General features: G+C 38.0%; 4 protein-coding genes and 2 non-coding genes across 13 annotated transcripts in view; 1 reads left to right on the forward strand and 5 right to left on the reverse strand.

Moving 5' to 3' along the window:
* Nucleotides 1-11,368: 11,368 nt before the first annotated feature.
* Nucleotides 11,369-11,440, reverse strand: TRNAA-CGC. The gene has a single exon. It is a non-coding gene; the product is annotated as a tRNA-Ala (tRNA).
* Nucleotides 11,441-11,454: 14 nt separating this feature from the next.
* On the reverse strand, nucleotides 11,455-11,561 carry LOC122179469. The gene has a single exon (XR_006178700.1). It is a non-coding gene; the product is annotated as a U6 spliceosomal RNA (small nuclear RNA).
* Nucleotides 11,562-123,963: 112,402 nt separating this feature from the next.
* EFR3A (EFR3 homolog A) lies at nucleotides 123,964-192,980 on the forward strand. Of its 8 annotated transcripts, XM_042869610.1 has the most exons (26): nucleotides 123,964-124,028; nucleotides 129,046-129,095; nucleotides 133,010-133,108; nucleotides 134,758-134,847; nucleotides 145,123-145,199; nucleotides 146,469-146,596; nucleotides 147,203-147,353; nucleotides 154,970-155,091; nucleotides 158,335-158,484; nucleotides 163,030-163,167; nucleotides 165,557-165,635; nucleotides 166,911-167,046; nucleotides 168,876-169,040; nucleotides 170,381-170,495; nucleotides 171,871-171,922; nucleotides 174,604-174,776; nucleotides 175,230-175,305; nucleotides 176,972-177,133; nucleotides 178,301-178,432; nucleotides 178,939-179,006; nucleotides 180,420-180,547; nucleotides 185,507-185,595; nucleotides 186,739-186,787; nucleotides 187,808-187,911; nucleotides 188,552-188,601; nucleotides 189,986-192,980. In XM_042869610.1, exons 4-26 carry the CDS (start codon nucleotides 134,835-134,837, stop codon nucleotides 190,089-190,091), a joined length of 2,463 nt encoding a protein of 820 aa, XP_042725544.1. In that variant the 5' UTR covers nucleotides 123,964-124,028; nucleotides 129,046-129,095; nucleotides 133,010-133,108; nucleotides 134,758-134,834; the 3' UTR covers nucleotides 190,092-192,980. The 8 variants fall into 8 exon arrangements, with proteins under 8 accessions (XP_042725544.1, XP_042725545.1, XP_042725546.1 ...); XM_042869611.1 differs by lacking the exon at nucleotides 133,010-133,108; XM_042869614.1 differs by lacking the exons at nucleotides 133,010-133,108; nucleotides 134,758-134,847 and adding an exon at nucleotides 128,694-128,842 and having other exon boundaries at nucleotides 123,973-124,028.
* Nucleotides 192,981-195,405: 2,425 nt separating this feature from the next.
* OC90 (otoconin 90) lies at nucleotides 195,406-215,954 on the reverse strand. The gene is made up of 14 exons (XM_042870193.1): nucleotides 215,909-215,954; nucleotides 211,867-211,935; nucleotides 211,596-211,655; nucleotides 211,177-211,351; nucleotides 207,116-207,228; nucleotides 205,694-205,822; nucleotides 203,930-203,971; nucleotides 202,638-202,694; nucleotides 201,188-201,238; nucleotides 198,796-198,945; nucleotides 198,306-198,404; nucleotides 197,303-197,477; nucleotides 196,180-196,286; nucleotides 195,406-195,707 (listed from the first exon to the last, which is right to left on the reverse strand). Exons 1-14 carry the CDS (start codon nucleotides 215,952-215,954, stop codon nucleotides 195,406-195,408), a joined length of 1,575 nt encoding a protein of 524 aa, XP_042726127.1.
* Nucleotides 215,955-219,243: 3,289 nt separating this feature from the next.
* On the reverse strand, nucleotides 219,244-232,766 carry HHLA1 (HERV-H LTR-associating 1). The gene is made up of 14 exons (XM_042869499.1): nucleotides 232,691-232,766; nucleotides 231,547-231,615; nucleotides 230,421-230,501; nucleotides 229,876-229,959; nucleotides 229,712-229,795; nucleotides 228,754-228,837; nucleotides 228,110-228,166; nucleotides 227,918-228,004; nucleotides 227,012-227,104; nucleotides 225,962-226,159; nucleotides 225,356-225,427; nucleotides 225,063-225,134; nucleotides 220,078-220,234; nucleotides 219,244-219,265 (listed from the first exon to the last, which is right to left on the reverse strand). The coding sequence occupies exons 1-14, from the start codon at nucleotides 232,764-232,766 to the stop codon at nucleotides 219,244-219,246; spliced, it is 1,236 nt and encodes a 411-aa protein (XP_042725433.1).
* Nucleotides 232,767-242,391: 9,625 nt separating this feature from the next.
* KCNQ3 (potassium voltage-gated channel subfamily Q member 3) overlaps nucleotides 242,392-283,177 on the reverse strand; it is a 195,453-nt gene continuing 154,667 nt past the window's right edge. The window contains exons 2-15 of the mRNA XM_042870281.1: nucleotides 278,422-278,512; nucleotides 276,545-276,671; nucleotides 275,018-275,190; nucleotides 273,134-273,289; nucleotides 271,585-271,695; nucleotides 270,531-270,626; nucleotides 269,179-269,273; nucleotides 256,417-256,604; nucleotides 255,515-255,617; nucleotides 252,505-252,636; nucleotides 251,207-251,305; nucleotides 249,258-249,342; nucleotides 247,569-248,349; nucleotides 242,392-244,537 (exon numbers count right to left, since the gene is read on the reverse strand). Coding sequence (XP_042726215.1) covers nucleotides 247,612-248,349; nucleotides 249,258-249,342; nucleotides 251,207-251,305; nucleotides 252,505-252,636; nucleotides 255,515-255,617; nucleotides 256,417-256,604; nucleotides 269,179-269,273; nucleotides 270,531-270,626; nucleotides 271,585-271,695; nucleotides 273,134-273,289; nucleotides 275,018-275,190; nucleotides 276,545-276,671; nucleotides 278,422-278,512 — 2,194 coding nt within the window. The 3' untranslated portion in view covers nucleotides 242,392-244,537; nucleotides 247,569-247,611. The remainder of the gene's footprint in view (nucleotides 244,538-247,568; nucleotides 248,350-249,257; nucleotides 249,343-251,206; nucleotides 251,306-252,504; nucleotides 252,637-255,514; nucleotides 255,618-256,416; nucleotides 256,605-269,178; nucleotides 269,274-270,530; nucleotides 270,627-271,584; nucleotides 271,696-273,133; nucleotides 273,290-275,017; nucleotides 275,191-276,544; nucleotides 276,672-278,421; nucleotides 278,513-283,177) is intronic.

Raw genomic sequence — 283,177 nt, forward strand, 5'->3', positions numbered from 1 at the left:
AAAAGAAAAAGAAAAAGAAAAAGAAAAAGAAAAAGAAAAAGAAAAAGCAGTTACTCCAGGGTAAGTTTTCAATGAACTGCTTCCTGCCTGAACAGTTTCCCTCTAACTGTTTAAAGATGGATTAAATAAATAAATAACTAAATAAAAATAAAGCAAGAAACAAACAGCATTAGAAAAGAACAACTCCACTCCACACCCCCCCCCCCCCGTCTGCCTCACCCTCTCCCATTAAAAATAAAATAAAATAAAATAAAATAAAATAAAATAAAATAAAATAAAATAAAAGAGGAACTGCAGGAACTGCAATGCAGATGATAGAATGGGACTGGGGACTATGGTCAACATCTGTTTCCTATTGATTGGATCTAGATTCTGTCATTTTCATCATTCTAACATCCATCATGACATTTTAAATCTTAAGAGCATGTTTAAGCCCCTTTCTTAAACTGAGATTTTTCAGTAAGGTTAAATCCATTTTAGTAACTTGTGTATCCCTTTTATATGTTCTCACTTTTAGCCATTAGAGCAAACTGTTTTTAGCACTCCAATTTAGATTTTAAATATTAATGAACTGAACTCCCTTCTCTTAACTCAGTAAAAAGTTATAAAGTATTATGTAAGTGCTATCAAGGCTATATTCTTCAGGTATTCATAATTTATATCTTGATGGAAAATGCACAGATGTAGCTGACTAGCATTCAAAAAGATACAGTACTGTGGGCTAAGCAATACTTCTGCAATGAGTGTCAGTGCTTACTTCTAAACTGTCAGCACTTCAGTCGACAGAGTCAATAAATAGTGATGTTTTTAAGTGAAAACACAGTTTCATTACAGATTTGCACTAAGCAGTAAATTTGTTCACAAATACATAACAAGTGGTCTGGACTATGTGCAGGAAAAATAGAATACAAGGAAGGGTTTCTGTAGCATGAATGGAAATGTCAAATTGAATCAACAGAAAATGTACAATAGAAATGAAGAAGATTTACTTAAGGCAGAGAACAGTCTCCATGCAGCGTTTGTACAGTATTGAAGAAATCAGGTCTCAAACGTAGCAAAATATAACAAAGCAGTCTGAAAATGCAGGTCACAAATGCTTTTTTTTTTTTTTTTTGTATATTCAAGGTCACATCATCATACTTTATTAAAACAAGTGGTTTTAAATAGTCTCCAATTTGGTACTGCTTCAGCTCTACGGGAAGGAGTTAGAGACTTGTCTGGCTCTGTTGCCATGGAAACAATTATTTACTGCCATCTGAGTAATCTTCGTCATTATGGACTTGAAGTTAGAAGGGAAAAAAACATAAGTGAACTACTGTGATTTCTGTAATTACAAAGAAGAGAAGAGAGAAAAGAAAGATCATATTGGATCTTATGCTTAAATCAACAGGGCAATTTTGTTTAACTCAAACAACAAACAAACAAACAAAATCTGCCTTTTATTTTCTCAGTTTCTTTTCAGGTATGGATTCTACTCTTATTAACCTACTTTACAATTTCTTTGATTTGTTGAAAAGAATTACTGTAACAGTAGCATTGTATTAGAGTCAGAAGTCATCCATTTGGGTAATGTAGATCAACCTTCTTTTATGAAAAACCTCCCATGTCTACCTGACCATCTCCAGCAGCAGGAAGGCATAAGACACCATTGTGTCAATGATAATGCATCATGCTGCACTAACTAGATAGTAGTACAGTGAGCACAAGCTGGAACTCAATGAGTTGCTAAAATCTATGCTGTCACTTCTGCAAGCTAAGTTGTCAGAAAAGAACTCCACTTCAAAAGCACAGCATTTTAAATCACAAATTACACTTATCTCTATGTAAGAGATTTCAAGGGTGTTCTATTATGAGTTGACATGAAGGGGATTAAGGAAAAGTGAATGTTGTGATTATGTCACTGTAGAATGATACTGCAAGACTCACTTATTGACTGAGCAGTATTATCAAGAAATAATTTGATTCAGGGAAATGTTCCTATTCATTTCCATTGTAAGCCAACTGTCTGGATCAATGACTGTCTAATTCAACTCCACTCAAATTGAAGTAAGGCTACTTAATCCCTGAGCTTGTGAGCAAATGAGTGAGCCTGTGGGTAAATAAGGATTTGTATTTTCAAAACATAAAGCAAACACAATTTTCATTAATTTAAAAGGAAACAAACAAGCAAATTGGAAGGCTGGTAACAATGACAATATTTATTTCTTTAATTATCTCACAAGCAAATGAGGAGTTGCCTGGAAGTGATGAATACAGTTATTTCAAGTCCAGGCCCTTGCAGTGCACAGGCTTGGAGGGTCTTCTGTACATCTATAGATTTGGATCTGTGAATCAGAATATAGGATAAACTTGTGTTTGACTACCAGTTGAGATATGGCTTTTTCTGTTTTCACTTTATTATCTGTTCAGCAGATGTTTGGACACAAAATCCCAGTGAGGTGCCATTCAAGTACAAAAGGCTTAAAGAATACTGCTAAAGCTTCTGAGTTGAAGTGTTCTCTAAATGAGACATTGGTATATAACATAGACCTTGTTGCTGAAAATGTCTTGGTATATAATGAACTGGCATCTTTTACAACCCCAAATGCCAAGCGACAGTTTCATTTATACACCAGAGGCAATCGGAGTCACAGTATACTAAATCTGTTTCTGGAGCAGAATTTCTCGTAACATTAGTAACTCGATAAATTAAAAATCTAATTTCCAGCACTTCCAGGCTAGTTCCTCCCCTATCTATATTTGTTGTAGCACCGTGAACCTGTTCTCCCTTTCATGGTCCCATCATCTTATGTGAAATCAGTACAGTGGCCAAATAACTCCTGTTATGATTCACCATAGTTACGGGACTTCTATGAAGATGACATTGCTAAATCATCTAGGATCCAGGATCATCCGAATGCAAGCCCATCCTGCTTCTCAGCAGCATCCAGGAACCACAAAGAGGTGTTGTTATCACTTTGTAAGGTGTTATTCCCAGAATGAGAGGAACAAAATGGGCAATGTTGAAGAACAAATTGTATTACTCAATGGTGTAAACATATTTAGACAAATGTTATCATGTTGCTAAAATGTGGCATGTTCCTTAGAATGTTGGCAAAGCCAAAAATCTAAGAATCTAGGTAGGGACACAGGGTTACTATTTTATCAAAATGGTTATAAAATTAGTGTAAAAAGTTTGCTATGCTGAGAATAATAATGCAAAAATATATGTGTTTCCTTTATTCAGTTTTCAGTTTTCCCAGACGTTAATGCAATTGCAAGTACCAGAAATGCTATATTGAATTACATATAAAGCACATTTTCCTGATATCTTGTTTCCAGCTGCACAAGTTTGGAGAACGTTATGAGAAAGTAGCTGAATGTATGTCACAGTAACCTGAGATATCAGAAACTCATTCTAACAACGACTAGCTTAGGTTTGGAAGCAAGAGATTTACATCCCTCCCAATCTTTGTTGTAACTGTAGTGAATGGTGATTGTTACAGCCAGAGCTGATACCAATTTCTTTTTAAATCCTCTTCACTTCCAACTTGCAATTACTTCCTGATGCAAAGGGTTCTAACAGATAATTACAGTAGGAAAGTGCACTTACTCTCTCTTTGCAATTTTCAGTTTGTCACATTTCAGCTTCATTTAACATCCTCACATTCATTTGCTATGAAATAGTGTGAATAGAATTTCTGGCCTGACACTCTCCAATTGTTCAATATATGTACGCATTTTCCTTATGACTTAATTTACTTATTCCTTTTCCATGCTAAACAATCTTGTGGTTTTCACTTCCTCATTAATTTGATATCTATTTCAGGTTCTTGCATCTTTGTTGGTACATCTCAGATCAATTGGCAGTGTTACAGTACACTCTTCAAGATAAAATGTGGAAGAACACTGTGTAGAGAAGTTATGATATTCTCTGTTTTTATTTGTATTTGTTATTTTGTTTGCTTTTTTCTTGACCAGCGATTGAAATTAAAAGAAGCATCTCTATTGAATTGCTAATGTTAATTTAGTAAAATACAGAACTAGCTTAAAATTACTCCTAGCATTTTACATACCATTTTACCTAGAATGCTTCTAGTCCAAATCTAATGTTGCATATGTTTATTCAAAAAAACCTAAGATTCTGCTGACTTGGATCCCGACTCAGGATGCCATTTGAAGTAAATGGCCTCAGAAGATTTTCAAATGTGTTGTTGAACAAAGATTAAAAGATAATTTATTTGTTTCTTCTTCTTCCTTGCAGTACTTTTCTGGTTCCAAATACAGACTGGAATTTTCTTACTAAAGATGAGAAGTGTTACTACAGGGATGGACAGTTACAATTGTTAAAACCAGAAACAAAAGACAACCACAACTTTTCCTTCATTTTTTCAAATTACAACCAAAACAAATACAACAATGTTAATAATGCTAACAAAAATCATAAGCTTCTGTCTTCCTCTGAAATCACTGACAGGATTAGTCCAAGAGGTTTTGATCCACATTTAAATTCTTGATGAGTCCTGTGTGTTAATTTTTTTTAACATTGATGTACATTTCCTTAAATGAATGAGAATAATTGAATATAATTATTTTCTTTTCTTTTATTATTATTATTATTATTATTATTATTATTATTTAGTAACTTTTTGCCTTGGAATTGGAAAGGATTTGGTGATAATTTACTTCAAATCAACCTCACAGCATAGAAAGCCCATCATTCAACATAACTGAGTTGGGTGGACGATTTTTGCATAGTTTTTGTATCTTATGATGCAAACTATAGACAAGAATTATTCAGGTAGATCAGTTTTATTAATAAAGACTTAACATTAAATAATTTTCAGCCTCCAAGAGCTATATATGCTAGTATATTCTTGCAATATTACCAGTCTGATTTATTCATCTAACCCATGTACACCATCCAAAATACCTACCACCAACGCTGCCAAGAGATCAGTTTTCTTCCTGTCAATCCATCCCACATTGAAAAATAAAATGTTGCAATCTAGTACTCCCACAATCTAAAACACAAATCATTGAAGGAAAAAAAAAGAAAAAAGAAAAAAACAAAAACAAGGTAAGAACTACATTACTATTTAAAGAAGTGGTCAGTGTAAGTGCATAGCCTGTGGGCTGGTGGGATGTGGGCCGGTGGGATGTGGGCCAGTAACATTTAAATATAGATTACTTTTTAAATATGAAAAGCTAAATAAATCTTAACATCTGCTCTTCAGGAAGCTATGATGAGAGTCATCAATTCAAATTTGAATCTCTAACAGTAGGTGTATAAATCAGCACAGGCTCCCTTGACAGAAGATCTTCTTGTCTAGTCCTGAAATAGGAGTTAGTCATTTGATTCACTGCCAATCTATTGACTGTAGGGAGATCCCAGCATTTTGATGTAGAGATGAAGAAAGTCCCATTTTGGTATTCTACACTTGTAACCAAAAAGATTCTTCCAGGCAACAAACAGGACCTGGGGAAATGGCCGCAAATTGTATCAGAGGAGGTTTAGGTGGGACATGAGGAAAAACTTTTTCTCTCAGAGAGTGGTCAGACACTGGAATGGCTGCCCAGAGAGTCGCCATCCCTGGCAGTGTTCAAGAGGCGTCTGGATGAGGAGCTGCGAGATATGGTTTAGTGCTTGTGGTAGCAGTGGTAATGAGAAGCTGGCTGGACTAGATGATCCATCATTGTGATTCTATGTTTCTATGATTCTACAATTCATTTCAAAATTTCTGGAAAACTCAAATGTTCATAGAAGTGTATGTATTATCAAGAGCAGCTCCTTACGTAAATAAGATGCACAAGTAATATCAGGAGAAATAAGCTTGAAAAGAGGACTTAAATGTAAAGTCTGTCAAGTATGATGATACAAATACAATACAGGATAATTGAAAAATTCAATTTTCAGCTATAAGAAAAATAAGATTATTTGAAAATTGTGAAAAAGACAAAAAAAACATATTTTTTTCTAGAAGGGGACTTATCATGATAATCTGACATTTCATCTAATATCTAGATCTCTGATATCTTTGTTTCATTCTATGTCACAAATTTTATATCATAGAATACTGCTAAATAAACAAAGCTTTCAAGTCTTTTTCTTAGAGTGAGAGTAGACCTACTAAACATTCAGACCATATTTATCAAGGTCTCAAAAAGGCAAAGACAGGACATGCTTTACGCTCGACCTTTGTGAAAGACATGGCTTTCAGTAAGATTCCTCAAAGTTGCTTATGAAATCTATTTTAAATATATTCAGAACTGGATCTGACATATACAGGTTGATTTTACTTTCACATGGCAGTTGATTTGCTCATCATTTTTATTCCCTTAAGCAGAACAAGGAAGTCTGTACTGCTGCATAGAGAGGTTTTTAATCAAGATTTGCTATCATCCATCTTAATCTTTAATATGTTTGATTGGCTCTTGACTTAGGAGCTATACTTGAAAAAAAGTGGTTTCTTCACAATAGAGGACAATATATTTCCAATCAAGTTGTCTACAAGAAGAAATTCACCTCCAAGCATGACAGGAAACTTCTCATATTCAGAAATCAGTGGCTGGGTTTTTTTTGTTGTTTGTTTCTTTTTTTTTTTTTCCTAACACCAGCTTTCAAACACATATCAGAAAGTCTTTGTGCTTTGCTTCCAAGAACAAAAATCAAGTTGATTGCCAGAGATGCTCTAAATAATGCAATGTTGAGCCAGTATCTGTGGGCACTTCAATTCTACTTCTTACTGAGATGAAGTGCATGGAGGAATGGAGGGAGGCAGCTAGCAAATAAGCTAGGAAGTGGTGGGTTGATGGACATCATCAGTGGAAGCAAAGGGTTTTTCACAAATAAGATCCAGTTGCTAGCTGAAAGAAAAATAACTGACAGAATGTCTCAGTTTGAAATTTAGAATATTGCAATATTTTCTCAAGTTCCAGGAGCCTTTTGTGAAACAGTCCGTTCAAACAGCATGAAAAAGTTTCCATGAGCATTTTCAAATGTCCAGTATGTGAATGACCTTAGGGTCATATGACACAGCTGGAAAAACATTCTGAATACATTAATCATTAAATGTAAAGACAAATCTGTTACTGTAACAGTTTAAAAATTGATTCAATTGATTTAAAAACTTTATAAAATTCACAAAAGAAAATGCAGACATTTCTTTTGTGATGCATATGCTTTTTCATATCTGGTAGAGCAGCTGCAGTTTTGTTCTTGACTAAACAAGAGCTACAGAGCTTATGAAAGGTCACAGTGGAGGAAGGCTCTTCTATCTAGAGTTCCCATTGGCAGAAAAGGGTGAGCAGAGCAAATGAGGCATTTTTGAATTAGGCTTCATAAAGCCATCTGCCATCACTGGAAACTGGTAGTTGCCAAGATGTGTTAACATTTTCTTTACAGGGTAATGGAGAGAAATCTGCGAGTAATTTCTGTCTAATTATGCTTCTGAATTCATGAAGTATTACTGGTGGAAAGGTAGCTTCTCTATAATCTTCAGGGACTGATTTCCTAACACTATTTTAGAAGAAGTCATCCTTGTATGGCTGTATTACCTACAGAGCAGTCACTATAGTTGAACAAGTTAAAGTACAGAACAGAAAATGCCAACTCTTTCAGTTCATTCCTGCTCTTTTCAGTGTGCTGTCCCCATTTGCCTGGAAGCCCCAAAATACTTCCATTATATCCACAGATGACAAGGAAAAAATATATATATTTCTTATATGCACCTCCAGAGGCTGATGTTCTCCATCGTCTCTAGAGAGCACTGTTCCAGTGTTTGAGCAATTTCTTTTTTGAAGCCTTCTTTTTCCTTATACCTAAAAAAAAAAATGTTCAATTTCTTTCCGTTGTCTTTTGAGTCTATCACTGGACGTCCAAGAATATGGCTCCATCTTCACTATAACAAATGATAAGGTGGCTATTGAAGTAAATATTTTACCTATAGAAGTAAAGATTATGTGTTTATCAAAATCAAATCCAGGAATAATAATAGTATCATCAGAGATGATCTAAACACTACTATAATAAAATTTATTTCTTTTATATATACATGCTTTATTTACTCATTTATTGTATCCTTAGTCATTATGACATTGTAGGAAATATACCAGCAAAGCCAATTCTACTGCTTATTCCTACCTTCTGCCCCATGTTCCATGCAGTGCATTCCTTCAGATCTGCATATTTTGTGAAAGTATTCTGACATCTGAAGGAGATATTTGAGGCAATATCTCCTAAAAATAGCTGATTTACCACAGTGAATTAAGGCTATATGTATTTTTCTCAGTTATAATTTTATTAAGTAAAACATTCATTTCTCACATCCTGAAACTATTTCTCCCTAAACAGTTATTCCTTTACAGAATATCTTTCAGTTCAGCAGACTTCTGCCTTTCAATATCTCATTTCCTCATTTGTGAGATGTAAATATCCTAGAATATAACTAGTATGTCTGATTTTTGTTAATGACTTTCATGTCTTCACAAATTATTGCATTTGGCTCACAATAATCAATGCTTCAGGCTCCCACTAAAAATTATCTTCATAACATCTAAAGAAAATATGCCCTTTGTCTTTTATGGAATTATTGCTCAATCATTAATTCAACACTGTAGAATCTCTGAAGGGTTGGCTGCAGGAAAGAGAAAAGGCTAACTTAAAAATTACTAAGAGCCTGAACCTAGATATCTGTTAAGTAGATCTATAGATAGATAAACACAGTAACAGACATAAAAAACTCTCCAGTTCTCTGTCAGATGGAGTAGCTCATCAAAGCAGCTAATTGATAACGTACAGTATTCATGCTCTCATCTAATCAGCCAAATGTGCTTTGTATTAATTCTGTTATTAGAACTTTCTTATTCTCAAGGGAAAAAAAATGCTCACATTCAAAATAATACTGAATGTGAATATTCTCAAATCCTAGATACAGTCCTCCACCAAAGGAGGCCAAATTTTATTAACAGAAAGGATTTGGGAGAAGGAAAGGAGAAGGTGGCAATATCGATAGAGTCATATGTATTTTATCTGATAGCTTTTCACAGTTATTTTTCCATATCTTTATATTAATTAAATTCAATAAAGAGATCCAAATTCCATACCTGGAAATAAATAAAAATATTATTACTATTGGCTACGCCAATCAGCTGCTTTTTCCTGAAGATGTATGAATTTTTTGGGCAGAGCTTCAGTAACGTATTCACTGGAATTGATGTAAGGAAATTGAGAGAAAGAGAAATGAAGCTGATTACCAGGAAACTCTCCCCATCAGGGAGAGTAAGTAGGGACCTATGAAAAAAACAGTAAAAGAATAGGAGTTTCATCACAAAAACTGGTAAAATCACAAAAATTTGGAAAACCACCATGAATTTCAAAAGTAGGGTACCACTTCACTCTTTTGTTTTATATAGGCCAAACTCTGATATCTGTGTTAGAGTAAATGCCATGCTATTTTCTGTGGGAGCTTCATTTGTTTGAGGACATTTGAATTTTACCTTACCCTTCTACAGACCCATTTCAGACTGGGCATGAATGAGCATAATTGCTGTTGACATCAATGAGGTGAGACCTAACATAACACATAGTTTAATTGGATGATGGGATTTGCATTTCCTATGTGTGCAAGCACTCCTCTGTGTGCTTAGTATCTTATCATGCACTAACCTTAGGTTTAAGTGTCGAGTGCTTAGAGTGTCTGGAATGAATGGTCATACATTCACAACTAAAGCAAGAGCCAGATTGGATATCGATATTTTTTGTTCAGATTCCTGCAAGGACAGAAAGAATGTTTAGGTATTAGTAGTACTGTACTACTGATATAGGAAAGAGTTCCCTAGTCTTGAGATATCTAAAGAAATCTAGGAATATCTTAAAACCTCACAATCCTTTTCAGTTCTGCCCTGGGTATCTCTGATTACTTGGAACACCTCAAATCCCAGTAGGAACCATAGAAAGAAACAAGAAATTTGCATTTCTCAACAGCAAGAGTGCAGCTTAATTGTACAGAAAGAAATATTTGTAAGTCATTGTTGCCAGCTTCACTGGAAGGCATAACTGTCTGCTTAACCGATCATTGCAGAGACTGCCAGACTGTCTATATAAAAAAGTGTTTAAAATAGCCATGTGTCTTCTAGCAAACAAATTACCATGGCAGAAAGAGCACAGCACAGACATATAATTGGTCAGGTCACTGCTTTTTTGCTCATTATAAATGAAAGCCCGAATGGCCCTCTCTGGCTGCTCTGTGCAGTCTGTGGCTACTTTTACCAGGCTTTGTTTCTCCTTTGCGTCATCTCTATTCCTTTGCATATAGTTTATAACACAGCACCAGTCAGAAAATACAAGGGTAGCAGCAGCAGAAGAGCTATATGCTCTATGCTCCTGGTTAGGATGAAATAATACAAGATTTCTTTTCTGCTCTTACTCTGTCTGCCAGCCATTGTGAAGATTTACCTTGTAAGCCACTATTTCACAGCTTAGTCGAAGCTGTGCACACTGCAATTATGATATTATATTTTGCCACATGAATTGGTATGTAAAGAAAGACTAATAGCTGTACAGATACGAAAACCATCAAGAGGGAAAGACTCACAGTTTAAGCTCTTATTAGCCATGATATGCTTGCAGTCTCTGAAAGGACATCTCTGAGAATCATCTAGAACTTCTCAGATGCCTCTGAGAAATATGCACACATGGTGGTCTTACCCTTGGAAAGCAGGGAGCAAGAGGAGAAATGCAGATGTTCTCTTTCTGGTCACTGCATTCCTCCATCATCATTTCACCTGCTTCCTGGATTTGGTGGTAATCAGTGCTAGGAGGTTGTGGCAATACTCTTCTGAGTCTACTATCAGCTTCTAGTGAAGATCCAAGCTCAGCAATTGAACAGTCACAACATAAGGCAATGAAAAGAAGGTCTGAAGTACATAAGCATCCCAGAGGTAAATGATTCACCCAAGCTCCAACAAAAAGTTGGGGCAGAGCTGGATGGTATCAAGGATTGCTCCATTCTGGTTTGGTGTCTTCCACTGGGCCTTGTCCTCTGCTCTACAGAATGCGTAGAGTTGGGATAAATTGTTGTCATGATTTCTGAGTCTGTCTGTGCTGGACGGCAACAGAAATAATCCACAGTTAAATGCCATCATCTGGGACACGTGTTTTCTTGTCCTTGCTGGGGCTGGTCTTTGAAGCATAGGTATAACATTCTGGAAAGAGAGGCCTACTACCTGCTTGTCCTTTTTATAGAATCATAGAACAATTCAGGGTGGAAGGGATCATCAAGACCCAATCCCCTGACATGGGCAGGATTTCAAGCCACCAGATCAAGCTGCCCAGGACCCCATCCAAACAGGCATTTCCCCTTGCACAAGCTGTGAGGCAGGAAAAGTGTGGAGATGCTGGGGATTGAACCCAGGACCTCTTACATGCGAAGCAAGCGCTCTCCCGCTGAGCTACATCCCCTGCCCTGGGAAAAACAAAAAATTGAGCACTTTACCAATTTGCATGTCATCTTTGTTCAGGATCCATGCTAATCTTCTTTGCAACATTCTAATTGTAGTATATGTGCTTCTGAAATGAGCACATTTGGCTACTAATCATGAAGAGACAAATAGTGGTTTTATCTCCAGGAAATGTAGTCATCCCAAACTTAAAACTCACAAAAATGCTAAGCTGTTCCAGATTAAATAAATATTCTGAATGATTTTGTTTCTCAATGATGCCTAGAAGTGCTCAGGTATCACTGTGGTCCCTAAGAAGTAGACAAAGCAGACACTGTTACAAGTTCTGTTGGCAGACCTACAGACATTCAGCACTTACTGATTCCAGTGGTGATTTAGCAGCTCAGAGGTAGGTCTGTGGGTCCTGGCTGAGGACTTCCAGTTCTCATGCTGCTATGAACAGGTACTTAAATTCAAATTCAGCAATCTAAATCTGAGGCAGAAACAAGTAAATGTCAGTGAAAAAAATAAATTATTGAAATAGTATTAATAATTTTTAAAAAGAGTAAAAAGAAGATATTAATGGAGAAACACAGGAACAGGTTGCTCAGAGAAGTGGTGGATGTCCCATCCCTGGAGACACCCAAGGTGAGGCTGGGCAGGGCTCGAGGAACCTGATGCAGCTGTAGGTGTTCCTGTTCATTGTAGGGAAGTTGAACTGGGTGGCCTTCAAAGGTCCCTTCCAACTCAAACAATCCTATGGTTCTGATAAAATTTTTTGGGTTTTTTTTTGTTCCTCTCTGTGCATTTCTCACAATGTATACTTTTATTTCATGCTCCCATAACTTAAATTACAGCAGTGCTATTAAAACATTTTTCCCTTTCTCTAGCATTAATGTTTGTTACAACAATTTACCTCTTCGAGGATGACTGTTGGACATTTTGATATCCTGTTGATGCTGATTTCTTGCCAAGATTACCAACAGAATTCATAAGGATTAATTTTCTGCTGTCCTTTCCTCAAAGCCAAGAGTTCTCTCAAAAACAAATTTTGCTGGATCGTATAAATCCAGCAGCTCCATAATTACTTTTGAATTTTTGAGAAATCAATTCTCTAACAATTTCTGTGTAGTAGACTTGGATTCATCTCCTGGTCAGCGTTGATATCATTACAGTATAAACTGAGAAATGACTGTAATCAAAGTTTCAGTGTTTTCACCAGAACGCAGCTAGTTGCTGTGTGGGTGGCAGCAGGGCAAAGAGAGGCTGCAGGAATGATTTTCTAGGAGACTTCCTGCTTTCACCAAAAATTTAGCCTGGAGACGGTGCGGACAAAAAAAAAAAATAATGAGCTGGACACAATATAATGTATTTTCACAAGGTGCTCTCTGTTGGTCACAAAGAGTTTCACGCTAAATATCTGCTGCTAACAGGTCACTGCACTCAACAGCACCTATTATTGTTTCCTTTAATGTCCTATTTATTTTCACTGAATGCAGAGCTAGTGAGATCTACAGATGCCATTTAACTTTTCTGCAGGAGGACTCCTCTCAATTTAAAATACACTGTACCTACAGCAGTGACATTGAGTTACATGTCTTACTGCTTTGGATGTCATTTTAACTCCCACAGACCTGGCTGATTATTTTATTTTTTTAACTCAGAATCACATAGTTTGGGATTCGCAAGTCACAGAACTTACAATACTTTGAAGAGTCACTGGCAAAATAACACCCAGGCACTTCATTTGTTTCATAGCATGTGCAACTTCCCAAACTTATTTATTCACAGCTAATCTTCTAGAGTTCTTACTGCTAGTTTGAATCTGCTTTTAAGTAGATGTGCAGTAGTGCGACAGCCATTTACCTTTTAAGTGTTCCGTGATGCTGCCAAAAAACTCCCAATTCCTGCATAATGCCAAGAATCTGCCCCAGATAACTAATGACAGTGCATTTACTTTGCTTAGTATCAAGGATAAAGTTTTTGCTCGCTATTTCCAACTTATGAGAGTGATGCCTATATGTCAAACCCACACCTGAGTTCCAGCATGTTCAGTGGTTACACTGAAACTCTCAGACTGTGGCTCTCATGAATCTATCTCCACAGATGCGTTGGCACAAGTATGTGCCAAGAATCAAAGCTCAGAATGCTCTGCAGGAAGCTGACTTTACTGCACAAATTGTATAGGCAGTGATTATGCCACTAAAATAGGTAGGGCTGGGGAATGTTATTGGTGATGGAAATATAGCAGACTACTTTGAAACTCTCTGAATACCCCTGGTGGAATTTGAGCCTGTACCTATTACCAGTCTCCCTACAGCTCCAGAGCACTGCCCACAACTTAGGATAGTTCAGAGACAATTCCCAATAAGCACCACACATGGATAAATGTGAGAGACTATTTTGCAAAGTTTCCTACTAGCTTCTGTGTCTGGAAATAATCCTAGGCATTTTTAGCCCTAATTGCAAATGCTGCCGTAGATTCTCCTCATCAGACACAGATTAGCTATGAAGAAATTGTACTCAGAACTATCTTCTGTGCAATGCTTCTTACTGGTCACCTTGGCAAGAGCTCAAAGCTCTGGGCATTCTGTCTGTTTTCTCTCATGAGGTATGTCATGCTCAACTCCAAGTTCCCTACCTGGCTTTGTCATACTATTTTCTGGTCATGAAAGTCATCCCGAAAGGGCTTCGTTACAGAGGTTGTGTACTAACGCAAAGAGGATCAGCAAGCACTCAGAATTATTAATATTCAACAAGAGGTAACATGACACGTAGAAATAAGCCAGAAATCAGACTGGATTTAAGGCTTCATAGCCTAGCACCTTTGTATCAAAGATGGTGAAGCATCAGTTCTAGCAAACACAGCAATGCCGGAGCACAGTGCTGTGTGGTGATCAGCACTGTTCCTGTGTGAGTTGGTCAGCATAAGTCATCCTTCCATGTGATGGCAGAAAGAAGGGGGAACATCTTTATTTCTCAAGGAAGCCAAAAGCAGAAATTTCTGATTCATTCTTGCACTCAAGTCTGACTGGTGAATTTGTGCTGTTCTCAACTCCTTTTAGAAGCCAGTACATTTCTGAGATATACAGAGTACCCTCTGCCTTACTTATTTTCTCACTAATTATTTCTAAAAAAATAAACTTAACACAGATACAAAAATAAAATATAACTGTGCATGCAAATGACCATCCATGGCCTGAGACTAATGTAGCAAGGCAAAGGTGAAAAAAATTAAATTTGCTTTTTATGACTTTAAGTGATCAGAGAATCATAGAATGACTTAAGGTGGAGGGAATGTTAAAGATCATCTAGATACCCTCTCCTGCCATGGGCTGGTTGCCACCCACCTGATCAGGCTGCTCAGAGCCCCATCCTAGCTGGCCTTGAAAGGGACATTAAACTTCTCTGAGCAACTTCTTCCAGCTTCTTCCAGAGAAAAAAAATTATTCCTAACTTCTAACCTAAATCTCCCTTCTTTTAATTTGGAATCATTCCCTCTTGTCCTATCACAAACAATGTGAAAAATCAGTCTCCTTCCTTCCTGTAAGCTCTGTTTAAATACAGGAAAGCAGCAAAGTTTCTTCCAAAACTTTTCTTCTCCAGAATAGTAATGAAAGGGGAAAAGCATTTGGCTTAATCCAACCTGGAGTTAAACTAATAAAACAATAATAAGAAAGTAGGAGATAAAATGTATGAAAGAAGCATTGGGAAACCCAGGGAATGAAAGACGTCAAAGCTTCTGAGAGTACTGCTTTACCTGCAGTTGTTTGAAAAGGCCAAGATGACCTAAGAGAACTAAATCAGCAAAAAGAGCACTAAGTCAGCAAAATTGGGGCCCATTGCAAAAATAAATAAACAGATAAATGAACAAATACATACATACATACATACAAACAGGTGTGAGTTATTCATTTGAGATCAGAAAAAGTAGGGAGAAGTAGAATATAAGGAAGAGCAGGCAATGTGGTCATGACTGTTTGAGGAGTCTTTGTTGAGCAGAGCAGCATTTGATCCGTGAAGGACAGAAGGGAAATAAAGCTTATTTCTGTTCATACCACGTGTGTCTGCCTCGTTTCCACAGTCAGGGACATGTGGGATGCTTGTGCGAACGTGGGCTGAGGAGAGGTTCCATGAAGAGGATGGAGGACAGATGAAACTTTCCAGTATACAATATCTGAGCAATCTGTCAGATGCCAAAATTTGTGCAAGTTACTCAGAAATATTGGGCAGAACTCAGTGCAGTAAAAAGAACTTAATTGTTGTGCCTCTTTATTAAGATTTTCATGGCTAAATTCAGCTTAATTTCAGCACGTTATTATTTTTTAAATAGATTTTGTTTTCTGTAGGAACAGAAATACTGAAGAAGAAATATAGCAGATAGTATTTCTATGCCCAGTAAAGGTAAAGTGAAGCCCAAATGATATATTGTCCCTTCTCTTAAATAAGATTTTAGTTAGAGATTACACACTTCTTGACACATCAAAAGCTGTTCAAGAATAGAAAGTACATAAGTGCACTGAAGTAGAAACTCCGATTTGAATTGTTTTTCTGCTGCAGGCTATGAGATTTGGAGACATGCCATATAATTCAGTGCATAAATACTAAACCTGAGATATCAGCTAACAGAAACAGAAGCTGAGAAAGACTCAGAATCTGTAGACTCACCTCAGAACAAGTTATTACACATGTGATTCTAGGAAGATAACGCCACTCCACAAACCAGACAAGGTACCGAGGACCTCTGTCATCCCAAACATATGCATATATTGAGTATATATTGCATATATTGCAGCCTGTTTTTTTTCTTTCAACAAGATTAATATTGGGTCTTTGTCATTCAGTGGTGCAACTAAGCTGGAGTGATGATTCTCTACTCTGCCTGCAGCTGACACTCCAAAGGGCTGGATTGGTTTGACATTAACTTAACAGACTTTACATGCCAACTTGGAGATATTTACCTTTGTTCTACTCGAGTGTGGTCAGTGAAGATGAAAGATTCAGTGAAGATGAAAGATTCAATGAAGATGCCAGAGCATACATTTTCAATGTCCTTGGAGTCACTCGAGCCTGTCCTGGCTGGCCTCTCACTGTATCTCTAGAAGAGTATGCGCCTCCCATAGATCTAGCCTCACATACACCATCACCATGTGGATGTGCCTGGCACCCTCATATGTCCCATCTATCAGCAGACACATGCCAGGGCAGCTAGGCTCTGCGCTAAGCGTCTACCTGAAGGTGACCTTCACCATCTGTAGGCACTGATCTCCACTGGAGGCCATACTCCAGGTAACAGGCAGGCATATATGTCTCAATTTATTTGCCAAAAAATAAACAGTGAGTAATAACTAATATGCTCTCAGATAGAATAGAATCAGAATCACAGAATGGCCAGGGTTGGAAGGGACCTCAAGGTTCATGAAGCTCCAACTCCCCTGCCACAGGAGAGCCACCAACCTCCCCGTTTAATACTAGACCAGGTTGCCCAGGGCCCCATCCAATCTGGCTGGATTAGATCTCTCCTAAAACTTGCAGATAACTAACTCTTTTTTGGAGTTGAGACAGCTTATAAAATCACAAATGACACAAGGAGCCATATTTAGTCAAGACTTTTAGAGTTTAACCTCTGTGTATGATTATCTACACTGAGATGTTTTAATCTGGAACAAGAAATGATCTACATTGTTTTATGTATCTCCTGTAAGACTTAATCTCTAATTCTTCATTTTCCCATTAGAGCAATAATCCTTCAGAGGCTTGCATGATAATAAAGAAAAGTTAAATCATTAATGCTGAGAAATCTTTGTGGCATTTGCATATGTGCCATTATCAAAGAGGAAACTGTTAGCATTCAGTGTTTTAGCCCTTCTATATCCAGTTTGGAGACTGGTATCAATTCAAACAATTGTCCTGCATTATTGTCCTGACTTGTAGCAATGAAATATTCCAGGTCTACTTTGAAAAAAGAGGTATAAAAGAAAAATAAAAACTGAAATAAATGCTGCCATTTATCCCCTGGACAGTTTTTTTTTTTTGTTTTTGTTTTTGTTTTTGTTTTTTGTTTGTTTGTTTATTTTGTCTTTTATTTCAGAGTGGTATTTTCATTCTTTCCTGCTACTGTTTCACCACTTTCTTCCACACTGCGTACATGAGGAGCCGGGACGGGTGATTAAATGTTGCATAACACTTTCAAGCAAGCTCCATGTTTCTTGTAAGAGCATCTGTGATTTGGAGGTGGAAGCAGAGTTCAAGGCAGCCATAAAAAGTATTTTTAGTAACTGTTAAAGTGGATGATTCAGTGACTTTGAATAGATATTGGCTTTGATTGACTTTTTTTTTTTTTTTTTTTTTTAATGTGCACTATGTAGATCTGAGCCAGCAAATCGGGCAAAAAAAAGAACACCAAGAACTTGAGCTGCTGTCTGTGGGTTGGCTGCTGTTAGTACACAACAAAGCACTGCATATGTGAAGAGCAAATCACGTGTTTATATTCACAGCCTCGTTATGCAGTTTTATGTCTATTTCAAAGGCATCCGTCACAAGAAAAATATGCTTCATTGCCATTTGCATCTTCAGCATCTCTCACTGAAATACCTATGCGTACCACAAAGCTCTGACAGAGTTTCTAAGGCATTCGGGGTCAGACTCCAGCAATCAACCACTGTTCAGATGCAATCTATCTTGTATAACAATTCAAGTTTTGTGAGATCTATCAGCTGCCCAAAAATCTACCCAAAAACAAAACAGCAGCTCCAGTACATGACCTGACGTCACAGATCAGCCATTTTCTCCTAGCATCTTTATGACCATGTGAAGAAACCAGTAATTAAAAGTGAAGAAGTGTATTTTTAATTCAGCATCACATAAAGAAGGAAAAATAGCTTAGATCTACCAGTATCAATAATTAAATAGAAATCAAGCACTGTGATGTGAAGATAAATATGAACAATTTAGTACAGTGAAATGACAAAACAGGAAAATGTTTGCAAGAGCTGAGATGCTTGACTTTACTTTTTGAGCGCTAATATTTAATAAAGGCATGCACACAATTTGATATCAAGCTCAATAGAAGGGTTTCAAGGAAAGCTGAAGAAATAGCTGACAACTGCATCCAATTAAGAGGTCCAGACCTGCCTGCAAGAACAGGGAAAGTGTTTGTAGAGTGAAGCGAGGGGTGCAATGAATGTGACATCAAAAACAACATGAGACAAAAATAATGGCATGCTAATAGGAAATATTCTGTAAGTTTGATTGAGATTAATTACTGCAGCATTTTAATAGGAACTTTAGGAAATTACTGCACTGCAGTGCAGCCACCCTGTCAGAAAGGAGTCTCCTCTCCATTCATGTGAGTTTGGTGCATGCATGTATGTCTGTATATGCTAAATCCTCTCTTCTCACTTGAGAATGCTCAAAGTTGGTGCCTCTCAGGATCAAGCCCACTGTAAATCCTTGCTCCAAGTTACTGCAGCTGTAGGGAGGCAGGAGCTATTTGATAGCCATCTGTTATAGCTCAACTTAAGTCAGGTATTGCGTTTGTCGTCACTGTAGCAGCTAATAAGAGACACTATCCCAGAAGAGTAAGGCAAATAAAGGCCATACATGGAGCACTGGCTCAGATCTAAGAGCAGGTCAGTGCAATGTGGTGATATACACAAAGAAGCAGGTGCTGCTGTTCATCAGAACTAATTATTTTAGACACAGAGGTAAGCTGATTAGTTCATCAATCTTCCTGGCCTTAAGATAGTGTTGGCATGTGTACATTGTTTTCTATTGCATGGAGAATACACTGCCCCTAGAGAATCTACTCAAGGTAAACTTTATCAGGAAAGGTCATTCACACTAGGAAATAACAGGATCTCCAAATAGGGTAAGATTTACAGAGGGAACTGAATGGATGAAATCAACATCTGTATTAGTGGCACTGCAAGCATCCCATGACAAGTCAACTGATATTATTTGAGCTTCAATTCATTGTGTACTGTGTACAGCCCTGTTTAATCTTCGTTAATGTCTTTAATGGTTGAGCAGAGTAAACCTGCAGTAAATCCCCCTGTGACAAAACCTGGGGGGACTTTCTGACTCACCAGAGTCATGACAACATCCACATGGACCTCAACAGGATGGAAAGATGAGCTAATGGGAACCTCCTGGAAGTCAAAAAGCAGATTTCAGTGGGCTGCACATGGAGAAGGCACCCAGGCACCATATGTGCTGTGGATCATCCAGCTGGAAATCAGCTCTGTAGAAAAGCACTTGGAGACTTGTGTTGGAGAACATCAAGTTGAACATGAGTCAATATTGTGCCATTGCTGCTATGAATTCTGATGGTAGCTTGGGCTGCATTAAAATGTCACCATCAAGTCAAGATAAATGATCATTCTTCTCTACTCTGGTAAGGCTACACCTGGAGATGTGTGTCCACTGCTGGGCTCCCCAGTATGAGAAACACTTGGACATACTAGAGACAGTACAACACTGGGCCACTGAGATGTTGAAGCAACTGGAGCATTTCTGTGAAGACAGTCTGATAGAGGTGGGATTCTTATTCATGGAGAAGAAGAGGCTCAGGGTGATCTGATCAGCATCTATAAATATCTGAAGAGAGGATACAAAGAGGACAGAGCTAAGCTCTTCTGAGTGGTACCCAGTGCCAGAACAAGAGGCAATGAGCACAAATGGGGACACAAGAGGTTCTGTGTCACATGAGTGGCTGAGCACTGACACAAGTTGCCATGAAGACAGACTGTGACAGTAGGATTTTTCCAAATTCTTAGGTAACTTTTCAGTTTTCAAATAGCTCCAAGCTTCTACGAGCTGGTACCTGAAGTCTCTAGCCAAGGACTACTGTATATACTTCTGAGAGTTGTGTTTTGCAGGACTTTGATCAAAACCTGAAATATATTCCAAGTTAAAAATACTGCAAAGGCAAATGACTTCTAGGGATTAGCAGCTTTTGAGACAGATCTGAAATGCTGATTTTCATGGATGTTAATAAAATATTTCCTTATACTATAGTGAACCAGACAAGATTCTCTGAAAAAAAAATCATTGCCCATCTGTCTTTAACTGTTAGCTGATTTAATGGATCTGACAGTGAATGGAACTTGTGCCTAGAAGTTCTGACCCTTTCCTGAGAAATGAATAAATTTTTCATTTACCAAGCAGACTTTATATATGAATAGAATGGCAGTCATTTAGAAAGTAAGTGGTCTCCTGTGAAGATAAATAGTTGGTTGTGTTCCTGACAGTAGGAGTAAGGTTCAGAGGACAGCACTTTGATTTATTTCACCTATAACAGTGGGGAAGTATTATCATAGAATGTAGTTTTCTGAAGTAATGTCTATCTACCTCAGCCTAGTCCACTTGAGAATAAAATTCTATGATGGGAAGTGGCTCAAATGATGTTCATTTGCATTGTAAAACTTGCCCTGATACAGCATCAGAACAAGCTGTATCTGATTCATTTATTGTGATGCCATGCACCTATTTGCTTTGATTTCCATAGGCTTGCTATATATTATCACCAGTTCTAATGGCTTTTAGCCCTGTATCATTAAAGCTGACAAAGGCTCACTTCTGAGTATGAAATAGTCCAGGTATTAAATAATTCTAGTCTGGATTGGTTTCTCTTTCTCTGCTCTGTCTACTGTTTTTAAGATTGATCCAAATTGCCTATAAGTATGTGAATACTCTCAGTCTCTTAGATACAAAATTGAAACAGCTGGAGTCATATTAATGGTATACTTATTTACAAGAAATGTTGGATAAACTCAAAATTTGTCCAGAGTCTCTCAAATTTAGTTCAGACTTGACTGAATAATGTTGCACTTCAACCAAATATTGATAATAATTCCTTTGGTGAAAAAAAAAAAAAAAAAAAGAATGCTGTTCCAAGGTATAGTTATAAGCCCTTCACAAGTATCAGGTGGATTCTCACTTAATTATATCAACACCGTTCCTGGTTAACATGTCCTTTACTTCATTGCCTGCATCCCAGTCCCATAACGTCAGAGTACATTTGCTCTGAGACTCACTCTGTGGAAATCTGTGAAGTGAGAGAAAGAATAAATTTGGGCTTCTGTCTGTCTTTCTGTACTTATGTATTGCTCAATATTCAGATTTGTATTACAATCCTATCTAGCTCAGGGGAATTTCAGAAACTTCCAATAAATACAAATGTGGAGAAATTACTGAACTAAAAGAGTAAATTAAATCTACTTTACAGGAAAAGGTTGCATGAATAATCTCATCTATTGGAATGGTATTCATTAAGATTTTAGGTGAAATTTTTATTACTTCAGTTGCATATTTTTCTGGGCAATCTCTTTTAAGAATAAATTTTTCACTGACTGGTAATAACTAAGCAATACTAAGCTTTTTTTTTAATATGCCACATGTAATATGATTGAGAACCAAAGATGTGCTTTTTATTTGCAATAGGTAAATTTAGAGCTCTATAACAATAAGATATAAAAAATTTGGATATTTAATCAGCAGTTTTAAGCCCTTCCATATTTTTTTCATATTCCAGTCTTATCCTTTCTTTAATTTAGACTTTGGTCAACTGAAACTCTTACCAGTATCAATAGCAGTATTTCACTGAGTGTGATAATTTCAGGACTGAGCCACTTTGTGTTAGGTACAACACACTAAAACCAAATGCAATCCCAACTTGAAAAATTCAGTTGAAAAATTCAGCTCATTTCTTAAAATCTCCTTGATTTGCATTTATATTCCCAGTGCATGCAAAGTGTAAAACTAAGCAACTAGTACAGTTCTTCCTCCAAAACCTACAGAGAATTCCCATCTGTGGTAATACCCATCTTAGTTCCGGACAGTGCTCTGAGCAGAACTTGCTTTTTCTGGCCTTCTTTTAGTCAGATAAAATTTTCCTCTGAAATTCACAATTGGTAATGATCTTTACCAATACAGTTGATTTATTTATTGATTTAGAAGAAAGGGTGTGTAGACATAAGTATCTTGCTGTAGTCTAAAAATGAGAATCAGATAGTAGAGTTGCATTAAATTCATTACCCTGAGTGAAACCTACAGTCTGAAATTTAGGATTGTGTTTTTTGATCTTCATTTAATTAGAACTGATCCCCATCTAACGCTATGTGACAGTCTATGAGAAGAAGGTAAAACTGGCTTGGTTCCATCACTGTGTTATAAGTGAAAATGAAAATACTTTACAGTGGGTTTCACTGTAGAAGCACTTCTTCAGAAATTATCCCAACTGTTCCTCGGAGAGGAAGAGAGCAGAACTGCTATCTGATTCTGTGCCTTAGGGCATCCTCCGACATAGCTGCCTCCATCAGACAGAAGTCTGGAGTGCCAAATGTGGAGGCTGCTCTGTCAGCATTTTGTTTCCTTTTTTTTGACATTGCAAAACAAAACGCTGCTTAGATAGGATAGGAAAATACAGGACTAACAGGAAACTAAATGAGGCATGACAGATAGGGTGTGCTAGATGTAAATGCATGAAACTTATTCCCACTTGGTTCCCTTTAAAAGTACTTTGTCTGAATTGTTTTAGAAACTGGCATTTCCTAGAGTTGCTGTATTGTGTTAGCCTTGGGAATGTCTACACAGTGCAAAAGCTAGAGATAGGTAAAACTTTGTTGTTTGCATTTTAAGTTTGCATTGCCTGAAGAAATACTGACAAAATCTTCTTTAAATATCTGATTCTCCATGCAAACATGAAGAGTCTTATCTGAATGGACAAAGCCATTTACACCGCCTCCTATAAAAGAGCTGTTGGAAAATAGATGGAGAATGTTGGTCTCAAGGATAACTGTTATATGTATGCCTTGTCTGAGGGACTTACTCAGATTTTTCTGTTGCAGCTTTGTCAATTAGAAATGTCTTCTGTAACACCAGGAGTGCTGAGGTTTGTAGCAGTTAAAGATGAATGGATGAATGCTGTTGTCTAGAGAATTTCAGTTTCTTTTTTCCCTTCAGACAGGAACTTCTGTGACACTGAATCATTAAAATTTATTCTCCTGTTGACTATTATGTAGTTTACACTCAGTGCCCTAAACTGTCTAACAACTTATGCAGGCTTCTTGATTAGATAACAGCTGAACACTTACTTGAGGTTCCCTTGGTATAAGAAGGGATAGATTTTCATCAAATCTTGATTTTTTTTTCCATGTTTTTTTTTTTTTTTTGTAACTCTTAACGTTGTAATTTTTCATCTTTTCCTGCAAAGGAAGTCTCCCGCAATGCAAATCCTTATCCTATTTATGTAAAAACTCCCTTCATGCTCACATTCAGACATTTTATCAGGGTCTGTGCTGATAGAAAAAGAGGGGAGATGGTTTCCAATTGAAAGAGGGTAGATTTAGGTTAGATATAAGGAAAAATTATTCTACAGTGAGGGTGGTGAGGCACTGGAACAGGTTGCCCAGAGATGTGATTGATGCCCAAACCCTGAGACTTTCAAGATGAAGCTGGATCAGGCCCTGGGCAACTTGATTTAGCTGTGCATGTCCTTCTTCAATGCAGGTGAGTTGGACTAGATGACTTTAAACGTCCCTTCCAACTCTAAGGATTCTATGATTCTATGAAACCTGGCAGAAAAGATGTGGATTAAACACCTGTAGGCAAGGCATCCTCTTCTCCCTTGCCACAGACTCCCTTGCATCACCTATGTTCTAGGGTTGTAAACTCAGTCTTCCGGTACAAGAGAATAGTTGAAAGATGTAGATGTTCAGCAGAGTTGCTAAGAAACATAAATAATTTTAAAGTATGAAAGGTTACAAGGCTAATCTAAAGTTAGACTAATACTGTGTAGCATCTCCATGGGAACCAGGAGTAAATGGCATGTGAGGTGAAAGCAGAGGGAAAGGCAGAATAACAATCAACAGTGAATAAACTGTGACAAGACTCAGTGTGATTATGCTGTCAGGGGATTAAAGGACACTGCTGCCCTACTGGAATTCAACTGTGCTTCTGGAGGAGAAATGTTCTCTTTGCAGGTCCAGAGGAAATGACAGATGACGTTTTTAAATCAATTCTATAGTGACAAGCTCCATGTCTGCTAACTACTCCTCCAGTAGTTTAGCAAATGAAGAAGAGAAATTGACCTGCACTTAAACCATATAACAAAGCATCTTTCTTAAGCATCTAGAAACAAATATCTAGAAACAAATTTCCATAGCAGTTCTAGTATCTAGGGTCTACTTCAGAGATTTTACAGTCCAGATCTGTTTCCTTTGTTATTGCCTCTAAGATAGAATGTGCATAACTTTGACAGTACTGATACTATTTTTTATATCTAAAGCACTTAAAAAATATAACCTATGTAAGGAAGTCTGTTAAAAAAAAAAAAAGGTAAACTTTTACCAGTTGCTGTCTTACAGCACTGGGACTTTGTCTGATAATATTTATCCCCCCTCATAACCAAGGGATGAGGCTCCATTGTGAAGAGCTGCTTTCTAAATATCCTATGGCCTGGAGTCAGTGACTTCAAGTTTCATGGGCAGCACCACGGTCCAGGAGCAAAGCTAACATATACCATCATCAAGTTTTTGCCATACATGAGATAATACATCATTTTCTAATGTGCTGAAAGTCTCTCATGAGTAAGTGGTTTCTGTGTGGTCGGTAAAAAATCCAGTGGAGCTCCACTCATGTTCTGGTCTTGTGCTCTTGGAACTCAAGAAAATTTCATGAATTAGTTCTGTTGTACTGAATAAAATAAAAATGCATGTTTCCAGAGCAGGCAAGTGCACCTGACTAAGTCACTTCAAATTCATGTTCAAAATCATTAAATTCTAGGGTAATTCTACTACATCAACACAGATACACTCTGTCCTGGACTACAGTGTTCTGATTAAATCTCCACTAAGTGTAATGACAGGCTACCAAATAGTCCCCCCACAGATTTAGAGTGTAATTATTCTCACAATTCCCCCTAGAAAACTATTAAGATACTATTTTATCTAGAAATTGGTATCAGTCTACTTTTTTGCACAAGTAAAAATCTGAAGTGCAAAATTCCAGAAATGTGGTAACCTTGGACATTTTTGGCAACCTGGCTACTAAAAAGTTTCAGTAAGGTCCTTGCTTTCATAACAGTAGAAGGTTAAGAGATGTAAAAAGTTATCTACTTACACTGCAATAAATTATTTGCCTAGGGTAACCCAGTAAGGCTGAGGCAGAGCAGATTTGAAATCAGTCCCTCAGAGCCTATAAAATGTCCTATAATCACTCTCTTGTGTTTTTCGCTGTTCAATGCAGTGATAACCATATCAATTCTATCCATTGGGAAAGGTGTTCTGCCAGGAAGAACTGACTTTTACTGACCTTGAATCTCATTAAGGAGAGGAAAAAAAAAAAAAACAAATTGTTAAAATATGAAGTTGAACTCGAAGCTCACACAAGACAATAAATGTCTTTCAGTGTATTTCAGTGAGCTATGTCTCAAGCCCACAATGTTCAAGCAACAAAACACTGCGACATTCACATTAGACAGTCAATGGCCCATGATGCTACATGTGGAAGTTCTCTTAACACTATAGAATTAATCTATTCCATGATGACAGTCAATATTTGTTATGCCCAGAGAACCAAGGATGCATGTCTATGTAATGAATCAATGTCAAGTGCTTTCTCTGGAATGATTTGTATTTTCTATATTATAATTTAACACATTTTTATATACTGTTAATGATGGCTGGTAAATAGACTTAAGAAAATAAATCGCCGATGAACTCACTAATGAAAGTAAAAAGAATTTTTACAAGTTTGAAAGAAGTTATTCAAAAAGCTCTCATTATAATGTGATTAAGCAATTATGCTGTGTTAAGTAAATAACAACTGATTTGGAAAAGTACCTAATTATGTTGGCTGGTTATAAATTTAAATGCAGATAAGTTATTCTAGTATTTCTACAAAATTTCATTATTATTTCAAGACTTTAGAAAACAAAAAGAGAGAGAGCTTGTTTTGGAGTCTGAGGAAATAATCCATTGACCTTGGTGAGTTTTTAGGCTTACTCCTTTGCTGCAGGTTGAGGATGTAGGTACTGCAGGATTCAGTCCTAGAGAGTAAAGGGGACCAAGATGGCTGGTCACTCTTCAAGAAGGAAGTCTTAAAGGCACAGGAGATGGCTGTCCCTCTGAGCTGCAAAATGAGCCAGTGGGGAAGAAGACTAGTGTGGATGAATAGGGAGCTATTCTTCAGGCTCCAGGAGAAAAAGAGAATTTACGTCCTGTGGAAGTAGGGACAGGCGACTCAGAAAGAATACAAAGAAGTTTAGATGTGTAGAGAGAAAATCAGAAAGGCAAAACCCAGCTTGAACTCAACCTGGCCGCTGGGGTAAAAAGAAACAAGAAAGTCTTTTACAAATACATCAACAGTAAGAGGAGAACCAAGGAGAATCTCCATTCTTTACTGGATGAGGCTGGGAATGTGACCACTGAGATTAATGAAAAGGCAGAGGTTCTGAGTGCCTTCTTTACATCTGTCTTTAAAAGTCAGACCAGCTATCTTCAGGTACTCCACTCTCTGACCTGGTAGTCTCGGCTGGGGAGCAGACAAAACTCTCCATGATTCAGGAGGACCCCCAGACAACTCTACAGGGTTGTGGCAGAGTGGCTAGATGACTGTGTACCTAGGGGTACTGATTGATGCTCAGCTGAACACGAGCCAGCAGTGTGCCCAGGTGACCAAGAAGTCCAATGGCATCTTGGCTTGCATCAGAAACAGTGTTGCCAGCAGGAGCAGGGCAGTGGTTGTCCCTTTGTACTCAGCACAGTTGAGGCCGCACCTCGAGTGCTGTGTCCAGTTTTGGGCCCCTCACTGCAAGGAAGACATTGAGGCCCTGGAGCGGGTTCAAACAAGGGCACAAAGCTGGTGAGGGGTCTGGAGCACAGGGCTTGTGAGGAGCAGCTGAAGGAGCTGGGATTGTTCAGTTTGGAGAAGAGGAGGCTCAGGGGAGATGTTATTGCTCTCTATAACTACCTGAAGGGAGATTGTAACGAGCCTCTTGAGGGTCAGCCTTTTGTCTAGTGTAACTAGTAGTAGGACCAGAGGGAATGGCTTCAAGCTGCACCAGGGGAGATTTAGGCTGGATGTTAGGAAATACTGCTTCTCTGAAAGAGTGGTCAGGCACTGGAATGGGCTGCCCAGGGAGGTGGTGGAGTCACCGACCCTGGAGGTGTTCAAGGAACATTTGGATGTTGTGTTGAGGGACATGGTTTAGTGAGAACTGTTGGTGATATGTGGATGGTTGGACTGGGTGATCCTGTGGTTCTTTTTCAACCTCGGTGATTCTATGATATGATTCTGTGATCATCTGTGACTGGTAGTACAGGATAAAAATAGATAATTTATTACCCTTTAAAAAAATCTGATTAAGAAATCTGATGGAAGACCAGGATTTTTAAGAAGTGATTACTTTATAAAGTATTTCTAGCATGGAAGTTTTATTGCCTGAAAATCCCATATGTGAAATACAGAGCTGGCTTATTAGGGGAATAAACAACTTGCTATTTTAAGCCTGTGAAGGCTGTTATCAAAATATTTCCACCCCTTTAATTGTCTCAGCATTTTAACCTTGCAATGATTTTCTATCTAAAATAACAAGCTTAATTTTCAGAAGTTGATTTGAATGCATGTCTATGGGTTTTTTTTTAATGTTTTCTCTCCATATAAAAATTTCTCCAAAGTAACCTCAAGCCATTATCAGAAAAGATTACATTCACTGGATTGGCAATGCTATCTTCATTTCCCTTTGCAAGAGACTCCTGGATTAATTATCTGCCCGCCACTGATTCCTGTGAACTTTACTGAATCTGACTTTAAGGATTATCTTTCTCTCTCTCTCTCTTTTTTTTTTTTTTTATTTCCTATTTTCATCTTCTTTCATATTAAGAGGTTCTTTTTTTCAATTTGAAAGCTGCTGCTGCCAGAAGCCATTCTTTCACTCAATCACATTCCTCGGGTCGAAAACTCATCCTGGCATCTCATCCCTGAAACCTGAGCAGATACAACAGTCCAGGAAGGAGAAGTTGTGTCATCATCAGGTGTCTTTATCTTCCTATGGTTCTCCATCAGTAAAATTCAACCCTAGACAGGTTTGACAAAGAAAAGCTGTAGGAATTAAGGGCTTCTTAAGTATACAATGGACAATTCATACTGGAGAAAATAAATTCATATTAGCTTAACTGCACAAGAAAACTATGTTTTATAATGCATTTATGGCAGTATTGACTTCTAATTGACCTATTGACCTCTATTTTGATTTCTATTGACCTCTAATAATTTTGTAATTGACAAATTGTTAACCTGAAGTTCACTGCAGGTGGCCCTTAAACAGTTCCTGAGTAAGAGGAGAGTAGCTTTCCTGCACACATTTTCAGGAAAATCCAAATAAAATAGGATGTAGTTCTGTCTATTTAAGAGTAAAAGTATATCTCAGTGCCAAGTTATCAAAGGATATGGATACATGTACACCCTATAAAGTGGAGAGAAGGGAAATTCTTTATGCTATCTGCTTCCTTGCATTCTCTTATAAAGCAAATCAGTGACCATGAGAAAATCCAGAGAAGGATGCATCTCCTCTGCACCAGATCTGCAAGTGGTCAATTCTGCCTTCTGTCTTTTAAGGCACAATATCTTCTGAAGGGGACCTACTGGGATGAGGTAACCCCATATCACTAAAACCGTGCTTTTTGTTTGGTTAAATAAATACGAATCCGTATTGCTTAAGACCCCAGACAAGCTTTATTACTCAGGATGAGAAGTCCTGATGAAGGGTGCTGAGATGAGCAGAATAACGGACATCCATTTTCCACAGAAGAAATCGTAAAGGGATACTAGCTTTAGCAGTGTACTTATATTTCAGCTACCTCAGTGTCCTGTTCCTATTGGATGGAGTACAGCTCTAGCTTTCTTCTAGAGACCACTGCTGAATCCTGAGAGTGAAAGCCTCAATGAGAAGTATCTATGCATTTGATGATGTAATTCCTACTTCAAACTCTCAAGAGTATATTTCTTTTCACTGTTATTGTTCCAATTGTGAAAACAGGAAAGCAATATTCATTTTACTTCATGTACAACACAGCACGAGAAAATGTCAATAACCACATCCTCCAAATATATCCCCAATTCATGACTGATCTACAAACAAAAGCATTCATCAGGAATGGATTCCTCACATTTTGTGTTCATTATATTTCTTCACTTCTTAACACCTTGTCTTTATTGGTGTAGTCTGTCCTTGTTACATAGTGAAATAAACATGCACATCAATTTTTTTTACTTTTTTTTTTTTTTTGTCTAAATATTCTTTTGTTTTACTTGTCTGGTGATTAATGCTTAAAATACAGTATCCTTACAAGAATTTCTGCTCTGAACTGTATGCATTCCACTTATTCCCAGAGAGGCCAAGTTACCAGAGCAATGCTTCAAGAAACATTTGTTGGTATTACCAATGTTCCCTTGGGACAACTCTTGTGCATATGGTGCAGATAATCTTCACATTCATAGCTAAGCAATTCTACCAGGATTCTGGAAGTTGTCTTTAAAAGTTCAGAAGCTGTGCTGACTTGCTTTAAGAGCTCTTAAAAACATCAGCACTCAGGTGTCAAGAAAGGAACATAAAAACGTTTGGTGGAATCACTGGGATATCTGCATTTTCTGTTAGCAGCCAGAAGAAACATGGTGAATCTGCATTATTCATTTTTTTGACTGGTTGCACTGGGGTAATCAAAAGTCATTTTTTGCCTGGATTTTTCCAGTTGTCTGTCACAATATGTGCCACTTTTTATCCATCCTTAAGGAAGGAAAGAAGTGGCAGACATAAGTAGATTTAAGAATACAAGGTGTATCCTTAACACTATATTGGATAATTATATTTTTTATTGAAGATAAATACCTTTAATAGTCTAAACTAAAAGAAGTTATTTTTATTTTTCTAAATCGCACTTAGAATTCTTGCTTAAAACTTTCCCCATTGAAAAAAAAAAATAAAATAAAAAATCAACATTCTTACAATTCTCATGGCAAAGGAGGAAAATTTTTCCACACCATCATCTTCAACTTATGCATATGCTAGTTCAATTTTCCCAAGAAAGGTGAAACTAGACCTTCTCTGGCCATCCATCTAAAGAAGGATATAAAGAGTCAAATAGAGAAAAAATCTTCAGCAAAAAAATTTTTTCTACCTTCATCAGCAAAGTTACGTGAGATGATTTCTATCAAAACTGCCTGCATTCTTCCAGTCCACTGTGGTATGGCATGATACAGCTTTGCCTCAATTCCTAGCAGTGGTAACTTAGAACAAAACTTTTGATATACTATTATAGAATATGTGATACCCAGTCAGTAGGCCACGTCACAGCTGATGAATGATTACTTTTTTATTACTCTTTATTATTACTTTATTATTACTCTTTTTCATGAACTTGATAGTTGTCATGCAGAATCTGTAGGTGGAAGCATTTGCAAACCACAAACACAGCCAGAGTTTTCAGCACTGCTTACAGACGCTATACAAAAACACTTCTAAGGAACCTGAGTACCTAATATCTGCAAACCTAACAACTGTCTGCCTCATATTACACCACACCTTAGCTGAAAAGGACATAGGGTAGATTGAGAAATCCATAATGGATTTTTGCCAGACTGTGCACTCCATTAAACTCAGTGACTGTTTATCTGAGTTATTTACTTCATTAGAAATAAGGACTCCGATAAAAAAGAATGATTAAAACATGGCCCAATAAAAAGAGGAGGATCAATTTCCACTAATCACACTACCTACTGTCAGATGGGCTTTGTAGTGCTGGTAATAATAGAATACAGGTGGAGATAATGGAGTATCAAATGATAAAGGAAATATATATATATATATATATATATATATAGTCATTTTCCTACCTGATATTAATATAAGCAAGAATCCTGTCTCTATGAGGAGCATCTGAGTGATTTCCAGCAGACATAAGCATGGACAGGCTGGGAATTCAGCCTATGCTTTATGTTACAGATGACTCCTGTAGTTTTGATTTGTTGGAGTGTCATATAATCTCTGAATCTCCAGGGTCCCCGTTCTGCAGTTCTTTTTGTTTTGCTGTGTTTTGTTGTGGCTTGGTGAATGTTTTAATTTGTTTCATCAGACATTTTCCCCTCCATTTAACCAGCATAAGAAGGCCATACACCAGGAGCGCTGTGAAGCTGAATCACTTTGTGTCTGTAGAGAACTCTGAAGCACTCTGGGGAGATGTAACTTAAAGCTGCAAAGTATTTTTGCTGTTACAGTCAAACTCAAATTCTCAGTGGAGCAATATGAAAAGAATTTTAGCTGTGAAATGCACAGTCTGTGAGTGATGCAGACATTTACCGACAGCAGTGAGCAAGTGCTGGGGTCTGCCTTGTCCACAGCCATGGAAACAGTTTCTCAGCACTGTGTGCAGCTTTTTCTCCCCTGGAGACTGTGTTGCATCCTTCTTAAAAATTCGGAAAGATGGTGGTAGTTTGTTGCTTTGGTGTTGACATGTTGCTGCCTTGGATTTCACAATGTAATGACATACTGTGAAGTGATTAAGAGGGAATTAGTGTGTTTTCCTCTCCTATTCTGTTTTGTGTTCTAAATAAATGCAGCTTCCTAATTTTGCCCATCTCTCTGTATGACCTTCTGCACATGGCCTGAAGTAAATTGCTGCAAGATTTCAAAGGCCATAGTGGCCTTTGGCCCAACTTATTAACACTGGGCCAGGTAACGCATTGGCTCAAGTGCCCCATGTCTGCTTCCAGAGCTAGGTCAAGATTTATGCCCTGGAAATGTTTGGCTTCTCTCTGAAGACAACAACAACAAAAACAACTAAACAAAACAAAAGAGAAGATGCTGAAAGAGAAAAATCCAATGCAGAAACTGGTCCATTGTGAGCAAGACTAAGGAAGTAAAAAGACCAGCATGCTACCTACAAACAACGATTCTTGAGCCACTGGAGATGTAGAAGGCTCTTAGAGTACCCAGAATGTTTTCACTTATAATGAGCCTGATATTAAGCATTCAGTGAGGTAGAACTGCCTGATAACTGCTACGCGGGTATGAAATCTGTAGGAACTAGGGAAATTCAGTATATAATCATGCTGAGGATCATTTCAGTTTGACCAGCAGGTGGGTGGTGAGTGTGCAGGAATCCTCCAAGTTCATAGATTTTTGTGTGCTTGACAAAAGTCTGTCTTCTTTTCCAATCGTGTTTGGCAGCAGAGACTACAATTTAGAGGTCCTCAAATCCTCAGTATATTGGAGAGGGGAAAGCCCATGACACTCTATATAGAAAAACTCAGAAAAAGCAAAATTATTATCAATAGGATTAAGTTCCCTATGTAGGCATCTGCACTGAAATGCTTTTAGGATTATAAAAATCAAACATAAGTAATAAGGCACTGGAATAGGTTGCCTAGAGATGTGGATGATGCCCCATCCCTGAGACTTCCAAGACGAGGATCAGACCCTGTGCAACCTGATCTTTCTGTACATGTCCAGGTTCCTTGCAGGGGAATTCAACTGGATGACCATTAAAGGTCCCTTCAAACTCTAAGGTTTCTGTGATTCTATGATTCTATGATTCTGTAACTTGACCCCTAAGCACTCCCATCTTTACTCACAGCACAAACGAGGCTAAGTTGCTCCCTTTACTGAAACTTATGTTGCTTATTTTTATGGAGGCCTATTTGTGGCTGGACACGTTCCTGAAACACAATAGGGTGGCAAATGTAAGGTTAGTGTTCACAGATTTTGTAAGTGGGCTGGAAGCTGCTGCTGAACTAATGACTCATTTTCTCTAGCTGGAGAACATAGGCAGGAACAGCAGGTGTTTATTTTTTTTCCTCCTGCTGGTGTATCATTTAGGAAGAAATATGTGTCAGAAGAATGAGAAAATAATAAAAAGATAAATTCTTTGGACATGAGACAGCTAACTTTTGATAAGCTGATGAAGAGGAATGGAAGCATCAAAACTTTCAGAGCAAACAAACTTTATGAAGTTTATAGAACAGTTAAAAAGAGTGAGAGATTTTCTTCCACGCTTTTTGATTATAGTAAATATTCCACCCACTACCCACTGTCCTCCAGAATGGTTTTTGCTCTTCTACTAACAACAAGGAAGAGCCACAGAAATCCTAGATGAGATAGGGAAAAAAAGCTCAAAAGATTAAGTGACTCACACAAGATCACTAAGGAAATCTGATAATGCTGCAGTGTTCCCAGATTCTGTCCTGTTCACATCAGTGCAGAAGTGTTATGCATCTAAGCAGGGAACATCGTTTGGAATGTTTAGGCAAAATATTATTTTTGTTGGAAAATTACCATTCATTGCCAGTTTTCCCATGACTCCAAGACTTTTGCTGAAACATCATCCAGAAGAGATACTTTGAACCTAAGATGGAAATTCTAGTCAAAACCTAGGAGGCTGAAACAGCAGCAAGCCAGTGTCCCAGAGTCTGTTATTGCCTTTAGATACAGGAAAATCAGATCAAATTCCTAATTTAATTAATATTCCACAAATTATGAAGGACAAGACAGCTGTAAGGGAAGAGCACAAGACAGTCTGCAGGCTAAGATACTAAGTGTGAGCACAGATAACCCAGATTTTCTTATCACAGGATCTTGCGTTCAGCCACTGGCTGATGACTGCCCTGAAGGGCTCTCTGTAGGTTTCTGTAGCTGATCTGTTATGTGGACTTTTTATGTTTTGGGTTTCATTTTCTTTTTTCAGTTGAAAAAAGCATTGTCATCTTGAACGACCTTCTAACATTTTAACTTCAAAAATTACTCCTCAAGTAAAAAAACCCCAAAATTATGTCCTTTATTTCTTCACTAGGCTTAGTATCAACAATATGCTTATAGAATCATACATGAAATATAGTAAAGTGGACACAAAACATGTGCTTGCTTTTACAAATTCAGCCTCCTGCATCTTACATGCATGTCCTGACAGCATAAAATGTCTTTGCTTTTCAGTTTGGCAGCCTGTTCTCCAGATGCACCTGATGTAACAGATCCTGACTGCTCAGTTCTCAGCAAACAGGGCCTTTTCTTCTCCTCTGCTTCTATACAAAGCACAGTAGAGTCCTAAGCTTGGATAAAATTCATTTCCTCTTAAGTGTGCTTCTGGGTCATGGTGGTTTATGCTGTTTCTAATTTCTAGACAATAATTTCTTTTTCTAGCTTGAAAAACTTCAGGTCTGAAGTCAAAAGGTATGTTGTTTGTTGCTGCTGCTGCTGTTACCTTTTGTTTATGAGTCGGGATGCCAATGTTCCAACCCCATTTCTCTCATGCATTTTCCGCATCATTAACTGTTTAAATTTCCTGTACTTGGACGGCTGTTATTTCTCACTATCAATTCCCTCCAACACGGTTGTATTAAAATGCAGAAACTGTTATACAATCAGAATAGGAAAAAGACCAGATGGCATCAATAACTGCTAATATACCCCCTTGTTTATGCTCCAGCATGTGTCTGATAGATGGGGTATGTGCTAGCCATTGATATTCTGTTTGTGTCATCATTTGTTGAGTTTGTTTCTTACTTAACCATATGTTCCCAAGGAAACCTTGAAAGCATAAGGACATTTCACATGCCTGCTCACCTCAGAAACATCTGAAATGCTCCTACAAAATGGACAGATTTCTAAAAGATTAACTTGTTTTCTTAATAGACAGGAAATACGTCCCAAAGAAATAAACTTGTTTTTCTCCAGAGCTTCTATCCCTGCTTCTTCACCAACTGCTTTCTAACCAAGAGCAACCAGCCCACCTCTTTACTGGGTTTTAAGCTGCGCAGTCTCTAAAGCTGTGTTTTGATATATATTTATTTATCCAGACACAGAAGGATTACCAATATTTGCAGACAGTACTTGGAGTTACTTTCATTTTCTGAGGACCTAAGACACACAGAATCAAATAATCATAGAATGGCTTAGGTTGGAGGGGATCTTAAAGATCATCTAGTTCCAAAGCCCCCTAAGTTCTATTTTCTAAGTTCTAAGTTTCTAAGTTTCAATCCAATTAAATTCTTAAACCTTTTTGAAAGAAATCCAGAATGCAGACTGATGCTGGCTGGCTGTGCAGCCAATGAAAAGAAGCAGTCACATTTCTGAAATCTTAGATCTGGAGTAAATAGGTAAATATGCCATCTCAGTAATGTCTCTGCACCATTCATGCAGTCAGCTTCCATCTGGCAGATTTGGGTGGCAGGTTGGCCCCATGCTCTTTCTGCTGAGTATTCCTGAGTGAGTTGAGGATTAAATGTACCATGTTCTCAAAGCAGAGGTCACAGTCACAGTAGAGGGATTATCTTCACGGTTTGTGACATCAAATCTGGAGAGTAGGGACATCTTGGGAAAGTGGAAGCAAATGTAATTTTATCAAGGTTATAGTGATACAAATTTGAATTAAAAAAAGGAGGGGAGGAGGATTCGAGTAGCCTGATTATGGTGCGGTTACTTGGGATCTGAAGGAATACGTTATTTGCATCCCACTGTGAATTTTAGGACAAGGTTTTTATTTCCTAGCTTTCCAAAATTTCCCAGACTAAATTTGGTAGCTGGCAATAAAGTCACAGACTTCTGAGCAAGACCCTTGTGTTCCTTTATAGTTAATAGAAAACAAGTTTGCAGAGTCAAAGAAGTTTCAGGTGAGTCATTTAATCAAACATATGTGTCTACTGTGGGATGACATGAATCACAGCCCATGCTCCATTGATTATCTAGGAACCCAAAGACAACTTCTAAAATTGCTGATGCCACATTACATTGTCTCAAATGGTAGCTTAATTATTGTGCTTTGCCTCCCACCTTAGTTTCTTGACTTATGACAGAGAGATCATACCATCAGCTTCTCAGTGTGCAAGAGATAAAGATAATGAGCTCATGTTTGCAGAGTGCTAAGAAAATATTAAATCCAACAAGCTGTGCCTTAATGATATATTCTCGACTCATACCAGTGAAGGCATGCTGTTTACATATAGACAGCAAGAGAGCCATAAGCTCTGATTATGCTAGCAGCTCTTCAGGGTCTTCACGTTGCTTTCAACATCAGGTATTTTTTAAGCAGGAATGTTGGAAAATTTGCCTAGAGTAAAGCAGAAGGTTAGCATCTGAGCTATGGGTAATGAATTTTTGCACATAGTTCTTGTGGATTGCTAATTGGCAGCTGTAATGTAATTCTGCCTTGAGCAACCTGCAACTCCCTCATCTACTCCTGAGGGAATATAGATGAATTTTATGTTTAATTTTCTGTGTTAGCTGCTGAATGACTGAGGAAAACTTTGGAATCTTTCAGGTTGGAAAGAGCCAGATAAATATTATTAATTATAATTGCAAGTCAGGTAATTTGTTCCAAAATTTCTACAGCATTCATGTATCTAGTGAGTCTGGGTGTTTTATACCTCATCAGTCTTCAGTTGGCATTTTATGGCTTTCTTGTATCTGAAGGAAACAATTACCGTGGTTGTTAAAAGCATGGCTCAGTACAGAATTATTGCTATCATCTATATATTATAAAAATGTCTTAAGACAAATCTTGGCTACAGTATTTCATCAAGGCAACTACGATAAATCAGTGTCAGCGGTAACAGTTGAAATTTGTGGTACCAAGCTACCAAAATTATTCGCTCATTCTCCCTGACAAAATTTTCAACAGAAGATAAATTGCAGTGTCCTTAAATGGGGGTAAGATACTGTAGACATGAGATAATCTTTGAAGTGATAAAGTCAAATGATAAAATTTTCATTATAGCCATTCATATAAAAGATGACTGGATGAGATAATCATTTTAGGAGCATAACACTATCCACATATATTTAGTCTATTCAGTAACAGTTCGATTTGTCCTTCTACTCCTCAAAGTAATCATGAAAACTACAGTCAGAAAGAATAACTGCTCGACCACATACAACTTATAAAACTGTCATAAAATAAAGAAAGACAATCAGAACAAATAGTAAAAACACATCAAGAGTATTTCATTTGAGCTATATTAGTGCATTTGCAGGAAATTTATCTAAGTGGAAATAGTTTGCAAGCACTAAGACCAGGCTTGGCCATGATTATTGCAATAGGATCATGATCAGCTTGTCATTGAAAGGCCTGTGACTATATATATATCTATTTGGAAGCCAAAGATGGGATAGTTTCCCCCAGGGCACCTTGCTGTGACCCAGTGATAGATGAGTTATAAATGTGATCTGAGACTAGCAAGACAAGCTTAAGCAGACAGGAACTTTCATAATGTATTTCTAGCAATGGGAAATGAGTGTACAATAAAAAAATGAGGAATTAATAGCTGTACTGCAGAAAAGGACCTGGAAATGATTATGGATGACTACTCTGAACTGATTCCTGCTGCCAAAAGAACATTTCATTTTGAAAGAATCTTCTGTGTATAAGATATGTATGTAAAATATTGGTGATAATTTTTCTACTTTTATTAGTAGTGGGAAAGACTGATTGAGAACTCAATGACAAGCTCTGGGCACCAGATGTTCCAAATGATTTTGAGATGTACAGGAAGGGAAAAAAAAATAAAATAGGACAGCAAGCATTGTTGTAAGCATGGCATGAGAAAGGAAGTCAGCAAGAACTGAGATTAGAGGAAACATGCAAAAAGTTTTCAAATATACTAAAACAATTGTGTTTCATGTTCTCTGCAAAAACAAGAAGAAATCGGGAAGAATTTGTAGCTCCCTGCACTACAGAATACCATGCATGAGGATGGTGACATTGATTGACAGGGTATGTAGCAGGCTCTCATTCACTGGATAGCTCTAAAAAAGGATCAGACAAGGTCAGCATATCTGAACATGGAAAATGTCCACATGATCACTGGAGGTCCCAGGTGCTTACGGTTCTGCTCTGCAAACTTATTCTTACTGTTTTGCATAGAGAGAGGAGAGAGGGCTAAGTAATAGAATATCTTCATAATGTGCTATAACTAGATCCAGTACAGATTACATGAGTTATACAAAAGAACCCTCTTTAGAGCACACATATTGACCTGTGTACAGGGGAGCTAATGAAGAAGCTGCTACAGACAATGTTGTCATGTTACAAAGGCTGGCTTAGCCTGGGTTTGGTGTATCCCTTCAACTACCATCCAGAGGCTTTCCCTGTAGCAGAGAGGACAAGAAAGTATAACAAGTGCAGTCTGCATAATTTTAGGATTTCTTTGAGCTGCCTTGTAGGAAAAGTCTACAATGGAAACACTGCAGAGGGAATCAGCTGAAGAAGTGTGCTTATTCTGACATTTATGTACAGGCAGGTTTTCAGAAGCATTAATTGGGTGTATATCTGACACCCAGTTCACTTCTATTTCTAGTGTCAAGGAAACAAATTTATCTTGAATTTAAGCAAAGAACACTGGAAAATATATATCCTAAACTATTATTTCAGCAACAGGTTCCCTTTCAAGTACTCTGTTCTTCTTCAGAGCCTATATCTGCCTCCTTGCATCTCCCATAGAGCTTCAGCAAATGGTCACCTTTACAGACTTCCCTGTTGCTCCTCTTCAAGGACACTTCACCACCTTTAATACCAAACCAACATCAAACATGGCAATCCTTCTCATGCTGTCTTCCAGCTTCCAGAAACCAGGGATGTGAAAGTGGTTAATAGTACATGTAGTCTTGCTGGTCTTGAATTGCACTGAGGAAAAGCAAATGTGATCCAGCTTAGAGCAATTTGTATCTGTTAGCAGTTATGAAAATCTTGTTTGGACAGCACAGGAAGAAGTGTTTCTTTTGAAAAAGTGTGAGGCCCTTGAGGTGATTTATTTTACTACATGTTCATTAACTGCAGCATCGCTCAAAAGTTCTTTTGCTTTCAAGTCCCTCCTCAGAAAAGGGTCAGTCTTGCTTCCCTGCTAAAGAAATTTGTTGATCATGTAAAATTTATAATAAGTTTTATTCGTGTTGTTTTTCAGGGTGATAGATTCTTTTGTGGCATAATGCTTTGAATGATGTAGATACATCAGGACAAAATGGTTGTCGACCTGGCTATTTGAACAAGAAAACAGAGGAGGTTGATTACAGTATTTGTACCTCCCTTCTCTCTTCAGTACGATGCTGCCAGTTTTCCACCCATACTTCTGTTTAAAACCATTAGAAACATCTATTCATATGTATTGGCAGATATATATCTAAACAACTTGTGCTAAACCTCTTAGATCCTGTAAAAAAAGGCAAGCCCAGTCTTTTTTTCTATTGTGGTTTCATTGGAAATAGAGCCCTTACTCTGAAAAAAATAAATAAAAATGTTGCTTTCAGAAGGATCTATTCATGAATTTGAATAATTAAATCCAGTTTGGATGAAATAAAATTGTGCCATACTTCTTAGGAAAGCATAGAAAAATAAAAATTCCTGTGCTCAGTGGCAGCTCCTCGAGGAAGCTGGAGATATTCTTTGGAAGGACATATGGAAATAGAAAATACAGAAGCCTATAAAATACAGGGCTTATGAATAACAAGATATATCAAAGCCCATTATGAATTCTGTCTTCCGAAGTGAAATAATTCTGTGGCTCTCAAATAGCCCACAGTCACAATGACAGGTCTCAAATGGTCTGCTTGACAAACTCCTTCGAATCTGCTTATCTACCACATGTAAGTGGCACCAGACCCATCTCATTTCATGAAGTATTTATTACTTTCCCGTTGACAACTGGTGCGGCAGCTATGTAATTTTAGTTTTTATTCCGAGCTGAAGAAATAAGTGCTTCATTCTCTAACTAATTAAACTCCCATTTTGCCTAAAGCAACTAATATAATTTAAATAGACTGGGCAAGAGATTTCCTCAAAGTTATGTACTGATTTTGTGACTTAAAATTACAGTTTTCAGTGGCTGAGTGAGGTTAAATCACCAAGAGAGATCTTGTTCTGTGACAGTTAGAGATCTCAGACAGAAACTTTGTAACAGTCCTTTGATTAAGATGGAAGAATGATTGCCCTAATCATGAGAGACAGTGAGAATTTCTCCTAACACAACCAGCAGCTGTTCAGGATGCACTTTCCTGCAGCAGCATTTCCTGTTGTATGTGTTGGTATGTGAAGATCTTATGAGGAGAAAACAACCTCTGAGGGGTATCTCCACATTGACTTACTACATATTCTGCAATGCACAAACATGATCTACTCTTCTGGTTGGAGATACACAAAAACCTCTGCCTGAGCATACTCTTCATCTCAGGAATTGAGAAGACAAATTCAGATTAGACTCCATGATTTAAACTCTGGCCTCAAGAAAATAAGGAGTAACAACCACACCATTATCCATACCATGTTGAAGAAAACAATAAAGTTCCTGTGGCTTTCACTAGATTGTGATTAAAGTGAGAACACGAGTCACATTAGGTAGATAGCAGGTGTTGAATAGGAGGACAGCCTAGCACTGGCAACCAGGTGTTCCAGTATGTGGCAGCTGAAGGCACTAATGGCTGCTGGGCATAGCTGTTCAAAGCATGTCCATTAAACTGCATGGAAGGGACACGGCAAAATAAACATTCTGAGGAGGAAAAGGGAAATAAAGGAGAATGTCTCTTATTGACTTCCACTGTTCACAAATAAAACAGCTGGGTATCTGCTGAAAGATGAAATCTTGGGAAAATTATCTGCTCAGACGGAGTCACAGAATCACAGAATGGCCAGGGTTGGAAGGGACCTCAAGGATCGTGAATCTCCAACCCCCTGCCACATGCAGGGTCACCAACCTCCCCGTTTAATACTAGACCAGGCTGCCCAGGGCCCCATCCAATCCAGCCTTGAACACCTCCAGGGACGGGGCATCCACAGCCTCTCTGGGCAGCCTGTTCCAGCACCTCACCACTCTCTCTGTAAAGAATTTCCCCCTGACATCCAACCTAAATCTTCCCTCCCTCAACTTAAAACCATTTTCCCTTGTCCTGCTGTTATCTACCCTTTCAAAGAATCACAGAATCACAGAATCACAGAATCACCCGGGTTGGAAGGGACCTCAAGGATCATGTAGTTCCAACCCCCCTGCCTAGCAGGGCCACCAAACATACACATTTAGATCAGGTTGCCCAGGACCCCGTCCAACCTGGCCTTGAACACGTCCAAGGACGGGGCATCCACAACCTCCCTGGGCAGCCCATTCCAGGGCCTAACCACTCTCCTTGTAAAGAACTTCCCCCTAACATCCAACCTAAATCTTCCCTCCTTCAACTTGGATCCATTTCCCCTAGTCCTGCTATTGTCAGCCCTTTTGAAGAGTTTACTCCCCTCCTGGGTGTAGGTTCCCTTCAGGTATTGATAGGCTGCAATGAGGTCACCCCGCAGCCTTCTCTTCTCCAGGCTGAACAAGCCCATCTCCCTCAGCCTATCTTTGTAGGGGAGGTGCTCCAGTCCCCTGATCATCTTTGTGACTCTCCTCTGGATCCTCTCCAACAGCTCTATCTTTCTCATACTGAGGGCTCCAGACCTGGACACAGTACTCCAGATGGGGCCTCATAGGAGCGGAGTAGAGGGGGACAATCACCTCCCTGTACCTGCTGGCCACCCCTCCCTCCATATGTGCCACAGTCTTCACTTGCGCTGAAATATAACCAGAAAGAGTCATACAGCACAGTCCCCTGTTATGCTTTCTTAAGCATTTTGTCTTGTGCCTGTTGTGTTTCCATGACCTGGACAAAGACCTGTTTGCCAAGAAATGTCTCTTACCATGCTGATATAGTCCAAAGTCGTTTATGGAGATAAGTGTTCTGCACCAAGCCTCGTCCAGGACCTCTTGAATTGTCTGGCAATAAATTATGCCACAGTTACATTCCCTCTGCTCATCTCAAGTTGCTTGTCTAGTGAGCAACTGACTGGAGCCTGCTTTGATTGACTCCTGTGATGTGACAAATAGCAGCAGGTATAGCAGTCTGCACTGGGACAGCAACGAACAACATAAAGTTAATGTGATAGAGCTGGTCACAGACTACACAGAGCGCTCATTATCTCACAAACTCAAAGCTTGTCAGACACCATTCCTCTCCTCCAGGCTAACTGGCATTAAGTAGCCAAACACACATAGGGAAAACTGCTTGAAAAAAAAACTTTACAAAGAAATCAGAGTGAATTGGCATTTTGCAGTTTGTGCATCAATACCAAACAATATAATTGTTTCTGGTTTAATTTGGGAAAGAGAATAAGGCAAGAATCTTATTTTTCTTCTAAATTTACCTTCATCTGATTATCTTATCATCCCCATCCATTTCACTGTTTTTCTGCCTTTCTCCAAACAGCCCCATCAGACCTGTTCTTCATTTGTCTACAGGATACAGAGCATTCTACAGCCTAGTTGTTTCTAAAGCAGAATGCTGACTTAACACACATTATTAATTTAATATTCTCATGAATAGTAAATTTAACATTTTCAAGTTTATATTTAAAAAACAAAAACAAAACCTTTTCATCAGCCATAGCTGAAAAAATGATTGCTCATGAGGGTAACACTGCTGAGGAGGAGGCTGAGAATTAGGGAAAAGCCAAGGGAGAAAGAAGTTTGAGTTACCTGAATCAACAGCACAGCTCAGACTTTGAATATATCAAATCAGCCTGTAGAGCTAAATATTGTGAGAAGCAGACATTAATTAAATTCTCATAGCAAGTCTATTTGAGAAAGTGAGAATTAAGTTTTCAGTATTCTAGAAGAAAAGGTAGCCAAATTAGCTTATTATTCATGTGCACTTATTTAATTGCTGGTCTCTTTACATGTCTTTAAAGTCTAATGACTATGAATAAATAATATGCTAATGGAGAATGAATACACGGCTTCAGCTTCCACTTGCTTGAATACAGTAAGAGGTAACAAATTAAGCTTTATGGGCTATTGTTACTCCATTCCGCTCAGGACACTTTGATGACATTTTCCCATACACCAGTATCAGTAGCACGGAGAGTCTGGGAGAGAAATTTGTTTCCAGATAAGATTTCATGTAAAGTGCAGTGGCATTTCTGAGAGCGGTAAGTCAGTTCACATCCAGTATCACCCTGTCTTTGCTGTCAGGAGAAAGGGGTACACTGCTTTTGACAAAGGCTGTGCTGGAGTTACACACAAGTTACACACGAGACATTTCAACGTGTCTCCTCATCTGTTCTTCTCACTTGTTTTCACCAAGTTACATGGCCTGAGACTTTTCTCTGAAGTTCAGCCGACTTGCTGAGTACTGAATTCCCTGGATAAACAGTAGTTTATCACATAAACTTAAAAAAAAAAAAAAAAATCTGGAATACTATTTCTCAGGGGATTTCACTGATCTTAGAGATCCCTTCCAACCAAAACCATTCTACAATTCTATGATTCCAGGACTGTAACTTTGTCATTAAGAAAATAGTGACCTACATAACTTATACTCAGCAGTGTAACTGGTATTGTTGTTGGCCTATCTCCAAATAGATCCAAGCATCAGGGCTTGGAAAGCTTTTAACTGTTTCATTAGTATGTGTCAGATTCAGACAGACATAGAATTATTAGCAGTGATTAATATAATTAATTATCGACTATTAGTTGTGACCGTATTTTCATAGGATTCTTACAGAGAGTGAGATAATTAGACTTATTAGCTGATAGATATCCAGACAAACAGATTATATCTAAAATGATTAGATGATAATAAGACACATTTTTTGCCTTCACAAATAATTCTGTATGTGAGATTGTAGAAAAAAACCAATAAAGTTTACAAGTAATAAATCAGGGCAATGTTAAAGCTGATGATAATTGCACTACAAATAGAACTTGGAAAAATATTCTGGCACAGAATTTGTTTTCTCTGAGCAGTGCAGCTGTGAGGGCTGACTAGTCACAAATTCAGGGGCAATTTGATCCAAGGAGGAGGTGATACTTGGGTGGAGATGACACAAGATAATACACATGCTTTCATTTCTTAAGATGCTCTCTTGCTTCCAAATTAAAAAAGAAACTGAAAAGACTAATTAAACCCAAAGCAAAATGATAATTTTTATTTGTGATCACTCTCTTCACTTTTGGGCACAAAAATGAAACAAAAAGTAGTTTTGTTGCAATAAAACACTGGCTGTCAACTCCCAAAACAGATATTGTTCATTTTTTTTCTTCAAGAAAAATAAATCAGTTTTTATCTAACCTAAAATGATTTTTCCCCTTATTCTCTGTTTTTCTGTGGTTTTATTTCATATGTTCACTTGAACAACAAAAAGCCTTTGCCTTAGGCTTGACCCCAATAGAAATTTTTTACTCTGACACAATTTTAGCTACATTTTATATTCCAATAAGAGGCCTTTCAGATAGAACAACGATTTCTCTGGCTTATTAAAAATTTCACCTCTCTCTGCTGTGCTGCTCTGAAAAGACACATTAAAACCGATCTGCGAAAGACATGAGACAAGAACTGATTACTAGATAAATACATGAAAGGGGTACAAAAGTTATGTTGCCCTTACGAGAAATGTAGTAATAGTCATACACTTCTATAAATAATTATGCAATGACAGAATGAGTTCAAAACATAATATTTTCATTGTCACATTAACGCCATGAAAGGATGAAGCTTTACCCAACCTAGTGCTGTCCTAGCAAACGTGTCCACACTCTACAGTTCTACAGGGCAAGGCACTGGGTCAGCCCTGAAACCTGTTCAACAACATCCATATGACCACTGGTAACTGATGCATAAATGCATAAAAGCTGGTGAGAATCACAATAGAAAATAATGCTGTGGACATGGGCACAAATACATGTTTGTGACACAACGTGGGTGAGTGTGTGCGGGCTTTTGAAAACAGTACTGCACAAAGAACAGTATAGGTTTGTAGCATCTTTTAGCAAAATTCTACTATCAAAACAAGAAAACATATTTCTTATAGAGTGGAAAAACAGGAAAGATGTCCATTATCTGTGTAAAAGGCCTTATAGCATTCTTTCATAAACCCATTTTGTGCCCGATCCGAGATGATGCCCATCCTAACGCACTTGCAGGTAGCCATAAGATCTGTAAGGCTTATTTTGCCTTACAGGGGCAAATATATTTGGGGGAACTCTGCAATATGTTAAAGCATTAATCAAATTTATGTGTGCAGGTTTATCAAACTTTATCACCTTTTAATGGGTTGTTGCATGTTTGTTACAGATTGGAGATTTTGCTGACTCTTTCCAACCTCTTGTCATGGGACTGCAGCAACAGAGCTGCAGTCAAGAATGAGTATGAAGAAGAAAACTGTAAAGGAAGGTAAGGGACATTTTTTTTCCCCCAACACATAGGAGCTAAATAATTTCAACTTGATAATGAACAGTATCTACTGCTGCAGTTTGTACAAAACTGATACCCAAACCTGGGTGGTTTTATCATTGTTTGCTATTGTAAAGGCAAACAAGAAAGAAAGATTTTATTGAAGTTTATAAAGTTCTGGTGGGAATGGACCTTGCTATCACCAAGTTAATAGCTGTCTCTGAACATGATAACATGCCCAGACTAGTAATTCTGGCTTTTGGTGGCTTACTGAGCGAGAAGGACAGTATGTCACAGCACAAATGGGATCTTCACTCAAAGTATGAGACAGATGGCCATTCATATTAGACCAGGTAATTTGGGGATGGATTATCTAGCACAAAAATCCTGTTTCCAACGAGGACCAGCAAGTGGATACAAAGGAAGAAGTATAAGAAAACGCCAGGCATGTAGAGATTCCTCTCCGGGGTGCTCCACCAGCCTCAAATCACTCATGACTCAGACTTTTTGGAGAGCTGTTTTTGCTTTTAACAACTTCCAGTAGAGATGCACTCTGTAAATTTGGCTGGTCTTTGCAAGTAAACTTTTAGTACCTGTAACATCCTGAGACAGGGAGTTCTACAGTTGCACCACAAGCTGATGGACCCTTTTTCACAGGGGCTTCTCCCACAAAAGGGCTTGTTGTCACAGTGCAAGCAGCTCTTTTCATAGAATCAAACAATCATTAAGGTTGGAAAAGACCGCTGAGATCATCCAGTTCAATCATCAAACCATTCCCACCATGCCCACTCAATCATGTCCTTCAGTACATCTATGCTTTTCTTGAACATCTCCAGGGACAGTGACAGTATCATCTTCCTGGGCAGCCTACTTTTCTTGTTCCCTTCCCTTCATGACCAGCTAGCACCTCTGGTAAACTGCAACTCTACAAAAAGGAAAGCAAATTCCAGAAGACCAATAACCTATATTTTGAAAATAAGCATGCACAGCATTTTCTTCTGTCAACATTCAATCCACATCATCCACCAGTTCACCCATGTGTCTCTACTGACTATAGAACAATTGATTTTTTGTTTTCCAAGGATAATAGTCCTATTTCCTAAATCAGGCTGCCAAAATCTGTCTGTTCACTTGTCATTTTCTCAACTCTGGCAAGCAAAAATCTCCTTGTTTCATCATAACAAAGCAAATGCATCCTTCCTGAACTCCTCCATTCTAAACAGGTGCAGAGATGAAGAATCATGGCACCAAGCAGAACAGGTTCAGCCAAAATTGGGGCCACACTTACAGACTAGTGAAATTAACTGGCTGCTCCCAGTAGACTCATGATGTTTGAAGTCAGATCACTTTTTGTGAAGTCAGATTATTTTTTCCAGAATAGACACGATCTCCTTCAAAGATGAAATGCCTGCAGAAAGTCTGATTTTAGAGATGTTTTCCCACCATTTTCTGCTTCCAAATTTGACAAATTTTTAAGACCAGATTATTTTCTTCTTCCTTCAGGAAAAGGTAAATTGCAAACATCCTGAAAATGAAAAACAATGCAGTGATTAAAAATAATTATGACAGATGACTCATGTGTCTACACTGGTTTTCACATCAGCAAATAAAATTGGTTAGGATAAATGAAAAAAAAAATGTATTGAAGTTTAATTACCAAATGCATCTTCCACATGCTCATTATGGATCATTTTTCAAATGAAGATTTTTCATCCAAGATCACCCAGCTATATTTTGCATTTGCAATGTTTTTTAATTAAAAAGTAAAAGAGTAAAAATGGGCTGAATGCTTAAAATGACACCTTTCCGAAACAAAGGGTATCAAAAATGCAAACAATTAGAGAGGTCTTCTAAGCTATGCATTTGCTCACAAGAAAAAACAGAGTGAAAGAGGAATTACCATGCAAGCGAAAACTTTGCTAGATTTTAGTTATTTGCTGTTTCTCCTTTTGAATATTCTGATAAAGCTCATGTAATTAATCAGAATTTTAACTGAGGGTCTCTTTTTCCCATAGGATCACAAACTTTGCCAGACTGGACGAAAACGGCCCATTAATATGTCAAGATATTCCCTATGTTCTTCCACAAACAGTGGCCAGTGACAACAATTTGAGGAGAATACTGTTGAGTGGGGATAAATAAAATGTTAGCTAGCATACTGGAGTATTATCTATTTTCTTTTTCATATAAATTTTCTCCTAGTATATATCAAGTAATTGGGAAAGATTCATTCCCCTGAAACAGATAACTTTTCCATTATAATCTTTCCCGGATTTTTTTCTTTTCTTACTTCTTACCTACTTTTCTGTTTTCTACTGAAATAAATTCTGTGTTCTAGTCAACTCAGAGAGAAGTATTCCTCCCACTCTTAACAAGTTTATAAGAAGAAAGTCAAATAACAAGTGAGAAGTGCAAAGAAAACAATGTTAAATGCTCAGCTCAGGATCACATCAGTAAAAGATTTAAGAACATTTTCTAAGGACCAAATCTTGAACTGCCTGTGTGGGGAAACCACTTGAGCTGATGTAGTATCTAAAGAGTAGCTTTAAAGTAGTTAGTATCTCAACAAAACGAAGCAGCATGTTGGAGGTAGAATCATAGAATCACGGAATCATAGAATGGCTTGGGTGAGAAGGGACCCCAAGGATCAAACTCCAATTTCCATGCCACAGCAGAGCCACCAACCTCCATATCTGGTACTATACCAAGTTGTCCAGGGCACCATCCAGACTGGTCTCAAACACCTCCAGAGTCAGAGCATTCACAGTCTCTCTGGGCAGCCCATTAGATGCTTTATATAGCTAATACTGGCCCAAAATAATGATTTAGGCTGGTGATTGAGGAGCCACTCTGAAATGGACAAATGGAAACATGGTTTATTATGGGGCAACACTGACCAGGAAAATCTGAACTCAGTTTCATGGAGCTTCCATGTTTACTCCTCTACTGTGCACAGATTACTGAACAGGGCTCGTATTGCTGTTGCCATCCATCACCCACATGAATATAGCTCAGTGCTTACAGCATTCCCCCATTACCTTCCTGGCCTGAGGTGCTTCCTTAATGAGGAAGATTCATGGCCACATTTCCCACTCATTTAATCACCAGTATATATCAAGTGTACAACAACACTGACATGCTTCAGTTGAAGCTGAGTCACTGTGGCCAGACCACAAGAGGTGGATTACTCGACTGAGTGGGTGTTAGGGTCATGTACACGCTCTGCAGACTATTCATGCTCTTCACTTTGGATAGATGTTGGCTGTCTCCCTGTCAGCAACTATTCCACAGCTTCCTGATCAAACTGTTTGCTCAGGGTCTGAATCCCTCAACACTTCATGCTGGTGCAAGACAAGTCCAGTACTAAGAGAAAAAGAAAATGTCCAATAAAACCAGTCTGGCATTCAGAGAAAAGTTTTTCCTTGGGAGCTGATGACTAACATGTAACATTTGTAATGCATGCAATGAACACCATACCTCTGCATATGGAGATTTGCTCTCCGGACTGCAAAGGAGCAGTCTGCTCCACCACAGGCTTCTCCTGAGCCGTAAGGAACACATTCAGCCCCTTATGATTCATCCTTCCCTCTCCCTATCATACCTTAGTGAACTGGGTCTGTTCAGCCTTGAGAAAAGAAGGCTGAGAGGGGACCTGATCCAGGTCTATAAATATCTAAGGTGTGGGGGGCAGAATGGCGAGGCCGGACTCTTTTCAGTGGTGAGGGGAGACAGGACAAGGGGAAACGGCTGGAAACTGCAGCATAGGAAGTTCCGCACAAACGTGCAGAAGAACTTCTTTACAGTGAGGTGACGGAGCACTGGAACAGGCTGCCCAGGGAGGTGGTGGAGTCTCCTTCTCTGGAGATGTTCAAGACCTGCCTGGATGCCTACCTGTGTGACCTGGTGTAGGGAACCTGCTTTGGCAGGGGGGTTGGACTCAATGATCTCTGGAGGTCCCTTCCAACCCCTACAATTCTGTGATTCTGTGATTCTGTGATTCTTAATTCTTCTAGCACAATTACCAATGAGAACATTCTGGACAGCAGTTTTTTTCCTTATTTATGATCTGTCTCTAATTGTTAGTAGAAAAGCCAGCTCTTAAAGAGAGAAATGTAAAATTATTTTTGGCAAACAGCCTTTGCTCAGCACCTATAGAACCTCTGATACTCCTAGATGCGACAGAAAAAACTAGGCGTGAGAAAATGAAGCCATACTCAGACTTGGGAGTTCAGCAAAACTTGCAGGGTCAAAACCAATGGACCTGAGGAGATGAGGTTGGGAGATTTATAGTCAGGACAGTTGCTTGTTCTGGGCATTGGGCCATCATTATCTTAGACACAGCCTAAGAAGATGAACTCACGGCATACAAATCTCACACTGCAGAACACTTACACAGCTCAGCTGTACTAATTATATTAGTACTGGTTTTCCTTTTTCTTTTAGACCCCTTGCATTCTCTTCTTCTGTTTCACATGTCACCTGGAATTTGTACTCCTCCTCTCCTCCCAGCACATGTCCTACTATTTAGCTGCCTCTTTTCTAATAAGAGCCTCTGTGCTCAGGTTAGCAAGGCATTCAGTTTGGTAGAAGAAGTTATTTCCGGTGCACAGTTTGTGATAGTTCTGTGGAGGAAAAACAAGATACTTTATCATCAGTTATTGATGTTCATTTCTGAATTTTTTGAGGTTCTATAAATACCTCCTCTCATAAATGGCTTAAAAAACATAATCAGATAAATAAAATGGATTCTATTAATGGACTTAATAAAAAAGTTCAGATTGAGAAGTCCATAAAAGTTCAGACCATTCCTGCTAACAATGCTCTAGATCAGTGCAAAGGAACAGCCTCAGAAAGATTTTCTCTCACCAGCCACTGACTTGGCTTAAGAGAAGAATCTTTTTTCAATGCCTGATTTCAAGTCACAATATGAACTAACAAAAAAAAAAAAGCTTTCTTTGTTCATGACCTCAGGAGGTAGGGCCCACATAGACAGTGCATGAGCACATGTCTTTAAACACATAGGTAGATATAACTTATCATACAAAGGCTCCTCGAAAGTATACACATGGTTAATTTTTGTTTTAACTGGGCACAGTTCCATAAAGATTAACTCATATGTTAGGATTAGAAATCATCGGTTTTTTGTGTGTTTTTATTCTAATTACTGGTACATGCAACTGAAATAGTCCCATTTGTCAGAGCTCCAGAAGACCATTATAAGAATGGTGGCTGAGCAAATAAAATACAGAGCTTTCCAGAGAAAAACGAAGAGTAGTGTTTTCATCAGAGTCATTCTCCTTCTTAATTACATCCCATTCCTATCTCTTAGGGTGCCAAAGATTCTCTGGTATCCAAATTCTCATGTTTGCTTTGCATAAGATCATGTAGCTTCAAATCTCTGCCATGTGGACAGTCCAATAGCTGTGCATAACTGCCATTGGTTCAAGGCAGTGCAGCGTGATCAGTCTTTTAAATGCTTTTACATAAGGATCAGGACTAAGTTAGAAGATGGCAGCTGTTTTGTAATAAAAGTGCACTGTTGTTCCTCGGTAAGATAGAATTTTACACTGCCTACTTATTCATTGCAAATAAATGATGTCACTGAAGATGATTTAAGGTAGTGAGTTTAACTTTTCCAGACCTTAAAATTGACATTCAGGATTTTTTATAGTCTAAGGAAAGAAAATCTTGATTGGTGTCCTTAGGAGGTAAAGGATTTCTGCCACCATCCCAAGGGCACACAAGCACCCATGCAGACTACCTATTAATAACTTCAGTTCTGTTTTACAATAAATAAATACATTTGCAATTAATAGCCATTTTTATTCCAGATCAGAGCCATTCACTGAGGAATATTGATCTGAGATACTTAGCTAATCAATACTTCTTGTATGTGCCTATATGTGATCCTTCCAATTTCAGTTTCATTTCACCAATTAAAATAACAGTTGTTAAACTTGGATTTATTTTTGTAAGCAATCTGATCCAAGAAAAAATATTTTTGCTGCCTTTTACAAAGGCCATAAAGTCACCATTCATATCCCACAATTCATATTGACTTCTGATGGCTGCATCTCTTTTTGATGGCTTAATAAAAAAACATATTTGCAATACAAATCTTAAAAGGGAATGGAGGTATGATACAGATAACACATTAATTTGCTTAAAAAACTGATAGCGTATTCATGCAGATTTTTCAAAACTGTAAAATCTGCAGTGCTGGGCAGAAGGATGCAATGTTTTTTTGAGTTTTCACTACAGACTGTCTGATAAGGAACACAGAGGAGACCTTTAAACAACAGAAAGAAGCCAAGAATTCACAGGCCTTAGCATTCATGGGGGACTTCAACCACCCTGATATCTGATGGAATGGCAATGCAGCCGGGCACAAGCAGTCCAGAAGGTTTCTGATTAGCTTTGATGGCAACATCCCAACACAGATAGTGAAGGACCTGATGAGGGGAGATGCTTTGCAGGACCTGACATTCACAAATAAGGCAAAACTGGTTAGGGACATGAGGGCTGATGGCCGCAGCAACCATGTTGGAGTTCAGGATTACAAGGAAAGAGAATAAGACAAAAAGAATAAATAAATCCGTACACAGATGTTAGGTATTTCAGAGACCTGCTAGGAAGATTTCCATTGGATACAGCCTTGAAGAAAAGAGTAGTAAAATACAATGAGAAAGTATATAGAAGCTGGAAGCAGGGCCATGTGGCCCATAAACACATTGTCTCGAGTTTAGTGTTGGGGTTAGAAAAGTCAAAGTCTATCTGGATTTGAAACTGGCAAGGGATATGAGGGCCTTCAGCAGGTATCTCAGCAGAGAAAGGAGGGCTAATGAAAGTATAGGAGTGCTGTTGAGTGAGGTAGGGGCCTTGATGCCAAAGGATGTGAAAACGCTGAGGTACTTCACATCTTCGTCACCTCTACCTTTATTGGTAATACTGCACTTCATGAATACCTGGGTCTTGACACTAGAGGGAAGGTCAGGAGCAAGGAAAAATTACTCCCTATGGAGGAAGGTCAAATTAGTGCACATTTAAACAAACTAGACATACACGAGTCCATACAACCTGGTGGGAGGCACCCACAAGAATTGGCAGACTTAGCTGATGTCATTGCAAGGCCATCCTTGATTATCTTGGAAGGCTCATGTTGATCAAGGGAGGTTCCTGAAGGCTGGAAGATAGCCAGCATCACTCCTATTTTTAAGAAGTACGAGAACAAAGATCAAAGGAATCACAGGCTGACCAGACCTCCCCTCGCAGTTCCTGAGAAGATAATGAAGGAAATATTCTCACATACCAATTCTAAACATAAGGACAAGTGACTTATAGCAGTTGACATGAAAGTATGAAGAAGAAATTGTGCTTGACCAACTTGATAACTTTCTGTGATGAGATGACTGATGACTGGTTCAGTGGATGAAGGGACTGCAGCAAATGTTGTCTATTTGACTTTAATAATATTTTTGACACTGTCGCTTGTAACATCCTCATAGACAAATGAAAGTGGTACAGGCTAGATAGATGGACCACAAAGTTGATTTAAACTTGTTTGGTCTGCTCAGAAGGCCATAGTCAGTGACACAGTGTTCAGTGCAGACAAACAGTCAGTGGATATCGAGGCCAATACTGTTAAATCTCTTCATTAACCTCAATTGTTTGGGTGACAGGACAAAGTGCACAGCATATTTGCAGATATCCCAAAGCTGGGGCAAGTAGCGTAAACACCAGAGAACTGTGCTCCCATCCAGAGGGGCCTCAACATGCTGAAGGAATGGGCTGATGGGAACTTAATTAAGTTCAGAAAGTGCAACTGGTGAGGAACAACCCCAAGCACCAAGACATGCTGGAGATTACAACTGGAAAGTCTGCAAAAAAGGTCCTGGTGGACTCCAGGTTAAATGTGAATTAGCACTGTGTTCTTTCCACAAAGAAGGTTAAAAGTATTCTTAGATGCATTAAACAAAGTATTTCCAGAAGTTAAACTGAGGTTAAACCCCCCTGCTAAGCACTGGAGAAACTATACCTGGAGAATTTTGTCCACTGCTATACTACCCGGTAATGAGAAAATATGCACTTACTGGAAATCCAGCAAAGGGCCTCAAGGATGTCTAAGGGACTGGAGCACTTCTCCCATGAGGAAGGCTGAGAGAGCTGAAACTGTTCAGTCTAGAGCAGAAGGGGCTCAAGGGTAAACTTACCAATATAGATACATGCCAGACGGGACAAATGAAGATAGGGGATCTAGACTTCTGTAATGCCTGCAGATGGGACAAGAGGCAATGGATACATTTATTGAAATACGGGAGATGCCATCTGAACGTAGAAAGAATGGGTGCTGGACCTGTAATATTATTTTAATAATGGAAGACTTGCTACTTGTCAATGATGCCAAACCAGCTGACCTAGTAGCAGCTTTCTTTCTGTAATACTCAATAACTGTAAGTGTGCAGTTCTGAGTCAGCTGCCAAAAGCTGGTGTTGAGTACAGTTACAATTCAGCCTATTGGGACGAAAGTAAAGATCCTGTATTTTCATAGAATCATAGAACAATTAAGGTTAAAAAAAAAAAGACCTCTAAGTCGATCCAGTCCAACCATCTACCTACCATCAATATTTCCCAGTAAGCCATGCTCTTAGTACCACATCTACATTTCTTCAACACTTCCAGAGACAGTGACTCAACCACCTCCTGGGCAGCATGTTCCAGTATCTCTTTTAGACAATAAAATTTTCCTAATATTCAACCTCAACCTCTCCACTTGCAACTTGAGGCCACTTCCTCTTGTCCTCTTACCAGATACCTGGGAGAAGAGGCTGATCCCCACCTCACCACAATCTCTTTGAAAGTTGTAGAACTCCTCTTGGGTGTTGTACAGAGCAATAATGTTTGCCCTGAACCTCCTCTTCTCCAATCAAACAATCCCAGTTCTCTTTGCCCCTTCCCATAACTTGTACTTCAGATCTCTCAGAAGCTTTGTTGGCCTTCTCTGGACACACTCCAGGTATTCAAAGTATTTCTTGCAGTGAGTGGCCCAAACACAGCTCTCAAGATGTGGCCTCACCAAAGCTGAATACAGGGAATGATCACCCTCCTGCTCCTGATGGCTACGCTATTTCAGACACAAGCCAGGATGCCACTGGCCTTGTTAGCCACCTGGGCACACTGCTGGCTCATGTCCAGCTGAGTGTCAGTCAGTACCCCCAGATCCTCCACACACCTTCTAAGTATCTCTGCCCCAGGCCTGTAGCTTTAGGTTTTTGTGACCAAAGCACAGCTTTAGGCTTTTGTGACACCCAGCACTTGGTCATGTGAACCTCATCCCACTGGCCTCAGCCCAGCAATCCAACCTGTTCAGATTCCTTTGTAGGGCTTTGCTACCCCCAGCCAGATCAAAACTTCCTCCTAAACTTGGTGTCATCAGAAAATGTACTGAGAGGGCACTCAATCCTGTCATTCAGATAATCAGTAAAGATATAAAACAAGATGTGTCCAAATACCGATAAGGGATCTCTGAATTAGAGATTTTGTAGTTAGCTAACTCTACAGCAAAGAGCTTACCTCATATTTCCGATCTTTGTGTCTCCCCTAAAAAAATAATTGCATTTTTTACCTCTTATTATTTGATATGGAAATTACTCTAGCATGCTGTGTTATGTTGCTTTTGCTATTTCCCAGTGCTGAGATACCTGTTCTTGTCCATGACAGCTGTAAAGCATGTCAGATTAGCAGTGGAAATGCAAACAGTGAGAGGATGGAGGTAGGTTTGGAGCAGGAGGAGGAGCGTGTGTGTAGAAAACTGCAGACAAAGCTGGTGAATTCACAGCAACACACTTCCAAACACAGTAAAGTTGAGCATAAAGATTTCTGTTATTTTTCAGGTACTGTTGAAGTTGGAGCCTGTACATATTCCAGTTTTTGAGGAATTGACTAATTGAAGTTCACATTAGGATATTACTTATTTAACTTGCCATGGACAGTAATTAGATATAGTCTTCTTTTCATAAATGTCATCCTGAGACCTTTTTCTGTTAATGCCTATATCACTGCTAACATGAACTGAAAGAGGATTTTGTCTCTTAGTGTTTTAAATACAGATCATTTTCTACTATCTGTCCTTTCTAGGTGGAAGCTGACATAGAATTGCAGTCATGCTACTTTCTTATCATTTTAATCTATCTATCTCATTTATTTACCCATTGCAAATGCTCAGCAATATGAGTAGTATTCTGATGATGTAACTATCACATACTCATCTTATTCATGTTCTCAATATGTGCTAGTAGTTTAATATTCATGCATTTTCATGTATATCTGATGTATGCTGATGCTTGATTTCAGATAAACAGATTAATAAATACGGGTTTAAAAAAATTACTAATATTTCTGAAAGTAAAGTCGTAGGCTTCAATTTATATTGTTATTATTAAAAAAATTCATCCTCATTTGAGTAGGAAGAAAGCAATATTAAAATTTTATGACCTAACTCTCTAAAGAGAGCTTCAATACTCTGAGTACTTAAATACTTTGAATATGTGTACCTTTGCTCTATTGTTTTATGTATATATATATTGTTTCAAGGTGTAGAGAGCACCCATCATCCCTACATCTCACTGTAAGTCTCTCCACAAGCTATTTTTGAGTGATACTCCTATAAAATCTGTAATTTACTTTCAAAAAAATAGAAAGTAATAGAAAAAAAGGAAACAAACAAAAATGATGCATTTGCAGACTGAACATAAAGACAATTATCATCATCTAGGCCAGACTGGACATTTGTGAGTGGGAAAACACACTTTGAACTTCAGAGTATGTGGCTCAGATAAATTACTTCAGTATCTAACACAGTATCAGCATTATTTACACGCAATGCATGTATATATGTATATACATATATATGTAAAACAGCATGATGTTACTGAGTCTTATTAATGCTATCTGTTTTATTTGTAAACCTCTGAAGTTGTTATTCAAAGAAGGGTATACGCTTCAAAAAGTTAAGGATATACACCACAAGATCTGATGTGATACAACATCTAAAATTGAATCTCTCCGTAGCGTTCTCATTCACCCAAATGCATTTGCATTTGCAAAACCCTCACTCCTTCCCTAAAACATCAAAATGTTAAAATTTCAGAATAATTAAAGCCATTGCCATCTATTCAGATGGTATCATCTATTCACCTGTCTGGAGCTATGCTGAGGTTATTGCAGACTCCTATCTGCCTTCTCAGCTTCAACAGATATGACATGGGAGATGTCCCGCATGAGCAGCTATTTTAAAGAAATAAATTCTTACAAGAATCCATAACTAATCTTACAAAAAGCCTTGCTTTCAATGGAAAAGCAAAAAAAAAAAAATCTAACAGAGAGCAAAAAAATTGACTTTTCAGCTCGAGGAGATATTGTATCAGTCTGGATTTCCCTTCCTACCTTTGCCTGTCTTTTTAGAACAAGCTGTTAACTGATCATGTTTACAGGTTTACAGGTGTTGAATTTACCAACACACTGACGGTCACCCAACAGCTGCCTTGTAAAACTCTGCCTGGCATATAAGTAATTTTTTAATCTTTGCAGTTCTTGAGGTGGAAATACAGTTTAAAAAATGATTCAAAATTTGTAATCTCCCCCCACCACTTCCCTGGAAAAAAAATTAGTGTGTTAGGGACTTGTTATTCCTCTGTTATTCCTGAAGGTTTGCCTAGTTTGGCCATGATTTGATGTTATATGGTTAATTTCATTCACATGTAAATATAATTCAATAGAAAAGCATGACTTTTAAATGAGCAAAGTTGCCTTTCTCTCCTTAGTGGGTATTGCCCTTGTCTCTCCAGGGGACCACATCACCATCTGCTCAGCACTGTCAGGTCCCTCCTTCACTGAAATCTATTACTCAAACACAACATTAAGGTTGCTGACACCTATGTGTAAAATGCTGGGAAAAAAAAACAGAAGGGAAGCTGCCCTGTGCAACAGTAAATCAATCCCCATCTTGCTGGTACATGCCTGATAATAGACTCTACTGCAGGGATCACCTCTTGATGAGACCTGAGTCTAGTAGACACAGTGCACTGGTGTGATCTGTGGTTCTGCACCGAAGAAGCCAGCATCCTCTCCATTGATGGATGGGAGAGTAAAGAAATGTGAGTGTAAGCTGGTAGATAAGAGAATGGTGGTGAGGAAGCTGAAAACTGCTCTAGAGCACTGTATTTGACTTCTGTGTCTTTACAGTGGCATAGGAGGGGGTATTTCTCTTAGATTGTGCTCTGGGAGGTGGTGGGTGATTTGCAGCTTACCTGAAAACTTAGAGCTGCATTTTGTGTCAGTGGTCAGAGGGATAAGCAAGACACAAACTGAAACTATGATCTTGAAGGTCCTTTCCAACCCAAACCATTTTCTGATTCTATAATTCTGTAATCGATGGAGACACCTTCAACAACATCAGGTTGCTCAGGGTCCCATTCAACCTGGCTTGGATCCCTCCAGGGATTGGACATTCACAGCTTCTTTGTTCCAGTGCCTCACTACCCTCAGAGTAAAAAATTTCCTCCTCATATTTAATATAAATTATTCCTCTTTTCTTTTAAAATAATCACCTCCTATCTTATCACTCTGTATAAAAAGTCACAATCCATCTCTTTTAGAAGCTCTCTTCAAGTTCTGGAAGGCTGCTGTGACGTGTCCTCAGAGCTTTTTCTTCTCTAGACCAAATGAGCCCAGTTTCTTCAACCTTTCTTCATGAGAGAGGTGCTCCAGCTCTCTGATCATCTTAGCGGCCCTCCTCTGGACCCCTTCCAAGAGCTTCACCTTTCTTCTGTTCTGGGAACCCCAGAGTACAGGGGGACAATCACCTCCCTCTCCCTTATGACCACCCCTCTTTTGGTGCAGCCCAGAATACTGCTGGCTTTCCAGGCTGCAAGCACACCCTGCAGGCTCACGTCCAGCTGTTTGTCCATCAGGACCCCAGAGTTCTTCTCCGCAAGACAGTGACTCAGCAAGTACATCAACCACTTCCTTCAGGACCTTGAGATGCATATTACTGGACCCTACAGACTTGTACATATTCAATCTCATCAGATAGTCTCAAACTTACAGTGGAAGAGATTTTGCTCCCCTACCCTTCTCTTAGAGGTTCAGAGATGTGAGAGGTGTGGGAAGCCTAACTGACAGTGAAGACTGAGGCAAAGAATTTTTTGAGTACCTCAGCCTTCTCCATGTCTGTTGTTGCCATTTATCTCTTCTTGTTTATCAGAGGGAGTGCACTCTCCTTGCCCTGTTTCTTCTGCCCAATGTATCTGTAGAACCCGTCTTGTTATTTTTCACATTCCTCACAAAGTTCAGTTCCAGCTATGCCTTGGATTTCCTAATTCCACCTCTACACATCCCTGTACTCTTCACAGGGACTGTATCACTACTTCCACTGCCAGTACATTTCTTTCTTTGTAAGACAGGTAACCGGGTCTCCCACTTTTTTGTAGAGAAGACCTATATTTTCCCTAGTCTTCATTTTACCACTGATGTACATATAGAAGCTTTTCTCATTGTCCTTGACAATCCCTGACTAGACTTAATTCTGCCAGGTCTTCAGCTTTCCAAACATGATCCTGGCTGTACATACAATTTCTCTGTATTCTTTCCATTTTACCTGTCCTTCCTTCTGTCCTCTGTAAACTTCATTTTAGTGTTTGAATTTGTCCCAAGTGCTTGAGTTTGTTAAAATCTCAGAAAGGTTCAGTACAATTAGTTTATTTGTACTTATTATAAGCTCATAGAGTCTATCATAAGGACAACAGAAATATGCAAACAAAAAAAAACAATAGGACAGCTTTTAACTCAGATTCATTCCACGAGGTTGACACCAAACATTTAATAACATGACCGAAACCTACTCACAGGAGCAGCACAGGGCAATGGTGTAGGAGCACAGAATCATAGAACTGTAGATTCACAGAATCACAGAATATCTTCGGTTGGTAGGAACTTCAAAGATTATTCAGTTCCAAACCCCTGCCTGCGGTAGGGTTGCTGACCATGAAACCAGGCACTAGATCAAAGTGCTCATAGCTCCATCTAAACTGGCCCTGAAGCAGCATCCACAACTTCTATGAGCAGATCCTGAGCTCCCTGGCCATTATCGGAGACATTGACATTGACTCTGCAGGTAAGAATGTCAGTTTTGCATAGCAGTTGCAGGGAGAATCTTCAGCTTTGGAAATGTAATAACCTGGTGTGTCAGAAATGAGATTTTCCTTGGAATTTTTGTTCACACAAAATAATGAATTTTCCCATTTACTTCTACCTTGTTCAGACTGAATGCATTTCTTCGGTAAAAATTTTCTCAAAACTGGGAACACTTTTTGTTTGGACAGCAGCAGGGGGTAAAAGCTTTAGAAGATCATTCCCTCCTTTTGCAGCAGCACAGCAGGCACCCAACATAATCTCTTCACTTTCATTCTGCCTCATGAAAAAGATCATCATAAGGGTTCAAAACATCAGTAGAAGACTGCAACAATTCCAGCACCCTTAACCCTCTTGAAAGAAAAGAGAAATCTGGGAGATGCATGTACATGGATTGTGCATCACAGAAGCCATAAGGCTGGGAGCAGGGAGGAAGCAAATACGTATGTATCACCACTGGATAGAGACTTTGGGGAGTGTGACATATGGGGAGCAGCAAGGTAAAGGCAAGACAGAATGTGTATGTCTTCCAGTCATCACAGGGGCAAAAGTGTCAAACTGATTAGACATAAAGTTCAAATGACATATTTGGTTTTCTTCTCCCTAAAATCAGATCTATGAATGTCACACTGGTTGACACACAATTTGCTTTCCGTTTCCTTGAATCATTCTGATTTCCAGCCATACAGGACATTTTACTGCACAATTCCCTGAGTTAGTAGCTGTCAGAGCTGGAAAACTGTGAAAAATCCATTAACTTCTCAGCTTTCCCTATGGCTATTAATTTTCATCATCTAGAAAGTAAATGCCTTGTTACTTTATCAAACTTCCATGGCTCCAGACAGCTGATATATATAAAATTCATTCAAATGATGAGACAGATATCATGCACAGAAATGCAAGTATAATCTACTAAACCAGTTGGAAGTAAATGTGTTGAAAAATGCGAAGCCTGAGATAAACTGATGTATGTTTATTAGTTAAGTTTATTAGTGAAATATGATTAGCAATTACACAAAATGCAGAATGTTTTTCTATTTTGCTTTTTAATTAGTACAGTAAAATATTTAGTATGAAAAAAATTTTCCTTCTAGACTTATTACACTGGAATTTTCCACTGCTGTGTTGAACACTGAGAAAGAAAAAGCTAAGCTGTAATTCTGCAGTGATCTACATGTTAAATAATTCAAAAGGGAAGTTCACTGTAGGCCTGCAACTCTGATTACAGTGGGAGACAGTGACACTAGAATGCCTACTGATTTAACAGCATATACACAGCCACCTTATTTGTAATTAGGGACCTGGAAAAGGAAGAAAAAAACAACATTATAGTACAGGAAAATCTGTAAGTCTTCATCAAATAGCATAAAAAATGCTGAGGTAATAAAGTGACAATTTTTCAGAGCTGTGATTCCACCTCAGTTTTCTAACAATCTCACCAATCAATCAGACTTCATGGCTGTAATTCATTGTATCATCTGATATCATTTGAAACCTCTATATTAAGTTGTGGCTTTGTTTTAAATCCCTCATTATCCATTCTCCTTACATTGAATATACACTACCTTACTGCAACTGCACACAGCAGCTCTGCCAGAAGTGAGGAGTTTTCTAAAGATTATGGATCAGGTAGGCGAATTAACTGAGTTTAGTTTCTCTGCATGATCTCAGGAAGAGGAGGTTGTTTTGACAGAGATTGTACAAATCCCCGCTGCACACAGGTTACAGGCAGCTTGCACGTCACTTTCTAGACCACACAGCAGAGAGACAGTGGGATGAAATGCAATTGGTTCAATGGGGGGAAGACATGGCTCCAGTGTTCTCCAAGAGGCCTCAAATTCTGCATCCATTGGGCGATCCATAGCTGGAGGGATGGAGAGATGCCAGCTGATCCCAGCCAGGCACAGGGCTCCCAAAACCTACTGTAGGGAACATCCTTTGGCAGATGGGTTGGACTAGATGATTTCCAGAGGTCCCATCCAATTCCTATGGTTTTGTGATTCTGTGAAATCTCACTGCTGCCTGCTTGCAGAAATGCTTCTGTAAACCAGCTCCGCACAGCCTACTCTGAGGTCAGTGGGTGGGCAAGTTGTTGACTCCTCAGGTACCACTGTCTTATTCCTTTACCTTATTAACTTCTAACAGTTAGGCCTAGGACTGTTGCCGCCTTCTTTCCTCAGGGCACTTATTTTGCTCTAATTTTGGTCACACAGTTGAGCATCATCAGTATGTTTATGAACATGTTGGGAGGATGCTAGATCACTGACCCAATGCACTAAATCAAGGAGATACTACATTAGCTGCTAGAGGATTTGAGTGAAACCCCAGAAGTGCAATCAAGCAGGCTGAGATTATATGGGATGTATCAAAATGGCTTCTGCTATGCTTTCCAAAAAGCAGGAGCAGAAAAGCACAGGGCTTGCTCCTATTTACCACACTGGAACTTGCTGATAGTGCCTCTGCACAACCAAACCTCTGCTTCAACAGAAAAGAGCGTGTTACTTTATTCTCCAAAGCATAACAATTAATTAAACTTGTCTAAGTTAAATTCTCTTTAAGCCTTTCCTCTATTTTTAGAGCACATAATTCTGGAACTGTGACATTTTAAAGTTCAGTGACAGTTTTGGGGTAGTCTGCTCTGAAACGTCAAGGTGAATTTTTGGTGAGCAATCCAATGACGCTTCAAAAAATTCTCAACAAGGTATTTAAAATCCCTGAAATCCCTGAACTGAAAATAAATTCCAAACTACTGTCCTTTCTGCAGCCATGAAAAGATTAGCCTTCTGCATAGCATGGCTCAGATATCAGATGTAGGATCAATAAATATAGACAAAATTCCTAGAAACCTGTTAATTACATTTTATAGAAAAATGCTTGGAGAATGACCATGTGCAATGGCTATATAATTACTTTTTGTTTTACCCATTGCTGCAGTCATTCATTTCTTTAGTGTTAATTTAATTTAACAACAATCATTTTTTCTTAAAGAGAACTGATGATTGCTCATAATATTCAGCAACTTGCCCTAGATTTTGAGTCATCATAAATGTATCTACAACCACCTGCTCTAAGCAGACTGGGTGATGAGTGATCTACCTGTTTGCCTTTACTGATCAGCTGGAGAATTCTTCCCAGAGAGAGAAATGAGGCATCATTACTAAAATTACATCCTAAGTTTGAGGTCAGACTGGATGATTGACTGTTCCATTTCAGCCTAAATGTGCATTTTTTCAGTTACTTCTACCACATAAATCTACTTTTGGTAAAGGAAAAAAAAAAAAACAACATTGTGTACTCACTTGGATGTGCTATGCCTTGTAGGAAAATGTGATAAGATGGGAAGTAAAGTAAAGATGAGAAGTATGACTCTTGGATTTGGTTGATATCACCACTAATTAGAAGAGATATCGTTAGTTCTTCCCTGTGATGTGCAATAAGTAAATAAATAAGTAAATAAGTAAATAGATAAATAAATAACTCAATAACTTGTTTTCCACTAATTACACTTTAAGGCATGACTTTTCTTTCTGGATATATTCCTCCAGCCATTAATGAATCTGTACTGGCTTCAGCAAACTTTGGCACAGACCTGAGAATTTTCCTATTGGCTTCTACTGCATAGTGTGAGTTGTGGTCGTTAGTGGTTGAAGTAGGTGGATACAGTTGCAACATGCAAGCATATTAATTTAGGTGTCCACTGCCAGGATTCGATTTGGTGGCTTCAGCACAGGCTGCTGCCTTTTGAAGTGCCATGGGAGATCCTACCTGGAATCCAGCTCCTGGTCCAGAAGGCACAGCTATGCCATAGATAATTCAAACACACCTGGTAACCTTGCATTCAGTAGTTTATGTAGATGTATAAGGCCTTAAGTTCTTACTGACTATAATGGGATCTAAGGGACCCTCATGGATATGTAAATTGAGGCATCTAAGCTCATTAGTCGTGAGCTGAAGCCCTCCCAAAGTTTCTAACTGGGTTCTGGAGCAACCAGCCCCTATACAGTGTACAGTTCTCCCCATTTAGTTACAGGAACACATGAAATTTTTCCTATTTTCAGCACCCACTGATGGAAGCAGAAAACAGTGGCTATCATGAGCAGCCTGGTACTACCTCCAGGGAGGCAAAAATGCTCCAGGATGTGTGCTGGGCAAAGGTTAGAGTCTAGATGGCATTTCTTTCCTATGTACAACATTGCTAGCTGGTTTGGTACAGTTGCAGGGAAAGAGAAATGGTTCTCAATGCTTCTGATTAGAAATTCTTGTGAAAACACACATGATGGACAAGGTGCAATGTCAGTGAGAAACAAGGTTTGCAGCTTCATGCAGGGCAGCAGTTATTTTCTGGACTTTCTAAACTTCATTTCCTTCCTGACAACGCCATTATGAAGGAAAGCTTCTTAGTGATCTATACAACACATGAATAAACTAAATTCACTAAAAAGGCCTAGTAGCACTTCAATTGAACTGCTTCTAAGGACAAAAAGAGATGCTATGCCTTTTCTGGACCTGCATAGTCACACCAACCAATGCAAATGCACCCTGACAGCCAGACATCCTTAATCACCATCACAAAAAGCTGTCACTGCCACGCATTTATCCCCTGCTGACAAGATGATTCAGGTCCTCTGGTTACGAATCCATTACACAGTCTGCTTCAGCAAGATAACAAAATGCCACCAGGAACTTTAAGATGCACTGCCCCAGTTACCCATACGCTGTCACACAGCAGATACTGTTACTCCTCAGAGTCTTTCTGGGGAGACGACACTGCACAATCTGAGAGAAATCTCGTGGATCTGTGGTGAAAACCAGGTTTCCTAAATAAAAATAACAAAGCCGGGTGTAATTGTATGAGGGTTGCTCCTAATGTTTCCTATTTTATTATGTTGGCCCACAGCATCAGAGACGCATGGTGGTGTGACAGCAGGGTTGAATCTTCCCATCAATATTCCATTACATATCATTGCTGTGTGACAGATGGCAACAGAGGGGAAGTCTGACAGAATGGCGTCATGGAAGTGCCGATGAAGCAAAGATGTGTCACTGAATTCCTCCACGAGGAAAAAATGGCAGCTATTGACACACATCAGTGCTTCCTGAACATGATGGAGACCAAACAGTGGATGTGAGCACAGCGAAGAGATGGGTAGCGTATCTCAGCTATGGCAACAGTGACAGTGGGTCACTTCCACTGGTGCATATTTGTTTGAGCATGATATGCAGGCTCTTGTTCATTGCTGGTGAAAATGCGGTGAATGTACTGAAAAAATAGTGTTCTGTAGCTGAGAATTTGCTCTATCAAATAGTGCTATTTTGTTCTTTGCATTTGTTATCTTTTCCATGGAAATAAATAGGAGGCATTACTTTTGAAGCAACCTTGTATATTTAAAGCACCCAGTGAATCTGTTTAATTATTCCTGAACATAAATTAAAGAGGTTAAGCAGCCCTTCACATAAATGTTTGGGCAACTGCTTCTCATCATATTTGATTATGTAATTGACTGGTAAAAACTGACTGCAAAAATTGTTGCTAAGGTGAAAGCATTCAGCTGCACCCCTGACATGTTTTTTCAGTAGTGTACGTGCTCATCAAAGCTGCAAAAGCATGAATGCATCCCCACAGACAAATATTTTGCATCCATTAGACAGCATGCAAAGCAAAGATCCATGACTAGCAGCAGAAGAAGCCAGAAAATCCTGTCAGAAAAACACAATTTTTGATAACAGCATCTTCCTTTTTGAGATTTCCAGTGATATAAATCATGGAGCTGTGTCTCAGTGTAGATCATGAGCATAACTTGGGCTATACAATTAGCCTAGATGTATCTCACCTCACTGAAATCCTTTACAAGTTAAGAAACTCATATCGCTTCCTTATTTAGCCTTTCCCTACAGATGATGAGAGGACTCTGTGGGGATAATTCATTCTTTCTGGTTTATGACAGATTATCCCATCTCAGTACACCTTGGAGCCCTAACTGCAACTCACTCCCAGTCAAATAACTAATTTACCCTTCTTTTCACTGAAAGACACAAATTGATTTTGTTTGCCACTCTGAACATAAGTAGAGAAGATAAATGGAAATTTATGAATGGCCACAGTTGGTACATAATTTATTTCAGTGCCTTCACTGACAGAGTTCTATGGGAAACAGGTATCCGAGGATAAGGATTGTGGTGGAATTTCAGAAACACCAATATACTCCAGAGGGAACATTGGACATCTGAATATGCAACACAGCTGTTGGCATCTTTGATGTTCAATTATGTGTAAAAATCCTCCTCAGAGTACAATAAGCAAAAATAATAATGGCATGCTTGATTCTCTCTTTTTCACCCAGAGCTCAACGCTTGGGCATCTGTGAGTATATGGAGAACAGTTTGACCTACTTAGTTCCAGAGACCAAGTGAATCACAAACAAAATAAAAGAGATACAACAGCTTCTGTAAGTTAGTAAGGCTTGTAGCTTTGTGGCATCCATGAGTTGCCATGGTGATTCTACAGGGACTGCAATAGCTGTAGTTGAGTTCAGGTTACAAATTTCCTTCCATGCTTTCAGATTCTCAGATCTTAGCCCTACAGATACTTCCACCAAACTTAGATATACACCATTCATTGTGAAGCTGTTAATTTGAAGCTGTCCACATCTCTATCACATTTGCACAGTACTTGAAAATAATGCCAAGCTCATCTCCAAGATGAAAGTTTTATGACTGATTACAGCCAACTGGTTATTTCATTTTCTTTAATGAACAAAATTTTCTCAAGTAATCTTTTATCTGGTTCAGGGAAGCGGAAAAATATGGGTTTGTTTCATAAAAGTCAGATGAGTCTATAAACAACTTCAGCATCTGACTTTTAAAGGTACAATTATAACATCGTATAAATACAGGATTGAAATTTTAACTTGTGCATCCATTTGCTAAATTGGATGTCAGAGCCTGTAAATGTCACTTGCATATTCATTTATCTGATCTGAATACCCCTGTCTCATTGAATTCACAGCTGCACACCTTTGTCCTAATGCATATAAGAAGCATTCCCAAAGCCACAGATGCAGCTGTTAAATGTACTCCTGAGCACAAAAAGCCCCATTTATTCCATTGTTTCTATTGTCACAGTACCCACAAGTTTGTTATAGTTGAAACAAAAAATGATATCATCAAGAGCCTACAGGTGTATCATCAAACACGTGAGTCACTAAAAGAGTTCCCCTGCCCATTTTTTGACAGCTTCCTTATTACACATCTCTGTGCAGCCTCCCAGGAGGTAATGCCTTGATCCCACCCCAGCAAGATTACAGACAGGGGGTGGGCTTCAAGGAACATGCCATCACATCGTCCATGCATTAGGAAACCCAGAAACCTGCTGTCAACTGAATGGGGGAGATGACTCTCTTGTGGTCCTTAGGAAATAGACCCCACTAATTACAGTGGTAACACAAACCATCTTAAGGAGAGGAGCTACCTGGCAGTGAACTATTTTCTTTAGTTCTCTCAAAGATATCAAAAAGAAAGTGAGAGGGAAAAAAAATCAAAGTGATAACATGCACGGTTAAAAGAGGGAAGATTCCTGTAGAATCTAATAAAAAATACTGCAGAAATAAAGAGTGTTAAGCACTAGAAATCCTTGGCTTGATGCTCTGATCTACTCTGAATCATTTTGAGATGGATTTCCTCAAGAACTTGTCTACTGTCACAACACAGGCTCTTACAAAATGCCAGTTATCTATAAAATGGCTCAAACTGCTTGGCTCCTCCCATCCATTCACCAGAAATATGAAAAAATTGGGCTCTTGAGTTTGGGAACTGGCTATTGCAGAATAATTGAACCCAGAGTCTACCGTTAAATAGACTGAGGACATGAGGCATTGCAGTGTTTGTTTTCCTGATTCTGCTCCAGCACTGTTCTTATAGAAGAGTAAAGACTATAGCAGATGATTTCACTCTGGGGTGTCTCACAGGTATGTCAGAAATATTTTCTCTTAATGAGATGCAGGTGCCAGGAATAAGCAGAGCTCTGAAGACAGCTGACTGTGAGAGAGTCGAGGGCATTGTGCATCAACTGTCAGAACTGAATGTGCCAGGAAATGGGAAGCTGGATCTTCTTCCTGATATAGCTGCTATACAAGTACCTTTGAAATTTCAGGATTGTTTGGCATCTATTAGATCTTTCTTTAACCTGAATTTTGCATCATCTTTTTTGTAAATTCATGAAGAGGAAATATTTTTTATAAATTTACAAGTTCAGCAAAGGATTAGGCTGGGTACTAAGAAAGGGAAAAACATTAAAGAACTCTTCATCACATTCTGCTAGCTTCATCTACCATGTTACATTTTCATAAAACACTAAAACAGAATGCTTGGGACATTGGGATGCACTGTACCACTGTGGTCTCCTACAGACTGATGCAGAGATTCTTGAGGACAAAAATCTGATTGTGTGATCTATGCATGTAATTGGCAGTGTTATTGTGCTCTTTATATCTGTTGTAGTTTCCATGGAAATCAATAGGAGGCATTACAATCAGAGTTATCTATATATGATGCTTGACAACATCTAATGACTCTTTGCTGTTAGCTTCCAGGCTCTTTCCCAAGTTTCTCAGTTGAGCCCAGGCTCAGCTCTGGCCAGAACTAGCTTAAAATACATCCCCACACTTCTCAGTCTGACTGGCAGCCAGGTTCAACGTAAGTAAGGAGCGGCACTACTATTGTTGCACACAGTTCCTTCCAGAATGATGAGTCAGCGACTCCCTTGCTTGGGCTTCATTTGTATATATTTTGTATAAAGGGAAGTTTATCCTCATTACTTCTTCTGCAAAAGGATATAAAACCAACTTTCAATTTTTCTTCAGCTGATTGACCTTGACTGCTCGTGTCCCAGATGAAAGTTGGGAATGCCTACTACCTTCAGTGGCTTCAGGCATCATGTTCCTTTTAGAATGCCAAGGCACAAGTAATTTTCTACAGATCTCACCAATCACAGCAACTCTTTCCTCTACAAGAACCCAGAGAAGGGATTCCCGCAAAGCAGCCTGTGGCTGCAGAGTGTTAGTGAGGCATTAAGAAAGGTTACTCGTTCACACACACAAAGCAGCTGACTGCACAGTTCATCGCTTCACCGATACCTCAAGTTCCACGTAGTTATGATTTCCTCATTAGCAGGCAGAAAGATCAGATTTATTCTTCATGAAATCCTTGCAGTCAAACACACTCAGACCAGAAAAGGCCTTAGCTCCAACCATAGTTCATAGTTGAATGCTTTACACCAAATACAATTATGATGTTTGCATCTCTAATAATCAAAGAGTATGATTAATCATGTATGCTGATGCTCAAATCTCCAGCTGGATTCTCTGGGCACTTTTCCACTTCAAACTGTTTGAAGTACAAAAAAATGGTTATTCATGTGGGACCTGGGTTTAGGATTTTCTCTAACGCTAAGTATAGAAACCAGTTCTGTAAAATGGCCAGCAGTTCTCACAAGTAATGTCTTATTTATAATGGAGTGAATATAGCCATCTCTGTCCTTTTCTCAAATTATAGCTCACAATTCAATATGTACCTAATGTCCTTGCAGAGAATATTGGTTTCTCTATTTCCACCCTTCTGAGATATTTTGGCCTTCATCTGCCTCATCCTCATCTTTCTGAAGTTTACTTTTCTTTCATTGTAGGAGCTTACAAAGAATTGATTCTGCATTCAGCACAACTGAGAGCATGAAAATCTTTAGCAAAAAGGAGATTAAAGTACTAGGAGGTTATTCTGTTGCCTGCTCCTCAATCTAATATATTTAATATAATTGACATTCAAAAAATCTCATATCCTATATATTTGTAATAAGGAAAGCTATGGAAACTCCTGGACAATACACCTCAGGCAGAAGGAACGTTATTTGCAGGAGGTCAGTGAGAATTGGAAGCTCAGGCCTCTTGTATGTGCATAAATAATAAAAGCATTTGTCCATGAATACACTGCTCAAGTTGGAGCATATTTGTTTTGTGAATATCCCAAGATTTGGTGTGCCCCCCCTCTTGCCCCAGTGCTGGTTGTTCTTTGAGTTTCTCTTGGAGCAGCTGTTAACTTTGTCTCATTTTTAGGTTTTCTTGGCTAAGTCAAGACACCTACTGATTACAAGTTTTTGGACAATAGTGAAAAGTGGACCGAAATGAATCATGGAGCTGAAACTCCTTCATGAATCATAGTATTTTAACTCCGAGTGAGTCACAGCAGGATGGAAACAGCTGTACTGAGTACCACCAGTGTCTTTCTCAAAAGAGCTCACAGGATAAGCATGTCATCATGCTGGCATGCTCTCAGCCCAAGACATGGGGCTGGGAATTGAGGGTAGCAGAGCCATGACTGGCCCTGCCAGTGCCACACAGCAGGAGGGACAACACCATAGGGTATTTCCATCTCTGACACCAGCAAATATCTGAAAAATGCTATGTACAATACTTAGGGGACCACAGATTTCGGAAAGTACTATGGGCTTTGTCAAAGTGTGGTAACAGACCCATCAACATTCTAGGAGTCAAGTTGTGATCTCAAAACCCATCTGCCCTGATTCCTAATTCAAGATTTATTAAATGGCTTTGTAAATGAGTCACATGACTCTCATTAGAAATACTTAATTAGGTAATGATTTCCGGATATTATTTCAATTTTCTTTTTGTTGCTATAGGATGAGGCTGGAATATCTGGGGTGGTCTGATTGACGGACTTCAAGCATTCAGCCTGAGTGGCCTAGGGATCAGTTATGTTCAGAACTACATCTATAGACATATCTTTTGCTTAGACATTATGAACAAAAGTACTTTTCATTTAAGTCCTGGAATCAGTTAGCTCACAACATGTGTCCATTACACACTGAGAGATTCACTGCTTCATGGCAATAAATCGGTGGAAGGTGATATGTTCTCTGTTTGCAAGCTTGGTAACAATATTTTTTTTAGTTACAGGTTCGTCAATGTTTTTATATCAATATCATTTATTCAGTTACAGGATTTGCTTTCCTTCTCAAATGTGACATTGTCATACTGCTACGAATTGTCTCTATTTTTTGACTGAAGAAGCTCATTGCCTTGGTAACCATGCCGATCAAAAGAACCAGCCTTTCCACAAGGATTAGTTAATGTTTCACACTTCTTCACAGGCACATCAAGGAGAAACACTCAGGGAGCACCATATAACATACTCACTGCTCTCATTTTGTCCAATCTCACACTTGGTGAAGAACCACTAAAATTTCAGGTTTAGGCCGTCCTGTAATGCATTTCTAAAGAATGTGCTTCTCTCAGCTTTACCTCTTGCATGGTAAAATATAGCATTCTTCAGATCTATTTTCTGAGTCTGCTTGAGATAGATCCATGATTCCTTCCTTTTCATCACGGCAGATTGTCTTTGCATTCACTGGCTTGGAATAAGCATCTCCGTCACTCTCCATTGATCTTGATCCAGAATGAGAATCTTCTGAAGATCCATTTTGTAAAGAAGCTTCTGAGACTTCTAAGACCAACATCTCTAAGCCACATTTGCAGCTAATATACATTTTATTTGTTGGCCTTGAGTGCCTTAATCCAAAGCTTGCTTTAATCACATTGCAAGCTGTTCTCTGACTTCCTGTTATTGATTCACTTGTCAGTGGCAATCATGTTCCTTCGATTTCTGTAAGCAGTAAGCCTTAAAACAAACAACAGAAGGAAGCCAGCGCCAGAATTTAGTATCAGGGATGGTTAAAAAATAAGTTTAAAAAGTTCTGCCTTTACTTCCACCATTTCAAGTCATTTTGCTTTCCTTGCAGGTACACTTGCTCCAATTCTTTTTTTGACATCAGATTATGGCTCTCTATTTTGTATAGACATAATTGACCTTGAGTCTTGTCTTGTTAAATACCAAAGCTGTCAGTGCTCTAACTCCAGGTTGAGAGCTGAATCAAGCTTACTACCTTGTCTGAAAAATCACAGAATAAATAGAAGCAACTCAAAGAATCTGACCTCCTACCTCCTGCCATGTGCCTGGCAGTATCATTTGTAACAGGTGGAAGAGTTTTGTTGTCTCTTCCTAAAACACTTTGGTGAGTTTAATTTCCTTACTGTAAATATTTCTCCTACAAGCTAACCTAGACCTCCCTTGTTATATTTTAGCAAAATGCTCCTTGCTTATTCCTATCCAATGCATCCTTTCTAGTACTCTTTGAAAAATCATATATTCATGGACAAGCATCTGCAGTATATCTGTTCATCCCTGCTCTCCTGCAGCACCTTTTGAAATCCTATCAGATATATACATATATACATATATATATATGTATATATATATATATTCACCCAGAAGAAAGAAGTGGCCAGTAAAATGCTGCTCTTGTGGTTCCATCATTCAGAAGAAGTTGTGTAACTTACTTGTGAACTTTCTCTCCCTCTAATCTAACCATGAACAAAGTAGATCTCAGTTTCTATTTATACAGTAGTAAATAAAACAGATCAATGCTCACTCTTTGACCCTGAGGCCAAGCAGAATAGAACTCTTTTCATACACATGGGTAAACTCCTTGTCACCAGTTGAAGAAAAAGATGGTGGCTTCATGCAGACTGCCAAGTGATACAGGATCCTGATGGATCCATGACTGACCCATGCACATGAGAGCACTATAACATAACTGTCAATCCCAGTTACTGAGTAATGTGTTACTTAGATGTGAAACACAATACTGCAGGTTCAGCTTAGCCATCAAAGAGTGTCACGTTGTGTTTGACTGATGTGCAACAGTCTTAGATCTGCTAAATGTTTTTTTAACACTTACTGAAAAATTTCCTTTTATTATCTGAAAGAGAGGAAAGAAGATAAAAGGCAAAACATCTTTCAAAGCATGAGTGAGCTAGAAGGTCAAAGCTGCTTGCTATTGCCTTAAAAGACTAACAATATACTTCAACAAAATCAATTTTCCAAGGCCACTCACTGTCCTCATCCCCTGCAGAACTTTGCAGCTCAGTTAAATTTAGCTGCAATAAATTCTCTTGCAGGCTAGTCTTCATGATTATGAGAAGGCATTCTTTGATTAGGAGCACAGAAGAAAATTAGGATGAGTATCACCAAAGTAAAAATGGAAATGCAAGTCAGATTGCAAAATGAGTCATGCCGGCAGAAGTATGTAAACTGAAAATAACAAGAAACCCAGAAAGCTCTTTGTGAGAGAAAACATTGCAGTGGCTGAAATCGAAGCATGAAACTATCAGAGTAAACTACAGGAGATCTGACACTTTGGATCACAGTTATAATAGGTTTTGTAAGCTTTAGAAACATTTCAGAAACATTAATGCAAAATTTCAGGTTTTGATATACCATTATAATACTGTTTCAGAGAATAGAAAACAACCAAATTAAGCTTTCATTACTTATTTATAACAAACGTTTCAGATCAGACCTAAGCCAACATTATGTTATGATTAGCATGATGATCCCCGTTCGGACAAAAACTACAATGTGAAATAAAAACAGATGTAATTTTTACAGTAGATAAAAGCCTCTTAGCTATTCACCTTCGTGGAATGAGCTTCTTCACTGACTGCTTGACAGGTATGGGTAATTGATGTATCATTCAGGAAATTCCATATGGCCAGACACCATATGCCATGAGCCACACAAATTCCTACCCTTACTGCATGGCTTATCTCCCCTGTCACATTCAAAATTTTGGCAATCCTCAGTGGAAACTGTTGATCTTCAGAAGATTATATAACTTTCTATAAATTTAGCATTTGCAGCACATAAACAAGAAGCGTCCTAGTTGATGCACTGCTAATGTAATCCTGCCATATGTTTGCTTTTAAAGTCAAGCTGTATAACCATAAATGCCTGTGTAACACCAAGCATATTATTCATGCTTCTTTGTCATTAAGTCTTTATTTCATATTATTGGATGGGCTCAGCTTCCATGTTACTAAAGAGCATTTTTTTGCCGCTGCTGTGGATCATTCCTGACTTCTTAGATCTTTTAACAAATGCAAACAGATAGTATTAATACTAGGTGTCTCTGTTTCTAAGGAAAAAAAAAAAAAAAAATGAAACTCCCAATGATATGCTCCTAAACTTTCCTACCAAACAGGCCCCCTGCAATCACTTCTGACCATAAGGTAAGTAATTTCATTTTCAAGTTGGAGACTCCAAGCTCAGATTTGTGAAAAGTGAGTTTAGTCAAACTATTTCCAAGTACCCATTTTCTACAGCACAGGGTTGTGCTTTGTGTTTTGCTTTTCATTACATAGTGTTAAATTCTCCATAAAAAAGAAGGACTTTCCACAAGCTGGCATTTATCTGATCTAAAAAAAAAAAAAAAGCCAACAATCCAGTAGTGCAGGGAATCAAAACTGCAATGGTCAAATTCAGTTCTTGTCCTTATTAGAGATGGTTTTAGTTTTGCCTTTATCTTATTTTTTTGTTTTCCCCCTGCAAGCTGGTAGATATCAGAGATGAATTAGTTCAACATAAACTCCACAAGTAGTGAAGAAACTTTGGGTTTTAGCTCCAATGAAGTATATTATAGTTTTAAGTGCACAAAATAAAATCATTCTAATAGCCTGAGTGAGAAAAATTACCAAAGCATAACCTCAATTCAGTACAACCCCTAGGTACCCTGAGATAACTCCAAAGTCTTTCCTTAGAGTGCAATTTATCAGCTTTACTTCTTTCATGTAACTGAAGCAGGAGCCTAACAGCAAATGCCTATCCCCTCTGTCTGGCAGCAGTGCTCGTCTGAGCCTGTCTCACTGTCATCTGTGGTTTGCAGCATGTCTCTATGAATTAACTTGCACAGAAGGAAACAAAACCTTCAGAGCATCTGCAACAGAGTGCCTGAATGGGTCTAAAATGCATCCAATAAAGCAGATTCATCTCTGAGTTGCAGTTCATAACAGCAGATCTAGTTCAGATACCTGTGCCTCCAGGTTAGTTTACCAAAGGTATTTCATTTTTGAGATTCATGGTTAACACACGTCTGTGCACTCGCATTTATGTGTGCATGCAAAATTATGGACTTCTTGGGAAAATTTGTCCCTCTGTATCTTTACTTAGGTCTGCAAGCAGTGACAGTGCCACTAACCTTCAATGATGAGGAAGGTTCACCTTTGGTGAGTTCTGTGATTTTCAAAATTTGGCTTCCCTTCTCATGAAATCTTCTGTGATTGAAATCTGTGGGGAGTGAAAGGATTGTGAAAAGATGTTAGCATTCTAAATGCTTCCTTCAGAATGGATTTCATGGCTGTTTTCCTTTTCAAAACTGGTATCGCTGAGAGCACTTTAAAAACTTGCACAGGTTAAAGTTTCTGAGGATAACAAAGAATAATAATCTCAAATAACTGAAAAATAGAAAAACATAGAGGTCTCTTTCATCTTCTAGCTCTACCAACTAGCAAAAATTGCAGAAAAACCTACCACTGTTTATGCAAAGTGCCAAGATTGGATTAAAGCCTGCATATAAAACAACTCTATGATTTTGTTCCTCCTTGTTGAAATCATACTGAATAAATTGGTTCTGTAGTTAGATCTCTTCTTCATACTTCTCATCAGGTTCAGTGGGGAGAGATATATGTCCAGGGAGAGGACTCAGCAACTACCTGTTGGGTTCAAAACATTACTCAGCTTTACATACCATATTTCTGTTGTGATACATGAGGCGCAGCGCATGAACGCCTGCAGGTTCAGATGCTTCAAGTCCAAGCTGGTCGAGGCCCTGGGCAACCTGATCTGGTGCCTGACCTAGTGACTGGCAACCCTGCCCAGGAGGGTTGGAACTAGATGATCTTTGAGGTCCCTTCCAAGCCAACCCATTCCATGAACAAGTGGGTAACCAACACGATGATCAATATTACCTCTTTTTAAAATTATTACTTATGCATTCTTCAGAGTCCAGCCCAGTGCATCCATCCAGAGCCTGGTACAAGGCACATAGAAAGTAAACGTGACCTTCGAGATCTAAAACTTTCTGTCAAACTATCTGTCTAAGTGACTATAATTAAAATTGATATTAACTTCAGTTACTAGGCTTAAATGCTGTAATGCCACAGTATCCATTAGAAAGTGCTTTCTTCCATCCTTACACAGCCACTGTCATCATTTGTGCCTCAGCATCTTTGCTTTTCCACCCTTCTAGTTTAGATACTGTCATATGCTGTTCTTGTAGCAATGGCAAGATGGTGCCTCATATTTGTATAGTGCAGGTTTTGAAGAAATGGTGCATTATGTGATGTGAATTATTTTCATGGAGCTTTTACACACAGGGAATTTTCTCACTGGGAATGGGAGACTGGTGTACTGACCACAAATCTTGAAGAAAGGAGTAATACATGGCATGAATTTCTCTGAATCAGGAAGCTTGTCTACAACGTTTAGATATTTATTACTGTTCAGCAGAAAATCAAGGAAGCTGAAGCAGTGATCTGAAAAGCCTCCTAGAAAGGAAGATATTCACTGCTGTCCCCTCTAAGAAAATTAGAAATTGTGGAGTCTTTAAATTTATTCAGTCTTACTCAATTCATTATCAACCTAGCATTTCATGTCTGTGAGGAGATTCTTAAGTACAACAACGTACATTACCCAGTCCTGATTTGACAGAAGGAAGTTGTTTCAGCCACTCCCCTTAACTATGCTTCTCATTTAAAAACATCTCTTAACACCTATGCTAAGCTTTTCTGTTACTAGTTCCAGGCCATTGCTTCTTGTCACAGCATCCTCTGAGAATTATTCTCTTTACATTTATTGTTACTCTGAAGTTATATATAAACCATGATCACGTCCTTTCTGAATCTTCCTCTAATAGACTACATAAATTCAGCTCCCTCCACATCTCCACTACACATTTTTTCCTTAATATTTTTATCTTTCTTGTCACCCTTTGTATTTCTTTATATTCTCTGCTGACTTCCTAAATGGTGCCATTCTTTTGATGACAAAACCTGCTTTTACCAATGACAGAAGAAAACAAGCAAAGAAAAGACCTTTATAATTTCTACCTATTCCCTTGAAAATTCAGAAAGATTAAGGGTAAAATTCTCTAGCTTCTTTTTCTACCTGTGTCTTTTGACCACCAAGAAAGATCATAAATTGCCCAAGAGTTACAGAGCTTATAACAATATTCACCGTCGATAGCAGCTGTTTCATAGTCATTAAATCTTCTTTTGCAGAACATTTCTCCATTGTCTAATGTACAAAACTTAACAAGAATAAAAGCCAGAGAGGAAAAAATGGAACAGTCCCAGGACACACTTTCAGCTGACTAGAGTTATGTCCAGCAAAAGTCTGTAGTAATCTAAAGTTGCTTTCATAAAAGATGAAAGTGTGTCATACGTAAGAAATGAAGCATTCACAGCAAACCTGTTCTTTCACATGTGAAAATGTGTAAATTTGTGGAATGAGTCACAGATGGAAAAATGTTTTCCATCACTGCCCACTAGTTTAGTTCATAATGACTAAACTCCGAGTTCACAAATATTGTATTTTTGTCTGGATTTTCATTGTTCTACCCAGATTAAGCATTTTTGACTCTTTACCACTTATGCTTTGCATTTTGATGTGAACCTGTGATGTGATTTAACTTTGGTAGGCAGCTAATTGCCACACAGCTCACTGTCCCTGCTCCCTGCCCAATAGGATGGGGGAGGCAATTGAAAGAGTAAAAGTAAGAAAACACAAGGGTCAAATTAAAGACAATTTAGCTAAAGCTGCCCATGCAAGCAAAGCAAAGCAGTGCAAAGCTAAGCAAGTAACTCATTCACTGCTTCTCATCAGCAGGCAGATGTCCGGACACTGCCAGGAAAGATGGGATCCATCATGCATGTTGGCTACTTGGGAAGACAAACACCTTAAGTTCAAATGTCCTCCTTCTTTTTCTTAATTTTTATTGTTGATAACAACATCATATGATGTGGAATATTCCTCGGGAGCAGTTGTCCTGGTTGTGTCCCCTCCCATCTTCTTATCATAGAATTATAGAACCTTTCAGGTTGAAGAAGACTTCTAAAATCAACTAGCCTAACTGTCAGCCCATGACCACTAAAACCACTAAACCATGTCCCTAATTGCTACATCAACACATTTCTTAAATACCTCCAGGTTTGGTGACTCCACCACCTCCCTGGGCAGACTGTTCCAATGTTTGAGTATTCTTGTGTATTTCCATCCTACTCACTGTCAGGGCAGTATGAAAAACAGAAGAGACCTTGAATCTGTGTAAGCTCTGTTCAGCAATAGCTAAAGAATTTCTGTATTATGTATTCTTGCTTAAATCACATCTCTAAAATAAAGCACCACATGAGATGCTATGAAGAAAATGAACTCTATCCCAACCAAAACTAGTACTACTAGGTCACTAGTTTTGCCAGCCTCTTTGTGTTCTGGTACTACTACAACTCCTCATATAAAAACACCTGTATCATCTGCGTTCTTACAAAACAGCATTTATTCATTAGAAAGAATACAAGAGGCATCTGATTTCCATGATTGTTTCCTCTGCAGTCCAGATTACCACAATGGGATACAAACATATTTTTATGTTTTTCACACATTAAAAATTCTTCTGGAGAACTTGTGGAATTTTGTTGCTCCTGTCAACCTGAGAGACCCCTCTGTCTGCTTGGGATGGGGAACTGATACGTGGCAGGGATATGTGTATGTTTTTTTTTTCCTTTTTTGTTGTCAGAGGGGAATATGTGGGTAGGAAGCATGAGGAAAACCAAGAAGGACCAGATCATTTACCTGTAATTCTTGTGCTATTCTTAACTTCTGGTTTCTCAAAATCCACTTTCTGAAATCATGTCCATGCTAAGCTCAAAAAGAAAGCCAGGGCTTCAATAAACTTTTTTCCCTACACCCATAATCATCTCTCCCCTCAAGCACTGACTAGGCTCCACAATGTACAGCAGTTGACACTGTGTTGTTTATTTACTATATTCTGCAGCAAGTATCAATTAATCACAGAATTCACAAATGGGAGATGCATAGTACTTGTCAGTTTGACATATAAACAATATTTATGAGATGGGTTGGAAATTTCTATTTCCTTCCTAGGAAGCCTCTGTAAAATACTAAAATTGAAGGCGGCTTTTAGGCTTTGGGAAAACTGATTTGTTTTTAATGCATTATGGAATTCTTTGTGCCATTTTTACAGGCATTAACCTCACACCACCAAATCCAATAAATCACACAATGTTTGTGTGATGTAGCAAAACATTACAGAACTGTGTAGCAATGGATAGAGAAAATAACACATCTGCAAGCACATCCTGATTTTGTGCTGTCAGAAGTAGTCCTGGTGGTACCAAAAGCTCTGCCTGGCCCAGTTAATGTTCACACCTATGTGGTGCCACCACAGGCAGTCTGCACCCAACCATGGGATTTTGTTGGGAAGTGTGCAGGGAGCAGCAGAGTAGACACATTTATCTTAGGAGATCTAGAATTTTTTTTGTCCAAATATTTTCCTAGTGTCTAGGACTGTGCTTTAACTGCTGGACTGCTGATACTGATCCTGTATGTATAGTTGACTGATTGCCTCTTAAACAAATATCTATAAACAGTTTATTTGAAATAAACCAGATGAATTGAGCAGTTTTCCTCTGCAGCAGTCACTGTGATTCATTTTGCTTTCCAGGAACAAATATTTGTTTTGAAGTTAGCTAATATAGTACTTTGGTCTGTAGTATGGTTTGTTCTGTCGTGGTTAACTCCAGCAGAAGGTAGTGGCAGTTTTGTCTAACAAGAAGGGAACTGAAGATCAGAGCTACTGTAATAGAGCAATCAGAAATATGCCAGACACGTGGGATACCTGCACACTTCACTCACCTGGATAAATTCAGTTATCCAGATCTTTCTTCTATCTCCAAACTCCTGAGTCTTTCTATTTAAATACAACAATGTTGAGGCAAGGCATTCTTCTATGTCCTGTACAGTACCCAACTCTGAGGTCCCTGATGTTTTTGAGGCTGTACAGTGAAACTGAAGCATAAACATTATAGTTGTACCTTTTACTGACTACAACACATCTACCTGAAGTGCAGCAGTAAGTATTGCAGTATTACAGAGAGCACAGGGCAGTTAATGATATCTTTTCTCTTGCTGACTGTGTCCTAACAAAGAATGTGCCTGTTTGTACACATATATTCTTCAAGAAAATATCAATATTCTCTTTAATCTTGGCACTACTGTTTTCCTGGGGTTCCTGGTTTGATATGAAATGTTTCGCTGAGTACCTCTTCCCAAAAGTACACAGCTTCCCAGAAGCAATTTTGTAGATTTGAAGAGATTTGTTAGGCATTTCAGGGCAAGTGAGAGTAAAACAAAATAACAAAGAACTGCATTTGGTTTCAAGACATGGCTGTTGGAGAGTAACGAGTTCACTTCTTTTAATTTTGTTCACAGAAGGGTTTTTTTTTTAGATATTGCTATTGGTTGTCAGGAAGATACCATAGAAATGAGAGCAGCCTTGTGGCCTCCAGAAAGTAAATGGCTTCATGCTTTGTTCTGATAAATGTTTTGGGTTGCTTTTGTATTTAGACCAAGTATCTCCACAAAGAAAGAACTGCTTTCTGCCAAAGAGGGCTGCAAATAAATACCGTAATTGAAATTCATCTGAGAATGGAGAAAGCTAATTTCTGTGAGTATGCTCTCCTGAAGCACCATAGACAATACAATATTAAAATTGTATTCCTCTTTCCTTGTTTTGAATGTCTTTCTCAGTCCTTGGAAACAGTGAGTGTGAGGAAACAGCAATTATAATTGTGCCTGAATTTCAGATCCTTACTGTTGACTTCTGACTTTAAGATGAAGTGTATAAGGGCTGGAAGTCTTGGCACCACTGCTTGGAGACAGAGCAGTTCAGTTCTGTATCACTGGCCAATCCTAGCACAGAGCTAAAAATTCCTAAATCTGAGAAGGCCCTTCTAGCTATACAGGTTTACAAAAGACAAACATCCATATATACATTTAAAACATAGAGCTCAGTGTCTGTGCATGTATCAATTCTGGCATCAGATCAAATTGAAAAGAAACTACTGGGGTTACAAATAATCTAGATGTTGCCAGCTCTCTTGGTTAGGACTGAGGAAATGTATTGGACTCAGTAGTCCAATAAGCTTCACCCCACAATGTAATGCAACCCTTGCTGCTTATGCAGCTATGGCCACTATAAACAAGACACCAGATGGGAATTTGAACCTTGTCTTCAGTCTTCTCACGGCTCAGGAAGACAGAGAGGCTAAAATGCTGGATGATTAATCAGTGCTATGCATTATGCAAAGATAACGGTTGGGAAAATGACCCCACGTATCTCCATGATCACTTGGCCTTGAGCAAGTGTCACTGTGCCACATTGTCTAAACTCTAAGGAGATGGAAAGGGCAGCTGGGTCCTGGTATATCACCTGAAAAACACTGAAGAGACCGTAACATAGCTTTTCTGCATGAGTGATGGTAATAGAGATGCAGACTTGCTCTGTCATAAGGCAGTGAGGTGGCCTGTAGAGGAGTCTACAAGTAAGCAAAGGTTTATGGGCTGGCTTCCTTTCAGAAAGCCTCAAACACTACATGCAGTGATTATGTTGAGCTCAAGTAGTTAGTCTAAAATTAACTCAAAGACATTCCTTTGATCTGCTTATAGCAGAGATAGTTGATCAAAAACAAACCACTTCAACTAACTGATCCACTTCCATTGTGCCAAATTACAAATGTAACCCACTGTGAGCTGAGGACTTCTCAAAAAAAGAGAGCAGAACTTCCAGTAGCTACCTACAGTGGCCTATCAACTTTGGTAGCAGAAGGTGACTTCCACCTTTGCCCAGATCTGAATGATCATAAGAAGCAAGAACTCACAGATATTACTGTACTGTCTCAGTGCTCATCTTTGTGCTATACCCCCTCTTCCAAAGGCTTAAAAGTTTCAGCAGTTCCATGTCACAAAAGAAGTTGTGATTTATATCAGTGGTTGAGACCTAAAAATCTAAACTTTACCATATGTCCTATTGACTGAGAAAATAAGCAAATTGACACATTTTATTACTATATCCTCTGTGCCTCGGTGAATAAATCCAATGAAGTTGTCATTTGTGAGATTGCATGATAGCAAAACACAGTGGAGTATCTCCATGATGATTCTTATTGAAAGAGAAAAGAGGTAGAAAGCAAGAAACTTCAATTTTGCAGAATGCCATTTCAGTTCACTCCAGAATGTCATTACCACCATAACAAATGTGAGCTGGCAAGCATCTGCTTCTTAGCAGAAGGTGAAATTTTGTTGGTGCTTGGGACACTATAATATCTGTGATAAATCGTCTGTAGAAGGTAGGGAAGAAGGACAAAATTGCCATAGAGACTTTGGTAAGAAATTGGTTGAGGTTGCTTGGAATTCAAAACAGAATTTCTGCTTTCATATTAATGCCAGCAGCTTAAAGATACCACATCTCAGTAGCCAAATTCTGTTCCATACAGAAATTTAGCCATGTAAAAATTAAGCTAAACTTGTGAAACTTCAATCTTTATTCCTTCCCTTTCCTTCTCTTTGCTTCCATACCCATCTCTATCCCCCCCCCCCCCCCCCCCCCCCCCCATTTCCCATTTCCTTTCTCTTCTGTTTTCCCTTCTCTACAAAAGATTAGATTTTGACAGCTTAATTTGTAAAAAAACAACTTGTGCCAGCATAAAAGATATGCTTTGACATATTTTTAGATTACATAAGAAGAGAGAAAGCAAAAGTAACCACAAACACAGAATAAGATCAGTTCCACACTCGGAAGATGCCACCCAAATGAACTTCACAAATTAAAAGCTAGCAAAGTCTATGCCTTGTGCTAATCTATAGCAAAATAACAAGAAGCTGAATCTGATCTGAGAACAATGTGGTCCCATTTCATATCTGAAAATAAAGCAAATTGCTAGGGGATCCCTCTCGTGGAATTCAAACCTACGTTCCCTGGAGAAATGTGAGTAAAATATCTCATGAATAGGTTGCTGTTTGGACTTAGCTTACCATTCTGATTAAATCAACTCCTCAGCCAGTGATGCCTGCAGGATTCGTGGAGGGAGAAAACCCAAAGAGAAACTTTAGTCAATAGGATAATGTCTAGACAATTTTGTTCTGATAAAGGAAATTCTGGGTCCACGCTCTCTGTGTGTAGGGGGAGCAGGGGGACAGAGAGGTAAGATGTTTCTTTTTCCACCTTTTGCTGATTTTTTTTTTAATCCTGTTTCAATTAAATATAAAATGTATATACAGTTCCTGGTAGTTAGGACTTAATTCTAGCCTGACTTTCAGTGCACACTTTTTAATTTATTTTTTTTTTATTTTCAGTTTGCATAAGCTTAAAATACTCAAAAATATTATTTTTACCTGTCAGAGTGACACTGGGAACAAAAACGCAGATGTTCACAATCCCAATTTCTGACTTAAATAAGAGTCTGGTACCTAAGGGAGCATTTGGGACTGGGATTTACTGTTTTTATCAAGTACCCAAACACCTGTCTTTCTGCAATCACTTGAAAACTTCCTTTCTTTCTGGAAGAAAACTTTTTCAATAGAGAAAACACGCTAACAAAGCAGTCTGGGAAATTCACTGTTGTTAAGCCATTCCTCTATGGTTAGGTTGCCATAAAAGCTCATGGGAGTGATCTTTTCACAAGAATGTTTGCTGATGGCCAGCTCTTTTCTCACAATTTAACCTCTGGGGTGTCAGATTCTTCCACAGAGTCTCCCTTTCTGACAAAATGGATTAACATTTAAGGAGGAAGAAAGCAAAATGGGAATTTCCTGTTCACACAGAAAAGCAGGATTCTAGCTCTCCCTTGGCCTGTGAGCTATTTCAGTGAAAATAAGAGCTTTCTGGTTTTCTTCCTCAGCAAGAACTGAAGGCTAAGGTGAGCCCTCAGGCACCTGATTCCCAGTGCATGTTCAAAGGGACTGAGCATGCAGTCAGACTGTGAGAATGTGTGCAAACTTCCCACCTTTTTAGGTGCTAAGTGCTGGTACAGCTTTATTTAGGCACGTCCATCATCTGGATTGCCCTCCTGAGGGTCTGAGGTCTTAAATCCACAGACTCTTCATTAGCTGTGATTATCCAGGATGTCTTCTGAATGCTCTAGAGAGCTGTGGAAAGGCTCCTGACATGGTGAAAATGGGAATCCTCACAGCAATATGGATTCCAGCTCCCACAGTGAAACCCCTGGATCACATCCAAACTTTGTTCTGGGTTTCTGTCAGCCTTTGTTTCTAAATTACTTTTCCATAGAAGTGGGGAATGGGCGCTGTGTATCCATGCCCAGCGCTGGACAGAGACTGCAGGGTCTCTGTGGGCAAAGGCCCCAACATCCCCAATGCAGGGCACAGCTCAGCCCAGCACTAAGCTGGTGGCACTTTGGGGAGAACAGATTTCAGCACAGGCTGAGGAGGGGACCCTGAGCAAGGGAGAAGCAAAGGGGATCGTGGCCCAAGGAGGAGGCAAGAAGGAGATCAAGGTCTGCAGCAGGTGTCAGGTGTGAGGGGAGGACACTGGACATGGAAAATGGTGAGAGGAGAGGTGTTTTAATTTTTATCTTCCCAGCTTCCGCTATCCAAATCAATAATTTCTTACCTCAATTAGTAAGACATTAATTTTTCTCAGATTGATTCTGTTTTCCTACAATGCTAATTGGCAAGTCATCTCCCTGTATTCATCATGATCTGTGAGCTTTCTAATCCTAATTTCTTCCTCTATAAAGGTGAGTGGGGGAGTAAGCAAGCACCTGGATGAGTGCTTGGCTGTGGACCAAGAGTAACATATCACAGCAATGAAAGGGAGAGACTTGCTTTGCCCTTACACAGAGCTAGGATGTGGTCATGACATGAGCTGAAAAGACCAGAAACATGAGCTGCTTTCATGCATTTAAAATCTATCAGAAGGAACCAGACTGCTCAAACTGGCTATGGAAAACACAGAAAAGTCTTTTAACAAATACACTTGAGTAAGTTATCAGTGACAGCCCTTCATACAGATACTCTTTCATCAGAGGAGATTTTCCTACAAATTGTCTCTTTTCTCGTGCTGTTTCATTTTTTATACCACACCTTCACCCAGAAGATCTTCAACCAGATAGGGATGTAAAGGCTGTGACAGGAATCTCACAGAGTTCTGTCTGCAGCCTTCTTTGGTGTTTCAGAAAATGGAGGTACATTTCTCCACATCTTTCAGACCTGAGCCATCAGATGTGGCAGTAGCTGTGCCGTGTTCTGCAAGAACGCTGGAAATTCTCAGAAGGACAGAGTACACAGAGACATTGCCCAGCTACAGCTAACAAATAAGCTGACAAATTTTACTGGTGACTTTGGAAATGACTCCACGAGGGCCTTTCAAACTTATGTCACATGTTTTATTAATAGATGTGCATTTCAGAAGCTTTTACTTCCCAGTAGTTTCCTGATGTACTCTCCAATGCACTTCTCGTTCTCAAATGCATTTTGTGTTTTGGGCATTTCGGGCAGAAGAATATTCCATTAAGGGCTGGCAACTGGGAGCACTCCCAGGATGGCATCGCTCTTGCCCACGCGTGGCACATTGCTTAGCAACGCCAATGAACATTTATTGCACATCCTGCTATTTATGTTCCACACTTCACATGTTGACTTTTTCTCCTGCCTCCAAATTCCTGTGATGGAGTTGCTCTATGTTAAAAGTTGCAATAGCGAAGGACAAACACAAGCCCCCATTCTGTCTCTACAAGCTGAGGAGGCGGATGATTTCACCTGCTGTAACATACCTGTCAGCTTTCCCTGCTTATTGTTATGGAAAGTCGCAGTGCCTGATTAATATCAAGTACATGTTCATTCTTAAAGAGTAACTATAGTCTTGGGCGGAGGAATTACAATAAGGTTGTTAATGATTCACTTAGAGTGCTTTTTAATGTAGTAATGTGTCCCATTCTGTACAAGGTGCTGCTTTCTTTGCTTTCACTGTTAGTACACTCCTTGCCTTGTGACGTTCCTCCATGTTACTGGTACAACTGCACCTCCACACTGGTGTTCCCCACATTCACTTCTCCAGAGGAGCAGAGGTAACGGGAAAGACTGGGCAGCAGGAGGCACGTGTGGCTGAAGGTGATCAATCTCACCCAGCAGCTGTGGGTTAGAACTCTAATATTTTTTCTCTTCCCACTCTTCTAAAATCTAATCAGGAATGCACAGAAATAGAATTGTGGATTGGCACTGCTACATGCTACGCTATGGTGTAGCAGCTGCAGCACACACAAAAATAATAATAATAAGCTGTAGGACTTTGTGTCTGAGGACCTTCAGGTTTTAAATATGTGATTCTGTTTACAGTTGTTTAGAGTTCAAAATCAAAATTTAACCAGCTACCTCCAACTAAATGTTTCTTAGGGAAGAAGAAGAGAAGGAATTATTTTTAATATCCAGCTGAATTCCTTCACAGTGAGTTCAGATGTCTAGCAGAGAGCAAAAACTGAATGTATGTACTGAATATAAATATGAAATGGAAAGATAGGGGAAAATAACAATGATAATTCTCTGAGATGTGATGGGCTAGACTTACAGAGCTGTGTGAAAACTTGCCCTCATTTCAGTTAGCATCTCTCAGATTTCACTTTGGGATTTGGGGTTTGACTTTAAATAATTATTTCTGGAAGCAGCTGAGCTCTGTTCTGGGAACCAATCCCAATAACTAAATGAGAAAAATAAACTATGACCATACACCTGACATACTATTTCCATTTTATGCATTTGACTGGAAAGAAGATGAGAAAGAGCATCTGATGACATATCTTACATTAATTTAAGATAGCATTCCGTAGAATAGTAAGTATACAACATTGAAAGTTGACTTTAAGAATCAATTGGAACTTTGATCTACAAAAATTATTTCGGTATGTTGTCAAATATCACACTTCTGGAGGAGAATTGAGTAGTTTTTGAGATACAAAACAGGCTTTTTTTTTTTTTTTTTTTTTTTTTAAGAAGAAAGGTATTAACTACAGTTGGGGATACAGAAAAAATAAAATTAAAATAATATAAATTATAGTATATATAAGTGGGTCAGCTACTGCCATTACAAAATTAACGAAAATGCAACAGTGACAAAAAGTATTACACAATTTAAGAAGCTCAATTTATCACAGTGTTAAGTGCTGTGAGTTAAACTAAATGTATGCAAAGTATTTAAGGTTTTCTACAGAAATTGCAGTGAAAATAGACATTTTATCAATGCTTTACTAAAAGTTCTCAAGGCACATATAACTCAGATGAAATAAATTTGGGATTCAGTCTTTCAAGCTGATACCTTGAAAGAATCGATGCAGATTAGAAAGCTAAAAATGGATCACAAGGAGAAAAATGCAAGCAAGGGAGAAATTGCTATGTGTATCTAATTGGACAATAATAAATACTGTAAGCTATGCAGTAAGCATCCTCAACAAAAATATAAACAGCAACATTCTCAGGTGTTCATGGTGTGAAATAAATGTGGGGAACAGAATATGGACATACGCACCAATTAACACTTATTTTGTTTTGTTACTGTGAATAGGTAGGAATGAATGGGCCAAAGAGGATGAAAGGGTCCCAAGCACATTCAGCTGGGGAAAGTGGCACTCACTCCAATGGAAGGCAGAGATGTAAGGATTAACAGCAAGTCCTGCAATATGGGCCTGGGAGAAAGGAAGGGGTGTCTGCAGTTGGGAAAATTTCAAGTCATTGGCTTTGCCAGAACCTTGGTGGCACATGCAGGGGTACTGAAGGACATATCCACCCATCTTCATCTCCATGTTCAGGTGTAGAAGCACTGGAAAAGACCGATGGATAAGCAATTGGTCCGATGGATAAGCAATTGGTTGAAAGGCCGCAGACAGAGGGTGGTGGTCAATGGCTCTATGTCCAGGTGGAGGCCGGTAACAAGTGGTGTCCCCCAAGGGTCTGTCTTGGGACCGGTGCTCTTTAACATCTTTATTAATGACATCGATGAGGGAACTGAGTGCACCCTCAGCAAGTTTGCTGACGACACCAAGCTGAGTGGTGCAGTTGATACGGTGGAAGGAAGGGATGCCATTCAGAGGGACCTCAACAGGCTGGAAAGCCGGCCTCGGGTGAACCTGATGAGGTTCAACATGGCAAAGTGCAAGGTTTTGCATTTGGGCCGGAAGAACCCCAGGCACCTGTACAGGCTGGGAGGAGCGGTCCTTGAGAGCAGCTCGGCAGAGAAGGACCTGGGGGTCCTGATGGACGAGAGACTGAATATGAGCCAGCAGTGCGCTCTGGCAGCTCGAAAGGCAAATGGGATCCTGGGCTCCATCAGGAGAGGGGTGGCCAGCAGGGACAGGGAGGTGATTGTCCCTCTCTACTCGGCTCTTGTGAGGCCCCATCTGGAGTACTGTGTCCAGGTGTGGAGCCCTCAGTACAAGAAAGACATTGAGATTTTGGAAAGGGTCCAGAGGAGGGCGACTAAGATGATCAGGGGGCTGGAGCACCTCCCCTATGAGGACAGGCTGAGGGAGTTGGGCTTGTTCAGCCTGGAGAAGAGAAGGCTGCGGGGTGACCTCATTGCAGCCTATCAATACCTGAAGGGAACCTACACCCAGGAGGGGAGTAAACTCTTCAAAAGGGCTGACAATAGCAGGACTAGGGGAAATGGATCCAAGTTGAAGGAGGGAAGATTTAGGTTGGATGTTAGGGGGAAGTTCTTTACTAGGAGAGTGGTTAGGCCCTGGAACGGGCTGCCCAGGGAGGTTGTGGATGCCCCGTCCTTGGACGTGTTCAAGGCCAGGTTGGACGGGGTCCTGGGCAACCTGATCTAAATGTGTATGTTTGGTGGCCCTGCTAGGCAGGGGGGTTGGAACTACATGATCCTTGAGGTCCCTTCCAACCCGGGTGATTCTGTGATTCTGTGATCTCTATTGAGATGAGAGTCCCCATAGCAACATCCCCATGAGAGAAGGTGGCTCTCTATTTTGCCTATGTGCTACTTACTGACAGGAAGGGGTTATCCAAGCAATTGTTTCAGCAACATTATCTCCACTGAGGGGTTTTTCTTCCTAAGAGAGTGTGTCCAGTAGCTTCTCTCTGAGATACAGCTACCTTTGTGCAAGACTCCTTCCACAATCTTAATGTAATGTCAGAACTAGGAATTCATATGTGAAAATGTAGGCAGTGTAGTTTCTTGCCCAGTTACAAGAGAAACTATCTGACTATCTAACTACTCGGACTTTGGAAACTAAAGCCTTTGCTCTCAGTTGTATTTTGATGCAGTACTATCAGTCTTGAAATTGCAGTTGTCATTCCCAACGCATGGAGTGGTTCCAAGTGAACAAGAGTACATTTCAGGCTTTTAACTTTATCAGCCGAACCAGAAACCCCACAGTAGCCAACGATTTCATAAACACTACATATCTATCAGGAAGCTACAGCCATACACAAGCTATAACAAGAAACTATTCTCTGACATCAACAAAAGCTAGTGAGAAGGGACAGAGAAAGGTAAGCTGGTATTAGAAGAACACAGAGGGAAATATTTTTCAAGTCCCTTTGACCCTAAATAATCTGAACTTACAACTGTCCCCAAAAGATATTTGTAGGCAAATTCCAAATTCCTGGTGGGAGATTAGTGCTCCCGGAAAGCTCAGCCCACACCATCACATCATCATTCAGGACCAAAGATTTCCCAGGACAAAGGTATTCAAAGACATGTAACTCAAAGAGCTGAAAGTTCAAACACTGCTTGGAACTTGGACGGCTGAGGGACTACCACAGGTGCCAAAAAACAAGTGCAAGCAATCAATAAATTTAGTGTGCAAGGATTTTATGTCAAGTTACTAAAGGTAGTCACAAAATGTGGATTAAAATGTTATAAATTATCAAGAAATCTTCTATTACTCCAGGTCTCATAGCCAAATATTTCAGAGAAACTGATAAACACTTCCGGTGAAGAAATGTTCCTTCTCTAAGAAGACTGCAGAAAGCACAGATTCATTTTTAGAGAGACTCGCCACTTATTTTTACCTTTTTTTTTTTTTTTTTTTCCTGGAGAATTCCAAATATCTGCTGACACCCTCAGGCAGAAAGGCAAATTTTCTTTTAGTTTAAAAAAAAATGTGCTTCTCTCTCTGTAAAAAAAGAATGTCAACCAAAGCAACTCAGGAGGGGAGCCTGCTCGCTTTACTCGACTGAGTTGAAAAATACCCCAAAATAGCACATCTGTGGTATCCAGTGTTCAGGGCTGCAGTAACAGACCCAAACACTTCTCTTAGAGGATTTTCCCCACTGCCAATGAAGCATTCAAAGTCAATCAGGATGGTAAGGACAATTGCATACATGCAGCTATGATTGATGTGAGCCATTCTACTTAACAGCAAGAACTTTATTGAAGCTAACAAACAGAGCTGATGTTAACCACTGAAGGAGGAAACAGGACAGAGAAATTAGGTCCAAGCTATAATTAGAGGCATCATTTTTGTATCAATCTAAAGAATCTTGCAACGGTATAAAAATGAAGCTATTCTTTACCAGTCAATAGACAAATGTGAGATCAGTGGGAAAAAGAAGACATGGGAGCATTTTAAGGGGAAGCCTACTTGGAAAGTGCAACAGCACAAAGAATTGCTTGACAGCACCCAAGAAATAGATGAACTCCAAAATACTGGTATTTATCTGTAGGACTCATTTTCACAGATAATTACTTTTTAAAATTTGTGCTCCTTTTAGTTAATGTGTGTCTCCAGTTCAGGAAGAAGGAAGCAGTGAGGGGAAGAACCTAGCAGACAAAAAATAAAAAAATAAAAAAGAGTGAAGCTGAAACATCAGACCAAAAACCAAAATGCAAGTTGAAAGGTTAATGAATGCAAATAGCTCAACTGGGATGCTGCATACTGAAAACTAGCAATCATTCTGAATGAGGGAATAATCAAGAAAGGACAAAAGAGAAAAATAATGGGCTGTGGTAAAGGCGCAATTAAACTCACTGATATAAATCCAATTTTTTTTTTTTTTAAAGGAGATAAATACAGTGTGAATATGCCCACATTTGATCACTTTTTTCTTTTTTAGAAATAATGAAAACATTTTATGTTTATACAAATATTGCTTGTTTCATACAGCTAGTTCTAATCCAAGAGCTTCCCTCCAAGTATTTCCAAAGCTAAAGGTGAACACTGCAATCGTTAAGCTCAGACAGTGCTCTACTCTTCTATACTAATGGAGTTCAGGTACTAGGGGTGCAAATGCATTGTTCACAGGCTGATTAATGATTGGACACCACCAGAAGTGAGAGCTCATTAAAAAAAAAAAAAACACCTTGTGTGGGAGCACAGAAGAAAAGAGTGAAAAGGTGGTTGTACTGAACAGTTTGGTTACCGGGTCTCTGCACAACTGGGCTCTGTACTGCAGAAACTGTGCAGAAGCAGCAGAACTGAATTTATGCTAGACATGCCAGCCAACTGTGTTGTATGTGAATGGAGGCATCTGGCAGGGGTTTTGTGTGACGTACACAAGCTGTATTCAGTTTCTAAGTAAAGTTTCACTTGTTCTAATCTATGAAACCAGAAACAGAACAGTATGACAGAAGCACATAAGGAAAATGTAGCATCATCAACATCACCTATATCACATGTTCTGCACCATTTCAGGTAGGAGAGGACACAGTGCTGAGCCTTCTACCTTCACAGAACCTGGTTAAAATGCTTTGGACTCACATGGCATGAGAAATTACCAGAATTACCAGTGTGCTTCCCTTATACACTGCAGTATGAAATTCAAGGAATGGAAAACTAAATTCATTTAGCTTAGCAATTATGAAAAATCTTTTAAGCATAGGGGAGGATAAGGTAAACCATGCAACTCTATCACTGAACGGTTCTATTAAATGAGAGTAATTTTCTCAGTGAAAGCTATGCAGCATCCCAAAATCTTTCTTTCCTTTTATAGCTTCTTTCATTCAATTTTTTACTAGATCAGTCAATCTTTAACAATGGATTATGTTCTGTCATAAGAGAAGCAGCTTTTATCAGTTTTTAAACTAAACGAAACAGCTTAGTATAAAATTCCATATTTCATTGAATAGCAAATCAAAGGGGAAAACAAACAAGCAAACAAATAAAGCAAACAAACAAAAATCACATTTGATTCCTTCAGAGCTCAGTAGTGTTTGCTTTTAAAATCTACCTTATGTTGACATCCATGTATGACCTTGGATACTTGCTTAGGTCTCAGTACGATCAGATTTCTGATACATGAGGATACCACACAGTGATAAAAAGAGGGGGAAAAAAAGAAAAGAAACATCTATCTTATTTCCAAGAAAACTTTTAATAAATAAAAGGAACAGGAGAAGCATCTAGTGACTCTGCAAGGGCTTAAAATTCTATTGTCAAGCAGAAAGTCAAAGTTCAGCCTCATTGCTCAGGGTGTGCCCTGTGTTTTAGTTTCTAAAGAAAAGAAAAGCAAGCTTCTATCTGAAAACTGGTAAACAGACCCTTGAATGTGCACAGCACTTCCAAATTTTAGGTAAAAAATACTGGGATCATTGCAAAAGTGCTCTTGGACAAATGACGTACAAGGGTTGTACAAGCCTCTATGGTGTAAGGGGACCTGACTGATCTTAATCCCAGAATGACCATACAGTTTCCTCATAACAAGCTGTTAATTTACACTGCTGAAATGGTGTTGTTTCAAGTGTGAGAAAGACTATTAGTCTTTTTTCAGTAAACCTAGTAGTAAGTAAGAGCTAAACTCCAACTCAAAGACACCTACCACTATGCCTCTCAACGTGTTACACAAAGCATGTTTGAAGAGTTTACCCTTTCATACAGAGAGATGGTAGCATGACAGTAGCATGTAAGAGACTATCAGAAAAGAAAAACAGAACAATGTGCAAAGTCTCCAAAAGTAAACAGCAAAACAAGCATTTTTTTTTTTTTTCTTTTATTCTTTCTTTTGGAACTCCCACACTAGTCAACAACCATGAAAATGAAGCAGCAGTATTACCTCTCAGCATCAGCTGGTGAGGACCTTCTGTATGTTTGAGTATATCTTTTCATTTCATAGAATCATACAATCTTTAGTGTTGGAAGGGACATTTAAAGGCCATCTAGTCCAACTTCCCTGCAATTAACAGAGACATCCACAGCTAGAACAGGTTTTCCAGGGCCTGATCCAGCCTCACTTTGAAAGTCTTCAGGGACAGGGGATCAACCACATCTCTGGGCAACCTGTTCCAGTGCCTCACCATCCTCACTGTAAAAGACCTTTTCCTTATAACTAACCTAAATCCACCCTCTTTAAGATTGAAACTATTTCCCCTTGTTCTACCACAACAGACCCTTCTAACAAGTCCGTTCCATTCTTACCTGTATCTCTCCTTAAGATCTTGAAAGGCTGCTCTCAGGTCACATCACAGCCTTCTCTTCAGGCTGAACAGCCTCATCTCTCTCAGCCTGTCCTCACAGGAGAGGGATTCCATTCCATGGACCATTTTTGTGGCCTTCTCTGGATGCATTCCAACAGCTCCATGTCTGTACTGAGGACTCCACATCTGGACACAGTACTCCAGATGAGGCCTCACCAGCACAGAGCAGAGGGGCAAGATCACAGCCCAGGATACATCTGGCTTTCTGGGCTGCAAGGGCATATTGCCGGCTCATGTCCAGCTTCCCATCCATCATTTCTTTAACTCAGAACACCCCTCTATCTGTCCCCATTGGGAGAGAAAAAAACAAACAAAAACAAACAACAAAAACAAACAAGAAGCAAGTAAATAAAAATCCAATGAGTTTTCTAATAAATGAAGATATTGGAGACTAGAAAGAGAAGAGGCTGTGAGAAGTCTCTTAAGTGTTAGACTATCGATCCCATAGTGTCCTATTTTTGCAAGTCCTAGCAAGAAAGTTCATTAACTTACTTTGGACACTGCACTCACCTTAGCAGAACCTGCTCTGAAGCTGCCTGCATTCTTTTTCTAACAGCACAGCCCTGTGTCAAACCAGAAGCACAGAAGGAAAAGCTGATTATGCCTAAAGAATCAATTCTAGAGCTGTGCATTGCTGACAATTTGCTGTGGAATTGCTGATTTTTTGTCCAGATCTTCTGATATCTCCAGCATATCTTACATATCATTCCTGTTGAAATTACCTTCCTGCTCTTCTATTCTGGGTCTGCCAATATTTTTCACATCCTCCCTCTCTTTAGCAAATCCAAGTTTGTCCACTTAATCTTCATTTCTGTCCCATTTAGCCTGTTAACGACTAGATTACTATCTCTTTTTGCTTTTTAGGCAATATTGTTGATTTATTTTCCCCTACCTGGCCCAAGTCAAATTCTGCTATCTTTGTTGTGTGAGATAAATATCATTTTCAAAGTTCTAAGCCCAACACCACATCTGCTCCCCAAAACTCACTCCGTCTCAAAGCAGCAGTTGCCATGAGAAACCAACAGAACTGTTGGTGCATTGGCATCAAACGTTGTCTGGAAACCATGAACACAGTCAGCTGGTGTTGTTTTCCATCATTCTCTTACCATTCATTCATTTCCCCTCATCCTTGTTTGTTCATTTCCTTATCCTATTAAATCTTTTCTGAAAACTGAGGTGAATTCTTGGTGCCTGAAGCTAATATCCCCCAGTGCACTGGGACAAGAGCTGGCCAAAACTTGGTCTTGTCTAGCATACTAAGAAGGAAGGGGAATTTTATCTTTAGGGCAGTTTACATTAGTGAAAAGTTGCAAACTCAGCTCTGAAAAAACTTCTCACCTGTCATACTTTAGAAATCTACAGATGATAGAATGATAGCCTTTATCATATTGGGTAACACAGTCTTTTGAAGAGATACCAGCACACTAGTCTGTTTGCAGCACAGACATGCACGGGTGGTGTTTGTCAGATAGCATGATACTCTACAGCCTCTCCACTGATGAGCTCACCTGAAAACAAAAGGCAGCTTATTCAGCTGCCTGCTATAAGAAGCTCTTCTTTGAAGAGAAGCAAAGAGGCTTTTAGTGTTAAAGAAGCAATGCTGGGACACTTAATATACCTTCCTTCTAAATTATCTCTTGGTTGCAGAAGGGCTAGAGTATTTGTACAAGATTATGGTGTGCTGCATCTTCAGGGAAAACTATAATTGTGTAGGTTCCTTTTGAACTGTACTTTAAAATATCAAAGACCACACATTTGCCTCTGTTACTGTTCTTTCTGCTCCAGCTTGCTATTTCTTAATCTTCTCCTTAGCTACCACCCACCTTCCTGCCTGCTGTTCTCAAACTGGTCTTTTTTTTAATAGGGATAGAGGATGAGTGGAGCCTGCTTTGGCTTGTGCTGGGTGATATCACTCTTGTGGCAACAGCCATTTTCTTGCTGTTGTTTCCTGAGGCTGATGGGAAGAGCTCTGCAGACTGTCAGGTACCTCACCCCTTCATACACAAGGGTCCAAACTTGCATAGGCACAGATGAAACCCCATGTGCCAATTTGAATCAGGAGAATCCTTCTCAATTCTAACATCATCCATAGTGTTCAACGAAGTCCTGTCTACCAGTGTAGGTACCTGTAGTAGTCAGACAGGAAGGGGAGAAGTCCCTTATTGCTAGACAATACGGCTTCCTCAACTCTGTACAACAGCTTGACCCTGAGCTAATATGGTTTTTATTCCCTGCCTTTCTGTACATTTCCAGCGCCATCTTTCCATACTTCCATATTCCATACATACAGAAATAATTATTCCTTCTTTCCCATCTTTCTTACAAAGACCATTTTGTTAAACTCTTAGTTGTTTAGGTCTACAGCACTGCAGATACAGATATTAAAAAATAGACACGAATCAGTCATATTATTTGGGATAACGTAGATTTTATTTTGCCTTTCAGGTGTCTGTTATTCTACTGACTACAGGTGCATTATAAAACTTAAGAAAATCTCATCAGACTCTGCAGTATTTTGTTCCATTCTGAAAATTCATCTCAGAGGCTGATTGTTGGCAAAAGACAGAAAGGTAAAAAGGAGCAGGATTTTACTTAAGAACCACATTTAGAGAGCCTTTAGAAAGAGGATAGCACCTACTGTAGCCAGAAAGGTCCATCTCCCCTGCTCAATGCTAACTGCTATATATCTCAGCTTCTCCCTCAGTAACAGCTGCCCAGTCTCGTTTCTCAGAGTGTAGAGCAGGCCCTAGGTTACGACAGACTTCCTACCTTTCTTGCTGATGCTAGTGTTTCAAATATTTGTGCTCTTCTTCATGTAGATTTAATATCACTTACGGTGGTAGTATTGCTGCTAATGAAGTAAAAAGCTGTATGACTCAGGCGCCTCCTCTGCAAGGACACTGAATAGCAGTATAAAGATGCAGTTCATGTGCATGGAAGCGAGACAATTTTGCTTTCTAACAAAGGGTGAAAACTGAATTGTCTTCTTAATGCAAGTAACTTGATTCATGAGAGCCATCTTGCTAACGTGAAGGATACAGCTCATGCTGGTACACTTATTCATACTTTAGTTGCTCCTTTTCATGCTGTTTAGGAATGTTATATTTGCTCAAAACCACGTTGTAAGATGAAGGTCCAGCACAGTTTTTAAATGACAGCTGACAGCTCATTAGCTACCCCTCACCAAATCCATTGGCATGAATATGCCCTATCCCTCCACCCACTCACCCTTCACTCTCCCACCTATTCCATACTTCATTTTTGACTTCAGTTTGTAGCAGCTGGAAAATTTCGGTCCAGATATTCAACAATTGCTGCCAAGAAGCAACCACCATGTAATTATTTCAACATCTGCAGAACTGGGCAATTGCATGTTTAATTTGTAATCGGTGTTGATGGCTATGAAGGGCTAATGAAAGGTGTCCACAACAGAATGACTGCAATGTGAAAACTGAAAAACATGTCGATTTTTTTCTCAGATGTATTTGAAAATACAATTGAGCATGTGCTAAATTAATGATCATAGGCACAGATCAGATGGTTGGTACAGGAAAATGAATCCATGTGCCATGTGCCTGTTTCTGCTGTGATGTGTTGGTAATTAGTTTAAATATATCTGATACATCTGTTGATTTTTGGTTTTGCTGTTGAGATATAATCCAATCTGCAGCATTATTTAGAAAATAATTTTGTTCCATAGTGCAGCGAAATTTATTATACAGTAAATACAGCAGAATGAAGACTGCCTGAGTCCCAGGGCTGCAACAACCTGAATGGGGAAGGGGAACTCATTTTGGCACACACATGAAATATTATTTAAGGCGGCAACCTGCTGGGTTTCTTCATTATATCATAAGCAACTTTTAAGATTATGTAACAGCTGTAAATATAGCACTGAAGCAATGCACAGTATCTTTCTTAATTCCTCAGCTCTCAACCCAAGGGAGGCATCGCTGATGAGCAGCAGCAGAATTGTGCCCTCCAGTGTGAGCCCTGCTTGTGCTGAGCACCCTGCACAACTAAAGCGCAAGCTGAAAAACTGAGAGTTTATCACCCTGCTCACAATAAACATAATTTGATACTCTTTGCCACATCTGATTGCCTTTTTGTTTCATAAATACTGGACCAAGCATTGTGTCAGAACCAGGATGCCTATAGAGACCCTCGATCTGCGCTGTTGGCACTGTTTAGGGTAGCTCTGAAGCACCTGGCACTGTGTAACCACACACAGGTGCTTCCCTGAGCCACAAACAGGAGTCAAAGAGGACGTTGACCTCCTTTGGGGGACTGGCTGGCAGCAGGATCTGCATTACAGGTGCGTCTAAAATAATCCAAATCCTTTTAACAGCAAACAATGCCTTACTTTTTTGTTAGATAGTCAAAATTTTAGGTGAATTCATGACTCAGATTTTTTTTTTTAAGTGGAATGAAGCTGGATCTCAAGCTTAAATCTTTGAATAGAGCTAGACCATAAATTATAAATCTACCACTATGTTATTCAGCTATAGGATGTACATTGGAAGTATATCAAAATTCTGGCTGACTTCAGAAGCTCAGTATTTAATCTGTAAAATCCAGATAGATTCATATTGTTTCTTATTCCATGAATATTTTAGAAATTGAAAAACCGTCTCAATCTATATCATAATAAAGCAAACATTTCTCCAAGGAATTAAGAAAGGGAGAAACGTATTCAGAGCACATGGAAGTATCCTGCATTGGATAAGTTTAAGAATAATCTGTAGGCTGTTTTATCCCTGAGGACAGCTGCAGAACTGGTCTCACAGAACTGAATGGAAATGCCATCTTTCTTGAAATAGATATAGTCTTAAAAAAAAAAAAAAAAAAAAAAAAAAAGCTTTGAAAAGTCATTTTCTTAGAGAGCAGGAGAAGGGATTGGGGAAGAAGTGCAGTTTCACCTTAAGCCTTTGTAAATAGGTGTACTTAGAGTCTAAATATAAAAATAAGTCTGCAGCATGTGTTTCTCTGAATAAAACACCCTTTTACTTCAGCAATAACAGATTTTCTGTAAACATACTCAGAAGTTTTACTTCTAAAACTATTCAAAATTTTATATAATACCAGAGGGATTAATGTTTCTATTAACATTTCAAGAGCCAGAACTACTTATTATTTGAATAGATAATGTATATTCCTGTCTTGGCTGGCCTAAATTAAAGACTTTTTCTGCAATGTTTGAGAATGTACATGGAGGGAAAGATATATTTTGTTTTTGGTTTGTTTTTCATTTGTTTGTTTTCTGTGTGTGTAGACAGAGAAGGGCTTACATTTGACTTTAATAAATCTCAGACAAAGCCAACAAGTAACTTAGCCTACTGCAGTCTCAGTAGCACAGTGTTTAGATTGTCACACAGAAAAACAAATGATACTCTGGCTGCTGGATTTATATTTCCTACTGATTTTAATAATTTAAAAGAATTATCAGGATGAAGTTTTCTTGTACGAATTTCAAGTAACTTTCCAAATATTATGGTGCGAAAATACCTGATGTAATGGGGAGATGGATCACTGGCTCATTAGATAGGAATGGGTCGAGAATATTCTGACCCTTGGTAAAATTACCTTGTCACTTCTGGGTATATCAAAGATGGATCTAACTGTGTTATGCTCTCCGTTATGGCATCACTGCCTCCCACTGCTTAATGAAAACAGAAACAATCTACCTAAAATATCATTCTCTGTCAAAACTTTTAATCTTGTTTCTGTGTAAATAATACATGTGCGCAGCCATGAGGGCTACTGCCATTAACTAGGAATAAACCTGGAGCTTTCAGCTCCAAAAGTACAGATCTGCACAATTTGAGCAAAAGCAGCAATTCTGTCACATGCTGTTAAATAACAGGCTGCTACGGTCAGTAACCTTAGAGGGGGGCAAATCTGCATGTATTAAATATCTTTTTTTATAATTTTGAATATGGAGATGCTGTAGCCCGCATTTGATCGTCATCAAAGGGTAAGAATCTAACATGGAATGCAGAGAGGTTTGCATATACCTTTGCTTGCAAGCATGTCTATCTCACTGCTGATTTCTCTGGTTGTGCTGCAGTCATTAACTATTGTGGCTGTGTTATTCAAAATAAACAGACTAGAACTAGCAATTGCAAATGAAATAATTAAAGTCATCGCTGCTAAGGGGCTAATTGTTCTATGTACACTTAATGAAAGCCTGTATCTTTTTTCTGTGAAGCAGTGAAAGCTTACTTAAACACTGAAAATGTGCCCCAGGTGATCCAGCTAGAGACCCTGCATACTGCAGGAGAGAAAGCGAAAACTGTTTTTCTCTCAGTCTCAAAATGATGAAATCTTGATTTCAGGGGAAGGCTGTCTGGAAATGCCTGAGAATTAACCCATTGCATTGATATTCTGTCAGAGCATTCTGCTGCTGAGAGACAGAGGTAAAATAAATAAATCCCTTCACTACAGAGCAAGCCGATACCACAACAATAGCTGTGTTTGCAAGGTCAACTCCATGTTCTTTGCAGACAAGTCTGTGTCTGCTGTGCTCAGAAACAAAGCACACTGTCAATTTGCATGTGCTAACAGAAGATACTGTCATACCAAAACTAAAATAATAAATTTCAGAAGGCATCCTTCAAGAGGAAATCTTCATTCTGTGGGGTTAATTGCAGTGAAGAGAAGAGCAGTGCCAGCATGGAGGCAAGCACTAAAACAGACATGGGGAAAGCTTTGAGGAACACTTATGATCTGGAAGGGGAGAAGTCCCGAAGTCAGATCACTTTTTCCATCACTCTTCACTTTCCAAACAACAGCCATTTCTCTTATCCATTTTTGTTTTCTGCAACAGCTACTATATTTTTCAGAGCCTAAAGTAGAAGAATCTCTCATTATAACATTCAGGATCTCTGTAGTTTCAAGATATTTAAATTCTGACTGTCTTCTAGCAGAACTGAAGCAATATGTCCCATCCCTGGAGGCATTCAAGGGCAGGCTGAATGGGGCCCTGGGCAGCCTGATCTGGTGAGTGGCAGCCCTGCCCTTGCAAGGGGTTTGAAATGGATGATCTTTAAGGTCTCTTCCAATCTAATCCATTCTATTCATGATTCTATGATGTGATGCCTGAACATGACTGGATCTTATATTCTGTTCTGGATACATCTATTTACCCATACAGAAGCATTCCCTCAGTGAATACACCTGTTTGCAGCTCTGCTTGGCTAACCAAACATTCACTCATTACCCTCCCTGACATCCAGGGAGAGGCTGAATGATGTTCCCAAGATTAGAAGCACCCATTCAAATGGAAGAGGGCACAGCAACAAGATCTGGCCCTGCAATGACTCAAGAAGGCAGCTGATCCTCCTCATAAAGCACCAGTAAGCAGGTTATAGGAGTCAGCCTTAAGTCTCAGCTTCTTTGTTTGAATGAAAGAAAGATCCTTTCATCTGTTGATATTGATAAGGTTGAGTTGTTTCACTCTTATTAGAGAAGGGGAAAAACATCCTTGATTGTGGTGGCACCCATTGGTCTACTTGGGGGTAGAAACAAGAGCCAACAGCAACAAAGTAAGCGGAGAGGGCAAAATGGGCAAAACTATCAACTTGTGCTGTACGGGGGAGCTCAGCGTACACGTTTGCAGTCTTGTTGTCTCATTAAATTAAAGTAAAGTAAATGAACTCTGAGGTCTAGATGTTAGGAATGTGGACGACAGATATTTGTCTACGCTTTAAATTCTGCCTGAAGTGTGGATAAGAGTAGTGTACCTTTGCAGCTCAGTTTCATTGATGTGAGAGCTATGAGGTATTCATGTCAGGTTTTCTTTTAAGGGTACTTGAATGGCTCTATTTTTAGACTTTACTGTGATCTTACTTCATCAGATATTACATGCATTATGTATCATCAACAAAAACAATTTAATCATAGCATAAATCAGCCAAAAGATGCTACAAGAAATAGAAGTTTAAATTGCTTTGCTTGGGAGGACTCGAGTAAATGGATTTGGCTTTTTAATTCCTAAATTCAGAGAGGCTTTGTGGGAGTTGCTTCTCATATGTGGGGCTGACTGGGGAATGTGCATTGCAAGATCTCTTAGGTTCAGCCTCATGAAATAGCACATTCCAATCTGAAAGCAGCATTCACCATTTTACGTTTTGCTTATGGGAACTCTAGAGGAGAATTTGGGTATCTAATCTGAATAATTCAGTTAAAGCACAGCTCCTGACTGATGGCAGAAAAACACTTGCTGATTATCCACATATTCCAAACCAATGAATAAATGCTAGTAAAGCAATTTCTGTGCAGTCCCCCATGACCCAGCAAGTAAACCCTTCACAGGCACAGGAGGCTCAAATGCTTCCAGCTTTACTGCCAGCAGCAGAATAGGTCTAGGGCTGTGTCCTTTCATTAAATTGTTAAGGAAATAGAATTAAAATCAGACATTTTACTGAGCAGCAGAGCACTGAAAGGGAATTACCAGAGCTGCTCTTTTTGGCTGGGAAGACTTTTTACCCATTGCTGTTTTCGTTACAGATAATTCATTTAATTTAGCTCTACAGCTTGAAAAAGTAGGTCAAATATTTTATTTTGGAGGGTAGATTCTGGGGGGGAGGGTATACTTTTTTTTTTCTCTGTCACGATGTGACAGCACCAGCCAATGCAGACAGACATGGCTCCAGTGTGCAGCAGACAGCTGCTCCTTGTTCCCCCCTCTCTGGGCAGCAGAGGCAGGAGCAGCTTGTGACACACTCTGTGCAGGGACACCCCCAGGCATGACAGAATGCACTCGGGGATTAGGGCAGCTCTTGCTGCCTAAATAGCCACACTGGGTGAGATGGGTGAGTGAGATCAGAACAGCAGGTCAGCAGCTGGGTTCCTCCATCTTCACATGGCAACCGTCAGGTAAAGGTATTTCATCTGAGTGCAGTAACTAAGACAGGAGAAGTACTTCTAATCTCAGTGACTTTTCTTCACACAGCATTTTATCTTTCAGAGAGAGAAGCTTTCTCCTCTACAACTTCTGCAATCTGGAAAAGCCTTTTGTATTTTCCTGGTTCATGGATCCATCCCATTTTATTTTCCACTTCTCTCTTTCATTAGACATTTTATTTCTTGTTCTCCTGGGTTATTCATCTCTGTTTTCACAGCATATAATTGAGCAGCTGAAAACTCACTATTAGTCTCTAGAGTCACATAAAGACCTCCAGAGCATGATAAAAGCCTCCTAGGGTGTATTTTGGTTAGATTAGAGGCAAAGAACTAAATGGCATTGGGAGATGCAATACCTCCCTTTAGTTTAAAAGGAACTGGAGGGGTAACGTTTAGTTCTTCATAAGGGAAAGGAGGAAAAGAGAGTTGAAGAGTGAGACAAGAGGAGGAGGAGGAAGAGGGAGAAAGCAGCCAGGCAGCCATGGTGATGTGAAATCCCAAAAACATGATGTGTTCTGAAGGTACTGCATCACTGCTTGGTGATGACATTGTAACACACAGTTTTCCTAAGCAGCAGGTAAAGAATTCTTTATTTGATTATTCTGATTTCTTAGTCAGCCAATATCTGTCAGGAGCAAGATTCTCTTTGTGAGCAAGCAGTGCTTCAGACTGCCCTGATGTTAAAGACAGAGATTATGTGTGCCTAAGCAAAGCAACGTGTATTTCCCTGGTTAGAGGTGTGGTGTAGGTCCCTGAGGATCCTGGTCCCACAGCATATGAACTGCAGCCAATGGAAGGCGATGTGCACTACTCCCTGCCTGCCTGAAGCCTGTATTGGCAGGTTGATCTCTCTGGTTCAGCACAGATGCATTCCCAGAGGGCTCTTCAGATGTCCAGTCCCCATCACTGACTATTGGATTCACCCTTGATTCATTTTCTGTCTGATATTGCAGTTTATTAGCTGAATAAACAGGCTAGGAAAACAAGTCGATTTGGATTTACCAAAATAATGTCTTTTTGCTTAATAAAATAATCTGCATGATAGAGGGATTTAAACAGTTTTGGATTTGTCAGCCAAACACTCTGGCTGTACTAATTACTCAATATTCGCATTTAGCAGAATATCTGTTGGACTTTTCTGCACTTTGCAATATGTGGAATACACCTCATGGTGTCCTGGTCAGGACACTAACTCAGATTTATGCTCATCAATGTAATGATTATTGAAAAGCGTTACCAGGAGGGAAAGAAAGGATACATCTTTCTTAGGATGATGGAGGGGCTTTTGCTGAGTGGGATACAGCTGGACTGAAGTTCCTGAAGTGCTGAGTATAACCAAACACAGTATTCCTCTCCACTGTGTATTGCTACTGCTTACAATATGACACTCTTCTTATTCCTTTGCCCGGGCTCTTCCCCTCAGCATAGGCCAACTACTGCATATAGTGCTGAAGGATAATCCCAGCAAGGATCTGTGCAGTCTGGCACTCTCTTACATATGCTACAGCTACGCTAAAATCAACATAAGGGTTTGCAAACAGCTTCTTCCATTTGTATACACAAAGTCTCATAGTGAACTTCAACACTTAGGTGTACAGACATGCAGAATTTACATTCTGAGAGGCAATGACAGGATGTATCCCCATGACCATTCCGCTTTGTGCATACCCAGAGTGATTTCCAACATTTCAAAGCTGTCTGTAATGCTCTAAAAAATAAAGTTCAGGGCACACTGTCAAGAAAAAAAAATAAAGCTGTGTTATAGAAGTCATATTAATTGCAAAGCAGTGCCTTGCTGATGATGATGTGCTTGTATGACATTTCTTTCACAGCCTTAGGGAGTTTTCAGAAACAATATATTTTAATGAGTCACTGTAATGACTTATAATCAAGTCAGAAAAAGACGCTTTCTGTTAAAGGCTGCATTTAATTCTGAACTTCAGATATGTTACAGGAAATATCATTAACTGTTGCTCACGTAAGTAATGTTTTATAAACGCAGTACAAAACTTTTCCTTGGTAACTGCTGTATTAACATAAAATAAAAACCTGGCCCTGGAAACTTACAGTTGTTCTTGTATTTTGAATGACAAAGCAAAGTAATTTCATTTCAGATTCTTTATTGTGTTTGTTTAGAAGAACAAGAAAAATAATTTAGAAAACAAACAAAATTACAAGTTCTAAATGCTCTGAACCATTTTAACAGTGCCCAAGGGCTAACGATGCTTGGCTTAAGCACCTTTTCTTAATTTTGTCGTTGGTTATAGTGTGTATGATCTAAATATCAACCTCCTCACATAATGAACACTGAGAATTTAATGAGGTTATTACAAAATAATTTTTTTGAGTTATGTGATTTCTTCAAGGTGAGCACACATGCTGATGAGCCTTCAAATGGTTTTAAAAGCCAAGCAGACAGGAAAAGATGTGCAGGAGAGCAAAATTATGGCAATGTTAAGAAGGACTGAGGAGGAAAAGGAAATGAAATTACATCTCAATCTACACTACCAGGAGATACCACAGTAATTACTTATGGCAGGGGATTTCTCCAGGCCATTCTCTGGGAAGAATACGGGGATGCTGCCTGGATTTGTAGAGATAGTATTTGGAGAGCCAAGGCACAAATAGAACTGAATTTGGTGAGGGATGTCAAAAACAACAAGAAGGTATTATACAGGTACAGAGATCAGAAGAGACAGCCCACAGAGAGCACAACTCCTTTGCTAATGGAGAAAGAACTGGCTACAACAGATATGGAGAAGGCTGAGGTACTAAGCCAATAGGCCCTTATCATCCTAATGAGATTTTGCACTTGGGTCAAGGTAATCCCAGATACATATACAGACTGGGAGAACTCCTAGAGAGTAGCCCTACTGAGAAAGACCTAGGGATCCTGGTTAACGAAAAACTTAATTTGAACCAGCAGCGTGTTTTTGCAGCCGAGAAAGCCAGTGGTTTCTTGGGTTCCATTAGAAGAGAGGTGGTCAGCAGGGCGAGGGAGGTGATTGTCCCCCTCTATTCTGTTCTTGTGAGACCTCATCTGGAGTACTGTGTCCAAGTCTGGGGCTCCCAACACAGGAAAGGTGTTGAGCTTTTGGAGAGGTTCCAGGGGAGGGCTACAGAAATGATCCAAGGGCTGGAGAGCCTTTCCTAGGAAGACAGGCTACAGGAACTGGGCTTGATCAGCCTGGAAAAGAGAAGGTTGTGAGGAGACCACGTTGTGGCTTTCCAATATTTAAATGGAGTTAATAAACATGAGGAAAATCAACTTTTTACAAGGGTAAAAAACCTTTTTTTCAGGCCTTTCAACAATTCTATAATTCTTTGAATGAACCGTGTGTTTTCATATCCTCTGTAGGAACTCTAATGGATACAGAAACTCATCATGACCAACCTGCCATTTGTTTATTCATTCATTTTTAATTTTGCTAGCCAATTTTGGTAGATGCCCGGAGCAAGATATCTAACCACTCTGTAAGGAAAAAAAAAAAAAACACAGAATTTCATATTGTGGCTGCAGTTTAATTTTTTTCTGTACTAGAAGTGGTGACTTTATTTGGTGAAATGAGAAGAAATTTGTAGAAGTTCCCTTTTGTTCAGTCTTCATTATAAATATTTTGCACTGATCAAATAACAGATGACACACATTACAGGAAGAAGCAAGGGAAGCACTACAGTTAACTGTGTACAAAGTGGCTGGGAAGAGGAATGGAAGTAAGAATTCTTTCCAAATCTTTCATGAAGCACTTTTAAGTATTTACCAGCATTTCTGAATTGAATTCAGAGTACAAGTTTTCACAAAAAACTGTAGCAGCTTTGTATCAGGATCTTGATTTTGCATTATTCTATGAGATACAGGAAACGTGGCATTTGGGGCACATTCAGAAAGGTGGCACTATGGTACTGATTCAGTCCCTCCCTGGGAGGCTCAGGAGAAAGAGCAACCTGCAATGCATTCAAGATCTATCAATTTCCTGAACCATAAACCACTGTGTCTCATTTCTACTGTGAAGAAGTTCAGTGAGGTATGGAAAATTTCAGAAAAGACGTGGAAACTCAGGCTCCAGTGACTTCTGATTGTTAAAAGCTATGCAATCACCGACCCATTCTCTGATGGTAGAAGTGCAAGTTTCAACATCTCAGGCATATTAGTTTGGATAATTAAAATCTGCATAACAAAAACAAAATACTCTTGCTTAAATGGACATCATTTATTTGCCACTCTTTTGCTCGACTCCTTTAACACACTTGCTTTCCAGGTTTCTAGTCCTGTTTGCACCTCTTTGTTTTGAATTTCTTTACTGAAGCATGTGTTAGCTTGAATCTTTTTCCATGCTGAGTTACATTTTGTTATTTTCATCTCCTATTTGAATGAGTTAGATTATGTTCACGCTGCTGAGCGTTGCCAATCTTGTCAAACCATCTGTTTCAAAAATGAGAAAAGAAGTTGAACCTCTTAATGGGATGGAATAACTGTACTTTGCTCTGGGATTTTCTTTATAGGTTATGGTTTTTTTTCACTTGTTGATAGTTCCATGCTTTATGGCCCACTAATTTAAATATCATTATGTTCTCTGCTATTGTGCCTCCATGAAAGTTTCATTTTGCCTGACTGCTGACACTCTATACAATTCAGTTTATTTTACATTTCCAAACACAGTGTTCTTCACAGGTTTTCTAAAAACTTAAGCAAAAACTAAGAGCAGCATGTTTCATGAGACAATAACTAGGTGACTTTTCTACTAATATTTAAGGCCATTTAGATTTTTATATTAAACCAATAAACCAATAAATGGAAATTATTTCAGCGTTCCTCTTTAAAAATGCCCATGATTTTTTTTTCTGAAACTGAAATTTACTCATATTCTTTTGTACATACATGTTCCTGCCTTTAGTAATTTAGATCTGGGGACTTCTGAAGAGTCAGTGAGTATGTGTTCATCTGCCCCCAAGACAAACAAATAAAAGCATACTGAAAGGGGTCCAAGAGGAAAACAAGGGGCGCAGGAGCCTGATTAAACTGTGGTTGTGGGAGTGAATAAGAATGGTTTCTCCCATGTGCACATCTGGGGATGAACTTGTTGCACATCAATTACACCCCATCTTCTGTGCCATCTTATCAAATGGTCAGCAGAGGTGAGCGTGGAACTCTGCAACAACTAGCCAGAAACAGAAATGTATTCACCTAATGTGTGCGTAGCAAAATAAAAGGCAATAACAATATCAAATCCAGCTAATGACAAGTCATGAGTGGTGTTCCTTAGGGGTTGGTACTGGAGCGGATCTGAGGATGTTGGTCAGTGGTTGGCTGAACATGAGCCAGTATTACGCCAAGGTAGTTTAGAAAGGCTAATGGCATCCTGGCTTGTATTTGAAATAGTGCAACCAGCAAAAGCAGGGAGGTTAACCTCCCCCTATACTCAACTCGGGTGAGGCTGCACTTCAAGTACTGTGTTCAGTTTTGGTCCCCTCAGTTCAAGAAAGATGTCAAGAACCTAATGTGTGTCCAGAGAAGAGCAACAAAGTTGTGACAAGTCTGGAACACAAGTTTTATGGCAAGTAGCTGAGGGAACTGGGTTTGCTCATTCTGGAGAAAAGGAGGCTCAGGAGAGATTATCACTCTCTACAATTCCCTGAAAGCAGGTTGTAGTGAGCTGAGGGTTGGCCTCTACTCCCAGGTAACAGAGGCAATACTAGAGGGAACAGCTTCAAGTTGTGCTGAGGAGGTTCAGGTTTGATATGATGAAAAATTTCTTCTTGGAGAGGTGAGGCACTGGAACAGGCTGCCCAGGGAGGTGGTTGAGTTACCATACTTGGAAGCGTTTAAGGAAAAGCTAGATGTAGTACTTACGGATGTGGCTTAGTGGGCCATTGGTGGTAGGTTGATGTTGGACCAGATGATCTTAGAGCTCCTTTCCAACCTTAACGATTCTAGGATACAATGATAATTTCTACTAATACAGTCCTGTGTATGCTTGGGAGTGATTTTATTTAATGAATTCATACATTCATTGCAGGATTTGCTAGTGAATGATTTGTTCCAGGATGTGGCTTCTCCGAAGGATGATAGACAGCAGTAGCAAAGGATTCAAGTAGAGCTGAAGACTTTAGCAGTTGTGTGAATGTCACATAACAGTTGTTGACATAGACTTCTCTGTTTCAAGCCCAGTTGCAGGCTGCTATGGGTGGGAAGCACTGTAAGTCTTACAGTTCTCAGCTTCTGCTAATTTCAGTACTTGAGGCTTTCTTCCTTCCACTGACTTTTTCCTTCTGGTAAGCTTGCTGGTGCTATTCTGGGAAAATGGGAAATAGCTATAATTTAAGTGCGCACTAGAGCATGGACCAGAGCAGAAAGGAAGAATAGCTAGGGGTGGATGCATAGTAGGGGTCTTTATTTTCCCTCAAGCACATAAGCTGTCTGCAGTTAACTGCCCAGCAAAGCATTGACGGGGAGCACTGCTTTAGCGCATCTCCTTTGAACAGCCGTGCATTTCTCTACTCCCTTCAGCTGGGCAGCAGAAGAAAAGTCACTAAGCAGTTCTTGCTTCTAGCCAGTGTCTTTGCTTTATGCAAACAAAATAAAGATTATAGTTAGAGTTATAGGCATGGATCCATTTTAAAAGAATCAAGCCAACACACAGAAGTAAAAATAGCAAGCTCATATGCCATCATCTTCCTTTGGAAATCTCTGTTCTTGTATTTGCTTCAAAGGATAATGTGGAAAAAAAAAAAAAAAAGAAAAAGAAAAACAGAATCAGAAAATAATAATTTTATGATTAGGAAGGATTAAGCTACTGTTTCAATTCAAGAAACGGTTTTTCATATCAGATCATTTTTAATAAAACGCACATTTTTCCTTCAGCTGATCCCATCTTCTAAGCCCTGAGGTCTTCTTCCATAGGAAAACTTCATGTTTCTGTGGGAGTTTTGCTTGCACATGTTTACAGGATTCAAGTTATTTTTAATTTTTTGAATCCTCTTTGAGATTCATTATTTATATGCACTTTTTGTAAACTTTCAAGCTTGAGGTTACCAATTTAATGTGTCTTTTCATTTCTGGATCCTGTTGATAAAGCGTTGTTTTACATTTCAGTCCTATGCATAATGAAGCTACTTTTTGAGTGTTGTTCTAGTTAGCCATCATATTTTTTAATAATCTACAAAATAAAAATGATAAACTGATTCACTTTTCTCAGAAAATGACCAAAGATTTAGTACATAATTCCAAACCACTGCTATCCTTTAAAGCATAGATATCCAATCCTTCAGTTTTATGTCTTTCTTGCTCTCTTTTTTTGTGCTTTAATAAAAATATTTATTTATATATATATATATTTAACTTATATAAATTAACTATATTATATATTACATATGAAGCCCAAGACAATTCATCTTCACTCAATGTGGCCCAGGCAAGCCCAAATGTTGGACACTCAAGCCATTTAAAGCATAAATCATCTTCTGGCATTTTATAATATTATTTGCACAAGACTTTAATGTGATGGCTAACATGCAAAGAACTTTGAACTCCCGCAGTGTCATACATTTTGGTAACAGAATAAAATTCTGATTATACAATAAATTTCATGCTGACTGAAAGCATGCATTTACATCTTCCCCATGGCAGCCTCCATACTGAAGGAGCATACTCTTTTTCTCTCTGTTCCTTAAATGAAAGTCACCAGAGAATTCAGTACTCTAAAAGTGCTCACAGTACTGCTGGGACTTTTCAGAACAATGTTACTATGAGGAACTAATCACCCTGCAGGTTGACTAGCATAACCATCAGTCCACATTGGTTCTGAACTCATATTTCTTTGTGAAAAAAAGTAAATCTGAAAAATTCTGATAACTTATAGATAATTGTTATTGTTTGTTTTCCTTTAAAAAGAATATCCCATATTGGAAGGGACCCATCAGGATCAACAAGTCCAATTCCTGGCTCCACACAGGACCACTCAATAATCAGACCCTATCTCTGAGAGCATTTTCCAAACACTCCTTGAACTTTAGCAGCCTGGGGCCATGCCCACTGCCCTGGGGAGCTTTTTCCATGCTCACCACCCTCTGGTGAAGAAAGTCTTCCTGATATCCAACCTGACCCTCCCAAATTTGAACGTGCATGAGAGCAGTACAAAGCCTAAAAGTATGCCAGTCAGTCTGTGATGATACCTGTTAACCTTTCCTGCTAAAAGAGACCTGGCCTTTGGCAAAATTTCATGTAAGACAGACCATGGTTATAAGAGATTTTCTCACAGGGGTCTGATCTCCCAGCACCAAGTCAGCTCTGCAGCCAGCCCTGTGCAGAAAGCCGTCCCATCGAGAGGTGGTGCTCTATGTTAAGACTTGAGGTTTGTTTTGCCTGATGCTCAGTGCTGATTAGAAAGGCGGTGAGAAGCAACTGCTATCCATGCTCAACGCAGTTGTTAGCATTAACACACTGATTTCTTTAAAAGTGCATTACGGTACTGTGTTTCTATGTTAATCTGTATTAACTGTGACGACTCACGTTGGATTAACATAGAGAAACAACTCAATTTCTCAGAAACAGCACGTATTGTGAAGCCAAACACGTTACAAAGCACAGAAAACATATTTCATAGCACAGATTACATCCTGCAATGCATTCTGTTTCACTTTGCCTTTAATGGAATACTTTCATAAACCAGTTAAAGTACTTTTTGAAATAGCATTCTGATGAAATCATAATCTCATCTATAAATGTCCCAAGCAGGCACTAACCTTAAAAGCAGGCACAGAAGAAAAATGTTGTATGCACATACTTTAGGAGACCAATCTGATCTGAAAATAATTGTTATGAAACCAAATCAGGCATGTGTCAAGTCAGCAGTCCATCTGGAGTCTAGTCTGTTTAACTTCATACACTGTTGTGAAATTCAACTTCATTCTCAATATCAGATTAAGAAGTGGGGTGAAGAAACCTTCTTGTTCATTAGTTTCCTTTTGGCAAGTTCCAAATCTAGAAATGCCTCCTGCCATGAGCAGTCAGTAACTAAGTCTCTAAATGGCTGTCATGAATAAAAACTTGACATAAGACACATGAGACACATCCAAACGGAAAGAAGAAAAATTCTGTGCCAGTTATTATTGCTTAAATCTTTCAAAAATTAAGCTACTCTCAGTCTGGGAGAAGCAGGAAGAGAAATGGGGCAGACTACTGCATTCTGAGTTTGTAAGAACACCTTGCTTCAGTGCAAGCGCTTTTCACCAGTGAAAGCAAACATTCTTTATGGAGGATGTAACATTTATTGATGCTATTTCAGAGATAAGAAATAGGAGAACAGAAGATGAAGTGTCTTACTCCTAAGCACATGGAAGTGCAAAGGTAGAGGCAGACTCCCTACTCCCTGCTCATGGAGAAAGCTTTTATGATGAGTAATTAACACAAATCATATTTTCAGTCAGCCAAAAAGTTGAAAAGAAAGGTAAATTTGCAAGAAACCAATCTGGTCTGAACTTTATTTTTTGCTGATATATTTATTAATCAGAACTGCGGAATATATAAATACAATTTTGCAATCTGTGTAAGACCAGTTTGTAAGGTATAGTAGCAATTAGGCATCAGTGTCTCAGTATATCCCTAGAGATTTTGAAACTAATAGCAATATTTATAACTGAATTGTATTTTGAATTTTAGTAATGACTAGGGACATTGTTATTCTAGTGAGATACTGTCTCACTAACGAAAAAACAGAATGAGTCAATCCTATCAAAAGCAAAATCTGTGTCAGGGAGGGGGCTAATGTTGCCCCTTAATAATTTTACTAACTTTAGTCTTCTTCCCAGTGGATAAAACATAGGGGATTTCAGTCTGTGAAATACAAATGTTCAAAGACTGGTGATTCTTTCTTACATTTTGTCTCCCAGTTCTAAATATGCCTCACAGCTTGCAGACACGGTCCCCTATCCATCCCTTCCTGTACTTCTCTTACTCCCATCAAATGGGAGTTTCTGAGAGGTAGAAGTACTGTGACCCTAGAAACTGAAGCATGCTCATGGAGATAAAGGTGCTTCTCACCTCAGCTTTATTTTACTTAACTACTTTCTTTAGGCTGAGAAATATGGGGATCTCCTTGAAGTATCAGAAAACTTCATATAACATTTAAATGCATGTTAGAATCTCATAAATGATGAATGATGAACAGGTTATCATTCATATTCAAATGCTTTATTCACTTGAGCAGATAATAGTTTTATAGCAATTTATTTTATAAGCATACAATTCTGTAATATAGTTACGGCATTCTGCAGTTCAGGGAGAGTACAGGGAAGTTGCTAGCAACTTGCTGTGGCAAGGTGAGGGTCAGCTTCTTCTCCCAGGAAACTAGTGCCAAGGGGAATGGCCTCAAGTTGCGCCTCGGGAAGTTCAGTTGGATATTAGGAAAAATTTCTTCTCAGAGAATGGTAATGCATTGGAACAGGCTGCCCAGGGGAGTGGTGGAGTCATCATCCCTGGACATGTTTAAGGAAAGGCTAGATGTAGTAATCAGGGACATGGCTTAGTGGGTAATATTTGTGGTAGGTGGATGACTGGACCAGATGACCTTAGTAGTCTTTTCCAAACTTAATGGTTCTGTGATTCTATGGTTTGTCAGTCATCCTTCAAGTCTGAACCTTGAGCAGACTTCATATGTTAGGGGAAAAGCTGTGTAATTAGTGGGGTTTTTTGAGCTGTACGAAGTCTCAATATAGTAGACTCAGTTCTTAGACATGATTCTTTCCTTACCAGACTGACTGCCACATCAACTAAACAGTGTGACTCTTCAGATGTTGGATGTCCTCCCTCAGCAAGGCATGGGACAGCAATGTAAGTAGGTTAACTTCCCAGGGAGCCATCCAAACCAGGAACATACCTGGGAGGAAGTACAGAAGCTGCATTGAAAACAAGAAAGAGAAGCAGAGGGAAATTACAAGCCCTGAAGTTCTCTTCCAACTCTTATGCCATCCCCTTTCCCTTCTCTGTGCCATAACATCATACAGCTGCAACCCCCATCTGTTCTTAGTGGCTCATCTCTTCCATATGATCAAATTGGAAAAAGGTAGACAAATACAGTACTTTATAAAAATCCCTGAGTTTGTTTTGTTTGTTTACTTCAACATCCAATCACATTCCTAATGAATGCTATGGGAGAATAAAAGCAATCTCACATGAAGGAAGCATGAAAACCAATCATTTCCACCTGCTTTGGAGAGCTGTTTTGAAGTCTCAGACATAAGACTGAGAGGCTAAAGATAAGCTACAGATGGAGTACTTCACTTGCTCAGCCTCCTTTGGAAAAATTGTGAATGAAATCCATCAAACTTTTTTTCTCAATTTTAACTTTACTCAAATTTAGGTTATTGCCTATCTTTACTCTGTCTTGTAAGAAAAGTTGTTTCATGTCACTACACAGAGTTCCTGGGGAAAACAACAACAAAAACTATTAAAAAAAGAACCCTGTTACTTCAATTAGTTTAATTCTTCCTTTTTTTCTTAAGAAGAGGAAGAGAGGAAAAAGATAATCTGTTGCAAGTCAAGTTTGGATGTGGTGCTCAGGGACACGATTTAGCAGATGGTTGTTAGGGTATTATGGTTAGGTTATGGATGAACTCAATGATCTTTAAGATCTTTTCCAACCTGAGCAATTCTATGATTCTATGATTCTGGAATGGGACTGATAAAGCAGGAAGCATTATGTCCTGGTACATTACTGTAGCTGGGAGGGAAAAAAGGATTGAACAAACCTGTTCCTCCAAAAAGGAGACAAAGTCTTTCCTTTAGGATGGCTCTGATTATGTGAAAGAAATGATTTCTACCTACACTTTTAGAGAATGTACAGAGCACACAGGAAATACTGAAATATCCTCTGAACCACCAATAAATAGATGTAATGTGAAAGTTATTGAGTCATCACATCAATAACAAAAATTTGTCTAAACGTAGTAGGAATAAATTCAGGATAAGCTTATATTTTGTATTTTATACTGGAAAACATTTTACATAATTTGCTTTGAATCTTTCAATTAAACATTTTATTTTTAAAATTAAAAAAAAAAAATAATAATAAGAGTTGGCCTAAGTCATAAATGCTTTTATTGTAAATGTGGACAGTTATCTAGATCAACTATGGGGAGTGCCAGTCACTTGATCCTGCTCTTGTAGAGGCTAAACCCGGGCTGATTTATTTGCAACTGTATCCGTAGATGAAAGGCTTCTGAATATGATTATAAAACAACCAAACAGATATGCATTATATCATGACAGAGTATTTTTTATTCAAGCCTTGAGATTCTCTGCAGTACACATGCGGTTTGTTATAAATGACTGATTTCTTCTTTCTTTTTCCGTCTCTTTTTTTTTTTTCCTTACCACAAGCAATGCAAATTTTAGTATTAGCAATTTCCTCCTTACCATAAGCAATGCAAATTTTAGTATTAGCAATTTCCTCCTTTTAAGCTAGACTACAGACAACAAGATCTGTTGAGCATAACATGAAAGGCCAGATGAGTACAAGACAGAACTCCTGTTCTGCTAAGCCTTATTCCTTGTGAAATCAGACTTTATTTTTTGAAAAACTATCAGGAGACACTGCTGTCAGCTCTGATTAATCACATTGATGCAAAATATCATGGTATTATTTTCCAACTGTAGAATGGATATCATCACATATTCTAGAGAAACTATCCTGATAAACAGGAAAGAGAAGGAGGGAAGGAGGAAGGGAAAGAGGAGAATCTGAAAGTTCTCCTTACAGCCAAGATATGATTAATATTTACAAAAGGAAAATAAATGAAAAATCACGGAATCACGGAATCATAGAATGGTTTGAGTTGGAAAGGACCATTAAGATCATCTAGTTCCAACCCCCTGCTATAGTCAGGGAGACCTCCCACTAGACCAGGTTGCTCAAAGTCCCATCCAGCCTGGCCTTGAATGCTTCCAGGGAGGGGCATCCACAGCCTCTCCAGGCAATCTGTTCCAGTGTCTCGCCACCCTCACAGCAAAGAATTTCTTTCTAATATCTACCCTCTTCCAGTTCAAAAATGCTTCCCCTTGTCTTGTTGTTACATGCCTTTATAAAAAGTCCCTCCACGGCTTTTCTGTAGGCCCCTTTCATATACTGTAATTCTTATTATTATAATTTATATATTATAATATATTATAAGGTTCCCATGGAGCCTTTTCCAGGCTCTCAGCCTGTTCTCGGAGGGGAGGTGCTTCAGCTCTCTGATAATCTTCATGGCCCTCCTCGACACGCACTCCAACACTCTGATGTCCTTCTTCTCTTGAGATTCCCAGAATTGGACACAGTACTCCAGGTAGGGTCTACCCAAAAGCAGAGTAGAGGGGCAGAATCACCTCCCTCAACCTTCTGGCCATGCTTCTCGTTTGCAACCCAGGATACAATTGGCATTCTGGGCTGCAAGCACACACTGCTGGCTCATACTGAGTCTTTCATCAACCAACACCTCTAAATCCTTCTCCTCAGAGCCATTTTCTACCCAACTTGTATCTGTGTTCAGGACCTTGCACTTGGCCTTTCTGAGCTTTGTGAGCCTTCTTATGTCCTGGATAGCATCCCCTCCCTCTAGCATGTCAGCTGCATCACTAAGCTTGGTATCTGTAAACTTGCTGTGGGTGCACTCAATCCCATTGTCCATGTCACCTACAAAGATGCTAAATAACATCAATCCCAGCACCAATCCCTAAAGAATGCCACTTGTCCTGTGGATGCATGAATGTAAATTCATCCCACTTTGACTTTATTATAGACAGTCACCAAGGGAATGAATACATGGCAGATTAGAATCCGACTCTGTACCCTGATGCCACCAAAGTATTTTAAACAAGCCTTCTCATGATGTTGCAAAGATTTAATAATGTCCTAATGAAGAAGCTTTGACTCCAGATTATCTGCATTTTTCTTCACAGAGACTTTTGTCACACTGTATGTTTGTTACTGAAGTCCTTTTTGTTTTGGAATACATTTTAATGATACATAAAAAATGATACTGCACATCTGCAGTATAAATACAGTACATTGTAAATTTGCCCACTAGTTATCATTTTTGCCAGCCAATTGTATCCAATTACCTAAACAATAAAAGCATTTTAGTGAAAGAAAATAGATAACTGCTATTAGAATAACCCAGTTATCCTTCCATAAATTAAATGTAAGAAAACTACATAATACTGCAATAGTTGCAGCAGCATACACTGCTTCTAGGACTTGTTTGAGAAAAGAAATTTTCACTTGGTTCCTTTACTGTGAAGATTCAAGGTATTACATATAGATCTAAGTCTGTATTTGAATATATATATATATGTAAATATATATGTATAAATATCTTCCTTCCTCCTTGCAGAAACCATCTCAAATATTGTAAAATAAAAGTTTTATTTCTGAGAAACATTAAGTCATTACTTCCATGAATTTTTTTTTTTTTTTTTTTTTTTTTTTTTTCTGCAGGCTATTTCAAAAAATAGAAGTAAAGCAAATCTATCTTTTGCACTTTCTGAAGAACAATCAGAAAGTCAACAGGAACTAGAAACAACTGAAAAATACAAGCAATTCAGAAATGCTTGCTTATATTCAAAAATCACCTATTCAGAAAAGACAGTGCAGGTTAAAGAGGGTTATAGATTCTGTTGCATTTGAAACTGCAAAGACTTTTTTTAAGCATACTAAACAGTACTAAATGCTGTATTTGTTTGTCTGCCAAAATTATACCAAGAAAAAGGACAGAACGTGGTCAAGCAACTGATAATTTTCCCACAGCAGCTAATGTGGATGAAACACACTGAGCTAAATGTTACTCATTCACATGTATGCAATCTCACTTATTTCAACTGAAAAAGCAAGGTGATGTCAGAAATTGACCCTGTCAATGATTCTCTAAATATCACTTCTTGGAGTGACTTCAAAAGCCAGCAATGTCAAAAAGCTGCATTTTTACAGTCTGTGCACTTTGCATTTTCTGTTTTTTGTTTTTGTTTTTGTTTTTGTTTTTGTTTTTAAGTCAGCTTGTGTACTTAAATATATTATTAATCCTTCAGTCTCTCACTGAGCATCCAGATTAGCTTGGAAAAGTCAGAAAAATTTTAGATTCTACCAGTTCGTGTTGAGTAGGGCCACGGTTCATGGGATTACAAATCGTGTGGCAGGACATGGCACTCAGTTGTACAATTTCTGGATTACTTTGGGCCAAAAAGCAAACTCCAGTGCCTAAAGAAAAATGTTAGGAATGACAGATAGCATCAGGCTAGTTCACTAACAGCAGTCACCTAACCTTGGAAATGCTGACCTTACTGGCTACCACCTCTTTGATCAGTTTTGGCTCTTAGGAATATTATGCTGAAGATATAATATTGAAACCTCATGTGAATTCCTTTCCATGAAGGATATACGGTTTACAGAATTGAGTTGTAAGCACACAAGACCAACTGGGACATTTTAGAGAAAATCCAAAACTTGTCTCACATTTTGATAGTCACAGATATCACTGCGAGGGTATGATCCCTTCCCAGGCTGCTGCTTCCAACATAAGCTCAGTAAAGAAACATCTTCATCACAGTACTCTATTTGTGAATTTGGAATATTGGCACAATTAAATGAGAAACTCCCCAAAAAATTGATGAGGGAGAAGGGAATGGAAGGGGAGGGAGTAGGGAAAGGGGAAATGGGAGAGGAGAGGAGGGGAGAGAAAAGGAAAAAGGAGAAAGAAAAAGAGGAAAAAGAAGGCGCAGGTACACTCATTAGCATTCTGTTTAAATATAGTGGCTTTTATTCAGCTGTTCAGACACAGAGCAAAATTCAGTCTAAATGGAAATGGCAGCTGGTAAGAGGAAAGCAGGTGGGAAATGACTGGAGAAAAACATGGGAAAATGCAGGCGATGAGCTGGGAAGATCCCATGGCTGAGGCAAACAAGTGAATGTGGGGAGAATTTTGGTGAGAGATGAAGGACACTGAGTGATAATTGCAGAACTTTTGGTAAGGGATACTAAGTGCTGTCAGCACACCTCTGGAGGACTGTTAGATAAAGGACTTGGGGTCTTGGTCTCCACCTTCTACTCTCCTCTCCCACAATCTCCTGTGATTCTCTTAGCTTATGTTTATTCGCATTTTTTTCAGTAAAGAAGTAGCAGCATTCATTCTTCTTCACACACACTGCTGTGGTGGGAGTAAGAGAGGAAAATACAAACTTTCTTCCTAGGACACAGGAGAGCAGGAGATCCCAGGAGATGTTAGAATGAGTGGGTAGGCAGTGGCAGCAACCATTTTGAACAGCAGTAGCAACTGACCACCTACATAAATTCACCAGAAAAGATTTCTGCATCTCAAATTCCATACCCCAAACCTTAACAATGCTTCTATTCAAATGAGACAGTGTAATCCCTATTCATCTCAAAAAGGGGCCATGTAAAACAAATTAATACATTCCATTTTGTGAATACAGACAAGTAGCAGCAAGTTCTCTGGCAAGAGTCCACATAAAAATGAAGTTCTAAAAGCAAAATCTAAGTAGTTATAGACACTTAATCTTGAACAGCGATGATCAAACAAATTAGAGAATACTTTCTCATAGTTGCTATGTACATAAAATGGGGGAGAGGTGCAAGTGGAAGCAATAGTATGTGATCACACGCAGTGCAAAACTGAGCACCTGAGTCTGAAGGAGTAAAATAAGTAGGCTCACGCCACCTCCTGGCATTTCTTAAATATAGAGCTCAGCAATTTATTTATTTTCTACATTACAGATCTGAAGAAAAATGCAAATCTGACATATATGTCAAGTAGCTATCAGTGGAAAAAAATGAAAAAAAAAATGCTATGTCTATACAGATACTTTCTAAATGAAATATATCAATGATTTTGTGTTGTATAGTATGACTTCAGAATTGACCTAAAAAGATAGGAAGGGGTAAAATGTTATAAACCAGCTGAACACAATTTTTGGATTTAACTGAAGTGAGAAGGGCAGGAAATTATTTTTAAAAAGGAATAAAATTATTTGAGTTGATCCAAATCATTTCTTAGATAGCTCTGCTCCCAGTATTTCCAGTACTTAAAAGATCAGCTAACAACAGAGGGTTGATGGGATTCCCGGGTCCTAGTGTCTATTCCTGGCAGAGGGAAGGAGACATTACTGGGAACTGATAAGACAGTGCAATTGCATAAGCCTTAGAATCCAAAGAAAAATAAACAAAAATAAATTGCATGGAACTTAATGTGCATTATTTGTTATCGGTAAGTAAGCAAGTATTAGTTGCAGAAAAACTGAAGCAAATTCATGTTTTTATACAGGGTTTTACTAGATTCCCAAAAATTCAGTTGAGCCTGGAAATGGAAAAGAATAACTAGATTCTGTTTTTGGATGTGATGGTAATGAAAAATCTAGACATTAGTCTCTTATTACACAGTAGAGGGAAAAGAAGGCCTCAGTTGAAGATATACAGAATATACCAAGGTAAATCAGCCCTGAGAAATGGATTATGAACTTGACTAATATAAAATGGCACTGATTTGGAGTGGGAAAAAATGTAATGTAGATCAACTGGGAATCTTACATCTAGTCAGCTCTCTTTACGGAAACTCTCAGTTTCACATAGAATATTCAGTACATCACGTTGCCACCTATTCAGTATTGGAGAAAGTTTTGTACTCCATTGCCCTCCTGCCCTCACTCAGACAAGCAAATTAAATTTTAACAACACCTCATTTAAATACAGTGATATATAACAGTTTACACGTTTACACCACCAGCCCTAAAAATAAATTCTATCAGAATTGCTCTAATCTATAAAAATGTTATTATGGCAAATGCTCCTAATGCATTAAGGGCCATTATGAGTGGCCAAGAGGAGAGTCACTAACTTGATCAGAGAGCTGGAGCACCTCTCCTATGAGGAAAGGTCAAGAGAACTAGGCTTGTTTAGCTTGGAGAAGAGAAGGCTCTGGGGAGACCTCACTGTGGTACTCACTTCAGTACTTGAAGGGAGCGTATAAACGGGACGAGGACCAGCTGCTTATGAGGGTGGATTGTAATAGGACAAGGGGGAATGAGACAGGGAAGGTTTAGGTTAGATATTAGGAGGCAATTTTTTACACAGAGGGTGGTGAGGCACTGGAACAGATTGCTCAAGGAGGCTGTGGATGCCCCGTTCCTGGACGCGTTCAAGGCCAGGCGGGATGTGGCTCTGGGCAGCCTGGTCTGGTTAATGACCCTGCACATAGCAGGGGGTTGAAACTAGATGATCACTGTGGTCCTTTTCAACCCAAGCTATTTTATGATTCTGTGGTTAGAAACATGTAATCCTTTGTAGTCAGAACATCTCTTTTAATGTCTGAATAATCTTATAAACTCTCTTCGGCTTCAGGACATATAACTTAAAAACAAACAAACAAACAAACAATCTGCATCATTTATATTATAAACTATTACTGGTCATCAAATACATGTGTTATATATGATACAAAAACATCTCTGTAATTTCATCACCTTTAATTCTTAGGTAGAATTTCTTTTCAGGTATGCATGAACATAATTTTAAAAGAATTTGGGGATTTTGGAGGTGATCTGAATATTTTTGCTCCAAGACATCTGCAAGACACCAACTTTTCCGACACTGCTGCTCAGTACTTTCTGAGAATCTTGAAAAAAACATACTCATTCCAATCTATTTTTACTGTCCTTCTGACAGCTGTCTTCCCAGTGAGCAGAGCTGTCACTGAGAAGCCTTGCTCAAGAAGAGACTGGAAAAAAAAAAATCTAACATGAGCTACTGGGTGGTTTGCGGGGCTGAATTGGCATGAACTCTCTGCTTTCAGGGCTGGTTAATATCGCTGGTTTGCCTCCACTCTGCCTTCTGCCAAAACGAACTATGACAAGAACAAATTTCTTAACACAGAGCCTGAGGACCTGACCTCTGCACTAGAACTACTCTTGGTAGAAATCTCTCTTATCATCAACTACATTTGGCTGCTCACAAAATATTGTATTTGCCACCATTTATAGAATGAATCATATTTATATATGCGGTTGAAAAAATACACTGCAAAATAAAAATTCAACTGGCAACTAATTATAAAAATAAAAAAAAATAGTCAAACGAAATGCCTGTGAAAGGTTTTCTTTACGGGTAGTTGAGCAAGCCAGACAGTCATCCCAATAAAGCTACTGCTTCTTATTACTGAAATCCAAAATGAATTACCGTAAAGCTTTTATACAGTGTAGTGGTGAGCAGCTGTATACATCATTCACCAACTCAGCATTTATTTGTTTGTTTTTGATGTATATTGCATATTTTCTTATCTCTTATTTTGCTGTTTACGTAAAATTATGTGAAACTAAATATTTTAAATATCTTTCTTATACAGGTAGAGAAGCAATGTAACATTTTGCAGTCCTTACCTTAGACTGCTCCTTAACAGTGCACATTAACTCAGTTGATATTTTTTATCTTTTCCTTTAAAAAACCTTGAAAAGAGCTCATACTACCAGACTGTTTAACACTAACTAATCATTCCTTTTACCCTTTTGTACCTCCATTTGCTACATAATAAGGTACTTTTTGCTGCTTGTTCCAGACACTGAGCACTTTTACTGTACTTTTATGTGTATAGGAAATCTAATTAGCAAATGTAGAACTGCTAATGCCAAATTACTAGCACAAATCACATCTCCATGTTGTTGGTCACGGAACTGAATGTTTCTGTCTAATACTTTACATACTTTAAGAGTTGTGCATATGTTATTATAACCAGTTTAAAAAAATAAATAAATAAATTGGCAGGTCACTTGGGACACAGAATTTTGTGAATCTGTGGATCAACACATATATGAACTGTAGCTCCAGAAGATTTAGGAGATGTTAGGAGTAATATCGACCAGTACACTTATACGGGTTTGGGATGAATAAAAGTAATACTGAAAGGTTTAACTAAAAATAAGCTGTATGGAAATTCCACATGCACTTAATTAAACTTCCTATTGAGCAGTTTGTCGCCCTAGATGTGATCTAAGGAAGAGGTCTGGTTTTTATTGACAGTGCATGGAAAACTTGCTGGAGAGAAAGGTGGCGAGATACTCTTCCGATGCCCTCAATGAAATGACAAATTCATGTGTTGTACAATTAAATTTGTTATTCACAACGTAATACATAAGGAAAACTCACAGAGATCGGCACATACATATTCATAGACCACAGCTGTTTCCTCTATTTTGGAACTGAATTAGGAAAACAGTTGTTTTAAACAGCAGCACTACAATTAGGCTAAGGGCTTTAATGACTTTTATTGAGCATTAGTTACTACATGGTTTATAAAATAATGTCATAAAAGGGTACTGCTTTAAAATATATTGTATCTCTTCAAACAAACTACAATCCCAACACTGAATCTATTTTATGTTTTGGGCTTTATAAGTCTATTTGATATGCATAAGGTGTTTGTAATGCAAGGAAACTAGAAGAAAACATTTTAAAAAGCCTCAAAGAAAAACAGATATTTATCCCAGGCATGGAAGGTGTACTGTCTGACAACCGAAACTGTGGTTTTAAATTGCTTTAGTGCTTTTTAAAACAAAAGAAAAATAGACTAATAAGGACATGTCACTCAAAGCATTACTTAAAATTGTGTGTAGTGGCTGAATGGGCACCAGCCAGGCTTGATGCCTTTCTTATTCAGACAACTACCAAGGACTAGGAGGTGCACTACTTGCCAGCATTTTCCTGATACCATATGGCATGACAAGTACATTGGAACCTGCACTCCCTTATGCACAGTTAATAGAAAAATGAGACAGAAATATCCTGAACAAAACATTCCAATAAAGAGAGCAAGCTGCTTGTAGCTGATTGTTGGAAGAATTATTTATGAACTTGGAGGCACACCTGACAAGTTTGTGGGCTATCTCTTCTACATTTCAGAGAAGACTAGAAAAGTTCTTACCATTAACAAAACTAATGGACGAAGGACAAATGCTGCTGTATGGAGTAACTTAGTGTTCCCCATCGTTGGCTGAAAAATTCATAAATTGCAGTCCAAGCCCAAAGGTTATCTTTTATAGGCAGCAACTCCATGTACAATCCATAGTAAACAGACCCATCACTTTTTCTCATTATATTTATCATTTGCAGGTCAGAACCACAACCTGTATTTGAGAAATCATGCAAATAAAAAGGATTCTTCTAACTCCCTTGGTTTCCCCCACATATTGTGATAGTTTTTGTCATTCTTCTCAAATCTGCACACGGCTTGGATACTGCTAAAGAACATGAGGCGTGGGGACATCTCATCTCCCTGCCTGGCATTTTTAGTGGTTATTTTCAATTAGCACGAGTCAGAAACATTGATACTGCTTCTGTAATTGATGAAATGAAGGAAACAAGATTCAACATTTGCTCTTCACCAGCTGTACCATGATGTGATCACTGTACACACACAGAAATCAGTGAAAATCAGAAATCACACACAGAAATCAGCGATTTCACAGGAATCAGTGAACAATGTACATTTTTACTAATAGTTTAGCTACCAGCTTAGAGTACTTATGCTCACCAACCCAACTCTACAGACTGGCACTTCCTTCATGAACAACAGAATTTAATATTTCTCCTTGCCCGTCTAGAAAACCAGACATCGAATACGTCCGACTTTGAAGCTGGTTTCAAGGAGAACGCATTAAGAACCGACGCTGCCTTGGATCCACAGCAGCTCCACGTTGACTTCCGTTCCAGTTATTCAGCACGGCCGTGACGCAGCGTGGCCCCATTAGAACTACAGGTCCCGGCGTGCGCTGCGGGCGGGCAGCAGGACGAGAGGGGGGTGGGGAGAAAATGGCGGCCGCTGAACTGAGTCGGAGCGGTGGCTGAGGTGAGCGGGGGGCAGTCGGGAAGCCGTTCTGTTCTTTGTTTCTGTTTTCGCGACCGTCTTTTTCTTTTTTTTTTGTTTTTCTTTTTTTTTTTTTTTTTCTCCTGTTGTCCCGTTTAGGAGCGAGGAGGTCGCGCGGGGCGGGCGCTGAGGGGCTGCGGAGGGGTGAGGGATTGGGGAAAAGGAAGAGAAAGGGAAGGTGAGCGAAGAGCCGCGGGACGTCCTCTGAGCGAGTAGAGCTGCTGTCCCTGCAGGGCCCCAGGAGGGCTCTAGCTGAGTGGTGCCTGCCGGGCACTGGAGGGCAGGAGGCCTTCCGTGAGTCTGCCCGCAGCCAGAGCCTTGCTAGCAGTGCTGAGGTCCCCGTTATCAGTTTGCAAGCGCTGGAGGAAGATTGTGGGTTGGAGTTGTTTCCTGGGTGGCTTTCTCCATCGGTACTGGGTGCCTCTCTCCATAGTGGTCCTGGCTAACATGTAAAGCTTTCCTTGTAGAGATTCCTGTCCTTCACAGCTGACAGGAGTTGCATCCAGACAGGGGGAGATTTTATTTTTTGCAGTCACTTTGTCAATGACTCCTTCTCTAGGGAGGGATCCCAGCTGCTTGCCTTCCTAATCTGGATAGCATTCCCTCCTGGTGAGCAGTTCAGGCAGGTTGGTAACAACTGATGTGTGGAGTCCTCTGCACAGGAGAGACACTGATCTGTTGGGAACCACCTCCCCTGTGAGGTCAGGCTGAGAGCTGGGGCTGTTATGCTGGGGAAGAGAATGCTCTGGGGATACCAGATAGCAGCCTTTCAGTATCCAAAGGGGGATTGTAATAAGGAAGAGGTCAGACTCTCTGTTAAGGACTGTTGTAGAACAGGTTGCCCAGAGATGTGATGAATATCTTGTCCCTGCAGATATTCAAGGTTAGGCTAGGTGAGTCTCTGAGCAACCTGATCTAGCTGTAGCTGCCCCTGTTCATTGCAGGAAAGTTGGACTAGATGACCTTTAAAGGTGTCTTCCAACTCAGACAATTATATGAATTGTATGAAATGCCTTTAACACAGCAGTATCTCAGTGTGGATGCCCCATCTTCAATATCACATTGGATGGGACCTGGGCAGCCTGATCTGGTGGGTGGCAACCCTGCCCAGAGCAGGGTTGAAACTGGTTGAAACTTGGAGGTCCCTTCCAACCCAAACTTTTCTGTGATAAACTTTAATTGAACACAATGAGACTGTCCAATGGGACTATACAGGAGCATTCTTAAATAGCTTCATGCTTTACTTTAAAGTTCTTATATGCTTTGGTGTTGTGTGCGTTTTTCTGCCAGCACTGTCTGGTAGATGATGTGCACTTTTGTGGGCAGTCATTACCGGGTGAATTTACCAGACTGCAGCGCTTGCCAGTAAGTGCAATGCATGGGGCCATGCTTAAGATAATTGAGGTGCAGGTTCACAAATCCTGTTACTGAAAACTAATTATATTACCATTTCTTCCTTTAAGCTTAATGTGATTAGGAAGGTATCCCATAGTACTTTGAGCTGAGATATTAGGAATAAAAAAGCGTGGGTTGGATTGTGGTATCTCCATGCTCTGTTGGAGAATTTGTAGAAAAGTCCCATATCAAAATGAGTTTTAACTCCCATATCTAAATCAAGTTAGCCAGTTCGTGTTTGTAAAGCTACATCAGATGTTCTATGATTCTATGTTTGCTCTGTGAATTGAGTAGGTAGTATAAAACCAGAGGAATGGCCAAGGCTCTGACAAGGCATGTGTGGCCTGCTTTCTGAATCTTTTATAATATACACAAAATAATTTGAAATGTATTCTTGAGTAACTTCAGTATTAAGCCATCTTGCCAGAAAAGTCAGTGTGTCAATGCTCATAATAATAATAATAATAAGGGCGAGAAGGAAGGGGGGTAAAATTTTCCTGAACTGAATTGTAATGCCTTGACGTCTGAAAAGGCTCACACGCATTTCCAATTCAGGAAAAAGCTAACAAAAATGGTTGTATAGTTTCAGTTTAATATTTGTTTGAAGGTGATTGCTTTAAGTCTGGCATCATCTTGAGGAAACGTGGGCAGTTAATGAGGAACATTATCTTCTCTCTGCTTCTGAAGCAAACTTATGCTGGAGAAAAGAATTGACAGTTTTTGTATGCAATGTACGTGGAAGGAGGCATTGGCATGTCCAGACTCATCAATTTAACTTCAGCTATTGTGAAAGTGAACTGCACTTGTAATTAAGAGATCTAAGCTGTAAGCAGTATGGGTTAAAGACAGTGTCTGTTGATATCAGTGGTTTTTAATTGTCTAGCCTAATTCTGTAACAAAGGAATACTTGTAAAATCACTGTGTAATTTTTAAACAACTTTGAAGGTTTTTCATTTTATGTAAAAACAAAATCATGTGTTCTTTACATGAAATAGAGGAGAAGTATTTATTAGATGGGTTTTTAACTCACTGCTGGCAGTGTATGTACAGAGGCAAAGGAGTGGTGCTTTCAGTTTTGAGACTGAAATGGATATTGGGTTAAACTGGCCTTTGAGAAAGAATAGAAATATCCATTTTAAGCTGTGTTTTATTCTGAAAACTGCATTTTGGAGCCGAACTGTTGATATTTAAGAGTAAGCGTGGGACTTCTTAATCTTGTGTCTCTTTGGCAAATTACCTATTGACAAAACTAACTGTTTTGATCAGTTTTTCAGGTAGAAAATATGAGTGGGGAAACAAGCAATGTCAGAACTTAATGCGTAGTGCATTATAGCATTTTCAGCTCGTGCCTGCTCACCAGCCCAGACCATCTGACTGCGAGAGAAGCTTAAACCTGTGCTTTCCTTTGTCTTAATTTGCAGGAATGGATGGGTGCCCAGTTTACAATCTCACTTTGAATCCTCAAATTAAGTTAATTATTTATAGTGTTACGTAATGGAGTTACGTAATGGTGTAGTTACAGAAAGAAAATACAACACCATAATATACTAATTTCTTCAGCTGAAGCTCAGGTATATACAGTTTTACTGGTCTGATTGTATTGGACCGAGATAATAATTCTGCTGTTAATACTTTTTTCTTTTCCCATCATCCAGCACTTGTGCATATAATCTTTTTTTTTTTTTTTTAAAGACAATCCTTACGAAATCAGATTTGGTCCAAAGCTCTGAATACTTTTTTTTCCTCACTGAATAGAGTCATGTACTCTTAAATTACTGAGATAATCTGACATAGTGGAATATGGGCCATGAGATCTTCCCATTTGAGATGTCTACAGTGGTTTCTTTTTTTCTTTTACAGCTGAACAAGACAAATATGTCTGTTCTTCTGTTTGGCTTTTAGTGCCATTTATGGAATCTTGGGTAATAAAGAAATAGTTTCAACTTCTAAACTATCCTTTAGTTTTGCATCCTGGCTTATCTGAAGTAAAGACAGAAGATGCACACTTGAGGGAGAGGGTGATCAGGATCAGAAACAATAAATACAACAAAGCATGTTTTTATTCCTATGTTAGTGCTTCTGGAATCTGATGAATCAGTGCATTTCTTCACCCTTGCCAAGTTGTTTTAAAAAAGTTATAAATGAAACTGAAAGTTCTTGTTAAGAAAGGTGACCCTAACCTGTCGCACAAACGTTGATCTGCTTTTTAAGTGTAGATTCAGAAAAGTTGTAGTTCAGTTATAATTGTGTTTAGATTTACTATTATCATTAGGAAAACAGCTTCTAGTCTTTTTTTTTTTTTTTCAGATGTCACTCCTAAACTAAATTATGACTGTTTTATTACAGTTGGCTTTATCTTTTTTTCAGTTGTTGAGTTGTTGTTCATCAAATACTGGACTTTTTTTCCCTTAATGCTTAGTATTTATTCCAGTGGCAAACAGCAAAGCAGGGTCATCGTGAGAAGCTTCTTATTTTAGCTAGTGCTGTTCTATTGCGTTTTTTTCAGGAGATACCAGCATCTGTGGAAAAAAATTTACCCTAGGCCTAATCTGCTGTGATTCAACACTGTATTTAGGAAGCTATGGGCTGTGTTTTGCATGTATAAGTTGTAGCTTCATTTTGAATTTTTGGTCCTGTTACAAATCATAATGTAATTAAAAATCCAGTTAACTATTTTAAAGTGAAACCGAAAATGTTCCATTTGAACAACTGCCTTAAAAATAAATTTCCTCATATCAAATTATGCTACTTCTGACTCTTGCTTTGGTGCCATTTAAACGTACTTCTGACCAAATTGAATGTTCATTCTCACCTTGTTAGTACTTGGAAAAATAATGTGTGTTTTATATATACATATATAACAATTATTAGTTGAATGTTGCTTTTTTCATTTGTTATTTTTGAAAGGAGCAACACAGTGTTTATCTGAGATTTTTTCTATTTGTGAAGAAGTGTATTTGTGTCTTTGTATTTAGCTGTTACTAAAATCCACGTGTGGTGATTTAATATAGAAAAATGCCAAATAATTTGCACTTCACTATTTAAACAGTAAGTTAGGCTATATTTATTCCCAAAATAGGTTGTTTGAAGTCTGATTTAGTGGCATGAAAATATCTAATTGTGTCAAAAGTATATTAAGCATCTTCTGTTTATAATTGTTTGCTCTCTCATCTAGAATCTATTTTCTTAATACTGAGAGAAAAATGTTACAGAAAATCCACATGAATATTTAGCATCGTTTTCTTTGTGTAGAACAGAAACCTTTCACATCCCCTGTGCTGTGATTTACATTTGGAGTGGAAGTACCTTGTATGGATGTTCACCATTCAGCACCATAAGCAGTGGCAGTGAGGAAGATCATCTGAATAAATTAAAAGAAGACATTTAATCAGACATCAAATGTAAGAACAGACTGATGGAATTTCAAGAATAGGAAGGCTATTCTGGTCAGATAGAGTGAATGTCTGGGTTTCTGTGGTAACGGTCTGTGTGGTGTTGGAGCTAAAGAATGTTACTTCTCTCAGTCTTCATAAGTTTCTATGTATATTTGGATGTAAATTGTCCAAAATTATTGTTTTGAATTACATTTTTGTTCTCTTTGTAGCTTATGCCTCTCAAAATAGAAGACAAATTACTGATTAACAATGCCTGCTAGTAAGTATTGTTACTTTAAATACTTGAAGATAATGTTTAGATGTTTTTGTGGATATGTGTATTTTCTTTGGGAACTAAAAATTGTAACAAAATTTAAAGTGGGGGGGGGGGGTCAACAAATGATACTTGCTGTTATTTTTAAGGTATTTAAGACCTTGATATTTTGTGGTCTCTGTAGATCTCAGCATATATTTTCAAGAGATGCTCACAGTTTAACACTGAGTTTAATGATTTAAAATGTATTGAGTGCACTTTAATTATATGCTTGTAATGAGTTCAGCAAGTGTTTCATTTCACGGGGAATCATTTGAGGACTGTTTTTGGGGGGTGACCTTATATTTGTTATAAGCTGTGATTAGTGGTTGTTTAGAAATACTTCAAAGTAATTGAAGTGATCCATGGTCACATCTATGAATGTCTGATCTGAAAGTATCTGTAAGTAATGGTAATGTTTTGATACGTAGTACTGATAGAGCCATTGTCGTGTAAAATACTTCACTGTAAGTATTTTGAGTTATTTTGGTTTTGTGGTAAGTAGTTGAAATTCTGCCTGTACATATTTGTGAGCTGATGTAACAAAATAGTGGCAAATATGTATATTCAGACTGTGCTGTGGTCTAACTTTTGAAATACCATGAACTGATGCTGCCTTTTAATTGTAGTTTTGATACTAATTTTTGCTGGGAAGGTGTTTTGCTGTATCTGTTTGTTTTGTTTGCTTTAATAATTAAGCTGGTAAATTAAAAGGCTTTTTTTTTTTTTTAACCGACACGAGGGGCATTATTAACATTACTTACCCTGATGCACATAGATAACTTCAGAGTCTGGTAGAACTTGAATGAGATCAAAACAAGTTTTCTGTAGTGAGATGTTCAGAACTACACAGCCATTTATTTCTGTTTACATTAGACTCTTCTTTGTTGAATGAATTAGAAAATAAGTTACTTTAACATTCATGCGTGTTATGAGATGACAGTACTTTATTAATATTTTCCTTGCAAAATTGTGGCAGTAAAGAGAGATTGGATTCTAATGGAAGCAAGCATTATTTTTTTGATAGAGGTACCTTTCACCAATGTGCAGCCTCCAAGACTTCAGCTTTCTGAATGTGTAAGGGACCACTTTGTCCACTGATTTAGGTTTCTAAATATTCCTCCAATTTATTTCCAGAGCATACTGAGGTAAAATAGGTTTCTACTGTAGAGAGTTAACTTAGAAATTTAGTTTTCAGATCATCATGACAGCTTTTCCAGTATTGTCCTGCTTGTTTGCATGAGTTTGTAGCGGTGACTTATAGCATTTTTTCTACCCTTTTATTCAGTGTAGTTAAGGAATGTGAATGTGTGGAAGTGGTGGTATGGAAAGTCAGGAGCCAGTTTTGGTCTCTGGGCAATGTTAAATTTTTGGGGGGACTTTAACTTTTGCTAGAGATACTTGAAAAAGTCATTCTGAAGTTATGGTAAATTCTACTTCCCCCAGTATTAACTGTTAATCTTTAGATGTAGAATTGCTGGCTGTGACTAGCAGTGGCATGGCCTTTGTATTGATGCACAGTTTGTAGTGCTGTAGTGTGATGAAATTGCTGCAATGGTGATAAAAAAAAAATTGCCCAAATGTTTCTTTTTTTTTTTTTTTTTTTTTTTTTGTAGCTCTAACTTTATATCCTTTTCTGCAAATAGCGTGGGCATTAATGATACAAACTTGTTGCCTCCATCCCAAGTTGAAATGCAAGTTATGAAATATGAGAAAGTAAATAAGATTTTTTACCGGTATTATAGTGCAGTAAGAGCAAGTTGATTTGAACAATTTTGTTAACTGATTTAGCTTGGATTAAAATGTCAATTAGCTCTTTTGTTTAAAAATGGAGTATGAATAGCTTACTGCTTTCTCCCACCAAGACTATCTGAATAAATAGTCTTTTCAGTCACCAAATGTGCAGCCTCAATTTCCTGGCTCAATAACTTATGCAGATAACTTCATTTAATGTGGTATGGAACAAAGCTGTTTCTGGTATTTTTGACTGCCTTTGAAATGAAAGGATGTGAGTCCTTCTGTTAAGGAAAAAAGCGTAGCTAAATCTTCTGTGAAAACATTTAATTAAGAATTGTGGTTTTGGGCATTATGTTCCAAATATTCACACTTAATCAGATGCTTCAAGCAACAGTTTGCTAGCTAACGAGGTTTCTTTTAGATAACTTAGTCTTGTTTTCTTTAACATACTTAAATTATTCTCTGTTAATAGTATATGTTATGTTATACTGATTCTGGCTCATAATTAGCAGATCATTTTATGACTGCTTTACTGACATGCAAATTCAGAGAGCAAACAAGAAGAAATAACAATATGATCTTGTATTCTGCCATTGTATTAATAATACTGAAAAGTTTATTAATGCAAACATCCCCTACGCTATTTGCCATCGAAAGAGATGAGTTGATTTTAGAGTTATGCAATGTATTAGTTATTAGTTATTGTGCAGTCATCCTTTTGGTAACTTCAGAACACTTTTCAGAATATACTGAGTAAGACATCCCGTGTTGCTTCACCTTCAGCTGTGTAAAGTTTTGTTTCCTCAACTATCAGAATACCTTATGGCTTTTTACTGTAATCTTCGTACAGATAGCTAGTGCATAATTGAGGTGCATTGCAGAGATTAAGGAAGTCACCAGTACAGGAGTGTAAGATAGAACTATTTAATGGAGTGATTGTCTTTTTCCTTTTTTTTTTATTTTTTTTTAACTTTGATCTTGCTTTCTTGGTCAAAGTTGCTTTATAACCTTTATTTAAAAAAAAAAAAAAAAAAAAAGGAAATTCTCTTTTTAAATACACTTGAATAGTTAAAATACATGTAAATTCTTTACTCATATTAATCTTTTGAACTTATTTTAAGAGGCTTTACCTGTTTTCATTTTGAGTTTTTTTGCTCCACGACTTAGGACAATTTAGTTCTCTGACCGTTCTAGGCTTATTCTGTATTAACATGACTAATGAGAAGGAAAGGTTTATTTCTCTATGAAATAAAGTTCTAAAATACCCTTATGGTGGTTGAAGATGTATTCCTACTTCTGTCTGTATAAATATTTCATAGGATAATGCATGGTTGGTTTGTTTTTTTTTTTTTTTTTTTTTTTTTGTTTTTGCTTTTATAGCAAAAAATTACATTGTAGTTCTAAGCAATAAGATTCTTCAATCTTTACATGTTTCTTGTGTACCCTTGACACTTCAGAATCCCAAATGGGACCTTCCACTTAATGAAATGGTTTTTTTGGTATTGTTTTAATTAATTTTGTAGCAGTGTAGTTTCTATTTGTTTTCCAGAAGTATTGTTGACTACACAGAATAGTGTTAATATAGTTACATTATGACCTCTAAAACAAGAGTGTCCAACCTTTTGGCTTGCCTAGGTTGTTTGTTTAGTGAGCAGAAATTGTCTTGGACCTTATATACATGTGCAGTTCCAGAAGTTATATCTCTATTTCCATAGAAATGACAACAGATGGAAAAAGCACAATAACACTACTTGATAAAGCAAATTCTCAACTACTAAACACTGGTTTTCAACGTGGTCACCACCATTAGCTGTGCATTTTCACCAGCTCTGAACCAAAGCCTGCATGCTGCACTCATAACCATCTGCACCAGCAAAGGTGACCTGCTGTCACCACAGCTAAAATGTACCACCCACCACCTCCCTGTGCACATATTCACTGTTTGGTCTCCAGTAAAGTTCAGCAGGCATTTAATGAATGTCACTGGGTGCAGTCTTTTCTGCATGGCATTCAGTGACACGCCTTTGTTTCATATGCACTTCCATGTCAGATGCGATTTTGTCAGACTGCCCCTCTGCTGCCATCTGTAATATGGCAACAAAATATAATGGAATACTGGTGAGAAGGTTTAATCTCTTCTGCAGTACCGCCAACATCCACCTCTGATGTTATGGGCCAGCATAATAAAACAGGAGGCATTACTTTTGGAGCAGCCCTCACAAAAGATACCGTGTTGTTAATCTGTAAGTAACAAAACATTTAATCTTAAAAGTTTTTCTTAAAACACAAACAAACAAACAAACAAAAAAAAAAAAAAAAAAAAAGGAACAAAACTGTAGAACTAGTGGGATGTTGGACCTTGTTTTTGTGAGACTAACGTACCAGTCTGGTTCGATGGCAGTGGCTGCAATTCTTAGTGAGCTCTCAGGCTGCTCGTCTGAGGTATTTGCTGACATCTTACTCTTCTTGTTCATCAGCTTTGTAAACAATTGTTCAAAATGTGTGTACTCCCAAAACACCATGATATGATTAAGGTGTGATTGCAAAGCAAAGGATATTTTTCTAAAATACAGATTATGAAGGTCCAGTTAAGAGACACGAACAGATTTTTGAGTTGAATGTCTGATTGCAACTCTATGCATTCCATGTGAAAATTTTCAAGTCATTTATTTGTATCAACCAAGAATGGTCTCAAAACTTAAATCAATGATATATTTATTTATTTATTTTTGTAGTCTTGGAGCCCCAAGCTATGGGTTTAGGTTGGATATAAGGAAAAAGTATTTTACAGTAAGGGTGGCGAGGCACTGGAACAGGTTGCCCAAGCAGGTTATGGATGTCCCCATCTCTGGAGTCGTTCAGGCTGGGGGGACTCTGTGCAACCTGATCTGGCTGTAGGTATCCCTGTTCATTGCAGGGGAGTTGGACCAGGTGGCTTTTAAGGTTCCCTTCCAACTCTGAGGAAATAGTTATTCTGTGGTTGATCTTGATCTTTTGAGATCCCTTCCAACCCTTCCAATTCTCTGATTCTGTTTTCAAATTCCTTCATCAAAACAGAAAGCACAGCTATGTATTCTTTGTTGTTCAGAGCCCTGCGTTTAGGCAGTGTATTAACATGCATACAATATTAGCTATCACTTGAGCTGGCACTGCACAGCAGTGCTGTCCCTGTGCCCTGCTGTCAGTCAGCAGTGTTAATAGCACACTGATGCCTTGCCTTGATTTTTAGATCGTTTTCTTTCCTACACTGAAAATAAAACTAATCTCAGTGTATCTTTTCATTAAGAAAGGAAAATCTGGTAACTTAAAACGAGAAAAAAATGTAGTTTGTAGCTGTTTTCATTCACTTATGATATCATATGTGATTTTGTGAGCTATTAGGGTGGCTGCATTCATTTTTATTAATGAATGTACATGAGTTTCTTTAAGATCTCTTAATTTTGAATATATATTCATTTTGTTGGTTTCTGTTGACTGTTAATTCAACAAAAGTGTATGTGTCATCCTTTACCCACTTGGAGAACTGTATGCTCCATAGAAAGAGAAAACCATTTGTGCCAACACCTTGCAGATAATGTCTAGTGACATCGTTTGTCCCTTTATGGCCTTCCATTAATTTTAGAACTTTCTTCAATGGAGCCAAGAAATGAACACGTTTTCTCCAATACATTGCTTATCAAAAGCTAGAGAGTATATTTCCTCAGTTGTCAGTTTTGTGTATGCAGTCTGGGTTTATTACTGTTAAACCATCGAGTGGTTTAGAGCAGAACTTGATTCTGTGCAGATTAAAGTGTTTATGTGTTTTTAAACTACGCATATTAAATGTTAAAATGTAGCCTAATAGGGTTTTTTTCAGGTTTTATTAAAATATTGCTGTCATTATTATTTACAGAAATTGCTTTGCAAGTGGTTTTTCTATGAGTCGATTAACCTTCATATGCAGCATTATTTGATATTGATTTCTCAATCATGGGACGAAAGGGTAAGAAGTCTCATGCTGTTTATGCATGCAAGTGTCCTATTTTTTTATGCATGACAAAGAAAATTGATTTGGGGAGGGGTTAAGCTTACCAGTATGTGATTAAATGCATGCATCTGTGGAAAGACCAGAGTAAACTGCTTCTAAAAATGTTTTGGCCTGCCCTTTATATGGCCTATGAGCTATTTTTCCTGTCTCTGCTATGTCACAAGGATCCCCAATGGTTCTGAGAAAGTCAGATAACTAATGAATTCCTGATGACAGAAGTTAACTGTGTACATAAATCTTGGCTTTCAAGGAATGCTATTACATTTCTAGAAAATGACATCATTCAAGATTAATTCATGCAGCAGTTAGACAGGAGTGAGTAGAAAGCTGGGGGTAAGTAGGTGAATGAGACTTCACCTCATCTAGTAAGTTGTAGATTTTGGCTGATGATTGTGTCCAAAGGGGAACAGCTCTGAATTTTGGTATTTGAAGGTGCTTAGCTGAACAATCAAAGTTCTGCTTAATTCCATATTTTGTGTTTGTGCCTGTGAAGTATCTTAGCAAATTCTGTTTTTTCATAGTTGATGTATTCAAGGAAACAACTGATGACAATTAATAGTATCCCTGCTGACTGAAAGTTTACAAACCTTTTGATACCAGTGTAGTGGTTGGCATGCGATTTTCCAACAGCTGTATGTTATAATTTTTTATATTTCAAAATCTAAAGCAGTTACAGAACTATTGTCTAACAAAAATGTATTTATGAATCTTAAGACTACTAAGACGTCTTGAAATTAGGGAATTCTCAGATTGTCTACAAATAAAATATAAAAAGCAATTTAATTAAATCTATTATTGAAATACTTGGCTTTTTTTTCTTTAAATATGTATTTGTCTAGAATGAATATTGAAGTATTCTGATGTGCCTGCTCTTAGTTCTCAAGAAGAATGTTTCATGGATGTTCAACTGCTGACCCTTTGATGATTTACATGTGCCATGTGAAACGAGCATTACTGAAGTGCTCCTGTTTTGAATTTAAGAACTTTGGCTTTTTTAAAGTACTGAATTCTTCTAAACTAAATTAATGATGGTAAAAGTTAATGAGTAAAAGTTAATCTTCCCCAATTATTAGGGGTTTGAATATATCTTTATAAAAGATTAAGATTTGATTTCAAATACATTTTTTGTCTCTTTAAATTCAATGACTTAAACAAAAATAAAATTATATCAGAATTATAAAGAAGAAAAATTAGGAGAAACGTTGTCTGAACACAGTGGAAAGCTTCCTCTATCAGTTATTTTAAATGTAGTAAGTACTGTTAAGTATTTGAGTTGTGAAAAGTCTAGTGAATTTTTTCCCCACAATTAGGTTTTTTAATTTAGCACTAGAGCACTTTCATCTCCATGCTTGCAGGGTAGGAGTTCCCAGCAGTTTCAGTTCTGAGCATTTTGCAAAAATGACAAAGCAGGTGGGAATGTGTCAGCACGGGTCAGATCAGTTCCAGACCATTTTTCTGCTTGTCTTGTCCTAACTATAAAAAGAAGTAGCTTACCCAAATAATAGAAAAAAAAAGATATGAAAAAGTCTTAAGTCTTCTGGACAGGGCCTTCAAGATGTATGTTCTACCATTGCTTTTGCTGTTCTTAGGTTCTGATAATCATTCAGACTCTAGTAGCAGCTGCACTATTTATCCTGGTTATTATGGAACATATGGATTGAAGCTGGTGCGCTTCATAGAACTAATGGAGAAGATAAAATATCCTTGTGATTGTTAATAATTCAAATTAAACCAGAAGGTTTTCTTTAATGTAATTTCTATCCTTCATGTGTGAATTAACAACTTTTAATGTTGAAAAGTTGTTACATGAGCTTCTATTTGCTTAATTTAGCACTAAGCTGATTTTTAGTGGGGGTAGAATGAACTATAATCAGACTGTCTTCAGGGAAGAAGTTGTGTACAGTGTAACATACAGGCAGATCTGGAGATCTATTCTTAATAATTTATGAAGAGACTTAAAATTTTCTAGCCCAAATAATTCTAGTATTCTGTAAATACATTCATATATCCAAATCGGAGTATTACTTTTTGTTAATGCTTCTTGAGAACATTGAATAGGTAGAGGTAGACTCTAGGCTGAAAATCAGTTCAACTCAGACAGGAGGTTGTACTTAATCTTGTGTGCCTTCTGTGACTGTCTTTCAAGTAATATTGCAGTATTTTGTTTAGCATTTGATTTTTTTCAGTAAACTCAATGCAATATAAATGTTTTGCTGCTTAAGAGGAGGAGATGTCTTAGCACGTTTTGGACTCTGTGTGCCTCAGAACTATTGCAGCATTGAGTTTTCTCAATGTGGGTGCCATGGTATATTCTTAAGCTGCTGTCTATGCTTTTTATGTACAGTGAGAGAAAATACGTAATTTCTGTAATATGTTATTTAGATACTGATATGAAGAAAGTTCTATTTTAATAAGGAAGTGTTTGTCAAATTTCCGTATAGGTACTGAAGTTTACAGCTGAGCGTACTTAAATGAGAGTAAATCTATGAGGATGTGCAATGGGCAGAGAAGCAGGAAAAGTCTAAAACTTGAAAGTAGAAGTGGGAGTGGGAAAAGGACTGGGAAGGGTGATGTAGGGAATATTCCTGTTGGCTGTCTGTTTGGCTACCTGGAGCTGGGAGTAGGAAAAAAAAGTGTGACCAGCTTAAGCATCTTGGCAGGGCTTTTTAGTCTGGACTTAGGTATCAGGCATGAGCACTTGTTGAGGTGTTTAGCCAGGTATACAGATAAATATTTTTACCTGTAGTTTACCAATCATAACTATCTTGAGATATTGCTAGAAGTTTTCCAGAGGGCAGCAGTAATCTTCTTGCAATAGTTTTGCCCCTTGTACATCTCAGAGACTTCTTGTTGCCAGCGTTTGGTCATGTTGCTGCTTGTCCTGTTATCCTTCAGCCTTTTAACCAAGGCAGCTATAGTGTCCTTCTGATTCAGGCACAGTGCCACGGCCTGGAAAATGCTCTTCCAGGTTAGGTGTTACTCCCTACTCCCAGCAATTGTGGGAACTGAGTGGTGCTAGTAGAGTGCAAATGCTGTAGCCTCTCATCAGTGACATCCTGTAGTGAGTGTAATATAAGGATGCTGTTCTTTGTACTTTGCTCAGCTGAGTTAGAGGAAAACTTAGAGTGAGGGTGAAGCCAGGCTGAGCAGGACAGTCCATCTGATACTGGGAAGTTCTCTGCCAGGGTCAGCACTGTGCTGGGAGATACGGTTCTGCTACAGCTGCAAATCTCTGGAGAAGTCAGAGAGAGGGAGAAAGAGTAGGATCGGTGGGAGTTGGTGAGAGCAGGAAGAGGCTGCTATGATTATGTCAATTCTTCTTTATTTATTTATTCTGAATTAAATAGTAGGTATACTACCATCAAATTTAAATTTTAAAAGGATATCCTGGCTCAGTGTGCTAATGGATGTGGCCCTTAAGTGCAGCAGGTATTTTGTCAATGTTTATGATGACTCTGCTCTATGTTGTACTTCTGCTTGTCTGGAGGGAGAAAAAATGCATATTCACGTGCCTTAGAGAACTGCACAAGGTATTGTGAGTTCTCTTTTCCTAACCATGCGTCTTCACTACAGTATTTCTCCCGTGTCCCCTTTTTGTCCTGATTTATGAAACGTTGCTATAAAATCAGTATTTTTATAAATAGGGATATCACGACAAGCTCATAAAGGAGGGAAAAGAAGAGGTATTATCAACCAGAACTCATTTCCTGACTGCAAACTCTGAAAGCAGGAATGAAAATTGTACTTGTCCACAATATTATCAAACATATTATTAGTATTAGCTATAATGGGAAAGAGTCAAGGAGATTTATGCAGATGTGTATTTCCAGATGTCTTTCCTGGAGTGGAAGTAATAAAATTTGGTGGGTTTTTTATTGTTTTAGTGTTAAGAAATAAATGACCTTGTTATTGCCAGTAGAAATACAAGTAAGGACAAGAAGTAAAATGCATAATAAGTCGTAGCGATTCTCTCACTGGAACTAGATTAATTTTAGATAATCATGTTTTAAAAATAGAGAACTCTCATGGTATCTCAGGGTAGGAAAAGAGGAGGTGATATTGAAGAGAACAGAAATGAACAAGTTAACAAAGTTCCCATGTGAAAACAACAAAGGTGGGAGAAAGAAGAGACAGCATGGAAACACTGTAGGCAGTGGAACTTGTGAGAAAGAATGTAACCAGAGAACTTGCTGTAATGGAAAACTTTCTTTTAATGGATTAGAAGTCTTTAAAAGGCACCATCCCAAAGATAATATCTTCTCTGGGGATTTCTTTTAATTGCTAATGGGTATGAAAAGAGTGCTTTGTTGAAGAAGCTAAGTGGTAAGCTTTATTTAACTAGAATTTTTAATATTTTTTTTAATCTGTTTCTTACAAGGTGCTTGATGTGTGTTGTCATCTCTTGTTTTTATGGAGTGGTAATAGATTATTTTTGTTTTTACTTATTTTTGCATCTTCCCATATTGATCCAAGTATAAAAGCACTGGTCTTGAAGTTGTATAAAACCAGAATTAGCTGTACGAATTTACTGTAAGGGAAAAAAATGAGTTGTTTTTTGTTTGTTTGTTTCAATTTGATTAAGCACCAAAATATTAAATGTACAGTGGTGAAATGTAAGTATTGGATGGAATTTCTCACATTTGCTGTTGTCTTGAGATTTTGCTATCATGGGGGGGTGAGAAGCTGACTACTGCATTCTTGAGGGGGAAATTGGATCTGTATGCTGGAGGTTTTATTTGCAGCTTCTCAGTGGGGAGAGGATAGGGACCAGCTGAGTAGAAGGCAGATGGTGCTGGAGTAAGAAATGGCGAGTAAGAGGTGATTTACATGATAAGTCCTCTGTTCTCCCCTGGAGCACAAGAGGGACACTGTGCTGGCTGATAAGCACCTCCTTAGAGCTTTTGTTCTTTTTATAGCAGGTTGAAGAATATTTCTAATTAACTTCCTTATAGGGCCAGAATAATTTCGTTGTTCCAAAGTATTTGATCTGGTTTTAGTTCCAGAAGGGGAATGCCCTTGAAAATAGTTCCAGCTCTGAATTAGATTGGCTGATGCTAACAGTTCAGACCCAGCCAGGTAGGGCTAGTGTAGCTGTCAGTGTTAGTTTATGCACTTTCCTCTGGATAGTTGAAGCAAATTTATTTTTGTGTACATTTATCATCCCAAATATAAGAAAATAACTAAAAGTTATTTGTGTTATGCAAGTGATTGTAAAGTAGAAAATAAAACAAATGAGATGATAGAAAATAATGGGAAGCTGGAAAGTAACTTCAAAACTGCTTACCTCAGAATGGAATTTCTCCCTGATGTACCATGCCCTTTGTGATCAAGGATGTTAAGGATTAAAGTTCTGTAATCCTGGCTTACGTTTTCAAATATTATCAGAAAGAATGTTAATTTTACCAACCTATTTAAAATTAAAGAACCACTTTACATTTAAATCTTTCTGTTTAAAATGCCTTCATACTTAACAGTCTGTCTTATGTATTATTTTTTGGCTATTATTCAGCAATATAAGCGAGGTGTTTTGCCAAAATACACATCAGTCTTCAGTGATAAATTTGGTTGTGGCAACCAAATGACTAGTAGTTTTTTTAAATATATGCTGATGTTTTTCTCTGTTGTCGTGAAAGTGAGAAAGCCGCATGTTCAGGTGAGGCTGAGGTAGTTAAACTGGCTTTATTCAGTTTTATGTGGTGAGATGTGAATCCTACATCGACAGTATAGTTTTTTTCTTTTTGTTTTTCCTTATGCTTGGCTTTGTTAACAGAATTTGATACTGAAGTTTTTCACGTGTTTGTTGGCTTTATGTGGATGTCACAGAACTAATCAGATAAGCTTACAGTATCACAGCCCTCTCGTGAAGTAACTGCTTCTATGCTAGTGTGAGAGAGCAACTTTCTGAACAAGGACAGAGACCGGGGAGTGAGATCATATCCAGGATGAGGCAGTATGTTCAAGTTCCAACTATTGAGCAAGAAAAAGCCTATGATTATAATTCTGCTTTTGAACCAAGACCGTGTATGTGTTTGGGTAGGTGAAACAATGGTTTTATGATTAAGTAGACTGTTTCTTGCTATTGATGTTGTATAGAATAAATGCTTGTAAAAAACAGTATTCTTGCAGTTGGTAAATATGTGCAGCTGTAGCTTTAACATATGAAATGTGGGTTATGGGATTCTTTGAGCAGTAGATAACATGCATTTTTTAACTTGGAAAATCCCATTGTTGTTGAGATATAAATGTACGTGTCTGTGTGTTTGTATGCTGTTTAAAACTTTCACATTGGCTAGCTTATGACAGTGCAAGCTTCTCTGTAGATTTGATGTTAACTTTTGTATTTATTTGTATTAAATGACTTAAAGATGGGAGATCATTAAATGCAAATTATGCCTGGTACCGAAAGGAAGTTATCAATGGAATTTGAGTGACAAATAAAAATTTGTCAGCTCAAATTGGAATATGTTTCTTTTACCCAGCTTAGTGACTGCAACCTGCAGAGCTGCAGAACAGTCTGAAGTGAATCTGTTTTACTTAGATCAGAGATATCTGGGTTAAATTGGTACTGGAGAAACAAATAATCATTTTTCAGTGGCTTTGCTCCATTTAGTAGTGTTCTTCTTTCTTGGGTTAGGTAGTGAAATGTTTCAAGATGTTGTTTGTTTAAGTTCAGTGTGCTGTTAACATGTATTAATAAGACATGATTATTCTGTGGTATTTTTTAATTCTTTCTTTTTCCTGTGATTTTTTTTACATCTATTCCATATGTTTCCTGCAATTTTTTTCATCAAAGCCTGTCTCATGACTATTAATTGTCTTGGTTATTTGTTTTGTGTTTTCTTCTTGTTTCTTTTCCTGCCTTTGAGAGCTTCAGTATTTTAGTAGTGTTCTGTTCAAATTTCTTCACTCAAAAAACCCTCTAAGACTGAAAACTTTGGTAGATTAGCTCTACCTTTCTAATACTTGAATGTTCTGTTTAAATTAGAAAATTATGTTAATGTGATTTAAAGAAATAAAAATATATGAATTTTAATGTTGATAGTGAATACTTTGAAGAGTTTTTTTTTTTTTTTTTTTATATTTCATCATTATCAGTTGAGGCGAACTGTTCTGTAATTAAATAGATAACAATGTAAAGATACTACTGAAAATCCAAGAAAGGTAGGTTTTTCAACTCTGGTGCTGTACACTTATTTGTAGGCCTTTTCTGATCTCAAAATTGACTGTATACCTTTCATTAGAAGATCAGTAATAGAACACTATTGGGTTTCATTTAACTGAAACTATCTGGTTAGGCTGTGAGATGACCTTGTATGGTGCTATCTGATATCTCACCCTTCTCAGTTGAGAGTCTGTATCTGGGTTTTATGCTCAATTTACATGGCTACCATAGCTCTAAAATATTGTTTTCAGACTTAGTTTGTTGCAAGAATTTTCTTACTATATGAAGAGGGAGAAACAAATTCTAAAAGAATTTTTTGACCTCTACCTTAAGTTTAATATTGCATGATATCTTCTATAATACTGTGCTTGAGATAGCTGTAGAAAATACTACTATTATTGTATTAATATTTTGCTTTAACAAATAATGATTAAACACATTTTTTACCTGGGAAATTTACCTTCTGTGAAGCAGAACACCAAGCATGAAAGCAATAGTCTGAAAAGTGTCGAGTCAGGTGCTGAGCTGTATATCTAATTAATGAAACATTCAACAAAGTCTTATTTTGGTGGATTTTGATTGTTTACTTGAATTTCACAATACTGTGTAACATACTGGTCACTTAATAGGTACTCCTACCTTATTATGGTTTTACTTGATTTTAGGATGTTGCAAAACACTGGTCTTGATGGGATAAAATTGTACAGCTTTGTGGTAATATAAGTAGATTTTTAACGTCTTAATTCAGAGATATCTATATACGTTTTCCAGTGGCGTATGAAATGGCTTTGATTTTAGTTACTGAATACCTACATCTTTTGAATAAATGTGGAGTTTTACATTGATTAGTCCTCTAAGAGGGGGATGTCAACAGAAGTAGTGCTCAAAGTACTTGGCAGTAGTAACAAAGTAGTGCTTCACAAATAAATCCTCAGTGTTACAGTTCTTTACTGCTTGAATATGTTTTGCTTTTATAGCTTTTTGAGGCCCTAATTTGCATTCATTTTACTGATTATACCCTCATCCATGACTTGAATGAAAAGACTAGCTAAGAGAACTTAGAGTCAAAGTCTGGCTTCAAAAACAAAGATCTATCTATTGTAATTGTTTCCAAATAAATGAATTGGAAGAATGAAGTTGTCAGACTCTTAGTAGAATTCGGGCTTCTGTCTAGAAAATGGTAACATCATAAAGCAGTTTGAATAGAGGGTAAATTTACTCCTGCAGAGCCTTGTAATCAAAAAGTACAGCAAAGGAAGGCTTAGTCCTGAACTTCCCAGATGTTTTAATAAGTATGGTACAAAACAGCTCTGATTTCTTAAGTAAAGAAATGCAGGTCCTGGTAGGTTTGTGTAATAGTTCTAAGCAATCTAATAATTTTGGAGATAAATTGTAAACAACAACGTTATCCCAAAGGTAACCTTTATTCAATTGCTGTTTTGAGTTGAATGTGATTAATCTTTTGCAGATTTTACTATTCTGAGCAAATAGTTTTTGGGTACATAAGAGGCTAGCTTTTTGTGAGACGTTTTTAAGGTACCTAGCTACACTGAATGCTGTAGGCAGCACGGTATGAAAGACTAGGTGTGATGTTCATGCAAACTTGGCATGTAATTAATTAGTGTATTATTGGACTTGTTTCAGCTCGGTGGTTTTTGTTCATCAGAGCTGTTTTAACATTGGTCTGAGACCTGACCAGAGAAATAGTCTGATGTTTCTACTGAAACATTTTAACTCCAATTTGCTGAAACGCTTACATTCCTTGGGAATAAATCCTCATCCTAAAATCCTCATAAATCCTAAAGTGAATGGGACAAATATCTAGAAGCTTTTTCTCTGTATGTGTGCGTGCGTGCTGAATTTTATTCACTTCAGATGCTATTTTTAATAGAAAGTGGAATTATTCCAAGGTACTAGTAGTCCTGAATCTTAGGGGGAAAAAAAAAGAGAAATGCTTTCTTCTTAAGTCTCTGTTTACTAAAGTATCTTTTTAAACTAATAGAATTACAAGCTACATTTATAGCTATGATTGTCAATGTATGAATACGGTATCAGTGGGAGAGTAGAAATAAGGTCAAAAGAATACTTTCTGCCACTCCAGGTGACTGTCTTTTTTTCTGATGCAAAGGGAAACAGTGAAATAATGGAAGTGGAGAATCTTTTGTTGATTGTGCTTTGTCACGGAGTTGACCAGATCAATCTATGTCCGTGACAGGGGCGACAGGCCTCTGCCCTCCCCCCCCCCCCAGTCCCACAAAAATGGGAAGGAAGGAAGGGAGGAAAAGAGCAGCGGCAACAATCTATGGAGGAAAACTTATTTTACTATAATATTGGAATACAAGATAACACAATATATACAATTTAATTGAAATTGAGACTAATAAATCAGACAAGATAAGAGAGAGAGAGAGTTCCCGGGACCGATTCAAACCTGAAAAGCTTGGAACGGCTAGGAAAGCACCCTCCAGCACCCACTGCAAGGCAGCAAGAGAGCGCCCCCCCCCCCACCCGGAAGGGCCAGATCCCGTGACTGCTGTAATGTACAGGGATAGGTACTTGGAATTGGGGCAATGACACTTTAATGCCCCGTACACTACATGATGTTTTGATGTGGAATACTGAAACCCAAAAACAAAAAACAAAAACAAAAAAACATAGAACCATGACATGCTTACATCAATTTATATGATTCCCTCTAAAATACAGTGACGATTTCAGGAGCAAATAGAATGTGTGTTTGGTTAGGTTTTGAAGTGATCATTTAGAATGAACATAAAGGAGCAAGTGAAAGTAGTCTTGGTTTTTGTACTGCTAACTTTTGAAATTCCTTGGTCTTTCCATGTATTTTTTGGAATGGCTTGATGGCAGGTGCATTTCCAATGTTTGCATATTTTTGCAATTATTGCTTTATACCAGTTTTGCTTATATGACTTATCAATCTTTTTCAACTACCTTAATTTTCCTTATGTAGCAAGCACTATCTTTTTTTTTTTTTCTTTCTCTTAAGGTGAAATTACCAGAGTTCCTAAAATTTTGTTCTAAATTCTGGTGGCTACATCTCTCTGCAGGAGTGTGCTGCTGCTGTGCTGCTTTACGACCTCGTTACAAGCGTCTGGTAGATAACATATTTCCCGAAGATCCAAAAGTGAGTGATGACTTAAAATTGTAAGGGTTATTGAGAAGTTAATTTTTTTGTAGGGAACGCTTCAGCATTTATTTTTATTCTCACATTTCACAGTAAATTCTGCTGTAATGCTTCATATCTTTGACAGAGATTAGTAGAAAATTCATTTGGAGGGGAACCTCTTTAAATAGTTGACTAACTCCCTTATCAGAGCAGGGCAGTGCATACTGAAAAGAAAAAAGTATGTTTTTCTCAACTAAATGGAGATTTAATTAATGTTGGTATTCTGCCACAGAGGTAGCATTTGACTTCATAACAATTTAGAAACCATGAACACTTGTTTTGTTTGCGTATGTAAACACTTCATTTGAATAATCTCAGAGTTGTGTTAATGACTATTCTCTGTTGAAATGATTTCTGAAATAACAGTTAATAATGCTTTTATCTGTACATAATCATGATTGTGCAGTGTAATGGAGTTTGTTTATGGTGCTACATTTTTTTTAAATGTTTTATATCTTTTATCATGGAAAAAATGAGCAGAGCAGTCAGGATTTGTATAATGTTTGGATTATTATCTGCAGAGTACATGGGCTTTTCATTAAAATGTATTGGTAATGAGTGCTAGTTACTGCATTGATGTATGTTAATGGCTTTAAAGGAAACGATTTATGTGTATAGTAAGCACAGGAAACATGGAATCATATGGTTTTATAGCTTTATTGCAATCTCCTGACTTGATGCAAATATAGAGACCTCAAGTGCCTACAGTTGTAGTTTTACAGCTGTCTGTGAACATCTCCAAGCTGGTCCATGGTGTTTCACTGAATTGCAGGGCTTTGCTAAAATATTAGAAGACTTGGTTGATAAAATGTACTTACCTGCAACTGATCATGTTTAACACTTCAGCCATTTATTTGAAAAAGATAATGTTTAGAGAACTTACAGGAAAATAAAAATGAGGATGTCCATATCACAGTTCACGTTGTAACTAATATATTAATTTCTGCCTGATCTTGTTTTCACGATTAGCTTTCAGGTAGCCTGTGTTTCAGCCTTGTCCAAGACGCTGAAGAAGTGAAAGGTTTAAAGTAAAATCTTGTTTTTACATAACATAATTTTTGAAGTTACTGGTTTTTGGAGCTAAAGCTTTTGGCTATTTTGCTTGAAAGTTGCATATTTTGTAATCTGAGTCAGATCTTTTACTCTGAGTAGCCAAAATGAAAGCACTTAAAAGCTTCATAATTTCTGTAGATGTAATTATTTTTATTTGTTATTTTGTGTTCTTAGGATGGACTTGTTAAAGCTGACATGGAGAAGCTGACTTTCTATGCTGTTTCTGCACCAGAAAAGCTGGATCGAATTGGTGCTTACCTGGCAGAGAGACTGAGCCGAGATGTTGTCAGACATCGATACGGGTAAGGAAGTAAGTCACAACATTAAAAACAGATGCTAACAGGTAGCTGAACATAGGGTCAAATCAAAGATGATGAGTTTAGAAGGTAAGGTGTAGTCAGAAGGAGAAAATTATAAGTAATATGAATATGATGTCCAAAAATATTGCATGCAAGAATTGGAAGAGAAGAGCAATATCCATCAGAGGCCATTGTCTTTGGTGTAAGTGATGTCAAAAGATATTTTTATAACTTTGTAGAATGGAAAAATGGCAACTTGTTAGCATAATTAATTATACTCATTTTCATTTAATTAGAATGTGCTCTCACTGTGCAGAATTGTGGATAATTTGATGGCTTTCCTTTCGTGGGATTTGGATTGTGAAAATGTAGAATAGAAAGTTGGGGTCTATAGTTGAAAACGAAATGTTCTAAGTAGAACTGTTATTACTGTATTTATTCCTTTGAAAAATCCTGTTTGACGCAATATAGAAATTACCATTTTCTTCTTCTTTAGATCCTGTGAAAGATGTACCTTCATCCTTTCTTTTCTAATTTTTTTCATAGTGAAGACTTAATGATAAATGTTGCACATGCGTTTATGTTAGTTTCTCCACTATTAATTTTCAGATATGTTTTAATTGCCATGGAGGCATTGGACCAACTTCTAATGGCTTGCCATTCTCAAAGCATAAAGCCGTTTGTGGAAAGCTTTCTTCATATGGTGGCCAAGCTTCTGGAATCAGGTGAACCAAAGCTGCAAGTTCTTGGAACTAATTCTGTGAGTAAACTTGGATGCTAACTTAAACTAAGTTTTTGCTTATTTGTTAAGGCAAAATAGTTTCAGAATTGACAAAGTATCTGTCAGCTACATGAACTGAGAAGGTTCTGCGTGTGGTGAGATACACTGTTTGGGCACAGAACATTTACCAGCTAGAGGCAGAAAAACCTGTTTCAAACTCTTTTGATGGTTGGGCTCATCCTCTGCAGAAATAACTTCTTCTGGAAGGAATAGGAAAGCTGTTTTGTGGATTCTTATTTTGAGACTTTGACAGACCTAAAGACACTGTGTAGATAAGGCAATGTTTTATTTCTTTCAAGCAATAAGAGAAGTGATGTGAGAAAGAGGAAATAAGTTCCTTTTTCATGTAATCTAATGTAAAGTAACTTAGATTTAAATCTTGATTCTTCTTGAACTGCTGCAGAAAAAACAGACCTTGCATTTAATGTAGGTTGTTGTTGCTAGCTGTGAGGAATGTTCTTTGTGGATTCTGTAAAATTGTTGGACTTTCCTGTGGGCATGATTCCTAGCTCATGGAATTAAATGAAGCTGTACTTCAGGGAGGCAAGAAGGTCTATTAGAGTGATATGACTCTGGTGTAGAATTTCCTCCTAGATTTGAACACAAAGGATTCTTGCTGTGACAAAGGGGAGAAGCTTCCCCTTGTACCTCAGACCACCAGGACAGTTTTACTGACAGGAAATGTGTTTACACTATATATATATATATGTATACATACATATATATGTGGATGCCCCATATAGCTGTGGATGCCCCATCCCTGGGATTGTTCAAGGATAGGTTGGAGGGGATCTTGAGCCTGACAAAGCTGATCTGATGGGAAGGTGTCTCTGCCATAATGTCCCTTTTAACTCAAAGTATTCTGTTTCTCTGTATGTGTCTTCTTTAATATCTTTGAGCTCTACTTCCCTGATTTTTTTTTATTGTAAAAGCAGTGCCTTGGCATGGTCCCTTATAGAATTAGAAAAAAGCTTTGGAACTTATTTTCACAGCTGCCAAATGGAAGATGTATATCACTGTCCAGTTGTTTAAAATCCTCAGTGATAAACAGTTACTGTAAACCTCCACTTTGGTATACAAGGCACACATCACTTCCAAATGAATATTGAACAGAAGTTCACATTACGGTCATCTGTTTGATATCGCTGTCTATTCCTAATGAGGCATTTTATGAGCAAAATGGGTCAATAGATTTCCTAAATTAGGAAATATTTCTTGTTTTTCTGTCTTGAAACTTGGTAAGCAAAAATGAGATGTTAAATTCTGTTAGGAGAGTGAATATGTGGATCTTCAACAATATTCCAAAGGCTAGTTTTAGTCTATTATGCTAATTTCTCTAGATGCCCCATGTAGTAAATAGAGAGAAAAGTCAATTTGTGTTAACTCTAGACGAGAAAACTCTGTATTGGCAATGAAATTGTCTTTTACTGAGGACATTGGCCTACTAGGATCTTAAATAAATTTGATGTCAGGCATGGAGAAGGTTTATCATCCCATTTATCCTTTTATAGCTTTTTTTTCCCTCCCAAATAAAATATAGATGGTGAAGTATAACTGAATTATCCTTTATGTGCTTCAATTATTCTATTGTACCACTTTGAGAGGAAACTGGTACTATCTGAAATAGCTATGAGTAAAACATAAATTGGGGAAAAGTCAGTATTTGGGAAAATTTCTGTATTTTTTTGTTGTTGTTGCTGTTGAAAATGATTTTCACACTAGCTTCTGCTTATAATCACAGTCATATTCTCTATCTTTGTAAGAATATGATGATTATTTTCCTTTCCAAAGGTGACTTACAAAGATTCACAGGAATATAAAGGCACTTATGACTTTCAAGTAAGAGCCAGCTGTCTTAATTGTTGAATGTTTTTTCTCAGCCTCCCAAACAGACTTTGCTTCAAATTAAAAAAACAAAAAACAAAAAACAAAACAAAACAAAAAAAAAAAAAAAAAACAAAAAAAAAAAACCAACAAAAAAGCCAGACTTATTTACTGAAAGACTTCTTGAAGTTTGAAGTCTTGGAAAGACCTGGAAGCTGCTGATGGCGCCTTCAGGGTTTTTCCGTAACTTGTAAATGTTAGGTTCTTGGAGGCAGAAATTTTTCAGTTTGATGCTCCATGGAGGGATCCTTAGCTGTCTTTCCCACTCCTCTGTATGAAACACTGCTCATCACACCAGGACTCTGTGTGTGCTACACTGACAAGTTATGGGGATGTGGTTTGGGGGCATGGTGGTGATGAATTGATGGTTGGACTAGATGATCTTAGAGATCCCTTCCAACTTCAGTGATCTTAACAAAAAAGCCTGCAGAGTTTGTATTCATCTCTTTGACTTTTAAACCTATTATTTTTTTAACTATTATTATTTATTTACATTTAAAAATCAAAGCTGAAGAATACTATTCTGGAAAAACAATTGTTTTGATTTTTTTATTTATGTATTTCTTGTGCCTGCTCTTCAAATTAGTGAATTATTTTCTGATTTTTTACATTGCATTTGTAAGTAATTTCTTCCTAGAAATTTTTTAATAACATAACTGTAAACCTGCTTACACAGATATTTGAGAACAGGTGGAATTGAATAGTGAACTGTTTCATTTTTGGAGTAGAAGAGGTTTCAAATTGGCAGTATCTGTAAAATACAGAAAGTCTGTTTCTGTCATGGTAGATATTTTTATTAACCGTGTGCTAAGACAACATATGCTGGTGGGGAAAAAAATGTGGTAAGAAAAACTGAGACTTCCTTTGCTAAGTAATATAGAATCTGAAAGCTGATTGTAGTAAATTTATTGTTCGGAAATGTATTGAAGTGCTTAATTTCTCTCTTGTTACCGAAATTCTGTAAATCGGCTTAAAAAATTATGTAGAATATTTGTATCTCCCTTTGTACAAATAATTAAATGTGTTGTTAGATCCATGGTTGTGATACTATTAGAGTTAATTCATTTTGTCTGCTCTTCTTAACCAGGAAGAATAAGCATCTCCAAACTCCCTGGGAGGAGGTTGTGGCAAGGTGGGGGTTGGCCTCTTCTCCCATGTAACTATCGATAGTTAAAGGGAATGGCCTCAAGTTGCACCAGGGGAGGTTCAGGTTGGATATTAGGAAAGAATTCTTCTCAGAAAGAGTGTTCAGGCACTGGAGTGGGCTGCCCAGGAAGGTGGTTGAGTCACCGTCCCTGTAGGTATTCAAGAAACATTTAGGTGTTGTATGAAGGGACATGATTTAGTGGGGGAATATTTGGTGACAGGTGAACAGTCAGACTGAATGATCGTGGAGGTCTTTTCCAACTTTGGTTCTGTGATTTTGTGTAAAGAAAGGTAGAAGAAATTTTTTACTTAGAATGGTGAGGGTCAGGCTTACCACAGGCTGCCCAGAGGAGCTGTAGATGCCCAATCCCTGGAGATATTCAAGAGCAGGTTGCCTGGGGACCAGAGCAGCCTGATCTGCTGGGTGACAACCTGCTAATTTCTAAATCACTAATTTCTGTTACTGAGAAAACTTTTCTTTTCATTGTTAATTGTCATTTTAGTAGTGCATTTATGAGGTTAATGGTACCCAGTGCTGCACACAAAATGGAGCACAGGAGGTTTCTTCTGAACACCAGGAAACATTTCTATGTTGTGCAGGTAACTGAGCACTGGCACAGCTTTCACAGAAAGGCTGTGGAGTCTCCTTCTCATCCTTGGAGGTGTCCAAAAGGCAGCTGGACATGACCTTGGGCCCTGTGCCCTGGATGTCTGCTTCAAGAGGGTCTAGATGGACTCAGAGGTCTCTGCTGTTCTCAACCATTCTGGAATTCTGTAGCTGTATGAATCTGGTGTTTGAACCTTGAAATATTTGTTCTTTCTATAGTTGCTTACTGCAGTGCCTGTATACGTTCACACACTTCTTGTTATTCCTATGTGATAGTTTCCTCATAATGTAGTAGCTTTTTCTATAATTATCTATATCATCATCTCCCCACTTCAAATGAAACATGAGAAAAATTCAGGCTATCAAAGATATTTGAGTTGGAAGCTCAAATATCAGAAAATACTGCTCAGATCCAGCCTACACATTTTACAGATCGTCACTTTAATGTAACTTAGATTTAAATATAATGCATTTTGATTCTTCTTGAACTGCTGCAGAAAAAACAGACCTTCTTTAAAGACATCTAGAGGGTGTCAAAGCTTCTGTCCCAACATCTATTTTTTCTACAGATATGAAGTATTGGCTATCTCAGAGTGATAAGACAGCATAATTATACATAAGTAATTATGTCTTTGGGAGTTTAATTTCAAAACTTGTATGATTTACTCATAGGACTTGTGCAGTCTGTTTCTCCCTGGTAATATGATTCAACTTTCTTGACTCAATCCTGGATAAGCATTTTCTGAAAAACCTGCATTTTCTGAAAATGTTCCTGCCTTAGTGGTAGATTTATAAGGTTTTATACTACTTGAGTTTTATTGATTTCAAAATTAATGGAAATAGATATTAGCAATGTAAGTACCTCGTTGTACCTTCTGTATTGTGTAATGTTTGTATTGGAAAAGCTTCCAAAATGTCGGTATGCTATTGCAAGCATTTACTATGATTGACAGACATGTTTACATCTATATATATTAAAACAAAATAAGAAAGCCTACTTTAAACATATCCTAGGCAACTGCTTGAAATTTCATTTAAAAAATCGCCTTTTTAAAGTTAAACAGTTTTTGTGTTTGTGTTGTGCTTGAAAATATCTCAGATGCTTAGGAGTCAGATGTTGTAAGTTTAACAGCTATAACATTTTAAGAACATCACTTCCCAGCAAGTAGGAAGTATAGACTAATATGTACTGTGGAAACTTGTTCATGACAGTGCAACTCATAACAGTCTTACGACTGTTAGATTTCTTGTGACCTAAATATTTAGTCATCTGAATGCTAAGCCTCGAAATCACTTGGAAGTGCTTTATGTTTGATGGATGAAATTATGATATATTGGAGGGAATCATTCTCTCTTTCTGGGTATTTAACTGTGAGCATTGTTTTAAGAGGCCGAGTACTTGCACCCCTGCTGTAAAATGGCATTGCGGTTTAGGAGAAATGTTCAGAGAGTAGCTAATGTTTTCATGGTCTCAATTCTTCATTAATTCTGATAAAAGAATTTCTTAGTACAAGAGGAGATCTTCCTCCTAGCAAATACTGTTATTTGAAGTCAAGTCCTCACATATTTTAGATGGTTACTGCTGATCCTGGATGCTAGAAAAGTTAATAAGCTCATGACCACATCTATAGTATATTACTTCTGTTTGTGCGCTGATGGAAGTTTGCTGTGTGAATCAGTTGTAAACCTAAATGCTTGAATGTTTGAAGAACACTTCAGATTGTATTACTCTTTTTTTCCCCCATGAACTTAAGGATTGATTAGGTTTCGACTTTCAAAAACAAAAACAAACGAAAAACAAAAAAACCTTCAGAATGTGTACTTGTTTTGTAATAAACAATCTGTGAAACAAAATCGTGAGAAATAAATAAGACAGTAAAGCATTTTCCAGTGTACGTTGAGGGAGAAGATGGTTTTTATACCTCACCCTATTGAGAAAGCAGTGTGATTGCCGTTCAAGGACTGAATTCTCATCTGTGGCAGCAGAATATACAGTTCTTTTGGATTGTTTTTGTTGTTCTTGTTTTGCCATTTTGTTGGTTTTTTTTTCACTTTCTTACCACCTGACTATACAAGCTCTTCACTACAGAAAGTTATATAAAATGAACAGGTATTAGACAATTTTGCACCTTTTTCAGTAATGAATGGGAATATCGTTTTAGAAACTTTCTGAAGGTGAATTGATAGTGTGGTTGCAGTGGATAACTGTCCTAGATAAAGCAGAAAAAATAGTAGTACAGAGTAGAATGTGGTATATTTTTCTCAGGAATGCACAGGTTTGTCTTTCAGTTATCTCAGACCCTCCATAAATCAGTGTACTGTAGATCATACCAAATTTGGGCTGATCTTTAAGTATGTAGGAAAGTGATAAAAATATCTGCATCTTTGTAGATGCACAACAAATGTCTCAACTTTTGTTTAGCAATTGATAAGAATGCATTGCAGAGGAAAAAGTGGAGTTATCTTAATATGACATCACTGTGCTTCATGAGGCAACATCAGCACGGTGTTAGACCTGACATCTTTTCCTTGCCCTTTTTTTTCTTCTCTGTGTAGTCCATTCTAAAATTTTCAGTGGTAGAGAATCCACAGTGCCTTCAGGCAGTCTGTTCACTTAGGTGGTTTATTTAATGTTTAGCTCAAGCAGCTTTTGCTGCACTGTAAGCTCGCTATTGCTTTTCTTACTACCACTGAACAAATAAAACATACTATTGGTTTTCTTTTCACAGCTGTCTCTTCTGTATACTGGAAGACTACTGTCTTTTTTGGCAGCTCTAGAATAGATAATTTAATACCTTTCAGTCTTTTTAATTTTTTTTTTTTAAAACATACAACTTGTTCATCTGTAGAATAATTGAAGGACGATATCACTTAATCAGTATCTTCAGCAGTGATGCTTAAAATGGATTTGTTACTTCATCTATGGGTTTATTAATGCCAATTGGATGGCAAAACTTTCTTCATAGATCTCACAAATAATACATATCATAATTAATTGTTTTCTTTATCATGACTGTATAAAAGCATCAAATTTTGTTGAATACAACCCTCAGTTTCTTATCTGCATTCAGTTGTGTCTGATGTCTGTTTGCGCAGCTGCCTTAAAATGGTAGCCTCTAGTAAAACTTGAAATACTGTCTAATTCTAGAAGGGCCCCTTCAGAAACTCACTGAGTACCATACTGCAGTTTGATGTTTTACATGTATTGGTATTTTTTAAACCTTTCTGCATCTGTTGTATGGAAAGTGTTCTTTTGACATCATTTTTGTAGCTTCTCTGAGATTGGTGGGTTTTTTTTAGTCAACGTCACTGAAGTTTTGACAATTGTTGCTTCATCTGGATTCACAAAATCTGTTTCCTTGTCATAGGAATAATTTAGGCTGAGTTGATCTGATTTCTAGTTGACTAATTTACGTTGATTGTTACTTATCCCTTCGTTACTTCGTAGATGTTTGCAAATCTGGATATTTTTTGTGGCCTTTGTGAGTGAAACTTTAGATAAATGGTTCTTCGGTTGAGTGGGTTACAGTTCCATGATTGCTCCCTTCCTTATTTTTTCTTCTTTTTTTTACCTATTGTGAAAATAAACAGAATTGACAGAATTCCTTCATGTTTGTTTCCTTTGAACTTGGTTGCTGCTTTGCCAGTCAGTGGCATTTCTTAGATTGCATGACTTAAAGACATTTGCTATTGAGATGTTTCCATATTGCATAATACGTAATTTGATTCAGTTTCATCATTTAGTAATGATCTAAATAATCTAAATGAAGTTCTGGTGGAAATTCTTTAAAAAGAAAAGCTCTCAGTTTGATTTTCTTCTACGAAGTTAGATGTTTAAACATTGTGATATTATTTAAAAATCTGGATTCCATTTTAATGCGCTGTTTCGTATTATTATTAAATGAAGCTTAGTACTCCTTGGTATCAAAAACTTCTTTAAATATATTTCATTTTCCAGTTTGTCAAATTTGCCAACATTGAGGAAGACACACCTTCATATCACAGACGCTATGACTTCTTTGTATCTCGGTTCAGTGCCATGTGTCATTCATGTGACCATGATCCAGAAACACAAACTGAGTAAGTGCTGTTCCTTATGTATTGCAAAGAATTGTCTGTAAAGTTTTTATTATCGTATGTAGTGGAATCATTCATTCCGTGGGGAAAAAAATGAAATTGACTTCTTAAGTGGTACCAAATATTGAAAATCTTAGATAGGTTGGACTCATAGAATATTCAGGTGAAATTTTAACTCATTGATGACTGCTGAATTGCATGGATTCTCTCCAGAAGGTCAGCACTTATTACTTCAAATGTGTGCAAGTTGCATAACTCATTTGAGAAATCAGTGGGGCTGCCTACATAAATAGAAAAGCATATTTTGAGTCTGTTATTTGAGAATTATTCTTTAAAATTGAATTTTATTAGATGTCTGTCATATGATACTGTGTGAAACTGAAATGCCTTTGTGAAAAATTTAATATGAATTCAACATTATGTAAGCACCACAATGTTTTTAACTTTAGCTCCCCCTAGTGCTTTTTTTCTTTATGTGAATCGTTCATCAATATTTAACTGTATAATTTTCATCACTGTTGCACTCATTTATTTCCATGCATTAAATTATTCAACCAACTATGATAAGTCCATATACTTAATCAGGGAGTGTAGTGACAGGACAAAGGACAAGAGTTTCAAACTAGAAAAGCGTAGGTTTAGGTTAGGCTTAAGTAAGCAGATCTTTCAAGGAGGATGATGAAGCAGTGGAACAGATTGCCCAGAACAGCTGGGTGTGCTCCTTATCTGACCATTCAAGGCCAGACTGGATGTGACTTTGAGCAGCCTGACTGAGTGGGTGGCAGCCCTGCCCATGGCAGGGGGTGTTGGATCTAGACAACCGTTAAGGTCCCTTCCAACACAAACTGTTCTGTGACTCTTAAGCAAGAATGCTGGTTGCTCTTTCTCTTAAGCAAGTTGCTGGTGAAGCTGGTGTATCATGCAACTACCTTATAACAATATATTTCTTTCAGTGTGTTTATTTACCTGAAGCTGATGGTTACAAAGTACTATATTCATAAACGCTTTAATGAGTTTTGTGATTTTTTTTTTTTTAAAAAAGATTTAGTGTAAGGAAAAGAAGTATTAAAGTACTTAACATAAAACATTCTGTAACAGGTTAACATATGGAGCACAGATTGAGATTTTTTTTTTTTTTAGTATTTTTTTTTTTTTAGTATTTCTTCTACCTTCGTTTCCCCTCATAAAAGAGATAATTTCAGTAATGATCACGAGCATGAGATGCATTGAGAGTGTAATTCTGATTTATTTGTCAGGTATTATCTGCAGCTCAGGATACTCCAGAGTAACATACGTCAAAGGAGTGGTTATTATTGGAGTAAAATAACCCTGTTAAGTGTTCAGATTTGCACATTATCAGTCTACATTGTTACATGTGCTTCAGTTTGCAATGTTATTGTACCCTTTAGGGAGGAATTTCATCCTAGTGACCTAAGACTGCACACACCCTTGATTTAAATGCTTTAATATCTTATTAAACCTTTCCTTTATGGGTTAAATTTGATGCTGCAAGCCATCAAAACTTACATCTTCTTTTTCTAGACCTCCTTGTAAAACAGAAGGAACATAAAATTAGTGCTACTAATGCTCTAATACACAGAAGTATATATATACTATGGGAGTGTTTATACTATGTATAAATAGTACTATGTATAAATATACCATAGTGTAGTATATACTATATATACTATGTGTATGTTTGGTGGCCCTGCTAGGCAGGGGGGTTGGAACTACATGATCCTTGGGGTCCCTTCCAACCCGGGTGATTCTGTGATTCTGTGTGTGAGTGAAAGTGTTTTTACTTAGAATAACCAGATTTGTAGCAATATAACTTCTTCACATCTTTGCAGACAGTTTGAATGCATTTCTTTTGAAATAGAAATTTAAAACAAGTCCTCTTCCTTTGAGAAAAAAATCATTCTTGGAGCTGTCATATTAAATTTGCTGTAAGTGCAGGGGTAGCAGATGACCCTTGATTCCAGATAACAATTCTAAATGCAGATATCACAAGTAGCTAGTGCATTTGATAGAGCCTGGAGCATAATTCAGCTTATCCTAAATTGGGCATGTGTAGCTGCAGTTTGCCTGTGTAGCTTGAGGTTCCATTGAACTTACTGACTAGAATGTGAATGGGAGTTTGAATAAAATCTACATTTATGGTCAAACAATGGAGATTTCTGAGCCTGAGAGCAAATCTCACCTCATAAGTGACATTTCCCTTTCAACAGGAAGTCTGCAGAAAAGCCATTGTATCAGCAAAATGTTTTGTGATGAGTTAATAGTTAAAAATCAGAGATTCTGAGAAAAAAGCATTGCTTCATTTTAAACACTAAATTCATATCCAGGTTATTTGTAGGTGACAGCAGTTGCCTGTGAAAAGTCTTTCAGTGATGGGATTTTGGAAATTCTCTGTCTTAAATGGCAATCTCAGATCCTTAATATTGAAAATTTAATATTTGAAAAGTTCACTGTGGTTGTACTGGAGGATCAGACAGTGCTTTGATCGTTGTTTGTGTATCCCTCTCCTCAGATTTATATAAAAACACTATTGAAGTTGTACTTACACATCTAAAATGACTAGATAACTGCTGTTGGATTTTGTTTGAATGCATGTAGCTTCATTCAGAAATAGTTTTAAAAGAGAGGGCTGCATTGTTAGCCATTTATAACTTGATATCTGAAAAATAAAACAGCGCTGAGTTGCTGTACGTTTCATCGTACACGTTCTTTTTGTTAAAAATAATGAAAGTATCTAACAGCTTGACTAAATCTTTTCTAAAACTGGTATTAAATTTTCTTTTGTTGTTTATCAGCCACAATTAATTTAGCTAAAAGAGTTTTAGAACAAAAGCGGTGGCTCCTTTGGTGTGTCGGGCTTAATTTGACAGAAGTACCTATTGTGTGCTTTCCATCGTGTTCATCTTCCACAAATCTTTAAAGACTTACTGTTAATCCACAACCTTCACTACAGTTTTTAAAGACTTAATTGTGTTATTGTGGTTGCTGTTGCAGCAGCTGAGCAGTGCTAGTTTCACAATGTTTTTCTACAGTGGAGTAGGTTAAGTTTGCCACTGATGGATACTAAACTCCATAGAGCTTATCAAGATTTATCAGTAATTTCCAAATTACTGTTTTTGAGAACCTGATGAAATTCCACACTACATAATTGCTGCTGTGTAATACATAGACAGCGCTGCTAAGTGCTGTGTTTCTCCTGTTTCATAATTCCATTTCTTCCTTCCTTAGGATCCGAATTGCTGGAATCAGAGGCATTCAGGGAGTGGTTCGTAAAGCAGTTAATGATGAACTTCGAGCAACTATATGGGAACCTCAGCACATGGATAAGATAGTACCATCATTACTGTTTAATATGCAGAAGATAGAGGATGTTGACAGGTATTTTTATTCCTGACTACTAGTAAGTTTTAGTTTTTATGATACTGATCTTTTTCTTACTGGTGGAAATCAGTAGTTTATTAGCCAAATGTTCTTGAAATAGAACAGCTTTACCTACCTGCTGCTAATACTTTTGTCTTTTCGACCACCTGCATTTCACTTGTTCACTGTTCAAGAAGTTGTATATCCATGTTTACTCCTCAATTCTAATTCTGTTTTTGTAATATGTCAGATGCAGTGATTGCTAAGCAGAAGTTTGTAGGTAACTCAGATTTCACTAGTTATATTTGTTAAAAGTTGAGGGTTCAATTCCTGCTTAGTCATCGGAGCAATTCCCTGTCCTGTCTGCAGCAGTTCTTAAAGAAAAATTCTACTCTTTTTGCCCTGAATAGCTTCCAGGCATATTTACGTGCCAATTTGGCATTCAGAAAAGATCTATGCAATTACTGATGTTGAGAATATGCCATTTACCTTAGAAATGTCACTTTTTTTTGGTCCATGTATATATTCATGTCTTATCACTATGCAGGTGTAGAAAATGGTTATTGATAGCACTGTAAAACTTAAGCTTATGAAAACCTACTTCAGCTGTGTGAAAAAGCTTAAATGTTTGCATCACATGCAGCCCTAGCTGCTTCGAAACTTGCCTGGTAGGCTCAGCAGGCATCCAATGACAACATGCTTTTTATGCTTTTGTGTGACACTCAGCTTTCACAATCATTCAGTTTTGTCTTTTTTTCTTTTCATACCTCAGCTTTACTTCTTTTATTCCTAACTATTAGTACCTGGCTCTTCTATTAAGTAAATTTTCAAACGAAATGGCTGAAATTTGTTGTCTGTCTATGCATGCTTTATGTATTTACTGCTTATCATTAGCAGCTCACCAAGTACACCCAGAAATATCCACTTGGATTTTAAATCTGAATGAGAGCCAAAGGTTTCTGAACCTGCTCTTTGAGAATGTTTTAGCCTTTGCTTGCTCTCACAGCGTTTCTAGATGTTCTTTCCTTAATTACCCCTTACAGTGCCCCCAAGCATATATTTGCCTTTATGCAGCCAAGTTAACTACTGACTGAAGGAGGGTTTGGATTGGCTGCATAAAGCAGATCAGTTTATATCTGCTACAGGACTCATTTTTTATCATTTGTCGAGCAATGCAGCGTTGGTGGAAGAAAAACAAATCTGTCATAAAGCAACTGTTAATTAAATATCTGAACTGGCTTCTTCAAACCTTTTCCTATAATGCATATTCAGTAGAAGAAAAGACTCATGAATTTCCATGTGACAAATAGGGGCCTTATGATGCACATATGATAGAAAAGCTGAAAACAATATTTATAAATTGTTGATCTTCTGGCCTTAAATGATGTTAGAGAATGTCCTATTTTGTTTTATATGAAACTTCATATTTTGTGGAGAACAAAATAGAAGCTTTGTGAAGAGTAGGAGTAAGAAACATCTGTTTTGGCAGATGGAATGAAAGCGTGAGGAAGCAGAAATTCTAGAAAATATCCCTATCCGAAGTCCATAGAAAATAATTGTGGCAATGTTGAGGCAAACATATGTAAGCTTTACCTTAAAGAGCAGCATAATTTATGTTTGTGTAACCTTCAAAGCTTAACTCCTGAATTCAAATCAGAAGATATAGTTATTGGAGTTGAGGATTGAAAATTTACACTTTTTTTTTTTTTTTTTAAAGATAATTGTAATTGTGGCTCATTTCTTCCATGTGTCTGAATAGGTGACTCTCAAATAAATTTGCCTGCATAACGTATAAAAACTACTGGGTTTTTTAAGTTGTACTATGCTACAATTGCTGTGCATACTTTCAGTATATTATAAACCCAAGGGATTCTTCCCTCCCTTTAAAGATTTTCTAGAAGATTCAGAACAAGGGGAAGGTATGTATCAAATAGAAAATTTAAAGGTTATTTTCAGTTATTTTATAAATTATCATTCAAGGTAACTGTAAAATTGGAAGTGTCAACCTTATTTAAGGCAAATAGTACTAATACTTCTTAGAGACTTAAGTTTGAATATATCCATAATGTTCATATAACTTCTGCAGTTTCTTCCTGTAACCTCTTCTGAGCAAGAATCCAAGCAGTGCTTCTCAGTTTGTAACTTATTTTTATTGTGTTTTGAGTAGAATTCTTCCAGGTATATCAACTGTGTATGTTCTTTGCCTTGTTCTCTTACCCCATCCCACTCCTCTCTGTAAAACTATTTTCTAGTAAGTCTGTGTCAAAACATTAACAGGAATGATTCTCCTACACAGTCATTTGTGTCTTTGCTCTGAGGAGGATGACTGTATGACTATACCAGAGTAGGAAATAAAGAAAAGAAAAGAAAAAAAAAAAAAAAAAAAAAAAAAAAAGAGAGGCAATCAAGGTGCTCAGCAGCTCAGTAAAGCTGCAGGTTACTCGTATTCTAATCATTGTGCTTTTATAAAACTACTTCTCATTACTTACCTAACAGGGTGCCTGGGACTTTATTACTACTAAAATCTAACATGCTAGCAACACTTACGGCTTTCTGAAAGTCTGATGTTAGCAGAAGCTACAAGGTTTTTTATATTATGTCTCTTAAATCTCAGTAATCCTGAAATACTAGAAGATTTTTCCTATTAGAGTATCTGTAGAGTACATAGATATTATGAGCTCATTTGACTTGTGGCATTTCTGTATTCAACCTCTTTCAGTGCTATAAAGCTGTGATTTTACTACGCTGAAGATTTAACACTACATATGTTGATACCTAATGCTTAATGAATGTTGCTTTGAACATTTATTATACAAGCTTGCACTGCAAAACAGAACTATAAAGAATTTAGCATATTGATTTCTGCACTCTTAAATCTCCTACTGCATAGATACATTACTTTTAATGTGGGTGAATGAATGCTCACTTCTGTTTTTAACGTGTGCTTTGTGAAGAATGCAAAAAGCAAACAAACACTTTCTACCTATAGGTACAGTATTTCATTAGAAGTAATACTGCACCTCAGTGAGAATTGTTTTCTTTTTTTCTAAATCTCTCTATTCTCAACTGCTTAATTTAAATGAAATGTCATTAACTGCTTAATGGTATGATGTGTGAAGTGCTTGAACTCAGAATAGCTTTCAATTGCCTTTAATTTGTTGAAGTAGTTCAAGTTCTGTGTTTTGAAAAGGGCAGTTGGATGGGCAAAGAGGCAAGAAACAAAAATAAAAATAATTAAAAGCATGCATCAGAACTGGAATATGGCAGACTAGATGCTATTTCGGTAAGGTTCAGCCATTCACTGGTTATGGTGCCAGTGTTCAGTTTTTGTATGGTGCCAGCACTTCCATTTTTGCAGCGTGAGGATAGGCTTCAAAATTCACTTGAAGAATTTGGGTCCTGGCTGGTTTTACTTTGTCCAAAATAGATCACGGTTTCCCTGATTTTGCTTCTTGTGTCTGTAATTCTCTCTTCAATTTAGTATTTTTACTGTCCCTGTACCACAGTGATATAAACAGTCAACCTGATTCCCACTCACAAAGAGAAAAGAAGTAATTGCAAATGATAGTATTTGAACTTCAAAAAACATGTTAATAATACAAAACATTCAAACTTTTGCACTGCAGTATTTACTGAGTCATAACTTAACATTTGCATATAAAATACTGTTGGTATTTGCTGATTTTAATTCATTGGGAGATACTGCAGTGATTGAAGAAATGGCAGATGTGTTTTGGGGGGCTCTTCCCACTTCTAGCTTTTCCTTTACCTCCCTCCCATAATATCAGAAGTTTTATCATTCTTTGCTATCAGTAATACATTTCTATAATTGAAATAAACGTAGCGTTAATAATATTAGCACATTGTAATGCTGGAACGAGCTGTGTCTGGCATAGGGCAGCCCTGGCCTCTGCCCCCAGGGGCTCTGCAGCCCTCGGCCAGCACTGGGGCATGGGGATCCAGCACTGTTCACTGTGGTCATTAGCCACTTTCTAATTGATTGTCCCTTTACTTCTACGTTATCTGGTTAGAGATAACTGTGTGGGTGACAATTTTCTAATTAGTTTGAAATGTATTTATTTTTTTATAACTTGCTGCCCATCTGTTTCTGCAGAAATATTAGAGTTTTATTTAACACCCACAGTATGGATTCAGTAGTGGGTAGGTGAATGAGATTGTTAGTCTGAAGAAAATAACTAAGGTTCTGCACAACTCCTTATGATTTTGTGACCTCTGTTCCATTTTTTGTAGGAGGCAGTAGTTGATCAAATGCAGTAGGAACAAGTCATATCAGTATTCTAGACATTTACTTTTATCTTCATATGTATTTACTATTGCAGTCCACAGTGCTGAGTAGATATATAAAGGGTCTATGCAGTTCTCATATGAGATAAAATATTTGATTCGAGTTCTCTTTTGATGTATATTTGATAACAATTCTTGCCTGGATCAGCAGACTGGCATTGAATAAGTGTAATGAATATTGTACAGCCAATTGCATACACAGTATGGAAGGTAAATGTTATTCAGCAGTAACTTGAATGTTATTTTGTCTTATTTCAGCAGAACTGGTCCTCCGTCCTCTCCTACAGGAGGAGAGAAAGAGGAAAATCCTGCTTTGCTGGCTGAGAACTGTTTCAGAGAACTGTTAGGAAGAGCAACCTATGGAAATATGAATAATGCTGTCAGACCTGTTTTTGCGTAAGTTGGAAACTTGTGGAAGATCTTACCTTAAGGGATTTTTTTATTTCATCCTTACATTCAATTCTTTCTTTCTTTTCAGCATTTAGGATTTGGCTAGGTTATTGAAACTTCTTCAAAAAAATTTTTTTTTTTTTTTTTTTTTTTAAATTCACCTCTTTCTTGGCTCTCTCTTAACTTCAAACTAATTATATAAGGAGAAATGCAAGTCCTATTTTGTTGATTTTAGAAGCATAGCATAACGGTTAGGATGGGTTGTTGCTACAGCTGGCCTTTCTCCTGAATGGGAAACTGTTCAAGGTGCTGATAATAGCTGCAGTCAGAGAAGAGATGAGCCAAGTTATACGAAAGAGTACTGTGTTCAGACTTCTACTTTCTTGCAGTTTTCTTCAAAGACCCATTCTGATATTCTGTGAAGAATGTTTTTAACAGCTTAGATACCAGAGAATGGCAGATGTATGCATATTATGGACAAATGTGTCTATACATTGTTGCTGATATTGACTGTTAAGCATTTTTCAGTTTTGTTCTTGAAATTATTCCAGGTGTAGCCTTTGTTTTCTTTTTTTTTTTTTTTTTCATAATAAAAAAAAAGTAAGGAAACAGAAAACACAAATGTTGATATAACTTAAAACTGCATCTTTCACCTCTGTTAGTGTCTTCAAATTAGACATTCACTCAGGAAAATCTTCGCAGGAATCTGTAAGTACAGTAGGTGTACAAGTACATCTTGGTGATAAGGAGAGCTGCCCGCTCCTTGTAGATTTTCAAGATACCCACCTGTTAAGGAAATATCTACTTTTAGATGCTGTAATTCTTGCTACAGATTCTGATTTGATTCATACACTGAAAGACTTTTAAGCTACTGAAAGCCTTTTTTGAGTTACTACTATTAAGCACAAACAGGAATTCAAAAAGAAAATTGGGAAGATCATTTCCTTAATGAGGAAGCTTTTGCAACCACTTACTATTTGCCCAAAGGGATTAAATGTGAGGCAGCCATGCTACTACCCTACTTTCTGTGTGCATCCACTGTGCAAATCTGATGCACAAATTGCCAGTTACCAGAATTTTAGCATGAATTCGCACTGTTGAATAGATTAGACAGATCCAGAGAAATACAGAAATCCACTGAAAACTTGCATCTTCCCAAGTATAATGAGTTATACCCTATTCATGCCATTAAATGCCATTCTTGTGACAAATTATCTGTGCAAGCATTTTGAGTAATGTCAAAAGTATGACGTTTGGTATTCACTCAGCAAGCATGATGCATGAGATTTTGTTGTATATGCCTATACAAGCTTCAGATCTCCTTTCTAAACATCAGTATCATCTTTTCATTTTGTACTATAAAGATTGTTTTCATTGGTTACTGCTAATGTGGTTGAATTCAGGGTCTGTCATTGTCTCTTGATCCATAAATTAGTAATTTGCACCAGTGGTTATGCTGTTGCTTTTAATTTGAGAAACCTAGTAGTGTACATTTGTTACATGCGTGCGATCTTAATTGAAGACGGTTTATGGCTTTTGTTACTCCAATGTTAAAATGCTTTGAAATCTTACTTAGATGTTCTATATTCAGAGAACTGTGATGGATGGGGAAGGAAATGAAACAAGATTTGACATGATTTTAACAAAATGAAATGTACTCTGCTGAAAATATAGTTTACTGTGTTTTACAAAATCATAAAATTATGTTGAATACACTGCCTGCATTATGGCAAGTAAAATATATCACCCATCTGAAAATATATATATATTATATATATATATATATTTTTTTTTTTTTTGAAGGAAAATTCTTGCCCATCAAATATGTTGTCCACTCAGCTATTACATAAAACGTTAATTTAGGCTGTCATCTTCCCGCTCACCAATAGACTGGAAGGTAACCTAAAGCACAAGAGCATTGATTTAAACCAGTGGTTTAATCAACCTTGAAGTAGCTCTTCTGGATCACTAGGTTGGTAGAAGTTGGCCAATGAGTTTATACAGAATCTGGAAGTTTCAGTTAAATAAGTTGAAGCATCCTGTCAGTCCTCTTGTGTTCTGAGTGCTGACTACTTTCATCTGTGTGCTTCCACATTTGCTATTCTGAGGCGTCTTTAGGTATTTTCTTTGGGAAAGTTCAAACCAAAAGAGATGCTGTAATTAAGATACGTATTTAGAAACATTGCTTAAATTGAAATTTTGTAAGAAATTTGTTGTTTGTTTAAGAACAGTGTCTGTCCTTACCTCAACCCACAAGCTTTGTATTTTCACCCCCTGTGCTTTTGAAGAAGGGGAGTGAGAGAGCCAAAATGTGATGCTTAGCTGCCTGTTAGCATTAAACCACTACAATTGTGTAGAAAACCGTGATTTCAAATCCTTTATTTTTTATTCACAGGCATTTAGACCACCATAAGCTATGGGATCCCAATGAATTTGCTGTTTCTTGCTTCAAAATCATCATGTATTCTATACAGGTAGGTATTTTCAGGATTTGTTTTTCTCACATACGCATGCTGAGCACACAAAACAGTTAAGTGCTTACTTCACCATGATAATACTAGACAGTAGATTATGTCGGTAAGTCCAGAAAGTCCATTTCTGTTCCTTAAACTTTTCAAGTAATGACCTAATTGTTCTTTATGATAAGAGGTTATTTGAGATATGTTTTCAATGAATGAAGAAGGTTTTTATGGAGTTCTCGAGTCATTGATTGCTCAGCAAGCTACAGACCAAGGAACAGGATAGCCGTACTGCTCTGACATTGTGCTTGATAAAGAAATCTCTGAAGTTAGTTAGATCTCCATGCAAATGCAGCTGTACTGATTTTACTAACTAAGAAAAAAACTTCTTACGAAGCAGTGCTGCTGTATTTATTTTTTTCCAATGGGCAACTTCTCTTGTTTGTTGCCAAGTGACCAAAGTCTGTTTCTTGGGTTATATCAAGCACTGACAACCAAAAGTTGAAGTTAGAAAATTCCAGCTTTGTAGGATAATAGAATAATGCTGAGTATTGTTAGTATTTGTATCAGTTATGCTTTTCTGCAAGACCTGCTGAAATCCTTGAACTTCAATTAGCTGGATTAAGTACCATGTCATACATATAGTCATAGAATCACCAAGTTTGGAAAAGACCTGTAAGATCATCCAGTCCAACTGTCCAGCAATCACCAATAGCTCTCACTAAACCATGTCCCTCAACACAACGTCTCTCTCTTTGGTGACTCCACCACCTCCCTGGGCAGCCCATTGCAGTGCCTGACCACTCTTTTGGAGCAGTATTTCCTAATGTCCAGCCTGAATTTCTCCTGGCATGACTTGAGGCCATTTCATAGAATCATAGCATCACCAAGGTTAGAAAAGACCCACAGGATCACCCAGTTCAACCATTCACCTATCACCAATAATTCTCACTAAACCATGTCCCTCAACACAGCATGCAAACGTTCCTTGAACACCTCCAGGGTCGGTGACTCCACCATCTCCCTGGGCAGCCCATTTTCTCTAGACCTGCTCTTGTGGACATTCCGAAGTATTTTGAAACTGAATTTCTCTGTACTGAGTTGGGTGGACCTGTTGGTTTCATCTGTTATAGTTATTTAAAATCCATTTAGATGTGAATTGATGGTAATTAAAAAATGAAAAGGTAAGAATGTTGTAAAATAGGAACTTAATTGTGACTACAGCTGAGTGGTATATAAATACATTCTTATTAAAGTCACAGGTGAAGCTGATATTTCCTTTTTTACTAGGCACAATATTCTCATCATGTAATACAAGAAATTCTTGGACACCTTGATGCCTGCAAAAAAGATTCACCACGAGTTCGTGCTGGCATTATTCAGGTTCTTTTGGAAGCAGTTGCAATAGCAGCTAAAGGATCAATAGGTAAGTTTTAGTAAATTAATGGCATCTGATCAGAGGATAGATCTGAGAGATGGTGGGTTTTTTTTCCTTTATTTTCAGACTGAAGGAAAGGATTTACTTTAAGGCGGTTTTGTGTGTGTATATATGTATATATACATTTTACCTCCTACTCCTTTACAATTAGTCAAATATATTTACTTTGTCATTTAACTAATTATAGATGTGTGATCTTTTGCTTAAAAAAACTTAAGTTTACTTTTATGGCCTTGTGAAAGATAGCAATTTGTTCTTGATTAGCAATTGTGAAGTCTGGGAGAACTGTGTGACTACAAGAAGTCAAGAGAACTGTTGCTTTGTAATTCAGCTGCTGTGACAGGACTAGTAAGTAATATAGGAGTTGAGAGTAGAGTGATCCTTCACAGAATGGCCAGGGTTGGAAGAGACCTCAAGGATTGTGAATCTCCAATCCCCCTGCCATATGCAGGGCTCCCAGTCTCCCCATTTAATACTAGACCAGGCTGCCCAGGGCCCCATCCAATCTGGCCTTGAACACTTCCAGGGATGGGGCATCCACAACCTCTCTGGGCAGCCTGTTGCAGTGCATCACCACTCTCTCTGTAAAGAACTTCCCTCTGACATCTAACCTAAACTTCCCTCCTTCAACTTAAAACTATTCCCTGTTGTCCTGCAGTTATCAACCCTTTCAAAGAGTTGATTCCCCTCCTGTTTGTAGGCTCCCTTTAGGTATTGAAAGGCTGCAGTGAGGTCACCCTGCAGCCTTCTTTTCTCCAGGCTGAACAAGCCCAGCTCCCTCTGCCTGTCTTCATAGGGGAGGGGCTCCAGTCCCTTGATCATCTTCATGGCTCTCCTCTGGGCCCTCTCCAACAGCTACCTGTCTTGTACTGAATTTTGGAAATTTTACCTTAGTAACTATGAAGCAGCTGAAGTAAGGTGGATTATGTAATTTAAGATATTGTGTTTCCCTGAAATAAGAGTTGTTTTTAAGTTGTGCAGGCACACATACTTAATCTACCCTTTTTTTTCTTGGCGTTGATGTTCTTGTTGAAACATTACTGCTTTGCATCATGAGTTTGTGTCTGAGCCTATCTGTTTATGTAAGACTGTTTATATAAAATTGACTTAGCTGCAAAAGTAGACTGTGAAACCTTTTATCATACTGTGAAAATACCTCATTATTTGATCCAATGCACATATGATAACTGGATTTTAGTAGCAGGATTTGGAAAAACTGAAATTCAGGGACAGGTGCTTGTAGTTTAACACATTACTGACTGGATTTCAGCAAACACTCTTTTAATATATAAAACTTGTGTGGAAGGTAGACTGTCCAACAGTTAAGCACCTCCTCAGCCACTTGTTTACTTTTCTTCAAGGAAAAGGAGAAAATAGAAGGCAGGTGAGAAGTCCAATGAATCAAGATAAAAACAATTGCTTAAGTAAAGCAAAAACTATAAGCACAAAGAAAATGATTTTATTAATTACTTCCCATCTGCAAGGAGGTGTTTACCCACATCATATGTTATCAACAGTTTGAGTTTAAAATCCAAAGCACAGCACCACACAGACTGCTGTGAAAGTTAGCTCCATCCCAGCTGGACCCAGTACAGCTTGCTAATACATATTCATACCTGATTGCATTTCCTGATTCTAAAATATTTTCCACAATATCAGGTATAGGCATGCTGTGTAAGTTTATTTCTATGTAGGCTGTCTCCTTCAAACATTGAATTTCACTTGTTTTTTTCACCTTAACCTGATTTCTTCTTAAAATGATTTGAAAGGGCTAGTTTTCCTTTCCTTGAGTGCAGTTATTTCTGTGTTGTTTCCAGGTCCAACAGTTCTGGAGGTTTTTAACACCTTACTGAAGCACTTGCGTATCAGTGTTGACTTTGAGTTGGGTGATAGGCGCAGCTCAGCAGGAAGTGCCACGTTCAGCACAAGTTCCAAGGAGAGTGATGAGAGAATTGTCCAGAATGCTATTATTCAAACAATTGGTGAGTAATGACAGTAGTGAAGACTCACTTAAAATCCTCTCCCAACCCTTATGTCAGTGAGATGGTATAAAAACAGAGCTTGAATTGAAAAGGAATAATAGTGAGTAGTATTTCCGACAGTGCTCCTGTCTAAATCACAGGCTTAGTTTGCAGATCTGGCTTCTGAAAGCCAGTTCTGAAAGACTGTTCTTTTACTTGTTGATTGAGCATATATCCAGTAAACTCAATGGAAATTAAAATGCTTGTGGACTTGCAATAAGTTTATTGGTTTTGTATATTCCTTACACATACACATCATTCCATACCTTTGATACAGCGCTATTGTTAGTAATTTCATGAAAATAATCTAGGAAGCTGTATACAGTAATGCGTTTTCAAAGGTTGAAAGCTCATAGAAACCAGCATTTAAACGTAGCAGCAACAGTGACACCCAGTGGCTAGTTGTAGTACCATGATTTAACTATAGCACCTTTATGAGAGACTCCTAATCATAGAACGGCTTAGACTGGAGGTGACCTTAAAGACCCTCTAGTTTGTACTCCCCTTCCCAATCACTATATCACACTGCCCAGGATCCCATCCAGCCTGGCCTTATGCCTCCAGAAACAGGGCATCCACAACCTCCCCAGGCAACCTGTTCCAGCACCTCTACCTAGACACAGAGCCATTGACAACAGCCCTCTGGCTACAGCCATCCAATCCAACCAATTCTTCATCTACCTAATAATAAAACTTTCAAATCCATATATCTCCTATGTTTAGATAAGAATGTGGTGCGGGATCATGTCAAATGCCTAAAATAGTTTAGGTTGGAAAATATCCTTTTATACACAGTGCTTAAAGTGATAGCAGTGATTTCTGTAAATTACTTTACTAAAATAGCCAAACTCTCTCCCCCATTTTATTTTTTTTGATATTTTTCTCTGTATTTTAGTGATAGGAATAGTCATTAAATAGTTATATACCTTTAAGATTTGTTAGTAAGCTTGAAGTAGTGACATATGAAGAGACAAAAGCAGTGACACTGTTCCACAAGAAACACAGTTCCTCAGTAATTATAAGTAAGAGATTTCACATACTTAACTTTCAGTTTTATGTTTAAGAGAGTGAAATTAGAAAGTATTGGGGTTCAAAGAAAAAGTTTGTCATGAAGAGAGTCACTGTGCCATCAAGCAGAAATAACTCATGAATTTGCCCTAAAACAAATCAGTTTATTTAAAAAGACATGCCCAAATAGAATAAACATTTTGTTTGTCTGTTTTGACCTTGCAAATGTATTCCTTAGGTTAATAAGGCTGTATTTCTCCTTCCCTTTGTGCTTTCATTGTGTTTTTATTTAGGATTTTTTGGAAGCAATCTACCAGATTACCAGAGATCAGAAATTATGATGTTCATTATGGGAAAAGTACCTGTTTTTGGAGCAACTTCACAGTCACTGGATACAAGTCACCTTGGGTTAGTATGAATTCCTACCTGAAGTCTCAGTAGGAGCTGTATTAAATGCTATACAGAAAAAAGGCATAGCATCAGCAGCATGAACTCAGTTTTCAGGTATATCACTAATAGAAAATACTTGATTGGATTGCTCCATGTTTCGCAATAGAACATTTCTGCCCTCATATCTCTGCAGATATTTCTGAAATTAACTTCTTACTTGACTGTTAATTATGTAACTCCACAGTTTGCATAGGAAGTTGCAGTTGTTCTCTTGGCTTCTTGGTAGATTTTTATACTGTGTCCCTGTGGCATAGGCAGTAATGTCCCATAACAGATAGAAAACTGAAATCTATCTGTTCCAGGCAACTTAGGCAACTTACTCTTATTAAGAGGGCATTTGAAATGTGGATCCATTTAGAGTTTTATACTTGCATTGTTAGTGATGGAGATGGTTTGGTTTTAAATTTCACAATTTCCTTTTATAAATGTGGGACTGAGTAGTATCTTAGTATGATGTGTGTATGTCTGCTGCAGAAACGTTTGTGACTGCTGTAACAATCTTGCAATACTGTACTGAAAATTTGATCTCTGCTACACAAGACATTCAATAACTGCAATGTATAGCCAATGTTACAGTCAGTGAAGGTGGAATTTTCCACTGTTATTTAGGGGCCAACTTTTTACTTGTAAAGAGACTTGGTCTTTTCACTGGTGGACAAGGGGTTTTACACATCAAGAAAGTGGATCTTCACTGAATGACTGCCTTTGAATATTCCAACTACACTTTCATTTTGTAAGATCTTGCAAGCAAAGCACAATGTGGCTATGTACTGATGGGTATTTAACTTCTTTTAGCACCAACAGGTAGAAAAGCAGAAGAGATGAAGAACAGGCTAAGTGATGTTTTTTGTGGCTTGCTGTGATCTGAAAAATATGTAAATTCTTTGAATTTCTCTTGAGAATTTTGCAGATTACTTTTTTCCTTGTCTAAGTTTTACAGGAAAATTGTTCTGGTTTGGTAATGGCCTCAATTACATGTCAATTCAGAAGTCATTCAGAGCATTGATTCCTATGAAAATAAACTCAAGCATACACCAGTTGAACTCTTCATGTACAAGAGATTTTAAAATGGAATGTGAAGATTTGCATCTGGTTCACATTTATCCTTTACTGCTTTTTCAGTTGTATGTGATTATTTTTTAGGCTTTGCTATAGATATCCTTTTCAACAACACTTATTATTTCCAAATAAGGTGCAATTGCTCCTTACTTGTGGTCATCCTGCATCCCTTCCAAGACTGCAGTATTCAGTTACTAAAAGTAATGTTGCAGATGATGTGTGATATTTTGAAGATACGCTAAGAAATTAATTTTCCATTTTTTTCCAATTGTAGGGATTTGGGAACTAGAAGAATTCAAATCATGTTATTGAGGTCTTTACTTATGGTAAGCCTTCTTTATTTGGTATATTCTAAGCATGCAGTATCTTGTTTTATGTGTGCATTTATACGTAGAAATACTTCAATGAGTTTTATGGAATTTAATGTATGTTTGTATTACATAGATCTGTGGATCTACTCAGTAAAATTGAGACATTTTCCCAGCTTAGGTTGCAAGTGGATAAGTAAATATGCCTCCATCTCATAGAGCACATTAGTGAATATTAGTTACAATTAGATCTGCAGATCCAAAAGGAAGTCAGAGAGAGAGTAGGTTGAGTTGATTATTTAGATATCAGTGGTAGCAGCATCAAAGTGAAATCACTTTCATCCATTGCATTAGACTGTAATTCGTAGAATGGCTAATAATATTTGAAGTGTGAGAATGGGTGCATGTCTCCAAAGTGTTAGAGTCACAGGCACTGTTGTTTCTTCTTTCCTGGTGTATTCCACGTTACCAGTATATAATTATTTGATCACAGTTATGTTTTTCAAATATAAAGCTTCTACAAATTTTTCTGAAAATTGTTAATTTCACCTTTGAAGTATTTTATGAAGTACTAAGATAATATAAAACACTTCCTAGCTTAAAGAGACAACTTATTTGTAGTTGCAACGCATGTTTCTGCAGCTGTTATTGATGCAATTATGGGACTTCAGCCATTGGTTCTTTTTACATCATCAGTGATGAATAGCATACATCAGTGTTTTTATTTAATTCATGTAGAGCTAAGCAGTGCTAAATTCTGACCCTGGTGTTAGGCAGAATTATCTTAGAGATTTAGTTCTTTTAACTTATTTTTCAAAGTTAGTCTGAGGAACTACATTTAGAATATAATTATCAGGACCTTCCCAAATGCTGGTTTTAACTGTAATATTGGCAATCTTTGTCTTGGAAATGATGTTAATATGTATTATGCTGCTTGCAAAAAGACTCATAAATACCAGTAATATAACAAAATAATTTGCTTACACAGCCTTATTTTGTCTTCGTAATATAAATGCCACAGTTATCTCGGTTTATTCAGTTAAAACAAGGTACGTCCTGCTAGTAAGATTCAGAAGTAGGTAGTATAAGAGGCTTTTGCTTGTAGAATCCTGGCTTCTGCAGAAGCTGAAAACTGTTTAATGACTAAAACAGGTGAAATAGTTTGAAGAACAATTTCATCACTAAAGCAGAAGAATGCCATCCTGGAAAAGGAGTTTCTATGCCTGCATTGTGGTGAAATTTGTGTTGTTAGGCCAATCACTTAAAATGCTGTTTGCAGATCAGAATAGGAAATCCTAGATTCTGGCTTGCAGAAGAGATGAACAGTCAGTGTTACAATCTAATTACAAAGAAGAAAATGTTAGAAAGGACCTCGGGGTCATTTTGCAGGCTGCCTTTATTTATGATAGAATGTGCTCTGCCTAAGCTATTCCTGACAATATTTATCTCCCTTGTCTTTAACAATTTCCATTCACGTTGTTGTGGGACTTAGGCAGTTGTTTGGGTTGTTACATAGCCTGTAGGTAGGCTATGGGTGATCCAGATTTTGCATATTGAAGGTACTGAATACTTTCAGTGTTGAATTTTGTTTTAAATATTCTTTTAGAATACAAAAATTAAATCCCATCACTGCACAGATATGGAAGTGAATGTCTTGATAATTAATGAATTACTTAGACATTGATAAATATTGTCATAAAATGTAGGAAGGAATTTATGTTCAGAGCAAAGCTTTTATTTAGGTATAAATATGTTGTGAACTGTACACATTTTAAGTAACTAGAAGTTACTGAAATCCTGCCTGTGATGTGTTCTGAACTGAGCACAATGCAATCATATGTTCAGTACAAAAGAATGCTTACCATCTTATGACTTACCATCATGCATAAACACAGGCAGAAAAAGTTGTGTAGGCAATTCAGAATTGTCACAACATTATGTTCACTTTTATTTACAGTATTGCTGTCTGTAAAATTAGTAATTTCCCATTTTTAAAAAAGATTGGTTAGATTCTTTCCTGTGGCATTGACAATGTCTTCATGCTCCTTTGCAAACTAAATTCCTACCTACTTACTGTGCTGTAGGAATAGTGCCTGCCTACAAATAAAAGCTGTGCTGCTATAGAATAAAAATAATGAAGATAAAATTATTATGCAAAGTCTTAAACATACGATTGTTTTTAATATGATAAGGCTTTTGATTAGTTTGTACCGCTTATTTTCTCAACAGCTTATGCTTTGCAGTTTCTGAATCTTGTTTTAGTTTAAGATGTGCATGCTTCTTTCACACGTGCTCTCACTCTTTTATTTTTCCCTTCACATGAGTATACCAGGTACCATATATGAGCATCTCACAGCTTGAAATGGATAAGTCTCTGCTGAAATTCTTACCTTCTTCATTTTGTCCAATGCAACTTCTCACAGAATGGTTATTTTTTATAAATTTAATAATAGTACCTGTATTTTTCCTTTTGTAAGTGTTGGTAGAGTTGGGAAATACTATTTTAAAACAGATTAGAGTGTTCATTTACACATAACTATTAAAATCCTTTGAAATACATAGTGATGTTAGGAAATTTCAAAACTGATACCATACTTCCAACTGTATCCACTTTTCAGAGGCCAGGAAAACCCTGCTGAAACATTAGTGACAGCTGTTAGTTATTCTCACAGTGCACATTAATGTTCAAATATGAACAGGTGACTTCAGGATACAAAGCAATGACGATAACTAATGCGCTTCCTGCCCCGTTTCTGGACCCGTTACTGTCTCCTTCACTTATGGAGGACTCTGAGCTAAGGCAGCTGGTCTTGGAAATACTGCATAATCTCATTGATCGGCATGACAACAGAGCAAAACTCAGAGGGATACGGTAATTCTTTTATGTTTTCCTTGGCCTAATTTCAATTCTAGTTCAGTATCTGAATGATGAGCGATGCTTGTTTTAAATATTTTTCCAAATACAAAATGCTAACATACTGTTTAGATAAGTGTCCATTGCTCTGTATCGTTTACTGATGGAAGGAGTTTAACAGGTGAGACTCGGTGCATGATACATTAAATGACCATTCCAGTATCTTTAGTTTTAACTAAATTTGTAGCTGTTAACCTCCCTTTGGGGACAGAACTTGGTATTTTATATAGAGGTAACAAAATCTATGGTATTCATAATTGTCTTTGTAGTTCAGCTTCTTCAACTGAAATTTGAACTTCTTGTTGGCCTAAAATGGAAATTGCTTCCAAATTTGTTTGAATAGTTCATATATGTTTTGCTGTCTTCCCCTTTCAACTTTTTTGTGAAGCATTATCTTGGTTTCCTTTCTAGAATAATACCAGATGTTTCTGATTTAAAGATAAAACGAGACAAAATTTCAAGGCAAGACGTGAGCTTCATGAAAAAGGTAATAGAAGTTAATCTCTAGAGGTCCTTTCCAACCCCTACAGTTGTGTGATATTTGCAAACAAAAACACAACTTCCTGAAGTGAGTGGAAACAATCTGTGGAAATGTTTATCGCTATCAGCTGTCTAAGATAATACATTCATGTTTCACAGCTAACCTATGTTGCTTTGCTTTTTTTCCTTTTAACTATGAATTAGAAGATGCACTTATTTTACTAGAAAGAAATTTTTTTATTGTCAGATGGAGTTTTTGATGTTGAGCATTAGTTAACATTCTCTAAAAGTCTTGTTACCTCCTGAATGACCACGTGGAGATCCTAAGGGAATTGTGTATAAAACTTAGGAATTTCAGTACTTACAATTAGGTGGAATTAATCTAGACATGGACAATAAATTATTTTAATCTCTGTCCACCTTCTCAAAACCAGGAGACTTTGAGACTTTTTTTTTTTTTTTTTTTTTTTCCTGCCATTTAAGGATGCCAGTGATAGCCATTGTCATAATTAAGGAACTGTTGAACTTAGGGCATTTTAGTAGTCTTTTAGAAATACTCTGTATGTACTATAAGGTCCAGAAAATGTACTTGTTTTCATATAATGCCTTTCTTTGCCAATGAAGTGAATTATTGCATTACTTCTGTTCTCCAAATACACCATATCCATTATCGAGCCAACCTTTGTTGTGCTTATTTCATAATAGCTCTTATGTTCTGATAATAGCTCTGTTTTCCTCCTCTTTGAATTGAACACATACCACTGTTAGACACCTAAGTATATTTGAGAAGCTATAAATTTGATTTTAGTAGTATAAAAAAGACTTTGAAAATCTTCAATATTCAAGTGAATGCATTCTTCTTGAAGAGCATATATTAAAAGTCAATTGCCCTCCTTCTGAAGCTGAACTAGTACTTTTAGAGATGGGAAAATTATCTGTGTCACCTGGTATAAACCTGTATCCTCTACAGATTAAGAATACTGGAGTGGTACTAAGTAGTGTCTTGTATATAAAACCTGCTTCTTTACCTTTGTGTCTGTATTTGTGTGTGTGTGTATTGAAATAATCATTTTATTAACAAAATTTGGTTAAGTACAGTGTTAGGAGGACATTAAAATTGCTTTTGAATTTTAGAGTCTTTCATTAGATAACCTATATTCTTCACTAGACCTCCATATGTGCATCTTCTGACTGCCTTCTAGAAAATGTTATTTCTTTGCTATTTGAGAAGACTTTCTTAATGCGCAAATTTGGTGTCTACACAAGGAAACATGGATAACCCTTGAAACTCCTCAATTACATGAGTGTTTTAACATCTAATTTTTATTTTCTCCTTTTTGTAAATGGACAGTATCTTCCTGAATACTGAATACTTCAATATGAAATTTATGTCAGTGTCTGAGAGTGCAGTATTCATGTGCAGTTTAGAATGAAGTCAGTCTCTTTGTAGTAGACTAGTTGTCTTCTTAGTGGTCTTCGTGTACTTGTGTATGCATGTGTATCTTTAGATATGCTTTTTCTAATTTTTTATTTTTTGCTAAATCTCCATCCAAACTGATCTAAAATCAGAGTTAAACTTTGAGTCAGGAGTTGGGCTACAGTGCATGTACCCTTTCTAACCTAAATTATTATGTAATTTTAATACTCATTTTTTTCTTTATTATCCTTTGTAGCACGGTCAGCAGTTATACAGACACATCTACTTAGGCTGTAAAGAAGAAGACAATGTCCAAAAGAACTTTGAGCTGCTGTATACATCTCTAGCTCTTATTACAATTGAATTAGCTAACGAAGAAGTGGTTATTGATCTTATTCGATTAGCTATTGCTCTTCAGGTATGAGTCTGAATCAGTGTTGAGTTCATTGGTTAATAGTTCATATTTGTGAAGTTAGATGTGAGTACTTTTTGTATATTGTATGTGGTTTGTATATTGATATTTAAATTGGAAATCAAGTAATTCAGTCCTAATATGATCAGTCCTTTAAGAAAATATACTCAATGTATAAACTGTTGAAGGTACAGCTGATCAGATTTGTTTAAATACTTCTACAACATGTTCTCCTTATCCAGTTGAGCAGATGCAGGGAAACCCCTAGAATGACCAATAGTTTCACTAACAAATTGATAAGTTATTTTTACAAACTCTAATCTTGCTTCAGTGTTCCATGTTAAATTTTTTGAGAGTCCTTGCCCTGGAAGAAAGCCTTTGGTTGACTGCCTGATCTCTTGTCAAATCAGGTTATTTAATCTTACTGTGCTAAAATTATATCAGTCTGGAGAGGCTTTATTCTTTAACATTTCTCTTATGTTATTCAGTCTTCAGTGAAACTTTGAATCTTAGTGACTTCATCTGTGCTATAATTAAAACATTCAAAAAAAAAATTGCTAGTGTGTGCCAAGAAAATTTTTACAAGATTTTCTACTGTGTTCTCAGTTCACTGTCTGTGACTAGCCTTGTTCTCTTATGTGAGTCCACATTATGAAACTTCTGAAATGCAGAGTGCATCCTTAATTTTAAAATCTATCACTTAACCATATCCTCATTTGATGAAAACATTGTTAGGAGTTTTACTAGAGAAGAAGTAATGCAATCTAAAAAATAATAGCAATGCTAGTAAGCATTGGGTAATTCCCTTTATGATATTTTATCGGGGACTCAGAAGGGTAATTTTTAAAGTACCGTTCTTATTTTTCCTGATCCACAAGTGGAAATTGTTAGGCAGAAAGGGTACTAGTTACTACTCTATACACTCTTTTTGAGAAAGTTGAGTAGATTTAATTCTTTTCAGAGGAGTTACATCCTACAAACCCTTCTATTTCAGAATAATATTTACCTAACTCAGAGTAAGCTGAAAGACTAGGGTAAGGGGAAAGATATTAAATTCTGTGTCATATCAGATAAAAATGTTAGCTGATGTATAACTACCACTACTGCTGACCTCTGGGTGTTTGAGAAAGCATGTCAACTTCGGAGAATATAATTGTGTCCTTTATATTTAAGGACGTTGCCATCATCAATGAGGATAATCTACCAATGTTTAATCGTTGTGGTGTCATGGCATTGGTTGCAGCGTATCTAAACTTTCTGAGTCAGATGATTGCAGTCCCTGCCTTCTGTCAGCATGTCAGCAAGGTAACACATAATTAAGTAATCAGTCATTTGGTATAGCATACATAATGAGTAAATAAATTATTTTAAGTAATTTCTTGCATTCTTGACCTCTTGTGTTTATGTCTACCATTGTTTCTTGTCTTCTATCTCCTTGTTATCATCTGCTTTGTTTGCTGACTCAAACTTATGCAAAGAATTATTCTCTCCTATAACGGTTTTATTTTGTGCATGTTACCATAGATAATGATCTAAATCACTGTCTGGTGTAAGACTTTATAGCCTTACTGGCTTTGATTCAACATAGTTTCAAGATAGGCAAGACCATGAGAACCAGAATTTTTATTTAAAAGAGTGGGTGCCACAGTATCTTTCTGTGGCGAAAAGAAACTGTGAAGGGCTTGTTTTCTATGAGATACGTATTAATGAAGGGCTGACAATCTGCTGGAGTAAATTTTTTAAGGCATTTTAGTTTTTGAGTGCAGTAGGTATTGAAAACACTCCATACTGTTTGCCTTGTCTTTTTTCAGGTCATTGAAACTAGAAGTCTGGAAGCATCGTATTTTCTGCCAGAAACAATTTTCAAGGACAAATGCAAGTAAGTAGATACAGAATATTAATTGATGAACAGTAAAATCTCTCTTTTACTTTTGCACATCATGAAGTACAATAGCGAAGTCTTGTGAATTTGGACAATAAGAGGTTAAGTGGTGTACTAGGTAACAGAAGAAAACCAGGCATTAGAAAGCTATGTAAAAGAAATTGGATTTTTTGACACTTCTTAAATTGTAGTCAGATATACTTTGGTCTGCATAGTATAGTGTAAGGATCAACACAGCAACATGCATTTCCAGAATCACAGAATTGGTAAAGTTGGAATGGATCTCTGCAGGTCATCTAGTCACATTCAGGCAGTACCACTTACTGCACTCTGCTGAAGACCACCTCCAAGTTTGATTTTATCCTTCCTTGGAGATGCTCAACCTCTCTGGATAGCCTGTGTCCATGCTTGGTCACCCTCATGGTAAATAAATGTTCCCTCAGATTCAGATGGAACCTTCTGTGTTTCAGTTTGTGCCCATTGCCTCTTTTGCTGGCACTGGGTACCACTGAAAAGAGTCTGGCTCTGCTGTCTTTGCACTCTGCCTTCAATTATTCATACACGTTTTCCTCCCTGTGCCTTCTCCGGGCTGAAGAGTTTTAGCTCTCTTCACTGTTTCTCATGCGAGGAGAGCTCCAGTCAGTGGAATAATGATCTTAAACTAAAAGAAGGGAAATTTAGACTAGATATTAGGTGAAAATATTTTACTGGAAGGCTGATGAGGCACTGGAACAGGCTGCTGCCCAGAGAAGTCATGAATTCCCCATCCCTGCAAATTCACAGGCAGCTTGGATGGGGCAACCTGATCTAAGGGTGCTAGAGCTGGATGGTCTTTGAAGTCCCTTCTAACCCAATCCATTTGATGATTCTGTGTTGTTGCTGTTGTTTTTCCTTCAAAGCTCTCCAGTCTCTTTTTTACTGGGGAACCCAGCACTGGACATGGTACTCCAGGTGCAGCCCTTAATCGAGGGGAAGTATCACCTCTGTAACATTTTCTCATTGCTATAGCCTGTTATTGCTTCCCAGGATACCATTTACCTTCTTTGTGGCAAGGGCACATTGCTGACAAATGACAAATAATCTCAATTTATTTACTGAGATTTCTTTATTTAACAGAGGCCATATTTTCTTGAGATGTTGAGGAGTAGTTGAGAAATATATTTCAGATAACCCAGAAGTGTTAAGTAATTTAAAATATTGCAGAGTTGTATTTTTTACTTATTCCAGAGATTATGTCAATTCATGTATAACTGATCACATTTTCTTTCTATCAGATCATCACCATCGGCCCTTTTTTGGTTGCTTGCATTCAAATGTAATATTTTACTCGATTAGCCAATCTTTATTAGATAACAGAGATAATAAGTAGTTGTATAGCTAGATAATAACTTCAAATGTATATTTTAACAGCCTCCCAAAATCATTAGAGAAGCACGAAAAAAATTTATTTTTCTTGACAAACAAGATTGCAGAATCATTAGGTGGCAGTGGATACAGTGTGGAAAGATTGTCCGTTCCATACGTACCCCAGGTAACAGGTAAGTTGTAAAACTGCTAAGTACTGGTTATTGATAATGCATTCTTAAGGTGTTGTCTGTCAGCACATCCAATGAAATGTAGTGTGACTGTTTGACAATGAGGTTTAATCATAGTACAATTTTATTTTCTGAAGATTCTTTTTTTCTGATGAGCAACTTTGTTATTGCTATGATGTTTTCACTTTTGGTCCTTTTTTTGATTTTTTTTTTTTTTTTTCCTTAAATTCAGGAGGTGAGGCACAAAGTTTTTGAGCCTACTTCACATCTTTATAAAGAATGAGCAGTTGTTAATTTAATAAACAGTGTTATGTTTGCCTCCATTACTAACGTAGTGTCAGGAAATAAGATTAAAATGAAGTATGCCCAAGGAAAATTGGTGGGTACTACCTACCCATTATATATAAATATTATGCTAATGACTACATAGTACGTGACATTCCTGACTTTCTGTTCTTGATATGTTTTCAACATCCTGTTAAGAAATGTACAGAAAAAATATTTTAAGAGTTTTTTTATTTTATTTTTTACTAACAATACATGTTTTTTTGCCTTTATATAACTGCTTGTTACTGTAATGGGACTATGGGACTTACCAGTCTGAAGCATAAACTTGTTGCAAAATCGAAGTACGCAGCAAGAAATTGTGATTCCACTATATTGTACCTTACACATGGAAAGTAAACAGCACACATGGATAGTGAATATCCTATCTGTCATGCCTGCAGAATGGTTCGGTTGTGTTCAAAGACAATGACACGCTTGATTAAACTTTCTGGATAGCTTGGGAGGGAATGAGAATGACTGGTTTTGCAAACTAGTGATATATTCTGAGACACATCTGAAATAGCTGTTCGTTCTCTTGCTGGATTTTTTTTTCCCCTGAAAAAGGGAAATGTTGCTTTTTTTGATAGATCATTTCTTCTGGCATCTGAATGACAGTTAACATTATATTTCATTATCTCCAGAAAAGTTTGTAACAAATAATGAAATGTTATGTTTTATGTTTTCAAATTTTTACTGTCTTTTGAGTGAGAATGGAATGAGAAAGATAGATGGCCTGATCGGCAAATCGTGTTAAGCCTCTTATATGACATGAGATGCATTTGTGTCTAAATGACCTTACTGAAGTTTTTTTGGATACCTTCCTAAAATACATTGTTACACAGGAACACCAACCTGATGGTTCTAACACCAACAAGGTTAAGTGAGCTCAGGTAGAAGAAACACCCGCTTAACAGCTTTTTGAGCAATGAGAAAAAGGTCAAACTTCGTGGTAAATTTTAATGATGTTACATTTAATAACATACAGAGATTAAAGTCCTCTCACTGCTTTCCTGTTGGTTTTTCTTATCAGTTTGAAGGACATACTTCTGGTACCTCGTTCTCTTCTTTGTTTAGTGGGAGGGAAAGCCAATGTTTAAATGCACACTTAACTATTTTTCTCCATATACATATATATTAATTGAGCTCTATTTTCATTAGGCAGAAAATATCACAAATGCAGGCACAAGTCAAAAGGTAAAAATGAGTAGTAGGTCATCCTGCTCTCCTGCTAGCTGTGGTGTGCACTGATAGGATGTGCCCCGTCAAAAGAAAAAAAAAAATGCTTCTAGAAGGCTTTTAGACAAATAGGCCAGAAATTGCTTAGCGTTTAGTGTCTCCTTCGGGTTTTTTTGTTTTTTTTTTTTTTTGTTTTTTTTTTTTTTTTTTTGCTTATCTCCTTCCTAGTATGCCTGTGTGAAGCTGCAAGGTTTGCCTTTTTGTGTTTATTTTCAATTTAGAACTCTAAATTATGGTAGCTTCCTATTTTCTTTACCTTAACAGGTAGTAGGCCATAGGTGTCATTTTTGTGATGGTGCCAATTACCTCTTTGAGTGAAATTGCAAGAACTTAGTTGAAAGTTGAAAGAAAGTGCCAACAGCTCACAGAATGATGATTCTTTCTGTGGTAGATTATTATAAAGCTGAGGGTATTTTCTAATGAAATATGAGGGTGAGTGAATGCATTGCTATCTTAATCACTTTCATTCAGTTATTTATTTAAATTTGTAATAAATTCTATTTAATTCAATTTAATTTCTACATGAACAATGTCAAGTTAAATGAAGATTTTACCACATATTTTTATGCTTCGATATTTTTAGTCTTTCCCAGTAGTATGCTGAATTGTAAACACAGGAGTTGAGCGTAGGGTAGATTCTGTTTTGTAAATGAGAAATAAAAAGTAAATTCTGTCTCTAGGTGCACAGTTTGTTTATATTCCTCATGCAGGCATTCTACTACACTTCTGCTGTGGAAAGGCATGTGGAAAGGGACTTAACACTTAACTGGGAAGATTTGTTTCATTCCTAGCATAATGCTGTCATTTTAGAGAGCAGTCTGTGAGGAAATGAGATATCTTAATCAGTTTAGTGAAAAGGATGATGGATAGGGATTTTAGCACTTTGTTTACCCTGAAAACTTGATTCCTGTAAACATTTTGTCATTTTGTATTCCTCTACAAGCGTAAATGAATCTCTGGGTGAAGCCATTTTTTTTCCTCTCAAATTCTTACCAAATTAGTATCTATAAACTTGAAATGTAGTCTATGTCTTGAATGTCATACAGCTGTAAATCACGTCAAGTTGCATCTTGAGGCAAACTTATTTTTTAGGCCAATTGCTTAAGGTGCAACAGCACCTGCCCAGGTAGGTGGTAGAGTCAATAAATGCTAAGATGTGGCCCTGAGGGACATAGTTTAGTGGGCAAGGTGGGGATGAGTTGGTGGACTACATGGTCTTAGAGGTCTTTTCCAAAGTTTGGTTCTGTGATTCTGTGTGGATCTCTCCAGTAACTGGGCTTAGACACTGTCTAGCCACCACTGGATCCCCCTTCCCAGTCTCCCTAGTAACTGGCATCTGGATGTGTGCCCCAGTGCCTAAAGGCCCTGTCCAGCTGCTGGTGCAGATCTCCTTTGCACCCAACACCACACATACTGATCTCCACTAACCCCTAGGCTCCATAGTGTATGTAGTTCGCCTGGATCTCTTGGTCCCTCTGTAGCTAATTCCTACAGATGCCTGCCCCTCAGGACAAACAGACATACTTGCGTTTGCTTACAGAGGTCAATATTGAGCTGTCCAGCTTGATATTCCTTTGTGGTCATGCACTGATGCTGTGTGTCCTCATTCCACTTGCTGTATTCAGACTTCAGAGTACACACCTATACAAAGAGAAGAGTGTTCTTCAACCAGGAGGAGTTAGCAATGGGGTGGGAAGACAGAACAGATTGCACTGATAAGGCTAAGTATGGCCAGATGTTCATACAGACCAACATCCTGTTTACATGAGATTGATGACCTTATCTCCTTTTCCCTCTGTTTTCCCATGCTTGTTCCTTCCCACACTATCTCAGTCCTCTTTCTCCCTGCCCTTGTTTCTTGCCGTAGAAATCCCACAAAGTTTTGTGCAATCCCAAGATCCTCTTCCCCAGCATCTCATATTGTGCTTCATGTCCCAAGCAATGACTTCCTACTTTGTCAATGATGTGACCTCAGAGCCCTTTCTTCACCCCTCTGGGTGAGTGTTACCCCTAGCCTGAGGGGTTCTTGGGGTCTCCCCCACTGCTATTTTGTCCCCAGGATCTTTTACATGTGTGTGTGAAGATTAATCTTACATCATTAAAACCTAATGGAAACATTGCAAATTATAGAATTTTTTGCCCGCATAATACCTTCATGTTAGAATAGAATGAATACTTGCCAGACAAGAATAGTTAGGCATCCATAGACGATGAATTCTATCCAAAATCATCACAAAAAAGGTGCATTCTGGTGTTTGCCTGTCAATTACAAGAGAAGGCAACAAGATGGCAGCCAAAATGTACTTCAGTCTTGCATTTAACCATCATGGTTTGAGGTGCTTTCGTCTCTGTGTATGCAGATGTGTACCAGTTTAGCCATCAGGGATTAAAAACTAAGTCCTTCAGAACGCTGCTTCACATGCTCAGGGCCTCTTAGAGCCTGGCAAAGGTAGCTAGATCTCAGTTGTTTTTCATTGAGCTTGTTCATTCAGGGCCTCTTGTTCTTAAAATGACACTTCATTTATATAACTTTTCAGAAACTTGATTTCTAAAAGCCAAGTACGTTCAGCTCTGCTGGAATGAACTCTGATCATACTCGATATTTGCATTGCAGAAGTGTTTTGCACAGTGATTTAAACAGAGAACCAAAATAAGTTGCCATCTGGAGGGAGCGTATTACTGCTATTCTCCTTATCCTCATCTTAGTATCAAGCGCATTTAGGCACTTCTGACTCTACAATAAAAATAAAAAGGGCCACTTCCCGTTGTCATCATCTCAGCTGAAATCTAAAATGTGACATAGCAATTTGTGGCTTTGTAAGTGACGTCCATGAAAGTCAGGGTATTCGTATCTCCATTAGTCAGAGGTTCCTCGTGGCATGTCTTTAAATCTATTTTTGGCTTTTCTTGTCTTACGTTAATGTGTCAAAAGTGAAAAATGATTACTTGGTGTCAGCCTTCTGGAATGAAGTCACTAAAGGAAAATCTATCGCATGATGGATCACTTGATCACAACCTTCCACGTTAATGAAATTATGTTCCTTTTACTATCTGCGTAGTTGATCTGCAGTTGCTTTAAAAACTTATCAGAGTGACTTGCTGAATGTTTCTAGAAATTAAGAAGTAGAGAGAAAATTTTTTTTCAGGATTTAGATTGGGAGGGAAAAGGCGCAATTAAGAGATTATTTTTCTTCCTGTTCTGACTGAATAATTAAACAGGAAACTGATCTTTTTACACAGTAATGCAAATGATAAAGTAGATGGTCTAGGGTTATTAAATAGCATGTAGAAACAAAACTGCATCTGATTTGTAGAAACTTATTTATGTTTCAGCTGTTACGCATAAAGTGAGCTCTGCTTATTTCGTGTGTGTTTGGTTTTGTTGTTTTTTTTCTCTAGATGAGGACAGACTCTCCAGGAGGAAAAGCATTGTGGATACAGTATCTATTCAGGTCGATATTCTACCTGGCAACAGCACAGAGGATAAGGTATGATAATGACAAGATATCTTAAGGCACCATATTTGATGCTGGAGGAAGGAACAGCATCTGAATTATGTTTTATCAGAAATTCTAGAGTTTGATAATTTTAGCAGTGTTAAATGTTGTTCTATGAAAATATCTCAGTCATAAAATCATTTGAATTGGAAGGCACCTTTAAAGGTCATGTTGTCCAACTCCTCCAAAATGACCAGGGACAGTTTCTTTTAGGATTACCTGACAAATAATTTCTGTTTTTCATTGTTATTATTATTCCTAACTGCTTTGGGCTAATGATACTTCAGATGATATTGTGTTCTTTTCTTCGTGTACTGCTTTAACATATTCAGCTGTGCACTGGTCTCTCGTCCAAGCATTCTCTCTTGATACTGTCACAGTGTTTTCACTTTAAGAAGGACTATCTCATACAGAAGCACTGTGTAAAGAAGCAAAATGCAAAGATATGTAGGCTGGAACTCTCTGGATAAATGTTTGTGCATTTTTGGTAATATTTTGGTCCCAAGCAATTCCTAATGAAGTAGAAAACAAATGGATATTCATGTTGGTAAATGAACAAATCAACTACCAACTCTTATTTTATTGTTCAACTAATTTTAGGAAGCAGTTTTTGTTATTCTCAGGAGCTGCCTAAGAGTCATCTCTGAGATATCAGTATAGAAACACCACAGGCTATTCCTGGCCCAAAGAAGAGTTCTGCCAAAATTCAAGTCCTTCTCCAAATCTTTTGTTATTCACTAAAATTTTGCTCAGTCATTCTTAGGAAAGATTCTTGAAATCTTTGGCCTGAGTGATTATTTTGATCTGTTGTTTGTGAATAAAAACAGGTTAGTAACTGGTCAGCTTTTGTTTTTCCAATATTTATAGGCAAAGCTGGCAAGCATCAGTTCTGAATGTAGAAAAATAACAGTTTCTTGTGAAATACTGACCATTCCAGTGACTAGCAATAGAGAATTAGAGGCCTATTTGCTGTAGAAACTCCAGATAAAACCATTAGTAACTTTATATGGTGAAAAAAAAGTGGATCTTTTGTCCTTCAATAGTTACCCTGTTCCATAGCTTTTAGAAGTTTGTGGTATCTGAGGTTTAAGGGTGATTTTTTTTTGTTTTTGTTTTTTTTACTTTCGTCTTTAGATTGATAATACAGAAGAAATCACCTTTGAAGCTTTGAAGAAAGCAATTGGTAAGATTTATTACAATTATATTTAGTAGCATAGTTCTGGGTTACTGTGGAATTACTAGAGAAAATTTGTTGTCTGAATAACATAATTAAAATATTATGTTTGTTTTTATCAGCAAGTCAGCTGATTTAAAGTTTCAGCCATTTATTTCTAAGCTTCTGAAATAGGATCTTGATAATTTTTGAATTCATTTTCTGAAACTCATGTGACTGAGTGAAACCATATGGAAATGCTTTTCTATGGAATTTGCCCTTTTAGGCAATAATAGAAAATATAGAAATAATAGAAATAATGAGATATTTCAATTGGTAGATTTTCAAAGTCTTCAGTGCATTCAGGAAATAGATTGTAAGATATGATTGCAGATGTCAAGAACACTCAGCTGGTAGAATTCATGGAGTTAAGAAATAAGAGAACTGTTTGAGTAGTTATACAGTCTAGTTTACCAAACTTCTGTCAAAAATGTGGATTGAACATTGACATTTTAAACAATAGATAAAGTAACATTTTAAACAGTAATTCAATCTGACAGTTTTCCGAAACTAACCAGTTGCTGAAGTACAAAAATTTGTTAGATGCTGAAAAGTTCCAGCAGCTTGTAGGTTTGCTTGGCCTGTATTCCAAATTCTGTTCAAAAATAAATCCTTCCCAGCTGTCTGTATGATGCTGGGAGGGCAGATATTGCCCTCTTCTCTTGAAGGAAGAGACTTGGGTGCAGTGCATCAGAAGTGGAGTCTTGAGACCAGATGATGAAACAACAGGAAGCCTTGACTGGTGGTTGAAGTACATAGTAAAAAAGGGTAAAACTGGCATCCTCAAATGAGCTCCCTGAAATTGTATCAGCATTTTGCTTTAGAAGCAGTGACACTGTGCTTGCATGTGGTTGCTTGTTTGCTTTTCTGGTGCATGTTTGAAAGTTAGAAATACAGTGTAAAAGAAGACAAAATGCTTAGAGGTTCAAATTGCTCGTACTTGAGAGACAAAATTGCACTTGTCTTTATTTATTTATTTATTTTTTAAAGATAACAATGGACTTGAAGAACAGGAAAAAGAAAAAAGGCGTCTTGTGATTGAGAAGTTCCAAAAAGCACCATTTGAAGAAATCGCGGCACAATGTGAAACCAAGGTAAGTTTCTGAAACATGTTACGTACTGTTGAAGATGTTAGGACAAGCATTAATAGAGGTGCGCTGACTGAGGGTGCTCTGTGTTTCTGTGTATATCACTGCTGCTGTTGCTATTGAAGTATAGTATTCAGCTATTTGTCTTCAGCTATTGTCTCTGTAATATCAATTGTCTGTATTGGGAAATTCCAGTTATTTAAAATGTGTTTTTTGTTGCTTCTACATTATTTTAAAAGGAATGGAGATCTTATTCACCCCTGACCTTAATGTTATCTTTACTATCTTTGAAGTCTGGATTCTTTATCCATCCTTATTTCCTTCTGGGATAAACAGTAAACAGAACTGTGTTTACCTCGTGATATATATATATATATAATTATTTATTTATTTTAAATAATTAAATGTGTACCTTCTACCTTCAACAACAAAGTTTGCCTTGTGCTTTAAGGTAGGCTCACTTAACTTCACATGCCTCTTCAAGGCTCAGAATCCCTGCAGCAGTGGGAAATTAAAAAGGAAGTGCTTTCTAGATTTGCCAGGTAGAATTTGTGCAATACAGTGTGTAGCCTGACATGTTCATTTTCACCCTGCTCGAGATTCAGTAATTAATTTTTAATTTTTTTTTTTTAATTTTTTTTTCCAGGCAAACTTGCTTCATGATAGACTCGCCCAGATACTGGAACTCACTATTCGGTAAGATTTTATGCAAGAAGAATATTGTGAATAAAAACTGAGTTATGAAGCAATTGTGACTACTTTCAGGCAGCAATGTGATAGTGTTCTAAACATGCATAACTGAAAGCAGTTGTATAAAACACTTACTTTGATATTCTTGTTATTGAGTCCTTTATGTAGTGAAGAACATCAAGAAATTCTTCTAACTCTTCCAAATTTTAATTGTTGAATTGAGTTTGTCAAGAGTTTAACTGGACCAAGTTCTGGAGATGTTAAGACCATTTATGTTATTATGTTACATTTTAAAAGTTAAAAACATGTTTGTGTTTTTATTATTTATACATATATCAGTAATATCAAGGAATGTGGTTGTCTTCCCAGTGCTTTCTTCCCAATCTGTTTGAGAAATTAGAAATTGAACAACCAAAATAGTACAAAAATCATACAGAACAGTTGTTATTGGGAGTTCTTGCACATCTGTTGTGCGGTGTAAATAATATAAATAATAAAATGCATTTTAATAGAATCATAGAATCACTCAGGTTGGAAAAGACCTTAAAGATCATTGAGTCCAACCACAACCTAACCATACTATCCTAACTCTAACAGCCCTCCACTAAATCATGTCCCTGAGCATCACATCCAAATGGTTTTTAAACACATCCAGAGATGGTGACTCAACCACCTCTGTGGGGAGCCTATTCCAGTGCTTAACAACCCTTTCTGTAAAGAAGTTTTTCCTGATATCCAACCTAAACTTACCCTGGCACAACTTGAGGCCATTTCCCCTCATCCTGTCACCAGTGAGAAGAGACCAGCCCTGCTCTCGCTGTAAGCACCTTTCAGATATTGGAAGAGAGCAATAAGGTTTCCCCTCAGCCTCCTTTTCCCCAGACCAAACAGCCCCAGTTCCTTCAGTCTCTCCTCATAGGCCATATTCTCCAAGCCCTTCACAAGCCTTGTTGCCCTTCTTTGGACCTGCTCAGCACTTCCATGTCTTTTCTGTACTGAGGTGCCCAAAACTGAACGCAGTACTCGAGGTGAGGCCTCACCAATGCCGAGTACAGGGCAGGATGACTTCCCTAGTCCTGCTCACCACGGCATTCTTGATACAAGCCAGGATGCCATTGGCCTTCTTGCCCACCTGGGCACACTGCTGGCTCATATTCAGCCAACTCTAACAGTACACCAAGGTGTACTTTTCATAATGCTATAACATCAGTGATTTGTTGATTTAGAAAAGAACCTTGATAAAAAATTCAGACATGATAATGGATCAGGATAAAACACCTGCTGTGAAGGAAAACAAAACAGTAGTTGACTTTTCTCTCAACTACTAGGTTAAAAAAAAAAAAAGCTATCTGTATTACTGTAAGTGATAATGATCATTCTTCTTACACAGACCTCCACCTAGCCCCTCAGGAACGATGACGATTACTGCTGGACATGCTCATTACCAATCTGTTCCAGTCTATGAGATGAAGTTTCCAGATCTTTGTGTGTATTAAGTGTCTTCTGAAGTCTGCTGGACATTATTTAGAGTAGAGTACAATAGAAAGAACAAGATGAGTTCTCAAATTTTATTGTTTTTCTTTTTAGCTGATTTTAAAATAGTGATGAACACAAGCCAAAACCAGATTACTTTAGCCAAACTCTTGAATCTGTTCAGTTTCTGTAAGTCTGGTTTTCCTTTTGAAGTTAGGTTTTCATTTATCACATTTTTTCATTTTCATGTATGAGTACACATAAATGTCATATATAAAACTTGTTTTTTCACATATATTAATCCAATTATTCTATCAGTTAGTCGTTCTGCAAATTCATTTGTAAGTTGCTTTAATATGTTAATTCTTTTTAATTGAGGAACCTGATAGATGCTTTTACCTTCTTATTTTTTTCTTCTCCACCTGAGTCATATATTGAAAGAAAATCATAATATATGTAACAGTGGAGTGCTGGCCTAACTCCCTTTTGTTCCTGCTGTTGCAGTTGATTAACCTGTTCTTTTTCTAAGAGAGAAAGGAGGAAAAAAAAGCAGAACAACAAAACACAATACCTTACATGTGTTCGAGTATAGTAAATGGATGACTGGACACTTGTTAAGTATTTCTGATGCATCATACAATACGCTTCTAGATATGTACAGCTAGTATATATTCTGTGTTTCATGCTGTGAAAATTACTGCTTTGCATAAAGACAGGAGAAATCTCTTGAAACACTGAATCGTGCAATATTTTTCACATCTTAAAGTTTATAGTTTACAGACTGTACTTTTGAAAATGCAGTACTATTTTATTCTGTCTGCTTTAGTATAAATACATGAGAAGTATATTTAGTATAGCAGAGAATAAACTGAGGGCATTTTAAGTCATAAATGCAGAGATTACAATTATATTCTATGAGGTATTTCTCTGTCGTTTATTACAGCTTTTTAGTGATGTTTTAGAAGTTGAAAGAAAACTGAATGAAACCATTTAAAGACCAAGAGTTGCAAAAGCATTTTTTTAGAAATGCATATGTTTGTTCATTTTTGTTTCATTTCGCAAATCTTTGTAGAAATAAGGAAAATGTGCTAACTTTCATAGGTTTATGTATCTGAGTGTACTGTTGAAGTGAAAATAAAGAAAACCAATCCAATAGATCCTTCAGCTTTTATTGATAACTGTTAAGGCTGTTTGTGACTCACTAAATTCTGCAGGCGAAACAAAACAACTGTAGTTGTTGCCATAAGTTGTAAAGTTGAAGTCCCTTGGTCTATATGAATCTGAAATGACACAAAAATGTCTGTATTAAATGCAAGACACTTAAGGTAGCCTGCAGTATATATAAACAGTGAACATGGGCCGTGAACAAAGTGATTACCTTCAGTTAGCCCTGCTTTGAGTAGGGGCATGAAGAGATGACATTCAAAAGTCCCAATCAAAATATATCTATGATTGCATAATTCTAAGAGCTGGATGATTGCTCTCTGATGGGCAGGTCAGCTAAATTGCTGACTTTGGGCCATTTACAAACCCACTTTAAAACAGACTGTTAGATATTTGAGCTGTACTACAGCATTTATTCCTCTAGGCTACTTTTAAAAACCTGATGGCACACAACATGAGAGAAATTTCAGCTACTTAAACCTATGAGATAACATGCTGAGAACTTCAGAAAGCATTCACAAAACTCAAAAGGTAATTGAGACCTTCTTTTCAGTTTAACAGTGAAATCACAGCGGTTAGTGGATGACGAAACAGCCCCTTACCTACAGCATTCCGTTGTGATTTTTACTGCTGCAGCTTATCAGCCTGATCAGACCACAGTCTACACATAATAGACTTCGTTACCACTGTAGCTTATAGTTTTCACTTTTTGGTTTTCGTTGTTTGTTTTGTTGGAGTTTTTTTAAATGTAAGACAGTAGTTTTTTGGCCTATAAAAAGAGTGTAATTTTTTAAAGAGTAACCTATCTAACCTATGGATAAAATGTAAAACACTTATCCACTGTCATTTTTTTTAAGAATAACACTGTGCACTTTTGTACAAAAAGAAAATAAGGAGTCTAAAGAATAAAAAATAAAGAATGTACTTCTGTTTGCACTCTTGCAGTATGCAGACTGTGCTGTAAATACAGGATTGTTTCAGTGACTGAATTCTGTTGCATGAATGCTGCATGTGAAAAGTAAATTCAGCATTTCATTTTCTATTCTGTTTATGATATTTTTCATTTATGCTGTAGGTTTCCATGTTTTTGAAGTTCCAACTAGCTTTATATGGGAAATGCAAGTGTTGTGCAGGTGTTGTGAAGGGTTTGAGGAGTTTTTAACACTGTGTTCACACGATATTCAGTTTCTTGCTATCTGGAAATCCAGCAAGTCCCTGAGTTTGTAGTTGGTTCACATTGGCCGTTTTTGACAGCTGGAATATGAGAGTCACTGTAAAATGTATTGTTTTGTAATTGTTGTAATATGAAGATAATGAATGAAACCGAATGAGTTAAGGATACTGTTTTACAGTTTAAAATTGCTTATTTTGTGTCTTTATGTTCTTAAGCTGCAGAACTTTAAAGCTCCATAAGCGTACTGGCTGTTATCTGCAATACATCCAGTGCTGTCACAATGTTTATACACTTGTATCCAGCTGTTTAAATGTATTCCAGCTTTTGCTTTGTGTTTTCTTTCCCATTATGTCATTTTTAGGGTTTTTTGGTAGCAGGTCACTTTTAAACTAAGTACAATCCCTGTATGTTTCAAAAGACAGAAATAGCCTATTGTCCAAAATCAGAGTAGGGCTGTTTTGTCTTTTGTTCTGATGGTCATATATTCTGTACTGTATGTAATGAACCAGTTCAGTAAATGTAAGAACACACTGTGCAATCTATATTTAAGCAATAAAATCAGAATTTAAAATATTCTCTAAGGTGTCATGTGATTTTTAGCGCTTTCAATTAAAATGTCAGTAACTTTTTGACATTTAAGTTAAACCTTATTTTATGCACCTTTTTCTTGCAAACATAAAGTGTTGCAGCATTATTAAACCATTTTTAGTTACTGTTGAACAATTACTACAGTGAAGTACACCAAAATTTGAGAAAGTAACAATACAAAAAAAAAAAAAAAAAGGCTTGAAAATTGAAATAAATAGATCAGTATCTAATGATGTAGGAAATACTCCCAGACTAGCAATTAGAAGGAAGGGGAAAAAAAAAATAAAAAAAAATTAAAAAAATTAAAAAAAGCTGCAATAGATTTCTCCCTCATTTTGTTGTGTTAATCTTTTTTTATTATTTATTTCAGTGCTCATATCTGAGAATGAATGCAGCTTAGTGGGCAGGTTGAATGGGACCCTGGGCAGCCTGATCTAGTGGCTGGCAACCTTGCCCACAATAGGGGGATTGGAGCTCAATGATCTTTAAGGTCCCTTCCTGCCAAAACCATTCTATGACTCAAATGATCCATTTTTATATCTGAAATTAGAGTATGTGAATGAATATACACTTTTCTGAGCAAATATATGCTTGTGTTGATGCATTACCGTGACTGTAATACTGTCTTCTAATAGAAGAAACAATTGGTGTGTTTTCTTTCTCATGTATATTTTAAATGCAAGTCTGCTTATGTTGAGAAGACTGGAGCATTAAGTGTAAGAATTTTTAGAAGCCTCCCTAGTTCCAGGACAAGGTGACACAGGTACAATTTGGATCTCAAATAAATAATTGATTTGTTTCTGGGTGTGTGGGAGCAAACAATCAAACATGATTTCATAGAATCATAAAATGGCTTGGGTTGGAAGGGACCTCAGAGCTCACCCAGCCCCAACCCCTGTCAGGGCTGCCTCCCACCAGATCAGACTGCACAGGGCCCCATCCAACCTGGTCTTGAATGCTTCCAGGGTGGAGCTAAAATCCAATGGGAAAGCTTAATAGTACTTTTGTGTAAGTCTTTCATACACAAGTAATAAGGCTGCGATCGATTTTGAACCTGGTTGTTTTTATTCAGTGGTTTCCTAGCTTTGTTGATATAGTTAAATTTTAACTATTTTAGTCCTTGTGGCAATACGCTATGATCGAAGCAGTGTCTAAATTAACACCTTATCAAGTAAAAAAAAAAAATACATGCTTCCCTTTCCCTTTATACAGCTGTTGTCTGGTAACTGGTAAATCATAGAATCATAGAATCACCAAGGTTGGAAAAGACCTAAAAGATCAGCCAGTCCAACCGTTCACCTATTCCCAATAGCTCCTACTAAACCATGTCCCTCAACACAACATCCAGCCTTTCCTTGAACACCCCCAGGGTCGGTGATTCCACCACCTCCCTGGGCAGTCCATTCCAGTGCCTGACCACCCTTTCTGAAAAGTAATACTTCCTCATGTCCAGCCTGAATCTCCCCTGCCATAGCTTGAAGCCATTACCTCTGGTCCTATTACTAATGACATGAGAGAATTTTTTGAGTGGTGAATTTGGCCAAGAAAATCCTTGAAGCAAAACTGTAGTTGAAAGCAGGAATAAGGGGAAGAAAAATATCCCAACGTTATTCTAGCTCTGTATTAGGTACTGTGCATTAGTTTTAGTTGATCCCAGAGAGGTGGTGGATGCTGCATCCACCCTGGAGATTTTCAAGGTGAGGCTGGACAGGGCACTAAGCAACCTTCTCTAGCTGTAGGTGTCCCTCCCTGTTCAGTGCAGGGGAGTTGAAACAGATTACCTTTAAGGGTCCCTTCCCTTCCAGCTCAAACAAATCTATGATTCTATAATCCTTAAATCTCTGAGAACTGGAGATAACTACATAATACACAACTTTGGGACACGAAATACTCTTTTTTTCTACCCTGACCTGTCTGACCAGCAGAAACGCTGGGTTGAAACTTTCAGTTAGAGAAGAAGGAATGCATTTCCATGTAACTACTGTAGCTTTTCTTCTGGGTGTTTCCTGCTTTGCTCTATAAAGGAAGAATGTGCAGAACAAGTTGGAGTAATTGCAAATTGATTTAATTAAAAAGCTGAAATATGTAGTCACCATTAGCAAGATCTGGTCTGAACCAATTACATGATTAACAAAAATCAATCTTTGATCAGAACAAAAATCAGAGTTTTGATCAGAAATCAAATGAAGTTGTGCAGAGTGCTGTCAGTTATTTCAGGTAATAGCTGGCCTGCATAGGTGGTCTGCAGTGACTTCTCTACGAAAGGAAGTTATGCATCTTAACATTCACTATCTAGTCTATTGCTGGAAAAGTAAGGCAGTTGCAATTGCAGAGTGACAAAAAGGAGTAAGGTACACGAGGCTGGCTGTGAAATTCCCGGTGCCATTTCTCACACAGGTGGCCATAGCTAACTATCTGCCCCTGTGCTGCCCGCCCCTGGGCTTCCCAGGAGGACGGCGTGTCTCTCTCCATGCTCTTCTCCGCAGGGAATCTTCCTCCTCGCTGCTCTCCTCAGAGCTGGAGGTCCCGGCCCCTGGTTCTGTGCTGACTGAAGGCCATTCATAAGGGCCACCTCGACACGAGGTTTTCTCCTCTTGGCACACTTGTGCATGTGGAAACTTGAGGCTTTCGTTGAAGAAAGCAGAGGCCATGCACTCGGCTGCTGTCTGGTCACAAGCACATAGGAGTTTTTCACACAAGCTCCAACCAATACCTTAAAGAGAAATTTTAAAATGAATATTTAAGAGCAGTTACAGCTAGTGATGTGTAATTTGTCAGTGCTAGATGAGATCTTGACTAAAATTACCAATTTTTCCTTGAATTTTAGCTTCCAAATTCACCTTTAACCACTTAAATATACCTGCTGCCAAGGTGTTGAGTGCCTGGAGCTGTGGCTGGCGTTAGGTGGATTTGTGCAAATAAAAACAACAACAGCTGTTCTTTGTCTCCTGTCAAAAATGTCTGAATGCAGTTCTTACCCTGACCTGATCACATCAAGCACAGTGACATAATAACCGTGATCTCAGCTAGGACAAAAACCCAGTTTAGGCATAGCTATTGAGGACATTTTGCAATCAAATTCTGTCTCCGTTCTGTGCCATGCTATAGGCATGGTCGTATTCAGCATGTAATAATTTCATATGCTGAGTATGAAAAGATGAGTAATGTCTATAACTCAAACCTACATTTTGGAGTATGATCAAAGCACACAACTTCAGATTGTGAACTTCTTTCTGCAGGACATCCAAGTTTCTTAACTTGTTCCACACAGCAGTGATGAGAGAAGCAGCACCTAAAATAAAGAGCAGGACAAACTGAAAAGTTATTTCTTTTTCTTACATCACACAATACTCACAATTTATTTTATCCATTTCTTTTTCAGTATCACAACTGAAAATATTGTTTTTATTTCGTGGAAAAATCTTTTCCATAAAGTTAAAAATAGCAAAAAACACCTGTATTTACTTTTGCAGTCCTTTCCTAATTCCTTGTTCATTTCTTCAAGATCTGTGAACAAACCCTCCTTTAGCAGTAGCTTGAGGTGTTCACATATTGTTGGCTGAGAATCTGAAAACCACACATCATTACCCAGTGCACTGACTAGCTTCAATGTCTGTTTTTATCATGCACGGGCAGTCTTACTTGTGTAAAAGTGCAGGAAAATTCTGTGTGCTGTGCACTCAGAGCCGTGCTTGGACTCGATATGGCTCCAGCTGTAATGATTTCCACTCAAGGAATGATTTTGTTTGAAAATGAACTGCTTTTAGGGAGATTTCCTTGGTTTGGGTGAATTCTCTGCCTCACTCTGGGTAAGCATGCCCCACCACCTCTTTACCAGCCGTGCCCTGATGGCCCACAGTTGCAGATCTCTGGGCTCCAGGTTGGGTGCACTGCACTCCATATGGACTCCTTCTGAATGACAGTCTGACACAAAAATTAGTATTGTTGTTTTTATAAACCACCTTCCAAACCACCTCTTAGCCAAGATTTACTGCAACCCTTATCCTCACCTCTTTTGATATGCAGTTTTTTCTACTCTACTGGCTTCTTTCTTATTTGAAAAGTCCTCTCCAAAATACTGATGCAAGAGATCATGTTTAGTGACATTTGAGTATTTCACGTTTTATATAATTAATTGAATTATATTAAGCATGGTCTGACTATGAATACCATAGAATCATGAAATACTTTTGGTTGGAAAAGGCCCTTAAGATCATTAAGGACAACTAAGAAGCAAACACCAGGCTTGGCTGGTTGTAAGTACTCTTACTACCTACAACTAATGGCAGATTACAGAAGAGCCCACACCTGTCCAGAGCATCAGTAGGATGCCCTCTTCCTTCCTTGCCACAGTAGCAACCATAAGACTCAAATTCCTCTGGACATCTCTCAGTTAAACAGAACAACATTTCTCCCAGCTGGGGCAGCTCTCTCTTCTCTCTTCCATTTCCTCTCTCTTGTAGAAATGTTAGTCGTTCACATACTATAAAGTAAAAAATAAAACAACTGTTTGACATACCATGTTCTCAGCAGTTGAAGACTCTCATTATTTCTAAGTCATTGCCCCAGCCACTGACCTCCGACTTTTATTATAGCACTAAGGAAGACAGCAAGAGAAGTGGGAGAAGATACTGAATAAAGAGAGAAATCCCTATGAAGATCTAAAATGCAAGTCAAATAGGATTGCAGACAGTACATTGCAACCCCCTTTAACCTTTCATATTTAAATATTGTTTTTTCAAGAATGTTCAAACCTAGCTGAGAGAAGAAATAGGAAGTCAGCAGCTTCTCTCTTAGCTAACTCAGAAAATACAGCCCAAACCTCTTGTTCTTACTGGACAGTGATTAAGTGTTAAACAACAAAAAGTTTTTTACAAGCTTTCAAATGTTTAATTTGATATATCTTCCACCGAGCAATAAGTTGTGCTCAGACTAAGGCATGTACATGATTTATTCATGGTTTATTCACAAAATAGTTCTAATAGAACTTGGCTGCCATGACAGACCTATCAGTAACAGTTCTGCTTTCCTCAAAGGAAAGATTCTGGATTCTGGAGTCCTGTCTGTCACTCTCTCAGACTGGAAAGTTGAAATTTTCATGAAATCATAAAATCATAGAATGTTTGAGTTGGAAGAGACCTTTAGAGATCCTCTAGTCCAACAGGGACACCTACAGCTAGAGCAGGTTGCTCAGAGCCCTCTCCAGCCTGACCTTGAGTGTCTCCAGGGATGGGGATATCTACTGCCTCTCTGGGCAACCTGTTCCAGTACTTCACTAATTACATATCACAAGAAAATTTTTAAAAATTACCTTTTTCTGCAGGTCCTTTGGATCCCCTAACAGACAGTGACAGCTCCAGAGTTGGTCTGGGGGAAGGTGTGCCCAGGCCACCTCTTGTAGGAATTGCCTCTGGAGATTACACATGCACAGATCAGACTTGTAAAGATTAGACTTGCAAACATAGGATAAACTCTATCAGTAATGTGTCCCAAAGGGCATACTCTGAACCAAAACCAATCTTCTTGCAGTCTTCCAACATCTGTTTAGATAATGATTGGAAGTCTGTTCATTAGTGGTAAATACAACTTCCCTAGGCAATATTTGAAAATGAACTCCCACTGCTGGTACTGAACACTCTGCATCCTAGCCAGATTTAGCCAGATTTAGCCACAATCTAGCCAGATTTAGGGAGGAAAATTTGCTGTTCTGCATGTTGGTGAGAAGCACTGACTCCCAACAGCCACGAACAGCAAGAGGGGGCACTACAAATTACAGTAGAGTTAGTGCAGGCTGTACTTGCCTTTCTCTTTTGTCCTTGCAGATGTGTCCGCAGGAATAAACTCAGTGGGGATAATTCTGACTTCTGCCGAGTTAATATCTGCCTGGAAGGAGCCTGGAGAGGTGGATATCTCTCCTGCTGGGACCTCAGCTCCTCTAAATCTGTCCTTCTCTGAATCAGCAGAAAGAGGAAAGCAGAAGATATGGAGCAGTAAATATCAAGATTTTCATTTCAGATAGTAGGTCAGAGTAATATCTGGGGGCAGAACTGCTGTGAATTGATGGTCATAGAGAAAAGCCATTCAAGATGAGGATTAGGAAAGCAAAGAGCATCCGCACTGGTCATTTGTTCACATATCTTGTCTTTTAGAAGAAAATGGAGCTAGTTAAATACAACCAATGTAACTGGTAGGTGTTTTGCTCATTTTGTTTGTTTGTCCTTAAATTTATATGTCACGTACCAAGGTACAAAGCTGTGCCAAGTACTAAAAATAAGGCTGAGTGCTGATTAGTTGGCCAGACTGAGAGAGGAAGGATAAGAAGGATAAGATGTCATCATCTGAGTAAACTGCTAAAAAACACAGTGTCAGTTTACGAAAGGGTACCAAAAATAACAGCAACAGTAGGGATATTGCTTGAATGATGCAGAGCTGAGCAACTACGGGATTTACTTCTTTACAGACACAAGGAAATATCAAGGGGGAAATGAGTTGAAAAATGCACCATTTTAAAGAAGTTCTTCGTCCTAGAAACTAATGTTTTTCTTTTTTTTCCTTTTTTCTTTTCGTTATCTGAAACTTCATCACTGGCTGGGAATGTTTGATGAATTTGGATATTGCTTTTCTTTTTTTTCTTTTTTCTGCCTTTCTCTTTTCTTATAAGTTAACTTGAAAATGAAAACAGTGTTTTCAAATGGCTTCTTTTTTTTTAAATATCAGTGCAAAGGATATTGCATTTAAGGAATAAAATACTTCATTTTCAAAGGGACTGTGTGCATAGTTTCCATGTTTTGAGAGCCTATCCTTTCAAATTTCTGGAGTGAACTAATTAATTGGATTCCACTCAAATTCATTAAGTTCAATCCTCTGAAGTTCTGTTTTTGGCATGCATTGGAAATAACCTGTCTTAGCATAAGAGAATGGATAAAAAGAATGAAAACACTGCTAAAAACAGAAGTAAGACCATGAAAGGCTGCAGGATGAATAGCAACAGCCAGTCTCACAGCTCAGCAAGGTGCATGTTTTATGTCACTCTGTTTGGCAGTGATGTATTGAAATGAAAGTGATTCTTGCCAGGTGCAGATAATATAACTGGAGTTTGGAATATTCTGCTGTTTGCTAAGAACAGATATCACAGATAATCTTCTAGCAGCCATGCAGACCTCCAACACAACATGCACATTTTCTGATACATTCAAGTTAGTGGAGGAGAAGATTTCTGAGCAGAGTTTATCATAGCAATGCCTTATTTCTGAATTGAGGTGGAAAACATGAATGTTACCCAAACTGTGATCTGAGTCAAAAAATGGTTCCTTCCTTCTCTCCATATTCAGACTCACTTCACATTTTTTGATGCATTTAATTCTTCGTAAATGATCATTTTCACATAAAGGTGTCATTGGTAATTTCAAGTCTGCTATGGTACTCCACTTGCTTTTAGCTGTAGCTACTGATGTGAATGTTCTCATAGAAATGGTAATGGCAAAAATGTGAAATAACTTTTAGCCTGGGAAAGAGTTCCATGAAATTCTGTACATTAAAGGAGGAAGTAAAATAAAAATGAACCCTTTGGGCAGCAAATCCTATGAAAGCAATTTAAAGGATCAACCATCGTATCAGAAAACCTGATGGGAAGAGGTTTTCTCACATACTTGCATAAGGCGTGCAAAATGAGTGGCTGGAGGCAATGAATAGCAAATAATCCTCAAATAATATCTGTGATCTGACTCCTATCTAGCTCCAATTCCACAGCAGCCCAGTCATCACCATGCACAGAATCTTAACTGTGATGCTTTTAGATAAAGAATTGTTGTGCCAAAGGCAACGAAAAGCCCAGAACCACTGACCTTTCACTGACAGAGTGGGAGAAGACCAAGTCATACCTCGTTGGTCTCTTGTGACAGCTGGACAAAAAGCAGAGCATCTGGCAGTGAAGTATCTTCTGCATTTCTGCAGTGCATGTCTGGAGTGGCTTTTATGGAGAGCATTATAAAGCTTAACCAAACATCACTATTAGCCTTGCTTTTTAAAGAGGGTAATTAGGAGAAAGAAAGTGGTTGCTCAAGGATGTGCAGGTCAGCAGAACTACAGGTATTACCCAGAAATCCCAGCAATAAAGCTTAATAAACTAAAGCCTGCTATCACCTGGAGTCAGGAGGGTCTGATTCACCAGCAAAAGTACATCTGGGCTCTTACCTCCAGCACTGGAAGTCCCCAGGGCCATCTCACTGGGCTCAGAGGAAATCGCTGTTGAAGACAGAAAAGGTAAACTCAGACAAGTTGGCAGCACGGAATCTTATGAGAAGTTACAGGCTGATAGAATACCCCAAGTTGGAAGGGACCCATAAGGACCTCCAAGTCCTCTCAGTCACTTAACTCGAAGCCAAGAGAATAGCTTCTTGAGCAGAGGAGGAAAGACCCACGTGTGCAGATTTTCCTGATTTTCTATGCACAACATTAATTGTTGCAGACAGTGATGCTCAAAAACTAACCTCATTACTACATTCAGATGAGGTGCTATAAAGAAGAAACATAAATAGTCTGTCCACTTGACAGACTACAGTGAAGAGAACTAGATGTAAAATCTTACTATTGTGCACAGAACAGATGCCATATTCCTTACAAAAACATGTGCTTGACTGTGTTGAAAGTAAAACACGAATGGGAAGCTACCAACTGAACCCTTCCTTAATTTCTAATTTATTGCTTTACTTCATGCACTGATGTTCATTTATCAGAAGCATTTTCATTAGCAGAACGATCAGACGATCCCAAAATTCATCTCTGCATCTTTTTGTGTATTGTTAGGATGGTGTGATATAAGAAAGAATTTTTGTGCTGTCAAATGAATTTTGGAGTAGTGTCATGTTTTGGCTTAATATGTTCTCACAGCAGCCAGTGGTGAAGCTCTTGGAGTATAAATGGGGAGACAACTAATTCAATTGAAGTGGTTCTCCAAATATTTCATGGAATCATTAAGGTTGGAAAAGACCATTAGGATCATCTGGTCCAACCATCAACCCATCACCACCAGGCCCACTAAACCACATCCCTCAGTGCTACATCTACACATTTCTTGAACTTCTTCAGGGACGATAACTCCACCACCTTCACAGTTTATCTGGGTAAGTTATCTGTGTTGCAATTTCATCTTTCTAAAATTTTGTATACTGGCTTTTATCCACAGACATATTTTGAGCATTATAATAAACTATTCCTGTTCAGAGGGCACGAGTGACTGTTTTGGGGGATGTAGAAGATTAATACAGGTATGTAAATACTGCACACAACTACAGCTTCATCTCAAATAATTAAATATCTCTTTGAAAACAACAAATGTTCAATGGGCTGCCGGACTCCCCTGCCACAACTTCTCTTTCCTAGAAGGTCTGTTTTGGTGAAAAAAGGTTTTGTTCCAGAGTTTTCAGTCTCAGTCCTTGGGAAATTTTGAATGAACAGTGGTTAAGCACACGGAGCATGCAAGCTGAAGCACATTCTCATTTGGTCTTGAATTGGATCACCAAAACATATCTACTTTTATGGCAGTTTTCTTAGAAGGGCTGTAAGCAAACAGCTTGTTCATGTATTTTATTCTTCCAGCTTTTGGGAGCTGAAAACAGCACTTCTTGCACTGTAAGTTACAAACCTTCTTCCACAGATGCTGTCACAGCCTCTGTTTTCTCAGTCCCATGATGAAAGAACTCTGCAAAAAGAAAAACATTTTTGCTCTAAAGAGAATCATGGCTTAGGATGCTCATAGATAGGATCTTGGTGTAACATGGCCAGGGCAGCAGAACAAAACTTAGAATCATAGAATCATAGAATCACCAAGGTTGGAAAAGACCTAAAAGATCACCCAGTCCAACCGTTCACCTATTCCCAATAGCTCCTACTAAACCATGTCCCTCAACACAACATCCAGTCTTTCCTTGAACACCCCCAGGGTCGGTGATTCCACCACCTCCCTGGGCAGTCCATTCCAGTGCCTGACCACCCTTTCTGAAAAGTAATACTTCCTCATGTCCAGCCTGAATCTCCCCTGCCGTAGCTTGAAGCCATTCCCCCTGGTCCTATCACTAATGACACGAGAGAAGAGGCCGACCCCCAGCTCACTACAACCTCCCTTCAGGAAGTTATAGAGAGCAATAAGGTCTCCCCTGAGCCTCCTCTTCTCCAGGCTGAACATTCCCAGCTCCTTCAGCCTCTCCTCATATGGCCTGTGTTCCAGACCCCTCACCAGCTTTGTTGCCCCCACTTATTTCCAAATATTATCACTATTGTACTTTTCATTGGGTTTTTATATAAATATAATAAAATGTAGTAAATATTAACCTAATTATAGGTAGTTCATTTAAATATTAGAATTCTTCCTTAGCACTTACTGACCACAAATACCAAATCCTACTCAGCAATGTATACTGTAATTAATAAAAAGCCATCAGTCTCTATCACTGTTTCAATCTAAACTAGACAACTGATCAACAATAAGCATTCTGTAAGTATTCCTTAAGGATAAGAATTAATGTTTAGAGGTAAACTCAAATGTTTCAGCCTAAGCACTTTGCTGAAGCTGAGCTCAAAATGTCCATGCAAATGGCAAAGGACTGATCTGAAAATATTTTTAAAATGCTTTCAGTTTGTTTCTTCTTGCATTATTTCTAAATGAGATTCAGTTTCTCTTTTCAATTCCTTTGAAAAATGAGTCATTTGGCTGAAATTATCCTGAGCTTCTCAGTAATGGCTGGTCACAAAAGCAGTACTTTGGTTTATTAGTTCTTTCTCTTCCTTTCATATTTTGATATCTTGCTAAAAATTGCCTTTGCTTCTAAAAAAAAAGAAATTCATATCTTCCAAAATGCTCATGTTATTTTTCTCAATGCAGACATTCTTCTTGATTCAATATATTTCAGTCAAAAAATCACAGAGGTAAGGACATACCCCCTGTGTGGAGTGTTGTCAGCTCTCTCTTGCTGGTTGTTTCTGAAAAGGAGAAATCTCTCTTACACACTGAAGTCTGTAGATTGAAGTCAACATTTAAACTCGATAGTACAACAAATCAAGAATTCATTGCATTTATTCCTATTAAGGCAAAGGTTTAGGAAAATATTCAAATTTTCTCTGTAATAAAGCATCTGCCAAATTACTTTTCCTAGAAATTTATCTGACATCCTTGCTATGTTTTTTGCTTTTTTTCTACAGCTTGAAATGGACAGAACAGCTACACAAAAAGGTAATTACCTGAGCAAATGACAAATACAAATGATTCATTCAAAGGATTTCAATATTCTCCTGAAATAAGTATTACCAGGAGCCTAATTTGGTGGAGGTATTCAGTGAGCTATGGTGGAATCTCTCTTTATCAGCTGAGGTAAAAACAGCATGATTTTCCTGTTAGCACATAACAATTTCCCCTTTATTTGTAATGTGTTGGAGCTGCCATATCTGTATTAGACCCACCTGATCCCAGTGAAAGATTACTGGCTTACACAAAACATTTTGCTGGCACTGACACAAATTTTGCTAAGGCAATTTCTTCTCTCTTGGCCTCTTTATGAAGGGATATGCACATGCAGAGCTCTGAATTCATGTACCTGTTCTTAGAACTGAGGTGTGCCAATATCAGTGAAGGGATCACTAAAACTAGCAGTGCTTTTTCACATCTGACCCAGCTTTGGAGTTTGAGTCATAGAAACAGAGAGAATTGTAGGAGCTGGAAAGGACCTCTGAAAGTCATCAAGTCCAACCCCCTACTACAGCAGGTTCCCTAGGGCACGCTGCACACGAAAGTGTTCGGGTGGCTTCTGAATATCTACAGAGAAGGAGATTCCACCACCTCTCTGGGCAGCCTGTGCCAGTGCTCTGTGCCCATTGCCCCTTATCCTGTCCACTGAAAAGAGCCTGGCCTCATCCATTTGAAACCTATCTTTTAGATATATGTGAGTGTTGATAAGATCCCCTTTCAGCCTCCTCTTCTCCACGATGAACAGACCCAGGTCTCCCAGCTATACTCAGAAGATAAATGCTCCAGACCCCTTATCATCTCTGTGGGCTTTCTCTGTTCTCTGCCAGTTTTAAACTGAGGAGCCCATAAATGGACACAGTACGCCAGATGTGGCCTCACCAGGGCAGAGTAGAGGGGGAGGATCACCTCCCTTAACCTGCTGGCCACAAACCTTTAATACACTCCAAGATGCCATTGGCCTTCTTGGCCACCAGAGCACACTGTGAGTGACCTCAGTAAGTTGCTAATTATCCTACGCATCACCCAGTCATTCAGATGCCTCCCGAAAAACAAACAAACAAACAAACAAAAACAAATAAATCCCCATGTCTAACTGGACTTTCCCTGTTGCAGCTACATCTCTTGACCCTTGACCTGTCCCCATGCCCCTCCAAAAGGAGTCTGGCTCATTCATGTCTGCACAACTCCACAAAGAAGAGGAGAGCAGTGAGACACCTCTTTCAGCAGGTGCTCCAGCTCCTCACCAGCTCAGTAACTTCTCCTGGCCATGCTCCAGGACAGCAATTAGCCTGCCTTCTTCTATCTTGGTTTTCATTTGAGTAGGAGTAAGTGGAGAATAGGACAGACTGCCAGATTTAGTGCAGGAAGCTACTCAGCTACTGCTCCATTCATCTTAGATCAGACTCAATGCCAAAAGAAAACCTGGCAGGAGGGGCAGTCAGTCTGATCTGGATTGTTACCTGTAACCAGAGATGGACAGGAGGAGACATCCAGGCCATTGAGGGAAGAGTTAATATGAGCATTCCCAAAACACTCTATGGCATGTTTGTCGCAGGTGCAGAGGAACTGTTCACAGGGATCCCCATTTTCTGCAAATTAAACAAAAATCCAAACAAGGTGCTGTTGAAATATCTTTTTTCCCCTACTTCACTTTTCCTCCCTGTAAGATTTATGTCTTCATTAGTGCATGCATGCTTAAACCATGATTTTTCAGGTTGAATTCATTCCAGTTTTGTAATCCCACAGAGTTTGTAATTTGACAGAGCTGGCAATGGGCTGCCAGAGCCTGGTTCTTTCTATAGAGCAGTGAGAATCTCAGAGCAGAGCTTTGCTGCGTCTGATTTTTCCATGGAAAACTTACGCCATCTGATATTGAGTGTAAAATATTCCATCTATCCCCAGGAAGTCACAGTCCACAAGCCAAGTCTTTCAGAAGATATGTTTTGCATTTTACAAAAGGAATGAGTTTCTCTACAGAAATACTGTTTTCCCACTTCAAATCCGTTTACCTTTCAGAGCTTTCAAAAATATTGATCTTTCAGAGTTCTTACACAGTTTTTCCATATTCAACATTCAATATCTATTCATTTTGCTTTCCTCTCTTATTTCAGTTTGAACAAGACATTTTCTGATTAAGTATGGAAAGAGCTAAAGAAACACTATTTGGGTTCAGATGTGCATGAATCTTTATAGACTGACCCAGAAAGAAAAACTGGCTTCCATTTGAAACAAGAAGTGGAAATTGGGTCAGTCCTGTACTAAATCAAGCTATGAAGTTCTTGGTTTGAGGATGCTGCTCTTCTTTGCTGGCAACCACTAGTTATGTTCTCAAGCATAGTATTTCCTGGAAGCCAACACTGGGTGAAAAGTGACATTAAAATTGACTGGGGGCACTCCACGCTTGCTAAGCTCCTGTTACAACAGCAAGGTTTCTGCCTGCTAGTGATACAGTTCTATCTGAATGTATGGGACCCTGAAAGCACAGAATTGAATCCCTCAAATTACATGAAAATCAACCATTTGAGCTTCAGAAAGTACATTACTTTTCAAGTAATTCCCCAGCATCATCTCCATTCCATTCACATGGAGATATTTCAGGCAATACTCAGTGGTCCTGCAAAGTCACAGAAGTCTGGAAACCGCATCAGGAGGCTGCCTGTTAGAGGAGCCCTGACAAGTTTCTAACTATAGGACTTCCATTCTCCTGCCAAGCTGGACCTTCATACCTCTGTGCATTCTTATTCACATTCATCCTTGAGTGGAATATTTAATTCCTCGAGAATCCACATGTGGAGGTGGTTTCTCCTTAACTTATATATGACTTATGGTAGGTAGGCCACTAAGAACTCCAGAATTCTGTTCTTGTGACAGGTCAATCTTACCACAGGTCAGATTTTCTGCAGAGCAGGTGACATCTGTAGAAATTTTTGATGGGTCCCATGTGCACTCCATCTCCATTGCTTCCTCATAGCATTTGCGGTGCTGAAAACAGCATCTTTAAAGCATGAAATAGCACAAAGTTCAGACAGTATGTCTTCCTTTCTGTTCAAGATCACACTGCAATGCTTATTCCTATACAAGAATGAAAAGGTGCCAAAGGAGAAAAAGGATCCTTGTGTAGTCCACAGACAAAAAGAAAGGCTGAGCATCACTTTTCTCTGAATTAGTCTGGTGGAATAATTACACTTGGATGCAAAGCTCAGTGATGGCAGCAGGTCTTCAAGTCATGGGAGATCATGCTTGCATTCCACCCCTGCTGCAGAACCTGAGGGGCAAGGACCTTACAGGCAATTTCAATAAGAAATGCACTCCCACTGCCTGAACATCACCCACAGATCACTGCCAAACCAAGCCCCACAAATAAGTTCTTAGATTCGGCCCTGATATAAACTGACCCAATACAACTGTGTTGAACTGTGCTGCACCCAGCACTCTTAGACAGTAAATGTTTCTGCAGTATCTTGTGAACCGCTGTGTCTCACTGGGACTCTATAAATATATCTGATGTTACCATAGAATCACAGTAAATGATACTTGTTCTTCCTCCTCAATGCAGCAACCAGAATGGAAAGGGGGCATAATGTGTTTCTCAAGCCTGTGTAAAGCAGTGTTCTTGTGCCACAGCACTGCTCAGGCAGTAGGAACCTTGCATTGTCCTGTTGTCATGCAAACCCCAAACATCTGTATGGCTGCTTCAGATGTCGGCAGCAATGAAAATTCAAATGAAATAACGTATTCATCAATTCCCTCTTCTTTTGAGCAAGCTGTCTGTTTCCGTATTGTAGCAGAATCTGTGTGCACCGGCAGATGTAAATGAAACACCAGTAAGACATTCAATCACCATTTACTGTGTGTAAAACTGTCACATAAAGTAAGCAAGAGTTTGCTGTTAGATTTAGATTGAAACAGTGTCATGTCGGTAAAATGGACTCACAGCATGGGTCTGTTATTGCACTGATAGCAGTCTTGTCTCTGTCAAATGCAAAGAAAACATTACCATCCAACAAACAGTGTGTTGCCAGAATGGGTTAACTTGTGACTCATGATGTGAGGAGCTTACTGGAGGATTTTTTGTTAAGGATGTAATAAACATGTTTTATACATCAGCCACAGTCCTGCATATGCACTGCAGGCTCACTCCTAGGCTATGCAGTCACTTTCTCACTTCCTAAATTTAGCAAGTATTTAATATTTAATCACTTAATACATTAATAGTTAATTGCTAAAATATTTAATTTTCCTAACAATTAAGGAAGAAGTCCAAGGTCTAACCACGATTGAACTTCTGACTCAATGAAAAACATCAGTGATGAGGTTTGCTCAGGCTGCAAGCAGCAGATAAGAACTCATAAATAGCATCATCCCCACAGGCAGTGTTTAAATGTGGGAAGGTGCTTTGTGAGGTGGACAGCCGATAGATGGGCCTCCTTCTTTTTAGATAGAGACACAGGTGGCTTTCATTTTATGTTTCTCTTTGTGTGTTTGATTTCCCAGGAAACATTAAAAAAAAAAAAAAATCCAAGAAATTTGTATTCTGATAATATCTCAAAGCCCATTTTCTTGGATTTCAGTATCTCTTTGTGGTCTTGCTCCCTGTTGTAACTTGCTTGAGGTGACTGCAGAAGGGTACCAAACAAAGGTGGGAGCAAACAGCATCCAAGAGGCAGGCCCTGATGGTTTCTCAGTGCCACCAGTGCTTTTTCCAGAAATGAGGCTGAAGTTTGTAACTATGGGAAAACAATTTTAAACGTGTAACTGATGAAAGATGTCAAGTCCCACATCAATAATGCCTGAGGTTTATTTCACTACAAGCACCTGGAAACTCCTCCAGTTGGAAAATTAATCTAATACAAATGATGTAAAGTTCCTTTTTTATTAGAGCATCATTGTCACTCAACTCTTAAGGCAACTTAATCAGAAAATAATGCCCCCTTTGCAGACAGGGCATTGTAAGACATGGCTTATCCACTAAATACATATCTCTCTCCCCATGGATCAAGGAGGCAGAACACTCTTAATGTGGATATGCAAGTTAGATACTTTGGGAAATCAAGAAAGGTTTGATTTGTGGGCAAAATCTAATGTCCTAAAGAAATACCTATAATGAGATGTTAATCCCTTTTCACTGAATGGCAATTGCAGTGTCAAATCCAAGATTTGCAAAACTAGTTTCTAAGAATGGAAATTAGTGGGGAAAAAAATGCAAAGCTGTGAGAACCAACTCTCAGAAAGGCATGTAATAGCCTCCTTTTTGGATGATCTTTTGAATAAAGAGGATACCTTGTCAGTGGCAAGGCAATCAGTCAGCATCTACTGCAAACTCCAGTGGTGTTGCCATTCTCATAGGGAAGCTTCACTATGAGACTGCTAACACCTCTGTGCTCTTTCTGTGTTTGCGCTGCCCTGCATTAAGATGAAGATGAGTGAAGCAAAAGCCTAGATGCTCAGCTCTTTGGGTACCAGTGCACTCAACTGCCTAGAGCTCTCATTTCAGAATGTCATCGTGTTTATTCAGAAAACTACTCATGAGAATTCCCATGGCTTTTTCCAGCAGTAGAGTTAGATTTTTATTTTCTTAGGCATCCTATACTGGAAAGTGGATGGATTAACTTCTGTCTAGCTATAGGCATCAGCCCTTTCTGAGCCATTTCTGCCTTCATTCGAAGAATTCTCTCACTGTGTTGTTGGAAAGTATTTTATTTTTTTTGTAATTATGACATGCGTGTGTCTTGATTGCCTTTGAATTTCTTTTCCCACCTCCTAGTGGCAAATGTGAATAGCATGAATAGCCATTTGCTTGCCCTGTCTTGCTGCTAAATTTTTTTTCACTAACTCAGTCAGAATCTGGAGCAGAATCTCTCTGAAGCCCAGGTTGGACTTTGGATATTTCTGTTCCCAGTGCATTGTAGTTGAAAGAGCCATTGAGCTACACTGATCTCTGTACCCCGATGCTCCAGTGTATCATCTCATGTATGTAGATATTCACAATAAGATTTACCTAACTCTATAACCACCACTAGAAGTCATACTTAGATGTAGCCTGATTCTTTTGATGCCTAAATCAGCTCAGATGCCAACATTTCCATTAGCATCCACTATGTGCCTATCTTGCTGGTGTATTACTCAGATTCCCAATACTAGCATTTGATAAGGCTGTAAATCCATGGGGAAGCTTGGGTTGACATTCTCCTGTCTATCTTACTAACAGACCCTCAAACTTTTAGCACAGGAGTAAAATTTTGGGCTGAATAGTTCCCCAGAACAAATAAAAATGAATGAGGTTTTGTTCATGAATTCTGTTTAGAATTTAGAGACCTCCGGTAAGCAGTGCCAAGGAGATAAGTATGGCATTTAATTACTCTATTGCATTACTGATCATTCTTCACAACCAGTTTAAGCCAGCTGTGCTACTAGGATTGCACTGTTGGAATCACAGGCAGGTGCGGGAGACTATGATCATGGGAAAAAAGAAACCACTAGATGATCACATGCTGGGGGTTATGACCATTTCAACTTCATCTGTTTCCAGTACTTGTTGTAAGGGTGGTGACTGGTGCTGGGTGGCAGCCCAACAAAAAGACTATGCTCATTAGCTCAACACAGGGCAAGGCCAACAAACTATAGATGGAGATGTTTTTTGTAGGTCATGTCAGACATTTGGGTTGCAAATGAGTGATGATTAGATAGAGCTGAGTGATGAGGGACTTGCCCTCTAAATAAATCTTCTATAATTGTAGAATTGTCCTTAAATCGTATAGGCAAGTGTTATGCTTCAGGTCATCAGAGCATTAAGGCTCTACCAGCCAGCTGAGGCAGACAGAAGATCACAGAGTAGAATCATAAATGTTAGAGAAGATCACTAAGATCATCTAGTCTAACCATCAGCTCATCATCACCATGCCCACTAAACCATGTCATGGATAGTCTCATGGAAAAGACTTACTCATCAGCTTCATCCACAGGGAGCCCTTCCATTTCAAACCGACAAGAGCAGCCATAGTCTTCAAAATCTCTGGGACAAAAGCCACTGACACACTTCATTTTGTTCACAAAGTTGAGCAAGGCAGGGAAGTTTGTGAAGATGGACTGTAGCCAGGTGAAGTGAGAACCCAGACAATCTGCAAAGAGAACAGTGAGCAAAGGTTAGCCAAGCATGGGTCACAAGTGGGCGATGTCAGTGTGAAAGCAAAGCCTAAACCAGGCAGTACAGTAACACAGGGGCACTGAACAGTGCTCAGCACTAAGCAATATTTAGGATTGTAGCAATCTTTGAGAAACCAGCAGTCTCAACGATTCCTGTGCCATTTCAGTATGTATAAAAGCACATTCCACAGCTGAAGTACAAGTGAAGCACATACTTACCAAAAAATAATGCAACACTTTCCACATTTTGAAAGACTCCATTGAAGAACGTGGCATTGTCTAGATGAACAAAACAAAAATATTTTTTAAAAAAGTAGGTGACAAGAATGGCTCCCAGACTGTTGCTTGTCTTGCTTCTGTTGTCAAGACCCTTGGTGATGAAAATTACATGATATTTTCTAACTGCATGCTTCCCTGCAATGTTTCAGAGTATGAGTCATTCAACACTGCAATGCTATACTATAGAAAGTAAAGCTTAAAGTGTTCTTACTCAAGATTCTTTCAGGTGTGTTAAGAAGCTCTGGCAGAAATGCTGGTGGCTCCAAATCTTGGCCACCTACTTCAGCAAACAGATTTGAGAAGAAAAGAGATTTTAAAATTGATAACAAAATAACATATACTTCATTATGATGCATACACTGCATGCGTATTGAACACCTTCCTACATTAGCAAGCTGATTTAGCAAAGAAATGAAACAGTTACTTATTTCCATCCACACCCAGAAATTCACATCCAGAAATATTCTGATAAGTCTCATTGGCTTCAACTTAATAATCAGTCTCTGTTTAACTGCTGGTGAGGATATATTAATTCTCATATTCCTTTGCTCTTCTGAACAAAACCACACACTGGGATAAATTATTAGAATCATGTAAAAATACTGTTACAAACAACTTCACCACCCCAGATGTTTCTTTTCTACTCTGTAGCCCTTTGCTTTTCAGTTGTTGGAAGTCAAGACATTTGTGCAAACCTCTCTGCACCTGCTTGCTGTCCCCCTAAAAGCTGACCTCTTCAGTTCCTCTGTCATTTTCTCTGTGCACATCCATACACAACTCCTTCCAGCTGTGACCCCAGCATTCAAATTCAGGGGAAGCCCTCGAGGTTTGGTGAATGGGGCTCAGCTTGATTCACGTCCGTTGTGGAGAGGTCAGCAGCTGATTTCACTTCTCTGTAGCATTAAATACATCTCCCAGAATGTTACTCTATAGATAGTGAGATAGCTTCTGTGTTAGATACGTTTCCCTTTGCTGTTTCAACAGGACACATCAGGATTCACAGCTTAGTTTCGCCTCCACCTTTTTCAAACCTTTGCTGTTAAGTTAGTCAACAGGTTGGGCTGATAATCTATCCCCCCAAAATGATGTTTGCTAAACATAGAAAAGACAGCCATGATCTTAAGAGGTGAAGCTTCAGATTAGTTTAGCTGAGTTCTCATTGCCTATGCTCTCTTCCTGTGGCTATTTTTTTCCTGAAGTTAGCAATCTTTTTTTTTTTTTCCTTTTGAAGGTGCCACTTCACCATTTCCACACTTTTTTTTTCTGTTTGTCATATCCTGATTTAGTGCTTGTTCTTGTCCATCCTGCATACTTCCCTTCTTCGTATCTTCTACACATTTTTAGGAGAAAATGTGTTATTTTCAATTTATTTCAACTAGACATTTTATTACAGATATGTTCAAGGGTTTTTGCTGTCTCAAGGATCTAAAGATTGAAGGAAACAAGTAAATTTGAAATCATGGCACAGCTTATCAGAATAACAGGCATTTTCTGCAAAAGACTCTGGGGAAGATCTGACAGTTATCTTGCTAATCTGTTGAATTTTCTGCAATAAACAGAGCTGTAGGAGAGGGAAGATATTTTAGATGTAAGACTTAATGTGATGCTTAGCAAAGAATTCGGGAAGATTTTTCTAAGATTTTATTATAGGACCTTCTCAGGAGTTTATCACAACTATTTTGGAATGAACAAAGTATCTTTGGACATAGTCACCACGCTTCCAGAAATACATTTATTAAGTTTGGTGGCATAATGTAAGTATGGGGTTGTAGGAGGTAGGAAAAGGTACTTCCCTTTACTGTTATGGTCTCCCCGAATGTCTTTGCCTCAATTAAAATCTTTCAGATGAAGAGAAAACCAGCAAAAAACGTCCCCCATTCCAACAAAATGGAAGAGACAGAGAGGAAGACACTGTTTTCCTCAGAACAGAAAAGGCCTCCTGGCACCACAGAACTGGAACAAGTCTATTGAAAGCTTGACAGCCAGAAGGAATTCAAACTCAAGAAGATTAAAGTGCTGAAGAAATGAATAGCATTTAATAGTGTATATTTATATACGCATTAAGTCATGCTTACTAAAGAAAAGCTTCCCTTTGTTTTTTGACTTAAAGCCAGCATTTCCTCTACAGTGACAAACATCTTATCCTGAAGTCATGTTCCATTTAGTGTGTGTAGAGTTAGATTTTGAAACACTGCACACTTCCATGCCTCAAACGGAGTGTCTGCTGATGTCTATCTGTTGATCATTAGGCCGTTTCAGCAATGTTTTGGAAAGCATGAAAATTCTGTCAACTTGAATGAAACAGAGAAAAAAGTTTATAAAGTCATGTTACAGAGATGCTGGGAGATGTGATTCTTCTAGTACCCTTCATTTGCATGTAATTCTCAGCAAACTTAATTTGCACACACTCAATTACTCAGATATCTGAAACTCCCCTTGAGAAACATCACTACCACAGGGTCAACTGTTCAAAAAGCATTTACTTTTTCTAAAGCTTTCATTGCTAAAAATGGTATTTCTAGTTGTCAGAGAGTCAACATCAACGACCAGTATTTACTAACAAGATTGCTTAATATATTTAAATTTTGATGTAGGGACAGTAAGAAAATACTTTCTGAATCAATAATTCTTTCTTATTATTTTTCTATCACGCTTTCTGGGGCCTAACATTCCTGCCTTATTCCCTGCCTAGTCAGTAAAAGACTGTGCTACAAAAATCAGCCTTTTAAATTGCAGAACACCCTGAGAGTCAGCTTCACTCACCTTTCTCTACAACCTGCTAAATTCCTTGGCATGTGTCCTGAGGAGACCTGTGTGGTACATCAGCCCTTGGGATTTCCAGCTGTGTCCAAATTTTTTCATTATTTAGATGCAAGGGCTGTGTCTGCAATGTTGCTATTCTGAGAATGCTTTTCAGAAGTGTTATCCCAACAAAGCTCATAAAAAAAAAAATCACCATGTCTCTAATCATTTTTTCAGTCATGTCTAATTAAAATGCCATTATATAGGGCATGAATGCAGTAATTATAATATCTGGGGAGCACAAACATTGACTGTCTTAGGAAATGTCAGAGCAAATCCAACCTATTTGATATCTTCAAGGGAAATCCCATTAACTCCTCATGTAGATAGTTGTTTGCGTGCTACTGTTTGTTTCAGTCTCAAAGTAAAGATGAGCAAAGTGGTTCCCACATAAGTCTAAATCAATAATGCTTCCTGAAGCCCCAGCTGGCCTAGGGCAGCATTTAAAATCTTTATGCTTTGACTGTGCTCAGATGGAGGAAAGCATTAAAAGAACTGTGGCATATCCAAAAAGCCTTGGGAGAAAAAATGTCTTTGCTATATCAAAAAAAATCTCTGAGTATACAGATATTTCTGAGTATACTGATTATTATCAATATATATCGCTGCCTTGGCATTCCCTATCAGTGAAGTGGGAATATGCTGATATCCTTACTGATTTCTGTCCATATGTTAGGAGATTCAATGCTCAGTTTCATTAATATAATTTCCAAATGTATCTTGTATTAGATTATTTACTGACTAGCAATGCATGTGATTCTTTATAAGAGATGAAATGGCATGGAGTAGGTCAGTGCAGAATTTTGTGTATGCCAAGATGTTCAACTTTCTTTTCACTTCAAAAATAACCTCATGGAACAACCAGGAATGCTCTAAAAATACTTCCCTTCAATGGCACATCGTTACTCATTATGACTTCCACACACAGTGTAGGGAAATCTGAAATGTTGCCTGCCCCTGTCACTGGATCATTGAAAACTCATTCATCATAGGACAACTAAATGTAAATAGTTACATGCAGACAAAAATTAAAAAAAATAATATATTCTAAATAAAAATTCAAAGAAAACTTTAGCTGAATGCAAGGACCTACTTAATGGTTTGGAGAATTTATATAATACACTTCTTTCATGAGTAGAATATACATTTTTGCAATTTTTGGGATTCTAAGGAGCTCAGGTGATGACCAAATGTAAGCAGAAGTTAAGATGGATTTTTTTTTTTTTTGTTTATATTTATTAGCCCCACTAAATGTTTCTTCCTTCACTACATGTCCTGAGGAAAAAAAATGTTTTATAACTGCTCCATTGCTAATTATCCTGGTACATTTGAGTGCTGAACAACAAGGAAGGGGTAGGTGTGCATTTCCAGAGCTATATTTCCAAATGCATATACTTAAAACAGTATTTGTCATAAATGCAAAATAATCATAAAAATAAATGATGACTTACCACTGTGCAACACCATGAACATAGACATCAGAAGAATTTCAATCATTTTTTATTTGACCAAGTGCAAGAAAAATTCACACAGCAGACTGGTGTGCCTGGTGAGTTAAGTAAAATATTGGGCAAAATGTTATGAGTGTAGGATGCCATTAAGTTAGAAAATCCTTCTCTTCTAGCCTGGCCATACATGTGCCTAATGCAGCACATTTTTTTTCTCTTGTAAGTGCACATAATACATCAAAAATTGGTCTTATATATGCTCCACACATTATCAAACTCCTCTATGAGCCTGATTAAAAATATTAAAAATATTTACTTCAGTCTTGATTTAGGTCAATAGGTTCCTCAAATTGCCATAGACAGGGCAAGTCCATTTAACAATGAAAGTTTTTTATTTTGCAATTTTCATGGCTTACTTGATCTAACAGTTGTTATAAACTAACTAACATTCTGGAATTACTTCTACTGAATCCAGCTAGTCTACAGTTGCATGTCTTAGTTAACTTCACATCATATAAATCACTTTGTAGTCATACATTTACTCTGATAGGTCTCGATACTGATCTAAAGCATCATATATTTTCCCAATCAAATACTGTGCTGCATGGAAATCTTCAAATTTTGGATGCATTTGACATTATAAAAATGTGTGTAAGGAATTATTCTGAAGCCAAAGCTCTGTGCTAATATTCAGAGAGATTTTGAACCGCCATTACAGTTTATTCTAATTTAAAACAATTTCCTAAATCAAGCACAGAGTTTGTTTTCTACAGCTAAAAAAATAAGCCTTTATTTATCAACTTTCAAACACGTACCTACTGTTGATTACCTTCTTCCTCAGGTGTAAGGTCATTTAAAAATCTTGTAATATTTCATCAAAAACTGAAGTTAGAAATATAAGAGCCATAAATATTTATACTCTATTATCTGAAACTTCATACTTGTACTTCAGTCTACTACTCTGCTATCCTGAATAACTTTTCCCTACATTTTCTTCCTTATTCCTGTATTATAGAGTACATCTAGAAAAACTTACCTTGAGGGATATTATTCAGAAGCAGTTGCATGTAAAACAAATGGATTTCAGCAAAGTTAGTACTAAGTGATTTATACCCACTGAGTATATACCTCACCCATGTGATCAGTCCCCTTATCAAACCCACTTCAACATTTATTAATTAATCCTTCCGTGAAGTTCCTGAGATTAATAATGCCAGAAGAGTAATATAGCTCCAGTCATGTAAAGGATCTATACTGAGAGGTCTTTTCTGCAGGTGCACTCACCGTATAGTAACTTGCCCTAATACTCTGTGGTTGTAATTAAATAACAATCATTTCACTGTTATTAATCACAAAATCTCTGGGGCTTGTGAATATGGCTTTAATAGCTTGGTAAGAGGTGGTGTTCAGTGATGAAAGATGAGTGAAAATTTATACAGCTCTAAACACTGACATTCCTTAGGGTTGAGAAGTCTGCTCTTGTCTATCCACAGTGGCTCCGATCCAAAGCTGAATGAAATACAGGGTAAGGGTGAGTCCATGATCTTTGGAGCAGGCTTTCCTTCCTCAGGTAGATGTGCTTTCTGCCAAGTTCAGACACACATGCCTTTCAAGGATGCCATCAGTGAAGCTGAATTGTTTGTCTCAGATATGTGATTTTGGTGAAGGTCAGTTCATCTGTCCTGAATGTCAGCAGAAGGCAGAGGTAGAAACTGATGACAAAACAGGTCCCAGTCAGTGTGGATGGTGATTTATCCACATGTCACCATAATGCATAGATTTCTGTCAAAGCTATGCACTGAGGCTTTGTAACACTGAAGGTCTGATTATATGGATTTTTTTAAATTATTTTTTCCTAAGAGTTCCTAATGTGCTCCTTCCTTCCTTCCTTCCTTCCTTCCTTCCTTCCTTCCTTCCTTCCTTCCTTCCTTCCTTCCTCTCTTTTTTTTCATTAAGTCTTGGTTTTTATTCTTTGTTTTATTTAGTGTATTTTGTTTGTTTGCTTGTTTGTTTTTCCTTTTTTTCAACCATTATTTTTTATTTTCCTAGTGGGCAAATCAAGCAGTAAGTCTTGAACAATTGTGACAAGAAAGTTGTCCTTCAGGATATGTGATATAAGCTCTTTTCACAAGACACACACTGCTATGTGGCACCTGCCAATTCTCTCCCCATGAACACAACGTATTAGTTCTCAATCCTTTCCAGGACCTTAAAATGGAGATAGCTGTGACCTACACACATTGTCAGGCATGATTCAGGTTTAGCATACTACGGAAGTTGACACTGTCCCAGGACTCACATTTCTTCAGGAGAAGAAGAAGCTGATTATTTCTTACAGATGCAAAAGCCTCCAATAGCATGGAGAACAAATACAAGCCAAACATATAAAAATAGAAAAAAAAACTTTTCCGAAGGGAGGCTTTTTATGAAAATATTTTTCTTTTGATACATTCTTTCAATAAAAACCTGAAAACAGGAAGTCAAAATAATTTTCTCCCTCCTTCCTTATGTTCATCTTTGCACGTCCTTCTTCAGTTCCCAAAAATGTAATGCTAAGAATGATTGTAACAAATAACACACTCATACTTTGAACACACAGATACTTCATTGAAACACCAATGCATAGCATCTGCACTGCAAATACTCTTCTTTTGTTGGAAGTTTTAATGGCTTGATCATTTACTTAGAGTTAACTGAATCGTGTTGCTGCAGTGTAGCAGAATATAGGATTGTGCAACTTGTTTGATTGTTGCTTCATTTTTTAGAATTGTCTTCTAGTTCAACGGAGGTACATATAAGTAAGATACATATAAGCTCACACAGATGTGTCACAGAGTGGGATCTGAATATCTCCTTAGTAGAGCTCTGCACTAAATGAGTTACTAAAGTAATGGGAGACACTTGATTTGGAATCGGGACTCCCAGAAATATTTCAGTACTCAGGTAGTTTTTCAATTTTCCGTATTTGTTCACTTTGATTACATTATGTTAATTGGGTACTACTGTAGCAAAAGATATTACATGTATCATATAAAAATCCTTATAAAAATCAATTTTATAAAGCCTTCCAATGTTTTTTTTTATTATTATTTTTATTTTTTTTATTGCAGGTACAACACGTATAAAATGCATCTGTTTTTACACACCATTTTCACATTGCTTTGGAGGAAGACAGATTTCTATGTTAGTATCTGGTTAATAACTTGTCTTGTTACACATATTTGCAAATAACCTACGTCAATCTGATCTTACACTGAAGTGAAAAAGACTACTAAAACTGCCACTGTTCCCCAAACTGCAGTAAAATTCCTCAGTGCTAGATTGATTTACAGATGTTCTTAAGGCATTTCTGTTTTAATGCTGGAAGAAAAAAGAATAACGCAGTCAGAACAGGTTTTACAAGGAGAATATAAAAAACATACATGGTTATATAAGTCTGTTTTTTTGTTTTTTTTTGTTTTTTTTTTTTCTTTTAGTTATCTTAAAAATCTTCATCAGATAACACTTTGAAGAGCAATCAAATACTCTGTGGGTGTCTCAGACTTTTTGTTATACTTACTGTGGGAGTAAGCAACTCTTTTGACTCTTTCACAGACATAACTCGCATTTTTCAAAAACCAGGAATAGTATTCAACACAGTACCTAAAGTAGTAAAATTAGAAGAGTGCTGTTTAGTTGTCTTTCATAAACATAGCTCTATGTACATCATGCTGGTAATATTGCTCTTTGAATATAGAAATAAAAATCTATATTCTAACCTCTAACCTATGCCATTAGATGCCTGGAAAGATTCAGTTAAGCTCTATTCACTGACTGGTGAAAACCAGATCAATGCCCTGAGGCTCCATGTGGGACTCAGCGAGTAGCCATGGAAAAATTTCTCCTTGGAAGGAGTGATGAGGCATTGGAACAGGCTGCCCAGGGAAGTGGTGGAGTTACCATCCCTGGAGATGTTCAAGAAATGTGTAGATGTGGCAAAGAGGGACGTGGTTTAGTGAGCCTGGTGGGGATGGGTTGGTAGTCGCACTAGATGATTTTTTGTGGTCTTTTCTAACCCTAAAGATTCTATGATTCTAGGGACTCGTCACTGATGACTGAAAGCTGCCACTGGAAAATGTACCATGGAGTATTTTAAGAAGACAGAAGCAAGTGAAACTGCTGCTAGATTTTACCTCATGGCAGCCTTTATGGAATGTCTTCTTTGGCCAACGCAGAGGCACAACTGAAAAAACCTGCAGAGCTCCATCAAACAGGGATTGATCTTCTGCAGCGTGATGGTAACAGGAGGTGAGGTCACGTATGGGTCTTTGAGGATTGCCTGTGGGCACCCTAGGAGAAAAAGAACCATGAACTAGTTCTAAAAACTGACCCATAAAATTCTGTGCAATGACTTTTCTGGGCAAACAGAAACACACAGATTAACAGGTAAGTTAAAGTCAAGTCTGATTGAGGCAGATAACTGAGAAAGAATGAACACACAGACTGGCACTTGCTTGAGTGAAAGTAAAATGTGATTATCAATTCATTATTATTTATCACTTCTGGTAAGTTATTGAAATCATTGTTGCTTTTACTTATTACAAATACAAGGGACAACTCTAAAGATGTAATTTATTTATTGTTGCCTTTCCAGATTGAGGTTCATTTGCCACTGTAGCATCAGTTTTCCACAGCAGAAAGCAGTGAGATGAAGAAGAGTACAACACACTTATTACATTTGATCTTTTCTATATACAAACGCTAATGCAGGAGTCATTTCCAGCTCCACAGTTTCCCACACCCACTCTCTATATCTGAATCTTGGACTTAAAACAACAGACCTAGTAACAATCACTCATCCTGTTCTTTTAATCTCCTTTTCTTATCCCCATCAACAAAACAGACACAATTTATGCAGGGGCTGTGGCTTTCTCACTGTCCATCTCTCTAGTTATCTTGCATTTTCCACTTTTGCTTCTACTGCCTTGAAAAATCAGCTAATTTTAGCCATGATTTTAGAAAAGAAATCCTCTGAGTGAATACTTTCCTAGAAGTTATAAAACTGCCAAGAATCTGAAAGAAATAAAGGTCATTTTTAGCCTGCACTAAGAGGAAGGTAGGAAAAAATTCTCCATTTTACTCTTATTTGTCAGCTGCCAGCTGGTTAATCATTATTTTTTTTTTATTTCAAGTGACAACCACTGTATTGCTTGAACTTAAAAAAAATGCAGGAAAATAGTTTATTGAGTTATGGACTGTTTCTTCCCTCTCCAGTGACAACTGAGAGGAAAATATCTCGTTTGTTCTGTTCACTGAACTTTCTGCAGTCAGCAGTGAAAGGTAAACATTTGCACACAAAACACTTCATCCCACCAGGAAACGCAGCTGTGCCAGGCTGCAGATGGATTAATACAAGAGAATAGGTGATGGCAGCTTGTAAGTATTTCTATGTGGTTTTTCAGTGTGAAATACAATCGCCTTTCAGACTCTCTTTCTGTCACAGAAAAAAAAAGATGAAAATGAGGGAAAATGAGAAAAGGTAAGGCAATAGTGATGCTGCTTTCAATTTTTTTTTCCAGTGTTTTTCTGTTTCATATGAAGAAAGAACCATACATTAACCATAATCTTGTCTTCCTGAAATCGTACTCTGTTACACATAACAGAGTTATTATGTCTTTTGCCTTTACTTAACAGTTGTGTTAGAGTCAGTAAAAATCAAAGGACTTGACAGAAAAAGAAATGCAACATGTAAAATGTGCTAAAAGGTGGCTGGGCACAGCTACAGTTCATGTGTGATCGTCACTGCTTTGTGAATTGAATAACACTGCTCTGAAGAAGTGATGTTGGAGGAGCACACTGTGCTTTCATGCTTTTGCCTTTCACCCACTGGGGTAGGGGAGAGGGAATGAGGGGAGCAGAAGCAGCAGCAGTGGGGATGCTGGCTGGCTATTCCATTTGTGAAATCAGTAGCAGGCTTTGGCCACGTGTTCAGATAAACTGCTGTATGTGCAGAGTATAATCCCTTTAGACAGTGTAATTGCATTTCCAGGTTCATATGTCTCACATGCTTTATAGCTTTGGGCTATCTTATGTTACATGATAGGGGAGGCTACTGGGGTCAAATTTAGACTAATGAAGTTCTGTTGAAATGAGATTCAGTTGTCTAGTGCTGACAAGAAGTTTAATATAAAATGGCATTCGTGGGCAGGAAGAAAATAAAGGCACAGCCAAGCTCAAAGAGATCTGATATGAAACAATTTGCCTTTGACCAGAACTTGCTCAAAGTAGCAGGAATCCTGAAGGAGAAATAGGTAGGCCTTGCAGCTACTGTAGTCCTGGTTGCCTCTGAAAAATGGCTACGGTCTCAGTGTCACAGAGTGCACAGTTCTCAGCCGAAATCAGTCAGCGTTGGGTGGGAGCCCCATTTCTCTTCATCTTAGCATCTTACTTAAAATCATACAACCATCAAGGTTGTAAAAGACCACTAAGATCATCTAGTCCAGCCATTAACTTGTCACCACCATGCCCACTAGTCCACATCCCTAAATTCCACTTCTACACATTCCTTTAACGCCTCCAGGGATGGTAACTCCACCACCTCCCTGGCAGCCTGTTCCAATACCTCACCACTATTTATGAGAATATATTTTCCTAATATCCAACACCCAGGGCCTCAATATCTTTCTTATAATGAGAGGCCCAAAGCTGAAAACAGTACTCAAAATGCAGTCTCACTAGTGCTGAGTACAGAGGGACGATCACCTACCTCCCTGCTCCTGCTGGCTACACTATTTTTGCACGAACATCACCAGCAATTGACACCCCTTATGGCAATTAAAATGACTGATGTCTTGCTTTAATAAAGCACTCTTTGTGTTAATAACTGAACATCAGAGCATGTAGCAATGAGATTTGAGATTTCAGTATAGATGTACAGTAAGAAGTATGTTAAGTGTTGCTGGGAGTAATTAAAATTGCTAATAGCCACCCTCCAATGTGTTTTAATGTCTCCACCAAAGTGGATGTTCACCATCCCATCTAGCAGGTATTGTTAGTGCTTTACTCAAGCTGTGTGTTTTGCCAGCAGAAATTGTGTTCTATCTAAATGTAAATCAGCAATTTCAACATGGATTCATTTATGTAGGAAAGTAAATAAAGAGTTGAAAGTTAAACAAATTACTCTGATATTCATTTCTAATAATAATTTCATTTTAAATTAATGCTATATTTACATATAAATGTATATAATGCTGAAATTCTCTTTCAAGTAAAGACTGATTTAATTTTATTTGGATTGGATACTATATTTATGTTACATTGTTGAAATCAGAATTTTCAGTACTTCATAGTAATTTCTTACATCTCTTTGTAAAGGGATTTATTTTATTGATTAAATTCATAAATTCCTAAAAATTCAGATTGATACAAAGACATTTTCAACTAGAAATTTAATACAGCATTTTCTAAGATTTTTTTGTTTTTAAGAAATTGCCTTGCTCAAAACAAGCAATAGATAGGAGAAACCGCAGCTGTCTGCAGAGCTTTGGTTTTGTCCTTCTGAAATTACTGCACTGCTGTTACAGGCAGGTAAGTGACCAGCCTTTGCAGTGATGAGCCCTTTCCCCTAGGAAGAGGATATCAGCTTTCTCCGACTCTGAGGTTAAATTTTGCTGTCAGTGAAAAGCAGTATTGTGGCTACTGTGAATAACACAGGCTTAAAATATCCCCCTCTTCATGGTATAACATGCTCTCAGATTTTATTAGTCAAAATGAAAATGAACAAGTAAATATATAAATAAATCCACTTTTGTGATTTAAGAAATGGCTTCCTCGAGTAATCTCTTGACCTTCAGGGTATTGTGGATGTTATTCATTGTTTTGTGATCCCACTACCTGATTTTTTCTCAAAATGCCACAACTGCTATGTGCAGGTGGACAGCATCTACCATGGTTTCTGATAGAGAGGCATTCCATTCTTTGATGTCATTGAAATCTGTGTTTTCCAGGCTTTTTTTCCATCCAAAAAGGATGGGTTCCCACTCATAGATTTATCTGGGCTTACAGGGTTGTCCACTAGGTAGCAAATAGCAGATGAACAAAATCTGTGAGTGGACTTGTGATGTCCAGACTCCGGCAACTTCCAGTTAGGTGGTCATTATTTAGTCCTCAAACCAAACTCATCCAAGGCAAACAAACAACACAGGGAAGTTTGTTTGTTGTTTTTGAAGAATTATTTCTTGATGGACCAGAACTATCAGATTGCTCTGATCCCCATCAAAATAGAAGACTGTATTTATCTTAAATTCTTCCCCTCACACCGTCAAGAGTGAAAAGAAACCAAATTGTTGATTTGAACAACATGTTGGTTCATTTTCTTCATGCAACCAATGCCACATGATTTGGTTTCCAGTGTGATCACTGGGAGGAGGGGATGCCAGCAGCCCTGGAAGTCTGCAGGATGCAATGTGTAAGTGCATAGGTTGGACTTAGACTCACATGCTCAGCAACCAAAATCAGGGAGGGCTCTCCCAGAGTGCAGACACCCTCTCTGACTTTGGATCAAGTCCTGATTTTGAAAGGATGTAACCTCCTTTTAAGTACTTACAGAAATATAATTTTACTGATCACATGACTAGACTATATTTATAAATGGAGTGGCACATCATCATACATGTACTACTTTAAGCTCTCATATTCTAATTGATTAGGCATATAAATGGAAGAACTGAACTCTCCTGAAAATTGAGCTGATAATGATCCCTCGTTAGTGCAAGAGGGAGTTTTCAGCATTGAAAACTCAGGGAAATTCTGTATATTTCATATGACGAGGATTGACTTAATCATTTTATTTCTACCAACAAGTAAATTTGAAGCTTGCCCATTTCTTTTGGAACAAATGAATGTTATGATTCTTCAGTAGCCCCTCCATGTTAAAATGGAGAACATACAGAATATGCAAGTTAACTCTGTCAGCATAGCAGAATTTGTTCAGTGCGAAATTATGTAGGATTCAGAAATATGGAAGCAATCTCTTTGGTATTTGGGATGTTTTACATGTATAAAATGTACTATAATATATATTAAAGATGCACTTTTTTTTTTTTTTGGATGAAAAATTGCATACTGGTGAACACTCAGTCAGGCTACTGTTTTTGCTGCATGATGTGCAGTCACTTACGAGCAGCCGAATGAAGTTTCAGTATCAGGCCAGGTCGGTAGAGTGGAGTAGACAGAACTGAAGAAGGCAGATCTATAGGATGGAGAAGAATTTAAGAGGCTTTATGTATTAACAGGAAAAAAAAAATAAAATCAAAAGTGAAAAAAAAAAAAAGCTGAATTTACAAACCAGTAATATACACTTCTGTAGAATTCACATTCTGCGTTCACAGTCACCTATTTTACTAGATGCTATTTTCTATTTCAGAAACATGCCAACTTACACACTTTGTTATTTTCCCAAATCAATCTCACCTTGCTCTGTTTGTATCTGACTGTTGGCATCTTGAGGAGGCACAGTCTGTACCCAAAGCATGTTCACATCAGCTACAGAAGAGAAATAAGTGCTTCATTTCATTCAGAAACTTTGCTTTTTATCTGTTTACTCAGAAGTCAGGAATAAGATTGCTGAACAATCAGGTCCTTACCCCATATTTCCAGAGACATATAAGGATTTCAAGATGAAAAAGGAAGGACAGCATATGTATTCGCTAGATCTTGGAAAATATATTGGCCAAGAAAATATAGGATTTAAAGATGGTTAATGTACTGGAGACCCAGAGGAGCAGTTCTGTACTGCTTTTTTCATAGGTCTGTTCACTAGGTTTGGAGCAAAATGTGAGCAAATAATTGGTTGGCAGGACTTGGTATTCCCCAGAAGAACTAAGAACCTACAGGACAGTCCCTCTAAGTTCTCTTAGCATTTCTGTGATACAGTTATCTCCTTACTAGTGACCCAGAGCAAATCACCCTGAAGGTCATCCCAACCTCCATCTCTGAAATGTGTTTTGGGATGCACTTTTGGACAAACTCCAGAGCTAATGGAGTAAAGCTGGTACTGGTCCTCCATGCTGAACTCACCAGGGCTGGGCTGCAAGGCTGGTGATGTGACTAAGGTCCCCTCAGAAGTAGGAGGGACTCCAGCTGTGCCTTGTGGTCTTGAAGTGTCTACATGCAGTGATGGAAACCCCAATGCCTTCATACTAATCATCTTTGTCCATGGTGGGGGTCTCGTGTTGGGACTGTCCTCTCCTTTCAGGGCAAGAGGAGTGCTGGTACCTGAAAAAGCAGAAGGATGGAGGGCACCAGCAATAATAACATCCCGGGAGACAATAAATCCCAAAATACGCACAGAAAATCCAATAAAATCAAAAACATACACAGGAAATCCCACCTACTCTTTGAGTTCTTCCACGAGCAAGTCAGATTTGATTTTTCACTTCATTTTAAAAATTATTTTCTTTCATAGCTTTTTTTCCAGAAAAATATGTGGAGTGCCCATAACGTTGGATATTTTAACTGAGAACATTTCAATACGCAAGTTTACGTATACAAACAAACAGGAAATAAAAGGGCTGGAGCAGCTCTCTTATGAAGGCTGAAGGAGATGGACTTTTTCAGCTTGGAGAAGAGAAGGCTCTGGGAAAACCTGATAGCAACCATCCATCCAATTCTTAGAGGGAGCTTAATAAACAGGAGGAAATCAAACTTTTGACATGGCTAGGTAGTGATAGGACAAGTGGGAATCATTTTAAACTAAAAATAAAAAAAAATAAAAATAAAAATAAAAAAGGAGATTTGATTATATTTCAGGGGAAAATTCTTTACTCTGAGGATGGTGAGACCCTGGTTGGGTGGGACCCTGAGCAGCCCGAGATGGTGGTTGGCAGCCCTGCCTGCAGCAGGGGCTTAGAACTAAATGATCTTTAATGTTCCCTCCAACTTGAGTCATTCTATGATTCTGTGATTAATGGTCCTTTCTACTGAGAGAATTACAGGCCTGATCTACTTGTTACGACAAACTTTTATCTATAGTTTAACATCACAGTGGTTTGCAGCAAAGATATGCTGCCACTTGTCAAGACATTAACAAAGGATAATATAAATTTAAGTCTGACAATATTTACTCACTTTTAAATGTCCGTGGATGTTCCGCTGATGGTTCCACAGTTTTGTTTGAGTCTTCCTGTGATTTCATGAAACTTGAAAAAACAGAATCTAGGTCTTTGAGGCGTGAGAAGATAGGGTTAGTACAGTCAGTATCAGTGGCAAATTGCATGATAAAAAGGAAATACATCAGGTTATAATATAAAAGAAACAACTGTTCTCCTTTTAAAAGAAAGTTATTTTTTAGTAAAGCACCTTTGATCTTTTAGTTTTATGTTTTTTTTTTTATAGCAGGTGAGAAACATCCTGCAGCTTTCAGCACAGGTAAACATGCCACTGATTCCAAAGGCTTCCTGTCAGTGATAGATGGAGTATCCAGGCAGCACAATGGATGAGTATATTTGATTCCTTTCTGAAGGTTACTCACATAAAAGCAGATTTTTCATTCTGAGAGCTAAGGCAGATTATAGAATCATAGAATCATTTGAGTTGGAAGGGACCTTTAGAAATCATCTAGTCCAACTTGCCTGCACTGAGCAGGGACATCAACAGCGGGCAGCCCAGGGCCTGGTCCAGCCTTGCCTTGAAAGTCTCCAGGGACAGGGGACACAACTTCCCTGTACTGAGCAGGGTCACCTACAGCTAGAACAGGTTGCTCAGAGTCCTGTCCAGCCTGACAGGGATGGGCAACCTGGATACTCATTTGGACCAAAAGTATCACACAGCTTCACCAGTCCAGCTCTTTTTGTTTGTTTGTTTGTTTTTGTTTGGTTGTTTTTTTTTTTTTTTTGTTCCTTGCATTGGATATTTATATGTCTGTAGATTTTACTTAGTTTTGCAAGACGGAGAAGGAACGTTCATTGCAAATGCTACCTAGACATGGTTTTGATTGTAGTTACTGTTTCTTTTTATTCCCCAGGATGTGCTTACCCAGGTCAGAAGATGTGTTACTGGAAAATGTGTAATTAATAACAGGAGATTTCTCTAGTATTTCCCAAAAGTCGGACAGATTTCTACCTGCAAACATAAAGAATTAAAAACATGAAGATGGACTTGTTTCTCATGTGGCATCACTGTGAGTAAATAAGGCAATAATTGAGATGGAATGGTTTTTGAATTTACCTGTTTGACCTGTCATCACACAAATGTAGATACAGTCTGAATCATTGCTCTGACGCACTGAAAGACAAAGAAATGCAGAATAGATAATTGTTACTAGCTTTCATTACATGATACCATCTTAAGTAGTTGAAAATGTAAAACTGAAATGGTATGTGGCTACTACAACTGAACAAAAATTTTCTTTCAGATTTCATTTTGACAAAGAAATCAAAATATCATTATTTCCTGGATAAATGTTTCTATATAATTAAAATTTTGAATTACTCATACGTTTACAAATAAAATAAATCTCAGAAAATATTGTCTATTATAATTTCTAGGGGATCAAAATTTCCCTAGATACCAGCACTCAATTATAATGTACTGAAAATTCAAGGAAAGAAAGAAAAGCTACTCATAGAAAATCATATTAGAAAATCATAATGCTCCTATGTGTCTGTATTATATATACAAACTGTATTTTTTTTAATTTTTATTTTATTTTATTTTATTTTATTTTTTTTACAACCACTGGTTATGCTTTGCTAGATAAATGATGCTGAATTAGAGCAATAGGATTTTATATACATTTCTATGCTTGTTTCCATGCCAGGACTAAATAATGCAAACAAGGCAACAATAAATACTGAAGAAGAAACGCAAACCTGAGAGAATAGAAGTAGATTTGAAAATTTCTGTGAGATAACTGGTTGAGTTTCCAATAATATCAACAAGTAAAGCAGTGAAATCTAGACAACAAAATAGAAAAATTATAACTGAAACACAGAATCACAGAATCACAGAATCACAGAATCACAGAATCACAGAATTGTAGGGGTTGGAAGGGACCTCCAGAGATCATCGAGTCCAACCCCCCTGCCAAAGCAGGTTCCCTACACCAGGTAGCACAGGTAGGCATCCAGGCAGGTCTTGAACATCTCCAGAGAAGGAGACTCCACCACCTCCCTGGGCAGCCTGTTCCAGTGCTCCGTCACCTCACTGTAAAGAAGTTCTTGCGCACATTTGTGCAGAACTTCCTATGCTGCAGTTTCTGGCCATTTCCCCTTGTCCTGTCTCCACTCACCACTGAAAAGAGTCCGGCCTCGCCATTCTGCCCCCCACACCTTAGATATTTATAGGCCTGGATCAGGTCCCCTCTCAGTCTCCTTTTCTCAAGGCTGAACAGACCCAGTTCACTCAGCCTTTCTTCATAGGAGAGATGCTCCAGGCCCTTCACCATCTTCGTGGCCCTCCGCTGGACTCTTTCCAAGAGATCCCTGTCTTTTTTGTACTGGGGAGCCCAGAACTGGACGCAGTACTCCAGATGAGGTCTTACCAGGGCAGAGTAGAGGGGGAGGATCACCTCCTTTGACCTGCTGGCCACGCTCTTTTTAATGCACCCCAGTAAGTCATTGGCCTTTTTGGCCACAAGGGCACACTGCTGGCTCATGGCCAACCTGTCGTCCACCAGGACACCCAGGTCCCTCTCCGCAGAGCTCCCCTCCAGCAGTACATGAAAATGTTTGAAACACTTAAAAGTTCAGAACTTTTCTGCTGAATAGGAGTAGACTTAAGAGGCCATTGGTATACTTATTTGATTGCCAGCCTCTCTTGCATACCAACCTGTTAAGTCATTTGTCACGTTGTTTAAACAGTAGCAGTAATGCATAGGGAACTTGCCAGGGTCAACATTTTTCAAGCTAGAAACTGTAGAGAAACAGAAAATGGGTGTCTGGATGTGCAGCCATATGACAGGGACAGCTCCCGCACCAGGCAAATGCACTCACTGTTATAAATGGTGACTGACACTTTGTGGAAGGCAAATGAGCTGTGGGACGTGACACTCAGCAAAGAGAAGAGCTTTTTGGTACCTGCAGAAACACGTGCCCATGTGATTAGGAGTTAGAACTAATTATGCAAACAGAATGTTTTGGCTCTGCTCATTTGATTTCAAAAAGACTCCTGAGATATTGATATGATGCAGATGCCTGAGACTCAATTCCTTCTCGTTACCACTGAGGGATGGTTCATCAGCACTACTTTCTTAAAATAAATAAATCAAGCAAGCAAGCAAGCCTTCACTGGATTATATAGTGCTTTTTAAAGGCATCCCATAAGTAATTATGCTGTGCCTATCTATGAACACACTAATTTATAAATTCTTTGGGGTAGGCAGATGTCTGCATTAAGATGTGCAAGTGTAACTTGCTCTGAAAATTAATTTTGGATGCAGACAGCATGCATTTGTGGCTTCTCCTGCGACCACCACCAGTTCTTTATCTCCCTCACTGCCACTGGCAGCTTGTCACCTCCCCGGCTACTGCAACGTCACCTCTGAGTGTTGTGCTCAGCATCCCATTCACCAGCTCAGTCAGGTTAACAGCAGCCAGATCCATGGACTTTGCAGGCAACTCTGGAAAACAAAGAGTCTCTGGAAATGGCTGCTAATCACTTGCTTGTACGAGGCAAAAAGCTTCCACAGTGAGACAACAAAATGAGCAGTTTATGTATTGAGGAAATGAATATGCCAGGAGAGCAGAGAGAAGTTTGGAAAAATCACAAGATAGAGTGAGGAGTGCAATGGTACCCAGAATTTAGGCAGTGCTCTGTGCCAGCTTATGCCTTGGGAGGTGGCGGAAGGGAGCAGCATCCTGGTGCCCTCTTGTGCTGGTGATGCATGCTTCCTTCCAAGGCAAAAACAGAGCACACAAATGGAGGAGAAAATACCTGGGAAATCCTCCTCCCTTTCCACAGTGCTACATGATTTTTTTTTTTTTTCTTTTCAGTTACCTTGACTAATATACTAATACTGCAAATAAAATTAAAGCTGCTGAATGATGCTTTTTATTTAAAAGATGTTTCCTTTCCCTTGATGTTGCTTGCCTGCTCTTCCCAGGTCTGGATCTCAAAGATGTTCTTTTCATTCCCTACCATGAAGTGATGAAGAAGCAGAGTGACATGGTGCCTGTGTGTGTGCAAGGTCGTCTGTGAATGCATGACAGAGAGGAAAAACAGAGCAGGACGGAAAAAGAAGCAAAGAAACCCAGAATGAGAGCAAAATCGAATTTGGAAAGAAATACAATTTTCCAATGACATCACTATTATTTTTAACCAGATCTAAACAAAGATTGTGTGAAGCTGTGTCGGAACAAATGGAAGTGGCAATGACAGAGCAGAGCACTGAGAGACTCACACCCCCAGAGATAACAGAGGAACACACCTTTGGTTGAAGGGCTCTGGAAGGAGAGTAACTAAAAAGAGGCACCACCTCTTCACATTCCCAGAAAGAGAGAGGTTAAGTTGGCCAAGGATCTGCACATGCTGGGACAAAGAGTCCTTGTAGCAGAGGTGGCTTTGGTATATGGACTCCACAGGGTAAATGCAAACTCATTTTCATACAGCCCTCTTTCACCAGTGCCCACAAACAGGGTCAAAGGTTCCTGATGTGCTGATGTTACCTTCAGTAGCCAGCACTGCTGCTTGCTTCTCTCTCTTATGCATGAAGTTTTCTCTTCTTATGCATGAAGCTGTGAAGCAAAAAAAGAGTCTGAGAGAAAAAAAAATCCCTGTTGAACTACCAAGTGTTTCTCAGTGCAGCTCTCTGCTGGGGTTACTTTGCTGCTCTTATTCATTATGGCGCAGAAACCAATGGACACAAGCACTGCAAAGCAGCACACCGAGTATCCATAACAGCAGGAGATTAAGTGCCTAGCAATAAGCATTTCCCAAAAGACCTTCCTGGTCCATTAAATGCCAGCTAAATGGGGAAAATGAATTAATTATCAGAGGTCACCCCCTTAACTCAAGAATCAGAAATTAAAAATTAGTAGAAAATTGTTTTCACAGATTGATCTGGGCTTGTACTCAACACTGACTGACAGGGATGAAGTAAAATGAGGCCAACTCAAAAGAGATCTACATGTAAGTTCGTTATGAAGAGCAGATGTTCAGGGCTGTTTTTGGGGGAACAGTCTGGAGTGGGGCTCAGCAGTTAAGGCTCCTTTCTGGAATTCGCTTGATAATGAACAAGGGCAAGATGCAAAGTAGTGATGCAGACATTACAGACAGGTTGTAGTGCAGGACTTAGCTTAAGCTCCCTACCCCATCAGTGGAGAGCTGAGAGCCTCCAGAGGGAAGGCTACCCAAGAGAGCCAACACTTGCTATGTTAAACTCCCATGGAGCTGGTGCTGAGCAGGGTTTGCTTCAGTGGTGGTACTCCTATCAGCCCTACAACTCAGAGCTCCCACAAGACAGTAGGAAGCTTGGGTCCTGTTCCCTCTTCAGCAACAGGAAGGCTGGAGGACCAGAAAAAGCAGAAGTGAAAAATAACCTGTGCATAATCCATGGTACAAGGTCCTTAAGTCATGGCTCCCCATGCAGTTCTAATCAGCTGCATTAACATCTCACTTAGTATGTGCTAAATTCAGACTGTCAATCTAGCTGATCGGTCCAGCCCATCACACTTGCCTGTGCAGTGTGAGAGAACAGAGTACCAGGCCTGCCCTAGATGCAAGAATGGAGAAATCTCTCAGGCCATGGGAGAAGTTGAAAAAAAAGATACCATTTTTGTTCCCCAGGGAGCACCAAATCATCATCCTTACCTATGTTCCAAACCAGAAAGAGACACAGAATTCCCAGGCTCAACTTTGCAGGCACATGCCAATAGAGCCACCGCATCATGGATTCCAATTTCCAGTGGTTTTGATTGCTCTAGGAGAAAGAAATACTGTTTTGGTATTGTTACTGCTTGTAGTATGTGATTTGCTCCAATCCTTGCTGCGCTTTACTGGGACTCAAAGAATCATAGAATCACTCAGGTTGGAAAAGACCACAAAGATCATCTGGTCCAACCATCAGCCCATCACCACCATGCCCATTAAACCACGTCCCTCAGTACCACATCTCCATGTTTCTTAACAGCTCCAGGGATGGTGACTTCACCACCTCCTTGGGCAGCCTGCTTCAATGCCTCACCACTCTTAGAGAATAAAGTTTTTCTAATATCTAACTTGAACTGCCCCTGGAGCAACGTAAGGCCAACACTCAGTGAGATTGCCTACACAGTTCTCTTCCTGGATAAACTGTACCCACAGCACACTGAGACATTATGTTCCCAAGTCTTCTTTGGTGAATCAAGATAAAATTTACTTAGATTCAACTTCAGACCAGTTGTAAGATGAGCTCTTTTTTGCAGAACTGTTGCTTGCCCAGTCATCCTTAATCTTATCACAGAATCACAAAATGGCCTGGGTAGAAAAGAACCTCAAAGGTCATCTGGCTTCAGACCCCCTGCCATGGGCAGGGTTGCCAGCCACTACATCAGGTTGCCCAGAACCACATCAAGCCTGGCCTTGAATGCATTCAGGGATGGAGCATCCACAACCTCCTTGGGCAACCTGTTCCAATTTTATATTTCTACATTTAATTACTCCAACCAAGATACATCCTGTGCTGCCTTAGTGGGGGCTAGAAAATAAGGAGGAATGTGCCCAGTGTGGCCCTTCACCCCTCCCACTTTTTTTTTTTTTTTTTGATAATGAAAAACGCCAAACAACTATGCATCTATCAGAAAATAAGAGTATGAGAGTTAGCAGAAAGAGGTCCAATTCTTTTTTCATATCAGCTAGCTCTTCTCTTAGTTAATCCTACATGTATACAGTGAACCATTATCTTGAAGGTAACACTGATTAACAGTAACCATCATGTTTAACATCTTACCCATATTTAATTCACTAGAGAATTAACACTGTTAAAATAGTTAACTTATACTTAGCATTTCTAAAAAGAAATCCTTCCATGGAATGATGAAACGATATCAAACTATTCTGTATTTGAAACATCTGTGTTTGCTTGCTTGTGTATCAGAAGTGTTCAAACACTAGCATTGTAAATTTGAAAGCTCTGCAAAGTTTCTAGGTACCACTTAGCTATTAAGTTCATTTGTCTAATACTACTGATCCACAGTTTCCTCATAGCATGTGCAGGCTATGGGCTGAGGATGAGAGAAAGCCTTGTCCAAATCTCATTCCCAAGATTTCACAGCCAAGAATTGAATGAAGAGCAAGGCAGTCAACCTCAGGGGAGGCTTGTAACTACATCCATTTTGGAGCAGAAGGGCTATAATGGCTGATGCACTCAGTCAGAGGAAGTGGGTTGAGAGGATTATTGGACTGTGTGACTGAGGTCACTTTAGCTCTGTGAGATCTATTTTGCAATGACAATTTTGTGTTTGAGGACCATGGACCTCAGCCTACATGTTTCTTGTGACCTCTTCCTGCACACAGAGTATGACCAGGCAGCACTGCCCATGCTATCTCTGTGAGTGCTGACTCAAGGGACAAAAACACAGCTAACACCACTGATGCCACTGTATCGCCCCTGCAACATAAGGCTGGCCTTGGCTGGAGGGTCTTTGCGGCTCAGACTGGGAGAAGAGCCCAAACTTCTGCCTTTCATGGAGATTTTGGCTGTGCGGCAAGAGAGAATCTCAAGTACAGGAGGTGGGAGAGGAGAACAGCCCCTGCCCCACTTACCTCCCCCTGGAGACATCGATCAGTGTTTTTGATGAATTGGATCAGATTTCACTACTGCTTTATTTATGTCCCATTGCTGTCTGTGGTGGTAGGAAAATTGTTTAGCAATGAATTTGGTGCTGTGTGCTAATGCAGAGCTAGAGAGCATGTTTCCAATGGGCAGAACAGGGAGGAGCAGTCTGACAAATGAAAGAACTGTCTTAACAAAACACACTGGGAGAGAGGAAAAAAAGGGACTATTGAAAAAGAGAAAAAAAGAAGAAAAAAAAAAAAAAAAAAGAGAAGCAGCATAGAGTTGTGCTCAGAAGCATCTGACAGACACTGAGAAATGCTTTTTTGCTCATCTGCTCATCAAACTCATCTGAGTTTGCAGCTCTCTGCTGCCCACTCCACTGAGATGCTCCTCCACATTAACAGCACACAGAATCTTCTCCACGCACAGCACTGCTTTGCAGCACAAATTCAGACCAGGCATTAGCGTGACCATTTCATGCAAATTTAACTGGGATGTCATTACATGCTACAGACTCCACCAAGAAAAAATATCTAGTGATTTGAATATCATTCAAACCTGAAAGGATGGATCATAAACCGAATTCTGTTCTAGAATAGAAATATTAAGTAAAATTGCTATGGAATCAATGGAAAATTCTCCTTTCATAGAGAATGTTCTCACTGATTTCCAGGTTTATCTCTGTGGTATCCCCTGATCATCATAAGTGCTTAAGAAGAAATTGTAGAGAAACTTTATTACTAAGAACAGTGCATTGGGAAGACTGCCACTACTTCTCAACAGCTAAAAGACTGGTTTAAATTTGAAGCATTAGGTTTTCACTGCTTTCCAAGATCTTTTCAAGCATTAACACATTTGTGCTGTCCAATTAAAATTTAAAGACATCTGTGAGAAATACTCCTGGAACTTCTGCATGAGCCATCTTATCTCCCAGCACTGTGTTTAATAGTAATATTAGCTCTTGGACATATGCCATGTTTGTGTTACTGTGCTTATCTCATTTAAAAATTTTAATCTATCAGGACAGGACTTAATTACTTTGAAGCTGTATCTTTTTTTGTTTGCCAATACAAGCAACACTACTGTGATGACTGAAATACGTTCTGGATTATAAACAGGAAAACTTTCCCATACTCCAGTTCAAAATCACTCACAAGTTCCACAAAAACGATAGCAAAATCCACAGGCATTGAAGGAGCAGGTGTCACACAACCATGAGCAAGCAGAAAAATTCCATAAACTAACTTTCAGTTAACGTTTGCCTTTCAAACATTTATCTGATACAGGCTGTAATTCTCCTTAACCTGTACTGAATGCAGTAATCCACTTTTTGTGTTGATTTTAAGCTGAACAATACTAGAATACATTTTACTCAGGATTTTGAACCATAGTTCTTTGGCTGGCTGAACTATAAAGCTTAATCCACTTCAGATTCCACTTATATACTCATGAAGACCTTTTATTAAATACCTCTGTGCTATTCTAGATTAGCAGTAATTTTAAAACAACATGGTTATGAGCTATGCTTCATTTGAACTCATTTTAATGCGGTAGGCAATCATGATTTCCTTTTTTTCTATACAAATAGAGTGCAAACAGATATAAAGTAGTTTTCCCGTACCTTCACATTAAACAGAGCAAAATGGAATTCAAGAGACCAAAGAATTGGGTTTTTTGTTTGTTTGTTTTTTAAGGAAATTTCTTGATTGTTAATTTCCTTACTTTTGTTCAGTCTCACTATCTAAAGGTCACATCTCATTTTAAGCACACCACGATACACCAAGTTTAAAGAAATGTTCCACAATCCATTAATACGAAAATATGCCTCTGTTAGAATTACACACTTCGTTAAATTGCTATAACCACTTTTTAAGCTCAGGTTTATTTGTATGAGAATTAGACGATTGTAATCAAAATGCATTTCATTTTTTATGTTCTCACTCAACAATAGTAGCACAGGCAACACGATTCCTTCCAAATACATTTGAAACTACTGAGATTTGGAATAGCCGATATCAACTTACCCAACTTCTCTTGACAAAGATGATTATCTCCAGAGCCTATATAAAACAGGAGGCTATTGCCAGGTCTTAATAATCACTTAATGAAAGACTTGGAGTAGACAGACTTGATAATCTTGCTTTAAAATCTTGTAAAAATTGTCATCCTAATCCCAGAAGGACCAACTGAAGGTAACACAATCATAAGCAAACAAAGTGCCCGTTGAATCCCTGATGGAATGACTCTGTGGCAAGCCAGGTCAGGGCTGGAAGATTCTTTTGGCAGTGATAACTTGAACTGCAAAGTAGAAGAATGGTTGATTTTTTCCCCCTTTTAAAGGGACAGCTTGTGTTACTGAAATAGGCCAATGCCACCTGAGAAAAAGAGAGCTTGGCCAGGTGAAGACACTTTCAAAAAGCTTTATCATGCTTGCGTTAGCAATTTAACAAGAGGTGATGCTCAGCAAATTGTGAAGATACCTGACGTGTGTATTAACTGTAGAAAATAAAAAGGAAGAAAACAAGCAGTTAAGCAGAAAACTGCCTGGCATTGGGGTGAAGTGATGGGGAAGGAACAAAGAGCTGGTTACAGTGATATAAGGCAATTTCAGTGGTGCTGAATGATAATTATGTAAGCTAAGAGATTATCATCATTGGAAGCTGTCACTGAAATTTTGCTCCCATTTACTCTGGAAATAATTTTTCTGAAATCAGTGGATTTAAACCCAACTTGATTAAAAGTAGATAATCATCCATTCAATAGCTTTTCTGTAAGCTACAATCAACCAAAATATGTGAGTACTGCTGTCATTCAAACCCTTACAGCAATCAGAGGAAAGAGGGAAAAACAAAATGAATTGACAACTAGCTAGTCTATGGAATAAAAGGTGCCCTAAGGACCAGCTTAAAACCACAAAAGCAAAATATTCCTGATCCCTGTTATAAAGGTAACAGGACAAAGAAGACTTGGCAGACATGATTCGTGTAAAGAGGATGTTAGGAATGGTCCTTGGACTTTCCTCAGTTCCCAAACACACCTTGGGAAATGTTGGGGCTGCTGGTTGGCCCAGTTCAGAAGTGCACTGGGACTGTACTCTCAGTGTCATGGCCCTACAAATAGTACTGACAATTGGGTTGAAGGGATGGACTATGCTCCCCAGCAGTACTTAATTGATTATTGTGGATGTTCCTTATTTTGTTTTCCTTTTGTTAGCTTTCTTCATTAAATTGTATTGCCTCAGCCTTGCACTTCTACCAGCTGAAGCAAGAATGCTATTGTCCAACAAAATCACTGTAATTTCCTGGTATGTTAGATATGACTTTCAGATTTCAATCTTATTTTGAAGGGTTCCTGTCTTCCCATAGAATATTAAATTATAAGTCACATTACGTGTGTAGTAGAGTGTTGCCTTCACCTGCACTTCATCAAGAACTTCGGAACCTGGAGGGCAATGTTTAACAGAATTGCAGCTGGTAAGTATGAAGCTGATAGTGCACACACACACATGCTCAGTCTTACCTTTATTTCTTGCACTTTGCCTTTCACTTTCACCTTATTTTGTGCTGGGGGGAGTTCAAGAAAAATTTCTTCTGAGAAAGAAGAGTGAAGTATTGGAATAGGCTGCTCAGGTTGATGGTGGTGTCACCATCTCTGGAGGCATTCAAGAAAAGGGTAAATGTGGCACTGAGGGACATGGTTTAATTGGCTGATGGTGATGGGTTGACGGTTGGACTTAGATGATCTTAGAAGTCTTTTCCAACCTTAATGAATCTATGATTCTATAATACAAGAAAACGTGTACTGTACTGTAACCAGCGGGATGTTATTGTGTCTAGAATTATCTGATTCTTTTTCGTGTGAATCATGACTAACTGAGGAATTTGGAAACCTTTTTTCATTGACTAGACTCACCTTGTTTTTACCGACTTAATTACCAGTTGCTCAATATCTCATTAGCAAAACTGGAATGAAAGTCCTCTCTGTAACAGCTGACAAAAACAGGTATAGCCAAGAAAATGTGTGCACTGGGATCTGTTCCAACCGTTTGATGTTTGGCTATGAGGACAATTTGACTTTCAACAGGTTGTACCTCATGCTGTGTTTTACCCTGGGACCCTGTAATTTTAACTTTGCTCAGCTGCAGAGCAATACTCAGGTGTCTGGGCAGGGACATTGTTCAGCCCCAGCCTGGACTCTTCAGGACAATGCCGTGTTCTCACTCAGAGCATCACTTGGAGCAAGCAGCTTTCTCAGGAGTATAGTCTTTACATGTCTTCTTTCTCCTGTGTCTCTTTGTGTGACAGAACTGTGTCCATAACAAGTATCTCAAAATCCAGAATGAGAAAATAAGTCATTTTTAGTGTGTTCTCAGCAACACAGTGAAGATACATCATTCATGGCAGTTGCCATGTAAATGCATTAGTGTACTGAAGGCTATGCAGGAGTTAACACAAGTTAAATATATGCTGTGAATAAAGCCTGTGATTTACCTGTAAGAGAGAAGACTGGGAAGGAGGGAAAAAGCTGAGTGTTGGTGCTTTATCTCCCCATGGGTTGAGAATGCAGTGTGAAGGCGATGCACCACCACTTTCTTGCAATTTTTTTTTTTTTAAACAAAGCTCTACAGCATTTCTTTTCATCTGAAGCTACCACTTATTTATTCCTGTCACTAAAACATCTTTCCCATTTAATTTATTTAGAATTGAAAGTGAATTCTTTTCTTTGCGACAGCATTTCTTTAATGTTCTTCATTGAGGTTTTGCTAAAGTTGGTACTAGCACCTCAAAAACACCTGAAAAGAATGATAATCAAACTCTGCAGTCATTCAACTGGAATTATTCCAGTAAGAATGTTTTGTATATTTATGTTCAAAGTAGCTAACACTTTTTTATTTTATTTTAATAAAATTTAATAAACTTTAAAATAAATTTTAAAATTTAATAAATTTTAAATATTTTTATTTTATTTTAAGTGTCTGGCATTCACTTGGTTGAGAAAGTTAAGGTTTGCCTACACCAGGGACATTCAGAATTGCATCAGCTGCAGACAGCTATCACTTGTCCCACAGAAGAAGAATTAATAGGAACCTAGGAGCTGGGCAATACTCCATTCTTCAGCAAAGTCACTGACCTGTTGTGACAAGAAAAGAACGAAGCAGAGGCAGATGAGCTGCCTGAGTGAATACAGCAAAACTTATTTACTGAGATACACTCATTGCATAGTCATGAAAAGAACAAAGATATTGCAGTCATTTTTCTGCAAAGCAAATGTTCCAGCATAAATGTTTCTCCAGAAAAGCAGTGAGCACAATCACTGCTGCACAAAATTCACAGCTCCAGTTCGTAAAGAAAAATGGAAGCTACAGGGAATATGCTGAATCTCAAAACAGTTCATTTCTGGTGGGCACTGATGGTTTTGCTTCTTTCTTTGCATGGTACATATATCCCATGAGATTGTTAATGACCCACACACTGCCTTGCACAGCTCCTCTGGGGCTTCCAAGGAACACAATGAACACTTTATGTTTGTAAACATCTAGACTCCTAAGGCGTTGAGATTTTACAGCAGTCCAGGACTTAGAATAGATTTAATCATTTACCCTGCGTTGTTATTTCTGATATGTGTCAGACACACAGCTGGTCCCTGCAAGCCTGCCAAAACATTCATCACACATCTTACCTTGCCTTATTTTTCGTAAGCCTTGGTCTGTGTTCTGCTAATGATGTTTGACACAAGGAAGAGAAGCTGTGGAGCTGTCCTAATACCAGCAGACTACCAGCTCCCAGGGTCCCCTGTCTGAAAATTTTATTGGAGAGCAACTTCATCAATGGCAGTCTATCTCTCTTGTTGGCCAGTGCCATGAGACTTGATTGCCATTTCTCCTTCCCTTCTCTGCGATCCAATAGGATGCTCAGGGTCACCCAAGAGATATTTTTTAATGAGCTAGTTTTCAAGTATGTGGAAAGAGTGCTGAAATATAAGCTCCCTGGTAAGTGTCCTGAGAAGAAAGGGAAGGATGCACTCAGAGCAGGATGCACTTGGAGAAGTGGAGAAACCACCTTTCCTGACACCACTACTTGGACTGTGCTGGATTCATCAGTACTTACCCTTTCTAAATCATTAAGGAGTCTTGGCCTCACTATGCCCAGCCATAGGACAATTTTACATAATCACAGCATTCCAATATATATATATAATCAGAGCCTGCAGAAGTAGAAAGCTCTCTGGATATAAACAGGGCTCTGTCAGAAGATGGATATCATATTTTGCTCCCATTTAAGAATTCATTTTTTGTAAAATCAGTACTAAGGTGTAAGCAAAATCCAGTGATTTGGCAAGCTTGTTCATTTGGGTGACTGCCAAGGCGAAATGTTATTGCAATGTGTTTGTTCAGGTGAATAAAAGATGAGTGGTGCTCCTTTTAAGTCTATTAAATACCCATTTACATGTAATTGTTGTTGCCGCTTTGTTTTGCAGAAAATTTCTCCTGCATTCAGTTCAAACTGAATCCTTCATTGCTAAGTAATGTTAATGCATGGCAGTACAGGCTATAAAGGGATGTGAATACACTTGAAATACCTTTTTATTTTCCTTGAGAGAAATGCATAGAATAAAGAAAAAGCTAGTCTTGTACTTTTTCATTGTGGATAACTGAAGAGGTTCACAACACCTCTAGTAGGTTCATTAAAAAAAAAAAAAATCTTTCAATCTTCAGAAAATTTGATAGAATTTGTCCGTAAGAGACTGGCACTGATCCTATTTAAATTAATCTTTTTTAAAAGGAAACAAACCAAAAAAGCTGAACAAAATAAAACAGAAATAATTGGATGCTGTGGTATTTCAGGATTTTATGAGTTTTACCCAGTTTTCAAGGATATAGAAGTTAGACAAGAAATGGAATTAAATACTGAATGTATTTTTACATACCACAAAAATTAAAGCAATATTTTTAGGTTGCACTTCAAATTTAAGCAGAAAACCATGATGCTGAAGAAACTTCAGTGCTTCATCACTTATCATTAAAAAAAAAAAACTGTTTTCTTATAGCCAACCTCAATCTCCCCTCATTTGGTTTGAAACCATTTCCTCTTTTCCCATTAAAACAAATCTTGCTTAAATGTCTGTCCCCTCCTTTAGATACTGAAAGGTTGCTAGCTGGTCTCCCCAGAGCCTTCTCTTCTTCAGCCTGAACAGCCCCAGCCTCTTTGTTGTTTCATATTGTTTCATGTTGTTTCATGTGCTCTGTCTTGTTTAAGACATTCAGAACTTCAGCCTCTCTCTAGCCTGATAGGATGTGATTAATCTCACCTTTCTTAGCAATCTGAAAGTCATGTGTTTGTCTAGTTGGTCATTTTGAACTCTGTAGCTAAGTAAGATATCACATCTGAGAGAGGAAGTCAGGATCACTTGTAACAGGATGGACTAAGTTTTCATTTTCCCACATATCTATGAACATGTGCATACAAGTTGCACAGCCACTAAACCAAAGAAATCACACTTAATGTGATCTACTGTGCTGTGTATTACAACAGGACTAAGTGTAGAAACAAAATAAAGTGTATTTTTTTGCTTTTCCATGCAGTTGTGCATGGAAGGTCTTATGCCAGTGTCTTATCTGAGTGAACATTTGACACAGTGTTCACTGAATGGGTATTTTAAATGAAAGGAAAAAAAAAATACTCCGCATCATAATTGAAATTTCTATTTATTAATAAGTGGTGCAGTTTTAAAGACAGAACATAAAAAATCAGTTAAGAAGTATTGTTTGCATAATATATTGAAATAAACATATTAAAGTTGTTCAAATATTGGACAGTGCCAGAATATAAATTACACATACAGTTTAAAAATTACAATAAATAATATTATAAAGAGCACTAAAGGCCACTTGTATAAAAGTTGTGTTCCCTTGTCAGCCAGAATCTGAAAAGCATCTTTGTAGCATGGAGAAAAATTCAGTGAGCAAGGCACAAATACTAGTAATAATAAGATGCCATAACTAGAAAACAAAATGCAGTTGGCTATGTAACCTTCAGTCTCAGCATATTCTTAGGATGGAGATAGGATCCTGCTTCCAGGATTTTGCTTCACTTCACTTCAGACAGAAGCTGCTAAAAGCTGAATTGGGAAGGATCAAATCTTACAGCCTAAATAATCATAAGCAATAGTGATATCCAGGGTCTCAATTCCCATGGTGCCCTACTGTGGACACTTGAGAACGACCCCTTTCTCTTCCAGCACCCCTGAAAACGGTCTTCAAAAGGCAACACCCACATTCAATTGAGTATCTCAGAAGGTGGTACCATTCCAAATTCGTGAGACACTGCAGAAAATTTAGGTTTGCTCTTGGCACCTCAAGTTTAATGGAGGAGGCTGTGGGGTGCAAGGAATTATAATCCAGCTTTTCTTACATGTTTTGTTCTGAGTGGGACAAACCCAGCTCCTGAAATGCCTGGACTCCCAGTAGGGCTGAATTTGCTCCCTAATCTGATTCTGCAAACTGATTGGGTTGTGATGCTTGCTTGAAGGCCATGAGTCAGCAGCCCCACGATGTGTGGATCAGTGATTATTTTGCAGCCTTCCTGGGCCACAATTTGAAGCAGAAAAATATAAAACTGTTTCCACTCTGAACTGTAACAATGCAGCAAAGTTAGAGATAAGAATAGAACAAATATATCCAAAGTTAGTTTAGGAACAGATCCTATCGATCTCTCCATGTGCTTAAATCCTATATATTCTGACAGAGCCAAATCAATTTATCCAGTGCAGGGAAAAGCAAGGACAGCAACCATTACCTGACCAGGTTTTTCTGAAAGTATTTATTTCCTAAATGGAGCATAAAATACTTATACAACTGTGTACTTAGACTAGGCATTCATTTCTGCAACAATTAATGTTCTTGGTTTGAATTTAAACTGAGGAAGATTGATTGATGATAATGCAACAAAGAGAGATACTCAATATAAACATACGTACTTCTTCAAAAACTTACAGATTTATAGTCACTTTATGGTGACAGAAAAATCAGTGTAAAAAAAAAACAGGTAAAAAAAACTATTTTCCAATCAGTGTTTTTCCAAGGAAATTCATAAATAAAGGCAGATTAGGACCTTATGCTGACCCAGTGCATCAGTGTGAGCAGGTTTCTTAGTGACTTAAGGAGAGCAGAGGAAAGGCCCACACTTCCTAATTAATAAAAACATTTCAAGCCCTAAAATGGATTCTTGATTACTTGCAGGAAATAAGAGTCAGCAAAGAGCAAATTCCAATAGTCTTTAATCCTAACTATATGGAAAGACAATGGAAAGATATGAGTCTAAGAAAACTAATAGCTGTTAAACTGAAATGCCACATATTAATGAAAGATAATGGTAGCAATGGTAATGGGAGGATGGTTGGACTAGATGACTTGTAGGTCCTTTCCAATCTTGTGATTCTATGATTTTATGATAGAATAAATCTGTTATTTGTTCACATTCATTTTAATACGAAAAGCAGCATAAACTCAGAGGCCATTCTCATCTGAAATTGTGAATGTTTCCTTTTTTTTGTGGTAAACCTACTTCAAAATAGAGACCCTGACCTTTTAGATCACACCACAGATACTTTATTATGCAGTGCCCAGTGTCTATGGCAGACACACAAATGGCGTGCCTTGGTTGATGCACTTTCTGGACTCAAACTGAAGTGCAGTCTGATGAAGCTCTTGTGCACATTCCAGATCTGAGATGATCACCAGGTTTCACCTTGTTGGTGACATCTGGACACATTTACATTGTCAACACTGAGAGCAGAATGAATGCTCACCCTATTTTTAATCCGGATGATGCAGGAGGACAGAGCTGCTGAGCAGAACACTCTTCTGAAGTGACCAGTGGCTGATTTCAATGGAAATTAATTCACTGGGTAAAAAATAATAAGTTTTTCAGACCCTCCTTGGCTCTCCCCCCATATTTCTTCTAGAGAATTCAGAGATGTCTGCTGCATAGGGCATTGCTGAACTTGCCATTATCACCTTCTAAAAGGCCTTAACTGCAACTTAATATGCCATTAAATATTTCATGATGTAACTACAGACACCTGACCCTGTGTTTTTAATCTACATATGATAAACTGGTGCTTACAACCCACAGGATATGCTAACTTACAGGTGTTCAGCTGCTATGCACACAGAATGTAGCATAGCCCAAATCCTCCTTTCCTTGGCTGCACGTTAGTATGCAGATAAGATTGATCCAAGCATCTGCCACTCCTTGGATTCTCTCTTGGAATTAATATACCTTTACAATGAGCTGATTTATGGATTTTCAGCCAGACTTAATACTGAGAAAAGATTACCTTTGTATGACTTGGCATGAGAGAAATTAGAAACCTGAACTGAAGAATTGGAGGCAAATTGGGCAGAGAAGTATGTAACAGCATATTTATGCACAACTGCATAACAAAGACATTCACAAAAAAAAAAAAAAAAAAAACAACTCAGATTGCCCTTGCTTGTGGACTGCCTTGATTTTTGATTGCTCAGATCTATAAAACATTTTAACAAGTTCCAATCTTCACTGAAATCAGTAGGAATGCCCAGCACTTGATGCACTAGAAAAACGAAGCAACATCGGAAGAAGTCTAGCAATATTAAGATAAGTTTTCATTCCTTTTCATTCATCTCAGGAGGTCACTGATAAATGCTCCTGTATAGAAAAGGCTGCAGTAGCTACATATAGGTTCTTCCAAGAATCATTGATAGTCAAATAATTTTTCTCAACATGCCAAATTACAATGAATTACAATTTTGCAGCTAGTTTTATTTTCATTGATTTTAGCCATGAAACTGCAACAAACAGAGGCTGTCTTTCAGATGAACAGCTACTTTGTCAAATAAGTAACTATTAAAATTGTATCTCATTATTGGCCTCAGATCAGCTTCATGGACTCAGCTCAGTCTTCGAAGGCTGTAATTGGTGTGATTTATTTACACAACTAATTACAAGAATTTCTTCTCCCTGAAGATCTGGCCAAGAAGGCTGTATCATGATTTTAGCTGATGAAGCAGATGAAATATTAGAGTAAGAAGATCCTATTTCTTTATAGATAGCTCTTAAGTAAACAATGAAGATGAAGACAATGCCTGACAATATCTGGAACAGAATAGAAGTTCCCCAGATGGAATGATTATCATGAGATGTCAACAACTCTGAAGAATCATCAAACATAGTGCTGCTGACAAAGTGGGCAAAACCCAACAAGGTATCCTCCACCAGGCCTGTGCAATTCCCAGTTACAGAGATACACAGGAATACCTGTAGGGTATCTCTTCTTGTCCTCTAATTGCATGTGCCAACAATGCTTAGCTGTACAGCCATGACAGAAAATTCACTTTCTAACATCCTCCCTAGCCATATCCTTATGCCTTCTTTGGTGGTAGAGACATTAGACGTCTGGAGAGGCAGAAGTCATTCTTAGCAGGAGGTGCAACAGGAGCTATGGCAGAAGCTGCACCTTGGATGATGCAGTGGAGGTGAGATCTTCATCCACGGACTGTGGGTGTCTGTGACATGTTCCTTGTACCCTGTGCTCACTGACTGTGCAGATTAGTTTTCCACCTGCTGTAAAGAGTGCATAGCAATTGAAATTGACATCAAATGGATGCTATTTCATGGACACTTGGATTGAGATTCTGCATAGGATATTTGGATAGGCTGTGTTTCACTAGCTGTATAGAAACTGCATTCGCACTGTGGTGGTGAGATCTCAGATTCATTTCTGCCCTGTGCCCAGTGGACTGTATTGTTTTCCTGCTCTCTCTACAAGTTTCCAATTTGCACAGGAATTGTTTGGCTGAGGCCTAAGGTGTAATCTTTTACCTCTGCTGCTCAGGGACAGGACAAAATAATGGTATTTATTTATTCATACATTGAAGTTAAATATGACTGTCATACATGGATTTGCAGCTGTCCATTTCAAAAAGAAATTGTAAGCTAGACACACATCTTCCTGCACTGTGGAGCTCCCAGGGAACAGAAAAGTGTTGCTCTGCAGATCTGAGAAGCTTAAAGCACTTCACAAACAATAGTGAATTGAGCCTCACAACCTGTATTTATGTAACTACAACTCCAAATAAACACACGGGCAAACCGAAGAACATTTGTATTATGGAACTTAACACTACATACACTATATAACTCAGTAAAAGAGTGGAAACCTGAGCTTCTCTGCAATGAACAACTTTTTTTTTTTCTTTTTTTCTTTTTGGAACAGAGAGAAACCTTGGCCCCATAAGAAAGAAATAGACTTAGCAAATTTTTTTCTACAAAATAGGATTGTAATCATGTTTCCAGCAATTTTATAATCACTAGTGGTAATTTTCAAAGTAGCTTGTACCCCCAATTTCAATTTAGCATTGTATTTCATAGGTAGTTATATAATAGATCACATGAGAAACATTTAGTTTACAACACTATTTCAGTAAGGTCATTTGCTTTGACAGCTTTTTCCCTGCTTGAATATTACATGCTTTTGGCTAGATAGGAGAGAGATTGAGTTACTTATATTGGATAATGGATTCAGATTTTTTATTTCCACAAAAGGCCAGTGCTCCTGAAACTAATTTGACTTTGCTGCTCTGTTTACAAAGTGTAGCAAGGACCATATCTTGGCTGTTACCAATCCACCATTGTTGGTTGTATTGAAGAATATCAGATAGATATGTATCACAGAAGAAATCAGCTGTACCATTTATATAGGGTAAAGTCATGCAAACCATGCTCAAAACTAAGCTCCTTAGTTTTGGTAGCATGAAAAAAACTGCATTAGTAAATTGTATGAAATGGTGCAGAATGACTACCACTAATATCACATGCATCTTATGCAGCCATTGGTGTTTTGAACTAGTAAGCTTTGGGTGCAGAGTAAGTGAGATATACAAAGTATGCTTACATTACACGGAGAAGTCAGCCAGTGACTACCCCCCCACGCACTTCTAAACTGGCTTATTTGAAGGGGTCCATATTGAATCTGAAATTCCATCCCCTGTTGAAGACAAAGGCATGGAGCCACTTGGTGTAAAAGGGTCGGTGTCTGTGTCTGTTTCCCCCTCTGCTAGGTAGCGTTTCTCTCTCATCCATGCAGATCCCCCATTGGGGCCAAATGGGAAATCATCTCTGTCTTGGGAGATACTGAAGCCACTTGGGGAGCGCTCAAGTTCCTCATGGTTGACGGAGAGAAGGGACAATGGGGTATCGCTGTCTCTTGTCAAGCTCCTTCTCTGCCGTGGAGACACTTTATCTGAGTAAGGGCTTTGCATGTCTCCTTGGGAATGGTAGCTAACCTGGGAGTCCATTAATGTAAATATAGGCAGAACTGTTGGCCTTTCTGCATATGATGTTGAGGAAGGTGTGGCTTGCAGTTTGCCAGAGTTTTGCCCACCTGTTGAAAGAGGCTGTGAATGAGTCATGTGACCGTGTGCTGAGAAACCATACGGACTGACTTTGTTGACTGGAACTTGCTGGAAGTTGTAAGGAGTTTCACGAGTACACTGATCAGTGTATTTGTAGATTACTGTTTTTAATTCGGAATACTTGTTTTCTTCTCTCTTTTCTTTTGCAGGAGAAGCAATTTCTTTCAGTGGACTTATCTCAGCAACTTGTATTTGCAACTGTTCCATATGATGCATATGCATATCAACAAGAAAATCCAATTTCTTCCCCATGTCATTTACCTGAAAAATACCAGTTTTATTATATCATTTCAAGTCAGCTCTTCGATGAAACAGCCAATGCTTCCATAGGTGCACTGCCCCCTTTGTGTTGTCACCTTTATTGGTCATGAAGGCAACTATACAATAATCATGACTTTGCCTTGGAAACTGGACTGCAGTGGATTCCAGGTCATCCACTAATTGCCTCAAATTAAGATCAGTCACTATGAACTGTGTCAAATATCTTTTTTAGCATTGCTGCATATTTGGCAATCCACTATTCAATGACAGTTTACAGCATTATGACCAAAGTCTTGATAGCATACAGTAAAAAGACATTACCAAAATGTGACAGATGAAGTTACCTTTGCATACAAATCTACTAACCCTTAACAGTCCCACAGCATCAGGGTTATATACCAGTACTACTTTCCTTTGTCTTTGAAAGTATGTTGTGCCTGACCGTTTGCATTCCATGACAGGAATTGAAATGAGTCAGTGCCACTCGGCTCCGTCTTAGTTATTTTAAAAATAAGAGTGTCGTTAAGCAAGAGGCTAGTATTCATAAAGAGGGCTCAAAATACCTGAGTGAGCAATCCTTTTAAGTGTCAAACCCTTCAAAAGAACGGTGTACTCATGGTAAAATACCATGTATAGATTGGAGTTTAAAGGTATGAAAAAGTCTCGCCTAAACCATATGGTTACGGTCTGCAACCATACATAATTATATTCATTAAACAGGTCTCAAAATGCATACTTCCCAAGTAATTAAATTATTTAACAGAAAACTGATCACATAATTCTGTGATCATTAGTGCAAGACCTGTATGAGTCTTGATCTTCAACAGTACAAATTTGCATAGGTCAGACAAAGAATCACATAGAATTCATATCAACTTATTCTCCATTGTGGTTGTGAAATTACATACCTGCCGTTCAACTTTAACAAATTTGCCCATCATACTTTGGTCTTCAGTATCTTCCGTAGATGCTTTGGCTACATATGGATCATTTCTATAAAGAATGAATATCTTTGTTAGCATTTAATTTTTCTTTGCATCACAGTAAGTATTTTATATAAGAAAACTTAAATGTCATCTTGCTGGTATATCAATATAGCTTCTTGGAGTCCCACTGAAGAAACGATTGGACAAACAGGATAAAAAGATCACTGTATACAAGTTCAATACATTTCTAAAGAATGAACTTCTGATCTTGAGATTAAAATTATATTGTTTTCAATATCAAGATAGAGATCAAGGCAAAACAAATGTAAACCAAAAAAGCTCAAAATGGAAATGAAATTAGTTTCAAACTTGGTGGAATAATTTTAGATTTGTGAAAAATGTTGAAGTAATAGATAACAAGGCTACAGATGTCATACAGCACTATTTTGAAGTATAATTCTTTCCAATTATTGTGTTTAAAGACTTTGAATACAAATTTCATGGTTGAGTGTTTTTTTTTCTCCATTCCATTAACGCAAATAGAAAATGGCAGAGAGTGGAAAAGCAGAGACAACATGGCCTGGAGATTTAAAATAGATTTCTGAATAAATTTTCTGCTATGCATTAAGTCCCTAGGCTTTATTCAGAGTGTATTAAGAGTGAGACCTTTGCAACCTACTGCAGGGAACCTGCTTTAGCAGGGAGGTTGGACTTGATCTCCAGAGGTCCCTTCCAATCTTACAATTTGTGATTCCATGTAATTTCCTATTGCTCACACATCACATAGAATAAAGTGGTAAGAAGATGATCACTGCTCAAATAAGGAACCCTGATTTACAACACTGTAAGATCTGAAACAGTCATTGTTAAGATAAATCTTTACCTAAAGAGTTCCAAATAAACTTCAAAGAAACCTATGTCTTTCCATAATCTATGGCAAAATCTAAAGAACTTGGAAAAGATATTCCCTGAAACTTTTGTTTTAACAGATTCAGCCCTTGTCCTCCCTTTCTGATGAAATTCACAGCTGTGAATAATATCTTAAAGCAGAAGCAAAACCAAAACATGCCAAATTTTGTAGGTTGGGTTACTACGGACAGGGCTTATGCAAATTTTGCAATCTGCTTAGTTTCCCAAATGGTTATTGTTTCTTCCATATGTGTAGGGCTCTGTCTTTGTATTTACATATTTTCAGATTTTTTCTGCGTGGGATTAACCAGATAAAGCCAAGTTAATTTATTTTCTGTAAGATTACTTTTGTCCTGAGAAACTGTAACAGCTTTGGGGACAGATTGTTGATAGTTTTGTGTGGTTCTTCATGGGTATTTAGTGACAGATTGATAGATGCAAGTAACAGAAAAGTGTCATTTATTATAGAATTATTGCTACCAGGATTGCTGCAATACAATACAACGTGTAATTTTCACACCCAGAAACCTGTTCTTGCAATTCATTTTCAGTAACTCCTTCTAATCATTGATTTTAAAGCAGAATTGTTGAAATTCTGTACTTGCCTTTTGGTGGGGATTGTGATAAAACTTTTTTTCACTTCAAGTTGATAACTGGCTTACTTAAAGCTGTTGGCAATTTCTTAAAAGTTTTTAAGAATTCATTGCATTCATTGAATGCTAAAAATTCAGTACTTTAGCAATTGCATGTTCATATTTCATATAAAATCATATTTACAAAACACAGAGAAGCTGACCAACGTAATTAAGAAGCCAATAAGATTAAATTTCCATTATACATTGTCCTAAGGGAAGCTAGTCTTGTTCAACATTCACACTAAAGTATCTTGTAGCAACATATCTTTAATATAATATTGTTAATATAATATTGTTCTAGCTGTATGAATGAAATGCATGCTTTTTGGTATGAGTGAACATTATATTCTTGTTTAGGTCTGTGCAAAATACTAAGAATAATTTCACCTGGGAGACTGCTGTGAAGGGTAAGAAAAAGCTCCTCCCTTTTGGGATTTCTTATGCTTGGGAGTAGATGGAGGTCCAGGTGTAAAAATCATATCTACTCTGAAAAAAAAAGAGAAGTGCAACTGCATAAGACCACCTCTAAATGCTAACATAGCAGGTTAGAACATGAAAGAAACTACTATGCATCTCTGCCGGACACAGTAGCAAAGACGCAAAAAGGAGTTTTGAAAATAGAGCTTAAAAAAGTCAAGACAAATCTTGAAAAAGCAAACTAGATATTTCCTAGGCACTACAGTACTGCTGGACTATCCGTTAATGCCCCAACAGACTCCTTTGGCATCTAATTATTCTTAGACACAATAAGCTGCACTCACCCAGTTTTGTCTGGAAATAGCGAATGGAGACTCAACTCAGAGGTGAAAATTTTGGAGAGAGTAAGGAATATTCATCTGACCAAATCTGGTTTAAGGAGGAATGAGCTGTGTCACAAACACCGCTGTTTACATTGACTAGCTCTCCATTAACTAAGAGAGGAATCTCACAAGACTTGAACTCCACAAGTGGCGTCTCTTTACAGTGCTGAGCTGAACATCACAGAGCTGAGGCTGTGCTGTGATTTTTGCCTGGGCTCACCTGGGATGAGTCTTCACCCCACACAGCACTGCCATAAATACTATGCGAGACAGGCATAATCACATCAGCACCTCTGCAAATTCCAGCAGTTAAGCATCTGGGAGAGATCCCCTGCTGCTGAAAATCATGCAACAGCTCAGTCTAAGTTAGTGGAATGACCTTCAGCACAGGGCTTATAGACCATGCTGCAGACACAGATTTCTGAGGTCATGAGCTCTCCTCAACTTTCTGAGCTCAAAAAATATTTTCATTTACATTAATTTACACTTGAAGAGATTTAAAACCTTTTGTGCTAATGTGTTTTTGCGCTTGTATTAGATATTTCACTGCACAGTTCAAGAGGTAAACCAGCCCGAAGGAAAACTGTGTAGTGCAACTACAGCTTTTATTGATCATCTGCAAAAAGGGGAGAAGGGGAAAATTTCACTATAATCAAGTAGTCAAGAAAATTTTTGATTACTGCATTCTACATATGAGCCAGCGCTCACTTCTGCTGCAGCTACCCCAGCTAGCTGCTCACTCACCTTTACTTTTTGGGGAAGAGGCTTTCTGATAGATCAGCTACACTGATCAGAGAGTGTCTGGGTGGCCTTGTACACATACAGACCAACTAAACTTTTTCCAGCACAGTTCTACATTTTCCCCACTTCCCAGAGGATTCTTACCTTGCCTGAAGATACTTTATTCTGGAAAGCATATCAAGATGCCCTGCTGAGTATTGCTCTATCACATCCTTTACATCATAAGGCCTCAAAGTCTCCTTGAATTTTTTTTTATAGAGACGAAACTGTAGTATTCTGTATAATAAAGGAAAACATTACTAAGCTTCTGTATAAATTCCAAAATGATCATTTGCATCTTCATTGAATATTTGGTAAAGACTCTAGATGTTGGGAAATCGATCATGTTATTTACATACTAGGCAATAATAAGCAGAGAATCCCTAATGTCATACCACGTGTGAAAACAGTTGGCTTTTCATAACTAATAGAATAGATTTTCCTTAAAATATTTACATACACACGTCTTTTTCAGTATTATCTTAGTAACTAGAAATGGTTCAAAGCAATACATTCAGATGGGGAACTCAAAGATCACAAATAACAGGAGATATTGAAGCTGAAGGCATGGTTCAACTTAATATGAAACTAGTTTATGGTATATACAATGCTGAACCATTATCAACTTGGTTTTCATTTTGCATCTGGGAGAGTTCTGGAGAGGAAATGCTAATTCATTAGGAATGTGGAAGTTCAGTAGTCAGCTACTGAATTTGTAGATAAAAGGAGAAAGTGTTAGAAATTCCTAAAGTGTCCTTGAAAAATTATCAGTGTAACATTATTGTTATCGCTGTGGCATTGTTATTATTATGCGGCATCATTATTATTATCATTACTACTGGTAGTAGTAGTATTAAATATCCTAGTAACAATAGAATCATAGATGTAATATGGATCCATGCTGACAAGACACCTTGAAAACTGCTTGACATACTTTTCTAAAATACTTTTCTGTTTATTTATCTGTTCACACTTGTATCTTGGAAGGTTAAACAAATAGGTAATAAACGTAAGAATGAAATACCATTTAATTTCTTAATTAATTATCTTCTTAGGCTTGAAATCTAACTATTCAACTCTGTTACTTGTAAATCTTTCAGTGTTTGAGTTTGCAAAACTTGAAACGTGATTATTATAGCCAAAATATGTATGATAACACCCAAACTGTATTTAAAATAGGAAATGCACTGCTAGTGATTTCAGTTTAAATTCCTGATTATGACTCTGGAAACCCATTAAGAGGTCTTGTCTGAATGAATTGCCTTCTATTATCCTTCAAGGTCTGGATAAACTGAATAAGGGGAAAAAAAAAAAAAAAAAGGGAGGAAAAAAATCTTGTCTTATGATTGAGTTTAAAGGAAAATTACATGAAATCAATTAGATTTGCACAGGATATGGGAGAGGAAGTTTTGCAAAAATAATAATGACATGCCTTATGGAAGTGTACAAAATAGGGCAGATGTAAAGCCTGCATTTGAAACCAGGTATCAGGAGGAAAAGAAGCAGGTATCAGGAGGAAAAAAAAGGGGGAAATTATAGAGGGAGCAAGAATGCAGAAGCTTCCAGCAGGATGGAAGCAGTATTAATTTTTATTTTATTTGTATATATTAGTCAGACAAATCAGTTTTGGGTTATTGATAAAAATGATAAAACAAAAACAGACATCATGCTCATATAGAAGAAAATAAAGTATTGAATTCAGAGCACTAACTTGTTATGGAAGTTCTGATGAGAATAAATTGGACTTACAGACAATTGCATTTTGTGAAAGAAATACCATCTGTAACACTATTTTCCTTTCTCAGCCATTGCCTGGTTATTAAAAATGAAGTTCATTGTGGAGGTGAAAAAGATGAATCCTGCAGGTCTTTAGCTATAATCTACCAACACAAGTTGTTATAGCATCCATAAGTTAAAAAAAAAAAAAAAAAAAGCTTTTCTGAAGTCATTAATTAAGATACTGTAAATGAATGTTCTCTAGTAATGCAGGTCTTACTCTGTGATACCATCAACTGAAAATGTGAAGTAAGATCTTTCATCACTTAGTAATTGACTGGAAGTTATTCTACATGGAAACCACACTGTAACTGAACGATTGTGAACTCACTGAGAGCTTTGGCATGAACTGGGAATACATACAATCATAATCAGTAACAATGGGACATCTATCCCATACACCTGAAATTGATTTATGAGCCCTTCTAGAGTTAGAGTATATAATCATCTTCTTTGAATATTTCTAAAGAACATAGTAATTGGGGCACTCCAGACTTTACATTTTTCAACTAGGTGTAGTAACTGCCTGATCCAATATTTAACAACTACCAGAAAAAAAAAAAAGAAAAAAAAAGAAAAAAAAAAGAAAGAAATGCAATGAAAGCAGAATATTTTCCTTGAGAAAATTATAAAGAAAGAGTAAAAAAATCTGAGTGTAGAGGTAATAGAGTACAGTGAACTAATTTTGTGTTTTTGACACGCTAAGCACATTATCAATCCTTACTAGAATTTTTAGCTTCAGGGAATATTTCATTTGATGCAAAACTAGAAATGACACAAACCATGGACTGATCAAATGGAGATCTCAGCATCTATTAAACTATGACAGACAACAACGTATATTGCAGGGTCATACAAATATAAATAAAGAATATTTATGTCAGTTGAGGATTTGTTGCTAAACTAAAATTTATGCTTTACATGAATGTTACAGTAAGTTGAGCAGTATACTATAATTATAGTATTATATTATTAAATTATTATATTAATATATATATATTATATATATAATAACATATATTATATGTTATATTATATATATATTGTATATTATTGTATATTATATATATTATTATAGTATATTTTAATCATAAAGTGTATAATATTGTTTTATAATAACTATGTTTGTGGATGGTCTTGAAAAAAATGGCCCAATAAATGTTACTGTAAAATATTTTCCTTCCTGCATATTTTTAAAGAGGACTTTGAAAAGGATTTGCCAGATGTTTTTCTGTTATCTACAGTTGTCTAGTCTATTGCATTCATAAAAAGAAGAACAGCAACAAGAGATTTCCTAAAGCAAACACTCAAAAACTATGCAGAGGTTAAAGACATTTACCTGACAGCTCTGATGGCTGTCTTGAATGTTGGAATCATATCTTCCATAAGAAAGTCACTACTGTCGCCTCTCTCTTCTCCCCCAGGTTCCCCTGTTCCTGCATCTGCAAGGTAGGTCACAAAAAGATGTGTGAACATCTGACAACTTAAGTGTAATTTAGTAAAAGAACATCTTTTGCAGGTTTCTCTTACTGATCTCATGTAATTTCAGGGGAAGGATAATCAAGCCCCCAGAGAAGGCACCCAAACTATATCCATGGTAGTATGGATATATGTTCTGAGGCCAGCTGGCACAATAAAGAAAAAACTGCCATTGAGAAAACATGCCAACACAGACAACAACAGAAAAATGTGTTGAGGGAAGCTGAGGAAAAACATCCTGTCTTATTGCACAGACACCCATAAATGGAAATGCTGGGGGTAGCTTTCCTAGGGAGAGTGGGAGAGAAACATCAGTTCACTCTACAAGACAAGGTTTAAAGGGTTTGCAATGAGTAGATATTTATGGGATACCTGGTCACAGGTCTGGATGCAGTCCTGCTGGGAGTTGCCTTAATGTATAATCCCTGCTAATAAGCACAGCCATGATAGCAAGTGCTTTTGGGGGGATACAGATTCACTGATCAATGTGCCCTATTGTCCCATTCAAGTAGGTTGATTACATCACCAGCCAAATTCAATATCAATTGCTGTTTTTTGGAGGACCATTGCCTTATTTCAAGCACTGTGTTGCCTGGACACCAGCATTTGTTTCCTGGAGCTTCCCCAAATGTGCCACATAAAACCAGGAGATGGCAATGCTTGTTCCAGAAAGTTTAAAACCTTGAACAGAAGATGCAGAGGAAGAAAGTAAAATGGGGAGAAAAAGGAATGGATAGAAAGAAATCAACACAGATGGGCTACCTTCTGAGCTTTGCCAAAAAGCGTACGCTTTCATTCGGAATGCAGTGCGAAAACGCTCCTTATTATTCAAGACAACATTCTTAGGCTCTTTTGAAGGACTTTCTTCAATGGCATCTACATTCAGAGGGGTAAATAGCTTTCCTTTAGTATTGGTACCACGAACCCGATCCAAGAGACCCAGCTTTTGGCTACAAAATAAGCAAAAGTAATCATTTTCCTCCTTTGTACACTTTAAACTTTTTTTCATGATTCTTTAAATATAGAAGAGGCTAAATAAATGTTTTGTACACAAGGACACTGCTGGGGCTACCATAATACATCAATGTCTTTGCAAACAACAGCAAAGCTCCACATATAATTAGCTGATTTTTATGAGAATTTTTTTATTGTATCAATGTTGAAAATGTTACCAGAGGGTCTTGCTATCCTCTTTATGTAATACATCACAATGCTTCAGCTCCAGTACCACATCTGAAGCATTAGATTTTTTATTAAGAAAACATTATTACTTAGGCAGTTATATTATCTAAAGGCAAGGATGCTTGGCCATTCCCTCATTAGTGCTTTCTCGAACTACTGCATCTACAGCAGACTATTAAATGAATAAGTCATGTGCATAGTTGAGAGAAGAAGAAAGGTCAAATGTGCCGTGAATCAAATAAATTGTCAGCAAGACACTGGAAAGGCATTGCCAAGCAATTACTTGCTACCTGGTAGGGCATGCCACCCAGTTCTCTCCATGATTCAATTTCAGTAATTTCTCACTATTCCAGAAATTTAAGTTCAAATTGTGGCAAAATGACTTATTTTGTTGTTCTGATGATTCCTTGCACTGTCTTCTTTCAGAATAATGTACATCAATGACAATGTATAGCTAGAGTTACATCTACCTGCCATCTTACTGGCATCAGTAACCCTTCTCATAGCCTAATGACCATAATAGTCTTAAAAGTAATTAGTAATACCACTGAAAACAGCAGAATAAAAGAATTTGCTACTTAGTGTATTAACTTAAATATGCTCTGAACAATTTGAATGTGATAGGTGGTATAAACATTTGATTTTCTTGTTTTGCTGCTAAAAATATATTGTTTTGAATACTTGATAAAAAAATGTTAAATGTGGGGCTAAGTCATGAGAAGAAAGACTGCCCCTTACTCCAATCCAACAGTGCAATGGGGAACAGCTCTAGAAAGAGGTGAATTGTGCGCATGTGGCCAAGAGGCAAATCTATGTGGGAAAGTAGGGCAAGAGGGCTCAGTGGAGTAGAGAAAAAAATAGAGCAGTTGACAAGTTTATGAGAGCCACAGGCGAGAGCAAAGCTGAAGGAAAGAACTGATGGCCAGGATAATGAGATTTGATTGGTATTCAGAGAGGTGTTTGTACATATTGTTCAGCTGAAGCCGCTGAACATGCTGGTGTGGAAGAGCAAGGATGGAGAGGGTCCACCCTGGAAGGACATAGCGGTCAGAGCTAGTTACTTCTTTGCAGACACTGTGATTGGAGAATCTCATTCACAGGACTATTTATTCTCTGTTTAAGGAGTTATCATCTTGATCAGATGGATTTTTATGTGTTCTAGCAATGTTTTTGGAAGCTGTGGATCTCTGGTATCACCTCTTTGACAGAAGAAGCTATTTCCACCTCGGAGCTCTGCCTGTGGCAGTATACCACCACAGCAGAAGTTTTTGGTATAATGTTCTTAAAATAGCAATTTAATAGATTTAAAGAAACAGCAGCTTTCATAGGACTGCTGACTCTAGTACGAATACTGCAACTTACAGCATACAAAGTTCCTAATTTATTTGAGCATTGCAGGTTACTGTTGTTGCAGTTATGTTTTTTTTGTTGGCATTTTTTTTCCCAATATAAATTACTGGAGCCCTCATCTTTACTATCAGATTCATATTAACAATTCTTTTGACCCAGAAGGGAGAGCTGGACTAGATGATCTCCAGAGATCCCTTCTAACTCCTGCAATTGTTTGATTCTGTGAAATATCCCTCTCTCGAAAGACTGAAGTACAAACATTTGTGTAGAATGTTTTCTCAGACTTTCTGAATTTTGTTGTTGACAATATTGCAATACATATGAATGCAGTTTCTGCTTCCCATTAAATTCAGATGTGCATATTAAATGTATAGGTGTATGAAAGTGTGGAAGTGGCAAAACTATGAAGGACTTGTGTGAGTATGGAAACGCACAGCTAGTCCTGATGTATCAGCAGTGCCAGGCCTGAAGTCAGCGATTTGAGGAGACAAAAGCACAGATCTGAGAGAAGAATTAGAATGGTCTTAGTGAATTGCATTAATAACCCAGATTTTGCCCTCATGTAATTTCCTGAGTAATTAATAGCTTTGGGGGAAAATGTACAAAGTACAGACAAATTTGCACAGAAAAAAATCAAGGAATAGTTTTCTGTTTGTAGCAAAATAATATTACTTTTTGACAAGCCAATTTCTGTGGCAGATTAGTCAGCACAAAATGTGTAGGGTAGTTTCATGTTCAGCCTTAGGAATTATTTTAAAAATTAATTCCATTATGTTTCCTTCTGGGCTGGACTCTGCATCTGACTGATCTGAAGCAGTGCTCCAAAGCCTAAACTAATGGTGAGTACTGGACCTGAGCAAGTGATTTGCATTAAGGTAGAGAAATCTGTGGTCTCTTTTCTGCATTACTGTTGCTTATCTGTTTTCTCAGAGGCCTTGTCTGAGAGCAGTGGTGCTTAGCAGGACATTCCAAGGCATCCCTGGGAACTTTATTCAAGCTCTTATACACTATATATAGAAAATACATATACAGGAGAGATATTTTTTTTTCAGTTCAGGGACAGAAATTTCTGACCTACCTCAGAACAGCAGTGGTCAAGACTTCATAACCTGCTCATAGATCAAAATAGTCCTCTGCATTCAGCAAAAAAGGCTACTTATTTGCTATGATATTCTCCACTGCATATATAGCTACCCTCTTTTTAAATTTTTTTTTTAATGTAGCTAATATCAACATAAACCATTCCTAAATTGCCTTTCCAGAGTTAACTTTTCCCATTGATAAGTGCCAGCTCATGAACAAATTATTGTCTCAAGACTGTTGCTCAGGCACCTTAGGTTTAGAATTTTACCAATCTGTTTTAACTCTTTAAAATCATGCCTAAGATTGATTTTTAGTCTCCTTTTTATGCTCTGTGGAAGTCAGCAACCTGCTGAGAGAACTGTTTCACTTTGGAATGACTTTCAAGATGGAAAAATCTGTCTGTTATTATTGATTACAGGGAGATCTAGGTAAGAATTAATTTAAAATGCAGATCTCTAGCCTAAACTGAAGTTATGTTACCTGAAGCCTTTCTCGTTAATTTAATGCTGATTATTAACCCTTAAAGTAACACTCACTTATAGCAGGACTTTTACACAATAATGTAGACAACTGTGCTCATATGTAGGCAGCCAGAGCAGTAGAATACTCAGAAAATCAATCTTTAGCTTTACATGAAAAATACAATATGTTGTATATAAAAAATAAACAACAACAACAACAAAAAAACTAACAAACTAACTTCTTTCCAGATAAATAGCTACTTATCATCATGGAAAAAGCAGACTGTATTCTCATTTCCAGGGGATGAAATCTGGGTCTGCTGGGGTTTTTGCTTACATAGCGGTTTTTAAAAACACTTAGGAAACATTTGTTCTCATGACACAATCCCCATCATTAAAACAGCATGCGCATGGCTCAGTCTCAGAGTATGAAGCATGCGCAAATCACATCATCCTTTATGAGAGTGGCTAGGACAGTGGTTCCCACCTACAAGTTCATCTACTGCTGCTTGTCTTTCAGAATCCACCTATTGATATTAGCTGCTTTTCCTCTCTTTGGGACAGCGGTTTCACATTATTTGGCTTTCCCACAGGAAAACAGGATTTCTGATTTCCAATACACTTCCAGAAATCACAAGAAATAACACATCCCAAAAATACTGATAAAAATGCAGAGCATTTTTTTCTGATTGCTTTGGATGCATTGCCATTTCTTGTCTTGCATGCCATTGCATCCTCTCCCTTGTGATGGGATAAAAGTTTTCCTCAAACTTTTATCTTCAAAGTGGAGTCCTAGCATGAGAACTCCTTTGCTAGGGTAATCTATAAACCCTTAATGCTAGGGTAAATACAGACCACTACAAAGGGAGAAAGATAGATGCACTGCAAACTATCTTCGCAGCTGAAGGACAATTCATCTCTCAGATTCTTGCTCCTGTTGAGCAAAGGGAATTATTTTGGAAAATCTGGGAGAAGAATTTGCTTTTGGGATATACAAGAGATGGCTGGCTTCTGCAGCAGATGTTCTACCCTTGCTAAGAATAAAGAGTGGGAACCACTGAACTAGCAATACTGATTCATAAACAGTCATGCATGGAAATAACGCAGTTACATCCCATCATGCAAGCCAGATACTCTCCTCTCTGTGTTTTGCCTAACATTGGAGTTTCATAATCAAATGGCACATGTATGAGAAGAAAAATAATGAATCAATACTAAAAATGAATAAAACACAGCCCTACTCCATGTATTTACCCTTTTCACCTCACACAGAGTAATAATATTCAGGAAATCTTTCCATGTTTTTGCAGTTTATCTAATCACTATGCTAGCTAATCATTAGGTTAGGCTAGTCTCAAGTAACTGGAAGTAAAAGGAAGTCAGGCTTACTCCAGTATTTTACTACATTATCAGCTGTACTATCACTGTGCAGGTGAACTGGGCTTTGAGAAATCAAACATTCTGAATGAGATTTTCAGGAATATTCTCCTTTGCGCTCTTCCCAATGGAAATTAGCATACAACTAATATGAAGACAGCAATGAGCCCTGCAGAAAATCTAGCCCTCAGTGAATACTTTCAACTGATCTCTAAGAGTCCACGTTTTACCAATATAAAACAAAGAACACTTTTCTGTTCCAAAGTACTTACAAAATTTAGCCAATCAGCTTATCCTTCTAAGAAAATTAAATGATATTTGTTTCTATAGAGAATAACACACAAAAGTGATCAACGTCAAAATAATTGACCATAACTTCTTAATAACTAATATTTTCTTTTAAAAAGCCACTGGGCACCTAGAATTCAAGGTCTAAATCTGCAAATTTCTGATTTGGGAGGGAAAAATATCCCATTTTAGCCACCACATTTCCTCATCCTTTGGTGGTCCTTACTGGTATTTAAGTGTAGATCTAATTTTAAATTCAAACTCACTTGCCATCCAAATTATCTGATGAGAAATATGACCACGAGTTCTTCCTTAGACTCATCTTTGACACTCTTCAGAAAAAGAAAGAGTCCCTGTTCACACTAACAGGCTTTTGCTCAGTCCCTTTACTCATTCCTCTCTAAAGTGATTAGAAATGGGCAAAAATAAGCAATATCACCCCAATCCATGGGGAGAATAATCCAAGTTCAATTCCTTGCAAAAACAGGATGGATATTTTTTCACCAAAGAATGCAGCCAGAAATGTAAATAGAGATCACATGGATGTTGACCCACTCTTTACTTTGCAGTGAACATTTCTCCATGTATCAATCACTAGAAAAATCAGTGTCTCTCAAATATTTTGCATGGGCCAATTGTCCAATGAAAAATGGAGTGCTTCACTAGCAGCTCTCCAAAAGATGAAGGGCTTAAGCTAGGAAAGCTGAATTGTGTACTGATGTTTGTGAAATGAAGTAGAAATTAGAAGAACAAGATAAAGTTGAATGATGGGAAGATGTTCAGGATAAAATAAAATATTTAACAATGTAGTCAAAATCCTAGTATTTCCAATGATGTGTCTTTCAGAATTTTGGATTACTACTGATTATTTCTATGTTTCATTGCAGGAAAATAAAGTTATTGCCCCAAGTCTGAAGTCAGAGTTCAGCAAGATGTTTAAAAGTGTCACTAACTTCATTCAGATGATCAAAATCCTCCACTTCCCTGAATCAGAACCTGTAAATACACATGCAGGGATATTGATCTGCTGAACATAAATGCAAAGTAACTTGCATGCATTTGTACTGACAACGTTGGGGCTGCACAAGAAATGGTTTTCAGCTCTTACAGAATATTTTTCAGCCATAGACTTCTAGATGCTTAGCAGAGTGGTTAGTATCATTTTCATTCTATGAAAACAGTGAAAAGCACTTGTTTCTAAGCAGATCATTGGCAGAGCTATGACTAGATTCCATGTTTTCAGAAAAGCAGAACAATGAACTATCTGCAAAGTCATGCACATTTATTTTTATATTTAAGTAATGTTTCTTTCTTATTTCCCTTACTTTTCATGGTGGTTAGATGAACTACTGCTGTCAAAACAGAAATTGCAGGCAGAGAATGGCATGCAAGAAATATGGAGAGTAAGGCTCAATTGTTACTTGAATGTATATACCTAAGTTTTCTTGTGAGGCTCGATCCAAAGAATGACTCCCTACTAAACATGACATTACTGTAAAGTGAAGAAAAGTTATTAAGATGAGACGTTAATGATTACTCATGAAAAGCTCTATGAAAAAGAATGGGAATAGCCTTTCATTTGTATTTAATGAAGTATGCAGTCCAGAGTGACTTTTTTCCTCTTCCTGTTTCGGGAAGTTGCATTAAGAAGAAATCCTGACAGTGAAATTTCCAGCCTTGCTAGAAATGCTTTCATTTTCATTAAGCTGTAACTACTAGCAATACTAAAATGTACCATATTATATTCTCTTATACTCACACAGTAGGAAGGACTAGTACAATGTTCTGCCACTTAAAGATCTCAAAACATATTTCCAAAGGCAGAGGGATATTATTTATCTTGGAGACATAAGGAAACTGGGATAAACAATTTTTTTTCAGTGATACGATAACTGACCTAGCAATGAATGTGTTTTCCTGCTGTCTAGTTCTACAGTTGAGTAATGCTGCGTGCCAAAATTAAAAACCTGTCTAGGAGCAAAGCCCTAGGAGAAACTTCAAAATTCTTCACTAAAGTGCCTGTATACCCACGATTCAAAATTAACACACTGATCAAAATAAGTGCTAATAGCTATTAAAAACACTGTGGAAAAATCAAGCCACCAATTACTTCCTCAAACACAAACATAAACATCAGTTTCAAAATAAACTATGTTCACACTGCAAAAGCCCAACCCAATGGTTGGGACATGTAAAACACCCCAATATTAGCTGAATGAGAGCACTCTAATAAATGAGGACATTAATGTCACTTTTTTCAGAAAGATGAAAATCCTTTGTAATACATACAAAAGTGCAAAGCATAGGACTCTTCAGATCAGATGGAAACAGGAAATCATCCTTTCTCTACAGACACAGTTGCTATCTGAGATTTCATAGAATTTTGCAGAATCCTTAGAGTTGGAAGGGACCTCTGAATGTCATCTAGTCCAACTCTCCTGCAATGAACGGGGACACCACAGCTAGAGCAGGCAGCCCAGGGCCTGATCCAGCCTCGCATTGAAAGTCTCCAGGGACAGGGCACCCAATGCTTCTCTGGACAACCAGTTCCAGTGCCTTACCACCCTCAATGTAAAATACTTTTTCCTTATATGTAACCTAAATCTACTTATCTTTAAGTTTAAAACTACTTCCCTTGTTCAGTCACCACAGATCCTGCTAAAGAGTCTCTTCCCTTCTTTCCTGTAGTTCCCCTTTAGATACTGAAAAGCTGCTATCAGGTCTCCTTGGAACCTTCTCTTCTCCATTCTGAACAGCCCCAGCTCTTTCAGGCAGTCCTTGTAGGAGAAGTGTTCCACCCCTTTCGTCATTTCTGTGGTCCTTCTCTGGATGTGCTCCAACAGGTCCATATCTTTCCTGTACCGAGCACTCCATGTCCTCATGTAGAGGAGCAGGATCACCTCACTCACTCTGCTAGCCACGTTCTTTTGATGCAGCCCAGGATATGGTTGGCTTTCTGGGCTGTGAGGGCACATGGCTGGCTCATGTCCAGCTTCCCATCCATCCTCAGGTCCTTTTCAGTAGGTCTGGCAGCTTAAAGCATTGATTAAGGAAGAAACAGCTTATGGCATCTGCAGCATGTAGTCACCATGCTCCCCACCAGTAAGCAATGAAGAGCACAGTATCAGTTACTCTTGGTTTGGGGCATGTACAGAGCTTACAGGTAAAGTGCTATTCTTAACAGAGCAACATTGCAAACCTCTTCAGTACTTACAAGATCCAGCCCACTGCGTGGGTCAACGTGTTTGTCAGTGCCTCTCACATCTTTAGTTCTAGTTTAAAGTAAGCTTCAGTAAAGCCTTGGCGGTTGTCAAATTTTAATTAGCTTTCTACTACCACAAATCCTTCCCTGCAAACTTGCCTTGGCATTCAATTTCTGAAATGGACTCTTTGGTCATTGCCTTATCCTGTGTTTTTCCCAAATGTTCTAAGACCAAGGAGTTGCTCTTTTTTTGTTACTCTGCCATCTCCTGCTTGGAGAGAGGTTCTAGGAAGATCTGTCATAGAATTCAACTCTTTGGAGTTCCTAAAGAGCTTTCATGTTGCAGAACAGAAACTCTGACATTTTCACACAGCTGGGCTTCATTTTTTAATTTTCAAAGAATCACAGAATCACAGGGGTTGGAAGGGACCTCAAGAGATTATCGAGTCCAACCCCTCTGCTAAAGAGGTACCCTACTATAGATCACAGAAATAAGTGTCCAAAAGGGTCTTGAATATCTCCATAGGAGAACACTCTACAACCTCTCTGGGAAGCCTACTGCAGTGCTCCATCACCCCTACTGTAAAGTTCTTCCATGTGTTAGTACAGAACTTCCTAAGTTCAAGCTTTAGGCCATTATTCCTTTTCCTACTGCAACACACCATCAAGAAGAGCCTGGCTTCATCCATTTGCTTCCCCCTGAAGGGGAGATCAATTTATTCTAGTTGGTCTCACATAAGGAGACCAAGGATACCACGCGGCCTAATCAGCCTTCCTTTACGAAACAGGAAGTGGGCATCCATGACAGCATTCCAGTCATGTGAGCTGTCTTACCATGTCTCTGTGATCACGATGAGATCATGACTCTGTGACTGCACACAGATCTCTAGTTCTTCCTGTTTATTTCCCATACTGTGCATTGGTATACAGGCACTTTAGGGAAGCAGAGGGTGCAGGTATATCTAGAGGGATGCAGGAAGGTTTAAGCCACACTGTTGATAACGTTATCTACTTTGAAGAGTAATTATGAGATCACATTAGACAACTGAGAGGCATTTCTCCACAGTTTACTAAAAAGGCAGCATTACCAGGCCCCTCTCTGTCACAAGGAACTCCATGCCCTTCCTCCATGAAATGTAGTTTAAAGCTCTGCTAACCAATCCAGACAGATTGTTCCCCAGAACACTTTTGTCCCATTTTCTCAATTGCATTCTGCATGCTCTCTCAAAAGTCTGCCCAAGATCACAGCACCCAAAGCCTTGATCTTGACACCATCTTGCCAGCCAGTAATTTACCCAATCTATTCTTGTCCTTATTTTATTAACTTTTTATGTTTTCTGACTATTCTGAGAAAGATTTGTATGAATTCTTCTTTCTCCATTATCAACCACAGTTCAGAAAGTGAACTTATTGCTACAGCTTGCCCATTAAGTGCTCCACTATGCAAGACTTTGGAGACTGAGTGCACTGACGGGCTGTTCTCTCAACTAAGACAACATTTCCTTATTGCCCATTCAATTCAATATAGCCTTCAACACAAACTGCAGTACAACTAGTGCACTAATATTTCCCATACTAAATCAGCACAGGAAGATTCAATCTTTTTTTTTTTTTTTTTTTTAATTTAAATTACATGGTCTATAAACAGGAGTTTTATGAGAAGTGGGACATGGAACTGTAAAAACAAGCAGATTAGAGCTCAGCCTCATATCTACTGAAGTCATTGGATGCTTCCACAAGTACCATAATTTGTCTGTTCACCTGGAGGAGTTCCAATCTTTTTTTTTAATAATTTTTACTTCTTTAAACATATTGTTACTAAGGTTCCCACTCAGAATTAATGATGATTTTGCTGAAGGTTGTTTCTTACCTAACAACATAAAAGCAACACATAACCTTCTAGAACAAGGACCATGGGATTACGATTTTAAAGATTCTGTGCTGAGAGTCATAATTATCAGTTTTTAATCCAGTTCATTCATATTAAATGCCTTCTACTGGACTAAACGATAGAACAGCTCAGAAAATACTGCAGGAATTGCTCTGTCGCTGCAGGTACAGGAACTTCTCTAGGAAGCTGTAATTCCCTGTCAGTTTACAATTTTTCCTATAATTCTTGCTCATTTTCTCCATGTTTTAAATGAGAATGAAAATGGAGACAGCTTAATCATAGGTCTTTGTGGAACTATTTATCTTTTAATACCTATTGACTTTCATTGTGGATGATCCATTGATAGTAGTTTAGCATTTAAGTGCTTTATGTGTCTGACCTAAGAGATTGAATTCTTTTATGTGCTTTCAAATCTGTAATTTTGCTAAAGGGGTTATGAATAATTCATTTCCAAATATGTCTCAAACCTCGTATGTTCACTAACAGGGTCTGCTCTGCTGTAGTCTTCAATGACTAACCAGTATTAGGATCTCATTCTCTGCTTATAAAGCCCCAAAGTTACTGGGAACTTTCCCATCTACATCAGCAGAGGTAAGAACAAGCCCTTAACTCTAACATAGCCTTTGTAGTAAAGTGAGAGAACTTGATTATCCTATTGATCCACCTTAGCCTTTCATCTTCATATTTATCATCAAGAAATCTGAGAATATGTTGAAATGATACAGACCTGATCCCTTCCATCAAAACATTGCTCTGTGCGGTGCAACAACATGAGACAGAACTTTAAATTCACTGCACAACAACTTGAATGCTTAACTCTGCCCCTATAGCATAGATCAGGAGAAATTTCTATAGTCTCTGATTAATCATAATGAACAATAAAGCTGTTCACAGACAATCAGCAAGCAACACTTTCCAGTTGTACGATTAGCATTTTAGCTATGTTGTTAAGTTGGGAAAAAAGCAAGCAATTAAGAAATGGATTGGTTAAACATTTTTAATGACTACCTATGGTGTTAGTAGCATGTTTTGGTTAACAGCTCACAAATCCACGAAGAACCATTTAACCCACATTCTCCAATAATGTATTAAAAGAAGACTTTAATAATGGCAGAAGCATACCTGGCAGTACCATCCAATTGCTCTTTCCTTTTATAGAAGAGAGGAAGCATTGTAAGAAAGCAAGGAAAGAAGAATTACACAATAAATCCAGCAAATTCTTTTAATGGAAATTGTTAATCTACTGATTGTTTACACTTTTTCTGCTCTGTGATCAGATCATTACTGACAACAGAATTAAAAGCTTTGACATTACGTTTTTAGCTAGTCATAAAGTAAAGTAAATGAAACACTGAAACCAATCTGTGTTGCTAAGAATGGTAATCTAGGCTTTGATGAGAAGTCAATCCCTTGCCCTCTCTCCCAGGACCTCATTTGCAAAACACCTCTTAAATTTCAGATTATGTTTAAATCACAGAAGAACCTAGTACAAAGGACAAGTTTGAAAACACAGTAGTGAGTCTAGACTTCAGGTGAACATGAGAAGTGTTCTCTGAACAAAATGTGAGGTCAAGGAAACCTGTAGGAATCACAGTGTAATAGATAAGGTGGGAATAGATACAGAGTGAGAAGGGATACAAAAAAGAAATATACTGAGCCTTAATTAAACACTTGTGCTTTTTCTTAGAGATTTCCTTTGGGACTGATGGGAGATTAGTTCTAAAGAAATACACTGTGAATAAAACAAAGGAAGAGGTAACATTTGGTTATGATTTTCCCTTTGAGAAGGCAGGAAACTGAAAAGTTTCTTCAAGTCAGTTTTAAGAAACAACTGGCACTGCCATACTAGCACAGTGAGTGCAGCCCATCTATGCTGAGCAACGAGTTAAGAGCACTTGTTTTCAGAATGAAGCATAACAGGAAGCCCAGAATGAATGTTGAAATGATATAATATATCATAATATTATGATTTATGATAATATATCATAATATTATGATATTATGATATATCATATAATTAATACTCATTATTACCAACTGATAATCTATAGCTAAAAGAATGGGTATTTAATGGGCATTTTTGTGTTAATACCTCAAGTTGAAACAAGAAAAGTTGAGTATCAAACACCCATTAACTTACAAGCACAAATTAATTATAAATGTTTTATGCATGAAATGCTTTCCACTGAACTCTGGAGTGGGGATCATAATTGGGATTTAAAAAATAATGACCTCAACTCACCAACAAATTTTTCTTTTGAACCTTCAATGAACAGCATCAGGACAGTTTTAGACATTCCTTGACTGTCCTCCACTGAATTATACCCATCATCCTAGAAGATGTGAACAGTGCAGGTGCCTGTGACTCAGACTTTCTCAGGATCAAAATTGCAGAGGAAGAAACCGAGATTTCCAGATCAAAAAACTCCAAAGTCTTAAAAAAGGAAGCTGATTGCAAGGCAACCTTCTCCTTTGTTCAACCTCAACGTGAGAGACACGGAGGCAGTTGTCCATGTGCCCATGGAGCCAGAGGACAGAAGCATTTTTTTTTTTCACTCTCAACTAGGAAAATGGTAACTGGCAACTCTCTGCTACCTATGAAAACTTAATTATATACAAAACTCCCATACTTCCTGTCCTGACTTAAACTTCACAGAAAATGGTGATGGAAAGATGTGAAATTCACTTACCTGAAAAATGGAAATGATACAATTGATTCATAAAATCTCCAGGTAGCAACAAGATCAATTCTGTTGGGGTTAGTAGCATAGTATCTCCAGGCAGCCTGGAGATTTCAAGGGTGAGACAATAATCAGCATAAGGCAAGGCTATTCCTCGGTCTGAAAACAGCCAGATTATTTCAAAGACTATAATGATTCACCTGAGTGATTATCTGGAAATGAATTACTAATGAGTCATACCAAATGAATGGCAATATATGGCAAAATTATTAACACTGACTTTTGATCTGGGGAGGTTATTAAAGGAGGAAGTACTACCAGTGCAAACAAGACATTACAGTTGACTAAACTGGTTTTATTCTCCTGTTGCATACTCCTGAAAGAGAACCAAGGACTGCTGAATGTGCAATATTTCTAGAAGTGATTAGATTGGTTACTATCTAATGTACCATCAGAGGAAATTTTGCTGAGCTCAATCCAAAATTCTCAAAGCATACTGTTAAAAATATTATGACTAAATTTGCTGCCTCCTAAGTGGATATGCAGTAAATTTTAGCAGTAAATTCCATTCATTGCTCATTCCTGCAACTCCTTCTGTTTCTGAACAGCATTTGTAGTGAAAACCATTTCCATGTGATATCACAGAAAGCTTCTATGTCCCTCTGTGGAAATGCTATTATTTGCTTCACTGTATTCAAGATGCATTCCACAGCTACGCTGAGTAATTAGTCAGTCCCAAGACAGTAATGCTAAGCTTAGATTTCTGCACCCATAACAAAGGTCAGAATAAAAGACCAAATGAGATAAGATGATTCTTCCCATTGAGTCCACTGATCGTCCAGTAACATAACAGAAGACCCAATGGCATGTTTCAGCTTTTACAAACCATACATACTACTTAGGCATTTTGACTAGGATGAACTAGTCACTGTCTCTTGTGTTACTGCTGTTGCTGTTTTCATGCTAATAACAACATGACTTTGTTTCCACATAAAATTCTTTCACAAAGGAACTAACAAAATCTGGATTTTGGAAAGAATATGTTCTCAACAGCATGTTTTCTGTGATTCTGTAAGGCTGACATAGAATTTAGTTGGTTTCCAGAGGATAGAAGATGGGTCTTTCCTCTAATGACACCTTTCTTCTAAAATACATTATGGAAATTGAGAGATCCCTCAAGAACTGCAAGGACCATGGGATTATCTAGCTCAATGCGAAAAATTTTTCTTCTTTACAAATACGGCTTCTTACATCCTGCAATGACAAATGAGAATTGGGGATGAGGGAAGAGGAGGTCCTTGCTGCAACACGCAAAAATCTTCATAAATAACACTTTTTCAATGAGAGAAATGGCTGCAAACCTGAATGAGTTCGGCTGCTGGCTTTCTTCTTTTCTCAAAATGTTTCTGACGATGTTGCTCCTGGACCTTCAGTGCCAACCCTGAACCCAGAATGCCCTGAAAGCATAGAGTGATGCAAGATTTTATCATAAAATCAAGGAATTACTTGGGTTGGGAGGGACCTTAAGGATTATCTAGTTCCAACTCTCTTCTATAGATAGAGACACCTCCTACCAGACAAGGTTGCATACGGTCCCATTCAAGATGGCCTTAAGACTTCTAGAGATGGGGTAAATATAAGCATTTTTTTATTCAGGAAAAGTGGAGAAATTCTGATAGGAAATTGTTCTGCAGATGAGAATGAGGATGGCTACACAGAACCCTTCTGCAGTACATTATGCCTTTTCCACTGCTCCACTGACGAGGTTGCTTTGCTCTTCCCATGTGATGAAAGCCACGCCAAATCATCTTTAGATTCTCAGCCTCTTGAATGCCTACCACTTTTCCCAGCTGGAATTGTTCAGGCAATGTATTTATTTTCAAGTTATAGAATGGCCAATGTTCTGAGATGATCACTCAAATACAGATCTTTGGCATGCACATATTTAGAGCTCAGTAAAATGGTCACAATCCTAGATCAATAGGCCCCAAATATTTTAAAAATATGTCTTGTGTGGCTATGTCAATACCAGTAAACTAATGCAGGCTAGAGTACAAGCTCAAGATCTGTCCTGTGATGGCCCAGATCGTTCACCTGATGGATTTGTTCTGTCTTGAGCCAAATAACACTGTCTCAGACAATGTTCACACATGGCTCAGAAATTATCAGGGTGACATATTATATCCAGTATTTTGCATGTAAATTTTGGAATAAAAGATTTTGATAGCAGCATCCTACTTGTCTTCAGGAAGCAGAGCATAGATCAAAGTTATTTACTGATACAGACCAGTTCAAGTGTCTGAATTACTTCTATTAATAAGTTTTGATTCCACTGGAAGTTTTGATCACTTTATCCTCTTTTTGCAAGCACACAGCTCTGGGATGTGGCTAAGGGAGGAGAAAGAAGTTACTTACTGCAGGAAGAGCAAAGAAAGAGACTCCAATGAGTGAGAATGTAGCTGCAATCAGCCGTCCTTCCCACGTCTTGGGAGTCTTGTCACCATACCCAATTGTAGCAAGGGTGATCTATGGGCAGAATGGCCGTAAATAAAACAAAACCAACAACCCTGTTTTAAATATCACTATCAAACCTGTGTCACTCAATTAGCTCTATGAATGCTCACACAGAGCTTCTTAAAACAGAATCTTTATGATGGGCCAGTCAATCTTTTTCATGATATCATAGTCCAGAGGCACTGCATCTGGAAGAATGGATTTAGTCTTAAATCAGCTGATTCTCTAGGGTGCATCTACTGAACAGATGTGGCACAAAGACCAAGTCTCACGCCTACTGTCAGTGCACAGTTAGGAATGCAACTTGCCAATTAAGTTTGCAGCGCTTTAACAATAAGTCAGGGCTACCTCTTCCTAAAGTACCAGTCACTAAGAAGCAAAGATAATTTTGTGAAAACTTACTCCATTCCTACACAACTGCTAAACCTTGTTTTTCAAATATGACTCTTCAAATGAGACCCTACCTGAACTTCCTAGTAAAGAAGGATATGAAAATATTCAACAATTCTGTGTATCATCTTTTGGTTGGCAATGGAAAGGGTGAAGGAGAAATCATAGAATCACAGAATGAGTTGGGTTGGAAGGGACCTCAAAGATCATATAGTTCCAATTCCCATGCCACATATCTTGCCATTTACAAGAACTGCACTGAATAAAAAAATATGCTGCTGAATTTTAGTCACAGATTTTGTACAATACAGTCAGTTCCCATAACTACTGTTAGTAAAGAAACATAAATTCTCTGTACAAGATAGCTAGGATTTTACATGATCAAACGAGCAGTGGTGCAAACCAATATAAGAACAGGCATATTAAACATCCCTCTTGATCAGTATCCTATCATCAATGGAATTTCTTGAGCGATTCCTGTCAAATCCATGTAAGACATAAGCAACATGTAGATTTCTTTCCAGAGACATCTTTCTACCCTTCTATATAAGAATCCAGAGAGATTCTCAGGAGAATGGTCTCAGTAGCTCCTTATAGATCTAACTTCCATCAGCATCTACCTATACTGCCCAGACCTATGCCACATGTTGCTAGGTCTACAAAATAGACTTTGTACCAGCTTTACTTTAGTCATTTGCTGAAGGATATAGCTCTCACTGGGTGGACACCACTGCTGTAAGAACTTGGCTGCCCCAGTGCATATAGTCTACCAGTGAAGTTACACTTAGTGACCCTCCTCCAAAACAGCCTTCCTAGAATTCAGAAGCACAGACTGGTATCTCTATAGGCTTTAAGTACCTAAGAGCCTCTGCCTGACTAGATATCCACAGAGAGATAAATTCTGATAATTTATTTTAGTGGCGTTCTTACTATTGGTGATGTTATACCAGTAGTATCCCACTCAGTCAAATTTAGCAGCACTTATATTTAGACCCTAACACCAATACTTATTGATACAACGTTTTTAAAAAGATCATAAAGAATTTTTGGATTCACTTACCAGCCCCCACCACAATGCATCTGCATAGGTCTCAAACTCTTCCTTCATCTCCACCCCATTAGCATCCTTTTCCGGCACATCTTTTTCAACCAGATAAACAAGAAACGAGGATAGTATGAGTGTCAGGAACCCAATGTACCAAGCAGTGATGAGTTCCTGCAAAAGAAACAAATGGACAATGAAGGGGCTGAAAACAGACTCAAAATCCACAGTGGCAGTATAATTGTCAGGAGAGAAGCACTGACAATAGCAGAGCTGTCACTGGAAGCTTGGTCACAATTCCACGATGAGCCTAGCTCAGTGCTTAGTGGCAAAGTTGCTGCAAAGTTGAAGTAAAGCTGAGCTAAGAGCTTAGCTGCACCATGATGAGACTGTATCCCTGACCTTGAGTCTTATGTCATTCTCGGTCCTTTTGCACCAGGGCTGCAGTGGTTTTAGCAGGCAAATCAATGGCACTGCTCTCTTCAACTTGAGAGAGTCAAGGCTGCAGAATACAGTTTCTTCTCTTTAGGCATATCAAAGCAGCTTTCAAGGTTTCCTCTCTTTTAGTTTATGGCTGATTTCAAACACAGATGGCAATTTGTTGGTGAATCTTGCTAATAAAATTGTTTCTTTACTGTCTTTCGGTAAAGCAAATTTCTCATAACCTCTTTTTGTCTTCCTCATTCAGCTGAGATCCAAAAGGTGGTGATGGGAACTCAGTGTGGAATGATGGGGAAAAAATCCCACACTACCAAGACTTAAACAATTTCTAAACAATGTCCTTAGCACATACACTTCTTTCATGATCTCAGTTTCCTGGGAAACATTTTAGACATAAGTGTTTATATGCCACCTGCCTTGCAGCAAGCTTTACGGGGAGGAAACAGAAGTTGGTATGAAATGAAGGAGGGTATCCCTATCAGCCACAACAAAGAAGTAAAATCTAATTATGCTGTGCCAGCTGGCATTCTAATTTTCAAAAAACCTGAAATGTCAGGAATGTCATTCAGGGATTAAAAAAAAAACGCAGTATGTAGCACAGTTTTTCTACGCCCAGCGCATATGAGAAATCTAATCTAAAGGCTTTTAGTTTACAGAGTTTTTAACTTGTAATAATATTTGTTGAAAATGAAAAATCACAATGTATCTTTCTGGTGTGAGACAGAATGTCTGACTACAGCACTCAGTTAGACTGAGAAAAGATGATGTTAGAAATTCTGTCTGTCTGGATTCACACTGTGTGCATCACTGAATTGTCTGACCCACACTTCCAAAGAGGAGTTCTACTAGCAGCTCCCTCTGAAATGGCATTTCTGTCAGCCAGTCTTTTGCCATCCTTCTGGAGTTCTGCTCCATCTGGTGATCATGCAACCTGAGAAGCCATTAAAGATAGGTTGCAACTACACAGGCATTTCAGTCTCATTTCAGATTTCAGCATACTTTACTATAAAAAGGATGCCCCTGCTCTCATTCTGTGTAATGACAAAATTCCTGTTGCAATGTCTGTGAGAATAGATGCTCACTCTTGCCACTTCCAAATATCAATATTGAGTAGGGGAGAGTAAAACAAATGGTATAAATGGCTCATAGTGTGAAGAAGCAAATGAAGCTGAAAAGAGGAAACCCGGGTAGTTGGTGGAGTCCACCATCTCTGGAAGTGATCAAGAGCCATGTAGATGTGGCACTGAGAAACATGGTTTGGTAGGCACAGTGGGGATGGGTTGATGGTTAAACTAGATGGTCTTAGTGGATTTTCCATCTTTAATGATTCTATCATTCTATGATTACTGTTGCTAGAAATAATCCTAAGGCACTCCTGCACTTATGTGTCCCCTCTCTTCCACTTCAGTATCTCTCCCCAGGCCTCAGCCCCAAGCTGAGTCTTGCAAGTTCCTCACTTACCTTGCTATGTGCACAAATAGCTGATCCCAAAAGTTTCCATGTGCCGCCTCGTCTGTCCATTCGGAGCATCCTCAGGATCTGAAGGAAGCGAAGGCTTCTGAGCGACGTGGCCAGAACATTGCCCTGGTTCCCAACAGCAACCACTGGCACTGAAGCAATCAGCACAAAGATATCTGCAAGGTGAAAAGAACAAAGCCTGCCAACAAAAGTGGCTCCATCACTCAGTTCTTAATCCCATATGGCCGTGCTGCAAATTTCCCTAGGCAAGTTTTAAAGCTGCCTGAAAATGCCTCTTCATGCCAATTAATCAGGTACCTGCACCTGGAGCACAGAGTCATGCACAGAACTCAACAGAGAGCCCTGTAATCTATTTACAGATCAATACACTATATTTGAGACACTGGCTGAGCTAGCATAGAGATGCACAGAAACAGTGTCCTAATGCTGACAGAAAAAAAAAACAAACACAACCGCAAAAACCTGAATTCTTATGTCCCTCAAGAAGGCCACAGAGAACCAGGATTACAGATCATCACACACACACATATATATGTATATATATAGTACATGTAGTTTTTTGATCTTTTGGCTGAATTTTCCTATTAAAATCACTGGCACAATCAGCACATGCTGCCAATTCACTGATTAACCTAGGAAATCCAAAATGCAAATCACACTGCATCTTCTTGTTAGTTGCTCTGGTTTGTCTGTTGTTTTTTTTTCTGTTTCTCTCCCCCCCCCACCCCCACCCCCCACTTGATTCACCTCACTTGTCAATTCATACAAGTGGTACCAAAGGAGTTAAAAAATAATTATCTGCGCTCTCATTTTTAAAATTGTCTTCATATTTTATTTCCAGCCAAAAATAGTGTCTCCAGATGAGTTTCAGAGTTACTCAATTTCAATCATTCTCAAAACAAACTAGTGTCAATAATGAACTAAAAAATGAATGAATGTGAACGTGAATGACCAGTGCTCCTGCATGTTGGCAAGTTGGTTTTGTGGATAAAGGAGTTCTTGGAGGGGATTCAAAGGTGGATAATGAGTAGCTTCAAGGCTAGTTGTAAGTAATGCCTACCAAACTTGAAAGATAAAATGGGAGAAATCACAAAGATACCTGTTTGTAAATACAGACCAACATTATAAAGGTAAAATATAGCACGTGAATATGAAAAAGGGTTGGGAAAGTTAGCATTAGGATCTGAAGGGCTTTGAAACTGTAGACAGCATACATTTTGTGGTGAACTTGCGAAAAACAGTTGGGCTCAGGACAAGAAAAATGTATTCAAACCATACAAGGATCAATTTTTTCTCATTGGCCAACCACCCAAGCACATCTTAAATTAATTCTTATTGCCAGGTATTACAAATAACCACTCCCAGCATGACACAGTTCCTAGCACAAGAGGCTGGGCTGACTTTGGTGCTCTTTGTACTGCCTTTCACTGGTTTTTGCATATCCTCCCAGCGTGGCTCAGAAGGAAAAGGACTTAACAAGGAAAACAGAAGTACAACATATGTGCCTACCCAGCATGCACAGAGGCTTTCGGGCAAACTTCAGTCTTCCTCTCCATCCTTTGTAGCGGCAGCAACATCCTGCAGCCCAGATTCTTAAGGCAAACTCTGCTCCAAAGATGAAAATGGCAAAGGTTTCCTGCATTAAAGACACAAATGAGACTGTTAGACTTAAATTTTGCAGTAAGTCTGGATGCACAGCAATAGATGAAGCAAACAGAGTTGCAAACTGAGGAGCAAATGTTGGGGACAGGGATGAGAAAGAGATAGGGGAAGAAAGCAGGGAAGAGAACACAGGTTCATGAGAGTCGAGGAAAAGTGGGACATCATAGTTTTACACATCGCTAAGTTATCTGTGTATAGGATGTGTTCTTCCTACTGGGTATATAAGAAGTGCTTACCTTGCCTTGATGGAAATGCAATTATTTCAAAAAAACAAAACCACTGCTGTTTTTTATTATGAAATAAAAACACATGTGGCGACTGCAAAGTGCCCAGTGCACAGTACAATGGGGTTATATACCAGTTGTTCCTTCATGGAACCATGTCTGAAGAGACAAGGACAGGAGCAAGTGTATTCATGTGGTAATGTTTAAGGCATATGTATAAAGGCATATATACAACAAATGTAAAACATATATTATTACTCTCAGTTTCTCTGCAAAGAAAAATAGGATATTCTATTGTGATTAAGGATTGGGGAATTTTTTAGCTCTTCTAGGCACGAGAAGGTAATGAGGAGGAGAGAAATTCTCCAAAGTGACAGAAGGAGATGGGACAAGAGCATCATGGGGCCTCTGGAAATGTGAGATAAAGAGGAAAGGAGGATTTTTCCTAATACTCATTCCCCCAGCTGCTGCCCATTTCTGAAAACTGCTGAGAGTCATGTAAAAGCAGACACAGGAGAAATTATGTCAGGCTTTCTCAAACGTGAATAGATGGCTCAGAGTAGAGTAACAGGGACAAAGGCGAGATTCAAATTCCCTAGCAGTTGAAGGTGTTTTCTTACAGTTGCTTTTTAAGAAGAAACTTGCAAGGAGAAATCCCCTCCTAAGCCTCTTGACATTTAATTCTTGTCCACTTCTACTTGCCTCTAGCGTATAAAGGGAAATGGAAATTGAGATCCTGGAAGTACCATGTGGTTCTCCTAGAATTGCTATTCCACAAGACTAGGGTTAGTGAGACAGACCACTTTCTATTCCACGACAGTTATGGAAAAAGAGGAAGTTGGGATCATTTTCATAAACTGATTAATATGTCACATTTGTACTTAGTGAGCTTTTTCAATTTTTTTCTCTTTCTGTCAAGTAGGAGTCCTGCACAAATAGTCTTGAGTATGAATCCATCATTGATAAAATAAACATCCTGGAAACTCAGAGAAAGGAATATATTTATTTTCTCCAAGTACATTTCTCTCCTTCGTGGATAATAATCAGAGACATTGCTTTGAACAGTTTCATGTACGCTACTATCAGACAAAGTTTGAGTCCAATTCTAAGGACCTTCCTTAAAAAATAATAAAAATGCTGGGAATTGAAAAATATTATGGAATAAATCAATATTATTGAGAGATCCTCAAAAAACTGAGTTTTCAAAAGTTCTAGTCTGACCAATAGGTGATTTATTGGTACTTTAGAAGGAGAACTGCTGGGAAATACTGAAAACTTGCTATTTAAAAATCTCAGGCCAGTAGTCTTTCTTTCTTCCTTTATACTTAGTTGATGTTGACAATGGACTGGGAACTCTCCAATACATAAAAGCTCAGTCACTGTCCCAGTACCCACAGAAGAAATCGTACTACATGCAGAGCAAGTTTCCATCACTGCTGATGGAGCTGATTTCTGTTCAGGGAGATCAGCAGGGTGACACGCTGGCCACAGACTACTTACCAGCAAAAGAAGCCAGTCACCTGAAACAGTTTCATACTCCTTGAAAGTTGTCAGGACAGCTAAGATCAAACACCCCAAAACAATCAGAAACCTGGAGTGAAACAAAAAAGGAGAAGCCAAGAGAATATTACTGCTCTGTATTTGTGTGGGAGATGCTGCTTATTTACATATAGGAGGTAGGTACTTCTGATCAATAAGCAGTGGAGTGGACTCTCAGGAAGACCAAGGGAGACTTGGAAGTTAACAAATCATGGCAATAACCTATGTCAAAATGACTCCAACACAAACATGATAATTAACTCTGTTGCATTCTTCAGGAAGAAAATAGATAGAATTGCATGTCAGGAAGGGATTTATAAGATATGTAATGCTCAGGAGGTCTATTTCAAGCTGATGTTCTGTGTGCTTCACAAAAAGGCACTGTGGTTGCAGTGAAATTAATCTACTTGGCACATACTGAGACTAGACAAACAGTAAATGCTTCAATACAACACAGCACCGGGACAAACTCTCCCTTGAAAACCACACCACTTTCTTTTTTTTTTTTTTCACTTCTCTTTTTGCATTCATTTCTATGCAGATGAAAAGATGACAAAGCTTGAAAGAGAGACAATAGAGAGGGTAAAGTTCTGCTCTCCTCGGTATGTGATAATAATAAACTCAGTATGTGATAAATCACTGACTCTGTGCTGTTGTCTGTGAAGACCCAGAATTCAGAGATTTGACAGAAAATTTAACTCCCACAGCTGGTAAATACAATTAAGTCCAATCTGAAGTCAAGTTGATCTGCTTTATAAAACTATTCCCAGGTTCAAGCTATTAAAAATCTACAGATAAATAGGTAGGAAAAAATCAAGGGAGTCTTGTAAGTGATTGCTGTGAAGCAGAGTGGGGTAAACTAATATTCTAGTACTTAACGTACCCAGTTCACGGGCATTTTGAATGTGCTCCCAAACAGGAACAAAGGGCCAGTGGGCACGGAAATACTTCATAGCTTAGTGAATAAATGGGAAGGACGTCTCCATAAAAGCTCTGGATCTTTTGTTAGAATGCATCAAAGAAATGATAGGCATTAGGCACTGAATCCAGGGGAAAAAAAAAAAAGTCTTGTTAAGACCTGCACTGTGTAATTCCTGTTCTGAACTTCAATCTGATACCTAAAGTGCTATCTCATGTCTTGCTACACTTTTTTTCACTGGGTGAAATGCACAGAGTCCAGTCTACATGTGCAGGCAGGGAGAATGATGACCACAGAGGCTCAGCTTGGATATGTTTCCTCTAACCTGCCCTGGTCACTTGTTTCATTTGTATATGGGGAAACATGGGGCTAAGAGAGCATACCCTGACAATACTTCCATGCAAGGAATAGACAACATTGAAAAAGCTCCCAGCAAACCTTGAAGGGTTATGGTGCTGTAGTTTTCCAGGCCCTGAGGGTTGTTCAGACTGAAGTTTCTGTGCCAGTATAATCACTTGGAAAATTTCAGATCAGCCCTTTTGAGAAAGGTTAGAACAGATATACATGGATTTGCTCATGCTGACTCATTCTGGATTTCATTGACAAGTTTCTCCTTCTCCCACTCACCAGACACGCTCTGGGGAAGGGTTAAGTGCCTGACAAGAAACAGCCTTTGGGTCCAGAACATGTCTGTTGCCATCAACCTGTAACCACGTGCATGCCAAGTCAAGACAGTAAGCAGTTAACTTAGTACCTTTGTGAAGTTCTTGCCATGCCCTCAAGCTGGTTTTGTCACACCATAACTTGCTGTCCCCATCTTGCAGTCATAAAGCCAGTAGCCCGCTAGCTGACTTACAGTTCTTGCACCTCCACAAGTAAAATGATGCCAACTCAACCAAGACAATGTAATTCCTTCAACCAGCTATAAATTAACTATGATTTACCAAATTACAGCCACTACAGTGGCACCATCACTAATTCTTCAGTTAAAAGCTTGAGCTTTAGCTACCTGATGATTTCCATTGCAGTTGTTTCTTTACACTGTGTGATCCAGTAGCACACAGGTACCATTTAAATGATTTAATGAAAGGTGAATCACACTGAAAACAGTCCAAGGAAATTACATTATCGGCTGCTTAAACTTAAGGTATAAATTCACATTACAGTGTGCACAGTCACATAATGTGCAGATTTTGGTTCAAAAAGACAGAAGCTCGGAAGCCTAAAAATGCTTGCAGTTTTACCACTAGAGGGTATCAGCACTCCACAGACCAGAAGAATCCTGCTCAATCCTATTTTCCCTCCATGTGAAAAAAACAAATTGCAGGTGGTGTTCAGGTGATCCTATTCCTGTATTTGATATGCAAGAAAATGAGTCTTACTGCATTGAAAAATCTTTTCCTTGTTCACTAACAACCAAATAAATATTGGCACGAATGGGCAAGGGGTGCTTCTTGCTCAATTGCTCTGCAGCACAGCCCACGCTCCTCCAAGCAGGAGCCCACCTGCAAAAATAACAGATTGTGGAAGACAGAAAAGGAAAAAGAGGGTGGGAGGGTGAGACTGGAGATCGTAAGTTACCAAGAATGATTTCAGTCCCAGCAGGGAACATGATCTGATAGCCTTAAGAATTATGTGAATGCAATCCAGAAAATTGACTTTTGAGGTTTGACTGCTGAGCAGAAACCACTATTTCCCCCAAAACCCACATTCCACAGAGCCCGGCTGCTCCTTCTACAGTAATCTGGGTGAAAAGCCTGTGCTGCGACAAGTAAATGCAATCCATCTTGGAAGCATCAGATTTCCTTCTACCACCCTGTTTCCAAAGGATAAACACCTGCTGCAAGTTAATCAAATCACATCTCAGCAATCCTCATTTAGTATCTGAAATGATGACTGTGTTCAGAGCACTCTGTGAATTTTAATCTCTGTTCATGCTATGCAGCCCACCAGTTTCCCTGCAGCCTATTTTGTTTCTTTTAGATCTGGGTGTTTACAAAACCCAGAAGTCTTCTTAAGTTCTCTTTCTATAGCAGCTGCTACAAAGGTAGCATATTTTTTTCATCAGTCCCCTTTGCTTAGCAAAGACAACAATTATATTTTCATCAGGAGTGTCACCTATACCCATTTTCTTGCCCATATGGTGACTAAGCAATCAGAAAGACTTGAACTTATTTGACTGTTGCTCTGTACTGTCCCATGGCAATATGACAGAACCTGAGCCTGTGTTCTCTAATCTCATCTTTTAAAGGCAGAAATGTGGGTCTAGTGGTTGAATCTGGCTGTAAAATTGCAACAGGTGACTCAGAGTGCTGAAACCACAGGGGATGATGAGAGGAGAAGCAGTGACCTGGGGGATCAGCGGAGGGAGCATCTGAAATTTACACAAAGTTACAGTGATGCTATCAAGAGACACATAGCATTAAAGGTTAGAAGAAAGAAACAGCAGAAAAATTAAGGTTTAATTATAACAAATGAGTCCTCTGAAGCCCAGACTTTTTGACAACAGTGTCTCAGCAGGTGGCAGTCTGTACCTCTAGACTAATTCAGATATGACAAATAAGGATTTGAATTCACCTCCTAGGTTTTTAAAAATTAACCTTACTATCATTTCATGTAATGTTTCGTGGCCCAGTAAGTTGTACCTATTTATTTTATTCCTAAAAGCTTGGTTATTTTGATGGATGTGTAATTTACAGACCACCAAATGGCAGTGTTCTTTTGTCACTGTCACAACTAATATGCTATTCAAAGTAATAAATGTTCTTGCCATTGAGAATGACATTTAACATTCAGATTTTCAAATCACACTATTTTGGAGTATTAAAAATAATCTTCCAAAAAGAATACATACTTCTTACAGGAAAGAAAAAATAATTTATTATCATGCTAGGTTATGAAACGGATTCTTCCTGGATGAACATCACGGATTGTTTTCCTGATTTATTTTAATGTTTCAGATTCTTTAAATGTTTCTTCTGTATCTGCTTTCATATGAACCAAAATGATGCTGATATAGCTGAGATCTTTTACATTTTTTCTATACATATGTGCTTGTCATGTATTCCATTCAGCACCTCTTCCATAGAATTTTAGGAGCAGATCACATAGTGATTTGCCTATAACTTATTCCAAAACATAGCAGCTCTTCTAAAGCTGTCATGAGGATCAGAAACATCATAGGCAGGTCAAACAATGTTTGCATCTGCTATCATTTTGGCAGTTTTTTTGTCCTGTGTGAAGAACTTTGCCTTTACAGCACAATCTGTCTGCAAAACTTTTCTTGAGCATACATTTAGATGCAGTATGTTTGATTTTTGTATAGCTCTTTTCTACCATACAACTTAATTAAGCTAGCAGTTACATGGATGGAGTCTTGATCTTCTATTGTATTGTCTCCTATAGTGAGATGTGTTTTAGGATTCACTATGGACATCTGCTATCACATACCTCAAGTGGACTTGAAGTTAATAGAGAGGAACATACACTCCTAGTGTACAACTCATGTTATCTTGAAATAGACAGCTCATGGTGTTAAGAAGCACCTAAACAGACAATGTGTTCTCTGTATCTGAAAGAAAATCTGGTAATGACTAGCTCCTATATAAAGGTGGTGGTCAAACAGTGGAAAAAGCTTCCTAGAGAGATGGTTGATGCCCCATACCTATTACTTTAACTGTTAGTCAGCCCTGAAACAGTCAGGCAGTTGGACTTAATGAATTCTGAAAGTCCCCTCCATCTCCTCTCCTCTCCTCTCCTCTCCTCTCCTCTCCTCTCCTCTCCTCTCCTCTCCTCTCC

This window comes from Lagopus leucura, unplaced genomic scaffold (genome assembly GCF_019238085.1).
Source record: "Lagopus leucura isolate 7727_CA_CO unplaced genomic scaffold, USGS_WTPT01 Super-Scaffold_100002, whole genome shotgun sequence".
Taxonomy (NCBI): domain Eukaryota; kingdom Metazoa; phylum Chordata; class Aves; order Galliformes; family Phasianidae; genus Lagopus; species Lagopus leucura.

Coding starts and splice junctions, on each gene's coding strand:
- EFR3A (XM_042869610.1), top strand. Junction 147,354..154,969: donor AAGTTCTTGGAACTAATTCT/GTGAGTAAACTT, acceptor TTCATTTTCCAG/TTTGTCAAATTTGCCAACAT. Junction 167,047..168,875: donor AGCAGCTAAAGGATCAATAG/GTAAGTTTTAGT, acceptor TGTTGTTTCCAG/GTCCAACAGTTCTGGAGGTT.
- OC90 (XM_042870193.1), bottom strand. CDS start 215,954: ATGATTGAAATTCTTCTGATGTCTATGTTCATGGTGTTGCACAGTG. Junction 197,478..198,305: donor CAAAGGACCTGCAGAAAAAG/GTAATTTTTAAA, acceptor TTTACTTTATAG/TATGTGAACGACTAACATTT. Junction 195,708..196,179: donor CTTTGATCATACTCCAAAAT/GTAGGTTTGAGT, acceptor TTTCTCTTTAAG/GTATTGGTTGGAGCTTGTGT.
- HHLA1 (XM_042869499.1), bottom strand. CDS start 232,766: ATGCGGTGGCTCTATTGGCATGTGCCTGCAAAGTTGAGCCTGGGAATT. Junction 228,167..228,753: donor ATCTACTTCTATTCTCTCAG/GTTTGCGTTTCT, acceptor TTTGTCTTTCAG/TGCGTCAGAGCAATGATTCA. Junction 227,105..227,917: donor TAACACATCTTCTGACCTGG/GTAAGCACATCC, acceptor CACGCCTCAAAG/ACCTAGATTCTGTTTTTTCA.